Source organism: Colletotrichum lupini, chromosome 1 (genome assembly GCF_023278565.1).
Source record: "Colletotrichum lupini chromosome 1, complete sequence".
NCBI lineage: Eukaryota > Fungi > Ascomycota > Sordariomycetes > Glomerellales > Glomerellaceae > Colletotrichum > Colletotrichum lupini.
Genome location: NC_064672.1, coordinates 3,089,992 through 3,325,176, shown reverse-complemented (window position 1 = coordinate 3,325,176; position 235,185 = coordinate 3,089,992). Strand labels below are relative to the sequence as shown.

The following is a 235,185-nucleotide window of genomic DNA, read 5'->3' as shown; positions in this document are numbered from 1 at the left end:
AACTATTATAACTAGATATTACGGCCGATCTTTATTATTAACCTTTCTAACTAGTGCCGCTATATAAAAGATAGCTTATTTATCCTAAATTATATAACGGTTTTCGTATCGAAATTACTATATTACGATAACTACGTACTTAAAGTATATTACGCGTATTATATAGTTAAAAAGTATACCGTATTATATAATTTCTTTTAAAAGCGTAATCCCGTTAAGGTCGATCTTTTATGCTTATAAAGCTAGAAAAAACCCACTATATATATTTATATATATAATTTAAAATTAAAAATATATATTAATAATAAGAAGGTTAGTATTATTCTTAATAATAGTAATAAGGGTATTTTCAATACTATATTATCATAAGCTACTATTACTTAGAGAGGGTATAAACTTAGCTAAAGATATAGGCTTATAGGGTAGTAGTATCAAGTATTTAATATTACTATTAATAGTCCATAGTTATAAACTTCATAAAAGAGAAAAATAAAAATAAAAAAGAAATTAAAAAAATAGTTTATTAAAATAGTATGAGTATTTATTAATACCGTATATTAATACTATGAAAATAATGTCGAAAACTGCCTAAGTAACTAATAAAGGTAAAAAAAAAAAACATTTAGTATTTAGTTATTAAAAAAGTAATTAATATAATATAATAATAAGGTTATTAATATTTAATAACGGCTATAGCTAGTTATTTATTTTTGTATTTTGCCTTTACTAGCTACTCGGGCGATTCTCAATATAGTTTATATAGTATTAATGAATAGTATTAGTAAATACTTATACTATCTCGCTAAACTATTTTTTAAAATTTTCCTTAACTTTCCCTCTTATAAAGTTTATAACCACGGATTATTAATAGTAATATTAGGTACCTAACGCTACTATTTTATAAGCCCGCGCGCCTAACTAAGTTAGTTACCCTTCTAAGTAATAGTAGTTTATAATAGTATAGTATTAGAAATACCCTCGTCGCCGCCGTTAAGAATAATGCCGACCTCTATAAGTACGATATCTACCCTAATATTTTTAACTTTAATTTATATATATATATATATATTCGTTACTTCGTTTCTTTTATTAAGATCGAAAACGCCTCTCTTATTATTATTATTACTATTACTATTACTATTTAACTATTTACTTATTTTTAAATATATTTTATTAAAATACTAAGACGCTATTAATACCTCGTTAACCCTTAGGGCTTCTTTAATAATTAAAAGTTATTCGATCTTATAAGTATTATACTAAACAACCCCGAGCTATGTGGTGGTTTTTTTCCGGCTTTATAGGCATAAAAGATCGACCTTCACGGGATCACGCTTTAAATGGAAATCACACGATATAGTAAACTTTTAAATTATATAATACGCGTAATATATCCCAAGCACGCGCTCAACGCAATATAGTGATTTCGATACGAAAACCGCTATTTAAAACCCCGAGCTATAGAGAGACTACTTTAATAAATATTATATTAATAATATCGACTTATAAAAGACGGATAAATATATTATAATAAGCGTCGCCTTTATGAATACTTTTTTAATATAATCAAGTAATACAAATAAGCTTAGACTTAATAATATAATTAAGAGCTTAAAAAGAGCATAAGCTAGCGTATTAAATAAGAATATTAATAAGGAGAGGTTATTATTAAATAAGATAAAAAAAGAAAGTAAGGGGTAGTATTTAGTTATTAAAAAGGTAATTAATATACTATAGTAGCGGGGTTATTAATATTTTAATTTTAATTAGTATTGATAGTTAGTAACGGCTACGGCCGGCTATAATTAGTTACAAAGTTTTATTAAAGTATATAATAAAGATACTTAATATTAACCTTAATAAACTAGCTTACCCGTGAAGGCGAAGATGGCCCCTAATAAGGCGGACCGGACCCTAAAGGGTATCTCCCTTTATACTAACTCCTAACCTTTTACTATTTCTAATTATTTATAAAATAAGCTTTATTTATTTAAATATATATAAAACTTCTTAGTACTTCTTTACGTAACTAACTAAGTTTAATATAATTCGTTCTTTATTATAAGTATTATTATTACTTAGGGGGGCCTATAAGAGCTATTTAAAGCGCTAGTTTATTATTCTTATTTTATATACTTCTAGCCTATTTATTATAATTATTATAACTAGGCTAGTATTAATATATTAGATATAATATTCGTATTAGCCTAGTTATTTATAATATTTATGAAATTACTTAGCTAAATTCTATATTATTAAAAAGTATTTTACTACTTCTCAAGTATATTTATATTAATTATAATAGCCATAGTACCGAGCTACTTAAAGAGGGTGCTTAGCTTAAGAGGGGTAAACTTATTAATAAGTATTTTTAAGTTCTTATCGAGGTAGTATTTTAACTAGCTAACCTCTTAATTAGTTATTAAATTACTTATTTCAATAGTAGTTTAGATATTAATAAGTTTATTTAGTAAATTTATTAAGTTTAAAAAGAGAGTGGTTTTGGGAAATATTAAAAGTAAAAGGATTAAACAATTCTTTATAATTTTAATATAAACAGTAGTAAATATGAGCTTTTTTCGCCCTGTTTCCAAAAAACCATTACGTTATTATTAAAGTTTAGAACTACTATAGTTAAGGGCTATTTTAAATTATTATAATTAACTATTATTTATCTTTATTTTCTACTTTTACTAGCTACTGGAGCGGTTTTTAATATCGATTATATGGTATTTATATATAGTATTAATAAATATTCTTACTATTTTGATAAGGGAGTTAATATACGAGCGTCGTAAATTCATATACGGGCGTTGCTCTTATATAGGCGTTGCTATTTTACTTTTTAATTAGTTTAAAAAAATAGTACCTCCTTATTTGTGGTTTTTTTTTTTTTACTTTTGCTTACTACTCGGGCGGTTCTTAATAACGATTATATGGTATTGATATACGGTATTAATAAATACTTATACTATCTCAGTAGACTATTGTTTTAGATTTTCTACCTTTTTAACTTTCCCTCCTATAAAGTTTATAACTACGGATTATTAACGGCGATATTAGGCGCCCGACGCTACTATTTTATAAGCCTATCTACGGCCCGCTAGGTAATAGTAGCTTATAATAGTAGTATTAGAGATACCCTCGTTACTATTATTAAATAATGTCGACTTTTGTAAGTACGATGTCTACTATATATATATATATATATTCGTTACCTCGTTTCCTTTATTACAGTCGAAAACGCTACTTCCCTCGCCGTTTATTATTATTACGCTATTACTATTACTATTGAACCATCTACCTTGAGTTTACTTTATTAAAATACTAAGACGCTATTAATAACTCGTTAACCCTTAGGGCTTCCTTAATAGCTAGAAGTTCGATCCTACGAATATTATATTAAATAACCCCGAGCTATAGAAAGACCGCTTTAATAAATACTATATCGGTAATATCAATTTATAAAAGACGGATAAACATATTATAGTAAGTATCGCCCTTATTAGCGCCCTTTTAATATAATAAAGTAGTATAAATAAGCTTAGACTTAATAATATAATTAGGAGTTTAAAAAGAGCGTAAGCGAGCGTATTAAATAGGAATATTAGGGAGAGGTTATTATTAAGTAAAATAAAAAGAGAAAGTAAGGGGTAGTATTTAGCTATTAAGAAGGCGATTAATATACTATAGTAGCGGGGTTATTAATATTTTAAATTTAGTTAATATTAATAACTATAACTAGCTATTATTGATTATAAAGCTTATTATATAATTAAAACTTAATATTAACCTTAATAAACTAGCTTGCCCGTAAAGGCGAAGATAGCCCCTAATGAGGCGGACCGGACCCCAAAGGGATAGTACTTCCTTATAAAAGTAATAAAGGTAACTATATTAATATAGCTATTCTTACTATCCTCTCTAACCTAAGCTCTAGTTTAGGATTTTTAAAAATAAAAATACTACTATAACTTATATACTTATTTAGAACCGCTAAATTACTTATTTAAAATTTATAAATTTTAAATAAGTAAGGCTTTTTTTTATTATATATTTAAAATATATAAAAAGTAAATTATAATATTATCCGCTTAACTACCTTTTTTAACGTAATTAAAATAATTTATTATTATTATAAACTACTTTTTTCCCTTTGGGGTCCGGTCCGCCTTATTGGGGGCCATCTTCGCCTTTATGGGTAAGCTGGTTTATTAGGGTTAATATCGAGTTTTTATTATATAATAAACTTTATAATTAATAATAGCCGGCCGTAGATGCTAACGATCCCGCTATAATATATTAATTACTTTTCTAATAGCCGAATACTACCTCTTATTTTCTCCCTTTATCTTATTTAATTATAACCTCTCCTTATTACTATTCCTATTTAATACGCTTACTTACGTTCTTTTTAAGCTCCTAATTATATTATTAAGTCTAGGCTTATTTATACTACTTTATTATATTAAAAGGGCGCTAATAAGGGCGATACTTATTATAATATGTTTATCCGTCTTTTATAAATCGATATTACTAATATAGTATTTATTAAAGCGGTCTCTTTATAGCTCGGGGTCGTTTAGTATAATACTTATAAGATCGAACTTCTAGTTATTAAAGAAGCCCTAAGGGTCGATAAGTTATTAGTAGCGTCTTAGTATTTTAATAAAGTATACTTAAAGTAGACGGTTAAATAATAATAGTAATAGTAATAGCGCGATAGTAATAAACGATAAGGGAAGCGTTTTTTAACTTCGATAAAGGAAACGAGGTAACGAATATATATATATATAAGTAAAGTTAAAAAGTAGATATTATAAAGTCGATATTATTTAACGACGGTAATAAGGGCATCTCTAATACTACCGTTATAAGCTACTATACTTAGAAGGGTAGCTAACTTAGCTAGGTACGCGGGCTTATAAAATAATAGCCTTAGGCGCTTATTACCGTTTATAATCCATAGTTATAAACTTTATAAGAGGGAAAGTTAAAAAGTTAAAAGATTTAAAAAAAATAGTTTAGCGAGATAGTATAAGTATTTACTAATACTATGTATTAATACTATATAACCGATATTAAGAATCGCCCGAGTAGCTAGTAAAGGCAAAATACTAAAACAAATAAACTACTTTTTATTAGCTCCGTTTTCTTTAAATACTAAGCTATATTAGCTATTTATTTATATAATTCCCTATTATCCTCCCTTATTAAAAACGCTAAACTAGCTCTTTATTTATTATTAAAATAAGCTTAATATTTCGTTTTAACTTAGCTAACTTATTTTTTTTATAAGCTTAGCTAGCGTCGACTTATTCTTATTCCTAAATAAGTAGCCTTATTTTTTATTATTAATACTTTAATTTTTATAAATAATACGGGCTTAACTAACTAACTAGCCTATTTTAAGTAAGGTTAGTTGTAATAAAATAAGTTATATTATATTCTTTAGCCTACTATAAAGGGATATAATAATTATAAAATTAAGGATCTAATAGTATAAATTTAAAAAAGATATTTCTTAAAAACGCTACTAAGGGTATACTTCTTATTTATTAAAAATAACTAAATTTAATATTTAAAAATAGATCTTATAGTAATACAAGATATTTAGTTTAATTAAAATAATATAATTTAAATTATAAAATCCGAGGGGTTCTAAGAATAGCCTCTTATTAAATAGTATTATTCTTTTTATAAGCCGGCCTTATGTCCTAATTAAAATAAGATATTTTAAAAAAAGTATTATTTAAACTTTATTTAAGTACTTAAAGTAAGTATTTATATACTCTTAGTTTATAAATACCTCGTCTTTTATATAAGCTTAGTAAAAGTATAGTTCTTAATTACTAATTATATTTTATATAACGTTAATAAGTTAATATAAGTCACTAAGACTATTAAAAAAATAACTTTTAATACTATTATTATTTAACTTAGTATTAGAAATAACGGGAGTACTAAAGTTCTAATATTTTTAAATAAAATAATAGGCTTATTATATTTCTAAAAATAGGTATATTATATAGAAATATTAAAGGATTAGGCATTAGTTATTCAACTTTTTATAGAGCTTAGTCTAGGCTTTTTCAGAAATATACTTAGTCTTAGTAAAAATAATAAGCTTTTATATTATAAAAACCCTACGATATATACAGGGGGGGCTTATTAATAAGTATATTAATATAAGCCTTATCTTTATTACTTAGTATAGCTATTATTTATATTAGTAACTAATATCCTTTATTATTAAACCTATTATTATTACTATTATAATTACGGTCCTTAACCTACTTTTACTTAGCCCTAAGTATAATATTAAAGTTAATATAGTAAATATAAAGTTATTACTAAACGTCCGGGAACTACTTATTTAATATAGCTTTTATTTATTTATTATAATTTATAATAATAATAGTAAAATAATAGACTAATTATTAGTTTATAAATTAACGGATATTTACTAAAAAAAACCGGAAACTTTTTAATTTATTATTATTAATAAGGCCGAACGTAGCGTTATAAATAAATCTAAAGTAGGTTTATTTAGTAATTTAGAAAAGAGGGAGCTTAAAGCAATTAGTATTATAAGTATTATTAAAACTAATTACCTTAGGGAATTATTTCTATCTTTAGAAATAGTAAAAAAAGGTTTAGATAAGGTTAATAAAGCGGTTTAGCTCGTTATCTACCTATTTTATTATATATAGAGTATTTCGCTTATTAAATAGCTTAATTAACGCTATAATTAGTAAGTATTTAGCTAGTTTCTCTTAGTTTATATAAGCCCTAGCGTTATAAATATCTTACTAAATAAATAAGGATTTTAAGAACTACTTTTAGATAATAATACGTATATTACGAGCCTAAATCCTAACTTATTAGTTTATAGTTTTAAAAATATTCTTAACTACTTTAATAAGCTTATAATATAAAAAGTATATAGAGGCTTTAAAGCTAGGGTTATAATTATATTAATTATACTAAGGGTCTAAATAATAATATAATAACTACTTATCCTCTTCTTAAGCTTTAGTAATAACTTATTATTTATAACTATATTTATAAAACTTATATTATTAAATATCAGTACTTTATATAAGCTTAGGCTTATTAAACTAATTATATTAAAAAGTATATTAAATAATTTAGCCTCGAGCTTTATACTTATTCTACTTTATAATATTAAATCTATTAGTTTTTATAAAATTATTAACTTAGTTAAAGAGGGTATTATAAGTTTATTTTAAATTATTAAGAATCAGTAAGTTTAGGATTTAAGTTATAAAAAGAGAGGAGGATTAGTTATTTAGAATATAATAAGAAGTTATAATTTAAAAAGACGCTTCGTTTTAAATAGAAAATAGTTATAGAAATAAATAGGGTAATAAGTTAACTTAGGGACCCTATATTTATTATTATTAATAAATATGTTCTTATTATTAAAGTAGTACTATTATTAGTTATTAATTAGTCCTAATAACTTATTTAATAAGTTCAAGAGTATTACTAAACTATTTTATTATAAAATAAAAAGGTTATTGTAAGAGATTAGGCTATAAGCACTTAACTAGCGAGGCTACAATGTAGGTATAAGTGTATTATAAGACTAAAGCTTACAGAGTCCTTCGTAAGGGCTCTGCTTCTTAGAAAGTTCTTTTGTAATGAGATCCGTGTACCGGTCGCTAAGTCATCGGCGTCCTGTCGCCGGCCGCATCCCGAATCTATTATAGTTATTAAGATTATTTATTAAAGAGAGAGGGGTTATATTCTAAAAAAGGTTATAAAAAAGTAGTTTACTAAGTTTTTATTATTCTTTTAAAATAATAATAAATAAACTATAATATAAGCTCTATATTAAAGTAATTATTTATAAAAAGTTATACATTTTATAATATACTAGTTAAGAGCTTAGTAATAAAGTTATGTTATTTTCTAAAATTACTAACTTTATAAAATTAGCTAACGCTAGGGCGGCTACTTTTTAAAAAGGGAGATAATAATAATTAGCTAGATAATAATAGGAGGCTATAATTAATTAATAATTACTTTTATAAAAGGGGAAGTCTTTTAATAAGGCTATTATTTTAAAATTAGCCCTAGGGAACGTTTTTAACTCTAATTATAAAAACTATTATAAGTAAATATTATAAGTTAAATTTCGAGGCTTAATAATATAACCTAAGTATAAAAGGAGTAAAAGAATAAAGGCTTAGGATACTTTATAGGTATTTAGTAGAATTTAACTATATTAATAATTTTTTTTAAACTAATTAAAAAGTAGAATAGCGACGCCTATATAAGAGCGACGCCCGTATATTAATTTATAACGCCCGTATATTAATTCCTATTATTAATAAGTAATAAAGTAGCTTATTTATCTTAAATTATATAGTAGTTTTTATATTAAAATTATTATATTATATTAAGCGCGTACTTAGGGTATATTATATATATTATATAATTAAAAAGTATATTATATTATATAATTCTTTTTAAAAGCGTAATCCCGTTAAGGTCGATCTTTTACGCTTATAAAGCTAGAAGAAACCCGCTATATAATAATTACTTTATTACGTAATTACTTACTTCTTATTTAGACATAACTTATTTATAGTTCTTTTATTTTATAAGAGTTATTTTATATTTTTATTTTTTTATATATATAGTATACTATAGCCGTCGTAGGCCTGCGGAGCGGGCCCTAGTCTTAGTTATATATATTAAGTCGTAAATCGCCGTTAAAAATCCGTAGTTATAAACTTTATAAGAGGGAAAGTTAAAAAGGTAGAAAATTTAAAAAGAAATAGTCTATCGAGATAGTGTAAGTATTTACTAATACTATATATTAATACTGTATAATCAATATCGAGAACCGCCCGAGCAGCTAGTAAAAGTAGAATACTAAAATAAATATTAAGTCGTAATAGGGAAGCGTCTTTAATTTTAATAAAAAAAACGAGGTAACGAATATATATATATTTATTTTATTTTAATATTCTGCCTTTATTAGCTACTCGGGCAGTTCTTAATATCGGTTATATAATATTAATATATAGTATTAATAAATACTCTCACTATCTAACTATCTACCTTAAGTATACTTTATTAAAATACTAAGACGTTATTAATAACTCGTTAACCCTTAGGGCTTCCTTAATAACTAGAGGTTCGATTTTATAAGTATTATACGAAATAACCCTAAGCTAGGAAAAGGCCGCTTTAATAAATATTATATTTATAATATTAACTTATAAAAAATAAATAAATATATTATAATAAGCGTTACTCTTATTAATACCTTTTTAATATAATAAAATATAAATAAGCCTAAACTTAATAATATAATTAAGAACTTAAAAAAAGTATAAGCGAGCGTATTAAATAGAAATATTAATAAAGAGAGGTTATTATTAAATAAGATAAAGAGAGAAAATAAGGGGTAGTATTTAGCTATTAAGAAGGTAATTAATATATTACGTTATTAATAATAGTTTATTTAAGCTATATTAGCGTATTTAGTAACGGCTGCGGCTAGCTATAGTTAGTTATAAAGTTTTGTTAAAGTACGTAATAAAAACACTCGATATTAACCCTAATAGACTAGCTTACTTATAAGGGCGAAGATGGCCCTTAATAAGGCGGACCGGACCCTAAAGGGGAATATATATATATATACGAGTTAAAATTAAAAGTATTAGGGTATTTATTTTTATTTCTACCTTTACTAGCTACTCGGGCGATTTTTAATATTAACTATATAGTATTAATATATAATATTAATAAATACTCTTATTATTTCGTTAAACTAATTTTTTTTGGATTTTCTACTTTTTTAAACTTTCCCTCTTATAAAGTTTATAATTACGGATTAATAATAATATTAAGTACGATATTACTATTTTATAAGCCGTTTATTTAACTAAGTTTACGGCTCTCTAAGTAATAATAGTTTATAATAATAGTATTTCTAATATTACTATTACTATTGTTAAAAGTAGCTAGCGCTAACCTTATATCTACCCTATTTTAATTTTATTTACGTATATATATATATTCGTTACCTCGTTTCTTTTATTAACATCGAAAAACGCTACTTCTCTTACTATTTATTATTATTATACTATTACTATTACTATTACTATTACTATCGCTATCAAATTGTCTACTTATTCTTAAATATTTATTTTAATATTCTACTTTTACTAGCTACTCGGGCAATTCTTAATATCGATTATATAGTATTAATATATAGTATTAATAAATACTCCTACTATCTCGATACACTATTCTTTTAGATTTTTTACCTTTTTAACTTTCCCTCTTATAAAGTTCATAACTACGGATTATTAACGGTTATGTTTAAATATATACTATTGAAATACCGAGACGTTAATAACTTATCGACCTATAGGGATACCTTAGGGACTGGTAGTTCGATCTTATTAATATTATACTAAAAGACCTAGAACTATAATAAAGTCGTCTTAAGAAATATAGATTAAATACTATCGACTCAAAAATCCGAAATATATATATTAATATAAGTATTATTTTTATTGATACTTAATTAATATAATATAGCCTTAATAAAATACTTAATTAATTATAGAATATAATTAATATTTTAGTATTATAGTAATAAAATAAGAGGTTTAAAGAGATTAAAAAGGATATTTTAGAGTTATTAAATAAGTTAGAAAATAAGAAGTAGGTTTTAGTTATTAAAAAGGTAATTAATATATTATAATAAAATCGTTAGTATTTATTTAATAATAGCTATAGCCGGCTATAGTTAATTATAAAGTCTTATTAAAGTATATAATAGAAACTCGATATTAACCCTAATAAACTAGCTTGCTTATAAAGGCGAAAATAGCCCTTAATAAGGCGGACCGGACCCTAAAGGGAAGTATTAGGGTATATATTATACTTATAGAGGTTAATATCCCTTTAGGGTCCGGTCCGCCTTATTAGGGGCCATCTTCGCCTTCATAAATAAGCTAGTTTATTAAGGTTAACATTAAGTATCTTTATTATATAATAAACTTTATAATTAATAATAACCGGCTATAGCTATTACTAAATACTAATAATCCCGCCGTAATATATTAATTACCCTCTAAATAGCTAAAAACTACCCCTTATTTTCTACCTTATTTAATAACTCTAAAATATCCTTTTTAGTCTTTCTTAACCTACTCTTACGCTACGTTTTTAGAATATTAATAATACTTTAAAGTTAATTAAGTATTTCGAGGTTATTATATTATATAAACTAGGTACTTATTAAAGTAATAGCTATATTAATATATATCTTTTTAATCTTTAAGTTAATAATATCTAATTTATATTTTTTAAAATAGCCGTACTATAGTTCGGGGTCCTTTAGTATAATATTTATAAAATTAAACTTCTAGCTATTAAAAAAGCCCTAGGGGTCGATAATAACTACGTATTTTAGTATTTCGATAGTATATATTTAAGAATAGGTAAACGATTCAATAGTAATAATAATAGTAATAATAATAAGGTAGTAGCGATAAGGTAATAGTAATAGGGCAATAGTAATAGGGTAATAGTAATAAATAGCGAGGGAAGTAGCGTTTTTCGATTTTAATAAAGGAAATAAAATAACGAATATATATATATATATATAAGTTAAAGTTAAAAGTATATATTAATAATAAGAAGGTCGGTATTATTCTTAACGATAGTAACGAGGGTATCTCTAATACTATATTATTATAAGCTACTATTACTTAGAGAGTAGTAAACTTAGCTAAGTAGGCGGCTTATAAAATAATAGTATTAAGTACTTAATATCGCTATTAATAATCCGTAATTATAAACTTTATAAGAGGGAAAATTAAAAAATTAGAAAATTTTAAAAAAATAGTCTATCGAAATAATAGAAATATCTATTAATATTATATATTAATATTATATAATTAATATTAAGAACTGCCCGAGCAACTAGTAAAGGCAAAATAAAAAAATAAATAGAGGTTAATATTATCTAATAATAGTAACGAGGGTATTTTTAATATTATTATTATAAGTTATTATTACTTAGCGGGCCGTAAATAGGCTTATAAAATAGTAATATTAAGTACTTAATATCGTTATTAATAATCTATAGTTATAAACTTTATAAAAGGGAAAGTTAAGGAAATTTTAAAAAAAAAACTTTATTAAAATAGTAAGAGTATTTATTAATACTATATATTAATACCGTATAATCGATATCGAGAACCGTATAATCGATATCGAGAACTGCCTAAGTAACTAAAAATAATATACGGTACGGCCCCGGCGGATTGCTCCGTCGGGGGGAAATTAAGTTAATAATTTTTTAAATATTACTTATAAGTCCGGGCTAGCCATACGTCGGTGGCCCATTCGGCAAGATGCATACTAGCGACTCATGTGGACCTTTTTGTTTATGTAATTGAGGGGCTCTGAGGAAGTCTAAGTGCCCGGACCCTGGGGCTTTAAAAATCCCATCCAAGGGAAATCACCGCAGTGTCATACTCTTTTGGCAGCTCCGGTATAGGCGGCATGAGATTCCACTAAGCCGCAATAGAGGAGCCGTTCCTGATCCTTGCTCGTGCCATCCCCGCCCCCGCCAATCGTCCTTGTCCGATGTCGTAAAAAAAAAAAAAAAAAGGTGAGTCCTGTTTGGAAGAGTCACTGGCTCCATGCACCCTACGCCCACATAAGGTAGGCGCACCCGCGAGTCTTTGCACCCTCAACGTATTCAATTCACTTACCGTTGCAAGCTCTACGACAGAGATCAACCCGATGTGCCAGAGCTCTGAGTAAATAACGACTTACCACCCTCACATCTGCTGCCATCGATCATGGGCTTGGTCAATGGCTCAGATTCGGGCTCAGGCCCGACCCGGATCACGATCCTGGGCAAAGACGACATTGTCGTCGACCACGGTATCTGGCTTGACTTCGTGACTCAGGATCTCCTCCATCATCTCAAATCATCGACCTACGTCCTTGTAACCGACACGAACCTCTTCGATACTTATGTCCCGCCTTTTCGAAAGGTCTTTGAAGCCGCCGCGCCTGCTTCGGCAAGACTGCTCACGTATGCAATCCCGCCTGGCGAAGCTTCAAAGAGCCGCCAGACCAAGGCGGACATTGAAGATTGGATGTTGTTGCAAAAATGCACGAGGGACACGGTCATCATTGCTCTAGGCGGCGGTGTCATTGGCGACATGATCGGCTATGTCGCTGCCACTTTCATGCGGGGCATTCGCTTTGTACAGGTGCCGACGACGCTGTTGTCTATGGTTGACTCATCCATTGGTGGCAAGACTGCCATCGACACCCCGATGGGCAAGAACCTCATCGGTGCTTTCTGGCAACCGTTCCGTATTTATATCGACCTGAGCTTCCTCGAGACGCTGCCAGCGCGGGAGTTCATCAATGGCATGGCCGAGGTCATCAAGACGGCCGCCATCTGGAGCGAGGACGAGTTTACCGCACTCGAGACCAACGCACCCGCCATACTGGCTGCTGTCAAGTCCCAGGGGGAAAAGAGACTTTCACCCATTCGAGACATTCTCAAGCGAATTGTCCTTGGCTCTGCTTCAGTCAAAGCTGAAGTTGTCTCCAGCGATGAAAGAGAAGGTGGCTTGAGAAATCTGCTCAACTTCGGCCATTCTATCGGTCACGCCTACGAAGCCCTGTTGACACCTCAGCTTCTTCATGGAGAGGCTGTCGCCATTGGCATGGTCAAGGAGGCAGAACTGGCCCGCTTCCTTGGCGTACTTCGTCCTGGCGCTGTAGCACGACTTGTCAAGTGCATTGCGAGCTACGAGCTTCCCACCTCGGTACACGACAAGAAGGTTATTAAGCTGACAGCAGGCAAAAAGTGCCCCGTTGACGTGTTGTTGGAGAAGATGGCGGTTGACAAGAAGAATGATGGAGCCAAGAAGAAGATTGTGCTCCTCTCCGCGATCGGAAAAACCCACGAACAAAAAGCCAGCGTAGTCCAAGACCACGTCATCAGGGTAGTCCTATCATCGGCAACTCAGGTCATACCTGGCATGCCGAAGTCTCACAGCACCATAGTCACCCCCCCCGGCTCCAAGTCTATTTCCAACCGTGCCCTTGTTCTCGCTGCTCTCGGGCAGGGAACGTGCCGGATCACGAACCTGCTGCATTCTGACGATACAGAGTACATGTTGTCAGCCATTGCTCAGCTTGGGGGAGCAACATACGCTTGGGAAGATGCCGGGGAGGTGCTAGCTGTCAAAGGCAAAGGCGGCGAGCTCAATGCTAGCAAAGAGGCGCTGTACCTTGGCAACGCTGGTACCGCATCCCGATTCTTGACGACTGTTGTGGCTCTTTGTGCGCCGTCTGGAGTGTCTTCCACAGTACTTACCGGCAACGCTCGCATGAAAGTTCGTCCAATTGGTCCTCTGGTCGATGCTCTCAGGGCCAATGGGTTGGGAATCAAATACCTCGGGCAAGAGAAGAGTCTTCCTCTCCAGGTGGATGCTGCCAAGGGCTTCGAGGGCGGTGTCATAGAATTGGCCGCTACTATCTCATCGCAGTATGTGTCGTCAATTCTCATGGCTGCACCTTACGCGAAAAACCCAGTCACCCTTCGACTCGTAGGCGGAAAGCCCATATCACAGTTTTACATTGATATGACCGTCTCGATGATGCGGACCTTCGGCGTAAACGTCACGAAATCGACAACGGAGCTCAATACCTACCACATCCCGAAGGCAGTGTACCAAAACCCAGCCGAGTACGTCGTGGAGAGCGACGCCAGTTCCGCTACCTACCCTCTGGCTATTGCAGCCATTACCGGCACCACTTGTACTGTGCCCAACATTGGCTCAGAGTCACTTCAGGGCGACTCTAGGTTTGCTGTTGACGTGCTGAGACCTATGGGATGCACGGTTGAGCAGACTGGAACTTCGACGACTGTCACAGGCCCGTCCATTGGCGGTCTCAAAGCGATTGAGCATGTCGATATGGAACCTATGACAGACGCTTTCCTCACAGCCTCCGTCTTAGCAGCTGCGGCATCCGGAACAACCAAGATCAGCGGCATCGCCAATCAACGCGTGAAAGAATGCAATCGTATCGGGGCAATGCGCGAGCAACTAGCCAAGTTTGGCGTTGAGACTGACGAATTTGACGACGGCATCATCGTCACCGGCCGCGCTGTGCAGGGGCTCCAGCAGCCTACCGAAAGCATTTATTGCTACGACGATCACCGCGTCGCCATGAGCTTCAGCGTTCTTTCAGTGGTATCCCCCGAGCCTGTGACGATTCTTGAGAGGGAATGCACTGGCAAGACATGGCCAGGGTGGTGGGACACCATGTCGCAGTTCTTCAACATTGAGCTTGACGGCATTGACGAGCAACCCAAGTCAGTGGCTACGGGACTTCCCACGAGATGTCGTAAGGATAAGTCTGTTGTCATCATTGGTATGCGTGGCGCAGGCAAGACGACTGCGGGAAGATGGATGGCCGCGACGCTCAAGAGGCCTTTTATCGATTTGGATGAAGAGCTGGAACGGCGGTCAGGCATGACAATTCCGGAGATGATCAGAGGTTCCAAAGGATGGACAGGCTTCAGAAGCGACGAGCTTGAGCTTCTCCGGGATGTCCTGGAGAAACAGAGCCACGGGTATATTTTCTCATGTGGCGGCGGCATTGTAGAGACTCCTGAAGCTCGGAAACTGCTCATCGCCCACTGCCAGAACAACGGCACTGTGTTACTCGTCCACCGTAATACCAAGGAAGTCGTCGACTACCTTCTGCAGGACAAATCAAGACCGGCCTACAGAGAAGACATTGAAGATGTCTACTGGCGCCGGAAGCCCTTCTTCGAGCAGTGCAGCAACTTTGAGTACTTCAGCCCTCATCCCCCAGGAACGTTGGCTACACGGGAGCCGCCGCTAGACTTCCGCCGCTTCGTCAATGTTTTGTGCGGAGAGCAGGTACAAGTCAATAAGGCACTGGCGAAGAATCCCAGTTTCTTTGTTTCCCTCACGATACCAGAGGTTGCGTCAGCTCTCACTCTGATACCGGCTGTTGTGGTCGGTTCTGACGCCGTGGAGCTCCGCGTGGACTTGCTCCAAGACTATTCTGAAGAGTTCGTTGCACACCAGGTTGCGCTTCTTAGATCGGTGGCAGACGTGCCCATTATCTTCACTCTGCGCACACTGTCTCAGGGTGGAAAGTTCTCCGATGACGCCCATGATCAAGCCCTTGGTCTGTACCAAAAAGCAATCCGCATGGGGGTTGAGTTCATCGATGTCGAGATGACACTCCCAGAGCGAGTCATTCGAGCAGTCGTGGAGAACAAGGGACCCGCGCGTATCATTGCCTCCCACCATGATCCTCAGGGCAACTTGTCTTGGAAGAATGGTTCTTGGATCCCCTTCTACAACAAGGCCCTTCAATGGGGTGACGTGATCAAGTTGGTTGGTGTCGCCAAACGAATTGAAGACAACTATGACCTAGCCCAATTCAAGTTGGAGATGTTGTCTTCGCACAAAATCCCGATCATTGCGCTGAACATGGGGCAAGCTGGAAAGCTCAGCCGTGTCCTGAACGGCTGCCTCACCCCTGTCTCCCATCCCAGTTTGCCATTCAAAGCAGCCCCGGGGCAGTTGTCCGCGGCCGAGATCCGGCAAGCTTTGGCGTTGCTTGGTGACATTAACCCGCAAACCTACTATCTTTTCGGTAGTCCCATTGCAGCATCGAGATCACCTGCTCTGCACAATACTTTGTTCGATTTGGTCGGATTGCCGCACCATTACCTGCGCAAAGAAACGACTGACGCGGCCGATGTACGCGAGTTGATCCGAGCTCCCGACTTTGGCGGCGCTTCCGTGACAATCCCGCTCAAGCTCGACATTATGAAGGAAATTGACGAAGTCTCGGAGGCTGCTCGCATCATTGGCGCTGTCAACACTATCATCCCAGTATCAACCAGCGGAGACACGGCTAAGCTCATCGGTGACAACACTGACTGGTCAGGTATGGTTCACTCTCTTCAGTCGGCAGGTGTTTCGTCCCAATCGACAGAAGACGTTGAATCTTCTGCCATTGTTATTGGCTCAGGCGGAACAACAAGAGCCGCCATCTTCGCATTGCACGCACTTGGCTTCGGGCCTATCTACGCTCTAGCACGCAACAGTGGCAACCTGGAAGCCCTGAAGGCGTCGTTCCCCTCGGATTATCGGATCGAAGCTCTCAAGAATGCCAGCGAAGTTCCTGCACTAGCATCCTCGCCTACCGTTATGATCAGCACGATCCCTGCCGACAAGCCAGTTGATCCCTCGCTCCGAGAAACTCTCATGGCGGTATTGCGTCAAGACACGACAGTCGATAGGAAACGCGTCCTTCTTGAGATGGCCTACCAGCCTCGTCATACACCACTGATGCAATTGGCCGAGGACGCCGGGTGGGAGACCATCCCTGGCCTCGAGGTGCTCTCAGCTCAGGGCTGGTACCAGGTAAGTGAATGTTTGTGGACGGTGGAAACGTGGCACCCAAGTAGATGAACGTGACATAGGAAGCTAACTTGGATTCAATTTAGTTCCAGAAATGGACGGATATCACCCCTCTCTACCAGACTGCTCGCGCAGCCGTCTTGGGCGAGGAAGCGGCGTAGGATGGCTAGGGCACGCTGCAGGACCCGACCATTGAACGTGCGTACCAAATATCATTGGTGCTTCGTAGATAGCTATGGTTGCTAGAGTAGAGGAAGGAGCTCTAGGGACTAGCATCGACCATACAGACTCGGTTGCTGAGTAGATAACCGACTTTGGGACTTCACCTAAGAAATGGCGAACAACTATTTCAAACATAGAGTATTATGTGCTTGTCTAGTCAATGTGTATTTGAGCATCATCGTGAAGGGATATAGTCTAAGTCTCTCTGTGATATTTTCAGCCAGTTGTCAACCAATTCCGTATGTAGCAGGAGACAAGTGTTGACCGATAAGAATCAAGGCCGGGCATTGGATCAGTATGGGGGTGGTGTTTTACTTATTAATATTTCTATAATGCATCATTCCTCCCTCATCATCACATTCGTAAGAACCAACCACGCCTGCGTGCCCTTAGGACATCCCATTCCCTCCCCAACCTTTTTTTTCTCTAGCCTTGTGGTCTCGACTTGGACCATAATAACATAATGTACAACATGTCATACACAATCGTCTTGTGGAAGAATGGGAGATGTGAAAGACTCGCTCAGTGTCCAGTCCCAAACCCATCGCAAAAGTAAAGTAATTGATGGAAGCGGTTAAAACAACGCTGCTTCTCAAAAGGGAAAGAAATGCATAAGCCCCGTCCGAGCAGTGGTTAAGGCCGTAGATTGCATCATCTGGGTAAAGAACCACAAGTTTCCGAGTCGGGGCTGGTCGGGACCGTCCATATGGCGTGAAATGGAATGCAGGAGCCTGTGGCAGGAGCATAGATAATGTAACGTCATGATCATCCATCCTCCCCAACTCGTCCCATCAATTCCCGATTTGATGAACTCAGGCAGAGGTGGATGATGATGCCAAGACTCATAATGATGTCGCTGAGTGGAGTCGGGCAAGTTGCACGACTTCTGGCGATGTGAACCTAGTAGGAAATGGAGGGTAAATGATGTCATTACGGGTCATATGGATCGTCAGGGTCGTTGCGCACGGACTATGTGATGTCATGTTGCACGACCCCTACTGCACCATCGAGGACCCTGAATTTCCACCCCTGTTGATTCGCCCGACTGTCCTGCATCCCTGATTCACTCCTCATGCTCGGGGATGGTGCACGCTATTGTCGATAATTGGGTAGACCATTAGCTTCCTCGGAGGTCGGCGCATTCTTCTGCCAACTGGACCAGTGTAAAGCCGCCGCGAAGCAGACACCATCCGAGCTGTGTATCATGGCCTGTAAACGTAGCGCATTCAGACATTATGCCCCCGGCGTCGGTGCTTGCCTGGGAATTCAACATCCGGATGACAGACTCGGTAGTGTCGCGTGAGCGCATCGGCACGACTAAACGTCTTCTCCTCGGTGCAAAGATTGCAGCGCACCTTTTGCTTCCGCGCATTGTGAATGGTATCCTCGTGACGAGTCAAGTCGTACGGGCGTGAAAAGATTGTGTGGCACGGTTTGCCCGTGCTAGGATTGATACGATCGCAGCGGTGAGGTCCGGCTTGACTATTGAGGATGCTGTCGGGGGATGCGGCAACTGCTTCAGGTCTTCTGGGCCCTCCGATACCCTGAGTCTGCCGATGCCCCTCACGCTTATGCTTTTGCAGCAGAGCAGGGGTTTCGAATCGCATGGTGCAGCCGTGGTATGTACAAGTGTAAGTACCGCCATCAGCAGTAGCACCCACAGGTTTGGTTGTCGGTACCGCATTTGAAGTCGAAGTAGCATCGGATCCCCCAGTGCTTGACTCGGCAGAGCTAAGCCGAGGAATCTGCTCATGAGATTGTCGTGGATGAGCAATGAATGGGTACTGCTGTGGAATGTGGACAGCGGTCTGAAGCTGAGCGGGCATATAAGGGAAAGCTGCCCCATTTTGCATGGCAGACCTCGCAAAATTGACCTGTTGGTCCTGCGTGACCACTGCCTTTGCAATGTCTTCAAAATCCACCGTCTCCTGAGATGGAAAGAGTGAAAATGATGATTCAGCATCGCCATCGTGGAATTCGAGCATCGCGTCTTTTGGAGAGATAGTTTTCGGGGTTTCCGGCTCCGACTTTACAGACATTTGTTGTCGCATAATTTGTGCATCTTGCTCCGCCTTCTTCTGTTCCCGGATTTGGTGAGCCGAGTTGAATCGTAGACGAGAGGCCTGAACACCTCCACCAAAGTCGTGACTGGGCATCGGTGCCAACGGTGAACCCTGACGGAATGGCGAACGGTCGCGTGACACACTAGAGACTGGCGACTGTGCTGCACTCAAGTGCTGGTTGTTTGCAGCGCTAAGTCGTTGCGCAAACACGTCATTGCTAGGAGATACAGCCATGTGGTTTTGAGCCGGAGCTGCCGAGGTAATGGTGAAATTGGGGCTATACAGTTCATCATTATAGATGTCTGTCATCGTGCGGTCTAGCTTGGGTACGTTGCTGAAAACTGTGTCGAAAACATTGAGTAAGCTTCTATTCCCAGACATTTGCATGGAAAATTGCTTACCAGCTTTCCGCCGCCTGTCATCTTCGTGCTCGAGTTGTGACGGTGTTGCGGGTGAGTCTCCAGCAATGGAGCTTGCCACAGAGTTTGGGTGAGATCTGCTACCAGCCATAGAGAGTTCAGGCGCAGGTAATAACCCGCGGTCAGATCGTGGTCGTTGAACACTCAAGGCTGAGGCGTAGCCGGCCATGTCCGACGATATGTTCTGCAGTCCGTTGTAGTTGGGATACATGTTGTCGTGGGACACCGCCATTGACTTGTTGGACAACTGGTAGAAGGCATTACCGTCGTGAGCCTGCATGTCGTACAGAACGTCGGGTGTCGAATCTGTTACCGCGATTTGGGGATTCGTTGTACTGTGACTGAAGGGTGATGCGGGACCGGCTGAACCGAGTGAAGACAAAGATGACTCCCGCTGATGAGGTAGTCGACCACCGGTCTTGGGAGCGTACTGATTCCCGAGTACCCAGGCGTCTGACTGCATGAGGTTTTGCTGATGGTTGTGGTTCAAAGCGGGTTCTTCGAAGCCTGAAGTGCTTGTCGCTGATCGTCTTGGGACGGTCAGATGGGACGTGTCGTAACTTGCAAGGCTTGCCGAGTTGTTTGCCAGAGAGTAATGGGAAGGGAGAAAGGATTGAGTCGAGAGCGGAGACGAGGATATACTCGACGAGGTGAGGTCGGGAGCAGTGTCGTCAAAGGAGCCTTCAAGGTCAAAATCGATCGAGTGAGGGTAGAAATGTTGTGATTGTGTCTGATACTGGTGGTGTAGGTCGGAGTAAGGTTGTTGGAATTGTTGTTGCTGATGTTGCTGGATTGATTGTGAAGCAGTGGGTCGGGTCAACAGCATGATGTGGTAGTTACGAAGTTTAGATATTTTGTAGGTGTGATGGTAGGAGGGGCCAAGTGAGTGGCAAACCACGGAGGGACGATGACTTATAAAGATGGAAAGACTAAAGAGAGGCAGCGGGTTGGTAGCACTACGTAGGGGACTTGCAATGCAATGAGGTAGCTGGCCAGGTACGTACCCTAGAGGGCTATGGGGCTTAGAATGGAAGGGCCAGGGTGTGCGGTAAGGTAGCGCGCTGTGGGTACGTACTGCTCCTCGCAACGCGGACGAAGAGCGGAGGTACCGGGTGGAGGACCCGAGGCTTGGACAAGTTGTGCTGGCGGTCCCGGGGATGGGATTAGTGTGGTAAGTAGAGCAGGGTTACAGGGGGGCCTTGGGATCGGGACCGGGGAGAACACCTTAAGGTCTGGACGCAGGAAGGGGAGGGCCCGAAGGGGGGGAGAGACAGGGAGAAAATTTTCAGGTGTGTGGGATGATGACCAAGTCGAACAAGAACATGCGGTATGAGTCCTTGCATTTTTTTCGTCCTCGATTCCATTCGCTAGAAGGTCGAGGAACCTCATGACCAACAACGGCCCAACCGGGGGTTTTGAGTTTTTGTCACTATCAAGCAGCCCAGCGAGCAAGCACTTGCTTGAATAATGCACTTGCAATGTGACACGCATAAGGCAAGCAAAAAGCGCGAGAAAGGCTCACTTGGTACTGCCCTCGAATCTAGGCAAGGCGCATATTCGTAATTCATTTCCTTTCCCCCAAGTCGACATTCGTACCTACTAGCTCACATTTCCCTATCTTGGCCTTCCGATGCACATCGTGTGAGCAACGCACGGAGTAGTAAAAGGCAGCAAAGGAAGTGCGCCGAGGTCTATAACCCAATTATGCGGAGACAACGCAGAAAGAACCAGCGGGACGTCGCTGAATTGGCCGCAGGCAGACGGAATAGTACGCTTCCAACAACGGACTACTAAACAGCTGACGCGGATAAAAATTGAGTCACATGATGGAAAGACAGATCGAGAACAGCCATGGCCCAGTGTGATTCGCACGCAGTAAGGCGGAGCAAGTTACAGTAGGTAGATACGCAGAAAGCGGGTGTGGGCAATAGACCACCAATTTGCAATGCAGCGTGAGGCAGCGTAAGGTAGGTACGGCAGTGCAATGGAAATGACGAGGGGCCTTGCTCGAAGCCTCTGGAAGTTTCTTGGGTTTAGGGATCATTGTCATTCACCCAACAAGTATAGGTATTGTCCGCAGCACCGCAGACGACTGATTTCGCCAGCTTGGACCCCTCAACTTCACCAATGATGAGTAAGCATACTCCGTAACAAGACAAACATTGGTCGTGGCACTCACGCACTGTGGGTTGAGCGAGACGGACAAGGCGGGAAGATGCGAGGCGGGAGATAGCACGGAAGTAATCCGAGGAGACAGACGTTGCTCTCATTCGATTCCACCCCTTTGCAGGCTCGCAGACAGGACACTCAAGACAAGGCAGGGTGTTCGGCTAGGCTTGCGCTTGATGCTGCGCTGAGCGGGTGGTTGCACTCAAAGGGTCATGAGAAACAGCGATCAAGACGTAGGTGGACTCCATTCCGGCGACGGAACGACATCGATAATCCCGTCGAGGGCTGGTGGAGTGACGTAGGGCGAAGGGTTGGGACCACTGAGGTCTCAAAGCTCGCCGACATGGCAAGGTAGTGTGGGTACGGATACATACCTTACCTTAGTAAGAACCGGTATCTAATCACCTAGGTATCGTATCGGAGACGCTCACCTACGTACGGAGTGCCTTACCTCACAGGTTCATAGGTACTTACGCAGTGGCAGTATTACACCTTAGTCGATACCTGGTCGTCGATTCCCGTGGTGCAGAACCTACTGTGTCACTATGAGGAGAGTGGGAGGGATCGATGGGGTGCCCGGTAGGCCCACCCGATGACATGCTGGAACGCACACACTTTGTAGGTATGCACACCTTTACCACGTTACAACTATGTATTACATATCACAGAGTCCCTCGATGATGGCACACGGGTGCATCTTATTCCTGGACCAACACGGGCCATTCGTCACCGTGCTTGCAGGCTTTATCTCTCACAGGCGATTGATCGTCAGAGATCATTTCTTCGTTCAAGGTGGCCGACACAAGGTGGGGAGAATTGAGATAAGAATCTCCAGTTCCAAGCTCCTTTCGCAAGTATGCATATCCGGACGGAGTATATACCTTTCCTAGTACCATATTTTGTAGGTACCTACCTAGGCACCTACCTGATGTAGATATACCCAGACCTGGTTGCGATAACCTGACCTCTACACAGTATGTGATCAAGCACTGACACTAATAACATGCTATGGCAATGACCATTATCCGAGGTTTTGGCCTGCAAGCGATGGATGTCATCCAAGAACCCACAGCAGAATCCGTACCGAAGCTCCTTCACTGCGTGACTGCGCAGTTTCCGGCCGTGCCAGCCCACCCTGGAGGGCAAACGCCGATGGTCAAGGGTGGGCGGACCGGTTCAGGGAAGAGTGAGGGGGGACGAAGATCGCTTCCATGCTCGCTGCACCGGTCGCTTCTACCATGCCGTGGCCCCACGAAGGCTGCATGTTTTGAAGGGTCCTGTCGGGCTGGATCATGGTTGTTCATGTGGGTGTGATGGGAGTGTTTGGTGGGCGCGGTCAGACAGGGAACAAGGGTTCGAGGCCAAAATGCCATGACCTCAGTCTGTGCCGGTTTTGACAAAAAAAAATGATGCAGGCACCCGAAAGGGAGGGTGAGGGGGAAGGGGAAAAAAGTTTCTTGGAATTTCTCTTCGGGGAAGCCTCGGAGGACGGAGAGAGAATGTCGCTTGTGCCCCGCGGTCCAAAGGGGAGAACCCCGCGAAGCGAGGGCCCGCGAGACGAGAGAGCAGAAGAAACAAAAGAGCGAGACCGCTGGTGCGGATGCTTCCATCCTGCAGGTGCGCTGCATTCATTGGCCAAAGGCATCGTGCTCAGCCACACTGCCACACCGTCGGTTCAGCGCTCAACTATCCAGTCTTGTTCAAGCCGAGAGAAGCCACCCAATCACGCAATGTGTCAACGTGTCAATTCACTTGCCCGTAGGAACTGGCGCTTTCTAATTATGCAGTGCGCCTCCTCTCTGGCCTCGGCCTCGTGGTTGTCGTCTGCAGGTACAGGCCATCGATAAACGAAGCGAAGATTCTATATCTGGGTAGAACGAATGCCCGATCGCCCCCCCCCCCCCTGTCATCGCCATCTCCCATTCGTGCACCTCCAGCGCACTCCAATGCGGCAGTGCTCTATGAGAAATCTGGGGAGATAAGCAAGTCAGTTAGGGTAAGGACACCATACAGGTATGTTTTGGTCTACACTGCATACATCGTTGAAAATGTGCAACAATAACGGACATCTTTCGCATCGGCATGTTGACTAAAATCCTCTGTCGATGACAAACGATCGTAACGTTTCATGTTCAGTAACGACTACTTGTTTCTCATCGGAACGACGTACCTTGTAGATGATGTCATATCCCGTGATCTCACAATGGCCCTTACCTTTGTAATCAGAGAACAAACTGGTCAGGCTGATGAACCCAACAACTAACGTTCCTATCATATGCTGGTGGCTGGTGGCTGGTGCCGGGCTCCCTTTTGTAACCTTGCTCATGGCACATTGGCACGTATCGGTTTTGGCTAAAGTAAGCATACTATCCAAACCTTGCCTAACCGATCCATCTGGTTGAGGTTTGACTGAGTCTGAGTGTGAGAACCACTTAGAGTTAACAGCCAACGTCATAGGAAAGGTACAGCAACGGAAGACAGGCAGCCGCCGGACAAACAAAATGCGCACACCTTAAACCGAGCACTAACAATATACTTACACTAGTAGTATTATGGTAGCTTAATTATGCTACATATTCAGAGCAAAATCATAGAAAGAAAAATAACTGAAAAGTGTCTCGTCTTCTGCTGGTTATTGTGGGTTTTTTGATATAATTTTATGTCTTCTATAAGCGCTGTTAGATTCTTGGTTGTGTGCGTTTTTCCGTCCGGCGGGTGACAGGATCTTGCTGCACGTGCTCAATTGTCCTCCGTCGTCCAATCACCTTACTTTAGGTACCTTACTACGTTACGGCTATGCATCACTGCAAGTCCGCAAGACTTTTGTTCAGGTAATTTGTTTCCTCGCAACACATCTCATAAAACAGCTCGAATGCGCCGGCACTGCTAGGAGCCCTGTCTGTCCACGATCAATAACTTTGAACAGCATGGTCATCTGCCATTAGCCTTCGGTATTCGTAACAGTCCGACGTATCCACCAGTTATTCTGCATAGCAATAGTGGTGTGATAGGACATTGGCAGCACGCCGCAACTTGGAAGCTGAGATGTGGCCGGGCAGTGCTGGTTGCTACGCATTCTTGACGACCACGTTCGGTCATCATTCCGGACCACTATATCCGTATACCTCCCTATAATGTACACCCCCGCGTCCTCGGATAGGCGTGTTTGCTCTGAACTTGTGACTCGTGCTCTCGTCTCAGTGATGTGGCTCAACCACGAGAAAGACAGGCCACCCATGGCCGGTGGTCGCCAAAGAGCATTATAGTGCATAGGTACCGAGGCATGTTCCAGCCACACATGCCGATCTTCAATGTGGCTTGCCCACCTGCACGTCGGGCCGAGCGGATTTCCTCGCATAACCACTGTGGCCATGTCCGCCCTTCTCACTCAGAGTGCCAAACTGCCAGGGGATGCGAGAATGCGGGAATGCGCTCGCATTGTCAAGCTTGAACCGGGGCGCTGGACTGGGTCCTTGCCCTCCGCGCGCAGCGTCCAAGAGACGGGGCTATGAATGCCACGAATCAGTCATGCTGGCAATGCCAGCTGACGGATGAGTCTGCTCGATGACTCCTCCCAGCAGCCGCAGCCGTAGCCGCGCCAGCTCTAGGCGTAATGGATTTCGATTCTTAGCTGCCGAGGAAGTGACTTGGACGAGACCCTCTTCACTACGCCTCGTAACATGCTGCTACAGACTCTTATTTTTTCCATTGTCACCTGAGGGTTGTGCTCCGGCCTTCGTCGTATTCCTCTCGTATCAAACTTCACATGATACTTCATCGCTCTTAATTGCCAGGTCGCGTCTATTGCAGCTACCACCATGTTCAGCGTCGCTGTAGCAAGAGTGCCCCACCCGGGTCTCTGAAGACCTAGAGCGGTCTCGACCCCGTTCCGTCGGCCGTGGGGTGGGCCTAACTCATCCGTCGGCCGGTCCAGCCGTTGGAACTTTCGGGGGTCTCAATTGCACGAATACGGCCCTGTGCGTGAGTGTCCAAAAGTTAAAGAATCATGAAGAAATTTGCGTCGCACACCGCGAGGCACGCGGCCTGCAATATTAGTCGCATGCATGCTTATTTGTACCAGCAAACCAACCTCGAGGGCTGGCACTCCCTGTTGTGCCGGGGGGTACGTTCGTGGGGGTTCCATCCCATTGTATGAGCTGAACTTCACGGCATCATCAGAAAAGGAACTCGACTCCTCTCTGCAGTGCTTTGTTAAGATGCGTGCGCGTCCCTCACTGTATTGCCCGGGCCCATCATGTCGAGCATGAGATGAGCGAGCATGGCAAAGTGGCTGATTGATCACTCATAAGTTTCTCTCTATTCTGTGTACTCAAAAACAAGATCCTACTGACTCATCCGCAAAGCTGACCAAAGCTTACCACGCCTGGCGGGTGCGCATGGAATACACCGAATTAGGTCCGTCAGGTTCGAAGTAGCATCTTTGAATACAAGTCTACATGTATAGCGTGAGGATTTAGAAGTGTAGAGCAAACCAAGTCTTACGGCAAACGACTAACAACAAGAGAGGAAACTTGGCTGATGCAGGGATTGACAACGATGCCGCGATGGCCGAGAAGCGATGCTGCCGATGCCGAGAGGTGGGAGAGAGACATGACAGGCAGGCAAGCTGGCTGTCGGACCACTTGGTTGGTGCAAATCCGGCGAAAAACAGACAAGAGGAGCCCGTGCAGGCCTGCAGGAAAATGCGGGAAAGGGAAAATTCTCGATCTTTTCTCTTGCATGCAGCCAAGTGCATGGTCCGGCCCAGTCTTCGGCTTCTCCATGTCTTAAGATTTTCTCTGTCATCCAGGGGTATTCAGCCCTCGTTTACCTATCCGTACCTAAGCACGCGGTAGCAAGTAATGATGGCCGCTTTCTATTACGGTAGCGTAGCACAGAAACCGGCCATCATATTTTACCACCGCGTGCTAAGGTAGGTTCCATAGCTTTTGCTTTTGTTTGGTCCCTTTTGCGTTGCTGAAACGCAGAGATTGGCCATTGTCTGTTAGCCATCAATTTGTCAAACGCAACACTGTGGGCGAAATGGCACAATAAAGCTGACCAATCAGCAATGTGACTGCTCCGAGGTGTGGCTGACGCCGAAACAGCGATCGGCGTTAAGCCACAAACCTATGCAAAGGCACCGGCACTGGGCACGGAGTATGTAGACCTTACGTGACCACAGCTGAGACGGAACTGCCGCCCCACCACCCGAGACTACCCGCATTCACCCACACTACCTCAGAAGTTGAGAGCCACATGGGAGTGTGGCCATGCTTACAAATGAACCTCTTGTGGGTCTTATCCGCGTGATGTCCGTACTCCGCACCGGTCAACCCAACGCTGCACGCATCGGTGGCTCCGGCACCTAGCTTCTAGCTGCCACCTCGGGCCTCCCACCCTCCCAGATCGTACGGAATATCAGGACCACTATTCACGAATACGATGAGGAATCCAACTTCTGTTTCCGCACTTTCTTGCGGCATCCAAGTGCAACCCGCAGCTTGTGTCCGGCTCCGAGGAGACCCCCCATGCTTGGCCATTAGTACCTGATTGAGACATCACTGCACGGTGCCATCTTTTCTACTCTCATATTGTGCATCGTGACCAACGGCGCAGTCCGGCATATCCGCTGCTGTGTTGCCTACTACATCCCCACTTAACCAGGTCGAGAACTCGGGTAGACTAACTTCACTTTACCTAGAACAAAATCAAACGTGCGAGACGTAGAGCAACGTTTACGTGTGTTCAGCATCCGTTCCTTAGCAGACACACAGATAACAGAGTCCAGGATCCATCCCGACTGCACACTACTCCACTGAGTAATGCCCGGCTGCATGGACCACGAAACATGACTGTGTCGTACCTACATTAAGGAAGTATTGGCATCTAGATAATGACTACGGATACGTCTAGGAATTTTGAGACGTGGGTGCCCAAGCCCAGGGATCCAAATTCAGCACGACGATGCCGAACTCAACACGAGAGTGGGTGAATCGGCAAGCAAAGAAAGGGGAAAATCAGGTCCAGCGTGCATACACAGGCACACAGGTATGCGCGAAACAGGGCAGGTGGCGAAAAGAAGGACATCATTTGGATCCACTGCTGCCCAGAGTGCAAGATCTCTCCGTTGGCGGCGCAGATCCATTCCTTGGCCCAGGCGGCCGGGTTCCGTTCCGTGGAGAAGTTGAGTCAGGGTCCTGTCGGAATTCTAAATTTAGTGGATTCCGTGGCTCCCATCCGCCAGTGACAGCACTCAGGGCTCACCTCCCCTCGGCTTGTGCGCTCGCGGCGCTGCGCTAGTATTCCCCCAACGGTCAAGGAAGACCCTGATTGTCCGCGGGAGGGCTTAGAAGATCTGCAACATGTCAGCCGGCATTTAACCGGGCCCATCAACTTTTGCATCTTGCTTTCCAATGCTTCTCAACTTTTCCATCTTGCGCGGTCGGCACCATCCGAAGTAATGCCTGCACATTCATCACCTTACAGGTGACCTACGTTCCTTACCTTATGTAGGCAAGGCCCAGAAATACGTCCACCTTCGGGCTAGTTTTGCTATGTCGGGCTAACCTGGCTTCCACAGTCCACTTAAGATGACTGTCCATCCTGCCAGTTAGCTCACTTTTGACAACATCACCATTTCTCAAAAATCAACTTGCCTGTGTCGCCATCGAACCCATCCCGGCTCCTCGGATACCACCTCCTTCCCGACCCCCGAATTTCTAATTCCACAACTCGGGCTGCCTCCCCCTCTCGCACTGACCAGGAACATGTTAAGCTTGTGGCTTAGCTTCCGTCTCCCCTTTGCACCACCTTCAGCCACACAAGTGTCCTCGGAAATATTTAGCATATGCCTACTGGTCTGTACCTAGCCAACCAGGTGAAGTCTTACCCTCGCAAGACTAGCAGCCATCAATCGCCTAGCTTTGTCAATGTGATCGCCGTAGCTGCTGGCTTCCTCGTCTATATCGCCAGGGTGCCTCGACGTTGCTTAAGTCTGAGCCTCGGTCTCATGATGAGCCGGACTCTCAGTGGCGTCCGTATTGATCCTTACTTCCAGGCAAACCCGATGTCTCTGTAAGAGCGACTTGTTAGCAGGTTGGGTCATCAAACTCGGACACTTCCGTTCTTGCTACGCATAAGCGTGACGACCTCCCTATTGGGCTGCTGCCGCGCACGCTCGTGACTCATCTTTCCCTACTTCAAGCTTAGGTAGTCACGGGCCGTCGTTCTACAACCTCGCCTCGGTGAAAGGGGGATCAGAAAGCGATATCGGGGCCATGTACGGGAGTAAGGTCGATAGTGGAAGTAGCCCCGTTGTGAATTGCCGGGTACGAGTGACGGCGAAACGCCACGATGCCCTTGACTTTGTTTCTTCGTTTTGTAGACTCGGTTTCAGACGGCTTTCAGTTTGCTGATGACTGTGTTCCGCCAGCTGTGCGAGATTCGTCCGGCAAAGTGAGGAACCAATCGGTCCTCTCCAAAAATCTCAAGATGCTACCTATGTCTACCTTCGCTACCATCACGACTGCTGCTCAGCCTAGTCAACCCCCTTGGTATACTCTTATACTGCAAATGTCCCGCGGGACCCCTTGGGGTAAATCAGTCATAAGGATTGAGGTGATGAAGAGAGGACGCCGTTGATGCATGTGCTGAGCGATGGGTGGTTGTATCACCCACTCTGCCAAGTATCGTCCATATTCCATCCAAGTGCTAACGTTTCAGTACATCGGCGCGATTTGGGCACATCATTCTCGAACGACTCTCCGCGATTCCGGAACGGCCTTGCTTCACGACGTTCACTATGTCAAGGCTCGGCACATCATCAGGCCACGTATCCACCAATACAGTGATGAGCTATTTGGGCGCTTTTGTGTAGTTATTTGTTTTTTGGGGAATACGACATCTAGGAGGCTTTGAACCCGTCCGTGGCGAGTATATGTGATGATAATGGGGGATATCATAGCTAGTGGAGGAAGAGGCCGTCGAGACAGTGATTTGGTCAGATCACCTGTGCAATTCTAAGGTGCGATGTGGTAAGCTGCAAGCTATCCGGGCCCAGTCAGGGCATCGGACGACATTGATAGGGTATATACGATAATTACCTGATCTCAACCCCGATTCTGTGGTGCCTCGTTCCTGCGCGATGCTTGTTGGTCAGGAAGCACCCATCTGGCGTGCAGTTGAGGTGAAGTCCGACAAAGTCTTGACAAGGAGGCACCCGATGTGGCCGGCCATCATTCATGCCCGTGCAAGCTACCCAATGGAACATAGTATCATTCCATATCACCTTCACACTGATGACTAGGCTTGCACTGAATCTCCATGTCAAGTCGAGGACATGGGTAGAGAAGCTGAAGTAGGATATTGCAGAAAATCATGTTCGTCGAGTTACTTCGGCGCAGTAGTATGATCATCTACTGACCTTGCAGTATAATCAAGTCTCTCTCGGCTGTTTATTGCATATGGTACGCTGCGCAGTGAGATCTCATATGCGCCTGTCAATTCCGCAAGTCTGGATATCCCAGTGTCCAGAGCGTATGCTGGTGTAGTTGGCACAAACAACCGACGCCTTGATTCGGCCTATATACGTTGCCGAGGGGCCGCACTTGTCTTCGCGCCATTTTTGTCTCTATTCGGATGGAATTCTACGCAGGCTCAGGGCTTCGAGCTATCACGACAGGGTCTTTAGGCTGTGCCATAGGGCACGTCGGTGGTTCGGCGACGACGATGCGCGTGTCCACATCCCGTGGACCACGCACGAACACATCGCGCATTTCTAGCTGCATTTACTCGCAATACTACATGATATACCAAGTGTCTAACCATGGCCGTGCGTTTCATGTTCTGGGTCTTGTGCTAGGTTGGCATCGAGGTATGCTGGTCGTGAACTTTGCATTTTGCCGCAGCGCGTGCTGCTTGCTCGGGGATGATTGCGAGGCTGAGATGACACTGTCCTGCTGTGCCTAGAGACAGTTCGAGCAGGTAGTTCTCTCTCTTGTTGTACTCTCCTGCTCCGTTGGCGACTTTGGGCCTGTGACCCCATTTGGGTGACCAGTTGCTGGAACACTTCTTGAACAACCTTGCAGGTCAAGAGACCGTACCATACGCGCTTGTGGCTCGTATTCTCCCACTTTCAATCATCTCAGCTGCTGTTGAGTTTTTTGCGAGACGCCTGCGCTGATTTCCAATTTGGTACCCCCTTGGCCAGCGTGTACTGCATGCGACCCTTTGGTTCGTGGGATACTGATTCGCCCGATGTTTGAAATTGTTACCTTGTATGGAGTAAACTGTGCCTCGAGTGAGAATTTCCTATCAAATTCGATGTGTTTGGTGTGGTGTTGCTGATTAGTCGATTTTATATATGTTTTATAAGGGATATTGGATCTGGCAACAAACAAGTAGTATCGAGAAATAGCAGTCAACTTGTGTTTTCACCACAACACATCCAAAGCCCAATAGAAACGCAAGACGGAAGACATTTCCGAAGCATTTGACACTCCAACGGAGAGACGGTGATAAGTGTAGGTTTGGACGGAAAGAGCCCTGCCGGCCTTAGATGACGCGTTCGGCTTCACCAGCAACTTAGTAGCCTCAGGCCCCAGAACGATCAAGATGGTCAACGGACCACGAAGGAAAGACCCCACGAGAGTAAACGAGGCACCAGAAGCATGAGTTTACATCAAATGATGCCGGTGAAAACACTAGGTAAATGAACTCGATCATATCGGCAATGGCAGATTGTACACCCACCTAGGCACGGGACTTTTCAGGACAGGAGGATTATGATTACCAGGAAGAGACATACATCATTGCGCACGCGCAATGGAAAACACCGGGAGGGGGACAGCAAGTTCTACGATGCTCTAGGTAGATTGCATTATTGGATTGTTCATTATCAACGAATGACTTGAATCTGCCATGCGCAGAACCCACATACCATAGCCCACCCAAGTAAGAACGCTGAAGGTTAGCAGCCTGGCGCCAGCACGGCTTCAGCAGCAGCCTGAACGAATACATTAAAGACCAACATGCAACAAGGACCAGTGCAGACAGTTGCCACCCACATGGGACGCGGCGCGACAACAGACATACGAGGCTAGGTCACATACCCGAACAGTGGAGAGCAACGTTTAACATCCATACGAATCAGACGCGGCACACAGCATTCACACGCGAAGATGCAGAAGGGAACCGAGAAAAATTGATCAAAACGTGCCTCGGCGAGGGATTATGTCTCAAGCCAACCAAGCCATCCGTATAGAACCCCGTTTCCCGTATGGTACAGTAGAACACCCAAAACCAGCCAAACCCATGATCATTCGTGACAAAACACTCCACTCCCAAAGTCCGCATGGGCCACCGCGTCGTGGGTTGGATCGCGTCATGGCCCAAGAAAGATTCGTAACAGACATGCAGAAATACGACGCTTAACCACCGAAACCGTACAAGGTGCGGCCTTGGCGCTTCAACGCGTAGACAACATCAAGAGAAGTGACAGTCTTGCGCTTGGCGTGCTCAGTGTAGGTGACAGCATCACGAATGACACCCTCGAGGAAGGACTTGAGGACACCACGGGTCTCCTCGTAGATCACTGAAGGAACGGCATGTTAGTCCCTCGCGAGCCGAGACGAGCTTGGGGCTAAAACTTACTGGCAGAAATACGCTTGACACCACCACGACGAGCGAGACGACGGATAGCAGGCTTGGTGATACCCTGAATGTTGTCACGCAAAATCTTGCGGTGACGCTTGGCACCGCCCTTGCCGAGGCCCTTGCCGCCCTTGCCGCCTGATCACATCAAGTTAGTATACCGGGGAAGATAGAGGTACGATGCGGGATCGGTACGTACGTCCAGTCATTGTGGATTGTGATGAAGTTGAAGTGATTTAAGGTTGGGATATGACGAGGCTCTTCCGAGGAAATGGCGTGTAAGATTGTTTTGGCAGAGATAACGTGGGGCTGAATAGTAAGAGGGAACACGATTGTAGTCGCGCTGAGGGGGGCGGGCATTTATATCAAATGTCCGTGGGCCAAGTCTGATTCGGGATCAGCCAGAGAAAAGCGGGCACGTCCATCACGCTGGATCACACCCTGTCGCGACGCGAGGCGAAAAATAAAAAAACAACGCCATGAACGTACAACCGCACGGGCCACACTAGCTTTCCCGGTACTTCATCAATCTCAGGCTCTCTCAGCTTATTCCCAATTGGAGCATGAGATGGATATGTACGATTAAATGTAGCCAACCAGAAAGCGTCCCTCGTCTGTCCCGCTCCCTTCCTCCTCCTCCTTCTCTCACCGTTCCTTGCAAGTTGCCACTTTGCTTTTGAAGTTCACCGTGCCAGACCTTAGGCGCGCCGCGTGCCATCAGAACCGTGTTTCTGGCTTCGGTTCCATCTGCAAAGTGCAAACGCCAGCATTTACCCCTCCGGCTGTTCCACCTGAGCGCAAGGGACCGATCATGTCACTGGCAGTCACCTGCGTGGCAGGCAACCACTGCTTCCAAGTTCTGTGCTAAAACTACGGACCGTATTGGTCAAAGACAGTAATCTCTCATATTATGTTACCCAAGGTACTGACCGCATCGGTAATTGTTTTTCGCATCAGCCGACACCTACGTAGTAGAAGCATCGAAAAGGGTGTTCCGATTCGAGTCAATTGGCCGACTGACCGGTGACATGACGATAGGTAGACGCTCTCGCCTTCGTCGTGCGCCTGAGTCATCTATGTAGGTCAACACGCGCAAGTTAAATCCTGTGCTGCCTCCAAACTCAAGTTGAGGCGTCGCTTCACCCACTGCCCCATTTACCCATCCACGGGCTCCAGCTTTGGTAGGTAATACACCAGAGTGACCCGGATACCGAGAAATCGTCTTACTGGACCTCCACACTAGTCGCGCAAGGATTCACGATGCCGCGGCCGCGCAGAGACCGCGTCACGCCTAATACTCTGTAGATACCATGCAAGTAGTCCGGGCAGAGATTACTTGGACTGGCTCATGGCCATTCATGTTAATCTGCACGACGGGCGGGTAGATGAATTACATAGACGTACCCCGGAAAACCTTTGTTGATTGTTCTCGTCTTCTATGACAAACAGCCTTTGAGATTCACTGGTAGAACGGATGAATTAACCACAGCACTCTTAGTATTAGCCTGTCTCGATGCTCATTCCCTCACGCGTGTTACTTCTCAAGTCCCAACACGTAAAGCGGTCGAGCATTGGAGCGAGTGCTTTTGGTAGCCTTTTGCCTAACCCGCATTTAGATAGAAATTTCCGCAGACGGGGAACACTGGGCTGAATCTTGGATGGGCATAGTCTAAAGGGAAAGGTAAGGTACCTATTCCGCATATGCAGGACTTGCCTTCAGTGCCTTGCGTATGACCACAGTGGGCCCCCAGGAGGCGCTAGACGATAGATACGTACTCTTCCCTACCGGGTGTTTGAGAGAAAAAGATGGGGTGGCGTCAGACTTGATGCAAGATTTCCAGCCAATCAAAAATGAGCCAACTATCCGTTTTGACAACAAAGCACAAAAAACCCGCCCAACTGCGCCTGCCTTGCAAAGCAATCGCGCCTACCAAAACGGCATTTTTCCAAAAAAGAACCCACGCCTGCCACACTCACACCTGGCACTTCCCCTCCACCCGATCAAAACCAGGAAGGTGCGCACAGGCCACCCTCCATTTGGCGCACAATCACTCCCCTCTGCACGCGTTCCGTCTCCCTACCTATTTATTCCCCTCCACCCGTCACCCACTCCTCATCCTTCTCTTCTACATCCACTCACAACACATCCACATCAACCAACAGGTACATTATCACCAACAAACAAACCCATCAACTCCATCATCACACACAACAGCAGCAATGGCCCGCACCAAGCAGAGTAAGTCATTATTGCCTTGCGACATCTTCAGTCAAGTCTTTTTTACTGACTTATCTCCACAGCCGCCCGTAAGTCCACTGGTGGCAAGGCTCCCCGCAAGCAGCTCGCCTCCAAGGCCGCCCGCAAGAGCGCCCCCTCCACCGGAGGTGTCAAGAAGCCTCACCGCTACAAGCCTGGTACCGTCGCTCTCCGTGAGATTCGTCGCTACCAGAAGTCCACCGAGCTTCTGATCCGCAAGCTCCCCTTCCAGCGTCTGGTAAGTTAAGATTCGCACAACGCGCCTCTCGATTCGCATCGTCTAACACTACCTTCCCAGGTTCGTGAGATCGCCCAGGACTTCAAGTCCGATCTTCGCTTCCAGTCCTCCGCCATTGGCGCTCTTCAGGAGTCCGTCGAGTCTTACCTCGTCTCCCTCTTCGAGGACACCAACCTGTGCGCCATCCACGCCAAGCGTGTCACCATCCAGTCCAAGGACATCCAGCTCGCCCGCCGCCTCCGCGGTGAGCGCAACTAAGCGACTGTCTTTTGATTTTCTCTTTTCACATGGGTGGCTCATGACTCGCGCGTTTGGGAATGCTTGACGAATGGACCGTCTTGGTTTTGGGGGTAATCTGGCGTTTAACGATGCGTTCTTCAGAATAACGCAAGGGTTGTACATTAAACCAGCAGTAAAGGATGACTGCATGCAATGGCAAACATTATGAACTACTCTACATCGCCCCGCGTAGACAACGTGAGCATCCGCCTGAATACCCGCATCATCGCCGCAATTGTCAGCACGCGTATTTTTTAGCATATAAATCCCGCCATGACGCGATTAAAACGACTCGCGAGACTAGCAACAATAAAATTCGAGGGTGTCACGCGTACAAAGCGGTCAACATACTGGCAGGCGCGTTCTCCCCGCCGCAGTCAACGAAAGCCCTGTTATTATGACGCTGTAGTGTCTCAATAGACAAGAACTCGTTTTTGAAGGTGGACAACAGTAACTAACAATAGCACGTATGCTGGTGATGTTTCTATAAATGCATCCCGTCTTGACTAAGTCCCTGTATATGTTTTCCCTCCCCCCAAGCACCTCTTGTCATTGTTGTCTGCTAGATTGAGTATATATAGCTCTTTTGATCGCGGTCCCGCCTCTGCGACCTTTGTTGAAGCTGCTTGGCGGAGATGTTGCGTAAATGGAAAGGGGGGAAACGCGGTGTACAACGTTGCGAGGAGAGCGGACCGCTCAGGCAGCCATCGTACCGGCAGGGCCTTATTGTTTCCCAAGTCCGATCACGCTTCTCCTAAAAAGTAGGCTGCTCTTGCAGTTCTAGAGCTGCTGGCATGAAGAGGCCGTTGCGTTGCCGGTAGACCATGGCCAGACTTTCTCCGTCCACTGTTCGGGTACGGCCAAGCTGACTCAGATTGCATGTACCACATCGGAGTCATATTTCAGTAAGCAATAGCTTACTTTGCAGTGACTTCAGAGGCGTTCAACGTTGATGGATGAAGGTACAGCTCGCAAAAGAGGTGGGCGAGAAGAACAATTCTCTTAGATCAAATAGTCTGGAACAAATTCTCGATAGGGACGACCAGCCTATTTTTCCAGGGCGAGACTTTGAGTGCACTTGATTGTTAGGTTATTCACAAGTAATGATCACAGCCATATCAACGACGAGTGAAGCTGAGCGAGAACGCCTTAGCTGTCCGATATGACCTACGGGCTCAACAAAACAAAAAGGCAAGTCTCCTTGGTATTCTATTCTTCTGTGACAATCTTTCGTTAATTACTGGCGAGGATCTCTGATTACATGTTTTTCGCGACAGCCCAAAAGTTATCCATCTTGGCTCGGGCCAACGCGTCCCTGGCTTCGGCATCAGATTCGCAGACCTTGCTTCCCCACTTGCGGTAGGCCCTCGTCTTTTCTTCGCCTTCAAACACCAGCTTACACTCATTGTGGGACATGTCCTTCAAATCGCCGCTCTCGTTTTCCGCTACCAGCCATTCGCGAAGCTGTTGTTGGGTCTTCCCCTCTTGCGAATGTGCATTTTCGGTCCAGTTAATCCGCTCAAGCATGAGCTTCTTGTATTTGCGTATGCTGTGCTCGCCGCCTTCAACAATGACAAGGTTCATCCTTGGGTGCATGATGCAAATACCCGTGAGAGCATGCTGTTCGGCATTCTTTTGGATCCTGAATCTATTCCGGCCGTTGGCGAGACTGTCAATCTTGAACACCAAGATATGGATGCCTTTCGCAGCATCCTTTTCTTGGTTCGTAGCAAGTTTGACGTGCTTCTCTTCCTTCGTGAGCTTGCGTTCTTCGTTGGCCTCCAAGTGATTCTGCTGGCGCTCAGCGATCTGCCTGTTGACGAGATTTTCCACAGCCGTAGGATCCTTCACTGCAGAGTCTGCGTAAACACGCATCATGTTGCTCTTCTTGACTTTGGGGGGTGGAGCTGGCACTAGTCCAAGTCTGATCTTTGCTTGCTGCTCCTTGAGTTCGGCCATCCTTCTCTGCCTCCTGGTCTTGGCCATTTCTTTCGGTGTTAGGTACATCGGCTTCAGGGCTGGGGTGTTCTTCTCCTGCGGCGGTTCCAACGCGACGGGGTGTTGTACATATTCCGTGATGATGGTATCTTCTTTGATCTTCAGTTTGGATTCGTCGTCGATACAGTCGTAAGAGGTCCCGTCGACCAGTCCACCGTCGAACCATTCTATGTCCGGAGGAGGGTCGACGACAAGATTCTTCTCCAACTCCAATTCATCTTCGATGCCGGCTTTCCTCGTTTGCGCCGCGATTCTCTTCTTCATCTCCTCGAGGGCAGCTTGTCGCCGCAGCGCCGCGGCTTGCTGGATGAACTTGCCCTTGGCATGGAAATTTAGCGACCGAGCCTGACGTTGTCTTCCACTTGCGGGCTGTGCTGCCTGCTGGTCGTTGAAATACGGGTTGGATAGCGGCGCATCGCGGCCTCGCCCAGTAGCATCTGGGGCTTTTAATCCAGTCGAGAACTTCGAGTCAGAGTGCAGTCGACTGCCGGATGGCTTTCCATCATTGGGTCTAGCTGGTGCCTTTGCCTGACCGAGACTCTCGAGTACTGGGTGTAATCCGACGTTAAGTCCTCCTTTAGCCTTGGAGACGCCGACTGCTGCAGCGACTCTGGCTTTGAGCGCAGCCATCTTATCGGCGGCCGATTCAGGTTTCGAAACCCGGGAGTTGGGGTCGTGACGAGGCCCAAGGCCTAACGAGTCTGACTGTCGATCCATTATGACCAGGCTGATATGCTGCCACTTTTCTCCACGACTGGTCGTATGAACCAGATTATGGGATGCACGTCTTTCCGGAGATACACGTGCTTCGTCGGGCGGATGTCGGGTAAGCCTGGGCGCTCTCTCGTTCTGAGCCGGTCGTCTTCGCAGAGTTCGCTGATTGTGTATCGCGGTCGGAAGGGTAAATCATTCGCAGTGATCCCAAGGCAAAGAGGATGGGCAGTAGAGTCCGTAAGAGCTTTCGGTAGTGGCCCCGTTGCACGGCTGATGGAGGTTGTGGTTGAGAAATACGGAGTGTCTCTTGAGAGCTGGAGGGAGACGCTCCTACTGTGGGCTCTGGTCAAGAGAGTGGCTACGTGATTATCCAGTTAACACTGTAACCTCGATGTTATCGTAGTGCCCGTTGTGAGGTAAACACAGGCACACAGGCTAATGTGCAGCACACAGGTACGTAGGTGGTAAACACTAGGTATGCCATGTACCGTACCTTACCTACCTAGCCTAATCGCAACCTGGAAGGTCCCGTTCCTCCAGGTCATTTTGTGATGCCTTGCTGCCTTGCGCCGATAGCACAGTGGCAGGCAAAAAAACAGTGCAGGACCCACTAGACAGAGGCGGGTCTCCGTTCTGCCGACCACCACCGCCCAAAAAAAAAGTTCCCCTCGGTCTCCCACCGAGGGTTGCTGCTCTGGACCATCCGCCCCGGTTGTATTGCATTTGCGATCGAGCGAGTGCCTCTTTGAAGCGGAAGCTGTATGGAAAATTTGCTTCGGATACCACACCTTCTGCCGTTCCGACCCAGATTGGTGCCAGGCTATTACCTGACGCCTCAACGGCAACATGAACATCTCTCAACCCGTTTCGTCGTCTGTCGAGACGGTCGAATTCACATTCCTCACCGAGGAAGAAATCAGAGCAATCTCGGTCAAGCGCATTGAGAACGACAGCACATTCGACAACCTTCTGAACCCCGTTCCTGGTGGTCTCTATGATCCTGCTCTTGGATCATGGGGCGATGCTCTGTATGAAATGCCCCGAATATCCCTTGTCCTTGGCTCAATTGACTTACACGTCTCTTCACAGCTGTGCAACCTGTAACTTGAACCAGTCTTCATGCCCGGGCCACGCCGGCCACATCGAGCTCCCCGTGCCGGTATACCATCCTGTATTTCTTGACCAGGTTCTCCGTCTTCTGAGGTCGCAATGCGTCTACTGCAAAGGTTTCCGCATGCGCCATCGCGAAATCAATCGATACTCCTGCAAACTTCGATTGCTGCAATATGGCCTCTTGCACGAGGCTCACTTGGTTGATGCTATTGGAGAAGAGCTTAAGGGCCTTGCACTCCCGGGTGTGCCCACGGATTACGAGAGCGAGGCAGAAGAAGAGGGCACCTCCACGGTCGACAACATTATTGGGGCCCGAGAGGTATACGTTCGCCAATCTCTCAAATCACACAGGCTCAATCTGGGCGAGGTCAGGAAGGGCAAGCACGAAGGTGCTATCGAAATGAGGAGAGAGCTCATCAAGGACTTCCTGACACAAATCACCAAGTCCAAACGATGCGACAACTGTGGCGGTATATCGCCTACCTACCGAAAGGACCGCTTTGTCAAGATATTCGAAAAGGCCCTTAGCGAGAAGGATATGGGTCAAATGGCACAGAAAAACCTACACCTCAAGGACTCCATGGCGACAGCAGCTCACCAGCGCAAGTCGAAGCGCGGCAACACCGACACCGACGAAGGTATTGCCGACGTTGATACAAACTCATCGAGCGAGGAAAACGACGTTGACATGCGTGATGCTCATGACGACGACCTCGAGAAGGAGGAGGCAGAGTCTAGAGTTCATGCCGTCCGTCAAACCCCCGGTCAGCAGCGATACCTTAGTGCAATGGAAGTTCGCGCACGTCTGAGGGAGTTATTCGACAAGGAACAAGACATTATGTCCCTCGTCTACAACTCGAAGCCAGTGACCAAGAAGGCAGCTAAAGTGTCTGCCGACATGTTCTTCATCCGAACCATCCTTGTTCCCCCCAACAAGTTCCGACCCGAAGCTCGAACTGGCGATTCTCAGATTTCTGAGGCCCAGCAGAATTCCCTCTACAAGATGATCATGCGAAACTGCGGTAGCATTGCGAGAATACACCAAAGCGTGGGTGGCACAGACCAGTACGGGAGAGCAAGAGACATCAACGATTTGCACCAAGTATGGACGGAATTGCAAGAGTCTGTCAACTCTCTGATCGACAAGAGCAAAAACCCCGTCCAAGGCGCAGCTGCGAAAAGGAACGAAGATGGCATCAAGCAGAAGCTGGAGAAAAAAGAGGGCCTTTTCCGAAAGAACATGATGGGAAAGCGAGTCAACTTCGCTGCCCGCAGCGTCATTTCCCCCGACCCTAATATCGAGACCAACGAGATTGGTGTGCCTCCCGTTTTTGCACGCAAACTTACATACCCCGAGCCCGTCACGAGCCACAACTTCAAAGATCTGCAGCAAGCCGTTATAAATGGTGTCGACAAGTGGCCCGGCGCGGCTGCTATTGAGTACGAGAACGGACAAATCGTCAACCTTCGATCCAAGTCTGCAGATGACCGCCAGTCTCTTGCCAACCAGCTCCTCACGCCGACCAACGCCCAGTTGAGTGGCATGAAAGGCAAGAAGGTTTACCGACATTTGACGAACGGCGATGTTGTTTTGATGAACCGTCAGCCGACACTTCACAAGCCGTCAATCATGGGTCACCGAGTTCGCGTGTTGCCAGGAGAGAAAACAATCCGAATGCACTACGCCAATTGTAATACGTACAATGCTGATTTCGACGGCGACGAGATGAACATGCACTTCCCCCAGAACGAGGTTGCCAGAGCTGAGGCTCTTCAGATCGCCGACACAGACCATCAATATCTGTCTGGCACGGCAGGCAAGCCTCTCCGTGGTTTGATTCAGGACCATCTTTCGGTCTCTGTTGCTCTTTGCAACAAGGATACCTTCTTCGACCGAGACTCATACCAGCAGCTCATCTACTCCGCCCTCCGTCCAGAGAGTGGTCATATCCTTGGCGAGAGAATTGAGCTCCTTCCTCCGGCAGTCATCAAGCCAAGACCTAGATGGACAGGAAAGCAGGTCATCAGCACGATCTTGAAGAACATCAAGCCACCAAATGGAGAAGGGCTCTGGATGTCTGGAAAGTGTCAAGTCAAGGGCGAGCAATGGGGCAAAGGTCATCTGGAAGAGGGCTCAGTTTTGTTCCAGGACGGACAGTTCCTCACTGGTATTCTTGACAAAGCCCACCTGGGTCCTAGTTCAGGCGGTCTGGTCCATTCCATTCATGAAGTCTATGGGCCTGCTGTTGCGGGCAAGTTGCTCAGTGCCATGGGCCGCCTCCTCACTCGCTACCTTAACATGAGGGCCTTTACTTGCGGCATGGACGATTTGCGGCTCACATCGGAAGGTGAGCAGGCTCGAAAGGAGGCATTGAAGGCAGCGAAGGACGTCGGACTCCAAGTTGCAGCCAAATACGTTTCACTGGAGGACAAGGCACCAACGAGCACAGACCGGGAACTGCTCACTCGCCTGGAGGAGGTCATGCGCGACGACACTAAGCAAGAAGGTCTCGATCTGCTTATGAACCAGAGCGGTGGCGTCGTTTCGAGCGCGGTTACAGCAGCTTGCCTTCCCGTCGGTCTGGTGAAGCAGTTCCCCAAAAACCAGATGCAGTCTATGACAACCTCTGGTGCCAAGGGTAGTCAGGTCAACGCTAACCTCATTTCATGCAACTTGGGACAACAAGTTCTTGAGGGCAGAAGAGTCCCTTTGATGGTTAGCGGAAAGTCTCTACCCTGTTTCAAGCCATTCGAGACGAATGTTCGTGCAGGAGGCTACATTGTTCAGCGATTCTTGACTGGTATCCGACCGCAAGAATACTACTTCCATCATATGGCTGGTCGCGAAGGTCTTATCGATACAGCTGTCAAGACGTCTCGCTCTGGTTACCTGCAAAGATGCATTATCAAGGGTATGGAGGGACTTACAGTGACATATGACTCGACGGTGCGAGATGCCGACGGCACCCTCGTACAATTCCTCTATGGCGAGGACGGTCTCGACCCGACTAAGCAGAAGTACCTGACCGACTTCAGCTTCATCCTCCGCAATGTTGGTTCCGAGTCGGCCCAGCTTAATTTTAGTAATGGCTTCAGGGAACAATTTGCCGGCACCAAGGACGAGATTCTCAAGCATATGAAGAGTGCTATCAAGCACGCAAAGCTTGATAGTCCCGGGGCCAAGGATCCCATTATTTCCCTAGTCAACCCTGCGAGAGTAGCATTTGCGACATCCGAATCCTTCTACGAGAAAATGACAAAGTATATCAAAGACAACAAGGATGGTCTCATCCGCGACAAGTCAAGTGGCCCGTCTGGCCTGGTGGATGCACCCGCTGTCAGCAAAAAGTCGGCAGAGCTTGTTTTCGCCGCCAAGTACATGCGATCACTCGTTGAGGCTGGCGAGGGTGTCGGCATTGTTGCTGGCCAGAGTGTGGGAGAGCCTTCGACACAGATGACCCTCAACACATTCCATTTGGCAGGTCATTCCGCAAAGAACGTTACGCTCGGTATTCCACGTCTCCGTGAGATCCTCATGACGGCAAGCCGATCTATCTCAACGCCGGCCATGACACTACTTCTCCATCCTGAGTTGTCCGCAGCCGAGGGAGAGGTGTTTGCAAAGTCAATTAGCGTTTTGCCTCTTGCTCATGTGCTTGACACGGTAACCGTCAACGAGCGCATTGGAAAGGGCATCAATGCTTCATTGGCCAAGCTGTACGACGTAAGGCTCAACTTCTTCCCTGCTGTGGAGTACACCAAAGCCTACGCCATCGATCCCTCTGATGTCATGGATACTATCGAGAAGCGATTCCTGGATCACCTCTTGAGGATGATGGCCAAGGAAATCAAGAAGCGCAGCAGCGATTCCACCTCGGCTACGCCTGAAGTTGGTGTCAAGTCTGGTGTAGTAGAGATGGTCAGTGGCAACAGTGAGGCGAGACCTACCAACAACGACGATGATGACGACGAGGAGGATGGCGACGGTGACGCCACGAGTGCCAAGAACAGGGCAAATCGGGACGAGGCTGTATCATATGGTCCGAATGATGATGAGGACGACGCGATTCAGCGACAGATGGAACGGGAAAATACCGAGGAAGAAGATGAAGGGTTCGAGGGTAGCCCACTGCCGTCAGGCGACCAGGACGGCTCAGAGGACGAAGATGACGGGGACAAAGACATGGATAGTGAGGATGGTGGCTGGAGAGCCGAGCGAGTGAAGCAACTCTATGCTCCCGTCACCAAGTTCAACTACGACAGCGCAGGAGAGTGGTGCGAGTTCACTCTTGAGTTCACGGCAGATACCCCCAAGGTATTGATGCTCAACATCGTGCAGGCGGCGGTCAAGAAGTCAGTCGTTCAGCAAATTCCTGGCGTTGGCTCTTGCACCTTCACGGCCGACCACAAGATCACAAACGCCGCTGGCAAGGATGTGACAGTGTCCGCCATCTACACATCGGGTTGCAACCTCGAGGCTATGCAGAAGTACGGTGACTTCATCAACCCGAACCAGATCACAACCAACGACATTGGCGCTGTTCTAGACGTGTACGGAGTGGAGGCATGCCGAAACAACATCGTGTCTGAATTGGCCGGCGTCTTCGGCGGTCACGGTATCAGTGTTGACAACAGACACTTGAACCTCATTGCTGACTACATGACGCGCAATGGTGACTACACGCCGTTCAACCGCAATGGTCTGCGTGGCAATGTTAGTCCCTTCACCAAGATGAGTTTCGAGACGACTCTGGCTTTCCTGAAAGACGCCGTTCTTGATGGCGACTGGGACGATCTCAAAACACCCAGTGGTCGTATCGTCATGGGCCGCCTGGGCAAGATTGGCACGGGTGCCTTTGACGTCTTGACGGCTTTGCCTACGCATCACATGTCGTCCAACATCGAGTGAGCTTGGCCCCCTGTCTGTCTACTGGCATCTGTCTTGCTTTGGGTTCTGGGATTAGGAGTCGCCATGGCAAGTTGTTTATTGACCAATAACTGTACTTTGTATGCGGGATTGATAGAGGTGACATTCGCCTGAAAAGTAATTATGAATTATCAAGATATTTGTTCATAAAAGTTTGTTCAAAAGACGTTTACCGGTACGATTGTACAAATACGGCCACAAGAAGAGGGGGATGACGCGGAAAGTGAATTGATGATCATTCGCAGTGCCTCCCCCCACCTCCTTTGCGCCTGAGCGTGCAGTCTCGGTAAATTCGAGAAGGTGATAAGGGTATTTTCGTACGTATGCGAAGTAAGGCAAGGTAAGGTCGCCTACGTGCCTCGTAATACTGCAATTGCGGTCTGCACGTTTTAAAAATTCCGCCGTGTCCACGGACCGTTTCAATGTTCTCTAAAACACTGATGCCATGCATAGAATTTAGGCGTGATTTTGAACACGGCCTGATACTCCTGCTGATGGCCAAGACCGCAACTGATTACCCTGCCTCCTTTGTCAGACCGACGACGCACACACAAGTGGCGGCCGTTGTGTTGGCGCATGTGTCGAGCCAGCCCTACCAGGCAGTAGAGCCGAGACATGACGGAACTTAACAGAGACGGGGGTGGGAAACGCTTTCCATGTGAGAAGGGGGCGCGGTGCGGGTAGGTGGCATGAACGGCGGCCAGGCGAACGCGATGCGTCTCACCTACCTGCATCCCATCCCATCCCCTCGACTGAGCGATATTTGGCCTTTGGGTGTGGGTACGGAGTACAGATGTTTGGGTGACAAGCTGCATGCATGGAGATAATACACGCGGGCTCGCAGGGCTGCTGAAGGGAGAGACGAGGATAGGCGCCGAGAGAGACGAGAAAATGCGACGATACCGCGTTTGGGGGCGGTTATTGGAGGGTGCATGATGCGGCCACCCATGACCACGACTACGACTGTAACCCGGAGATCCTTTCAGAGAGTGTTTGAGTACCTAGAGAGGCCAAGGTATAATGTACGAGTACCTTAAAGAAAGGAAGCAGCCGTTGGATGGACTGATTCGAGATTGAGCGTTGTAGAGTTGATTAGGTTGGAGATGTAATCATCGATCAGCGCTCCTTTGTTGGTGAGCCAAGTTCACCACAGAGTGAACTGGGTGAGCAGGTAGATAGGTGTGTGAGGTGCTGGCCAGCCGGCGGGCGAGACGGGGACGGCTAAGGGGACGGATCACCATATTACCTACCTACTTTGCTGGTGATTGGCAAAATGCGACTTCAAGGGTGTTGAGCGATTGTGGAATGCTATCAATTGCGTCAATGATATGTTGGAAAACATGGCCTTGAATCCTTGTGCGGCGTGAAGGATGACAAGAAAGCTCCGTCTAATAGGTTGATGATACCTGCGGATAGGAAGAGAACTGGGGGGGGGGGGGGGTATCAACTTGGCATCTTCCAATTTGAAGAAGCATCGAATGTCATGATGTGCATAGCTTTGGGTTATTCCTCAAACCAGGCTGAACTAAGGTACCATAATGGTTTAGTACAAAATAACACACGTACGGAGTAGACAGTCACGCAGTGAAGACACTTTTGTTCATTTATTGGAAAGCCAAAGACACCAGCAGCCAATGCAACGCTGCACCAACAGCGAGGAGATGACCGCAGAGGACAGCCTGTATCCGTAGGGGACTCAGGGAGAGAGCACACACCACACCTAATACGGACCCCTGCCAGGCCCTTGCCCTTGCCGGGTGCCCTTACCGTTACCAACCACCGTACGCGAATCCCCGCCGTAGCGCGCCCCGCCGAGACCGAGGAGACAAATCAAAAAGGGATTGCTGGACAGTTTCCGGTGTCCAGGGTGCTGTAAGATGTTCGATACAACGTGCCATCGGTCCCGAATGGAATATCGTACAGGACAGTAGTCAGCTGTGAGCCCGAAGCAGGGCAGTGGGTGCAAGACGGAGGAGAGCGCGAGAGTACTGCCCATAGGTGATGTAAGTAAGGTAAGCTAGGCAGATGGGTGCAAATGTGCGGATACGTAGTTGAGTGTCACCTGTGTCTTATATTATGTAAGCCGAAGGGGAAAGAGGGAAATAATAGTTGACTAGCAATTCGTGAGGCGACACGAGGTTGAACTAGTTCACTGATCCTGGTGTGTTATCCGTCAAGTCTTTACAATTGAATAGCTAACAGAATCCGAAGTCAGTCGCCAATGTAGACGTCTGTACGGAGTAGTAGGATCTCATTGCACAATGAAAGTGACCAGGAAGTTTGGAGTGGAAATGCAGTGAAGTGATGCCGGTGGAATCCGTATAGGGCAAGGTAGCAGTGTATCTGTATCCGTATCCGTAGGAGCTCTTCTGCGCAGTAAGGCAGCGAGTGTACCGACCAGGTACCGAGGTCTTTTCCAAGTTCCCCAGCAAGTCCAGGCAGCGCTGTCGTTCACTAAGGTAGCGGGCCGTGGGTCTTGTTCCAACTGTCAGCGTGCGATGCAGCGTGCTCCACGCAAAGTCCCGTCTGCCAAGAGCTGCAATGGCCGGATCTGGTCAGGTCACTATACCGCACTGCAGTACGGAGCGATACGTCCTCCTGGCAGACGCGGAGGAAAGGTACTTCTTGCCATGTACTCTCCAAGAGACGGGGTGAAGTGAGCAAGGACCACCCGTCCACGTCCAACACTTGCCCGCCGCCTGTCGCCCGCGGCTGTTGGCTCCAGCTCCCGAACTCCCGGTCCCACCCAACTGCTAGGTACGGCCCTGTGTGGAAAGATGCATGCATGCCTTTCATGCTCCAATCTTCAATCCCGTTTGCCTGCAAGTTCACACCCCTCCCCCTCTTCTGAGTTCCAAGCCATGTGCCATCTAATGTATTTCCATACGATAACATGCTGCCTCTGTCACTCTTTGCTGACAACCAGCTTTCCTCCCTCCCGTCGAGGGTGTCAACCAAGAGGAACCGCACCTCATACGGACAACACCATCGTCCAAGATTCACGTTGCAACTTTTCGTCAACCGCACCACAACTCTCGGCCTGGCGCTTGCATGGCCAATCGCATACTTGCCGTTCGGCCCTATGGCTTATGTGGCTCGTAGCTCATTCTCAGTGGTAATGTGCCTCAGCATCCCAGTTTGCGTTGGTATTAGCCCTACCATGCTCAGGCCCAGCTTCAACACGCTGTAGTTCAAGTCCGTAGCAAGCCTCTTTAGACCCAGAGTTCTGCATGCACTGCGTCGAATGTCTTGTTTTGCAGCACAGATGCGATCCTACATCGCCGCCTTGTTGGCCTCAGTTTCTGACTACTCGTGCTGGAAGATGCCGTCAGACGTGGCATCCTCAATCGTGTCGTCCACAATTACTCGCGTCCCGTAAATATCTTGCATGTCCGGCCCATGTCTCCTCGCACTCCCCGTCACCACGGAAGCTGACCTTGCCGGGCCTGCCCTGACCTCAGTAGGTTGTCTGTTAAACTTTGTATAGCAAGCCAACAAACAATCCCGAAATTTGGAATTCTGGGTCTTTGCTCCTTATCCTGCCTTATCTTGCCGGTGTACCCTGCTACTTCGAGGTCGACAGCTCGCTCCATGTCTTTAATCTGCGGCCTCAAGCGAGGCCAGGCTGCTACCTCCATGCCACCCACATTAGAACTCCCGGCCTCGCAATGTAGAGTCCACGCTATATGCCATGAATTGTATCCGATTGGTCAAGGTACAGTAGTTTTTTTCTCTCTTTCTTTCTTTATTTCTTTCTCTTGCAATTGAAGGCCTTGCTCGGCCGTATAGCTGCTACTGCTATTATTTGACTTACCCTTACCATGCCCATCAAGTACATTCCGTCATTAAAGTAATTCCTCATGCCGTGCCCGCTCGATGCGCCAACGCCATGATATAGACAGTTACAGCATCTCCACAACAAATGATTTGCCGTGCATGTAAATTAAACCAAATCCCCCAAAGCCAATTCGAGTTGGTGTTACAGTGATCCCTCAAACGTTATGAGAAAGGCTTGAATACCACACAGATCCTTCACGAGAGGACTAAGTCGCCGTCCCGTTATCGTTGCCAACTATCGCCATGTGTTCCATCGCTCGCGCCAGACAAGACGCTTCTACTCCTGCAGGCAGACGATTCGGGATGTAACAGGCCATCACCGGCCCCCATCGGCGCATTGATGGGAGGCAGAGGCCCTGACCCGGGCCCCATGGGATGTATCGGTCCTCCCATGCTACGATTGACTGGCGCTATGCCTCCAAAACCCTCCACACGAAGGTCGCAAGTGCCAACATCGAAGCGTTTGGAACACCCATCATCCATGTGCCTGAAGCCTGGGTTAGTAGTTTATTTACTGACAGCCGCTATGCATATCCAGCCGTGTCTCCCACAACTTACCTGCGAAGCGTGTCCTTCCGGGCGAACAACCTTCCACAATAGTCGCAACGGTGGTTTTTTTCTTTCATGTGAACGCTTTGGTTGTGTCTCTGAAGGTCTGTCTTCCGGACAAATCTCTTGTTGCAATCGGCTACTGGACATGGAAATGGGTATTCCCGCTTGTCGTCATGTGTATCCAGATGTGCCTTGTAGTTGTAGCTGCGGCTGAAGAGTTTGCCACATCCTGCAACTTGACACTGGTACTGAGCGTCCGCAAAGGACGTCATCTTCCGTGGCGCTCGTTTTGGGCGGTTATGCTTTCCGTCATCTGCCCGCTTCGACTCTCGACTAACAGGAGCTGGCTCCCCCGCAGGAGAGTTTTGGTAGTACTGCTCCACGCCATATTCGACTTTGGGCCAGCTTGGAGATTGGTTATCTGATAGATAGTGCTGGTGAAGATTGCCGTATGTGCTTGATTCTGTCATGTAAGGCGTCTGCATTGAGCGTGGAGAAGCGTAGTGCGAGGCGTCAATTCCAGATCCGTACTCATTGGCGTTCTCCATCTTGATCCTCGGCCCCAACGAACTCGAGGAATGCGCAACTTGTGCGTAGGACAGCGAACTTCTGGATGAGGATGGCCCGGGTGAGCGTCCCGGGGAGTCTGTAAGAGAATGTTGATGGTGGCCTAGCACAGACGAGTGGGGTGGCGGCGGAGGGTATGAGTCGGATCCGTACGAGGCCGACACTTGTGAGTCGTACTCAGCAAACGGGTCGTATCCTCTAGATAGAACATTCGGGATGGAAAAGGATGAGGATGAGGGCGCCATGATGTCGGTGGTAGTCCAATCTACCGGTGGGCGAGGATCCAAAGGTGGCAAGGAAATGTCTGCTTCAGCTGCCTGATCCAAGGAGCAGAGTTGGTCGGCAGCGTATAAAGAACTGATTTTGTACTGTTGAGCCGCCAAGTCTGGAGACGGATATTCAAGCGAGGAACGTTCCGATGGACAATAGGTGTGAGTTGGAGATGCCGGCGACCTGGTAAGAGATGGTGGTGTAAGATCCATAACTGGTTCGGCCGCAGGCTTGCTATTCTTTTATCGTTTCGACGGGCGGTTGGTTGTTGGGCGTAAAAGTTTGGTTTATATACCAACAGGGCGTTGGAGCAAGACGCAATCAGGCCTCGAGGGGGGTGGAGGATGCCCGGTTGGGACTCGGGTAGATTTGTGTGAGTGGAGGAGCGTGTGGATAAGAACCTGATCGGGAGTGCTCTGTTTCTGATTGGCAACCTTGTCTAAGAAGGCTGAGGGACAATAGGTAAGATGGGGAAAGAGGCGGTTATAAAGGAATTTGTTCAGAGGTGGAGAGAGGGCAAGACAAGGCAGCAAACTCGAAGCTGACAAGGGTTCTGCTGAAGAGAGAGAGAGAGGTGCGTATAAAGTAGTCCGGGTGTAGATATGTATGAGATCAGGTGCGTGGGCAAAAGAAGGTAAGGTATCCGTGAGGTGCTGAAGTATCCAGAAGATGGGAATAACCTAGTCGAGAGCTATCAGGGGTGGATGAGGCAAATGGGTCGAGATGACACCCTCGATCATCGCTAGCAGGGCTGAAGGGGGCCGAGAAGAGACAGAGACAGGAAGACAAGGCGGACCAGGCGCTGGGATACTGTAACGTCCGAGGCAGACTCTTGGAAGATGATATACAACTTGTTTCTATCTCGGGATCCTGCTTCTGCCTAGGCTCAGAGTAACATGAAAGACAGAAGTCAAGACTAGGTGCAAAGGTGAAGACGAGGAAAGCTAACAATACATTGGCTGGTCCCCGAGCCCCGGATGAGCAAAGAAAAGAGACGCAGAGGGGTTCTCGACCTGGCAGCAGCGGCAGCAGGCAGGCCAGAGTGCCTGTGGAGTGGTGTTGGACCGTCCCGCGAAGGATTCGACAGACCTAGTCCAGCCAGAAGTACCATTGGGGGCGGCGCGAGACGTGGAGGGGAGGGCAGAAGAAAAGCAGGGGTGGATGAGGAGGGGAGTCGTCAGGCCAGGAACCCACAGAGAAGGGGGTGAGAGTAAGAGAGGGGGAACGTGACTAGAAGTCCGAACGATGAGAAAGAAATAGATGAGCAGCGAGCTCGCTAGGTAGACGGAGTATGGAGTATTGTTGGATCAGCGGACTTTTTTTATCCTTTGGGTATGGGTGAGACTTGGTTGTAGCCGAAAGGCATCGGTGAATGGGACCGGGTTCGCCGTAGGTGCTAGGGGTCCATTTGCAGACTTGCAGAGAGTATTCGTCGTAATTGAGACTTGCCAATCCAGATGCTGCTTTCCAACAGGTCTCGACTCAGATGACCTGCCTCAAGTGCTCTCTGCCTGCGGCTCCCTGGTCTACGGCCCTGTCATCTGAAGCCTGAAGCTGGCTCATAGCTAAAGTGACTGGAACTCTGGGAAAGTCGAGGGGGGCCCGGAGGAGTATGAGAGAGCTGGAAGCTGAGCAACAAAACAGCATGTGGGCGGTGGGCCAGGTGGTACGATGAATGCCTGCACCAACGTAGGCGAAGCACATTCATCCGTCCATTTCCAGGGTTGTGAATGGTCGGTCCAGCAACTTGGGAATGAGAGAGGGCCTTGCCTAGGGGCTAAACAGGGATACGACCTTTGAGGCTTGACCGGTCACTGGCACCATCTGCGCCAGGGGTCCGGGGAAGAGATGGCAAGGAAAGGAAAGGGAAGAGGAGAGAGGAGATTCGAAGAGAAGGGTGCAAGTAAAGGGCCTTGAAGAAAGGCACTGATTTCAACGAATAGGATATGCACGGCATACGGATACGCAGTAGTATATCCAGGTCCTTCAACTTGACCTTGTGCGTTGATATGCAGTCAGAGGGTGGGGGCTGGGGAACGTTGGCTGCCCTCGGTGTTGATTTTGTCTGTATGATTCCTCCTTTTCTTCCCATGGTGCTCTTTGCTGGGCTATCTAAATTCTCACGCGAAATGGGCGTCCTGCGTCTTCTTCAGAGACCTACCTTACCTCAGGTCGGGTACAGGATGCGAGTGAGGAGCAAGCCACTTGGATGTCTTTCACACACGAGACACACGGACACGCCCACAAACAAGCACACAGCCCTCGGGTTGTTGGTCGACCATGGACAACAAAAGCAAGACGATGAGAGAGAGAAAAACTTGTCGCCGTTTGTCGTTGGTTGTTGGAACTGTCTGAACCAACCGTTTAATTAAAGACTCGCCGGGGACATTGACCTAGACCGGATGGAGCCCGTGCGTAAAAGTGGATACTCTAACGATCGATTGAGCCACATCGGCCGTGGTGGAGCCGTCGGGCGAGCTAAGTGAGGTACTTTAGCATCAGGTAACTCACCTTTTCGTTCCTTCCCAGCCATTGTCCTAAGTACCACCCGGTACATAGCGACTTGGGATACTTGAAGTACTTTGAAGCATTGCTTCGCCTTCCAACGTTGGAACTTCGACATGCCTACGGAGTGCGGAGTGTGTCAAGGCAAGGTAATAATAAACCAACGGCCAACACATTAATGCAAATCTGCTCTGGACATTCAATCCCCAATATCCTTTTGCTCTGAGATAACTTAGATCGCGGCATAAAGAAGGAGTTGGGGTGGAATGAAAACCACTATAGGTATTACATGCTCGTGTTTTCGTACTTGAATGAAGGTATCCATCCGTAGACCAGCTGCCATCCGTCTTAGATTCCTTCCCTCAACTTTTTCCAGGTATCGATACATCGCGGTTCGCTAGGGCAGGTCTCGCTCTAGGTACGGAGTAGGTCTGTAGCCGTTGCACCCACCCGTTCTCCACCGTGGCGTTGGCGCCCGCGCCTGCGTTGGGTCTGATATTCAGAAGAATACTATCAAGGGTATCCGCAGTCCGTACCTACCTAGGGCAAGGCCAGGTACAAGCCTCTGGACTCCCCGCCCGTTCCTCGACGCCTTTGCAGGGCGAGCAGCCTAATGGTACCCTATCTGTAAGTTGGAACATCCCAGCCGTTCGCAAGATGAGTACCTTGTTTGGTGTTGGAGGCCAAAAAAACCCCTGGAAGAGAGGGAGAGAGAGGAAAGAGGGGGAAGGGGAGTAAAGCAAGTGTAGGCCAGGTACCGCACAACGACTAGGTATCCGTACCTGAGGCGCTGATTTGAATTCTCTTCCCGCCTTCGCGAAGCTGCAAATAACGGGCCGATGAAATAACCTTCAAGAGAAGGATCGGGGTGGCGCTCATCGGCGCCTTCAAATGTCAACTTCATGGCTGCACATATTCGAAGACAGAGCAGGCACTTTGGCACACTACTTCGCAAACGGGTCAGCGTTGCCGCTTCCAAGAAATCATCATCTATTATGTCCAATTAGAGAATGCATCAGAACGAAACTCCATCAGCCGGCAAGCCGTGCTCTTTCACCAGCAGATACTCTCACCTCACTCGCTTTCTGACTTCCAAGGTTAGCGTTGCTCCTTGCGCCCCCTCGGCCCCAGGCGCCTCATTACCCTGTTCCTCCCGTGTTCCCATAGGCCGCCATGCGCGCCTTCGCGCCCGTTTGCATGGCGTCAACGCTGGGGTTGGAATGCCTGCTGCCAATCGCCATGCCAAGTATTCTTGTCAGGACTAGGAATTCAGGAGCAGTTGGGTCTTCAATCGCCATGGTGTTGGGCCCTGTCTCTAGAGGGTCCGATTTCTATGGCACCGTCAGCAATACGGATGTGACAACTCTCCATCCAACAATGTACGATGCCTTAATTCGATAGCCTCGAAGGAATCAGCCAAGAATCCAATGCGCGCACCTTATCGAATACCCCTGGCTTCTTCGGGCAAAGTGTGGAGTCTAATCGTCCGTGGGCGGGTTAGAATTCACCTACTACAGTCGATGTGAAGATATTCGCAATGGGTTCCGGGTCCGCTATGGGGCAGCCCAATCTGTCACCCTCATGCTCCGTGAGTCTATGGCTGCTTTGCACGGTATTGAGTTATGAGTCTTTAAGGCTGACAATGGTTCATCTTGGTGATCGCTGCAGACGTGAGTATTATTGGAGACATCGCGAGTGAGGGATACGGCTGCATGAAGAAACTTTTGCCATGTCTATGGACCTTCAAGCCTGGCAGAGCAAGAGTTCATTAATGAACTGGCATTCTACACCTACAGTAAATGCTTAAATCAATTAGATAGTTGAAATCGAGTTGATCCGGCATCGTGGTACGTTTTCACCCACCTACCATGTATGAGGCCCTCGGGTCGGTCACTTTGTTAAGGTATAGCAGAATTACATCTGTTAAGATCCACGAGTAGCATCAGTCTGCCCGGTAGGCGGTGCCTGCCCCTGGGGAAATCTATCCAACCCTGCCTTTCCTCCCGCCTTTTATACCTCTTCTCCATCCAGATTTGCTCGTGGCAGCTGTCAAAGGGCATGGCGTAGGGTATCCGTACCTTCTGTAAGGTACATAGAGGCAACGCAGAAAAGATCCATCAAAGTAAGGTCAGGTTCCAAATCAAGGCAGGTGTGTGCCATCCAAGTCAGGTGCATGTATGTCTGGTCACCGCGAGGCTGGTTGTGCCTGTCGTGCTTTCCTAGGTACTTTGAGGTGCCGTGTGGAAGTCCGTAAGGCTTTCAATGTCAGGGGGGGGATGGAGCACGTCCCTCGGCCGCCGACAGACTACAGACACTACGTACGTAGGTAGTAATACCAGGTTCTCTCTTCAGGCTCTGCAAGGTACTTTTCTGTGGGTGGGATGGAAGCCGTCAAGACAAAGCCAACGGCATCCTCCATCGACCAACTCTCTTTTCTCTCCTTCTCATATCCCCATATTGGCACCGGTATCCCCGAAAAGTCTGGCCGCGGTCCGAATCTTTGACCTTGGCTCTTGCATTCAGTCTAATCCACTGTCAAACTGCTGTAACTCTAGGACATGATAATTAACCACACGGTTATCGGAGTACCGAATATTTGTGATACCTGGTCTGCCAGTCCTTATGCTCTCCTCGACTGTTCCCTTCATTTCTTCGCATCGTTTTTGTGGATTGAAGGATTTCGATAATCTTGTCTTGCGCATCTGGCCATGTATAGAACACACCACGTCGGCACATCTGTCCAGACTATGTAAGGACTGCTGATTCCAAATTAAACTGACCCTACGAGACCTTGCGATCTCCCAACTCCCAGACCTCCAACTTCCTACCATGTCACCGTAGACAGTACGCTACTGCGAGGTGGACACCGAATGAGCAGCATCCTTGCGTTCAGTCTGGCGTCTGCGAACCTGAAGCAAGGGTCCCCAGAAGCGAGACCGCAGCCGGGCGTAAGCAGAGCAACCAGGTGGGTGCTTGATAGGGAACTTTGGTGAACAGGCATTCTACCTCACTTCCGAGCAGTGCGAGCTTTAGCTGAATTTCCCACCCTTCAACATGCCGCCTAAATCGGAAAGCTGTATCTGCGCTCCTTCGCGCAAGCATCCGTGCTGCCAAAGGATCCGGAGTGCCGTCTGATTAAGTGCTGACTGTGACTCGGTCAAGAGATTGCGTCCAATGGCATGGAAATCTCACTTCACTGCGAAGAGATCATCGTGACCACCTACATGTACCTACAACGGCCGCCCTCAGGTTGTCAGCGAGCGGATGCATACCGCGAAGACACCAGCGAGCCAAGCCATGCGCTGCCAAGTCATTGGCTGGCCTAGGCGAGTGGCCGATAAATGCGCTAGATTTTCCCCCAATTGAGTGCATCACCAAGCTCTGCCTTGCAGTCCATGGGAGCTCGAGCCGCGCTTCCTCGTGTAGGGCACGGTGTAATAGGTGTAATAGTGGATGTAATCTCAACTCGGCTCACAGCAAAAAGCAAGACTTGATGAGATGCGAAGCCACGTGGAGGCCAAGGTGAATACGCAGCCCTGACGACGAATTTACCATGAAAGCAAGGTCATGTTTTATCGGGTTTTGTGGCAAAGACACCGGTGCCGTTGAGCATCCAAGGAACAGTTCGGGCTGAGACCATGTTCGGTATGTCCTGACGTCTTGAGAAACGTCCATGAGCTGTATTCCTCTGTCTTCTTATGTTGAAGCCCTTTCCATGAATGAGCGTGTTAAAGGCAGGCGCTCCTCCTGTGCTAGTAAGTTCTTCCGCATGCCGAAAAAGGAAGTCTCGCTCAGGCACATAGCCATGCCGCAGAACCTGAACTTGCGAGACTGGACACTAACTATATGGGAGACCACTGAAAATATATCCAGCGAATATAATACTTTCATAGTCTGTCGACACAGCGAGAGTATACCTTGATACTGTGTATTAATAACGCGTAAACGATATGAGAACTGCCCGAGCAGCCAGCAGAGGCAGAATTAAAAAACACATGTAATACTTTCATAGCAGCTGGGCAGCTTCGTGACACTGAGGTGGTCATAACAACCTCCTGCCGTCTCAGTATTGGTTCACACCAAGCTGTAGGTTCCGTGTGCCTCTGGCTGCATAATACACCGAATGTACATATGGGTGGTAAGCTTTGCATCACCCAGAAAGTTGTCTGACATGCCCTGAGCCCCCATCGTCGTGGCATCCCACCTCGTCCTTCACAGTGAGAATGTGCCGCGCAGATACGCAGGGTGTGTTCGATTCCCCTCAGCCTTATGCTGTGCCGGGCGGGTAGCCAAGAACAATTCCCCGCCTTCCCGACGGATCCGTCAGCCATCCCGTCAAAGACAATCTACCTTGAGTATCCGAACGCTAGGTGGGCGTGATGAAACCACTACCGAGAAGTCACCTCTTGCTAAATCACGAAAGGAGTGGCCGGTGCTGTGAGTAGTACGAATAACCAGCATCGCGTTTGACGTCTCTGCGCGAAAGAGCGCGAGTACACGAATCGGTTGGAATCCTGATACGGACCAAACAAAACAGGGATCAAATGATGATTGACAGAGACAAAAAGTGGCAGAAAGGTGCTAACGCGACTCTTCAGCGGACTACCTTATGGCGCAGGCGCTGAACCTGAAGTGACAAGCACCTCAGCCAAGCACCAGCCAACCCGGAACAAGATGATGACCAGCGTTGGATGACATAAGCTCATTCATCACGTGAGGCCGCGACTGTTTGGCATCAAAGACTGGGAAGCTGTAGCCTGTCGGGATCGATCCCTCAGGTTCGCTGGGCCCGCCTCACGTCACTCATCGAGACAACTTTTCGGCACGGCAGAAGATGGCCATTGAGCTTCGCACTTGACGACTTAGTCTCGACTGTAACCACAAACTCCTTCTCAACCTCGACCTCGGCCCCAACCTCGATCTCGATCTCCACTACCTCTGGAACAACTCTAGCCATAGAGCCGCTTCTGTAGCACAAGATTGCACTAGTCTGATGAGATCTGCTTCGGAATCTGGCGCCCGTGACCGCGCTCCCGCTTTACTCGTCCACCTGGTCCATTTCCTCCTCAATCCACTCCACCTCCCCATTAATCAGTCTCAATCCGTCAACACGCATCCTTGACCATCACGACCTTCTCTCATTATTCAGAATCGCTCCTGCCTCTCTTTGCACTCACGTTGAACGATCAACTTGACTGTGTCGCTAGCTGCGGCACTCTTGCCGTCTCAAGATGAAGTTCTTCATCGAGTCAGTTACAGCTCGCGATTGCAAAAGAATCCCGCGTCGCAACTAACATGGAGCCCATAGCGAATTGCCGGTCCTTTTCCCATATCCTTCGATCTACCCTGAGCAATATGCGTGAGTTAGGCCCCGTGCGAGCTGCTCTCAGGCCAAGTATAACGCTGACCAAATGCTGATGTTGGCTCCAGATACATGTGTGATCTCAAAAGTGAGCAATAGTCCGAACGGGATTGAACGACGAACGATGTCGCTGACGTGCTACCCCAACTCACAGAGACCCTAGACGCAGGGGGGCACTGCGTACTGGAGATGCCTTCAGGGACAGGAAAGACGGTTTCGCTGCTCTCGCTCATCGTCGCTTACCAGCAACACAACCCCGAGCACCGGAAGCTAATCTATTGCTCTCGTAAGGATCATATCGTCTGCATTTATACGCGTCTGATCCGCAACTAAAGGTTTACAGGTACAATGTCTGAGATCGAAAAGGCTCTGGCTGAGCTCAAGGCTCTCATGAAGTATCGAGCACAAGAGCTTGGGGAGGAGGAAGAGTTCCGTGGCCTAGGCTTGACAAGCCGAAAGAACCTATGCCTTCACCCCTCTGTAAAACAGGAGAAGAGTGGTTCCGTCGTCGACGCACGCTGTCGAAGCTTGACAGCAGGCTTTGTCAAGGAGAAAAAAGACCGCGGCGAGAACGTCGACGTTTGTGTCTACCATGATGTACGTCTCGGCTACAGTCCTTTTATCTCCCTTGGATCTAACATGTTGCTGACTTGTGGCAGAACTTGGACCTGCTTGAGCCGCACAACCTGATTCCAAACGGAGTTTGGACGTTTGAGGGCCTCTTGAAGTACGGCGAGCAACACAAGCAATGTCCGTACTTCACCGCAAGACGCATGGTAAAAGAGCCAATCGCTGGAGACAAGGCTTTGTTTGGTACAGTGCCACTGACTTCGAATAGATGCAATTTTGCAACGTTATCATCTACTCGTACCACTATCTACTTGATCCCAAAATCGCCGAGAGGGTATCAAGGGAGCTCTCAAAAGACTGCATCGTGGTTTTTGACGAGGCTCACAATATCGACAACGTCTGCATTGAATCTCTCAGCACAGACATCACAGAAGACTCTCTACGGAAAGCCACAAGGGGCGCGCAGAACTTGGAACGGAAGATTACGGAAATGAGGGATACCGACCAAGAGCAATTACAAAACGAATACCAGAAACTGGTCGAAGGACTTCGTGGCGCAGATGAAGCACGGCAAGAAGATGCGTTCATGGCGAATCCAGGTAGGCAATACCACCCGCTAGCTCACCCGCTGGCTGAATGTGGACTGATGTATTCATAGCACTTCCCGATGATCTGCTCAAGGAAGCGGTTCCGGGTAACATCAGGAGAGCGGAACACTTTGTGTCCTTCCTAAAGAGATTTATCGAGTATCTCAAGGTATGTTAGCTACACACAAGGACTGTGTCAAGCATGCAGTTGCTGAACTTTCTTTCGCCAGACTAGGATGAAGGTCAGGCATACGATATCGGAAACACCCCCGTCTTTCCTCGCCCATCTCAAGGAATACACATTCATCGAAAAGAAGCCACTTAGATTCTGCGCCGAGAGATTGACGTCACTTGTGCGGACCCTTGAGCTTACCAATATTGAGGACTATCAACCCCTGCAGGAAGTTGCTACATTCGCAACGCTTGTGGCGACGTATGAGAAGGGTTTCCTGCTCATTCTCGAGCCTTTCGAGTCAGAAACGGCAGAGGTACCCAACCCTGTCCTGCACTTCACATGTCTCGACGCCGCCATCGCAATCAAGCCCGTCTTTGACAGATTCAGCTCCGTCATCATCACGTCAGGAACAATTTCTCCACTTGAAATGTATCCAAAGATGCTGGGGTTCTCAACCGTTGTGCAGGAGTCCTACAGCATGACCTTGGCCAGAAGATCGTTCCTGCCAATGATCGTGACTCGTGGAAGCGACCAATCTTCCATCTCGACCAGTTTTCAGGTCCGGAACGAGCCGAGTGTCGTCCGTAATTACGGCACTCTCCTAACCGAGTTTGCCAAAATCACGCCAGACGGCATGGTCGTTTTCTTCCCCTCCTACTTGTACATGGAGTCCATCATCAGCATGTGGCAGGGCATGAATATTCTCGAAGAAGTCTGGAAGTACAAGCTGATTCTGGTTGAGACACCAGATGCACAAGAGACGTCGCTCGCGCTAGAGACGTACAGGACAGCCTGCTGCAATGGCCGCGGCGCCGTACTACTCTGTGTCGCCCGTGGCAAGGTCTCGGAGGGCATCGATTTCGATCACCAATACGGTCGGACCGTGTTGTGCATAGGCGTGCCGTTCCAGTACACCGAGTCCCGCATCCTCAAGGCCCGTCTCGAGTTCCTGCGAGAAACGTATCGCATCCGCGAGAACGACTTCCTGTCCTTCGACGCTATGCGCCACGCCGCGCAGTGTCTCGGTCGAGTCTTGAGAGGTAAGGACGATTACGGCATCATGGTCCTCGCGGACCGCAGATTCCAGAAGAAGCGGACACAGCTGCCCAAATGGATCAATCAGGGCCTGCTCGATGCCGACACAAACGTCAGCACGGACATGGCCGTCAGCAGCGCCCGGCGTTTCCTCAAACAAATGGCCCAGCCGTTCCGAGCAAAAGATCAGGAGGGTGTGAGCACCTGGAATTACGAGGACTTAATGAGGCACAAGGAGAAAATGGACTTGGAGCGAATTCAGGAGCTCGAAGAGGTTGGTGCTGGTAGGGACGGCTACGGCGCCGACGGAGGTGACGAGTATGGCTTGGATGATGACCTCGACCATGACTTGATGGAGATTGACGACGGGTTTTGAGGGCATTATATTATGCCAGAGGATCGTCGACCCAGCAACTAAGGTGCAAGGCTCGAGGTGGTAGAGATTCGTCACTTTCGCTGAGACGGTGCGGACGAGGATACAGAAATCTGAGAACGGGGTAAAAACTCAAACAAAATGACACCTGTATATAAGAACGTAAGGATTCTTTACATTGTCTTAACATTTCAGGAAACTCCATGCCTCTCTATCACACCAAGCGTAATTTAAAACCGTGACCTATGTACGTAAAGCTATCTGAGAAGGACGGTCTGAGCTGTCTATCACCCAAGCGGCCTCTTAGCCGCCTTCTGAGCTCTCATGGCAGGTATCGTGTTCTCTCTGCCAGGTTTCCTGCCCACTTCCATACACAACATGCGAATGAAGTCCTGACTCGTCCAGTAGCAAGTATGCGCGCTCAGCATGTTGAGGTACTGGATCTCCAGTGGCCCGCCGCCGAACCTGAGGTAGTAGTCGATCTGGCCATTGTCATTAAGGAGATAAGCCTTTCGCTCAGCAATCTCCTCTCGCGTGAAGTCGTGAACCTCAAGCTCGAGCTGCGAAGGCAAGCGCGCAAAGTTTGGCTTTGGGGCCGGAGGAGGGGCCATGGTGGCTGGCGTAGGTGCTGCGCCGGGCACAAGACTTTTCACTGCATTGCCAACGTATCTGAAAAGGGAGGTGGCGCTTGACGGGACATGTGCTGTTCTCAGGCTGGTTGCATACACCGGATCGATGGTACCATTCAGGAGGTAAGCGATGGGATCCTCCTTGGCCAGTACATTATAGATGTTATCTACGGCGATGCAACCGTATCGCCCGGCCTCGCCCGTTACTTCTGGCGCATTAACGTCGGCGGGATCAGCTCCAGGCTTCACCCTACCGCGCCGAGGTTGAAGCATGCCTCGTTCCAAGAGCAGGAAGAAACCAGCGGGGCTTCCAACCAAGAATAAGTTCTTCGTGTCGAACTCAAAGAAGTCGGGCTTCGGCATTCTTGTCGAGAGGTCTAATTGCGGAATACGTGCGGGTTGTCGAGAAAGAATTTCAATAGCCATGGCGCTACCCAGAGAATGACCGATGAGGTGAGTGCGCCCTCTATCTGCGAATCCGGGGTTGTTGCGGCACCAGAGGCGATACACACGATTGGCCTCTGTCACCAGCGCGTTGATCATCTTGCCCTTGTGGTGAGATAAATAGAAGGGTATGTCGAACATGACATCCGATATCATGCTCCTAACTGCGGGAATACTGCCAGGCTCGATATCTTTAAGACTGAACCCGTCTGGCACGTGTTGTGCTTTGTCTTCCTCTGTCATTGGGCCGCCTTCCTCGAACGAGAGTGTATGCCGCCAGTTGATGGGAAGTACCATGATACCATTCTGGCCATCTCTTAACACCCCCTTGACAATTGGGTTCGCCAACTCCGTGTTAACATCACGCCGAAAAGCGTTGATAGCGTGGGTGAAGTGGAAGCTTTCGACTCGTTCCGCAAACTTTTGGCCGATTCCGTGAACCACCAACACAAGGTCGGTAACTTGGCCGCGCTCTTTTTCAGCCTTGCAGGCCGCGCAGACGTCTTGTCCGACTGCCTCGATCGTGTTGCTGGCGGAAGAAGCTGGCTGCTTGGTGGCTTCTCGAGGCCGGTTCTTGTCATGTGTACGCTCCCACACCGCACGATCAAAGCCACGTACAGCTGGAATGCCGACGGTCATCCCCTTCATAATCTTCGCAACAGGTCTCCTGCCGTAGTAGGCAGATGGCTTGAGACTAGGTTTGAGGAGAAAGGCCTTGGAAGCATCTTTATAGATGACATGATAAGTTGCGTAACTTCGATGCTGTTGCGTAGCCGAGGCAGTCTTCAGGTTTGGATCGATGGCACCCTCTGCTGCCGCCTCCCCACGAAAGCAGCTTGCGGCACAGAACGGATCTGATGAGATACGAGTATCCGAAACTGGCTCCTTGTCTCCGTCGCTAGGTTGACTTACGTTCTCTGGCCATAATCGATGTGAGACTTTTTCCTCGCCAAGAGGCCCTACATCAACGGCGCAACGGAGCTCATCATTCCACGTCTCGGTGTGAGGCTTGAGCTCTCGGTAGCCAGCCTCTAATTGATTCGCTACAGCTGGGGGTATTGGTAGCATCGTATCTCTATCTATCTGTTAGAGCCTCGAACACATTTGAGCAATTAGAACAACGAACCTGTAGAACCAGGTGGCACGTAGGACCATTGCAATGTCGTTCACAGGGGACCAGTAAATGGGCTTCATTTGTAGAGCCGGGATGGACACCATATGCAACCGCGAGATGCCGACAACAACGTCAATAGCTTCTCTTCTGTAACTTTCATCGCTGACAATTTTAGCTTGCGAAGTGTTCGATCTGGTTCTGGGCGGCTCTGGCATAGTGAACGAACGCCTTGGATCTTGATTTTCGACATCATTCGATTTCGACTGTTCCGAAGGAGGGAACGACGTCGCCAGCGAATCTTGGGGTCGCTGCCGAAGCCCAGCACGCACAAACGGTTTGCCAGAGATACCATCGTCGGCAGCATGCTGCCGGAACGAAGTGCCCAAACCCGGCGTGGAGGGCCGAGATGTTTGCTCGCTTGTCCGGGAATCAGATCTAGTCCTCGACCCAGACTCCAACCCCGTGTTGCCAACCTCTCTTCCCATTCTCTGCAATTCGCTCGCAGCTTCTTGCCGAGGGCTGAATGAGCTGACAATCTCCATTTGCCGCGAACGAGCCGAGTCCGCTCGTGGCCGGGAAGAAGAGACACTCCCGAACTGGGGGCGCGTCTCGCTCGATGCTACGAGACCCCTGAGTTCCATCATGACTTCTTGCACGACTCTCTCCTGGCCGAGCGAAGGGTGATGTTTCCTGGCCAGCGCACAAAAGGTATTCTGGAGCTCGGTAGAGACATCAATGAATAACTCCGGGCAACATGTAGATATCGGGGTGTCTGGAAGAAGATCCGAAGCTTCGCCGGCCGTGGTCGATGTTTGAATGATGCCACCATGCTTCTGGAGGTGCTTGATAGCTAAGTGTCGCGCTAAGAGGCCCAGTTTATGCGCGTTGGCTTTCTCAGTATTGGGACTCAGTTTCCTGTCTCGAACTAGCTGCTCGTGAGCTTGAATATCATCGTTAGACAAAAAGCTAAGCCATGCCTTTTCGAGGGCATTATTGTCACCGAGGGAGAATGGACGAATCGGGCCACGAGCAGTTCGGGCGTCGGACACGCCAGCGATTGTCCCAGGAGACAAAGGGTCGTCTATGGGTAGTATTGAAGAATAGAAAAACTGTGCAGCCACCGCTGGGATGCCATCGTCGACGCCCCCAGTTGATGGCTGGGACACCGGGGCAAGGCGGCACTTGAGGCCGTACGTATGGTTTTGTTCTGAAGAGTCCATTTTGTTCCGCTGTTATCATTCGAGGTCGGGCTTACTATGCTAAGTTCGTCAAGTTCGATGATGTGAGGTTTCTGAATGCGTCGCAGAGGCCAGTGAACGGGGAGATCACACGCAGATCGGAGACAAGTGAGGAAGGTCAAGCGTCGTGGTCAAAGGCGTGGTTGGTTGAAGTATCACGGGTGGCTGTCGGTGAGCCTGCGGCGCGACGTAGACTTGAGCATGGCTGGAGCAGGGTTCTATGAATTTCGCGATCGCCAAGGAGTAGAGGCGTGGTTTGGTAGAGGCAGACTTTAGGTAGTAAAGAAGACGCGTTAGTTATCTTTCAAGCGGGATCGACAAGTGCGTACCGCAATCACTGACGCGATGCAGTAGAAGGCTTACCAAGGCTACCAGCGCAGAGGCCAAGAAGGACTCAAGAGGGCTGATGCGTACCTTAGACCCAGCTTCCGCTCGAAGTCCACAGCATGAGGAGGGAAGTAGAGATGCTGTTGATGAAGCTCCAGGGCTGGGTGGGAGTTGCCGCTTCGATTTCGCGCCTCAGTATCTGTAGGATGTCGATTTTAATCTAGGTCCTTGACAACTTGTGGATGTTAGCTCAGGAACCAGCAGGAGTGGTGCGTAATACTCTGGGCGTGCGCAGTGTTGCCTTAGATTGACTTGCCTTTCGCCTTACCTAAGGAACAGGACAGTAAACGGTAAGGCGAAAGGCCGAAAGCATGTGCTCCGTTCCGCAAGTGTTTTGCTCTCATGCGTCTCAATGACGTAAGATGGTTGATGCTTCTCGTCTAGGGAAGACTGGCCTGCCTTAGGTCAGCATCAATTGAGCTTTAGTGGCACCAGCCACATGAGGCATGGAGGGATCGATCTACCTAGCTACCTAAGCCTTCAGGTATCCGTACCAGTAACCATGTTAAGATATCATCTTAACGTGAGGTCCCTAAGATAGTGGGGACTTCAGGCCCACCCCCGCGACGGGTGCTCCAAAATAAGTGCTTCTGTGACAAAAGTGGGAAAATACCCAAGTAGCTGCCCTGCATCGATCTTGGGGATTTTGTTATTGGCGCTGACGGCTTTCGATCTCGCTGCTGACGCTGTCCACCGAAGCTCGTAGGGTAGGGAATCCGCTATGGCGACATTGTCCTCTGCTGGCGTTGACTGAACCTACTGTGCACAAGGACTCGGCTAGGACACATGGATAGACAGATGCGTTCCTGGTACTGCTTGCTAAGTAGAACGATCCAAGAATCACCAATGTATGATGTGGAGCCCCTCTCGTGCTGAACCTAGGGCCCGGCGGGAATATCTAGTATACTACCACGTACAGGTAGTGCCCACTGCCTTAGACATGCATCCGTTCCGGGAACCAGCAGTCAGGGAGATGTTCTGCCACGGTTTCATCCATTTCATCGCATCTAGTCTGGCCCTTACATCTGACGTTGAGCTTCAGCCGAATTAAAGATGCCGGCATGTATGTGTCCTCTACCAGTTGTCACAAAGGAATATTCGTCCACGGCTATCTGCACATGATAAGTATGCGTGGCTTGGTGTTTCTCCGTACTCACAGGTAGGTAGCAGGGAAGAGTTAGCACTTGATGATTTCCAGGAAGAATTGGAGACACACGAAAGGGTCGAATGCAACCGGCTGAAATAGGTATGGCCCTGGCCCCGCGGATGAGCCGGCCAGTGGAGACGGAATGAGACGACCATAGGTAGCAACGTGCCGTTGAGTTGGACTGAACTGGTGTGTGGTGCCAGGTCGCACATGGAGTGTTCAGTAGATAAGTTGGTAAAGCAGTTCAAGACGTCGGTAGAAGTTTCCTTGGGCGCGAGATCTCCCTCTCATTCCGTCTCTGATCAAGAGCATTAGTCTTGAGGAACTCTGGTGCAGATACCTAGGTACTCGAGTCTCTTGTCGCCACTCAACATGTTTCAAAAAGGGCAGATAGGCAGGGATGTCGCGAAATACAAACAACTTTGAGCCAACGAAATCAACGATAGGCATACACAGTACATAGGGCACCGACCTTACCTACGGTGCCTTCAACCATTAATGTGCAATCCCGCAAGAACCGTGACCACTCGCAACAGTCCCAACTCCCAATTCCATGCCCACCTACCTACCTTAAGGTACCGTTCAATCACATTATCTGGTATCTAATCGTACATTGCCTTACGTCAGCCAGTACTAGAAGTATCTCCCATACCTCAAGGACCACTGTGTATGACTATCTACATAGGTACCCATTTCACTACATCTTCTATTCGTGTGTACTATCAGGCGGTACGATGATTATATCGCGGCAAACTGTGAATGCACGCAGGCATCAAAACTGAGAGACTGGGAAACTGAGCAAAGGAAAACGGGAGAGGTAAAGGCAATCGAGTCATCTCATCGTGGTTCTCGATGGCATGCTCTGAGTCTCACCGTGTCTGTTTGATGTATGGCGGGTGCGGTGCAGCGGTGCGGTGATGGCACTCAATCCGTCCACCCTCAATGGCTGAGACTGGCGCTACGACCACATGGATGCCACTGGATGCAGCAGCCGTACAGTAGCGCCTTGCTTCTTCCCCACTTGGAATGTGACACCCCCGCTCGTCCCCACCCCCGATTTCCTGGGTCTAGCCAAGGGGCCCCGGGGCTGGGTCTTGCTGTCTCGACCCTTTGAACGTTTGGTTCACCACTTTACCACCTCTCACACTGCCTCCCTTCGAACAGTTAAGTAGTATTTCTCTTTGTACAAACAAGTAGGCACTTGGTATAGTGCCGTCATTTCCTACCCAAGTTGCTAAGATGCTGGTGTAAACCAATGCTACTCCGTACTGTCGTCGATACCTTGACCGAGCACCAGACGATGGGTCCAATTGTCAACACAGGCGATGACAGAATCAATCTTTGCCTCAATCAATTGAGAATTGGACGACTTGGAGGCCTAGACCAGATCGACAAAAGACATGTCTATCCGTACGGATACGCTACCTTAGCACGGTTTGGTTGGATATCGTTCCTTAGAAGCCGAGGTGAGGGGTAAAACAAACCCGGGGTCCAATATCGCGCCTCGCTAGACCTTCCCTAGCAGCACGCCTGGGTATCTCGAATGGAAGACTCAATGATTGCCAGCGTGGTAGCTTCCTTCTTTGATGACAGCCAGCAGTCAAAGAAATATTGAACAACACGATAGTGAGCAATCAGCCCACGCACCTCAGTAGCATCAAGAGAAATCCTGCGTGACGGTCACAAGACATGAACACCTAGGCAATGAAGGCACCCTCCCATACTCCGTATTATGTATACCTTGGGTATCGCGACCATTAGCGCTAACTTGCACTGCTAAAGCCCTCTGCGGCCGTGCTCCAAGCCAAATAAACGCTGCCCACCATTGGCACTGATCCCCCTTCCCCCCATGTCCCTCTCCAACCCCCCTCCTCCCTCCTCTATCCATGAGAGCTCCACATCCTTTGGGCTCCTTGATTGGACAATATGGGATGCCAGGTCAAGTGGCTTGGAGTCGGGGCGCGGACGTCTGCTTGGTCTCGCATGTTGGAGAGCGCTGTCTGCCCATCTCCTCGACGTTGGACAAGCCTAAGATACCTTGCCTTACCTGACTATGCCAGTAGAATGTAGGTACACTTATTACCTGATATCTGAAAGTACGGAGAAGGTGGTAAGGTGAGGTAGGGTGATGTGTTTGAAGGTCGCTTCTCACCATCGTGACGCCGGCACTGTACCTGGCGTGTCACGACTCCTTTCAAGGAGCTTAGCACACAACTAAAACCTTCATTACTTCAGTCTACGTAGTAGGTATCCCACGGTTTCCTCGCTTCCCCCTGTGCGTTCGCTCCTTTCCTCTTATTTCCCCAATCATCCGACACCTTTTCTTGACATGATGCCGCCCGCCCCCTTCCTGCCATCATCAAAATAACCTTCCTCCGCCTTTCATTCCGAAAGCATTGTTCGTCCATGTCCTCACTCGTACTGGCAGCTTCAACGTCGGCCTACAATATTGGAGCAACCGACGCTCAGTTCCTACGCTCGACTCATGTTCACAGAGCCGTTTGTATCATTCACAAACAGCGGAGAGACGATAGGCACTGCCGCCCCAGCTTATCACGAACTGGCGCTACTGCATTTCGCTACTACCGGAACGTACCTACACACGCTACACTACCACACTCTACCTAAGCCGAACTGGAGCTACCCTGCTGTTTGGTTGCTTTTTGGCCACGCACGATAAGGATCGCCCATCACCCCAGCCAGTCGATCCAAGGCCCAGCCGATTTGCGGTTAGTTCGAGTGCCTTCCTCACCTTACCGTTCACTGCCTCCAGATATCATCTCTCCCTCCTGTCTCCCTCCCCGAGAGCCCTCTCCTGGTACTCTCTTTCTGCCCTCTCCACCCTGTCTGTCCCCCTTGTACTGCCCCCGTGCTCCCACGCCCGTCTAATTAGTACCCCAACCTGTCGTGGTAACAAACATCCCCCTTCCTTCTTCCTTCCAACATATCTCGGACTTGGATCAATCAGGCGTACGATTCGAGCATCTTTCTCTCTCCTGCTCATCTCATGAGCATTCGAAGGCCTCCTCTATCATTCATCCGTTGTGTCTGTTACCAAATCGACGTCTAACATAGTTTGGTTGGATTGCAGGCATTACCAACTTGGCACAAGAGTCGCGCCCCGTTGTACGCGTGGGTTTAGGCCTTGATTACAACTCCGCCGTCTTTCCAACCCAGCCTCGACTGTTCGCAGACAGCCGGTGCACAGCTTCAATTGCGAATAGCTGCCGGTTCAAGGCAAGAAAGTGAAGGAGACAGGAACAGAAAACAGAAAGAACAGTATACATATTTCAGCATGGCGACGATTGCCCTTCCGAGACCCATTGCCCCGCACCGCCCAACGTCGACGGTGGGATCCGTCCCAACCATATCGCTCGAGTCCATTGGCACTGCTCAAGTGCCCGTACCAAACAAGCATCTTCCAGTTTGTCCTCCAGGTCCTGTTCCCGCCGAGGAGCCAAATACTCCTCCTCCATCACCTCCTCGCGACGACGATTTGATTCAGCAGACTTCGTTGTTGTCCCCCCCCGACAAGTTCTCCAAATTCGAGTCGGGCCCGGCCACCGTATATACCGTAGGCCCCGCCGATGTGGCTGCCGCTGTCGACTATATCTCTCGTCAGCCCTTGCCGGACCCAAACCAAGTCTTCCCATGGTTTCATGGTCTCCATCCTCACAATCACATCCAGCAGGCTTTTTTCATCGCCCGCCACCGTTCACTCCGCAAAACACCTACATGTGTTCGAGGGGTCACGCTCGTCAAAGCGGACGGTGATCTGAGCGTCGCCCGCCTCAAAGGTGCTATAGCCCCACAGGAGCTCATCAACCTGGCCGCCGCCGCCCCCGAATTTCTCGATGTCGACCCTCGCGATGGCTTTTGTGTGAGGAACTTCCAGATTCAGGCTGCAAAAGCTGCCATGGTTTCGGACATTGTTGTTTATGGTCAGGATGAGACGGCTGTTCGCAAAGTGAGCCTCGATATTGCAACGGCACAGCTTCGATGGCGGCAGAGGCACGAAGCTCAGGGTCACTCTGTTCCGGACTACAATACGTTCATGTGTTGTTCGCCATTCAACAACTTTGAGAACAACCACAAGGAGATTGTTGCTGTCGACGCTCAGGGCCATTTGACTGGCAATGTCCTCGACGTTTTCCACCAAGAGCGGAAGGAGATGTATGACATGACCAGAGCATCGGAAATATCCCACAATGTTTGGCTCGGTCCAACACCAGAACCTTCCTCAGGGGAGGACCAACAGTTCGATGTTTTGATCGAATGTAGTGATGTCGGTCGGCTTAACCCTTCAGCACTGCGGGCCTTGGCTGAGTCTCGCGTTGAGCCTGCTCAGAGGCCCTACATTGACTTCCCCTCCTCTGGAAGCATCTTACCACCTACATGGTCACAAGCCGAAGCCGATGGCATTTTGGAAACCTGCAAGTGGATTTATCACTTAGCCCATGGCACGCTCCCAGCTACAAACAGCACCGATATCGATAGGGATGGCGACACCGATATGAACGGTCAGGCATTGTCGCCTGTTAATAGGAGAGAGAGAAAAATTCTCATCCACTGTGCCGATGGATACACCGAATCTACCATGCTCGGAATCGCATACTTCAGCTACAGCACTGGCAGGGGCATTCCTGATGCTTGGCTGGACTTGCATACCATCAAGAAGCGGAATTTCTTTGCCTATCCTACTGACGTTGCTCTTCTTACCTGTATCGAGGCCCGGTTGCTACATGAGTCGCCCGTTCACTCAGGTAAGGGCCTCGGCGAAATCACATCGCTGATCAAGGAGCCAGCATGGCTTCCCGGTCTAGATGGATCATTGCCTAGCAGAGTTCTTGAGTATATGTACCTCGGTAACCTATGTCACGCGAACAACCCCGACCTCTTGAGGGCGATGGGGATAACTCAAATTTTGAGTGTTGGCGAGACTTCGATGTGGAGGGAAGGCGAGCTGGAGCAGTGGGGTCCAGAAAACGTCTGCATTGTACAAGGAGTGCAGGATAACGGAATTGATCCTTTGACGGATGAATTCGAGAGATGCCTCGATTTTATTGGTAAGTCGGCAACCCTCGACCTTTTGAAAGTCGGAACAGTGCTTACTTGTTTTACTTCAGAGCGTGGCCGGCGCAACGGAACAGCCACGTTGGTACATTGCCGCGTTGGAGTATCGCGCAGTGCAACCATCTGCATCGCCGAAGTAATGCGATCGTTAAGTCTGTCATTTCCCCGAGCATATTGCTTCGTCCGAGCCCGCAGGCTCAATGTCATTATTCAACCCCACCTCCGTTTCGCGTACGAGCTTCTCAAATGGGAAGAGCTCAACCAGTCGAAGAAAAAGGGCTCATCTAGGGTGAAGCGGGAACTTGAATGGGGCGAAATCGCCAGGGAGATCGCTCTGATGAACCGTCCTTACGCCAGGTAAACTCGACTTCTTTCTCGACTCGGCGGCGTGACGCGTATTCTTCTCCCATGCGTCGACTCCGAAACACTATCTCTCGTTTATTCGCCCACGTGGATCGTCGGACGTTCTTTAATATTACATTGATACCAGTTTTGGATACTTCAGAGACAGCTGAGCAACTGACCCCAAGGTCCAGTCGGTAGCTGTTAACCTAGGTTTGTATCCTCAGTGGTAAAACTTCATGCGGAATGATATGTGCGGATATATGATTGATGGAATGGCGCTATGGTAAGGTTTCCTGCAGGAGTGGCTTTTCTTTTGGGGGGGGGGGATACTTTGGAATGGATTGCCCGGCGCATGATTTTGACAGCTGTACTTCGGCTGGCCTGGTGTTTACTTGACTTTGTCTATTTTAGGGTGGTGGCGGGGGCATCTTCAAAGCCTTCGTGTACACAATCTTTTGATAATACAGGATATTTGACCGCCAGGTTATCAGGTACTCGCGATCAGTAACGACCACGGAATATTGCTGGAGGCATGAAGAGGGGACCACAAGCCACAAGCCACAATCCACACCCAATAACATGTCACCAACTTCCTCTTTAACCATGCATGGTGCCCTGAAGCTAGTTGGGAGCCACAAAATATATCTGGCAGAACAGCTGCTGTTTTGACTTGATTCCAAATTACTTGGTTATGCTTTCATGACGACAAGGTGCTGTTGCTGGTCTAGTATATGATCTGAAGCAATCCTGTGCCGTAGACCAAAGGTGTACTCGTGGGACTCATGATAACAATTAGTTTGATGTGTAATTGGCACTCGAGGAAACAAATGCGCGCTCTTTCGTAGCAGTCAGCCACTGGGCAAGCAAGTTCCTCCAAATTACCTGCGTCAAGAATGCAAGGTGCCGTAGCCTCCTCATAGACCATACCGCCTCCTTTAGGTACAAACCAAAATAAACGGAAGTAGGATAAGATAGATAGAGAAAATTTTCCGGACGCCTCCTAATGCTCAATCGGGGCCCCCCATCTTCTACTCCCATAAGTCCCAACTTCCATTCACCATCTCACATTACGAGCCACGTCAACAGCACCTCATGTGCCGTACGAGGACGCGTCCAATTTGTCGTCGCCATCAATGACTCTGCCAAAGATATCTGTTTTAGTATTGTGAACCACAAGCATATAACGATGACGAGACAACGGTGCGATAACTTACGAGAATTGTTTGACCAGGTAGCCCTCTCCGCCATGCTCCATGTCAATGTTGTACACATAAAAGCCACCGTCACTAGTGACCACCATTACTTGAGGACTGCTGCTGCTCATGGCCACGACACTTCGAAGCGGGCCAGTCAGCGGCTGCGACCCGCCCCCGTTGTTGTTCCCACGGGCTTGGCCCGTCGGCGCGTTAGAAGACTTTGGAATCTTGATGTACGCAAAGTCTCTGAGGGGTTCCCACATCTCTGTCACCGTCTGCGGCAAGTATGAGCCAACGACGCCGGCCACGCTGCGACCCATAATCTGCGACGAGCGCCGGAGCATACTACTAAAGGAGCCACTTTGCCGCCTGTTGATATGTTGCTGGTGATGAGAAGAGCTGCCGTTACCTAGCCCAGCGGGTTCCGCCAGGTCGCTTCGTGGAGAACCAGCCGCACTCCCCACAGGCGACTCATTGTTACTGTCATAGCTGCGTGACCTCGACCAGCGATCCTGGCGAGGTGAAGCAGGTGTCTCTGCTGAGGCGGCAGCGGAATTGTTGTCTGGAGGAGGGGCTCCGAGACGAAAGATGTGAACTGTGTCGGAAGTTGAGGAAACGCAGAGAAGGGTAGAGCTGAGGTTGAAAGACATGCTGTAAATAGTGGAGGGATAGGTTCCCCGGCGGAACTGGTAGAGTTTCTGACCTCCAGGGACCGAGAAGACGCGGATAATGGTACCAGTCTCGCTTGCTGTAGCCAAGAGCGTTCCTTCACTATTGAGGCAGATGCAGCACAGTGGTGAACGATGAGCCTCGATGACATTCACAGCCTTCAATGTGAGTGTGTCGAACACCAAAACCTCTCCCGATGTCGGTGCAACGTACGTTGAGAGGGGAGGCGCATGGGCTGGTCTTTTGTCTCCTGAGTCCTCCCGAGGTTTCGGTAAAGGATACGCAATGTAGCAGTTCTCTGAAGAAGGTGATAGAGCGCAAATTGCGCCTGGGTTGGGAGACGTGGGAATCGTGAAGAGAAGGCTCATATTAGAAATGTCATATAAGTAGATTTCGGATTCGAGAACGACGGCGAGACGTTTCCGGTTGAGACGCACGGCGAGCACGGCTGATGGAAAGGTAAGTTCGCAGATGACTGAGGATCTCTATTTATCGTCAGAGGAGTATCATAACTCGGCATGAATAATTGCCAGCAAGTGGTTAGCACTCACCTTTGTGTTTTGTATTATCAAGTGTCGAGGGGAAAGGATCAGGGCGACAAGAGATGTCGAGAATAGCATCTCAATAATAGCAATGTTGCCATCATCGCTGCTGAAGATTTTGGAGAACGGGTCGGTGTGGTAGATTCGGAAACCCTTGGAAGTACCTAGCAAAATGGAACGCAAAACAATTAGTAACTTTGATCTGGAAAATCCGTATGGAACCACAAAAGCAGACAGCAAGGGAACTCACCGACGGCCAGACAGCTATGGTCCTGATTGAAGGTAATAAAGTTGAGGGCGGTATTCGCCATGGTGCGCTGCTCGGATCACGGCGGAGATGTGGCGGCGATTCTGGAACAGCAGGTTCTGTGACGCCCGGGCAGCGCCGGCGATCGATGAAGACCAGGCAACCCAAGTGTAACTGTTCACACTATTGGGCAGGTTTTGCGGATTTAGGTATTCGGGATACTATGTACGTCGCGATAGATGCTCGTCGAATCCCCACACTGGTAGGGGGTCGGGATCAGTGGCGCAAGCAGGAAAAGATTCAGTGGCCGCGGTCCGAGGTCGAGATAGTCGACGGTATGCCAAGAAGAAATCGAGGATAGACGGCGTGAACAGAGGACGATGTATGTTTCCGCATGTACTCGAGAGGCAGAGGATTATTTGTTGGATCGAAGTAGGAAGCAGCGGCTCGGCGACGGCTGGCGGCTTTCAGCTGCCAAAAAGTCCGCAAGGATGATGGTCGCCTCAAGATGAGGCGGTGTTCGGTTCGACGGCGACGAATATGACGAGAAATCAAGTGCTGCAGTTGGAAGATCGGAGGAGGGTGGCGCAAGATGGCGGCAGCGCAGCGGCAGAAGGAGGTTGAGGTGAGGAAGATGCCGTTGCGGTCAAGCAAGGTCAGAGAGGTCGGGCAAGGAAGGTCGATGTTGGCGTACGGTAGCTTGTGGAAGCAGATCCAGGCGGGACGGCTCACAACGCAACGTGAATGGAGGAGGCACCCCGATGTCAATCCGGTGGGGGGGGGGGGCGGGGAAGCTATGTAATCCCATGGTCCTAGCGCCTTAGTAGCCCAGAGCTCATCGCGGACGGATACAGACCTGAAGTGACAGGGCACCATACTAGGTAGGTAGGTAAGTACCCAGGGTGCTAGGTAGGTAGGTTGTAGGTATCCGTATGTACCGTGTATGCTTACCTACCTACCTGACATGGAATGTACGACAATGTGTTTGAGTATTTTACTTCACTTTGGCGCAGCAAGTATGGAAATCTGCTTTCACGCAGGCATTCGTAAATCAAAGTACTTTGGTTGCAATACCTAGGTATCTTGAATCTCATTGCCTTGGGTGTTCACAACGAGGCAGGGCCGCGTGCAGCTGAAATGGCTGGGTGTGTTCGTGGCACATGGCGCGTGTGGCTCACGCTCTGGGCAGCTGGCGGAAACTCGCGACAGGTGACCGATTGGGCTAACCTGCCCTGTGGAACCTGGAACTCGATGCACCTCCGTACCTTAAGGTAGGTAGGTACCTTACTTCAAGGTAGGTAGGTGCGTACCGTTTGGGGGAACAACCCTGATAAGATAAGGCAACTTGCCTTAGGTACCTTACCTAGGTACCTTAGGTACCTTAGGTGCCTAAAAGACTTCCATGCTCCAATCTTCGACAGGTTTCACGAGGACAAACTACGAGGTGAAGTGGGCACAGACAGGAAACAATTAGGTGAAATCACCAAGTCTACGTGGAATATGTTGCATCCTCTTGACTGTGACATGGATGTCTTACTCAGAACAGCTCTGCCCTAGCCCGTCTTTCGCGTTTACTGACGATGTTGTAGAGCTTTAGTTACATAAGGTATCCGTAGAATGTGATTCAACCGCCTTTATCCCGCAATGGGGTTTCAGAAGCTCGGAGCCCCGTTGTTTGGCGCCTTTCACTGAGGGAACTTTTTCCAAATTTCAGTCTGAGTAAAAAAAACCCAAAAAACTTAGCGGCGCCAAAACCAGGACTCTTGCGGATATCGTAACTCATTACACGAAGCGTATTGAACCGGGCGCAAGCTTCGTTGTGATCCGTTCAAAATGGCTCCCTCTACTCAGGACGTTCGAAAGTCTCGGGCTTCGGATGATCTGATCATGGCCGTGAGTTGGTTTCCAATGTCCATTAATGTGTCTGATTTCTGATTTAATGTCACTCACACCCTTTACTTCATAGACAAACAACAGTTCTATCGTCTCAAAACGCAGTGTCGTAAGCCTTATTGCCGCATACTTGGTTGAAACGGAATCCTGAAACTCATTCAAGGAACATCTTTACTATCCCGACGAGCCTCACTACTTTCGGTTCTTCGTGAAAAAGTTCCGGAGAAGGGCGCCTCTCGTAAATAGAGGCTATCATCTTAGACTCAAAGTTATCGACACCCTAGTTCGTCGATTTCTCCAGAAACAATCAAATCGAAAGAAGGTCGTCGTAAATCTTGGCTGTGGAAGGTAAGTCTCAATCTGTTGTCTTACATGTTTATGAGGCCTTTACATGATTAACGCTTCACGATAGCGACGTTCTGCCGTGGCAGTGTCAAGTGCGCTATCCCGAATCATGTCAAGATGTTACTTTCCTCGATGTCGACTACCCAGATCTTATTCAGAAGAAGCGGCAGATAGTGCTCGAGACCCCCGAGCTGCAAGATCTGATGGGGACTTGGGAGGTAAATGACGGTTCCCCAATCGTCCTCAGAAGCAAGAAGTACTGTCAAGTGGGATGCAATCTCCAGCAGCTCTCGGTTCTGCAGAGTTGTCTCGACACGCTCTTCGACGTGCCAAGCACCGAATTCCTGTTCGTGGCCGAAGTGTCCATTACTTACATGGACACGAAAGGTGCAAATGGAGTCATTGAGTGGGCAGCCACTGTTGGAAATGGTACGTTTCTTACCCTAGGCTGCACGATACACTCTAACCAGATACCTAGCGGAATTTTGTTTACTGGAGCAGATACTGCCAGATGGACCTGATCATCCTTTTTCTCACACGATGCTTGGGCACTTCAACAAGATGAACGCTCCACTCAAGTCGGTCCATCGCTATCCCACTGTGGCCAGCCAGGAGAAGCGATTCAAGTCTCTTGGCTGGCCATCAGCCGAGAGTTGGACACTCTGGGAGGCTTGGTCTGATAATTTGTTCATGACTGCTGCAGAGAGGCGAGCCCTCGACTCGGTTGAGCCCTTTGATGAGTTGGAGGAGTTTGCTCTCTTCGCCAGCCATTACTTCGTCATCCTTGCTACAACTCCGAAGTCTGAAGTCCAGGGCCACGTGTCCAAGGTCCATGAAGAAGCCGACATTTCATCCTTCCAATGTCCGATGACCATGCGCGCCTACGACTCTGCTCAGGGGCACCGCCGGCTCGGCGCCGCGATGCTCGTCAGAGAGCCCAACGGCGGTGAATTCATATCTCACAATTTCGGTCAGGGGCCTGTTGGGCGAATGAATTCCGAGGATCTGTACCAAATTTCTAGCCAGCCAGTGGCTCCTCTCCCATCAGTCAATACGCCCTCTGCCAGAGTATGCCATAGCCTTACGGACTTGGGCAGCGCTGGTGTTCTTCTCGCGGGTGGTCGCGCGTCCCCCTCAACGGCGTTCGGAGACTGCTGGCTATTCAACAAGCAACTTTCTGCCTGGGAACGAACAAAGGATCTGCCTGTTCCCCTTTTCAGGCATTCTGTTACTCGACTGGGTTCTTCGACTCTTGCCCTCCTCGCCGGCGGTAGGAAAAACCACTTTGAAACGTCAGCCGAATACTTCCTGTTTGACCCTGCAGAGGGTTGGAAAAAATGCCATGTACAGTCTACGCCACCTGCACTGTACAGTGCTACACTTGTCTGTGTAGGCGAAGTAGGATCTCGAGCTTTCACGGGCATCCTGTCCGGGGGCAGCCTTGAGGATAGCGTCATCAACCAGAAACTTTACACTTGGAGATTGGACATTTCTGAACCTGAGGTATGTGCCGATGCGACTCCTTGAATCATTTCTTTTCATTTGCTAATGCCCATTTGTAGCCCGTACTATCGTTCCAGCAACGAATTCCCAAAGACAGAGGACTGCCCGGCGCTCTTGCCAGGCTTGGCTCTTCCGCTATACAGTCTCTTGGTTACACTCTATTGCTTGGCGGAGTGATTGAGGGGGTTCAGCTTCCATCGGTATACGACATCATCGTTCTCAAAACAACGGAAACAGACGTAAGGGTGGTGGCCAGGCTCGATGGCACAGACAGCTCCGGCGTGATGCGCCCCTTTCTGATGGGGTCTTCCGTCGTGCACTATGGAGATGGAAAGTTCGCCATCCTCGGAGGTGGCGCAACGTGCTACGCCATGGGAACATTCTGGACTCCTGGGAGCTACAGTTTCCGTTTCGATCCAAAGCTTTTAACCCAGCATAGCTCAGGGCAAACAGCTTCACGACCCGAGCCGATCCAATATCAGGAGACGATTGAGTTCTCGGAGGGCGAGAAGAGGCCCGTTGAATAGAATGAGGTCGTATCACCCCTCTTTAACACCACTAATAACCTCTCATCCTGAATTCACACTGCAATCAGCTATGTCCTCAATAAACTGCCGCACCTGGCAGTAGTTGGTCAATCGTGGGCCATCTGCACGGAAACATCGGGAATTATAGCAGAGGAATGTGTTCATTCGATCCAGAATTAGCTTCGGCCTCGAAGCAGTCGCTTCATCGACGCAAATAGACTCTTGAAATCGCTACCAAGGCCCTCCTTATTCTCTCGTGCCCTCTCGAGTCCGCCTCTCTTGAATCCCCCAGGAACACAAAGCCACAATAGTAGAAGAAATATTAGAAGGGCCAGGATTATTGGCTGTAGCACCTGGACGCCTTTGCTCTGGGCGATGGCCCCGATGGCAAATGGGAAGATCGCTGCGCCGCCGCCACCAAAGGCAGCCGCAAATCCAATCACGCCCACATGGTAGTCGTTGGGGAGTAGTTTGGTTGCGGTAACGATCACGGCGGGGAAAAGAGGGCCGAGAAAGAAGCCGAGGAACGTAATGAAGATGACGGAGGCGACAAAATTGGGAACGAGCCAGTAGAGCAGTTCGAGAACGAGTGAGATGACAAGGTAGATGGCGATCGCGCGCTTCTCTCCTATGCGCCCCGTTATGAAGCCCAAAATGACTCGTCCTATCGTCAGTCCCAGCCTTATGGGGAGACAGGTTAGTATGGATTTCTTAAGTAAAACAAAGCTTGGAGAGGAAGGTAATTACCAGAACAGCACCACGGTGACGCCAGCCAAGAAGGGCTCAGCGTGCCTTACGCGAAGCATGAAGGTAACAACCCACCCGCCCAGGCTGACTTCTGCTCCGACATAGCCCAACAGAAACAAAGCCAGAAGCCAGGTCAGTGGTTGACGCACCACAGTCATAGTTGTCGTCCTCTTCTCCCCCGTCGAAGACTGGTGGGTTTCCCTGTGTATCTTGCCAGTGGCGCCCCAGAACGCCGTGATGGCGGCCACGAAGTTCACCGCGGTGACGCCAATCATGACATAGTAGAAGGAGTACCACGGCAGCTTGCCCTTAGTCACCATAGCGGAGGCGACCAGAGGGCCGATGCTCGCGCCCAGTCCATATGCACCGTGAAGAAACCCAAGCAGCTCGTTGGCGTTTTGCATATTGCCGACCCATGCGTTCCAGGCGCTATCTTCGAGGCCGTTTCCGAAGCCTGCGAATAGCAAGACGACAGGGAGGACTGGGTAAGGCGGATGTGAGACAAGAGGGATGTAACCGATCATGCGGCTGATAGGGCCGAGTACTGCAACGCCTCGCTGACCGAGCTTGTGATGTATGAGGTTGTTGGATAGGGCTGCCACCAGGTAGCCAATGAATGGCGAGAGAAAGAGTAGGGCGACGATGGTATATGTGATGTTGTAGTACGTTTCTATCTGGGCTCAACGTCAGATTCATGCTATTGAGTGGGCACTGGAGGTTTGTGTGAACTCACATAAGGGATCAGAGCCTGTAGACAGACAGTTGTAAGTATTTGATATATTTGAGTACAGCAAATATTTGTAGGCTTACACCGACGGCGGCGTCATTCATGCCCATGATGATGAAGCTCCAACAGGTTACGAAGAAGCGGTAAGTATTGACGCGGGTCCCGTTCCAACGCTCTCTAGTCTCCTCATGAGTAGTAATTGGAGGTACATCTGTGCCCTCTTCCCCGTCTAGGACAGGCAATTGGGTAACTTTCTCGTCCATCGTGAGCCCTGGCTGGTTTGATGAGATGCCGCGACGTTGATGTACAGACAACCGACTGTCTTTGGGGGAATACTGAAAAATTTAGCTCCTGAGATATTATAATCATAAGTCAGACAGACTGTTGGACGGTCGTACGAGATGCGCGGAGCATCACGACTTTAAGATGATCGAAGTCGAGAATACAGTCCCAGCAGCCGGCAAAAGCTCGGAAATTCTGCTGTGCAAAAGGAATGGTTCACTTTCTTGAGAGGAGAGCCTCCACGACCTATTGGGAATAGGCCGCGAGGCCATCCAATGAAGTTCGTGGAAGTATAGAATAGACGACCTTCTCAAATGGAGGTGGTGGGCCTCTACTACGAACCGTGGAGCAACATGCAGCCGATGTTTAGCCAGAGCGGTACGAACTACCGGGTGGGATTGCGGGCGATCACGAATCGGTGATGAGCATGTGCGGAAATGTCTGAGGTCGGCGGCGGTGAGTGGCTTTGGAACGAACCCACTCTGGACGATAGCAGTGATGGCCGGAGAGGGCATCCGCTGTGGGGCCGGTCCGATGTGCGGGGCTGTCTTCCTCCGGTGAGCCGACTCTCGGGGGGCTTGTGAGGGCTGACTTTGAATTCGTTCGCCGAGGTATCCTTGTTGGGAAAAGGGGGGGGGGGTTCAGTTCACTCAGAGCTAGGTATTATTGAGTTCGTCAGCGAAGATTCGCTGCATTTTGGCGTATCGGTGCGGTGTGCTGTGAATGCCTCGTGGAAAGCCTGCTGATTTCTTACCGATGTGAAGCTTCGGAGAGAGTGGCCGCGCATTACGATGGCCAATGGCAGGGCCGTTGCAAGGTCATACCACCTAAATTAGCAAACGTGGCGGGGCCATCTTCGGTGAGCTGTCCAATTCCACATACCTAGCCCTTTTTCCGTCCTGTTGTCGCCATTTCCTTCCTGCGACTGCATCACCTCCCACCCAGCACCCATCCGGCAGGTGGAACTCAACTTACCACAGCCGTTTGTTGGGACTGTGGAGTAGCAAGATTACGCCGATGTATTAAGTGGAGTGACGGCGGATGAGGCTCAACACGGCAGTTTGAGAAGAGTTCCGTAACTATGCATCTTGCACTACATTACACTAAGGTAGTATTCATACCACTTACGGCTCGCTCGCAGTAAGGTAGGAGGGTCAAGCTAACTACATGGTAAGGCTAAGGTACCTAAACAATCCCACGTCAGCAATGCTCCGCGTTTCCGAGTAACAAGTTGCTCTAAGTACGCTGGTAGCACATGCTCGGGCAGTTCCCATGTTTGCTTGAACTCGGGAATTTCCCACCGAATGTCATGTCCTTGTCCATCCCTACTCACCCATTATGCGTGACATCATCGCACCGGCCATCTCTCAAACATGCGTGCGAAAACCCTGCACTTGACATATACCGAAAAAGGTAAGGGAACGACATCGGACCGTGTTACCTTTATCCTGACGGTAATCTACAAGAGAAACGGGGTGTGTACCCCGCCCGTTTCTCATAGAAAGCAAACCAGAAAAGGTCGAGGATCTCCAATCTTTCATAGGCCCTGGAGTGCCATGTTGGTCAGCGACATACCTAGATAAGGTACTCCTATTCCCCGGCCGACGTCGAGTGTGACGGCGGTGCAGCAAACCATCTGCCGTGTTACAACCGTACGCAGGCACGGTACTTCACTCAACGCTGTGACCTCGACCCTCTCTACCTTAATCCCGCGGCCTTCTTCTAAGTTCCGGGACTCTTTGACCTAGTCGTCAGACTGAGCTTACACAACCTGAAGATTGATTTGCCCGGAGCTAAGCTCAAACATTTTCCCTCGCTCACTCCGAAATCCTTTTTTCGGTATCGCCACGGAAGAAGCAAGCCCTTACATCTACGGCCTCTGCTGTGTTTGTACGACTTTGTACTCCACGTCGACTAGCGATTGCAGCAAACTTCTGACTACCAACCGCATAAAGATCCTCTGTCATCACTCCCTCAGTCTCTTGCAGACGGAGTCTACCTTACATCAGTGCCGCCAGCATCGCGGAGACTCTCTACCGCCGACTTCATTAGATCTTCCCAGACTGTACAAGTCTTCTTGACGCCTCGATCAACTGGCTTCGAAAACTTCTGATTCCATCGCCAGCGCGCCAATTGTCCCTCCAAAAGTATAAAGTCTCGCACACCACTTGGCATAGTCATGTCTAGGTACTACGAGCACGAGATCAGGGAGGACCGCCCTCGTAGCCCAAGCCACCATCGCCGCGATGACCCCCCTCCCGTCACGAGGGAGTACTCCCCCGAGTACTACTCCGGCGGCGGCGCCGGTCCCATTCAGGTAGTCTATCCGGACCGAGGCCCCGTGCCGATCGCCAGCGGCCCTTATATCTCGGGTGCCATTCCCGTCGACGCTCCTCCTCCAGTCCATCCATACTACCCTCCCGAGTCACCACTCTCCCCCCGTGACTCAAATGCCCTACAGCTCCCGCCCCAATCCCACTATCGCCCACGCTCCCTCCCACCTCAAGCATACGCAATAGGCAGACCATGCTCGCGTTCGCGCCCGCGAAGCCCTATCGGCAAAGCTCGTCATGCGGTCGACCACGCCTTCACCCAGTCATCCTCGGGCATCGGCGTAGGCCTTCTAGGCGCCGTCGTCGGTGGCCTGGCAGCTCGCGAAGTCTCCGACGCCACCGTCCGATCGCGGACTCGGAAGGAAATGGAAAACGGCACATACCGCCCGCGCTCGCCACGCGAGGCGGAGAAGGCGCGGGTGATATCCACCGTCGTCGGAGCTCTCGTGGGTGGTCTCGGCGCCAACGCCATCGAGAGACGCTTCGAGGCTGCTCGTGAAAGGGATAGAGAGCAGCAGCTGGCTTGGGAAAGGAAATGGGGAAGGGGAAGAGATCACGAGGTGGATCATGGCAGAGGGCGTCTGCGCAACCGGCATCGAGACGAGTGGAATGATGGACACCCCGACTATGGATATGAAGATCGTCGTGGCGGAAGACTGCGAAGCGAAGAGCGCTATTCGTACAGGGATTGAGATTGCCGAGACAAGCTTCACCGCCGGCGTTACTGTAAATGAAACCCGTTTTACGACCTGACGACTAACGAGTTCTTTTCTTTGAGTTGATAACTTGTCGATGACCGGATACCCTCTGGCAGGCGGATCTTCCAACCTTTGATTGCTTTGCTGTGTACGGAGTAAGGTAGGCTGGATATATCTGCCTTGATAGCGATCCTTCCCTTATCTCTTAGATATGTATCCGTAGGGTACGTCTTCCCACTTACCTATAGAGGGAAATAACCCTATACCTGCTCTCCTTTCTTCTCTGACTCAACCGATCCTATGTCCCAGGCCTCTTAGCAGAGAGGGTTTCTCGAGGAATCTATATCATGAAGCAATACCAGACATATCACATGTTATTACACCTTCCTTACGAATATCTTAGCAAAGTTATTGCTACAATCATGTGTTATAGTCTACAGAATCCGTGCCGCACATCCTCATTCTCATCAATTGCCACAGAAGCTGTGGCAAGTTCATAATGCAAATCCCATGTGACATCTCGCAGTGAGAGCAAAGCAACGGCTGGCTGAAGTATACCAAGCTCAAACGGCAGGCACTGAGCAAGGCACATGGCGGCAAGATCAACTCATTTGCATCCATCTCCCTTTCGGTCCATATCGCGCAACCATTGCCCATCAACCGCACCTTTGACCTTTCGTAAACGTTGTCATGCCCATCTTAGTTGTCGTAATCCATGCAGCATCGAAAAGAGCCAGACCGTGACGGCTCAGTTGTTGTACCGAAGGGTCTCCTTACCAACATCGTAACCGTCGGGGATCAGGTGAAGCCCACCGTAGGGATCCGTGCCTTCGATCAGCTCTCTGGATGGTATCCACGGACGATCACCCTGGCCATGCGGCAGTGTTTGTGCAGTGTTGTCGCGATCTAGCTTTGCTCGATAAGCCTGCTCCCTCTCCACAATGACCTTGAAGAACTGGGCTATCTCGGCAATGGCTATCTGCTGCGCCTCTGAGCATCCAATCGTGTTACAGAGAGATTGTGAATCAACAAGCTGCTTAGCGATGACGGAATCAGGCTGGCAGTAAGTACGAATGCGCAAAGATCGTGCGTTGATTTTCATCGCGTGAAGCAGACCTGCGATCTCCATCGGGTTGCCTTGACGGCGACCAAAGAACTGGAACTCGTCAATGTGTAGATGGACGAGATCGAGTTGTGTTTCAAGATCGTAGCGAAATCCCACAACTCTTGGGCGGCCCTTCTGCGTCCATCCATCGGCAATTTTCTTGAGTTTGTCAGGGTTCAGACGACCATGATTCAGCTCATTAGTGATGTAGGCATGCAGTGCGTTGCTGATATGGAACTCGAGCTCGCAGCAAAGAAGGCTCTGCTCACGGGGGTCAAGAGAGATCGTGACTCTCTGGACTTTCGCCTCTCTCTCCATGTCCCTGGGCTTCCGAGTGGTCTTGCTCTCAGTCTGTCAGTTGGTTAGCTAGATAACTCAAGATACGGACGCTGAAGTGCAGGGACGTTTACCATTTCCTTGGCAATCTTCTTGAGGTAGTCAAGAAGTCCAGGCTTCTTTGGGGATCCGTCCTTTCTCCTGCGGTCGGGAGTGTTGTCAGGTCGCTCAAGCCATCCTTGCTCGCCAATCAGGGTCTTGCCTGCAATTCTCTGTACGGGAAGTTCCTTATAGGCAAAATAGGGCTGTAGAGGAGAGTATATGTCACTTGCGTCCATGACTGGCTGTTTGAGAGCTTCCAGTCTACCCTTGGGCGGGCCACGGCCTTGAACACTCCCTCCGCGACCGCTCGTATCGGGAACGAGCGCCGGAGCCTTTGAATCTTTCCAGCCGCTGTACGACTCCAACACATGCTTAATGTGTCGCGGGATGTCGTCTCTGTGAATCCGGAGAGGGCTCGGATGCCCTTCACTCTGAGAGTAGATAGAGGATGACTCTGCTTGGACAGTTCCGGCAGAAGAAGGGCTATCAGGGGTCATGGGCGGACGAACAGAGGGCATGCCGCCAGAATTCTCCACGATGGACCCATACTGACGACTGTCTTGAACGTTGACAGGTTTGGGTGTATGTTGCTGGCGACGTTCGGCCAGGCTCGATGCCAGAGAGCCTTTGGCCTTGTGGCCTTTGGGAGGTGAGCTTGGCATCAACTCTGAAAAGGTAGTCGAGTCGCTTTCGTGGCCATCCTCGAGAGGCTTGCGACAGAATTTGGCTTTGTTGGTAGACTTCTGATGGTGAGGGTTTCCATGACCCCGAGGCAAAGATTGGGGTTCGGTGAAAGCTTCAGCGAAGTCCATGTGTCGCTCGGGCGACCTAGGGCGACTGAAGTTGTCCACTCGGCTACGGCGAGATGGCGACTCGCTTGTGCTATTGAACCTTGTTACTTGTCAGTTGCGGTATCAAATCTGGATACCCGGGAGAGAATACTCACACGTCGGTCAATCTGTCCATCTGGTTTTCAGTCAAATTCAGATTGATTTGCACTGACTTGTTCGGCTTGTGCTTCTGAGGCGACGGTGATCGATGCTTCTTGGGCGAAACTGGAATGAAGCTACCCTTGATAGCGGAGGGTACCGCCACTCGACCTTTGCCTCCCGGTATCTCCGAGTCCTGGGTCATGATGGGAAGATCAGTTGATGTCGTTGACGTTGTTTCTCGAGTATGGCGCCGATCGGAGAACCGAGAGCCAACTGAGCGGGATTTTCGTTGACGTTTGGTTTCGATGAGGTTCCCGACCCTTGAGCGAAATGAGTCCTCCCGGAAGTCAGGTCCCGTACGTCGATCGATCGGCAGTAGCAGAGAGCGAGATCTTCGAAGGACAAGTCGAGGAAATGGCCCGACAAGTTCAGGGTCTTCGAATTGGCTCGTCCGAAGTTCCCTAATCCAAGCCTCGATCCGACTGCGATAAGATGAAGGGTCTGAGATGAAGAAAGTCAGTTTTCAGCGCACTGCTGGGTATCAAAAAGGAGGAGAGATGGGTGTTGGGAGAGGAGGAAGTGGTTTCACGTGGCAACCTGCCGGAATATGAAGCAAGCGTGTTTGTTTACATACCTCTTTGTGGAAAAATGGCTTCCAGGTCAACTGAATGTGCTGCCAGATCCAAGGCGGGGCGCTGGTCTATTCGATTGGAATACACAACTTAGCTACAATCTGCCCCAGCGGGATGAAGAGGGATGACGATGGCCAACGACGAAAAAGCAAGGACAACCAGGGACGTAGGATTAGTAGCACAATGCTGCTCACTTCAACGGGTCACCTACCTTCAAGAATCAGGGAGGAGTGCCGCCCATCTGAGTCTTGCGATAACGAGACATCATCATTTCTTGGCCCCGACTTATGCTCCATCGAGGATAATGACTGGTTCCTCGCATCGCCAGCTACTTTTCATTAGTTATGTCTTCTCACGCATCTTGCATAACACCTACGTAGAAAGAATTGCTCCAGTGGCTGTGTACCGAGACGCGCCAATGGTTCAAGGACAGCGGACTCTTCTAGGCTTGAAGATGGTCGCGTCTTGCCTTGCCCAACCCATATATCTTCCGCTTGATAGTCGCTGCAGGATGCCCGAGATCCCGGGACGACGCCAATATCTACTTGCGAGCCATTATTTGAGCCCGAGGGAGAACCGTCATGCTCAACATAGGCGTAGAAGGCCGAAAGCGACGGTTGGTGCCGCGCTTGAGCGACGGATATTAGTTCCAAAGATCTCAACTCAGCTTATGAACATCAGAAAACACCTACTAGATCTCATGGCATCCTGCCCTTCAGATGAACTTGGCCTTGACGACGTCCTGGAGCAAGAAAGCTTCTCCGATCGATCGCCCGAGTCCATCCCGCTGGAGCGAGACCCCCGTCCGACGTCACGAAGGACGGGTTGTTGCTTTGTGATGGTCAGCTCTCGAGCTTTCCCAAGCATATCTTCCGTGGCAATTTTCCGGCCTCCGTCATGATCGGGAGGGTTACAGGTCTTGGATAGAACCGCAAGTTTGGTTGGAACAGTTGGGCCGCGAAGTTGGTCAACTGATGGAGCAAGCCGTAGTTTGTGGGTCTCGATCTCGACGATGGTGACAGGGTGTATCCTTGGTTTGTCTGCTACCAGCCATCGATCATCAGGAACACCACACTCTCCGCCGGCGTGGGAATCCTGCCATTTTCCAAAGTGACGCGCAGGAGACCGAATGGTCTGTGAGTTCGAACGAAAATTTGTTGGCGCTTGCAATCCGCCGCTCTTAGCGGCGACCCCGCATGCTGTGCGCACCACACTCTTGCAACGGGCGCGATCTCGGTCTGACGGGCTTGTGCCGACATCGTCGTCTGCGATACCATCCAGGCCGAACCAATTACTGCTACAGAGAGGATGGTATTTGCAGTCGCGCTTCATGGAGTCGCCATAACCTATGCTCGGTGACCTTTCGACGCCGATGCTCCGCGCATGGGGACTCTGTCTTCGAATATCGGGCTCTGGAGTAATGGTATCAAGCCCGAACCAGTCGTGGCCGCGTTGTGACTTTGGTGTTCTGATTTGCCTAGGGGAACTAACATCGCTTTGCCTACGAGGAACGTCGTTTGTCTCGTGAGATAGGAGTCGGATTGCGCGGGATGGTGCAGCAGCATGGTCGACAAAGACCTGCCGATGGTCTAGTCCACCATCAAAGCCAAGTTGAGGCGTGAATGGGCCACGAAACTCCTATTGAGGGTCCATCACTCCCTGCACGGCAGCATCTACCAGCAATTTCCTGGCCTTGATATCCGCTGTGGGCATCATCTCGTGAGACATCGACAACGGCAGAGGCTGATTGTCGGCTATCAAAGAGAATTTCCTAGCGAAAATGGCATGCGGCGCCACGCAGCCTTCGGGCAGCGGCACAGGCTTTGGATCAGGAGATTCCCGAAAGGAGAGAACAGTCTCTAGTCCAAACATGTTGGTGAACCAACTCAGGCGTTTGCTCCTAGGCGCCGGTCCTCCGCCATCTAAAGACATCAAAGTATCTCTTCTCTTTCTAAGCGCACGAAGGAGAGACAGAGACCTTCTGAGGTCTGATCTGTCCACGGGGATATCATCGTCATCTGGACTGACGTTCAAGTCTCTCGTCCCCGTCCCTTGGTGAATTGAAGTAGCCGGGATTACTTCTTCTTCTTTGATAAACCTGCCAGCCCTCTCGGTGCCAAGCTGCCATTGCATTTCATGCAGCTCCTTGGGGTTGGGACTGCGAAAAGCACAGGTGCCACCTTCACGGGTGGAAACGTACATGGTATGGTCAATCATCCAAGCTTTGCGACTGCGTATGCAGCTGGGCTCGTTCGAGCTCACCCTGGCCGATGGGTAATAGTCTGAAAGTCTGGTAGGATATCGATGCGGATGCTGCTGGCGCCACCGCACGAGACTAACTGTGGGCCGTATGGAGGAGGTGATTGTACTCATATGAGGTATATGGGGCAACTCAAGGTTGGACTGCCGTGGTGACGTTAGTGAATATGGATGGCAGTGTATTTGTGCTGCCAGCTTACATGTCGATTGAGATGATCATGCTTCCAGCGTTGGAACTCGGCACCTGAATCATCAGAATATTGGCAGTCAATTTCGATCAACTCGTATAGCACACCACCAGCTAGATCCAAATTTTCGTCTCCGAGATGCTCGCGCAGAACCAGAAACACCTGTCATGGAAGGCGTGAGCTAGGTATCAGTATTGACAGAGTAAAGCGAAGAGTTTCCGACTCACAAGTTGAACACCGTCCCGGTATTGATAGTTCCGGGGTATGTGTGCACAGTATCTTACGAGGACGTTGCGACACTCTGCGCATACCTTAGTAGATATCCAGTAGACTGTGTTAAGCAAAGTCAACCTACTCCCTTCATCATACCCGTTCCGCGACAGAGTGTCCTGGGCAAACTCGTTTCCCATCTTGGCAAGCCTTCGCCGCCATTCCTGATCATCGGCCTGTGCAGCTGTCTGAATAGACTCAACCCAGGCTTGAAGGCTTAACCGGTTCCGCATTGTTCTAGGGCTCTCTGAGATAGCCAGAGTGATTGGCAGTGGTTTGACGATTTAGACACGGCGATGTGCGTCTCGTGGCGGGGTATTCGTCAAAGCGGGATGTGGCTTTGTCTACTACTTGCTCTATGCCATGGCGGCAAATAGCTGCGCGTAGGAAGACGTTCTCGTTGTCGTCGTCGTAGCAATCGGCCGTATTATTGGCGCTGCACTAACGTAGATTCTCGGGTCCTTGGCAATCCTTGGGAAAGAAAACAAAAGGGGGCAAGCTATAGAGAAACGAGATGTAAGATCCTCTGTTGCCTTCGCATGTGGGCGAAGACGTGGAAATCAAGTAAACGCAGAGATACAAGAGAAGGCAAGTGTGGTTGCCATCACTAGGCAAGTACGTAAGGTAAGGTAAGGTACCCAGGCAGTCGAGGAAAGTACACATCTTCTCCAAAGTTGGAAGGCGCAAGTATCCCGCCCTCCATCTCCAAGTTGTCGGCAATACACTAAGATAGAAGGTTCTTCCAGGTAGGAAATCATCTGATCCGACCTGGTTATAATGTTCCATGATATCGGGTACTCTGTACATCTTCATTATTGAGCAAGCTTTTGTCCTCAGTATGGCAGGCCACTCGACCAGCTATGCGACTCTTAAGCCTGACCCCTCAGATTGTACCTTATGCGGTGCTCTCTTAGTATGCCTGTTGCTGGCTAAACCAAACATGCTCTCTTTGAGCCACAGTGCCTTCACTTGAAGCAAGTGAGAGAATCTTTCTCGGCCAAACCATCGATCAGTCTGAGGTATGAGATCCAGCGGGCATGATGATGCTGATCGTTTGGGAGGGGGTTTACATGTCTTGAGGTCGCTAGATGTAGATACGTGATGTCGATCCTATTTAAGAAATCCTTGTAGGTTGCCTATCCGATATTGACTTTTCAAGGCTTCCATGAGGCAACCTCGAATTGGATACCGATATGACACCTGGGACGTTGAGCATGGAGACGGCATATCGCGAATTTGGGATTTGCAAGATAGTCTCGCACAGGCAGTACCTCATTCGTCCGAGTCTCAATGCCGACATGAAATACTGCTATAGGGGCAATACGTTGTCTGAGCTTCTAGGCTCGGGAGGGCATGCTGATTGCAGAGCAGGCGTCTAGGCCTAGCCTCGTACTAGGTTGATCCCGTCTCGGAACAGATGGCCAGCGCGTGGAGCATGGAGAACCACGATCCATGGTGCGATGCAGGATCTGCAACGCTCTCGTGTCCACGCATGTTTTCATGACTTGGGATTCCGTTTGGTGAGTCGACATATGCGTGATGGGAGGAGGCGACGCGGAAGGACTCATTCTGGAGACTTAATGGTGCCTACTTAGGCAGGGGCTTTTTCGGACAGCTTCCGTCCAAAATTTTGTATCCTACGTGACTGTGGGGCTCCAACATGAATATTCTTGCCATTTCAAGCTTAAGCTTGTGACGAGAAAGTAAGGTAAGATAATGTAACTCGTTGTAAATTCGATGCGCATCGCATGCGCTCTCTTGACTGAGGAGCTTGGTAGTCCGTAAGGTACAGAGCTGTGCACTTACCTCAATACCAACCCAACTCACCATCGTGACGCCTTCCAACCGGATGCATCAGCCGCAGTCATGTGTTTTCGCACAACGCCTTGCATTACATACCACGATAAAACGATGTCACTTGATTTGTAGAGTGCGGTGGAGTTCAGCGGACACGCGGAGCTAGGTACCTACCTAAGGAAGGTTGAAGCAACTCCAAAGGTACCCTGTCGTTCATTCCTTCTTCGTTCCACAGCCTACTTCATCGCAATTGACATTTCGGTTCGGTCGGTGCCAGCGGCAAGTGCCCTCGGGGTGCAGCTGCACCGTCTTTTCCCCGCACTTTGCCTTCTCCAACTTCCGAGGACCCCAAGTCTCAAGATAGCCAACCTTGGAGGGAGCCAGACTATGATTGGGTTTGGTCGGGCAGGTGGGGTCGCGAGCTAAGCTTAGCTGTCCCGAAACATGTACCGACCACCTTCCAGATGCCGTCTCCAACTGCCTTTTTGACCCTTAATCGTGGGAGTTGCTGAGGAAAAGGTACAACGACAGGAGCCAATCTGGAGCGACCCACAGCCAACTTGCCGACTTGACTACCCGAGTCCCTTTTGTCAAGTCTGAACTCCCCTAAGCAGGGGTGCCCAACCGGCCAAATCAGTAAGTGGAAGCTTCACTCAGCGGCGACAGCGCCTCACTCAGCAAAGCCTCCCGGTTCCCCTCGGAAGTGTCTCCATGACGTGCCTGCCACGCCTACGGGTCAAGCATGCAGGCCTGTACGGATAGCATGGCCGTCCTATTCCCATAACCCATGATTGGCTAGACTCGAGGCCCTTTGGATAGGCAGCTTGAGGCGCACATGGCCACATCCGTGACTCTGGGTGCTAAAAGCCACCCAGGTGGCACCTCAGTGTGGGGATTTGGAGTTCCCGGCCTACGTTGCCGTCCCCAGTCTGCTTCCCGATGTCGATGCCGGCCTCTTGGTCCCCTTCGGATCGGTCTCACTGTTCAGTGGTCCACGGATAACTCCCCGCCGTCTATTCCATCCATGCCCCGATTGACATCTCTCCGCCAGTCGGTCTTCCACTTTATATAAAGCCAACGCGCCGCCTTCTCCCCTTACCCCAAAGACTCTTTTCTAGTCGACACCATCCTTCTCTGACTTCTAGGCGCAACGTTTCCCCTCTATTGACCGAACTTCGGAAGCCCCGCAAGCTGTTCACCCGCTCTCATAGACTTGCTTTGACCAATTCGATTCGACCAAAGCTTACACTTCCTATCTGTACGATGGAGACGCAACCTGATCGCCAGTCAGGCACCTACTATGATATTGGTGAGTCCCTGCTGCGTGGATTCGCGTTGAGCTATACGCTAACATATCTTCCCAAAGTCATTGTAGGTGCTGGGCCTGTGGGCCTGATGCTGTCAACCATTCTAGCCAGATGGGGATACAGAATCAAGCACATTGACAACCGAGCCGAACCCACACCAACTGGAAGAGCTGACGGCATTCAACCACGTTCTCTCGACCTTCTTCGTAACATGGGCCTCAAGTCGGCCATCATGGCCCACAAGCCCGCTAGAGTCTACGAGGTCGCTTTTTGGGACCCGCCCAAGTCAGGCAACGGAATCGCCAGAACGGGAACTTGGGCGAGTTGCCCGGAGTTTATCGATGCCAGATACCCCTTCACGACTCTTTTGCACCAAGGCCATATCGAGCGCGTTTTCCTGGGCGACCTGGAGAAGAACGGCGTGCAGGTTCAGAGGCCCTGGACCATTACGGGATTCTCATCCAACGAGGCCGAAAACCCTGAGTATCCTGTCGAGGTTAAACTTGAGCATGTGGATGGGACCGCCCAGGAGACGTTGCGTGCCAAATATCTCTTTGGCGGCGAGGGTGCTCGTTCCTTCATCAGGAATCAATTACAGATTGGCATTAAGCACAAGGATCCAATTTCTTACGTATGGGGTGTCATGGATGGCGTTGTTAAGACCGACTTTCCCGATATCAAGGTAAGCAGATGTGCCGAGGTTGATTCTATTGGTTACCATATTGATTTTGGAATAGATGAAATGCACAATACACAGTAAGCACGGTTCCATCATGGTCATTCCCCGAGAGGACAACATGGTCCGTCTATACATTCAAATTGCATCCTCGACGGACGCAGACTTCGACCCACGCAAGACGGCAACCGAGCAAGAAGTGCAGGAGTCGGCTCAGCGGATTCTTCAGCCGTATTCCATCGAATGGGAGAGAACGGAGTGGTATTCAGTGTACCCTATCGGGCAAGGAATTTCGGACCGCTACACTCTGGATCAGCGGGTGTTCCTTGGAGGCGATGCTTGCCACACCCACAGCGTATGTGATACACACAATATTGGAAACAAGCTTCTTTACTGACTAGAGCATCAGCCCAAAGCCGGCCAGGGCATGAACACTGCGTTCCTTGACGCCCAAAACCTGGCCTGGAAGATCCATGCTGTCGAGGCTGGGTTCGCACAGCGCGATATTCTCAAGACTTATGAGACTGAGAGAAGGGACGTGGCGGAGACGCTGCTCGACTTCGACAACAGGTACGCCAAGTTGTTCTCTCAACGACCCGATGCCGCGAGCGAAGCTCAGGCGGCTACCGAGAACGCCGGCAAGGAGCAGTCCGAGAACGCTTTCATCAAGACTTTCAAGGAGTCTTGCGAGTTCACGAGCGGTTATGGTGTAGCCTACAAGCCAAATGTGTTGAACTGGTCCGAATCGCACCGGGCCAAATCATCCTTGATCCACCCCGAGGGTACGAAGCTCCGCACTGGCCGTCTGTTCATGAACGCCGATGTTACGAGGGTTGTCGATGCCAATGTTGTCCACCTGGAGCAAGAAATACCGCTCAACGGTTCCTTCCGCATCTTCGTCTTTGCTGGAAAGCCTTCAATCACTCGCAAGGCCCTTGGAGATTTCGCTAGTCATCTCAACAACAAGCGTTCATTCTACGCCGCCTATGTGAGAGAAGACGTGGACAGTGTGTCACATCACGAGCAGCACAACCCCCACAGCAAGTTCTTCTCATTCTGTACCATCTTTTCAGCAAAGAGAAGCAGCATCGAGATTTCGCGCGATGTCCCAGAGGTACTGGGGCGGTACCGCGATCACGTATACGCCGATGACAGGTGGGACCGCCACGTACCGAACGCCAAGGCTGCTGCGCACGCCAAGTTGGGACTTGATGAGGAAAAGGGTGGCGTTGTTGTTGTGCGTCCTGATGGTTACGTTGGTATGGTTGCGAAACTAGTGGAAGGCAGCGGCACTGTCGATGCATTGAACGAGTACTTTGGCACATTCTGCACCAAGAAGCTCGGGGAGACGCTAGCCCAGCTGTAATGTACCTGAGTAAGGTAGAGCAAGAGTGTGCGACGGTGACTCAGGAGAGATTTTCCGAGAAGTTGGTGTACAAGTACTGAGTTGGGTTACTACTTCTGGCGTACTGGAGCGAAACATGAGAATTTATGCAAGAGAGGGGAGGTTATTCCCGATTTCACCTTTCAGGATGAATAGACATCATAGCACCGCCTGCAAATTTATTTGATCAACCAGGAAAAAATGCATGCCACCCCTCCATCGATTATAGAGTGCAAACCACCTGCGCGGAATCAACCACTTCACGAAGGTCGAGATTCAGCGGATGCCGTTGGATATAAGTAGAAGCGGCTTGAGACGGAAAAGAAGGGGACTGAGACGTTTGAGGAACCCAGGGACCTTATCTACGAAAGCTGCCTGAAGGCAAGCCGCAGCCCATTTGCGTTGAGAGTACCCTGAAGTACCTTGGGTAATTGGTTGATCAACAAAACATCGCGTCAATTTTTGAAGCTGTTTCGCTCCTTCCGCTCCTTGAAGCGCCGGGTGTGCACCTCTTGAGCTAGTGGGGCGGGCTATAGAGCTGCCAGAAGAATGAAGCTACCTTAACTGCTTAGGTAGGTCGCAAGGAATGGAAGGTCCCCTAGGTACATGATCTACAGTACCTTAGGTAAACACCACCTGCATCGCAACTTCCATTCTCAAATCCAATCTCCACCGTGTCTGCCACCTGCACCTTCCGTCCTCTAACGTGCAACTCTTTGAGGCGCGCATGCCTTTTCGACCTCTTGTTGCTACCTACATTGAGCATCTTTCTCAAGGAACAGCGGTGCACCTTCTTCTTCTTCCACAACAACAAAAGCGCGTCGCCTTTTGAGCCACCCAACTCCTCCCAGATCCCCCACCTGCAACCGATTTCAACCTTCCATCCAGACCGATTTCTAGCATCGCGACACAACCCGCCTGCCGATCCAGCCAAGCGCCTTCGCACCAATTCTTGATCGCGCAGCTTCAGAAGCACAGTAAACACCCCGGGATTCAATTTTTTCGCTTTGTCGCACCTTTCATATTCGCCTGCTTCCTTTCGCGCCGGGTCAAAGTTGACCTTCACAATGCTTTCTACTTCATCTTCAAGCCTCGCACCTTCTAAGCTAACCAACATGGCTTCAGACCGACAGCAGATACCGAGTCGCCGAGGATTCCTCCCGAACCCTCAAAAAGTAGCCGACTTTTTCGATCCTCTCAGACATCGTCGAGAAAAACCCCCCGAGATCGAGAAGCCTAGAACTTACAGACCCAGTCCTATCCAAACGGCCCTCGTCAATTCCCTCGCCAACCCAGGCCTCAATCACCACGGTCCCCTCTTCGGTACTAATGCTACTCAGCAACTGACCGCCTATCCTCAAGCTACCAACAACCCTCACACCTTCCACACCCAAGTTCCATTTGCGCATTCGCCGATTGCTCAAACTGAGCACCAGAAGGCCCAGAAAGCGCAGCATCTGACAGACGCCACGGTTAAGAAGGCCGGGGAGTCTTCTGGCTCAGTCAACACTGTTCACTCGCCTCACAGAGATCGAGAGCCCTTGCGTGGGATTTTGAAGAAAGGACCTGCCCTTTTCACGCGATCGTCGGGACCCACCAGCTCTTCTCTCTTCACACCGGCTGCAGCGAAGGTCAAGAGGTTGCGATTCCGTGCTCAAGCGCGCAGCGCAGGACTGGGCCCCTCAAAGAACCGGAAGTACAATAGGTTCCCTGCGGAGGATCCCTTCATTCGTCAGCCCCCTATCAAAGCGACACCCTTCCCAAAATCTCAACAGTCCGCATATCTCAGACCGGCAACTACTCTATGGAGACCTGCGCCGAAGGCTTTTGATTTCAGCGCGACTCTTCGGCACCAACCTACTCTACACAAGCCATCCCCAGCTTCTCACGTCGCTGCCTATCGAGCACGCCGCCGTAGATTGAAGGACCTCGTTATCCAGCGAGAGGGAAGAATCGATCTTTTTGGCCCGAAAGGTCCGATTCTCAAGCCAGCCCAAAGAATACAGGGCTTTCATACTACTATCGGAAGCGTCTCCACGAGAAAGTGCTCCCAACCATCTTCGAGCTTTCATCTCTGCAACTCTAACTCAGAAGCCGAGTCGGAGTCTGAGGATACTGAGTCCAGCTTGGAACCCGCTTCGGAATCCAGCTCGCCATCTGTGGTACCCCCGGGTGCTTGGTTCTTCAGCCCAGGCCAACGAACAACAATCATCACTCCCAACGAATCGACGCTCATAGAAGTGAACGACGGTTCAGCAACTCGAAGAATTTTTGTACGGGGGTCGTGCCAGAAGACGATCACAGTTCAATCTATCGAACAGGAATCACGAGCTCTGAACCAAGGCTCACCCATCACGACCCCGACACGAAAGCGACCAGCTGAGGACTCGGAGTTCGACCTCATTCTGGCGAATGCGACGGATGGGAAGGAGCCTCTGCAGGAGCCGCTCGCGAACGCTCGAGGCGCTGCCGTTCTGGACTCAAACGAAGAAGACGTACGTTGTCTGGTAATCTTACATCAGGGCAGGTGCTAATCGTGTGTGATAGAGACCTCGAGCTTATACGAATTGGCTCACCAATATCATGACATCAGTCCGTGGCACGGTCACAAAAGTCTCCAACAGCATTGTTGGCTACGGTTAGCTTGCTTCAAGAAGATAATCACGAGCCCATCTAATTCAGTCACAGTGTACCCCCGCAATAATCACCTCATCGCTGTAGAGCGGCTCTCCCGTGGTCAGCAGAATGGCAACACTGGCACGAAGCGCATCAGGTTGGAGGTTGTCGATGATTTTGCCGATGAGAGCTTCACTCCAAATGCGGAACCATCCAAAATCAACCTCGTTTGGGTAGATGAATCGACGCGAATCGCTTACTGGCATCACATAGCCCCTCTTGTCCGCACCTTGAGGAGTATCTGCCATCGAATCGAAAAGAGGCGATCGCAATCCAGGGAAGGGTCCCCTATCACTCGACTTGACGACCAAACCCAGGAGCAGCAGATCTACGTCCTAGGTCCATACCTTGATACTTTCCGACAGACTGCTTGGATAGTTGAGAGTGTCTACTCTCATACGTTCCTGGCAGGTTTGAAGACGAACTTCAAGGTCCCCCAGTCGGTCATGGACTACACTTTCAGCCCTGAAGAAAACTTTGCCATTACCGTGGCTCAGTGTTTATTCGAGCATTTTCCTGAAGAATGCAATCCTGTGCTGGTTGAGGCTGGCGTCTCACGCCGCATTATCAAAGGACTCAGCGCTGACTTAGCCGCTCTGGCTAGTCGAAAGCCAATGCCTGGACTCGTTCAACGGGCTGGTATAGTTGGCAAGGTCATGAAATTTTTTCGAGGGCGTGAGAGCTTCGGTATCGAGGTATCCGAGGACCCGATCTCGAGGATCGACATCGCAATGCCCGGTAGCTTTCCAGATTTCCAAACCAACAACGAAGTTTTGGTTGAGGCGGAACCTTCCATCAAGGCCCCAGATGAACGACAGATCCTGCCCGCCCAGGAAATCATAAAACCAGGAAGTTACTACCCTCCTGCAAGAACTACGGAAGCGTACACGTTTGTCAAAGACCAATTGGCCGACATCGCATCCCAACGCAGAGCTACGTACAAGAATGCACCCCCAGGCATTATATCAGACGACTTGGCCTGCAACCCAAGCCCCATCTCTGTCCTCAAAAGAGACAACCATTCACCTGCTTCACTGAAGCGACTCCAGAAGTCGAGAGGCCTCAAAAGGGTGCATTTCTCACCATCCGCGAAGCAACCTACCCCTTCACCGGCGAAATCAAGGGGCTTCCTCAGTCGAATTTTCGGCTCTCCTACCGTTTCCGGATCACCACTGGGACGACACGTTGTTGATGCCAGCCATCTGAGCGATTCTCAGGTTGACGGCTCGTCAGACGACCCTTACACTGCGATGCCGAATCGATACTCAGACGCCACTCCAAAATCTGACGATGTATCAGAAGAGAGCGATAGCGAGAAAATCGCGGCTCGCTGTCACCCCCAATTGCTGGAGCATCTCAACAAATCCTTGAATGGCCTTGAAGCTAAGGGATTCTTCGCCAAGGATGAACCGCAAGACTTACCGTCCAGCCCATCCAGCCTACTTACACCTCCGACCCTGGCAGGTCTAACCATCTCGGATGACAAAGAAGAGGAGCTTGAAGATTTGTCTCTCGCCCTGCAGCTATTGCTTGATGTCGACGAGGCACGCCGAAGAGAAGAAGAGGAGAAGAAAGCTAGACAGGCAAGAGAGGAGAGATTGTTGAAGACGGGTGGACTCCGCGCTCCTCAGAGACCTTTAGTCACCTCATTACCGGCTGAATGGGTTGAGAAGGTGCAAGCCACGATGCAAGCCAATCCCTCGCTGACACTCGCGACGACGGCTGAAAGTGTTCCCCTCAAGAAGCACGACTTCGCCATGGTAGTTCCACCAACTGTGTGGCTCAACGACGAGATTGTCAATGGCGCATTGCAATGGCTGGATCGATACGTCAATGTGGCTGCAGGCGCCGTAGACGTGAAGGCACCGAACAGAGTGTGCGTCGCCATGGGATCATTTTTCTACAAAAGACTGGAGGAGAATGGTGTTCAAAACACCGAACGAGCACTTCGCCGTTACGGAATCAACAAGAACAACTTTCTCAATCTGGAGACGATTCTCATGCCGATCTGTAAGAACAACCATTGGACATTGCTCGTCATCCGGCCCAAGAAGCGAACCGTATCGCATATGGATTCCTTCAACCCTGCGGGCTCATCCACGCATACTACTAGAGCCTTGAACTGGGTCCAGGCCTTCCTGGGCGGCGACTATAAGGCTAGCGAATGGAAAGTAGTCATTCATGAGGCTCCTATTCAGACCAATGGGTACGACTGTGGTGTCTTTACTATCACCAACGGAATGTGTCTTGCGCTTGGCCTCAATGCTATCGACGCCTACTCGGGCGAGGATTTACCAGAACAACGCCTGAGAATCGCTGGTATGCTTCTCAATAAAGGCTTCAGCGGCGAATTCGACCTCGCCGATCTATAAAACACCAATACACACCTTCCAAGCTTGCAGTACGTTTGGTGGACCCGAGGGCCCCAACGGACTTTAGGACCATCAAAGAATCATACTGTTGAGCAAAGCCGAAGCAGGATGATGGAAGGATGAGCATTGGCCTTTGGCTGGACACTCAAGCTAGGCTACTTTTCTATTGACATTACTATTTTTATTCGTGAGAGGGATGTGTGGTTTTCGGGTGGCTAGGCGTTGTCTAAAGATATTGGGAGTTTCGGATGGATACCACAGAAAAGCCAGGTGGATAGGCTTGTTGGAATTCTTTGTACAAGTGTTTGTTTGAATGTATGTCGGAACACCACCGTTTGTGCCTGACATCTCGGAAAGATAGATGGAAAGAGCACCCGTTTCAAGTTTGCACGAGACCTGATCACGAGAAAAGAGCAAACTAATACTGCGCTGTCCAGTGAAACTATGAATCCCTTCGCAGGCGCCCTGCGACGAGTTCATCCGCATCAACGACATGTGTAAGCCTCCGTCCCCTTGACTTGGCCGAAGTGCCTAGCCGGCTGGACTTTGCTTCAACCAAAATTTCGATCATCACATGGGTGTTCAAGATCGGGTCCAGGCAACTATGCGTTGCCGAAGGCGATGGGATGGATATCGTGACAGCTCGTAAGATGCAGTCCCACTCCATGGGACCACACAAAACCACACGCTTACTGTGTACTTACCTGCCTGTCTGCCTGCCTGAATCATTTTTGTCTCGTCAAAGTGAATGCCACCCCCAATGGCTCGGGTCCGGTGCCGGCCGCGTACAAGAACAACCTGTAGAGACTGTACGGATACACGACGTCCTCAAGCCATGGGCCCCTCCTCCTCCTTGCCGGTCTCTTGCCGGTTCCTTGCCGACATTGAACCACGCTATACCACTGCGGCAAGCTTCAAATCCATGACTGATCAAGGGCCAAGCAAGATGTCTACTTACAAGCCTGCGGGGGGACCGATTTTCCGATGGAGGCAAGCCCCCTCCCCCCCCCCCCCCCCCCCCGCGGTAGGCAGACCGAGCCAAAAAGTTGAACAAGTCCAAGTTTCAGGTGCGGGACGCCGGCGAGAATCCCTTCCGCGCCGGACTTGTGGGATGCTTGGTTTCCTTGGCTTTTCTCTGATCCAAGGTGTCATGAACTCATGGTTGGGGCATATCGTATCCCAATTCTACTCTTCTTCCACCCCCCCCCCCCCCCTTTGGGCTGGATGGGCCCCCATCGCCGCCCGCCGCCGCAAGCTCACATGTCACGAGTAGTGTAGACTGCATTTTTACAAAACATTAACGTAACAGCATACAGTCGAGCACGTAGCGTAGCGGGGATGCAAAGGCCGGGAGTGTGAACGAGATTCTCCCAGAGAAGCCACTGGTATGGGGACCAGGGGAGCCTTTCCCACTTCGACGCGTTGTCGTTGGGGGCTCGACGGACTCTCTTCTCTTTTTTTTTCTGGTCCTTGGAAGGGGCAAAGGTGTTTCCGGCGGTCAAACGCATGTGTGTTCCACGCTACCAAGGGTTATGGAGTGAGGCCAAGAGGCGGACTGACAGCATTGACACCTGAAGAATTCTCGTTGAGGGAAAAGAGAGAGAGAGAGACGGGGGGAAAATTGACGAGCGCCACCACCAAACTCCCACGACTCCGTAAAACGCCAGGGTCCAGCTCCCACGATCGACCCAGGGGTTTTGAGCTGTCCCGTCGATTTGACACAAGGTGAGTTAGTCGCCCAGGGGGGGCAAGCGGGCGGGAAGAAGGTGGGCACGGTTTCTCTTCTCAGCCAGCCCCATCTCCCTTCCGCTTTGCTCCTCGCGTGGACTCAAAATGGGTTTTGAAGGGGTCTAGCGACTCAGGCGACTGCATTGTCGAGCGAATGGCGCTTCCGAGTGGCGAGAATCACCGAGGTTTCGTGAGAAAGGGGGTTCGTTGAGAAATCTGTATACTCGGGTAGCACCCGTTTCTTCTTACGAGACAATTCTGGGTGAGCGGAAACCCCACGCCGTTTTGCGCGCATAGACTCCATCTGTCAAATCTTTGATGGCAAGAAAATTGGAACTCGGGGTTCGCCTTTTACGCTTTCTGGCAATATTTTCTGCCCGCCTTTGGCCCGCCAAAACAGAGCAATGAGACTGAAATTGGCGGCGCGGAGAGTCAAGTTACTGGCAAAATCAGCGATCGAATGCCAAGAGATTTTACTCGCCTCAGATGCGTGTGTCTGCTGCACGTGTCCAAGTAACATGGAACCCGAGTATCTGTATTCTCATCCTGTCTTGCTCTTCCGCGGTATCAGGGACGGGCGGCGGAGCCTGGGGATAGGGAGATCGACTTAAAGTTCCTGCCGATCGTTGACATTACGAACCCGGGCACGAGAGCAGGGTCCAGTATCCGTACAGTTGTATGTATTCTGCGTGTCTGTAGTCTGTACTTGGGCATGGAACGTGAGCGGGCCGTCAAGAGTCATGTCCCTCTGTGTAGGTGGCAGCCTGCCTCGAGAGCGGAATTTAGGGGCATGCTGCGCGGAATAAGCAATCCAAGCAAGTTTAGGAATTGGTCAGAGAGCGGCCTAGTGACTTCAGGTAGCAAGAACGAAGTATGGGCATCCACATGTTGGCCATGAGATCGCACTATTGATCGATGAGGTTGTTTACGGTGGACGGATCCTCGACAAGCGACAGCTCCGGACAACCGCAGAAGGCGATAGCCGAAGACTGCTCAGACTCTCAAGATCCAGTCCCTGTACGGAGTACAGATGTCCATCCGACCTTACGCTAGTTGTGGAGATTAGGGGACTGATGGCCGGGCTGGTGGTGTTTCTAGATTTGATGTCAATGCGGCCGTGAGATTGTGGGCAAAATTTGTATCCGCAGTGCTTCGGAGGAAGAGAATGTGTCAAGAGTCAGTCGAGGTCCACAGAAAGAACTGCTTGAGTAAAACGAGACCAAGACGTCTAGACCGATGATGACATAGCAAGTGCGAATATCAACATATTGAGCCTAAAATGTCAAAAAGGAAACAGTATGTATGTCGAGATTGCACCCAAGGGTTTGGGAGCTATCGGGTTTCCTCCCAACAACGGATGTTGACCGTGTAGCGCCCAACGCCATTGCGATACTTGAATCGGCGGCGCGGCGCGACTCGGAGACGGTAACCTATTTGTTGGGTCGGCCGGCCGGGTTCGCCTGGGCATGTAGCCTCCCGTCGTCCTGCGGTAGAAGTTTAAATCGCAATGGGTGCGAAAGTCAGGGCGCATCAAGGGCACCTTCGGTCTTCCCACCGTTCTACCAAGCTGCGAAGGCTGGGGAATTGGGGCAGTTGAGGCCGGGCGTCTTCGTTGGAGCGGATGTCGGGCTCGGGAATGTGTGGGATAGACACGACAAGTATTCGTAGGCACCGTCTTTGCGGTGCGATTCGGGGTCCCGGCGACGCCGTCGGCGCTACGGAGATTTTTCGCATCGTTGGGTCCCTGCATCGTACCGTGGGCCATTCATCTGTTGTATTCGTACACCGCAATGCAACACGCTGCTGGAGCGTAGAACTGGGCTGACTATCTAGGGATCCTCACATACCAGTGTACGGACACACATTGTCTTATGCCATGCTTCAGGTGGTTAAAACCCAGGGAGAAGGACCCAGGTGCATGTGGCCGGCATGGTCCGGGATCAGGTGGTTTCGTGGCTGCGGTGTTGTAAGTGACAAAGAGGCTTCCAGAGTTCCATCAAGCATGCCTTGTCCTCTCTGCATCCAACCAAGTTCCCGGCACGGGCTCGATTGGCTGACTGCTCCAGCCTCCGTGCCTCCGTACAAGCATCCGGGATTGGGAAAGCGAATACTCCGTATCCATACGTGACTTGGAAGTCGTGGGCTGGCCTAGGTCTCCATGGTCTTCTGGGTCTCCAGCGAGGTTTGAACAAGATAACCCATGTCGGATGTCGTTCGTTGGGTGCTGCCGCTGCGTCGCCGTGGGCGCGTTAGTGTCAGACTTCAGTGCTGTGTTCCACCCGCAGCCGCCGACCAAGCAGAAGAAGTTCCTGTGGTTCCACCATGGTAAGGGCCAGGAAGCATGAGGTGCCGCGTGCGTTTGTTGGCGCTCCCACGGACGTAGATTTTGGGGCAGAAGAAGGATCGGGATCCAATTCATGGTTGCCAGTTTTGCCAGTTGGGACCAGCCATAAACATCACCGGAGATTGGAAAGTTGCTAGGACAAAGGGGGAAGGCTTCCAGAAGCAAACATTTTGCCACAATGGCTTCTTCCTCTTCCGCGATGCTTCCACGTCCATGCCGCTTCGGGTTTATTAGCAGAGACCAATCAGACGTGCAGACAGCCCAAGCCTGTTTTCATATTCTCAGCTTGCGAGCAAGGTTGAGGCGGGCGGTAGGTTGACAGGGCGCTTGGGCGACAACGAATGCCTATCAGCGAGAGGACGCGAAGAGTACCTAGCTAGACTTTGGCTGCAGATTGCTATAGATTGGTGGCGTGGTGGGTGGGCAGTTGTTGGATGGAGATGTCTCTGCAGTCTGCTGTTTGCAAAAGAGGATTCGCACCGTAATTAGAACGCGGACGGCGTGGGCAGTTTTGAGAACCACGCAAGCCACGTACCTTTCGAGCTTCCCAAAATACTCCATACCGTTCGGGCTTCTAAGAATGTTCATGAAAAGCTCACAAAAGTAAATAACTTGAGCAAGTACGGATACCTATTGTACGAGTTGAAGGATTGCAGACTGAGGGAAGACACGTCAGATGGATAGGCAGGTACAGATTCTGGTATCGCTCTTTCCTGCCTCAATAGATTCGATTCTTCATGGAAAGGGCAGGGCACTGAGGATGGCCATGAGTACTACTGTAAGGTAAGTGTGTAGATAGGTAGCTTGCGAAGTACAGCGGTAGGTGTGCATGCCTGCCGCCTGCCGCCTGCCGCCTGCGTGCATAGAATTTTCGCAGGAAGCTTCGCCGCGCATCCCTTCTTTTTTCCAGGTATGACGACATACCTTTGCATCTCTTGAGGCTTGACACGACCCTTTGTCAATTTTTCCACCTCACCCCCCACCCCCCTCCCTCATCCGAGATGTTGAAAAAACAAAACAAAAAAAGAAGCCTCAACTATTCGCATTCCAATAGCTGGGTTTTCGTATATGTTTCCATTCTGCATGAGCATTGCGCTTACTGCTCACTCACCACTTCTTTCCCGCGTTACCTCCGGTGATCTGTGTCATCACCCGACACCACCTCTTCGGGCCCTCCCTGACCTTCTTCGTTCTAGATTTATTCCATCCGTTATCCTTGGGACTTTGGCCCGCTCTCGGGGATGCCACGGTATCTCCAGGCTTTAGCCCCTCTAAACAGTGTTTGCTGATCATCCCGGGGAAGAGCTTGGTAGCAGTTCATAGCTATCGATTGACATGATGTCTTTCCAATCTTGCGACACGAAGTTGATACATGAGAAGCCTTAGAAAATCATTCGAACCGAAGATTAATTGTCATGCCCTGATCCAAAAGGCCTCCCCACGCACGAGAAAAAGTGCCAAAAGGAATGACGAAGGGGCAGAAAAAGCCCAAAGTGCAGCAAGTTGGTGACTCTTCGCGAACATGGAGGCCCCAGCAACGGAATCGCCGTTAGACTGGGCCACAAGGACACTTGTGCCACGCAGCCTGGCCACCGTCCACACAACAAATCCGCATCTAATTCCCTCATGGCAATCAATCTACCTTGCACGGAGCATTCGTACGAGCACATGCCGCAAGACAATCTGGCTGTTTGCGAAAGAGAAAAAGAGCAAGAGGAGGGGCCGGCCCCATCCTCTTTGCGGAAGTAGAAGTTTGCACTTTCTTTCGTCTACGTCCGTACTCGTTAGGATAGCGTTCAAGAAGTTCGTTGACGTTTTCTTTCATTTCAACGGCGCGGCACACATCCCTGCCGCGAAGCAGCGGGAGAAATGTTCTGGAAATTGGGCCGACGCAGTCCGACAAGGCCATCCACATCAACGTGGAGGCTGGCACATGCATGGAAGCCTGGGGAGTGCGTGGGAGGGGAGCAAGGAATCAGTAATAATAAGAAAACTTCTGCAGCGCTTCGCTTCCTCAACCCGAGTGTCAGGCTGTCAGCATCAGGTCAGCGTCAATTGTCAGCGATCGTGATCGACCATTCCTTTGAGGTGGATAACTGGCTTCAACCCACGCTGCCAAGATTGGGTGGGCGGCCGTAACGAGCACCTAGACGGTAAGCCACGGATTAGCCGCATTCTATGGCCCGTAAAGCTAATTCGTCCCGTTGCCGCATACCACCTTGGGCATCGCAGTCAGGTAGTTCGTCTCTAGGTGTGGCATGGCTAAGATGTCAAGTTTGCGTAGACGGACGCCTTGGAAACGTGACCGTCCGACGGTGGTAAGCCTCGTCGCAAACGGTCGGCAGAGCCTACACTATTGCCTTTGAGAACACAATTAAAGGACCCCGGATCTGCACGTGCGCTCAACCAGGCCAAATTCGGATGCAGCTGACCTTCACTATTGATAAGTCCAATCACATCACAGTTCACTCTGGAGCCTCCGGTAGACTGTGGTGAATGATGCGTGGTTAAATCCTCGATAGTATTGTTTGATCATCAGCCGACTGTTGGTTGCTTTGCTCATTATCCGTACTCAGAACCGGCCAAGAATAATCCGATATTCGAATAGCTGCGTAAGAATCTCACGATACCAGATGCCATCATCATCCTGAGACAGCATGATCGGCCTGCGGAGTCAGGCAAACCAACCAAACCAGTCCGTCTTGAATCAGGTGGAACCGAGCCATCGCCGGAGACGGAAGAATCGTGAGAAACGATCTCAATGTTTGATTGTTAGAATGTCTGAGACCATGTCTTGGCGAAGGAAGCCAGTTGATAACAACCCCCCCCCCCCAAAACCCTGTAGGCCCTGAGCAACCTGGCAACCAACCACGTTCAAGGGGGCGAGGAGGATCAAGGGAGAAAGAAGAAAACACGAATCCACCGGGCCTGTCACGATGTCTCTCTCTCATCCTTCCCCTCTTATGTATCCCGCATCATCGCAATGGATCGGCCGCCACGCATTTTACTCCTTTTCGCAACCGGAACGGCTGCAACTGCAACCCTCCCAGCGCGCGTTGCGTAAGGTAGCACGACACAACGGCCAACGACCCTCTCGTTAGATATCAGAGCCCGCAACCGGGCGTGCCGTACGGATGCCCGCAGAACCTCCCCTACATGAAGATTTTGGAGGGGTGGACAGGGCAACGGTTCCGAATGTATACATATCACAACGCACCCCGAATCACACGTGTGCTTCCCTGGCACGCTGGGGAAACCCGTGGAAGCCAAGCAATGGGATTTCCGGGGGGCAGGAATAAATTGGTCGTCTACTCCGTACTCCAGATTATCAAGTCACGCATGCCGTGAATCTCAACTCGGAACTGGCACGTTGAGACATTTGAAAGCCAAGTCGGGGCGGGCGGCCGGGCACCATACCTAGCCCGCTCCGTGACATCTGGGTTGTATTAGCATTACGGGTATCAAAGCATATACCACACGAAGTCTGCACCCACAACACTCACTAGCTTATGTGCCAATGTTCATGCCGGCTGCTCTCTCAAGGAAGGGAACGGGGGCCAAACTTGCATTCTGCACTTGCGTTAATGAGAGTGTGGATGGCGGATGGCTAGGTACCTCAAGCCCCAGATCGACACTATCAAGCCTTGCCATCAGCCACACATACCTATCCGTCAAAGGTTGCGTAACCTTGTTTGATTGCGACCAGCAACCGACAACTCGCACACGCCATACGCCTCCGGGAACAAACCAGCACTTGCTATACCATGTGCTCTTATTCCCGGGGCAGATGTACCTAGACTGAACCAACGAAAGCTTCCCCCAATGTGGCAGAGAAGTGTCGGTATCCCACACGATACATATGTCTCTCCGTGTTTGTTACCTAGCTTTATCCCCCTAGTCTCTGTTTCCTCAACATCGCTTAGTGTTTCTCTTGTTTAATACTCGATATCTTGGCTCGGCAGCCGGCGGACTTTATCGCAACCTTAACCCAAGGACAATGTGTACGTAAACTTTCAAGGTAGCGTAAGGTAGACGGATGTGCGAGCCCGAAGCATGGTCAAGCGGATGGGGCGCCGCGGGGGGGAACGAGTCGGCTTGCGGCGGCAGAGGCGGACTGGGGGGAGCAGGGAGGGGGCGGCCAAGGGTTGTGCTAAGCCGGACTGGTCGTCCCGTAGCCCACATGAACCACACTCTACGTAGTCTTGGTAACGAATTCGTTCAACTTGCAGACAAAACGACGTGAGGGGCTCTCGCTCGTCTGATGATCCGGCGACAATGATTTCATTACCATCTCTTCTTCCAGGTCCAGACTTCCAGAGGGTAGGTAAGCGCTCTCGGGTTGACATCCGGCGGATGGGGGCGGAGAAGGAACATACCTTGCGCAACCTTCCAGAAGGTTTCCGTTGGAGGTGAGTATGAGGTCATACGAGGGGGGAATTAGACTGGACGACATGAAGAACAAAAAACAAAAAAAAACGAAAATAGAAGTTGAGACATTTGCTGAATGCATGTCTGCCCCCATTCTACCTCACCGTGCTCACTCACGTCCTGACCTTCCATCCGAATCATCTCAGTCGATGAGGCAAGCATGCAAGCACCTTTGTTCTCTCGATCAGAGGGGGATCATCCACCTCTCAATCGGCAATCACTCATCGCATCTCACTCATCCTTAGAGTGCCCCTCTCCCCCGGTTGAAATGGCTGGCGATGAGTGAATGTTATGCATCTTACGGATACTTCTGCCCAATATCACCACATCCCCCAGCGCCCGTAGCGACCTTCCTCGCCATCGCGGGCAGCATTTGCATGTTTGCGATTGTATCTTTTAGGTGGTAGAAAATGCCAAATGCCACGCCTTTTTTTCCAACTGCCGAACCGGTGGGTGTAAGAGTGTGTGTGCCGTCCGTCTCAGAATTCCAAGTGTGGGAACGAACGACGACGGGGTGCTTGCTTGCATTGAATTTTCCCCGATTTCAATTTTGTGATCAATCGCAGACGATCTCATTCAAAGGCAACCACTTAATCACTTCTTGCCCCCGCGACGTTGTATAAGGAAAGATAAAGCTGACGATATATTGTATCACTCGGCAGCGGGCGGCGTCGCAACGTCAAGCGGTAATTTCATTACAGGCATGAACATCATTATTATCCAGGCCTATCAGAGCCAGGCATGGCGGCCCATCAAATCTGTACGGAGAGGGCGTGATATTCGTACGGATAGAGAAGGATTGGTTCACTAGGAATCGCATCGAATTTTAAAAATCAAGGGTGCGGGATGCAGAGACCCTTTTCGCCAGAAGCACACCCTTGCAGGAACTCTGCCGTTGCTCACCCCCCTCCCCTCCCCTTCTGCTGAAAGGACTTTGAATGTTACTTTCTGCTTTCGGCCAGATGGTGGTGACCTACCTTGCTGGACGGGGTGCTGGACGAATTGTACCTGGGGGCCGGGCGGGCTTGGAAGTCATTGGGGATGGGGCCTGGTTGGGTTAATCTTCCGGGGGTTCCTCAAAACGCGGCAGATCGGGTGTTCAACTATGCAATACCCATCCGTAAAGATATTGAGGTTCTGAACAGACTACAGTCTGCAGCAACTCCCTTTACCATCATATCAGCATTTCCGAGAGGAGTATGAGCTTGTAACGAGAGAATGAGAGAGTCCATGACCAGTAGGCGCGGTGTACCGTACCCGTGCGTCTATTTGGCATTGTCTGAAGGAACAGTATGACGGCATATGTAAGACTGCGGCACATCGCGTCACCCACGTCTCATCCTTTTTTCTTCCCTCTCCTCCTCGTGGGTTCTTCCATTGCCGAACGGTAGGAACCCACCACACACCTCCCCGTCTCCCCGTAAGTCAAACTGAGAGTGAGACGTGACGACGGTGCTGAGGGGGTCAGGCCCGTCTGAATGGCGCACCCGTACCATCAGCGCGTGGCGTTATGCCACAATCGGAAAGTCCAATGCCGCATACTACTAGCACGCATGTTGATCAGACACTCGAGCCATAGCATGGCTAGGTATTCTGATTGCTGATCCGCCGCACCAGTCTGTGGACCTAGGTGTCTTCAACCTCGGGACGAGTGAGGGATTGGCGGTCGGTGGATGTTGATGTAATTAGACATCCGTACATTCTTCCCACGGTGAACAAAGCTTCCCGGCCAGCTTCGTCTAGTGGGTTGCTACACGGGTAACCACAATACAGTACGTTTTGTGTGTGTATTATGAGCTCCCCTAGATGCCTATCTAGATCTATCATCTGGGGAAGGTGGAACGAGAGAAAGCAACCACCCAAAGAGATGATACAACAATTATCCGCATATTAATAACAAGGGACCTTGTTGATTTGGGCCAAATGCATTTATTTAGTCGTGATAATGCGTGGAGCAAATGGATGTGGGAAAAACGGTGCCAAGCACAAGATCGGCCGGGGAAAGAATATTTCCAGTGAGATGGACATGGAGAAGGAAACATTGGATACGGCATCCTGAAGATGGCCTCGGCCCGTCAAACCCATTGTCATGATCCACAGCGGTACCGAAGCAGAGACTCGGCCGGTGTTGGGGCTGCTTCGCCTCAACCATCGAGTATGCGTACATGAGCAGTCGGCCGCCGCTGGTCGGATGTTCTATTTCTCACGCTGGTGGGTCGAGCGTAGTGACGCAGTCGTGCAGATACTACCTGGATACGGTCGTGCGACAAAACGCAGACAGGAGAAGGTCTGCTCACTGCTGTGATTCGGGCTTCGGATCAGTCGACGGATGAGGATTCATGGAACTCTGAGAGAACACGGATTCGCTTTCCACTGCTCTGTCACCACCCATGCGGCCATGCCCCATGGAACGTGAAAACTGCAAGGAGGTGCGAGCCGCGAGTGGCGCGGCGCGACGTGGCGGCGGCGGCAACGGTATTGGCAGCGCTCGCTCCCTTTTTCTCTCTTATTCCCAGTCTCACCTTTGCTCTGTAAGAGCTCTGTAAGCTCGCACGAGCGGCGAGCCAGGGACTTCCTGGCATTTGGCACTTTTTGCGGAGCCAGCTAGAGAGTCTGAGAGAGAGAGAATTACTGCGCGACTGCGACTGATTGAATCATGGCGGCCACCGAAGCTAAGTGGGAAGCGAAACGGACGGTGAGACGGAGAGATGGCCGAAATAGCAAGGGATCTATTGGGAACGGAAGGCGCCATAGCCCAAAGATGAGTTGTGAGCGCGAGAGAGCGAGGGCTTGAATAGGTACTGGGTGCACGGATGAGCCCAACCGGTGCTCTATGTAAAGTAAGGTCCGGATAGTGTCAACTTGTAGGTGAGAATGAGACTGTCTTACACTTGCAAGAGCCTGTACCTACCTGTACTCCATCCATTGACGCTGTGGAGGAGCAAGTATGAAGTTTGAGGGTTGCTACTATCTCAAAAAAGTAGGTATCCCTAGAGTACCTTTGGTTCAGAGCAGATCCTAAAGAGGCCATGTGCGGAGACTATGCTACTTGTTGATTGTATAAACGGAGCCCTGTCTCGCATGTTGTTGACGGAGATATGAGATAGCAACAAATGTCTTGTCCAGTCATTCTGGTGGAATCTGTGACATCAAATTACGCCATTGGCATGTGTTGTACAGACAGCGTCGAGGGCTCCCATCAAAAGTGTCAGACAGTCAGACCGGCGCCAGCGACCAGCGCCCGACGTCTGTCGAAAGCAGATGGACTGATGGAGCGACCAGCGGACGAAATGGGGCACGAGATGGGACGGAGGAAGGGGTCAACTGTGGATGGGCAACAAGCGCGTCGAGTGATTGGATGTTGATGGGATGAAACGGGGGAAACGGCCATGGGGCCAAGCAGGTGAAAAGGATAGCCGGCACCACGATCACGATGACGGTGACGGGTCTGGTCTGCTTCATTTTTCCCGCAAGGCCAATGGAGTCGATGGACGAGGGAATAAGCGCGAAATGGCGAGATGACCGGGGGCCACTCGGGAGACCTACATACAAGTACAGACTGAGACTGCGGTTGAGGGATAGGCGAAGCCGACGTAACCCCCAGTTCTTGGCTCCGTGCTCCGTAGAAAACGGGCAATGGAACCAAAATTATGAAGCCGAACGGCCATGTCTTGGTGGTCCAGGCCCAGAGAGCAAACGCAAAATGGCCGAGGCTACCGTTGAGAGTTTTTTTTTTGCAAAGAAGAGATACGGGTTCCCCGTACGAATACTCCATACGCTTTGCGTGAATTACCATGTGCTGCGATCACAAAAAAAAAAAACAAAAAAAAAAAGGATGGAAAACTGTAAAGCGGTAGAAGTTACGACGGGGAACAAGAGAAGAAGAGAAAAAAAGACCTAGCCTAGACCACCGTAATCCCGCGACCCGCTCCTTTCGATCCCTCACTCTCATCCCGTTCAGTCAGGGCCAGCCCAGCCTATTGCCTATCAGCTCCTCTCTGGGCAGGTAAGATAGGCACGTACTATGTAGCGTATGGACTATCATTCGCTTACCTAAGAATGACCCCTGTTGCCTTCCCTTGATCGAATTGTTCCATATGCCTTCCATTTGGGTGTCTGTTGTTTTCCACCGACTTTCCCCAAATGGGCACAATCGGCCCATGCAGCGCCATCATTGGATCACTCGGACCCTCTTTCGAAGCCTTCTAGCGCAGTCTAGTGCTGAGAGGCCCCACTCACACCAATCTGGCTGGGCTCAGTTGATCACGGCTTGTCCCACCCCTTTTCCTTCACTACGGCTGTGTCCCAACTCCCCTCCCTTCTGTCTCCTTTCCATCCCGTCTTCCATCCGTCTTCCATTTCGTCTTCCCGCCTTTCTTCTGCCGCTGTTGTGCATCAATCCTGTCAGGTCAAGGTCACTTTCCAATTGTTGCTCAGACTGTGACCTTCCCACACCTTGTTGATTGCTAAGCCAGCCTTCCGTGCCCTCCAAGCTGAAGCCCCTAACAACAACAACAAGAAGAACAGAAAGAAAACGAAAGAGAAAGGGAGAACCGGGGGGAGGGGGCTAAGGCCACTATGACCATAATACCGAACCCCCCTTTTCGACAATACGACTACATAGAAGGACGGGGCAAAGAAGACCACTCAAGTTCCTTAACCCATCGTCTCTCGGCTACGATAGGATGCTCTGGTTCTTCTGGCCTGCCTCGACTCCAGTCTCAGGAGGGTACTCGGCTTCCTTAGCAAGCCGAAAGTCCCGTCTGGCAGGCTGAGGTTCCATTTGGAGTGCTGGACTCTCTACCTCTACAGATACTCCGTACTCTAGGTATTACTAGAGAGCTTGAGGGTCCTCACACGCAACCACGTTACCGCAGGCTACAGCCCAACCGCAGCAAAGACTCCCCTCCCCGCCTCTGTGCCACCGTGTCGTCGCAAGAGCAACGCGTCACTTCCAGGCTTTCAGTCACCGCATGCCTCCACCGGTACCCGCCCGCGGTGCTGGTGACTGGTGTAGCTTCAGCGTGTCTTTGTACAGCTGTATCTGTGAAATGTCCAAACCTCTCTGGCCATGTCACGATTGTGTAGGTATCGCGTGAACATTGAAGCTTGTTCGCTGTTTACGGAGTACTATTGAAGAATGGCCTACGCAGTAGAAGCGACATGGAAGTATAGAAGCAACGCATTACGCATATTCCATCGCTTGGCTTCCATTGGTCACCGGTTGTCTTCTGGCCTTCTCTTTCCGGGCAATGATGTGCCTCCTGCCTCGTCTTGTCTCCTTTGCCCAATGAACCCTGCAAGCACACAACGTACAAAGTACTGTTCACTGGGCCATAGGCATTTCCGTACAGGGTTGGTCGGTGCTTTTTTTTTCTTCCCTTCGGCGGTGATACCCGATTGAATGGCCTTGGTCAAGTACTACTTCTGCGCACTTTCGCTGTCTCCGATACCTTGTTCGTGGTCTTTTGCTGCGTACCACCTATATCGCAATGAGACTTGTTCCCACACCCTGGCAAACTCCCCTTCCGCTGACAGGCCTCCCCTGCCTCAGAGCCCACACGCATCCTGGGGCCTTTGCCCCGTCCAGCGCCTCGTCCGGGTCTCCCTTCAACAGGCAAGAGCGAATGTGTGGACTGGGTCCCTCCTGGTACTGGCCTGGTGGATGGGGGGAAAGGCCCTGGGCCCCGGGCAGCATGGTGATGGAAGGATGGATCTGATTTGAGGTGCGCAGACGTTCACCCTTCTTCTCGCTGAGGTGTGGCTCGGTGGATACTGAGGACCTTCGGGATGAAGGTACTGCTACCCGCGGACACGCCTCGTTGGGTTACGTTGAGTAGGAGCATTGTGGTCCAAGTACGTACGGATACTGCTCGCAACCTATGACTTTTGGTACTTGAGGCACATGGCCCCCGGCGCGCTAATCCAGTGCGGAGCATTCCCTCTTGCGGGCCCCGTACCTACCTATCCTGACCTTACTCTACCATTCCTTGCCTCGCCTCCTCGCCTACCATAGGCATGATACGGTACGGCCGCCGTCCAAAAGATACTTGCCCCATGTACTTGTTCTGACTGGATGGATACCGGACGCTTTTAGCTATCTCATGTCCTCTCCTCCTACCCATCCCCTTCAATCCTACCGTTAATGCTTCACCTTTCCTCTCCTTCTCAAACACTCCCAATTCTCACAAGACAGACATTCTCACTAGTTCCATTTTCCTTCTTCGCCTGCTTCCTACTTCTTCCACTCTCTCACGATCCACTGCGAATCCTTTCCTCGACACCACCCGTCACATTCGCCTGATATCCCCACCAAATCAAAGAGAGACCCATATCGCTACACGACATCAATCGCCTGCCGCCGTACGAATATCGTCGCCGACTTCATTCCTCGTGTTCACCACAAAACACAATACAACCACTATTCCGACACGGGTCACCAGCTCGCTACCACGTTCTCTCATAGCTAGTTTCCTTGTTCTACCAAATACCTACCTACCAACTTCGAGAGACCGTCCACAGTAGCGACGAATTCGACCACCAAACCACGCCTCATACCGTTTGTTTCCTTCGATCAGCATTCCCCTCCTGAATTCGACTCTGTAAAGACGTCACGTCGCCAGTCTTCGAAGCCACCAGCCAAAGGAACCCGTTTGTACCGCATCGTACACTCGACCGTATTGGATAACCGTCGAACGTGTGGCTTGATTGCATTCCGCATACATCTCTCAGAACACACTACCACTGGTCTACCTTGGAGCTTCGCTGCACTCTTACTGTTAACTGACTGTCGTCTGCGACATTCTGCAAGCAGCATCTTGCACACTCATTGCCGATTGCGACGAGTCAATTCCATTCCCGTCACCAAGACACTTCTAGCGTCTCCAATCTTGTCTTAGTGCAAGCCTCCTCCCAAAGCCCGCCTGAACATAGCGCCCTTATCTACAACGCTCTGGGCTATATACCTCCCGTGGGCCCCGTCCTTTTCAGCACCAACAGCTCTCTACGATCTAAGCTGTGCTCGCTCTTTTCGACTCAACACCACGACAACAACCATATTACACCACATCGATAATCTTTAGTCGATCAACGTTTAGCGCGACTCAACTTGTTGTATCCACATGTGCAACAAAAAGTAGGATTTGGTCACTTCATCGAGACTATCCGCCGAGGGAAACATTCCGTGGAAGACGACCCGAATTCGTCTCAACCGAAGAAAGGCTGCACTCACTGTAGTTTGTTACGACAATCAGCGCCTTCTATGGGGTCATCGATGCAATTCTAGGCGCCCAAGACTACCCTGCAACACCAGTCTACTGCTGTCTTTTTGATCAGCGGCTTTTGGCAACTCCAATATTTTCTGCACAAGTTAACTTGGCGTGGAAATGAAAAGGTCCAGGATAAGACAGCACTCCCCCATCTACCTGAGTCCTTCACCTTCACCCGAGAGGGAACTGTCACCACCCAGTCCGGCTTCAGCTGTCCTGGACTGGGAATACACCACGATCATGTCGAGGTCGAGACCCACCAGCGGGGCCTTGATGCCCGGCGCCGTCATCTTAACACCACCCACTCTCTCGGAGATTCTCTCGAACACCTCTATGCCGCCATGGACACTAGCAGCATTCATGGCATACCTCTCTCAGAACCACTGTCTGGAGACCCTAGAATTCACTATGGACGCCGACAGATATCGCAAGGCATACGAGCAGATCATCACCAACCAGGAATGGATCGGCGATGGTAAAGAGCATGTCTGCTCATTGTGGGAGAAGCTCATGCAAGCATACATCATTCCATACGCGCCGCGCGAGGTTAATCTTCCTTCGCCCGTGCGGAATCATCTTACGAACCTGGACTGCTCCTCCGCCCCACCTCCTCCAAGTGAACTCGACGACGCCGTCAGAATCGTCTACGAGCTCATGAACGATTCTGTACTTGTTCCCTTCATCGAGTCGGTCCAACCGGGCCATGGCGATTGCCGTACGGCGGAGGACGAAGGCCGACCTGGTCGCCTGCGCCTTCGGGCCGAGGGTGCTGGGGCTAGGTCAGAAGAGCCCGTGAAGTCTCCCAAGTTCCTACCCCAGCTGACTTTGGGTCGCAGTGGTGCCACAAGTCGATCGGCTTCTGCGTCTGGCGAACACGCTGAACGCGAGGGATTGACAGATGATAGTGGAAGCGCTGTTTCTCCTGGCACAGAGCCAATGACTCCTCCCACTACTCCGCCAACTTCAGACTGGACATTCAGTACCTCCCCAGGTGGACTTCAACGGGCATTGACCGCACACAATAACGGGTGGAAGAAGGTTGGCGCCAAGTTGGGTCTCCATCGCAAGTCACGCTCTAACCGACGAAACAACCCGACATCATCGGCCCCAATCACTGATGGGGACGTCACCATGGCTGAAGGCAGCCAGAGCAACCCTTTATAGGAACCAGAGGTCATGCCATCAACTACATCCACCACACCAGCGACATCATCTTCTCACCTCCCTCTGGACGGCTTCTCACGTGTCCGTCACCTTTTCAACCCGTGGGAGGAGCCTCATCCAGGCAAACGACTACCTCTCGCGGCGTCAGAGGCCGGCAGTGAAATTAAGAAGGTTGCTTTTGCTGGTCCACAACACATCAATAATGGTGGATGCAAAGGTGGCATGGCCGCAAAGGAATTCAGCGCTTACCACAACCCACGGCCCTGGATGGTACGACGCCCTATTCGAGTTCGGTCGCGAACCAACACTCCCGCTCCCTTGAGGATCACCACGGAGATATCCGAAGACGCCAAGTTGAAGCCCATTTCTGTTCAAAACATGGGAATCACTCCTCCTGCGGCACCCACTCTGGCCATGCCTCCTGCTGTGCCAGAAGATTCTGGCGAACCGACAGGCAGAGGTGTTTGCGACGAGCTCACTACCAAGGAAGTCGATGCAAGCCAGCTGCCTCTACCCGTATCTCCGCCAATCGATTGTCGGTTCACGGACTTTTCGAACCTGCTGGACATCAACGTTCATCCTCCACCAGAGGATGAGGCCGTTGCAATGGCTCACGACGAGCCTGTATCGTATTGCCATGCCGCACCCGACGAGGATCTCTATGGGTGGGATGCTGAGCTTGAGCGCCAAAGCCAGCAAAGCAGCCCGATTTTACCGTGCTCTTGCGACGATGATTACCAATACCGACGGACGAGCATGACGAAGCGTAGCCTCTTGCACCGAGTCTTCAGCATGGCAGGTTCACCCAAAGATATCAACATTGAGGTGCGCAGAGCTAGCAGCACCTCCAGCTAGCCTGTCACTTCCCTTTTTCAATTTCGTACTTCTGGTTTTTTTTTTTTTTTAAAGTGCTTGAAGCAAAGCCATGATACCAATTTTCTCTCCACCCTTCTCGGCGTTTGCCCAACATTCCCACTTCGACTTTGTATTCTGGCATCAAATTACAAATCTACCTGGCAGGAGAACATTATCCAACATGCATTATTGGGGAAGCAAAAGAGGAATGATAGACATAGGTTCAGGACATTTTGAAGTGGAGTTTTTGTGGCATTTATATTGCTCGGCTTGGAAAATCTCATGAAGCATTGCGAGGAGCTTTGGCGGGCAGCGGTCGATTTTGTTTTTGGTTAGTTCATTTTTCGGTTTGTTCATTTTCATCACAAGGCAAACTAGGGAAGCAAAAAGCATTGGTTGCGCAGGGCCCCAGAAGATGTGGCGGAAACTCACTGGGAGCATGTCGGCATAGGCATTTGGGATGACTGAGACGAGGCGATGACTGTATTTGTTAGATGTGCAATAACATCATGAACCAACAACAATCCTTTGCCTCGGCTTTGTGTGATTTTGTGATTGGGTATTGATCTCGCCTGGCTTAGTGGATGAAGACTGCTTGAACAATACGCATCTTCTTGTCGGCTCCCGCGGAAAAAACACGTGGGCCTCCCATGGGTAAATTACATCTAGTTCTACTGTGCTGCATGGAAGGCCTACTTCCTGCGCAGTTTGAGTGAATCCTTCCTTTACAGCTTGTAAGGAACTCAACCTCTTGTCCCATCAACATCTAGAAACCAAGCAGTTCTCTATGCCGATCTGGCTGCTGTTGTGCCCATCCAATGTGGCTTAGAACCGTTTGGTAGTGAGCAATGACTACTGAGAGAAGTGTGTCGGCCAGCCCACTCGGCCATGACCACCCCCTTTCTTCATCGTCAATCGCAAATGTGGCGCGTCAGGCTTGGTGGTGTGGCTTTGCTAGAGACTCACTGCTCACTTTAGGCCAACTGAAAAACTGGCTTAGGTCTATGGCTCTGGAAGATGATTACAGCTGTCGAGAAACCAAGAGCGATTATCAGCATCACCACGGTATCTCGTGGAATGATGGAAGGTCTCCAGAAGTCCAAGATCGGCCAAAGTCTAACAAGCACATTCCAGAGTCTGCGACCCTCACTGGCTGGGACGATCTGAAGAGTCTCACAATGTCTCATGTCTATTATGTTTGAGCAGTCGCTTCAGCTAATGTACTTGTACTGCAAACGCCGTCCTGTACAGCTAGCTCATCGCAGAACACCCTCTTCTCTCTGCGGTGTTGGTCAACCTTTCTTCGCCCAAGTAGCCGGGTTGCCCCTCGAAGTAGTCACTGCCGATATGGATTACTTATCAATGCAAGTCTGATAGGGGGCCCGGAGTGGTTCTTCAACGAGCTTCTGCTCCCGTCGCCTCGCCTTCTATTGGTCTTCCAAGTTCTGTACCTCGTCTTGTTCATGCTGGGCAGGTGCTACTAGACGCCACATGCTCATTCCTTGTTCGCCTGTTTCTTCCGAGTCCACCGTGACGCCGAGTCGTCGGATGGCTTCGGGAGGAATCCCTCTAGCGGTGATGTTTGCTCTCTCACCAAGTCGAGGTGATCTTGAGGACGGACTTGATATACTCGGCAGAAAAGGTGGCTGCAGCCGACCAAGCTGCTGAGCTTCGGTCGAGTCACCTGGAGTATGCGACTGCCATGTGTCCGCTGCATCGTTACCGTGGAGTGTGATTTGTCGCAAAGTCTGTCTCGTTGATAGGTCATTATGTCGGGAGATGACAGCAGCTGCCCGGGTTGACGGCGTTTCTGGTGACAAATGTGCAATGCGTCTTGGTTCGCCATGTCGCAAGCCCCTTGGCAGCCGAACGACCTGTCAGATGGTCGGTGTCAGCGTAACCGCTGGGTGGTGCTATTCTCAGGAGCAACAACATACATTTCCAGGGTGGTTCGTTGCTGTTGTTACTCTCGCTGTCGCGGAGAAGGGCAGAGGTAGCGGTAGCCTCGGCATTTTTAGGCCCGGTAACCGGTCCTCGTGAGTATCTCCCATCGACTCGTTTCCGTCTTCTTCTCCTTCATCTTCGTTGTCAATAGAGGACGTGTCCATCTTTTCGCTGTCATCAACAATGGTTTTACCATCCTCATCGTCACCGTGATGGTCAAAGGCGGTTGGACTGTTATGTATCTCGATACTCTCTTGGCCGGGTAAAATACTGTCTGGCACGAAACGGAGTCGCAGCGGGTCATGTAGCAGGCCACTCGTAGGTGCCTGTCGGCTCGAATGGACATCGTTACCTCGACCGCCGCGGTCTTGTGCCTTGCGTTGACGTTCGTATTGCTTGACCTCCGAGAGAGTTATGCGAATGACGGTAGGATCCAGGCGCATCATTGTTGATCTTCAGATGGAGTCGTCATTGGCGCTAGTGTAGCCTGACAAACTTTATGAAGTTCGTTTTGAAGAGTGCATTATTTCAATTCAGCGCGATGTATGTCTCCTCCAATGGGCAGCAGCCGGGCTCGCAGCGGCAAGTTGGAGAGAAGGCATCGCTCAGAGACTGCAGGAAGTTGCCAAGTACTCACCGAGGTACAAGTGCATTGCGAACAGCCATCGCGAGAAAGAGGTCACTCGGCATCCGACTAGCAGGAATCATCCCCGGCGAGGCACGGGACGAAGCTGTCGTTCACGAGACCAACCTACTAACTACAATGGCTGGCTCTGATGAGTCTCAACGCGTTCAACTGCCAGGTGTACTCGCCCGTCCCCATCTACTTGACAAACGACCACATACTACGAGAATACTTGCGTCTAAGCTACAGAGATCAACGGTCAACTGGATGAAATGCAGATGGAAGACACCCGTGACTTGGTGCCCCGCCAATGACCTACCTGTAGTCAAGGAAGCAGTCTCACTGTTTAACTATCGAGGCCGCGGGCAAGCGAATATTCGGAAAACGGGGGCCCATCATGTACTTAGTGTGGGTAGTCGCAAAGTCCCTGGATCTATCGTAGCGAGGCGTGCAATGCGACGATGGGCTGCAGCTGTAGCAACTGCGGGCAAGCGTGCGTCCTAGCTAGCCCTGATTCGGCATGGACGCGTTGGGGGCAAGGTATAAGTTTGCCTTGCGTGCCTCGTTTGCTGATACAAAGGTGACTGACTGATGCTAACTCCATGGTGAGAACTGGGCTGATGGGTGGAGACCAGAGTACCGACCTTTGCCCGTGTTCTCCATGCATTATGGAAGTCTCTTCTCAGACGGACTAAGAAGGTGCGCCCGTGCTCAAGATGATCTGTGATACGCCCAAACTCACTTGCCATCCTGAAGCTGTGCTTTCCCTCCTTGGCTCGACGGGTACGTACCCACTTCGTACAGACTGAGGTGCACTTTGAAAGCTGAGCGTCTCTCCGTAGCGCAACGACACTTCCTGAGGTGAGACCGGGGTACCGGGGGTAGGACGGCTCGCAAATGGAAGGCGGCATTCCCTTGTCTACCACGCATCCAACCCTCCAGGTCCAAACCTTTTCGTCGGCCCTTTCCTGCCTCTTACCCGTTGCTCGCGTTTTCCTTCCGTCTCTCAATTGACCTTGTAGGATACAAAAGGATAGCTCCTTCTTCTCTCGCCCACCTCTTACTGGCGGCGCCTTCCCTCCCTCTTCCTTACCACAGTTCATCCACTCTCCTGCCGCAGCTCGTCTAGTCTTTGTCTCTGGGACAACCTCAACTTCCTTCCTGCTACACATACCACCCTGAACTCTTACATGTCTGCTTCCTGCCATCTCGTCAGACGCCTTCACACTCTTCCATTAACTGCTCAGTTTCCCATCTGGTCCTGAACAGCTCCTTCCTCCTTTCAACCAACCTGCCCCAACCCACCATCACTCGGGTCTAGCCATCTCAACCTACCAATCACCATTCACTTTCCATCACCACCCAGTCGTCGCCATCTTGTTCACCTTTACAACCGCCTCGCCAAACGACTGTCCTCAAACTCTACCAGACAACACGTCCATCTAGCCACTGGACTTCGCGACCAACGTCTTGCTCAACTACTAACACATCGTGATTCGTAAAAGAGTTACTTGAATCTGAAGTCTGAACTTACCTTGCGCAGATCTAACTATACAGCCATGTCTCCTTTCGGTCACTCCTTCTCCGCTGGCTCCCCCGTCATGGCTCTTCCTCCTCAGCCCGCCCATCAAGCGAGCTTTAGCATGGACCCATTCTCTCCCCAAGCCACACCCTTTGGCCAGCCCGCCGCCTTCCAACGCTGCCCTGCACCGCCGGCAATGCCCGCCGGAAGCCTTCGAGTCGCTGGTCGCAAACGTTCGCGCGACGAGGCTGCCCCCAACCTGGTGACCGACGAGCCCGAACACCATACCGCACCCAAAGAACCCGAAGAAGAGTGGGAGTACGGCCCTGGTATGGTTCTCATCAAGAAGGGTAGCTACGTCGCGGATGCTGGCAGTCAATCTGGCACCTGGGTCGAAGAGAAGGCTGCGCAAGATGACGCTCGCAAAACACAAGAGGCCATCACACGTCTCCACGAGCAGCAGGAACGCCCATCTCTACGCAGCAACAAATCCCAACGCCTTACCCAGGCCGTCATGCCAAATCTCCATGCAGCCCAGCCAGCTACGGCGTCCACATCCACAACTCTTTCATCAGAGAGCTCTGCGCAACCAATCGTCGACCAATTCACCCTTCACCTCGGCATTGGCTGGAGACGCATCAGCGAAGACCAACACATCCAAGCCGCGGCGCGCGGCTGGGCCCGATTTATTGAGAACCACTACCCTGTTTCCAACGCCATCATCCGGCTGGAGAGCAAGGGACTACAATCGTACCTCGTCGAAGCCGCGGAAGGTTTCTTCCTCTTCGCAGAGAACCTCCGTCAAGGCCGCTTTGTTAGCAGAGACGTCGAGGGCGCTATGCGAAATCTCCAGTGCTCGCCTCCCACCTTTGATGGTCAAGAGACATTGCTTGCGACCGAGTCTCCCGCAGCAGTAGAACCAGCCAACATGATGGAGGCTGACAGCAATATGGTCATGTAAAGCGGCCACGCGATAAACAACGGCGCGTTCGGCTTTTTTTATTTTCTTTGGAATCTCATTACAAAACGGCAAGGTCAGGGGAGGCGCAATGGTTTTTTTCTCAAGAGGTTCGCTTGGTCGGGTCGGGTTGGGTGGGTTGAGTACCTGACTGAGGGAGGATACATCATATTATCACGGCACACAAACGATGGCCGGCCAGCGGAGAAAACAATTTCTTGGTCTGGGCACATCATCAACTGTCGAAACCGATCTTGACAGACTGGTCTGGTCTCTGCTTATTTCGCGTTTAGCTACCGCATTGGAGATGCCGATATGCGATATCAGCAAGCTTCAAGATTATCAAAAGAAATATGACTAAATCTAAACAGTGGCATTTACTCGCAAACCCAACGTCTTGAATCCATCTTCCTGGCCTAAAGCACATCTTGCTTGGTATTTGGCGGTGAAAGCATGGCCTTCACGCTCTAGTATCAAGGTCGACTAAGCTGAGGTACGGGGTAATTTTTCTCGGAACGCGGTTTGCTGCGTTGCCGAGGCGTCCAAGACCGTTTGCAAGACAAGAAAACCTTGATAGCGTTCATTGGCCGATGCAAACCCGAGTCAAGAGTCTTGGAGCGAGTGGCCTTGGATAAGACGAGACAAAGTGGACGGGCCTGCTAACCTACCTTGGTCTGCGATGGTACGACGGACAGGTATGTGGGTGTAAGTGCCAAATCCGTCATCTTGTGTGACAGGTTGGACAGTCAGCGCCGGTACAGCCCAGTGCGAGCGAAGCAAAGCGATGCTGGCTGTCTGTCGGCTGGGGCACGAGACTCAGCTCGATACATTATGAGGGACGGAGGGACGGAGGGGAGCATCGACCTCCGCCCCCCAGGTGAGTGAATGAGACCGTGAACGGTTAGTTGAGACCCTGGGCACACTGCACTGGCATAGGTACTCAGAAAGGGGGACACGACTCACGAGTCCAACGAGGGTCACGGGTGGAAGAGCGGCAAGTTCCAGCAGCTTGCAGGGCGCGCCAGAACAGAAATGGGGTCGGCAGAGTGATCAGTGAAGCACACCTTAGGATTCGAGGAGTTGAGTGGTGGTCGCTTACTGGTTGAATCGGCTGATGGTGGGAACCATTGAACGACCGGGGAACCTCCAGCAGGAGCTAGGTACCTTGTCTCTCGCTCGCTCGCGCGCCCGTCAAGCTGCTGCTTTTTGCCTCCGAAGTTCCATTGTGACACTGAGAGGGCCGCACGGAGGTTTGCGAGGAGCGGGCAACGGTGCAACACAGATTGAAGTTGTTCCATTGGCCACAGATTTCTGCTTCTCATTGGTGTCTCGAGGACAGAAAGATGGAGCAATTTTTGCTGTGGATCGGTGGAGCATTCAGCACGCATGTGGCCAATGAAATGGCTGATGAGAGATGGCGGAAGTAGGAGATGACGGAATACTTTGATCGACATGCAAGCTCGAGTGCGGTTCGGGGTACCCGCCTATTGCCACGGTTGTGACCTATCACGAGCCCTCCTCTAAAGGCTCCAGACGAGCCGCCAAAATCCGGAGGCTGGCTAGTAGGACCGGGATTGGAAGGAAGAAAGATTACTGCTCTATGTGTCTCACGTGACGAGGATGCTCCGATTAATTCGAGATCGGACCTCTTTTCCCCACACCTAGTCACGTTCTGGCTTTTCCTCCACCTGACCTTCCATTGGCTGAGGACGATTTGCAGGCTGTTGCGAGCCTGCCACTGCGGGCAAGCAAGAGGAAGAAATGTCGTGACCTGGCAGCTCCAGGGTGGCCAAGGTGAGGTGCATGTGGGAAAAGCACGGGAGGTGGCCCCCGTCTACCAGTGCCAGTGAGCGAGTCTGCGAAGTCTGCCTTGCCAGCATGCACGATGATGCCCCCTGCATCTCCTCGCCTCATGAGGGTATTCAAGCAACCTATGGTTTGGCGACGATGAAAGGAGGCGAGTGGCCTGCACCCACTATCGGCAAGCGCAAGCTCGGAGGGAGGCACCTGAGGCAACTTTTAATCCATCGTCGTCCTATGGAGGCAGGCACACTGCTGGGATAGCTGGGAAGGCCTGGGAAGATTTCTTCATGTCTTTCCTTTACAAGTATCAGGGCGGGTTGTCGCTCCCCGCTCATTGGTACGTTGACAGTTGACTCAACCTTTACCCGTCAACTGCCACCCATCGTCCCGACTTTACTTGTTTTGCTTACCTTAGGTTGCCTACGTTTTTTGGTTGGGTGGTAGGTTAAAACTCATGTGTGCCTCAGAACCTCTTTGCCTCTATGAAATGATATCCTGAGCGCTTCCAGGTTCGTCTCCCACTTCCAGGTCAACCCAGAGCAGCCTGTCCCATTGTGCCTGTCTTCGCCATCTCATTGGCAACTGCATAACGCAGAGCTTGCTCACCCTGTCCCTGTCCCACTTCTTGTCCCCGGCGCCGTCGCAATATCCTGGTTCACGCTTCACTCTTTGGCTCTACGCGTCCACACGTCTACTGCGTACGGATACAGCTGTTTTCTCTTTCTGGCTCTGGACCGACCCTCATTGGGCCTATGCTGGTGCTGGCTCTTCTCCCATCTTTGACATCTTCTGTCCGGTCTTGAATTTTGTCGCCAGCAGTCGCATCACGAGGTGCTCTCTACCTTATCGGTACCAAATAGCGTCAAGACCCCTCCCCCCGAGTCACCAGGGTCTCAGACTCTTGCCTGCTCGTCTTGCTTGATTTCTCCATCTCGGTCTTCCTCGTGCTGATTACCTCACCAGCCACCCCAAGACCCCATTCGACCAGCAACAAATCAACACATCTATCTGTACAGCTTGACTAGACTCGCGTCTCTCCTCTATTCTCTTCGCCTCCGCGTAGATATTCTTGGCATCGCCTTTGCCTTGCTCCATCACCACACACTGCATTTCTAGCTCCCGCCATCAGAGCTATTTGATCTTGTCACCGGCGCACGCACGCTCGCACACTCCTCCCCCGCGCATCGCGACACGAACAAATCCAGCCGCCCATCCGCTCCCCGCTTCTTCACCTTTTCTTGGTGCAAGTAGTCTCGTAGCTCTTAGCTTAGGAGCTCCATTGTTCTCAGCGCCTCGGCTCGGTTCTGTCTCACTCCCGCACGCCTTCGTCAGTGTTACTCTTGTGCGCCCATCAACGCAGAGTCGCCGCCCAAAACCTTGAGCCCGTCAACAAGCTTCCCCGTCTCACAGAAGTGGTCAACCTTGGTTCATCTTTTCGGCCGACGACTCTCCGCCACTTGTGCGCGCTTCTTGCGCGCCCGTTGTGTCGCATCTTCGTTTCCTGCTTGTCCACCTACAGGGACCCCCAGTGCGCGCGTTCCTCCATGTCCGAGCCGCCGTAGGCCGTCAGTCCCTCCTCCGACCTTCGCAGCTTCGGTCTCGATAGAGTCGATACGCCTTCTTCATGGTCTCGCAGCCCGATTCCGCGTCCTCCCTCACCCTGCGAGGCCCCTCCTCGGTCGTTTCGCGTCCTTCACTATCTCGCACGAAGCGATACAACAGGTCTCATGTCGGCGGTTCATCCTATATCTCCCAGAATGAGTTTCCCGTCTTCAACAATTCGGGCGATGTCGAGATTATAGTCAAGGCCGGTGGCCACCAAAACCGTTATCTGCTGCATCGTCATACCCTCACGCAATGCTCCGGTTTCTTCGAGGCCAGCACTAGTCTTGAGTGGTCCAAAGCAGTTTCGGATGGCGCCTCGAATGACTTGCCTCGTATTGGCGACGGCTCCTCAGCCGACTCTTACAACCCTCTGCCTTCCAGCAGGGCCTTGACTACTTCATCTACACCACCAAGGAAACGTTGGCGCTATGAATTGGATCCAGGCACGGGGGATGGCGATATACCAATGCTGGTACAAAAGGATGAAGATGGCTCAAAGGGTTTGAGCGCGGGCAACTCTGGGTCTCTATTTGGCTCTGGTGGCAGCGCGGTCAACGGCGACCAGCCCGTGTCGTATTCGCGAAGCAAGACATCGGGACATTCCCACTCCTCGTCGGCGCACTCGAATCATAACTTCTTCCGCTCCGTCGCCAATCTGAGCCTCGTGCCTAGCTCGACGACGACGGCAACAAGCCAGCCGCTTTCGCAGGCCGATCAAGATCTCCTCCGCGACTACGACAACCTCTTCCGCATTTTCTACAACCACTCCCCGATTCTCGACGGTGTCAATATTGCGGATGCTTACGTTCAATGCAAATCTCTCATCACCTTGGCGGACCTATATGACGCATTGGCCGTGGTTGGCCCCAGGGTTGACCACCATCTGCTTCAATTTCAGTCACGGCTCTGGAAGCAGATTGCCAAGTATCCCATCTCATACCTACGTCTTGGCTACCTTGCCCGCAGTAGAGTCATCTTTCAGGAGGCCTTGATTCATGTGGTCGGGCAATGGCCGGCAGGAGAACGTAGCCTGCGTGCTGCGCTCCCTGACATCGTTCTAGACATAATTGAAGACAAGGTCGACGAGCTAGAAGAGGTGGTCAGCCGTGTCGAAGGCCGTCTCTTCCGACTGAGCTTGATGACGGCGAGGGGCGAGCGTGTCACACCTCAGAACAACTATCTCGACTGGCTAGCCGTTAGCCTGTTTCGACAATGGCTGGCAGACAACACCAGTCCTCCGCCCCCAGACCGTCGACTCCAAAGCTCTCGCGACGGTCGGAACGGAAACAACCAGCAACTGGCCCTCCCCGCTGCTGTCCCGCCGTTGGCCACGGTCGGCCGCACATATCGCACTCTCGGCGCCTCCTCGGCGGCTTACCTGGGCCACGATGAGTGCAAGCGGTTCTTAAAATTGACGCCTGAGCTGTATAGCCGGGACAATCTCCGACGCTTTGAGAAGCGCATCGACGAGCTGAAGCTGATGGCTCGCGACATTGTCCGGCCTTTGATGGGCAGTGGTTTAGAGCTGGATATCAACAGCGGAAGGGCCGCCGATGGAATTGGCTACCTCACGTGCATAACCGTGGGGGATCGTGACCTTCCTTGGCATGGTGAGCATTGATACGAAAAAAATGGACTCAAATGCCCGGCCAATTTACGGCTGCAGAACGAGATGAAGAAGCATACTGGTTATTCTTCCGACTAATGATGAACGAATTTACTGGCGGATTTTGATCTTATTTTTTGGATTATTTTTGAGTTGGCAATGTTTGACGGATACAGCCTAGGATACCCATTGACGAAACTCGCGTCGTGCATCGACACTGCAAAGAAGGCCTGGATTCAGGGAGGCATATAGCAATAGATTTCAGACATAAGCCATTGTCGTTATTGGAATAAGACTTGAATGCGCTTGATGGTAGTGGTACAGAGTGGTACAACGGGGGGATATCGTTAGTCGTCGTCTCCTGTGAGATCTATAATGGAAACTTCGCTCTGCCTCCATTCGTCATCCTTTGTCAAGCGCTCCGATGCCATCGTCGCCTTCGTTCGGGCTACCCATTCCCCGTCACTCACTTCGACCACCCGGAAAAATCCACTGACGCTTGTCCGTGGCACCATGACTTTTTTCCTGGCCTCCGTTGAGGTAGTTTTTACAATGGGTTTCGGCGCAAACGCATCGTCTGGTTCTAGCCAGGAGGAAGTTGTGACTTTGGTGGTTCGGAAACCACGGAAGCCGGCACCAGCAGCTTCCTTCGGTGCAGCGGGTTTGACCTTGGCAGTCTGGCTGACGGTGATGGACCTGCCAAGGCGGCCACCGCTCTGGACACTCTTTGGCTGCCTATCATGGTTGGTTTCCTGATCCGCCGTTGGCCGCGTGGTGTTGCCAGTCACAAACGATTCCATACGTGTCTGCTTCAGCCCCCGCTGACTCTTGGACAGAGTTGTCGCCAGTCGTATTGGTGACGAACCTTTTGTCGACCCCCGATGTTTCCCAGGGCTTTGGGAAAGACGACGAGGTGCTGATGTAGACATGGTAGGCGGATTGGGCGCGGGCTCGACGAAAGAATCTTCGTCAAGACCTGATAGGTCGATAATGGTATGCTGAGGTGTTGGTGGACTCGCCGGGCTCGACGGGCTCAGCGGGCTCAGCGGGATTTTCAGCGACGGAAAAGGAGGCGCAGGCGAAGCGCAGACGGGGCTAGATGACAACAGAATCGGCTCTGCGGGCTGCCGAGGCTCGGTGATCCTAGGCATATGTTGTGAGCCAGCGTATGCCCAGGGGTTACTGTGAGCGGTTGGTTCTGCGGTGGCAGACACTTTCCCGTTGGACCTGGATTGCTTACTTCGGTTGATTGGTCTCGGCAAGGGGTTCGGACGTTGTGAGGAGGAGGAGGCCGGAAACGCAGCCGCAATCTTTGTTGGATCAGGCCTAAGAATAGTTGGTCGAGGGAGTTGTGGTGGGAGGACATCTTCGTCATCTACTTGATGTTGCGATATTGCGCCGCCAGTCTTTGCTGATTGTCTTGTAGTTGTGCCCTTTGTGATTTGCATCCACTTATCAAGCGCGCCGTGTTCGGCTGGGACGGCTTTGGCAGGCTTCCTCTTGCTGACGCCCTTGCTGCTTGTGTTCTTGGGCTTTGTAGACGCCTTCGTAGCCTTGGTGCGCTGTTTCTCTTCCCAATCTTCGACAGCCAGAGGTGCGCCTAGCTTGACGAGCGACTCGGGCAGCCAGATCATCTGGGCGGCATATGGGTCGAATGTACTCTTTGGCACAGCCTGGCTGCTCGCTGGCAGTCCCTCGCCGTCAATAGCAGCTTCGAATTCCTCGTCGCTATTGAGTCCGAGACCCTGGCGATCAAAGGGCACTTCGTCGGCTTCGTCTATTTCTTGTGAAAGGTCTAGACCGACTATATCGGTCGGAGTATGTGCTACGCGCAGCTCTGGAATACCATCGGTGCTGTGATGGCTTCGTATCCCGGCGATACGATTGATCATTTTCGATTCTTCCTTCTCCATCTCCTCTGCCGTCTGGTAGCTTGCTCGGTCGGAAAGGTGCCTCTCCAGTAACTTGTGGACGAGTAACGCAGGTGACAGGACTCGCGTGAGCTTGATGGCACCGATTTTATTCACCCAGTCAAGCGTCTCATCGGCAAAGTACCGGAGACCTTGCACATCTATCGGGCGACTCCAATTGAGACCCGTCTTCAACCTGTCGATAGTGGTGGCACTTGAGACGACCGGGTGCGTATAATACCTGAGTACTTGGCGATCTGGAAACTCGTCCGGTATGGATAGAGCTTTGTGCCGTACTCTGAAGAAGCCGCTCTCGTTCGTACGTAATTCGTGTCGTAACGTCCTCCTCCAGTCATCAAATTGGTCATCGTCTTCGATCTTCAAGCGGCATAGCGACTTGCCGAACCCAGCTTTCGCCGCCTCACATGCAACTTTGGGACCGCATCCTGGTACACCTTCCGGTATGTAGTCGCCTCCACTCATCAGTGCGACTAACACCATACCCTCTCGATCCAGACCCGTCTCGGCAGACAATAGATCATCGACCTCGTACATGCTAACGTGGGTGGGCGTCTTGGCTCCGCGGGTCCCCTCTGCTGACCAGTTTCGAAGACTTCGGGTGCAGCCGAACATGATTGTGTCGACATCCTCGCTCAAAACTGCGTCGACGATACTCCGCTGCTGTAAGAGAGCGCATTCGGCTTCTGCCTCGCCGGGCGCGTCATGAACTGGGAATCCGAATAGACGAATGACTCTCTTCGCCATGGCTATTGCAACGCCATCTCCTTTACCGGAGCGCTTATTGCGCTTGAAAGCCGGCTTGTGAGGGCCATCAAATACAAAAATGGGGTGTATACCAAGACTAAGTAGTCGCACCAAGCGATAGAAAAGAGTCCTGATTGCAGGGTTTGTCCCACCTGGTGAAATCTGTCAGCTCTGAAGCGGCCAAATTGGACGTGGCTTTGCCGCTACCTCGTGCGGCTTGTGTTTGGAATTGCCAGATGGCAATATCAATGGCAATCCGTAACGGCCGGCCTGTATTTTCAAGTTTCTCTGTAGCAAGTTTGGCAAGAGACACTCTTCTGCCGGGGCCGAGTTCACGGTAAATTCTGTGGTTGTCATGTGAGTGGGACCTCGCTATCATGATAAGAAGAGGACAGGAGTGGTGGTAAGTACCCTTTGATTCCCATTGCAATTCTCCAATGGCTCTGATCTCAAGAATACCAAGGCAAGAAACTAATGCAGGGAAGAAAGATTAGATCTGCGGGTTGAGTGTAGATGCAGAATTCCATCCAAAGGGGCGGAGGGATATTGGGGGGCGAAATGCATGAAGTCGTTGATGCGTCGATGATTCGGACAGCCAAAAAGAACAACGTTGTGCTCGAAATGAAAGAGTTCAAAATTGAAGTGCAACGAGCCTCCCAAAGATTTGCTATGCGCGAATCATTATGCTCAATAACTCATACACAAGTCGTATCCAATGATTTTCTCAATGCTCCGTCTGTCTGGCGAGAGATAGGTGCCTTTCAGCGTGAGAGATGTTGATTGAAGGTTGGTAGTTGGCTCACCACAGAAAGAGATGGTTACCGGGACTACGGACGGTGCCACCCACCTCAATGACATCTGCACGACCTTACATGTATGTAGCGACGGTTCTCCACTTTATTTCGGAGTAAAGCGCCAGCAACAGTGCTCCACAGTGATTGACCCGTTTTCGGCCACAGGTACCTTACCTCAGAGGCCTAATCGACAAGCTCTACCTCAAACCTCCAGTCTCACGGGCTCTCTTGACAATTACACTTGGACTGTCACCAATTCCTCAATCGGGCGCAAACAACACCAGAAGACATACCAGATTGCTAGCAAACGACCCGGCGTGCTTTCCGTTGCAGGCGTTTACAACTTCACAACGGGCAACCTCTGACAACCGAACACGCGGGGCATGGCTTGCTAAACCGGGGCGCAACGCTCTCAACACCACGAATATCTCGTCTCTCTACTACTTCCTACAAGATGTCATCCTCCGCAGCACCGAGCCTCGCCCACCGATCCATTGCCAACATCCGAACCGAGACGGGTTCTGGCATCAGCGGCGGCCCTGCAAGTCCACACACCCCTTCTCGCATTATCTCTTCAACATTTGGCTCCCCGTCCAGTCTACGCGCCGAGGAAGACATCATCGTCATAGAGCTGGGCTCTCGCTTCATTAAACTCGGGTTCGCCGGAGAGCCAGCACCGAAGGCCGTGCTATCCCTAGGTCCTGAACAACTACGCCGCGTAGGCGACTTCCGCACGTGGGACCCAGATCACAAGGATGATTGGCATCGTCGTCCAACGGGCAAGACTTGGGGAGACGACCATGAGCTATGGCAATATGATGTGCGGACCGTTGACTTGGGGCTTGTTGAGGATAAAATAGACCGAGCTGTTCGGGAAGCTTTGAACAAGTGACGCATCCCCGCCGCCTAGGAGTCTATTACAGCATCACTAATGTTTGTCGTCCAGGTTCCTTCTTATCGATTCAAGGCCGCGAAGAACCTCTCTTGTCCTGTCCTCGTCGATACCTCTGCCATTACTGTCAACCATCCTCGATGTTTTTTTCCACCGCTTTCAGGCACCGATTGTATCTTTGATGTCATCTGCAGTCACGTCGGTTGTGGGAGCTGGCACTCGGTCAGCACTGGTCGTGGATCTTGGCTGGGCTGAGACCAGTGTGACGAGCGTCTACGAATACCGCGAGATCCGCACCACAAGAACTACCCGCGCAGGCAAGATGCTGGTCAACGAGACACACAATATGTTGCAAGATGCACTATCGACTTCATCAGCGCACTCGCAGAAGACCCGTCGGGAAAGGGAACAAGGGCGGCACTCTCTGAGTTTTGTGGAGTGCGAAGAAGTCGCCTGTCGCCTTGTCTGGTGTCGCCAAGTCAAGCGTGGCGATCTCCCAAGTATCAGGCGGCCGGAGCAACAGCAACCTGGAGGAGAGGCATTGCCTACGGTCGAGGAGCAGGACGAATCCTCGCCAACTTCTCCCATCGAAGAAGAGCGGTCTGACAGCAATGTCGAGGTTTTGATCCATTCCGTGGAACCAGCGGAGAACCTGACTTTACCATTCCAACAACTGTCCGAGCCGTGCGAAAACACCTACTTTGCGCCACACTACTCACGTAGTAGCTTCGATGATGACGAGCTCCCTATTCATCACCTTATTTACCAACACCTAGTCCAGCTTCCGATTGATGCTCGAGCAGTGTGCATGTCGCGCATTGTATTCATTGGCGGCTGTTCTAGAGTCATAGGCTTGAAGCGGAGGATATTCGACGAGCTGTCGAAACTCGTCCACGAGCGTGGTTGGGACCCCGTTCAGGGGCGTGCACCAAAGCAGTACGAGAACAATGCGTTGCTGAAGAGAGGCAGCCGACGTGCAACCGAAGGTCCTACAGAGATTGAGCCGCCCGCAAGGGAGACGGAAGAACGTAGAGTTACGGGCGAAGATGAGCCTCGAAGCGCAGCGGATGTCATTGAGGACTCCTTGAGGAAGCGAGATAGCCACCATCCTAAAATTCAAGGCACCCTTCGACCTCTGGGTTCTCTCGGGCCGTGGGGAGGAGCCAGCTTGGCATGCCAGCTCAAAGTTATGGCGATGGCTAATATTGACCGCGAGCTGTGGCTGCAACAAGGAGTCAACGGGGCTTCACGGCCGAGTGAAGTTGACGTCAAGGCTCAGCAGCGGCAAAGCATGGGACCCGGTGGACTGATGCGAGGAGCTGGAGGTCAATCGAACTGGACGTTGGGGGCATGGGGAACTTTATAGCGAGGCGGGTGCAGAGATTTGCCTACCGACATGTGAAAATGCATTGATACCCCGGAGACCTGCTGGCCTTCGAAATATGAAGAAAAGAATGTACGATCAAACTATATAATCATACTCTGTCCAACGCTCGTCTTTTCATTGGAGTGAGCGCGACTGTAGCCAGTTGTGAAGCTGAAGATGCACTTAATTGGGTGAACGGCCCAGCGAAACCCCTGCTATTATGCTTGTAACCGGTTCATACAGTTATCACGCCGCCTTCGTATCAGATCATCGCACTCCCTCAGAATACTCATTGAGAGGGATACATTGAATTCCAACCTCTCAGTTACCAGACTTCAAAATGGGGAGAGATCCGACAAGTCTCTTGCGCAGTTCACTAGGGGCAGCAAGGAGGCGCCTCCTACACACCTCACCACCCACGCCGCGCATCATTAGCAGAGTGAATTGTTTGGCCTCACACTCACTCCAACATCGCCGTGCCTTTGCAGACGTCAAGCGGCCCTCGACCGCGCCAAAACCCATCATCGACATCAGACATATCAGGGAAAACCCGGAACTACACGAGCAAAATTGTCTCGAGCGCAACTACGTCCAACAGAGCAAGAGCCCCGCCCGCATCAACGAAATTTTTGCGCACTGGCAGGCCCTGCAAAAGGACAGCCGCGCCGTTCGCGAGAGGTCTAACTTGTTGCGCCGCCAGATCGCCAACCCGGCGTCCACCAGCGGCGACGACAATGCCGAATTTAACGAGATCCGGAGCAAGACCCGCGACGAGCTGCTGGACGAGGCCCGCGTGCTCAAGCAGAAGCTCGCGGCCGTGGAGCAGGACGAGGCCAAGCTCGTCGAGGAGATGGAAGGGCTCGCCCTCGCCATCCCCAACCTCACCAGCGACGTCACCCCCGTCGGCGACGAGCCGCGGCTTTTGAGTTACATCAACGAGCACCCCCACGAGACGCCCAGCGCCTCGGACAAGGTGTGGCGGTCCCACGTCCACATCGGCTCGGAGCTGGGCCTCCTCGACTTCGCCGGCGCGGGCACCGTCTCGGGCTGGGGCTGGTACTACCTCCTCGACGAGGCCGCGCAGCTGGAGCAGGCCCTCGTGCAGTACGCCCTCGCCGTCGCCACGCGGCACGGCTGGCGCCAGGTCGCACCGCCCAGCGTCGTCTACAGCCACGTTGCCGCCGCCTGCGGCTTCCAGCCGCGCGACCAAAACGGCGAGCAGCAGATCTACAGCCTCGCGCAGTCCGCCGCCGACGCCGAGCGCGGCAAGCCAGAGCTCTCCCTCGCCGGCACGTCAGAGATCCCGCTGGCCGGCATGAAGGCCGAGACTACCCTCGACGCCACGGAGCTGCCCGCGAAACGCGTTGCCGTCTCCCGGTGCTACCGCGCCGAGGCCGGCGCGCGCGGCGCGAGCACAAAGGGCCTCTACCGCGTCCACGAGTTTACCAAGGTCGAAATGTTCGCCTGGACCGCGCCCGACGCCGACGAGACGGTCGACGTCTTTGAGGAGATGCTCGACATCCAGACCGAGATCCTCGGGTCCCTGGGCTTGCACTGCCGCGTCCTCGAGATGCCGACCGCCGACCTCGGCGCCTCCGCCGTACGCAAGTGCGACATTGAGGCCTTCTTCCCGTCTCGCCAGGAGCAGAACGATGGCTGGGGCGAGGTCACGTCCGCCAGCATCTGCACCGACTACCAGACGCGCAGGCTCGCCACGCGAGCAAAGATTGACGGCAAGCTCACCTTCCCCTGGACCGTCAACGGCACGGCTCTCGCCGTCCCGAGAGTGCTGGCTGCGCTCCTGGAGGCCGGATGGAACGAGCAGGAAATGTCCGTCTCCATTCCGGCTTGCCTGCAGCCGTGGATGGAAGGAAAGGAAAAGATTGTTCGGAAGACTATCTCATAGCACATGGATACTTTACACAGTCCTACCTGACTTGGACTGAGGACACGAACATCGTGTCTTTTGTAACAACACTTATATTCGCACTTCTGCACATGAGCATTGCCACGTGCATCTAGCGCGTCTCGAAAAAAACCAAAGTCGAGGAGGCATGGCAGGGTAGACCATCAAAAGCATGTTCATCATGTGGCAGAGTCGTAGGGAGGTGATAATTCTGTACTTTACTACGTCCAACACACTACCTACAATACTAAACATCAACTGGACTCATACCAGCACTACCAATTTCAGACAAAAGAGAAAGGAAACCCAATAACTCCATTTTGATACAAACTACCGTTCATCCCAGGTGACGTCGACCCAGCAGGCTCATGCGTTATTCAATACTCGTCAATATGTCCATATGAAAAAACAACTTCCCAAAGACACCAATTTCGTTGTCCTAGGCCGCGACTTCGTTGTTCAGAGTTTCTTGACTGAGGTCGGAGCCGAGGTCTGAACTAACATTAGAACTGACGTTTGAGCTCACGACACTCTCAGTCCACTCGCTTTGGAGGTCACTCTGCAAATCGCTGTGGTTGTCGTCGTAATAGTCCGAATAATCGCCGTCGCCGGTGTAGTTTTCGGTACTCTCTGTCACGACCGTTGTACCGCGGCTACCACGGCTCATACGACTGCCATGACTACTGCGACGCAACGTCTCGGTATCACTGGGATCATCGGCCCCAGCTGGTTCTTCGTGCATAACAGGCGTGGAACTAGGCATGTTCTCCTCCTCCGTCTCCTTCAAAGAAATATTCTCCTTGTCGAGATCTCCGTAGCCCTTCGAGAAGCCTCCAGCCCAACTGGACTTGCGATGACCACGAGCACCGGCAGTCCTGACGCTCTGGCTGCGCTGAACTCCACCGGTTGGCACGTTGTTCGTGATCTGGCTCAGGGATAAGATACGGCGAGCAGCGCCTGCTTGCGACGGAGGCTTCAGGTTTCGTTTCGCGGAAAGGGCCAAGTTCACAGCAGGAGACGCAGGCTTCTCGGGGACTTCATTCTCCTGACCCGGCTTCTGGTCCCGGACACGCTTACGGCTCATAGCGTCGCGCCCTTTGGTTGCCTTTGACATCAGCAGTACGCGGGAATGGTCCATAACCCCTTCTAGAATGCGGCGCTCCAAACCCTCGGCACGAGATTCCATGTCGTGAAGCTCGTCCCGACGGATATGCAGTGCAGTCTCGAGAGACGAGACATCGCCCGTCAATCTTGTCTTTTGCCGGATGAGACTTTCTTGCTCCGTCCGAAGCCCGAGAACAGAAGCCCTGAGTCTCTCTTCCTCTTGCTTCAGATCCAGCAGACTAGCTTCGATCTGCTCCTTGAGAGCAAGCTTGCGCTCGAGATCAATGTTCACTTCCTGGAGAAACTGCTCTCTGTCGTCTTCCTCCTCTTTGATCTTCTTGGTCTGGCTTGCAAGGAAGAGCGAGATGTCCGTGGCTGTTTGGATTACTTGCTGATGGACCTTTTCAAGAGTGTCGAGCTGACCAAACGCCTTCTCAGCAGCATGACTATGATCAACGAGCTCGTCCAGCTTGACGTGAACGGCGACATCGTCGTACTTGTCAGTGGGGATCAATGCCTGCTGCTCGGCAAGCTTGTCCAGCTTGTCTTGCAGGGCTGCGTCGTCGTACTTCTCAGTCGGAATCAGCAGCTGCTGTTCAGCCAGAACTCCGAGCTGTTCCCGAATTATTGTGTCATCGTACTTCTCGGTTGGGATCAACAATTGCTGTTCAGCAAGCTTGTCCAGCTTCTCGTGCACTGGCGTATCGTCGTACTTCTCCGTAGGGATCAATGACTGTCCACAGGCAAGCATGTCGAGCTTCTCTTGAACTGCCGCATCGTCGTACTTCTCGGTCGGAAGCAGAGACTGGTACTCAGCGATCCTGTCCAGCTTTTCCTGGACCACTGTGTCGTCGTACTTCTCGGTCGGGATCAACAGCTGCTGTTCAGAGAGCTTGTCAAGCTTCTCATGCACCGGCGCGTCATCGTACTTCTCAACAGGCACCTGAGAGTGCTCCACAAGCATGTCGAGTTTCTCGTGAACGGGCGCGTCGTCATACTTCTCCACAGGTATCTGAGAGTGCTCCACGAGTTTGTCAAGTTTCTCATGGACCGGCGCGTCGTCGTACTTCTCGGTCGGGATCAACAGCTGCTGTTCAACGAGCTTGTCAAGTTTCTCGTGGACCGGCGCATCATCGTACTTTTCGACTGGTACTTGAGAGTGCTCTACAAGCTTGTCGAGCTTCTCATGAACGGGCGTGTCGTCGTATTTCTCTGCCGGAGTGGAAACATGCTCCACGATCTTGTCAAGCTTCTCGTGTACTGGCGCGTCATCGTACTTCTCAGCAGGAACAGAAGCATGTTCAACGAGCTTGTCAAGCTTTTCATGAACACCTGCATCATCGTACTTTTCGACTGGAACCTCGGAATGCTCGATCAATTTGGTAAGCTTCTCCAGAACGACAGTGTCGTCATACTTGTCTGGGATTGGTGGCAGAGCGAGCTCGACTGGCTTGGCATCCTCAATTGTCTTCTGAATATCATTCGTTGACGTCTTGGCGTAATCGTAATGTTGGCCAACGATAAGCAAGACATCTTTGATCGATTCCAAGATCTGAGGTTGAGATTCAACAAGCTGTCCCTGAATGATTTCGACGGCGTCGACAGCTTGCTTCAGGTGATCCCGAGTTTGCTGGTGATCGGCCTTCCCATCTGTGTGGTTCTCCTCAGACTTGGTCATGAGATCCTCAACTCTGGTGAATACGGTCTTGGACGCCTCCTCCATCTTCTCCATCGAGTCGGTAACAGCAGCACCAAGTGTGTCCACGAGAGACTTGAGCTCTTCCGCAACAGCCTTGGTACCCAGGACTGCCTCTTCGGTGCTGGCATCTCTTGCCTCCCCAGCTTTGGCGCGATCGTCAAGGGCAACGTGAAACTCGTCGTACTTGGTCATCAACTCCGTGACCTTCTCCTCAATCTTGGCGCTCAAGGCATCAGTAGTCTGCTGGAACTTCTCGTCTGACTCCAGCTTAGCACCGACTACGGCGGCCTTGGACTCCTCAAACTCTAGCTTCATCGTATCGGAGAGGTCCTTCAGGTCTTGGTTGACGGAAGCGTTGTTCTCCACTGCTGTCGACACACCCTCGAGCAACTTTGAGAGGCTCTCGACTCCAGTGGCACCCTCTTCGAGTTTACCCTTGACCAAACCCTGGAACTCCTCGAGGAAGGTCTTGACTTCAGTCACACGTTCGCTAACGCCAACGATCTCGGCTTGGCGCTCCTCGCTTCCCTTGTCGTGCGACTCGACCAGGGAGTCAAGTCGTGTCTTGAGCTCTTCGAGTGGAGCCTTGAGCTCCTCGATGGGGGTCGTGATCTCCGTCTTGAGCTCCGTCTTCAACTCATCCAATGGGGCTTTCATACCCTCTTGCAGTCCTTCCTTGAGCCCCTCCAGGACCACCAACGCCTCGAGGGGGCCTTTGAGCTCCTCCAAGGTTGTCTCTGTCTTTTTCAGGTCCTCCTTGGTGACGAGGGTGGCGATCTCAGTCTTGAGCAGTTGATCGAACACGTCCTTGATATCGTGACAAGCAGCTTCCACAGCCTCGACATCAGTCTTGGTGACTCGCTCGGGATCCTCCAATTGCTTGGCAGCGCTCTCTTTCATTTCTTCAAAGCCTGCAGCAACCTGTGTTACCAATGCTTCAACGGATGTCACGTCATCCTTCTTCGGGAGAGTATCCAGCTGCGTAGTGATGAGATTGATGGCTTCCCTGGTTTCCAGTATGGTGTTCTCCAAGCTGTCTAGATGTTCCTTTCGCACGGCTTGCTCGTTGTCAATGAGGTCGTCCAGCCGACCCTTAGTATTACGAAGGATGGTTTCAATCGCTTGGACGTCCTCCTTTGTTGAAGCATCGGTGCTGACAGGGCTTTCCTTGGACTTGACCCACTCCTGGATGGGCAGAATCGCCTCTTCCAGACGGGTTATATCCTCCTTGGTGACTGAGCTCTGGGCGTTAAGCAGGACTTCTTCGATCCGGGAAGTCTCGTCCTTGGAGACCGACTCTTGTACGAGTCGAAGCATGTCCTCGAGACGGAGCATGTCGTCCTTGGATGCAGATTCCTGGAGAGAACGAAGCATGTCCTCCATACGAGTGAGATCATCTTTGGCGACAGGATCGGCGTTCGCGGGTTCCATGGCCTCGATCTTGATCCGGAGCTGAGTGATGAGAACCTCAAGGTTTTTGATGTCATCCTGCTTGAGGGCATCGGCTGGGACTGGCACAACAGCGCCGTCATGCATGGTCGTCAATGCTTTGTCGTTCTGGCCTTGCAGTTCTCGGAGACCATCGATTTCTGAGCGGACATTGTCCAGCCCGGCTTTCAATGCGTCGAGGACTTCATCATTGGCTGTGAGATCCGCTGGCCGGTTCGCGACCTTGTCAATGCTGATGCGCAGATCGGCCAAGCCATCGTGGAGAGCATCTAGAATGTCCGTGACGCCGGCGAAGGGTCGGCGCAACTCGCCACGCACACTGTCGATTCCATCTCTCACGGCTTCGATGATCTCCTTCTGGTTGACTTGTGGAGTGACCGGCACCATGGAGGAGTTGACGGTGTCGCGTAGTGACTCCATGTGTGACTCGATTGTCGACCTGGAATCGCTCGAAACGCGGTCGACCAGCATAGCCATCTCATCTCTGAAGGTATCTAATGTGTCGACAAGAGTTTGGGTGATTTCTTCCTGCCCGGCGGTGCTGCCACTGAGATGACTGACATATGCTTCCATGTCGGCACGAAGCTTCTCCAGACCGTCCTTAGTAGCGTCTAAAATCTGCTCAGTGTCACGTCCATTGGCGGCGGCGTTCACTTTCGCATCCTCTGTCACTGCTCGGAACTCTCCGCGCATGTACTCAAGAATATCCTGCAAACGAGTGACGACTTCTTCATTGTTGCTCTGGTGCGGTACGAGAGCTCCGGCGGTAGGCAGATCGTAGCCGCTGAGGCCTTCCTTGACCGCATGAAGCATGTCCTCTCGGGTGAGTTCTTGTGTGAACGCTGAGGGGGCAACAGGGAACTCGAACTCCTCTAAGCACTCGCGAACGGCTTCCAGAATCTCGTCTCGTGAGAGGCTTGTGGGTGTCTCGACGCGTGGAGGCGAAAAATGCTTGAGACCCTCGACAACTGCTTGGAACACCTCTTCTCGCGAAGCTCCCACAGGCTCCTGGTCCCTGTCGACATAGTCCTGCAATCCCTCTTTGAGGTACTCGAGGATCTCTTCGCGTCCAAGACCAGGATCTTGGTTCTCAGTCTCGGGCTTGTAGTTTTCCCAGGCGTCCCTGACAGCCTCGATGACATCCTCCCGATTCAGATCAGGCTCTTTCTCCTGCGATGCTTGGGAGTCTCGAAGCGCTGCTCTCATGGCATTATATATTTCTTGATAGTCGATTGCTGGTGCTCTTGAGGCCACAGAGTTGGCGGACTGGCGTCGATGCTCACGGAGAAGCTCGTCCATGTTCTCTCTCATCTGCTCGATTCCCTCGTGGACGATCTTCGAAACTTCATCATTATCAGTCGAGGGTTCTTCAGACTTTGATTGTGCCTGAGCTTCGTCCAGTCTCCTTCCAATCTCCCGTCCCATACCCAGCACTTCGCCACGTAGCTCCCGGACAAGAGCCTTGACTTCTGCGGTGAGACCGCCCCCTTGTGCTACGCTGTCCTTAACGGTACGGATGATCTTGAGCACTTCGTCACTGACGATCTCAGAAGCATTGCCAGATGCCGCAGATCTCGAGGCGGGCTCATTATGCAAGGCCCTCTCCGATCGATGGGTCAGCTGACTTGCATATCCAGGGTCGTAATCAAAGTCCATAGTGCTGTTGTCGTCGTCAAACACAGCTGCACGAGGCATATTCCTGGTGCTCTCTCCATGACCGCCGCCGCTTCGCGAGATCATGGCATCAGCTGGCTTAGTCTTGACGAGCTGGATCAGCTCCTCAACCTTCGAAGCGGGCGCCACTCCAGCAAGCTTCTCGGCAACGTCGGTCAGGCGAGCAAGAAGCAGGTCATGTCCCTCTTTCGTGCCCATGTCTCTGATAATCTTGTCCAGTATCGCAATGGTAGTCGGAGACTCCGAGTTGGAGTTGGTGTTGGAGTTGCAGAGCGATGGTGTGCTCAAGGCATCTCGATCGATAGATGCCGCAAAGCTGTTCGGTGAAGGGATTCTAGGTAGAGAAAAGGGGCGTCCAGCTTTGCTTGGTGGAGGGGAGGTGTGGTGGGGCTTGGTATCGAGGAACAAGCTGTTGACGAAGGGGTCGCGGGAGCTTGGCCTGCTGCTTGCAGCAGCATCCTGGGCATTATTGATAAGTTCGCGCAAGCTCTTACGGATATCCTCGTCCCGAGCTTTTGTCGCTTCCTTCAAACTCAGCAAGTCGGTGGCATTGTCACGGCTTCTTCGGCTCAACTGGGCCATGTCTTTTTGGAGAGCTGTCGCGATGCTAGTGAGACTTAGAATCTGCCCCGAAAGAGCTTCGACCTGTTGAGGAGCCTTGACGAGTGCAGTAGAGCCATTTGCGACATTCTCCTTGTCCTGCTGACCTTGAAGCGGCATATTTTGTATTGCAAGCATGGTAGCAGATTGCGGAGGTGTGTTTTCGCCCAAGATGCTTTGTTGTTGTCTTTTTATCGTCGGACGTACGACCGGCGTCTGACTTTGAACTGATGAAGGCGTGGTGGCCTCTCTCTCCGTCGATCTCAGATCTGCAAAGCTATCTCTCCTGCTATCGGCGAAACTGTCTCTTCTTGTGTCGGCGAAGCTGTCCCTTCTGTTGGCCGCCGGCGTAGAAGGGCGTGTCCGCTCAGGGGATTTTGTCGGCGAAGGGGGGTTGGATTGCTGGCCACTCTCCAAGAGCAGGCTGAGGTCTCTGACGTTTCCTGGTTGTAGGGACTGCATGCGTTTGTGGTGCGATCCTTTGATAAGAGAACGTTCGGGGGATGTTTCGGTATTCCTTTTGGTCAAGGGCGCCGGAAGCATGGCGCTCTCACGAGCTCTTTCGTTTAGAGCAGCGTGAGCAGACTGAATAGCAACGGAAGTTCCTTTCCTAGAGGTTGTAACTGGCGATTGCGGGTTCATGGGCAAGGGCGGTGGTGCCCTGTCGGGATCTGAGCTGTCCCACCTGGTCTTCATCAGTCTACGCCAGATAGCAGACATGGCAAGCGCATCATGAATGTTGTGTATGGGGAATGGGTGTTGATGGAAGAAGTTTCGTGTTTTGGCGACTTACATGGGGACCAGAGCTCTGCCTTGATCAGAAGACATTGATTGTCTGTGTCTCAGAGGACGATCAGCGTCCCTGGAGGCTTCGCGCTCCACGGGCGCCATTGTTCTCGAACGGGGCGACGAGGTGACTAGAATGTGATGGAGGTCGGGTGGGTGATGTTGGTGGTGAGGCTAAGAGGCCTTGGAATGCGGGCGCGAGGGAAAATGTAAGTCAATGCAATGCGACACAGTCCCCCCCCAGGCAGTTTGGTGTTGATGATGGGATATTCAGGTAGTGTTAGTCGTTGCTTGAGCGCCGCGCTGCACCAGGAAGAATGGCATAAAGCGTCAATTGCTAGGAGCAGATGTGAAGAAGCTCTGCAGGAAGCGATGATGGCGAATGTGCACAGCAAAACCTAAGCAAAACGAGGTAATGTCAAGTCAAGGTCATCCGGGACTCTGTGATCCAGGGCAAAGCTCGAGTCGGTGACAGCGGTAATATGGGTGGGAGCAGTCTTAAGAGCCGGGTGGGGGGGTTCAATGTTTGTTACCCGGGGGAGTTGGATGGTGGATGGAGCCGGGGATGAGTGTGGATGTGACGACGACGACAACGAACAGGTGCGGTGAGATGTTGTTCGGGGCTGCTCACGTTGACGGGCCCCCCTGCCAATCGAGGTTGACGGCATTTATTTTGCTAGGCGTTGCGGAGCAACCATCACCAACTAGCAGTGCCGTCTGCGCTGTTGCTCAATGTTTGGCTGCGTTGATCGGGCACCCACTCGCGGCTGCATCCAAGCGGGGGCCGCTAGTGAAGCGCCCGTACCCAACCTTCGTGCCATCCAATGCCTATTCGCCAGGGGTGCTTTGGACGACACTGACGGGAAGAGTGCGATAAGATAAGAGAGGAAACTCGTCGTTTCCTCACATCTTCCTGTTCCTGCACTTCCAATACGGTTCTACCGCTCCTCCTAAGTAAGGTCAGGTACCTGACGCTCATTGCTATCAGAATATCAGTTCAGTGAACTGGGGGCAAGAATGTTCCGCAAGGTATCGGTGGCAAGAGCGTTTGCAAGGCAAGGGGCTTACATCTTCCACTGAAAATTGTTTGTCAATTGCATGGCCCGACCACAGCTCCTAGATTAAGGTATCAACATATCTGGAAAAGAAAACCGACGCTCTCTTTTTCTGGCCACGCAAATGTATATTTATATTGGCATCTACATATGATATCCTGATCTCGCCAACGTCATTCGATGGCTTCGGTGTCGGGTTGGCGACGCCTCGGTCAAAACAGAGCACCCTCCACATGGTAGGTATCTCGGTTTGACTGACACTGACTGACAGCGTGACCGACGTCAAGGCGTTGCCAGTCTTGGAGTACAATGTCCCAAAATATCCAGTTACTGGACGAGAACGAATAACAATCCCCGATTCAGGTTCTCACCGAATTCACGGAGTCGAGGAGGAGGGACTGGTAGAAAATCGCCATACCCAACTCACCTATAGTAAAGACAGAAACTAAACTACTCTTGATTTCTACATCTCAATTCTTGCGGGAGTAATGATACCTAGGAAAAACACCAGCAAGCTCACTTACCAGAGTTACTGCTTTGGCACACGCCGAGCTAGGTATACCTTCCATTCCCTCTGCCGCGTGAAGGGCCAAGATGCAGTAGTAGTAGCAGCTCGAGCGAGGAAGACCCCCAAAACCAGACACCGGAAAAGGTCGAGAGGCAACCCAATCGTGATTGGCCGTAGACCTGCATCCATCTCCTTCCTTCCAAGATATTCATGAGGTCTAGACGCTAAGCAATGCAATTCTATTTCAAGAACCACAACTAAACATGACATCTCGCGTGATTGGACAGGAAAGAAGGCAATGATCGACGCGAGGGACCCGACAACTCTAATTCTTTGCTTCTCAGTTGCTACATTGGCGGGGTGGAACGTACACTGCAAGAGCCATGCCCTGATTACCAAGAGAAGACATATAGAACTGAGTATAGGTCACGCCGTTGCTGTTGGAGTTTACATTTCATTAAGGGTACCGCGCATCACAGCGGTGATCTTCAATTATTACACGCGTACAAGCCGCGGTGCCACGGTCTACAGCCCTCACATCGCAAAGATAATTGGCAGGGTTTGTACGAATTGGACGCGGGTTGTGTGGTCGTCCGTCGTTGGATGCACACTGCGAGATGCACTGCCACACCCATAAATCACATGAAGAGAGAGTGGCGCAAAATGCTGCGTCAGCGTCAAGCGCCACGACTGCGTACTGGACGCCCGAGGGAGCGTGGGATGGTTGCAATAGAATGAGTTTCGCCAGGTTCTAGAACGACTTCTTCAGCACGACCAGGATGTTCAGACGTAGATCCTTCAGTTCCGCAACCGCAATGACGAGAAACAAGACGGTCGAAGCTGGTCCAACTTTGCCAACCTTCCCGCTGTTTAATTGATGAGGTACTGTGGTGCGGATACTCAAAACATCTATGCACTGTTGAGAGGGGGGCAGTGTGGTATGCTCCGTATCCGAACAAACTTCACATTGCTCCATTCATTAGTAGGGAGACCCTCGCTCTTGAGAGGCGGAAGCCAAGAGAGTATGGGACCCCGATGGGCAGTTTGCTCCATTCAATGACCGTCCATTTCAGCCCTTTATGCCCCCGACCGCCTTGGATCAATGCGGCCATCTCGACCAGCGATTGGGACAGATTCTCCCCACCCACAAGAACTTGCAACCCGAGGAGCGGATGCTGAGTTGGTCAAAGATGGCTTGCTCGGTGGCGAAGAACAAGTAGCCACAACCAAGGTATGTACGATTTGACAGATGCAGCTGGGGGGGGATTTGCGGTGAACTGACGAAAGAAAGCGGTCGTGGCGCTGTACGGAGTATTGTGTTGGTTGCTGTCGAGACTACGGGGGAACCCCTGTTCCAACCTGTCGCCAGCCGAAAACTCGATCTGAGGCTAAGCCATCGTGGGCCGTATTCAGGTGGGAGTATTCATACCGACAGACTGATAGGCGGTACATAGACAGGTAGGTAAGACACGTCGATCAGCGGTATCTGGTTTCTCGCATACATTTGAATGTAAAGTGGCTATCTGCAAGCCTTGCGATAGCTCAAACTTGAGCGGATCAAGACCTGAAAAAAGGGCTGGCCGAGAAGTGCAAACTTGAGAGGCTGGGAGCCACCAAAGATGGAGGCTAGCGGCCTTCCTGTCCCGGCTTGGTTCCGTTCGAGCCGGCCGCGGTGTGTGCGGGTGGGCTACTCCCCCGGCAAGATGTGCGGGGACATCTAGTACGGATACCGACGAGTCGACGAGTCGGCAACCGGTGTAAGGTATCTTTGGTCCTAGTTCTTCTTGGAGTTCGGGTTGAGGTGACAAGACCTTAGAAGGGTTCGCGACGCTTGTTCAGACTCCCTGCAGTCGCGGGGGCCCTATCATTACTCAAGCGCCCAACAGAAACGGTTCAGGATGCTTCTCAATGGGCAGCGGCCGTTGGCTAGTAGACGTTGAAGGCGTGCGGCAGAGTCCAGACACTTGTGGAGGCCAAGTACCTGAGGTACCTCATGTTTTGGATCGGGTTGGCAACGGGTGGCCGGATGGCAGCGTTTGCGAGACGGCAGTTGTCACTGAAGGCCGCAAAGCCAGACGTTTGCATGGCTTTTCCCAGAACCGGCGATCAAGTTTCATCTGCTGAGGAGATTTCCTACTGCCCCAGCCTCTTCGTGCGAATCCCCTGATGCAATGTGGAAGATTTGGATCGGGTCGGGAACAAGCGAAATTGGAGCCACACGTATTGGACAGAGCAGCTCACTATGTCAAGCTTGATATTTGCGGGCGGTGGTACGAATAACCAGGTTGCAGAGACATGTTGGCAATGACTCTGGTCACTGATGAGAATTCGTAGACCATGCGTAACTACTACGCAGTACGTGGTTCTGAGTCTGTGCTAGGGCGGACGCGGGTCTCGTAAGCATTGAGTGAGTGGTGGCGCATCTTTGATTGATGAGACGGCGTACGATAAACGATGCGCTTGGTGTGGACTGATGCACGGTGTCTCTGTGTGGGTACTTTACACCTTGCAATGCCATGCGATGACCTCCAGGTTGGCGTCGATGTTGCAAAGGAATGTAGAGCACAGGCTTCAGGGTGCCTCATGCGTGGAACAGACGTCAATTCCAGCGTCACCCGTGTCTATTCGATCATGCTCTCCACCTCCCTCGACTCCTCAAGTCCTCGAGTACCTCTGTCTAGGTTGGTTTGGTGACTCGGGCTAGACGCTGGCTTCTGGCGGGAGCATACTAGAATGTCTCGGCCGGTGAGGTATAGTGCAATACCTTTTCATTGGAGTACGGTCGATTCTTGCTGTGCGTTTGTAGATGCGACACAGAGCACGTGTTCGGTTATGAGTACGGAGTAGTTGAAGTAGGCATACGGAGTACTGAAAGGAAGAGGCAGAGATGACCAGAACCAACGCCGTGACGCTTCAACGAGGCTGGATCATGAGTGGAGCGCAGGGAGTTGGGTGTAGGGATTCAAGGTGAAGGGCCAGGTGAGTGACGATCACGGAGTTCGCGATGGCCGTGAACGGTGGAGCACAGGCATGGCGAGGGAGTGGGCCACGGCCGAGGGAGGAATTGCTCGAAAGGTTGCATATGAGTACGGAGTATAGAATCTGTAAAAGTCAACCGTGGAGGGTGAAAATGAAGGATACGTGGCGGCGAGAGTTGTAAGGGAGGTGTGAGGTTGCAGAGGGCGGCTTCCCAGCTCATCGTGCATGAAAGCTGCCAATTTGCCGACTTTATTACCAAGGCGGCGCAAGAGTCCAAGACCCAGCCAGTTCTTTCCATTTGGTTTGGGCTACTCTACCTAGGTACTACGTACCGTACCGCGAATCGGTACGTATTCGAAGAGATAGGTACTCGGCGATTCGGCCCCGAGATGTCGCAACGTACGATTCCGCTTGCTTTTGTCTGGTGCTGTTCAGCCGTGTCTCCCTTCTCCGTCTTCCTCTCCCACAGGCGTTGGATGAACGCTGCTTGGTGAAGACCTACGCATTATGTTCTGCTCGCACCAGCACTGGCATGATGGCATCTAACCGAAACAGGCCAGGCGCAAAAGAATGACAACTTTGCGTGTAATCTACGGATGCCACACTAATACTACTAAGGGCCGTCCGGGAGCTCGCGAGGTCGTGGTGGTTGCCAAATCTCATGTGCGACATCAGACGAGCTGGAGCATCCTCTCCATGACTTTGCAAATGGAAACCCGCCCTGTTCGCGCCTGGCTTTGACACATGTGCTCACAGATGCTTGTCGCGATTTCATCTGCCCAGGGCTGCCTCATTCCCTTCCTTGTCTCAACTCCTACACGGTAAGTACCATAGGTGAGTAAAGGTGTACAGATGCGGCAAGAGGCCGGTGAATAAGAGCATTGGCTGCGCGACCGTGATACAGAGAGAAATCGCAAAAAAAAGAAAGGAAAGAAAAGAAGGAAAGCAGGGTGGGAGCACACCGGACTGGGGGTCGCCAAATTACACTTCCAAGGACCCGCCAGTTGTTCGCGAGCTGCCTGGAAATCTTTCGTCCCAAGTGGCCGCATCGTCCAATCATGGCGCGTGCGACTGCACCACGGAAGCGCCAGATGGTTTAGCGTTACCGGCCAAGGGGGTGGGGAGGTACACTATAATTCATCGCAGCAAAACTGGAAAATCAAACCTGCCTTTTCCTACGAAATACTCCGTACGTCAACTCTCTTGACGCTTGAGGTTCCGTGTGCCTCAAACCCTCTCCATCCCAGGTGGGCCAGTGGCTCAGTTTTCTTTGATGCGCCCAGCCCTGTCGCTTCAAGTTCAGGTGTCCAGTACGAATAGGGAAAGCTACCTACCTTATCCCATGAGATTGCCGTCAGTCATGGAAGGTGACATGGAAGCAATGGAAAGTACCTGTTTGCTTCACACATTGTAAGGTGAGAGCAAGAGAGGGAAGAAAACGTTCGAGAGGCTCTTCCCCCAAGCTACCTAAATTGACCTAAGATAGCTGCTCTCGAAGCGTCCAAGGCGATGGACGACACCAGGAACCTGGAAGCAATCCCATAATACGGATACTTGAAAGATACTTCCTCAAGGTAGGTACCTTGCCTCAGTCCAGTGCCTCGCTAAGAAGGTGAGAGGCACGAGAGGCTGGCTACCTATCTCTCCCACCTTAGGCATGAATATCCAGGTACCAGCCTGTACCTTGTTCCTGCCTTAGCACCCCTCCTCCCTGCTTTCCTGCCAGCCTGCCAAGGTACCTACCGCCCACCTCCACTACTAAATTTTGTACTCCGTACCCGGGCAGTTGCCAATCCTCTCCCCTAGCCCCCCTCGTCAATCACCCTTCGGCGCTATTACTCGAAGGGCACCGCACGAAACCTCTCTAGGACTAAACGCCTCCACTCCTTACTCACTTGGCTTATATTGTCCCACCGCCCTCTGCGCGCCGCCTCCCGACGTCCCTCACGCCTTTCCCGTCACTTTGCGCCTGCGAAACCACCTGCACCCCCAGCTGCAACCTACCTGCATCTGCTGCCCATCGTCTTCCTCGCTGCCGTCTTGCCTTACCTTGAGGCTTGCCCCCAAAGCAACCGCATCCCCCAAAATTTCGGCACCAATTCAATTTCCTCATCGCATCATCCAACGACCACTGCGTATATTTGTCGACTGGCAGTATTGAGGGACCGAAAATCCGCAAAGGGGGGAATCGAGAGGGAACAAACAGCTAGCTGTCAACAAGACAACCAACCGTTGCCTCGAAATCAGCTGAGAAGAAAGTCGCATCGCGTCGACGGGGGAAGGATCGAAATACGAGGCTGCGAAACAGGACCCGCTTGCTCAACCAGCCACCCGACAACATATTCCTCACCTTCGCCAACTTTTGCGAACAACCATCAACCTCAACCAACTCTAAGAACGAGAGGAGCAGATCGGACTTGTAGCTACCGGCTGACCGTTACCGTTTTGCCGCCTCGCCGTTCCATGTACACCTCAACAACGCGACTCTAATACTAGTTACGCCGTTCGAATCCACTCGCCCTCGAGACATCAACGCCTTTGTTCTTGCCGCCTGCAAAAGCACCTGAATTTGGGAACACTTGACGTTCAAAGGAAAGGGACACACATTGGCACGTAGCTGTTAGTCTCGCCGCAAACGTCAGCCACCATGGGTTCAACACAGTTTGGCAACTTTTTTGTAAGTTGTGCCCACCATCTTGTCGCATACCGCGTGGTGCTAACCATGTCCACAGAACTTCTGCCGAGACTCAACACTACCCGTCTGCAATGTATGTTGAATTCTTCATCGACATCTCGCGATATGCATCTGATGAGCTTTCGCGAGCTTCGGCAACCTAAACTAACCGATTCTTCCTCAGGTGCTATCCGACAGCCATAGTCAAGCTGGCCCGTGGGACCAATGCGTGTTGAAGGGTATCTCCCTCAGCGGAGGCCGCAAGCTGGGAAATCTCGGCTCAATTCTCATTGCCGCCCTTGCTATTGTCGTGACACTTTTTCTATTGCTGCGGTCTGAGCGGAAGAAGGCTGCAGTAGGTCGGAGGTAAGCCCGTGACGTCGCTCAGGCATTGCGCACGACCGGCAAGCTAACCTTGATGCACAGGGAAATGCAACTGTTCCTTGTCAGCTTTATCATTATTGAAATATGCGAGATCTTCACCGTTGGAGACTTTCCATTGGCGGAAAACGTTCGAATAGTTAGTTTCCCGGTTGAGGCTCTAACTTTGTGGGAGCAATTATCCTGACTGACGTATAGGCTTTCACTGGAATTCATCTTGGTATGATTATTGCATCGACCTGGATCCTCATGCTCAACGCGGTCGTTGGCTACCAAATCGTCGACGATGGAACGCCTATGTCCATGGGCCTGATCATTGCCTCCGCCACTATCCTCTTGGGCGGTACGCTTTACATCACGCTTGATACCGGCTTCAAGTGGACGGGTTACTGGGACTCTTCGTACACTGCGCCGAACCGCCACATTGCTCTCTACGTCCTGTACCAGCTTGCGCCGCTAATTTTCCTTGTCGCATTTTTCGTTCTCGAAGCTATCCTCGTCGTTCGGGTTCTCGGCGAGATGCGGCCGATGATCTACTTGACGGCAGCCTTGCTACTCTTTGCCATTGGTCAGATCTTCAACTACGTTGTGAGCTCTCACATCTGCAATGGCACCAATGGTGCGATTGACGGCGCGCTATTCGAGACCTTGTTCACCCTGCTTGCTGTCGTGGCAGTCTGGGTGTTCTGGTCTAGCATCACCGAGGATGATTGGCCCATGCCTGTCGGAACCACCTTCCCCTAGAAAGGAGGTCACTCTACTATCAAAAGGGAAAACGGTATGATGAGACCGTACGCAAACAATTTGTCGAGCACTTGAACAGCGAAGTCCGCGCGACAATGTGGCTGCTGCTTACTTGCAAAGCAGCGATGGGCAGGCCGTATGTCTGGGGTCACCATTCATGCCGTAGCAGTGAGTCCGCTTATCCTCGATGGCGCGCCATGCCCAGCTGTGTCTTTCCGCTGTGAAGATTCGGTCGCCAGCCGCCTTCCACCAGGCCATACAGCCGCGAACCGATGACGATGCGCGAGGTTGAGCTAGTGGCATGGAGCCCACGAGGATGCACAATATGGCCGCACCCATAATCGATCCTGGAGACACCCATGTCGACTCTGGATATTTTCTTTACACTCTTTAGCACCGGCCAACCCAAATGGTCGAACGACGTGCACGAATTTTGAATACCGAGGGCATGCGATAAGACACATGCTGAATATTTCATAATTTTCAATCTCACCTAATCCTGAGAGATTTGAGATGGTAATGAGACGAAATGCTGCCTCGGCAGTATAAACCAGCGGAGAAGGAGAGGAGAGATGCCTTTGGGGCATGTTTATGACCTTTGGAAGAGGATTCCATGTTTGAAAGCGCAGATGCATGAGACGATGAATGGACGCGCGAGACGTCTCGTCTTGTTTGTACAGCGTGGTGATTTTGATATTCTACGTATTGGCGGACAGTATACCCCAGAGGAGCGACTAATGTATATGAAAGTCGAATGATGGAATTGACAGATGAATGGTTTACTTGCAAGTTTTTGTCTGAAAGATCGTGATTATTCCTGTATAAGTTATAAGCGCGCCACATGCCTGTAACGTTTTGCTAACGCCAGAAATAATCATCCCCAATGGTCAAATTGTTGTGATGTCCGCAAAGTCGATCTCGTTGGTCATGCAGTCATGTACTGCTCAACGTTCAGCTCCCATGCGGACCGAGTAACCATCGACGTCTCCAAAGTCCTTCCGCACGTAGCTGGCCAACCTTGGGCTTTCTGATGAGGCGGTGGGAATGTTTTCAATTGCGTCTGGGTAGACATGCGATGTTGAACAGACAAAGGTTAGGTAAAGAATCAAATAATCACTATGCAACTTGCAAACGCTACAAGATAATTCGACAGATTAGTAACGACGCCTGACAGCGACAGACCCACGCGATTCGATCCCATGGTGTGAATTCTCAGGAACAACCCTACAAAGCAGACGCTTATGCGATCTTGACTTTAACCAAAGTGCAAAACTTCCCGTTCCCTTCAGATAAGCTTCGCTGGTATCCCTTTTCTTCCCTTCTCGTTTGTTGTTTGAGGCGAATTGATCTAGGTTAAAGTGACTTGCGAAGACCGGCACCCATATTGAGCCAGTACCAATGAAGCCGTTTTCCGCCAGAATCAAGACGAGAAACCAAGCTTCTGCTTTTGCACGCGCGGGATGATACCCACGAGGATCAAGAGAGAAGTTACGACGACAGCCCAGAGCTTCAGCTTCAATACATTATAGTTGAAACCGGTGTCAATGGCTGTCGCAGCCGTCACGAGTAGAAGCACAAGAACGACGTAGCCGCTCCAGCGGTGGTACTTCCAAATTGACTTGGCGGTATCCTCGCCTCCGTACAACTTCGGGGTAGCCCACATTGTGAAGCCGACAATGTACTGCAACAAGAGGATGATGGAGACGGTGACGCCGAGGTAGCCGTGGACGGAGTGGAAGTGGGAGTCTGGGCCCTGCAGGTACTTATTGTACTCGATGATGCCGACGCCAGCGACGAGGAAGAGAAAGGCGAGCAGGTTGAGGCCGGCGTGAACGCGCTGGCCGACGCGCTTCTGCTCGGGAGTGTGCGTCGGCTGCAGCGAGAGGATCGACTGGGTGAGGGTGAAGATGGCGAGACTCTGCGCGAGCGGGTGGCCGGAAAAGAGGATTACGTCCTTCGTCAGCACGGCGGCCCAGATCATGGCAACGAAGATGACGGCGCCGAATTGGGCGATGATACCGGTGCCTGCGAAGGTTTACAAATCAGCAGCCACCCGGAAAACCTCAAAGGGAGACGGGGTGTGGCTGGGGGGAAAGCATCATACCGATAATGAGGTTCCTGGCGATGAATTCATCCGGTTCTTGCTGGGCGTCGCCGGGTCGACCGAGAAGAGGCTCGAACTCGTTATCGCCATCGCCTCGTGGGGGTGGTTCTGGAAGTCCTGTGGCAGAAGACATGATCGTTGGCGTAGTCGCGGTTGTCTTTGTTGTTGGGAGTTACAAAGAGGGCCTCGGGAAATGGGTCTCGGGGAATGCGTTGTATTTCTAGGAGCGAGGGCGCAAAGCTACGACAGATCTATTCTCGATTGTCGCGACAGGAATCGCGATTGTTGTAGTCAGGAAGGATGAAGAGATCAAGTTGGGACAAGCACACAGGGCGGTGTTGAAGTATGGCCTAATTGCCGTGATTACGGAGAGCCGGGTTTGGAAGGAGGAGAAGAAAGATGAGGGAAGGGACGGCATTTTGGCGGTCGGAAAAGGTACAGAGAAGTCGTCGATGGCGGCATCGATGACGGCGAGGTTGTCTCGAGCTGTGACCTATCGGAGGCCGTGTATTTCGGATTGAGCAGTGGTTGCAGGGGGTGATTGCAGGGAACGGTGCGCTAAACGTTGGAGGTGGGGTAAGGTCGGTAACCTGCCGCTACCGGTCCGTTGCTGTAGAATTCGGGGTGAGGATACGTACCGTGCTGGTATAAGCACCAGAAGCACAAACCAGGCAACCGCTAACATCGATCTCACCCACCATCCTGCACGCATATGGCCACCTCATTGCGCACAAAAGACGCTAAGGACGGTTGCTCTCAAGCTTTCCCCCAGCATGGGCCGGCTCGCATTGTTGTTGCCATTTAGTCGTCTATGCATTCGTCTGCAGGAGGGGCGGAGGTTCGGCTTCTGTCTGGGTGATGACTGTTACTCCCGTGGACAAATGGAGGACCACAACGCTCTTTCAGCGATCTCGAGGCGAAGAAGAGGTAGAAAAGGTCAACCCCAGTTTCTGGCGGGTCGGGTAGGTCCAACGGTCTCCCATCTGCCAATGACGAGAGTTCTGAGGATGATACCTATGCGAGGTGTGCTCGGGAGTTGGACCTCGCGTCGAAAATCACTGCCTTGTCTTGGCCCCATAGCAGTAGACAACCTGACAACCTGGAACCGCAGGTAGTGTGCGTGTCATCTATCTCACGAAAGGTGTGGAAGGAAGTGCTGGTGTCGTCGGTCATGACCCCTCAAGCGACCTCTCTTACCAACTACTTGTTCACGACAACATTTGCCCTTACTTGTGTAGTCTAAGGCTGGTTACTTCCCACGTGATGGACCGAGGGGTACCTCTTACCCTCCGTCGCTTCTCTTCCTCGATTGTTCCTAGCCGCAATATGCGACACCCTCCCGAGCGAACAGCAGCAGCATCTCCCCGTGATGGATGACCCTGCCGACGACGATGATGGTTGTCGGAGCGGTCAATGCCATATCTTATCAGATTCTCAAAATCACGGGGTGATCGATGTTTGAAGTGTTGTAGACTTTCATGTTGCAGGCTGTCACTGAAGTACATGTACACACACACATACACGCTGGCATAAAGTAAAGATGGAAGCAGAGAGAGGGTCATGATGACATGAAAACAGGAAGAGGGGCATGGTTCCACCTACATATAATTCTACATACAGACTGCCAGTAACTATACACGGATCTTAAAGATCGGAGAGTCTTCCGAATGGTAGCATCTCAGAGCCTCCCGTCCGGCCGTGGCTCGCATATCGGCTTCCACCGCGTACCTCATCGTCCCCAATTTCTCGGCGCCAATTCTACCAGGAGCCTCCCGTCCCGCCCCGCCGACCGAATAGCGGGGTTCGCACCGTCACACTGGACTCACGGGCGCTCAGTGCCACTCGAACTGGGCCGATGGGATTGCGGGGAAAAAGCAGCAAACCTGTGTGTCACTGTGGTCACTGTGAACGGGTAAAGTCGCAGATTGGTCCGCCGTCTGGCTGTTAGCACAAGGCAGGTACGTTAATTACCTGATTCAATCGAATCATTACGCCTTTTTTCTGCTTATCGCGCCCCGCGCCGTCACTGCCCGCTGGCCGCCGGCCGCCATCAACCCCTCCAAACCCCTCCAATGCGGCCGTCAGCTGTGGCCGCCCGACCTCGGAACTGGCCGCTCGGCGTAGATTCCACGTCCAGTCGGGTGCTTGAAGAACAATGGGAGAAGGGGGCGGGCGAGGCGCCGAACGGCCAAAGCCCGTGACTCTTGCGCGAGACTTTTACTTCTCCTCATCCGACAAACATTCACTTTCACTTTCATCCCACACCTCTCATCCTCTTCCATTCACTCAGTCTACATTTTGCAAACTCCAGGTTGTGATACCATCTATCTAGATATCCTCACAGAACTCACATCTTGAGTCAAACTCTGACCCCGCGCCCGGCGTATTCTGCCCCTCTTCAATTCTCTCAATACCACGCATTTCAACCTTCATCATGGCCAGCGAACAAGAATATACCCTCGAGCAGGTCAAGGCTTCCAGGGTCGCCTCAGATGACATTGACACAACATTCCGCTCAAGCAGCATTGGTAAGTAATGAGTGAGACGCCTCATCGTCCACGCCACCTCGTACACACATACGACAACCTTGTCATGACAAAGAAACAAAAACTGAACCTTCCCTTCAGACTTGATCTCTGCTGCCTTGGGTGGAAAGATTCTCGCCTTCTCAGACGAATGGTTCGCCGAGGCCACCAACTTGTTGACGCCAACCGCGCCCATCAGGCAACCGGGAAAGATGGTCTACACCGGCGCCTGGTACGACGGCTGGGAGACCAGGCGTCACAACACGGAGCCCTTTGACTGGGTCATTGTCCGCCTTGGTGTTGCGTCCGGCACTGTCGAGGGTGTCGAGGTCGACACCGCCTTCTTCTCTGGTAACCACGCCCCCTCAATCTCGGTTGAGGGCTGCTTCAACCTCAACGACGACGAGGTCGTCTCATGGAAGGGTGGCAGGGGCCAGTGGGAGACGATTCTCGGCAACGAAGAGTGTGGCCCGTCGCAGCGCTTCGGATGGAAGCTGGCCGAGCCCAAGCAGAAGCAGTACACTCACGTCCGCCTGAACATGTACCCGGATGGTGGTATTGCCAGATTCCGTCTCTTTGGCCACGCCGTGCCCGTCTTCCCCGACGACAAGGAGGCCATCTTCGACCTGGCTGCCGCCCAGAACGGCGGCGTCGCCATCTCCTGCAGCGACCAGCACTTTGGCACCAAGGACAACCTTCTGCTGCCTGGCCGCGGTAAGGACATGGGAGATGGATGGGAGACGGCCAGATCGCGCAGCAAGGGCCACGTCGACTGGACCATTATCCGTCTCGGCGCCCCCGGTTACGTGCAGAACGTCGTTGTCGACACGGCGCACTTCCGCGGCAACTTCCCGCAAAAGTCAAAGATCGATGCCATCTCGTGGACCGAGAGCGGCGAGCCGGGCGCGGACGCCGCCGGCTGGACGGAGATTGTGGCGCCTAGCAAGTGCGGACCGGATGCGGAGCACGAGTTCCCCAGCGCCGTCAAGGACAAGGCATTCACGCACGTCAAGATCACCATTATTCCGGATGGCGGAGTGAAGAGACTGCGCGTCTTTGGCAAGAGAGCATAGACGTTGCGTGTTGAAAACAGGAGCTTGCTACGTATTCTGTGTCTGGATCCTACGAACAGGGTTTGCAAGCATGGAAGCAAGCATAGGCCGCGGGGGAGTAAGAGGCAAAAGCATAACCAAAGACGAGGATAGATAAATAAATCTCGAAAAAAAAAAAACTTAAATAAGCGAATAAGGGGTAAACTTGATGCCAGGACCTACCTTGCTCCCTCGTGTCTGTGTGTGTGAGTGTGCATGCAGCCGGTCTTTGAGTGATTTGGCCGTGCTGGCTGATCATTAGGGGCATTGGCCAGAAGAGAGATGAAGGGGTCATCTTAAGGCATTTCTACTATTCTTAGGCATCTCTACCGCAATAGAGGCTTGAAGATGAGTACATTACATAGCAAACCAACGGCAGGCATATTATGTATGTTTTACCTCAGGGTAATGGTGCCGAGGAGGGGTTCTCAACTTGACAGGAGAGAGCGATCTTCAGTTGGTAAAGTTCCGTCAGGGGAAGCTTGGTGTGACACTGCACAGCTAGGGCATGCACGATCCATACGTACCTAAGGTAAGGTACTCTTCTGCAACAAGGTAAGGTACCTACATACTCTGGCACTGGTTGGAGTTAGGCGGGGGAGCTTCCTTGAGCGTTGCTGTTCAGGCAGTGGATGAGAGATGAGGTAGCACGGTAGGCACGGATGGGTGCCCGCCGTAATCAATTAGTGACATCAACAGCCCGATCGCCCGTCGTTCATCTACCTGAACTTGGCCCCGTTGGCGTGGACCGTTGCGGGACTCGGGTACCGAGAGTCCTTTCCTATGGGCCAGGACTGGGTCCGGGACTGGGCACACAGCTCACAGCACACACAACTGGACCAAGTGGATTGGACACGGAACAACACTTCGACATCACACGACAGTAGCGGCGCCGAGCGCTATTTCGTTCCTGTTCAACTACCTACCTTTACTTCAACTACTTATCCAGTGCTGGGAGACAGGCCTCGCCCGACATCACAGCTTTTTTGGGAGCCACGAAACTTTCCGTGCGCCGTTTCCCACAAACACCCGGCCCGCATCTTACCTCGAAACTCGCGCCGCATAAAACAATACCCTCGGCCGACTCATTAATGCCTACCGGGCCTCCTGGTTGCCCCTCCTCCCACCATGGACTTCGAGGACGCTAGTGGTGGTTTCGGCGACAAGAAGCCACGCCCACTGCCAGACGACCTGCCCAAGTCTCTCAACGACCGCAGTCGCCGTCCCGTCGAGTTGGTTCCAGAGACGGAGATGTATGATGGATGGCAAGGTTAGTTGAGGTTCCCACGTCATCCGCACGCTGCCCATGAGCACGAAGAGGGGGAGCATCGCATACTGACGCCGCTCGACACATCACACAGGACAATCGCAATTCCTGACCACGCCTGTCCTTGCAAAGCCCCTCAACTTTGGCGACCTAAGCTTAGACGACCGCACCTATGACGACGACATCACAGCAGGCCCCAAGAACAGCGACGCGCGCCTCATGGAGATGATTGCCGCACAAGCCGCCCACCGTGTTGGGCCCGGCTTCGACGACGAAGAAACAATACTGTCAAACGAAAAGTTGTCCGAGGATGAGAAGAAGGACTCTCTGCAGAGAGCTCTGAACATGGCTGCCAGCAATGGCGACGTCGAGAGGGTCAGCAGCATCGTGAGCGGCAAGGCAAAGGCTTATGTCGATATCAATGCGCCGGACGAAGACGGAACCCCGCCACTGATATATGCAAGCTGTTTTGTGAGTTAACGCTTGACGGAGGGGGGGAAGTGCTATCGCTGACTCGGATCCAGGGCCACGAGGGTGTCGTGCAAGCGCTCATCGATGCTGGCGCCGACGTCGACAAGCAAGACCGAAATCAGTGGAGCGCTCTTATGTGGGCGATGACGAATAGGCATAAGAGCATCGCCAAGACTCTCCTCGACAACGGTGCTTCGGCCGAACAAAAGACGTCGTCTGGCCGGACGGCCTTCGACTTCGTCCCTCCCGACAGCGACATGTCCTTCTACCTACATGATAGCGGCTACAATATTGGAAATGCTGGCACCGACGACTTCTACAACCCTGGGTTTTCACAGGATCGGTTCGAGGAAGAAATGGCCGAGAACGAACTGCGGAGGCGGATGATGATGGACAGCGCCCGAGATCTTGAGGTCGACTTGGGCAATGTTGGCATGGATGACCAGCCAGAGGTAAGCTACGATCAGGCACATCTCAAAGGTCTACATGCTGACGTGCGCAGAACTCCGAGGAGCTTGAGGAAGAGCAACCAGAGTTCGAATGGTCTCGCTGTCTTCACGACCAGATGTTTGTTTTCCAGGAACACGAGCTCGACCGCATTCTCGACATCATCATTACGAATATGACGCCCCAGCGATCACCGGCACAAAAGCCTGTACCGGCGAACATGATTTTCTTAAGCGCACGATATGCACACTACCACTCCAGCCCCGACCTCCTAGCCAAGCTCATGATTTCGGCCATGGACAAGATCAACGACGTAGTCGAACAGTATCAGTGGGACATGACGATACTGGCCTTCTGGATATCGAATGCCACTTTGTTGCTTCACTACCTGAAGAAAGACGCCGGGCTCGTGGAGGCCACGGTCGAGTTCCAGGCTCAGCTGTCCGAGCTCATCAACGAGATATTCATCCTCATCGTGCGGGACGCCGAGAGGCGCTTGGACAAGGTGCTTGACGCAGCGATGCTAGACCACGAAACCATCCCAGGCTTCGAAGACATTGCGTTCCAGAACGAGTGGAGGATCTTCAAACGAAAAGCACAAGTCAAGGAAGAGCCCATGGAGAAGCGCTTCCGACCCCCCTCCCCAAAGCAACGGGCGAAGCCTGCTCCGCGCAACGTCACTTCACTACTCTCATCCACCTTGTTTGTTCTTGATCTTTATGATATCCACTCAGTTATTACGGCGCAAATCATCTCTCAACTTCTCTACTGGCTGGGGGCTGAGCTCTTCAACCGCATCATGTCCAACCGAAAGTACTTGGCTCGGACAAAGGCGATGCAAATCCGCATGAACGTGTCAACGCTGGAGGACTGGGCTAGGACCAATAACCGCCAACCAGAACACTATGAAGGAGGTGAGACAAAGTCCTCGGGTGAGACGACCATAGACGCTGCGAGGCGGCACATGGCACCCGTCATCCAGCTGCTTCAATGGCTGCAGTGCTTCTCGTCACTAGGCGCCGACGACCTCGAGGCCTTGGTCGGTACCCTGCAGCAGTTGAAGAGGTTGAGCCCGCAGCAGCTCATACATGCGGCTTCTCATTACAGGCCGGAGGTTGGCGAAAAGGGGTTGCCTAAGAGCGCTCTCAAGTATCTCAACGCAATCCAGGCAGAGCATGTTCGGAGGAAGGAGGATCGCAAGAGCAGCGCACCGTCAACACCGATCAAGACGAAGCCCGCAAACGGCGGCATAGGGGGAACGCCTGGAAGCCAGACGGCGACAAAGACACCAGGAGCTGACGAGAGCGACGAAGAAGAGGACGACGCGCCGGAGAACCTGCTCATGGACCCGGCTATGATGCTACCCTTCATTCTGCCATCAGTCACGGATATGCTAGTCTCCTACGGCGCTGGCTTCGGCGGCGTCAACAAAGAGAGGGCACGCAAATATATCCCCACGGTACCGCCCGAGTTCCTGTCGAAGCTCGAAGCTAGCGGCGCGCGGAAGGGCCCGATGTTTAGTGAGAAGGACTGGGAGAATGAAGAGGTCTGAGAGAGAAAGAGAGAGGCAAGCCTTCCAAGGGCGGACAAAGTATATGAGTAATGGGAATCAGCATTCGACGTTCAACGGGTTGTCCCATCAAGCGCCACAGCGCAGAACACCACGCAGCATTAGGGGCATTGGTGAACAGACGAGTTCCGAGCTTTTCCAGGACATGGCAGCAAGTAGGGCAAAAATATCCCGATAAGCATAGCGTTTGATTGATTCGATGGGGGCAGACGGACGATGCAAGGGGAAGCAAATAGGGTCCATTGCCATGTTGTGATAGTCCCTGAGAGGAGCGCGTCACAGAACGAGGGGATTCGATGCAATGGAGGAGGTCATGGTACGGAGTAACAGCTCGCGCTGGGCTGTCTGTAGGTAGAAGCGCTCAGCGATGGGAGTAGAGATATCCAGTCTATTACCAAGACAATTGGTCCATATGTTCTCCTCCCGCTCTCGTTGACTCATACTGGATTGTGCTGGCCTCCCCCCCCCCCCCCCGAAATATTAGGTAGCTCTATGGCATTGGAGAAGGTAGCAACCCCCCACTCTACCCTTAGGTTTGCGCTGTTCGTGGGCAAAGCGGGGAGCATGGAGAAGGGGTCTTCACTGAAGAGGGGATAAATACAGGCACCGCGGATTTTGCGCTGCGAATAATTCGTCCGAGTCGACGGTTCCCCCGAGTTTGACTTGAGCCACGTCGACGGGACACAAAAGGAGTCGCGAGTTGTTTTCGAGATCCACGACGGAGATCCACGATGGAAAGCCGCGGTTCAAGTTCACTCCCTCTACTTGACGTGGTATGGAGAACCGAGGCGCTTACAGATTACTCAGGGCAGAACTTTTTGGCTGCTGTACGATTACACTATATGGCCTTCTGTGGACCTTGGAACGAACATCTTGTGTTGGCCATGTGTGGGACGACCCGGTGACACGGAAAAGGGAGGGGGGGGCAAGCGCCTAGGGTAGGGAGGGAAGGGGTGCGGAGGACCCTGAAGTTCGAATTGGGGAGGGGCGAGAGGGGGAGGGGGAGGTGGTGAAGTCGAACCCAATGCGGGATATTGAGATGTTGTTCGGAGATAGGTACTGTGTGTCCGTAGCAAATGTCTCGGGTCCCTCCGACTAGAATCGTACCTAGCATTCGTTCCAATCAGTGAAGTAGGTATTGGAATCAATCACCCATTGGCTGGGCCTCGTCGAGGAAAGTGTCACTCGCGGACTAGGATGTGCCACGTCAGATCTTTGTTCCTGGCGCCGTGCCGGGCTTGGCTGGCAGAGTATCCGTACACTGGACCACTGCACCTATCCCTCTCGAGGGAAGCGGGCGGGCAGGCAGACGGGCTCTCCAAAAGAGTTGACGAAAAAAGCGATGGAACGCAAACGCTGTTGGGTACCTGGCTCTGTGTGATTTGCCAACTGGTCGAGATGTGCTTCGTGGGACAAACCGGGGAACCGCGTGGATAGAGCCGGTCGGGAAGCTTCCGTTTGCTTCTGAAAGGTCTGGATCTGTTGTTTATTGTTGTACGGGGCACGAAGGCGTGACATGTTTTGATCCCGTTGCGTTTTGGAGTAATTTGTCCGGGAATTGGAGATGAGAGGGGGAAAGTCTTGAGGCTCAGCTCGAGCGATATTGCGCATTCTCGGGAATCGATTTGCTTTGCATCCCCCAAAACAGTAAGGTAAGGTGCCTGAGCGAGCCTAGGAAAGACAAGAACCGAAATGCTCAGAAACTCTCATTTCATTTCAAACCCCTCAGGTTGGCTTGGACATGGATGACGCCAAAGACTCTTCCCAATCCGTATTCGTCCGCGATTTCAGGTCAATGTGAAAAGGGAGAAGAACCCGGAGTTTCTTATACGTCGTCGTGATCGTACATGGGTACGAACGTAGGGCAACTGGAAGTCAACAAGTCAATAAACGTCGCTTGGGCCAACCATGGATGCTACCATCTTTCCGGCTCATGTACGTACCTTTTATGGTAACTAGGTAGACAACTAGGTTCCCCTGCTCGTCCTACTTGGACCTCTAGCGGTGTCTCTGAACTTCTGAAGGACATGGAAGGCTGAGACAGAGGGCATTTGGTGTTGATCCAGACGAGCCGCAAGTCGCAACAGAGTGCCTGTCGATCAAGGGAGGACTTCAAGCTAGCCGTATCGTGTGTTTACTTGCGATGATATGCGGCACGGCTTCAGGCTTCAAATGGAAGACTACCTCGGGCCCGGGAGCAAGGGATACGGAAAGCCTGTCCATGGGATAGGGACGACTCGGATTGGTCGCCAGACGAGCAGTACTCCAGTACTTAGCTATCGTCATGTCGTAGATTGATGGAATTGGCGCTGCGGGAGGCTACAAAGGCTGACAAAGAGGCCTGGTTGCAAACGGAGGGAATCCGGGGTCAAGTGCAGAGGCGCGTTTGTTTGCATTGGGTGTTGGTCGTCGGAAGGCCTCGTTCCCGTTTCTTCTCATTTCTTCTTCTCTTCATTTTCCTTGTCGTAAATTGGCAGGTCATGAGAGACATGTTTCCGATAGCCCATGGAACCAGTGGATCGATTGAGACTCTTTCGAAGATCAGTGAGCAATTAATGACGGCCGACTCCCACCGGCGATGCAGGAGCCGAGATGGGAAGGTCAAGAGATGCGTTGCTCTTCGCCATGATCCGCCAAGCCAGACGTTGGAAATTTTGGAAGATGGAAATCTGGTGCTCCATCTTCACCTTGAACAAGTGTGACAGCAATCTACCACTGCCTCCGCCGGCCGTACTTGTGTCGCCAAGTAGAGATGGGCGTGTAGCTGTGTATCTCCTGGGCAGAAGGGAGATCAAACGGGCCAACCACCCGATAATCCATGTTGCACCGTCGTCGGTTGCCGTGGTTGTGGTCGCGTTGAGACTTGAGATTTGGCGGTCATGAAGAAACCAGCCATGCGAACGGAGCTCGTCATGCAGCAACGTGGGTCCGTCAATGACTGACTGACTGACTCCAAGTAGCGGTCTCTATTGCAGAGATGAAGAAGAGAAAGATAGAGCGCTTCACCGACTCAATGGCAATGGCCTGGCGACGAGGGTGAATTTGTGAAGTATCCGTACGGCCCGTCTTTTCTCTCCCTTCCTTTGGGTAGGGACGCATGGACAGATGGCGGGAACTGGGGCCAATGACCCGATCAAGACTCGTTTGCTGTACAAGGCGACATGGGTTGTTGGCGATGTGGTTGACTGACTGACGACGTCTTTCTCTTGGATTTGTACAGTTTCACCCCCCGTCGTCTTCGTTATTTCTTTTGTGCGAGTATTGTGTGTTTCTCATGCGCACATCCACATGAAGTGAGTTTTGTACCCGGCTACATTGCACTTTACTGCCAATTCCGTCCCCAGGCCATGGTTACAACTGGCAAACAATTTGTGCCTGGAGGTTCAAGAACGACGGACGGCCCTTCCTCAAAAGTTCAGACGACAACACCCACTTGCCAAATGTTGAAGCCGGGTGGGGGGGTCCACTCGGGCTGGCCCAGCCCAGGGCTTCTGTCTGTCCAATTAAATACTGTGTTATGGTGGGACAATCGCCCTTCTGGGACGAAAAGCTGCCAGCATATAGAGACCCAGTGGATAAGGTACTTGCCAAGTTGCCAACCATTCCGATTCCAGGAATGTACTTGGGAGTACGTACCTACGTGCTTTGAGACAGAGAAGCCCTGTTCTCGCTAGGAGCGCATTCCCCACCCCCGACCGCCTCCAACGTGTTGTGGACTTGGACTTGAACTTCCAATGTGGTCCTGGTGCCGGGCCACTACCGCGATGTATTGCTGCCACCGCCGCTGCCACCGCTTCCTGCATTTGCAACCCGACCCTGCTGGGCTGGAGAAACGATGGTCATGAGCCTGTTACTCATGCCGTTTTCTGTTCAATCTGACGAACGCGGCAAAGACGGCTGGGTGTGTAGGAAATAGAGGGGGCACGTTGGTACGGGGGGGAAGCAATTGTGGAAGAAAGAAGAGAAAAGAAAGGATGCCCTACTGTCTCTCTTTTTCCCCAGCTTAGTTATTCATACCCTCCTCCTTCTCAGCTATCTCGAGTCCGGACCTTGAATTTTGCACATTCACCACTTCATGTCCACACTGCCTCACGTATCCTTCTTCAGCTTCCAGAAACTTTCCTGCCTGCACCTACCTTAGCGTTTATTCATCCTCCTAAGACGCACCTCCTAAGACGCACCTCCGATAGACCACACGCCTCTGAGCACCCGCTTGACTCCAAAAACCCCACAACGAGACTCTTTCCCGTCACCCAACGGATCTCAACAAACCGACCTCACTCACCTCATAAAGGTAGCTAGTCCTCCCTACCAAGCATTCCTCCACCTCCGGCGTAGTATTAGAAAGTATCTTAACACCTGTTTCTTGCTCAGTCTTACCTTGGACTTGCTGGTCATTTGCTATCTAGCACAGACGCAGACTCGCTCAAGTGACTTGACTTACACGGTGCCAGCAGAGAACCACACCAAAACTCGCGAGCATCGTCCTTGTCATCGCCGACCTCATATCCCGCTTGCTCCTACGAATACACATCCATCCCTCGACTATCGCCGCACGTGTACGAATACGTCACGGTCCTGCTGCATTTGCCTCAAACAACCTTCTCTTGGGTTGTTGTTGGAATTGCATTGCATCCCGCCCTCATTCCTCACCTCGGGCTCTTCATCTTGTTTGCCCAATCGAGCTAGCGCCCATCTAGTCCCCAGGTCTTAATTTGGCACACCTGAATCCCAAGCTTACGGCCCTCAGCGCGCTCGACGGTGAGCCACTCACCCTCCACTTATATCGTCACCTCACCCGCCTTGGCCGCCTTTCCACTCCATCTTGCTTCAGTTCGACGCCGGCATCTAGACATCGCGGCTCGGCCTGCTACTGAGCAGTTGAGCACGGTCTGATCGGTCCCAAGCTACACCCACACACGCCCCGGCCGGAGCACCCTGAAATATCACGCTATGGCACCCCAAAGATTCGCCAGTATGCGCTTGAAGTCCCGGCCTACGCTCGTACCTTTCAAGGACGATGCTAGCCTCATTGCCCTTCGCTACGAGAAGACGGTCCAGGCAGAGCCTCCCATCCCTATTCTTACACGACTTCCCCAAAGATCTCACTCCTGTTCAACGCGTCGAACTTCCACTTCTGCATCATCATCGACCTTCTCAAGTCCGCCTTCCAGCCCCGTCGTTGTTGCTCCTCCGCCCGCCATCGACCAGCATCCTGCGTTTCGTTCCCGCGCTGCGGCCCGCAATACTACGGTAAACGATTGGAAGAGAGATTCAGGGCTGGCACCTACTGCATCGTCTTCAGCGACTATTGCAGAGGAGGACTGCGAGGACGAAGAGAGCCGTGCATGCGCCAAGATTGCTGCTCTGGAGGCCGACACGATTGTTGTGCAACAAACGGAACAACCTGTGACACCTTCGGTTTGCGAAAGTACTTCCGTCGATGAATTGCTTCTGAGCAAACGAATCTCTGGTCGTTGGTCCACGCCTTGCATCGGCAAAGAGGTCGACAGCATGGATCATTATCAAAATGTGCAGGTCGAAATTGCGCTTGCGGAAAGAAAGAAATCTGGGAGTATTAGCAGCACCTTATCGGTCGATTCTCCCGTTGAGTTGCGGGACAAGAGTCTGGGTGACCTATCACCTGCATCGGCGCCAATCATCTCCCATTCGCGGTCCTCATTTGCAGCCTCCGATGACTCGCCTAATTTCTCCCCTGTCAACATCCACGAAGACTTCCAACTCCTGAGCAAGGATGCCTCTTACTTCTCTCCCATTTCAGTGTCCATCCCCACGGACAACCTCCTCGAAGATGACTTCCTAACAACTCTGTCTTTCTCCAATCGAGGCAGTCTCATGTTTGGTGGTCTTCGCGGGTTCCCCGCACAAACCACCGACGGAACAATGGATGGACAGTCGCAAACGGACAAAGCACACGCGCCTCCGCCAACCCCCCCTGCTGATGCCCCTGCATCGGCCCCAATCCTCCACATTCAATACGAAGAGCCGCCCCAGTCCACTGCCGTCAGCACCACTGAGACCAGCGCGAACCACCTGAACGCCACCGACACAACTACAACCGAAGCAACGACGGGAGAGACGACCACGACTGACACAACGACGGCAGAGACGACTGCAGAGTCGGCCTCGCAAGCCACAATGACGACCCCCAGCATCTGCGTCTTGTCCGCGGACGTGGAGATGGAATCTCGAAAGGTGAGATCGCTCTATGAATCCGGCGAAGGCCTCAGGTGGGAAGACGGAGCCCGACCGTCGGATGTTGGCGAGCGTCTCAACTCGACCGCCGAAACTCCGACGGAGGAGGTCGAAAATGATCCGTATGGTTTCCTTTTGCCCGGATTGTTGCCCGACCAGTACGCTAACGTGTCTCCTGTCTGCAGCGTCGCCGAACTCCAGCCTCCCGCTTGGGGAACTCCAAGATCTGGAAGTTCTTATTCCCAACGACCCGAAACACGCAGCGAGTATGAGGTGGCCGGTGGTCTTGAAGACTGGGAAGACCTCGAGGGATACGACATCGATCGTTATGGCTTCATCAGCCCGCGCAAGCCAGAGAAGAGCAACGGCACACCTGCTGAGCCTAGATCGTCGCAGTCAGCGCCCAGAAGGAAGCACGTCTTCTCAAAGCGAGATGCCTTTGGGTTGGGCTTGCCATCCAGAGGACCCAGTAGGAAGGTTTCCGCTCGATCGCTCAATACTCAAGGATCCAAGGCTTCGGTTGCGTCTCGTCGGTCGACCCGATCCGCAATCAGACAAGCAGGAAACCTGCTCCCACACAATCGCGATCGACGATGGATGGACGAGGCTGGAGAAATGCTTTCGCTTTCATTGGGCGACGAAGAGAAGGTAGAGAAAATCTCCGAGGCCATTAAGAAGAAGGAATGGGAGAGGTCTGAAAAGTGGCGTAAAATGGCCAAGATCGTCAAGAAGGGGAAAGACGGCGAAGGCATGGAATTCGATTTCGATGTTAAGAACCAAAAGCTCATCGACAGGACGTGGAAAGGCATACCCGACCGATGGAGAGCATCTGCCTGGTACTCGTTCATGGCAACCAGCGCCAGGGCTCACAAGGACTCCCCGTCTGAGGATTCCATCATCACCGACTTTCATCGCCTTCAGTGCAGAGGCTCGCCGGACGATGTGCAAATCGACCTGGACGTTCCACGCACCATCAGCAGGCACGTCATGTTCCGGAAGCGCTATCGAGGTGGTCAGCGCTTGCTCTTCCGAGTCTTGCACGCGTTGTCGCTTTATTTCCCGAATACTGGCTACGTTCAAGGCATGGCTTCGTTGGCGGCAACATTGCTCTGCTACTTTGACGAAGAGAAGTGTTTTGTCATGCTCGTACGCATGTGGCAACTACGGGGCCTAGAGAAGCTGTACAGTCCTGGCTTTGACGGCCTGATGGCAGCTTTGAACGACTTTCAAACCAAGTGGCTGGATGGCAAGGACGTCGCCAAGAAGCTGGTAAGACACCCGGGCGCCTTTCAACCGATGACGTTAGACTGACCGTTTCTAGACTGAGCTCTGCATCGATCCTACAGCCTACGGTACCCGATGGTACCTAACACTATTCAACTTATCCATCCCTTTCGCGGCTCAGCTCCGCGTTTGGGATGTCTTCCTACTTCTTGGAGAAAACCCCACAGACTCCCCCAAAGTCCCTGAATCTCCCGTCACCATGAACGGCATCGACATTCTGCACTCTACCAGCGCGGCTTTGATTCATGCACTGCGAGACGTTCTTCTTGACTCAGACTTTGAGAACGCAATGAAGGCTTTGACCTCTTGGATTCCGGTCAAAGATGAGGATATCCTGATGAAGGTGACACGAGCTGAGTGGAAGGCCAGACAGAAGAGGAAGTAGAAACTCTTGTTTCTGCCGCCTACTTAAGCGTTGGTCAGCCGGCTCGTTCCCACATTTCCTTTGTTTTTACACCACGACCTTCGATTTATGGATATGCGTGCAAGGCGTTTATGGAGTCGGTTATGTTGACTTCGACGCATGTCGTCGACCAATACCCCGGGATGAACTGCAAACCTCGTATCTGCTGTTACGGGGGATTTCATTTGTGCACTTGGAACGAACGAAATGCTGGAGAAAGCAACTTGGGTTGCGGGGAGCGCCACCAAAAAAGCGATGCGAGAGGAATGGATCCGCAGCACGAGTTTTTCAAATACCCTTTATGCCATACAATAGCCTGGTGCCAACTTCATATACAGCATCAAATCAATATATAATGTATTAGTCAAGTAATTGTTGCTCTCGACGTCTTCTCAGTGTCTACTTTAGCTACGCCAAATGCCTTCCATCTTTGAAGACACGGTCAAGCCTGGATCAAGGTTTTTGCTTCATCCCACCTGGCTATCTGCCTTCTAGGCCTCGCTAGGCCTTCTTGTCTTCGTCCTTGGTAATTATACCATACCCACCAGTGTTGACGCAGTGACTGTAAGAATACCCATGCAGCCGAAATTGAGGCCTCCCCGAAGAAAGAAGGGATAAATCACGGCAGGCTGTCTGCGCTTGTCCAATCTTCATCTTAACGTGTGTCTGCCAGTTCCCCCATTCCTTGCCGGTATAGCTGTTAATACCGAGCCCGCTCTGAGTGAAGAAGGACATGAGATCTCAGCTTGCTGTGGTCTTTGACACTGCACAGATGTTTCGTTTTCGTTTGTCTCTTGGAAATACGTGAAGAGTTTGGAATTAAGTAATCCCTCACGATGTCAGTTTGGTCCTGGCTATGTCATATTGAACCTCTCATCACAGCTTAGTTAAGAGTCAGGTTAGAGACATGTGAGCTTAGCTATTTGAGCAGAGAGTAATCGGCAGAACAGTCGGATACCGAAGATTGATACGGCCCACACAAACAGCCCTGCCCAAATACTCCCACCTTGGAGGAATTGTTGAGATACTTCCATTACCCCCTTCTTCCATATCTTTTCTCGCTCGCTACACTACACGGACCATTCAACTTCGTATCAGATGAGAGGCTATTGCACCATTGGTGTGTATACCAACACTGACTGATCCGAGCCACGATCAATTATGATGAATGTGTGTGACAATCGTGTGACGTTTGCAGGTGCAGCGATGATTTGGACGGGGCTGAACTTTAGCAAGGTGCCATGGCTATAAATACACAGAAGGATGCAGTGAGCTTTCGAGATCCTTTAGTGGTCGTGTTTTTGAGGAGTTCGCCAAGTCAGTGCGATCAACGATGGACAAAGCAGGCTATGGTTTGAGCTGACGGCAGTAAAGGAACATTATGATGCGTCCAGACGGTAGTCATTTCTTTGGAATGTCAGCTTTCGAATCTCTCGCGACTAGATCTCCATTTTTTCCCTCCGTCAGTTCAAGATCAAAGTCTCACATCAACTAGGCGTTATGGTGTCAAATGATCTCACATAACAGGCATCGAGGCGGCTTGTAACGTACTGTTTCTAAACCGACGAGGAAGGTGGGACACGAGGCCGAATCACTGTCAGCTTTGATCTACAAACTTGCCAAGCTGGATCTCGTAGTAGTGCTGACAGCCTGGCCATGAAAGATGATCGATCGTACAGATCTCAAGAATCGTCAATTTGAACGCGTCAAAATTGAGCTATGAGAACCAGAGTCGATACCCTCTAGATTCGTTCTCCTTATCGATCACAATACGCACGAACGCCCAAGACGAAGTCTCCTTAGATATCAAAGTAACCGCTACACCTTCCAAGATGCTCCAGAACATCCATTTCCTCGCCCTGGTACTTGCAGCTACAGCATCAGCGGCTCCCATTGACGACTCCAGCCATCTCAACGACGTCGCCTCCGAGCCCTAAGGGCGACAGGTCACACCCCCTCCTTGTATTCCCTACATTATAACCCTGAAGCACGGCGACGGGAACCCTCAGAAGAAGTTCCTACACAAGCAAGTGACCGTGAGTGAAATTTGAAAGCTTTCGAAACTGCCAGCTTCTAATCAACGTGTCAGGCTACACACATGTGCACCGGCGGCCCATGCAGCGTCGAAAAGGAGGATAGCGAGACCTACACCATTGAATGGAGCGCCTCTATCGCCGACCCGCGAGGCTTCTTCAGCGCCGGCTTCGCCGTCTCCGAGGCCATCATCACAGGTGTGACGAAGGCCTGCAGCAACTAAGAAGGCACGGAGAACCAGTCGCTCTGCGTGTGGTGGTCGCTTGCGCATACGGAGTACGAGGTCCAGGACTGGGAGATGTCGGGGCGCGGGAGCTCCAAACCCAAGGGGGGCGTATACAAGATCACGGCGCCAAATGCTGATGATGGGCAGAATACCTCGTATTGTGTGAGGAATAATTGTAGGGGTAATGGCGATGAGGACTGGGCAGATGACAAGGCGATACGGGCTGATGAATTGGGGGACTATGTGCAGCCAAGTTTGGTACAGTTCTTGTTAGTCATGCTATCGTTTGGCTCTTGATCAGTTTAATGAAAACAGGTGGCCGAAATAGTTATGAAAACTCTGTTGAAAGTAGCCACCAGAGAGGATTCATCACGTTGTCGACGCAGGGCAACGACACTTGCACTGGCTCAAGGATACTCTTTTGTAGGTGTCCGTAACATGGTTGTTCCTGCATATAGTTCACGTGTTACTCTGTTTCAAAGACGGCGTAAGAATCGAGTTTTCGTTTGCAAGTATACAGATAATTCAGATATGGTTATCAAACCCCCTCCTGGAATAGCAACTGAGAAACAAAGACGCCGGATCACAGTTCCTGGATTTAGTGAATGAACTTGGTAAAAACAACTCCTTTTCGTATTTAACCCTTTGGCCATTGTATCTATCTGCATTCTGCAGCCCCTAGTCATCACGATAAAGTGCACCATGCAAATCCAGGCGCAGGACGAAGGACTCCAAAAACCTTGCCTCCTTCTTCCGCTTCCTCTATTTGATAGGAACCTACTCCGACAAAACACTTGATCATACCTCGCAGTACCTGTTCGAGGTTAGCACAAGCTGTGGGTCCACCACAAACAAAATGCCTGACTCCCATCGTTACGGCATCGTCACCCACCACTACGAAAACATCAAAACACCTCCAAAGAGGGATCAAAAACATACAACGCCAGGTATTCGCTGGTCGTCACCGACCCAACTACTAATACGGCCCTCATTGGCTTATCTATGGGAGAGCGGACGGGATCCCGAGTTTTCCAATGGGTATGGTCGTATGTGACAGAAGGAGAGGCCAAAGTTGACTATATTTTTTCGATAGAACAGCAGCCACACATCACGAGTCTTGCCCAGACTCGGGAGACACGCTTTCTTGTAGGTGCTTTATCATTCTTACTGCTTATAGTTCAATGTCGTATTTTGTTCTTCAAGAATTGGGTTGAGCATGTGGCTCATATCAAGGCACTCTGGCTTGTTAGTCCAGACAGATCACGGCCCACACCACGTCTCTAGACCTACATGACCTTATTTCGTACCAGTTCCAGAGCGAGGTAGTCTGAATCGACTGCTCCATCAATAGAGAGTGATCTGGAAAGAACGAGATGTCTTTGGAGAGTTGCCTCTTGTTCACGCTGCTTTTCCCATGACGCGTGAGAATGTTGAGAAGTATTGGATAACAGGACAATGGCCTGACAGATCACGAGCATGATTCAAAAGAGTTACAGAGAAACTAGCACGCCCCTAATACATCTATATGAGAGATCTCATTGAGAATATCAGATAAAGTAGAACGACGTAATTTGCTATGTACTAATCAGCTAGATTTCATCCATACTCATAGGGTCTTTTACGACATACACTGAGCACGTGGCTCTAAATCATGCTAACAATTGCAACGACCTCAACTAGATTGGAAGTAGTCAAGTATTCATTGTCTCCATTGTCTTGAGATCATCCTCATTACCAAGGCATGCTGCGGCACTTTGCATATAGACTAACCATGTCGATTGCTCCGGTTGCCGATATGTCGTTACCTACCCCTAACCGCCATGCCCAGTGAACGATGTCACCTCAATATCCGAGACGGCGAGGCAGCAATCTAGTCGAACAGCTGTGAATTCCGTGCAAATCGCAAATGTCCGCAAATTAGTTCCAAGCAAGATCCAAACCCAACTCGGTGGCGGCTGTCCTACCAATTTCACGTGGCCCCCGAGGACAAAAGAGGCGCTCCTGTGTACGGTGTACCCCTAGCCTTGCCGAGTGGGTAACAAGATAGGTTGCCGGTCTACGGTATCTCCACTCTACTTCTGGAATTTCTGTGACTGCTACTGCCGCTGCCACTATTCCCATGTCATGTTCTCTGTATATTCCGTAGAGCATGCGCCTCAGAGAGCATATGGCGATGCCAATGAGAGTGGCAGTGGTCATAAGAAGGCGGCCACGTGTGTGGACCGGCATCCTATTCCGCCTCCCACTTGCTTGCTTCCCCGATCTGTCCGCTGGTATGTGCTCAGATCTTGCAAGCCTCCATGGCTGGCTGGATACTTTAAATATCCTGGCACTGGGGTAATATCGTATGATGTTGAGAAAACCGGAATTCGGTCGTTGATTTCCTTGATAAGATGCGTCTTCCCGTTTCGATAAGGGGAAAGATCAGCAAGAGTCCATCTCCAACTTCCAAGACTCCAGCGTTGGGAGAGGAAACCCCACTTGCTCCGACATCAGGTTTCTTGTACCGTGTACTCCGTACTCCGCAATCCGTTCGTGGATGGGCAATCCCGAGTCCTGACAGGTCGGTAAAACTTGCAAAGTTGCATTCGACGGATGATTTTCCAGAACCGGGTTGATAGAGGCGGCTGGTCGCCTTTGAGGGTAGTATCTGCCAATCTGGATCGTTGATCGTCCCTGCATGGTGGCTCCCAGACTCCCGAGCCTCCCAAATGATGCGTCAATGAAAGAGGCTTCACCATCGAAGAGCGGAGTGAAGGACGCTGGCTGCATGGACGTGGAGAACAGATGGCGAGCTTCAACCTAGGCGTTGCAAATGACTCTGTCGTGATTGTTGACGCCATGGCATCGCCGGACCTCACTGGCAACTCAGACAAACCCGAGTCAAGAGCGCCTGAGATGTCACGCCGGGTAGTATTGAATCGAGTCATTCCATCTAGCCAAGTTCAGGATTCCAAGATATCAAGGTTAGAAAGACTACTCCCTACTACTTACTGGATCTAATGTGCCGTCTAAGCAATTTGCTCACGTCTTTGACCGCAACGCAGCAAACTCACCTTTGTTAAGCGCCAACAAAAACAGACGCGCGAAACGCACAGGCAATGAGTCCAATTCTGTAGCACTCATAAAAAAAAAAAAAACGCCACGGACGCCGGCCGGCGCTCTGGATTTCGGGTCTCAACACGGCCCCCCCCGTCCCGAGGCTCCCCGCCTGAGTAGCTTGCACCTCACCCCCCACAACGCTTGAACCCATATCCGTGCGCGCCGCGCCATCACCACCGGCCGGCACAGGGCAGCCCTATATGTGGCGGATCATTAAGACGAACCTCAGCTGTCCGTACGAATGCCCCCTTCTCTCCTGCAATAGCCGAGATATACACTTTCGGTCAGGTAGTCAAGTCAAGCCAAGCCAAGCCGAAGCTGATTCGACGACGCCCAAACGAAGAGATAACGGCCCGCGGGTTCCTTGATGAACTAGTAGCAGGTTTCGCATGCCGTCCCATTTCCATATCCCGGGACCTTCATCTTCGTTCTGACATGATTACGCCTTTCTGCCAACGCGTCCCTTTCCAGACGCACGTATTCGTACGCCTAACGATGAACCCATGCCCAGCCACCAGTATTGTACGGATTAGGTACAGATAAACAAGCATTTGGGAGGCTACGCCCCTCTCTCAGCTCTTCCATGCCCATGCCTGCCCACCTGTTGTACAAATTCCGTTACCCCCTTGCCTCATATTCAACAAACAAACAATACCGCAAATGTCATTGTCGACCCCAAGCGTAAAAGAGAAGATGTCCGCAGGCGAGACGGGGAATTGCCACTTACTGCGTACAGAAGAAAGGGCAACCCCATTCATACCCAAGTACGCATTCGTACACTCGTAAACCTGGTAGCACCGCCAGGACCGGTCAGAATCCCAATCAGGAAATCAAGCCCACAACCTAGTGAGTTCGTTGCCCACGCCCGAAATGGTCTCGAACACTGACGGTGAAATCCAAAACAAATGCCCACATTCCTCCCCGCTAGGAGGAGTGACGATTCGACGAATGGAGATCTCTCTGACATGTCAAGTCGAGAGTAGAGAGACGTGAAGAAAAACAAAACGAAACGAAGCGAAGCTACGGACAATTAATTAGACTTGCGTCAAAGTCAGGGCTGGCGGGCCTTTTTTTTTCTTCTCGAGGTACCTGTCATGCTGGTGGTTCATGCCCCCGTGCTACCTACCCCCATCCGGTACGGACTCACGGAATGGAAGCGAATACCTGCCATTGTTTCGGGTTGAATCAGAATTGGGACCTGTCCTGCGTAAAAAGTCACTTGCCCCGCCTAAGTATACCTACCTTAGGTACCTCACATAGCGCCAAACACTTGTATCCTGATTTACTGGCTACCTTCCCGCGTGTGCATCGCTCCTGGCAACGGTGCTCTTCGTTGCCTCATTGCCTTTTCCACGTTGAGAGCAGGCAAGCTAAATCACCAAAAGAATATCAGCTACCCGTAGTTGAAGTCAGCGCGGATGAACATCGATTCAACAAAGAAGCCGGACGCTGAATCGGCTGGACCAATGCCAACGACGCGGTTGAACGCCCCCGTGTGGCACATACTCATCCAGTCACCCGGTTTCGAGACGCACTGTCCCCAACCCGATCCGCGCGTACAGAAAAACACCAAACCAACAAAAAAAAAAGACGTCAATCATCCCCAATCGTCCCATTATCCAACAACATGTTCGCCCAGACAGAACTTGAGAAAATCCGCACCTATACAGGCTTAGGCTTGCCTCGGGTGTGCATCTTGACCTTGACCAGATCGGGATGGGATGCCAGGCACAAAACCCACCCCCAACGCAACCAACATTGTGGGAGAAAAAAAAAAAAGGGAGCGAAACTCTCATTACCGACGTCGACGCAACCTCGAGGTCCGGGCACCCGGCACGGGCAATGGCCCATGGCCACCCACGGCGGCGGGCGACGGGCGGAAGGGCGGCGGCGGACGGGGCTCGCCCGGCAGCCAGGCCCCACCGAGATGCAAAAAGAGCGCGGGCCATGATTACCCATTACCACTGAGGGAAAAAAAAGAAGACAGACGCCCAGGCACCTAAGGGAAAAAAAAAACGAAAAGAAGCCAAGATTCTCCACTCCTCATCTCCATCGCGGAGGGGATGCTAATCTCCCGCCCCGAGCTTAATCCAGCTTTGCTATACCATCGTCATCCCTTCTCAGCGTTAGTGCAGCACACTCCCACTCAAGTGATGAAGTTTGGTCGCGCGCCATGTCGACCCAGTGCCTAGTGGCCCAGGTGCTTAGGTAGGTAATGCAACGTCCGAAGCTGGTGAGTGACTTTTCATCACACTTTCTCAATCTTCCTTCATCATTGTCCTGGCCTTTGGCCATTTCCGGCCGGCAAGGGGGGTCAAGCCACGAAATGGCGAGAGAGTGAGAGAAGAGAAGAGGGGTAATACCTAGGATAACTCGGTGCAGGGCGTCATCTAATTACCCTGGTTCCCGGCCCCCTACCCAAATCACCCCTCCGGGCTTCCCACACCCCCAACGCGCAATAATCAAACAAGCGAGATAAGGTATCAATCTCCAAGGGGTTGAAACACGTCTGTCCGTCTCTGCAAAAATGCGTCTTGTCTTGTTTTTTGTCTTTTCTGCAGGGTATCATGATACATGTAAGATTGCCCAAAAGAAGCCAGCCCTAGATTTCAAGAAGCCAACAAGAGTGAAGATATTGCCAAAGTCCACCCTTCCATTTCGAGAAAAACTTGTCCAAATCGAGAAGTCGAAAAATGAAATAACTCCAACCTGAGTCTTAATGCTCTCACCAAACCCCCTTGGTGAGTCTCACCTCGCAGGTGGATTTTGGCCGGCCGTTGATGATTTCACCACACCCGACAGCTATAGGTACATCCAAACAAAAAAAATGCAGTGTTGACAGTACCATACACATCAAAACACCAGGTGTGGGAAGAAAGAGAAGCAGAAAAATTGAATCCATATAAAACCCGAGGCTCGTCGGCTATGGATGTACCCGCCCGCCTAAACGAAGAAGAAAGAATAGAAAGAAATGAAGAAGTGCCGTGACCCGTGCATGCCTTTTGAAGAAGTGAAGAATGCGCGCCTCCGGTTCCAGATCTTCTGGAAAGGCGTCAAGCTGGGAGGAGAAATCCATGCCTCTCTCTCTCTGTGAAATCGAAGTCATCGACGGCAATCTGAAGCCGCCGTCGAATGCTGTGTCGGCTTTTCCCGCCCCCCCGCGCTGTTTCCAGCCATGAGGGTTGGAAAGGCTGAAAAATAACGTGGCGGAATGAATCCAATAGAAGCGAAAAATTCGGAAGAAAATGTCGTACTCATGCATCTCGTTTCGCGAAATTTCGCCGTGATGGTATGGCTGAAACAAGTCGTAAAATTGGCCCGAGCCAAATTTTAATCAGTGCTGCCTGTCGCATGGCTGCTGATCCTGCGACCCCACGCGTCCGTCTCGTCCGTTCACCCCTCACAACGGCGATCGTCGTCGCTCCTCGCCCTGCCCTTGATAAGCTTCCGTTGGCGTCGGCCCGTACTGAGCTGCGTGCGATGGCTCTTCGGACAACAAGGATGATACCGAATGTCCACCAACACTTCTTGGTGCTTGCTGCTGTTGCTGTTGCTGAGCAGAAACCGAACTGGCGCTACCGTATTCCGGGGCCGTGCTGAAGCTTGCGACTTGAGGAGACATGCCTCGAGGCGTCCCGAAACTCTCACCTCGGCCACGACCCGTCGGCCGGTACGACGAAAGATCGCTACGCTGTCGTGTATGCCCGCGTCTTCGCCCCGGCGGGGGGTTCTCAAGCGCTGATCCACCGTGGAAAGGAGGCGACCGTAAGCGTTGATGTTGACTTGGCGGTGGAGGGGCTGGCTGCGGGCCTGTGGCCTTGCGCTTGTTCCTAGGAGACTCCCCTAACGGCCACACCAGCCAAGGTTAGCCTAAAGCGACTCTCTCTTTCGTTTGGTCTTGCTGGACGCACCGGAGGGTGTCGCAGGCTGAGTAGAGCCACCTCCGGCTTGGGATGTCGGCGGGTGCCAGTGATGAAAGTAGATGGACGGGCTCGGCTGGGCCTCTTGTTGAGACTGCGCAGACTGCGCTGCTGCGTGCTGGTGGCTCTGCAGTGCCGACGGGCCTGGTGGGCCAGAATGAGGGACGTTCGTGTTGAGGCTCGGAAGGTTACTAGATCCCAGTGGCCGGGACACCGAGCCAGTCGAGGACAAAGTCGTTGCCCTTCCCCGCTGGGGAGAGCCCGGGTAGGCGGGGAATCCGTGAGGTCCGGGGGCGGAGCTCGGCGTCGAAGGGACGCCCGCATATTGACCGTAGGGCTGGGACTGAGAATCGCGGCGATGCTCAGGAGAAAGAGGACCTTGGGACGGCAGCAGCTGGGGGTGCTGAGGCTGTCCCTGCTGAGCGAGAAATTGCTGTGCCCATTCCAGAGCCGCAGGAGGAACACCGCCTCCCATTCCGGCAAAGACGAGAGGAACGATGGGCGGGGGGATTCCGCCGCTCAACGAGGTTCGTAGCATGTCGGCCTCGATGCGCCGTTGCTCTAGGCGCAGAGTCTCTTGCCTCGTCTTCTCTTCCTCCTGTCTCCTGCGCTCCTCTTCTGTCTTTGCTGCCAGCCAGCTCCTCATGGAATCCTCGGCGCCTTGCCACTGCGGCGGCGGTCCGGGCAGCTGACCCATCAGGTGGCCATGGCTAGATTGAGCTTGGCCGATGGATTGGGGCGCCGGAGGTGGCGGAGGAGGAGCCGAGCTTGCGTGAGGCGGCTGGGGCGGCAAAGTCATGGCCGCCGGGGGAGGCAGGCCACGATGATGTGCCGACATAGGCTGGCCAGCTGGACTGTGACTACGGGGAATGGACGGCAGCAACTTGTGCGAAGGGTGGTCTTGGTAAGCCAAGGGAGGCGAGGGTCGGGATGTCGAGGGCGGAGTAGGTAGGTCATGGACGGACTTGTAGCCGTAGTGTGTTGGCTGCTTAACTGTGAGCATGGTCATGTATACTCATGTGCTCCAGGTGTTTTCAAAAGTTGTTGAAGTTGAAATCAGACAACATGGGTGGCTGATTTTGTTTCTGGGGTTGATGTGTGTTTTTTTGTTTTGTTTCCTCGGGTTGTTGTGTATGGAATCGTGTCGAGTCAAGAAAGTGAAGCTGAAGCTCAAGCTGCTGGTGAAGAAGAAGAAGGCAGCGAGCAGTCGGAGAAGAAATTGAGACAAAGGGGAGTTTGAAGGAAGGTCAAGAAGTGGAAAAGTGAGGAAAAAAGCTGCTGGCTGGCCAGTCAAGATGAAGATGGGTGGAAGGAAGACAGGTGAAGAAAGGTTGAAGAAAAAACCCGAGGCGAGAGGTGAGGTAAAAGGTAGGAAAGAACAAATGAAGGTATGGTGGGTGCAGGTGGTGGAAATAACCTTTTTTACAGGCGCGAAGCTGGAAGGGCGGCCAGCTCCAAGTTGGGAAAGAGACTTGGGTTGGACTGGGAAGGGAAAGGGACAGACACCACCTCACAGACACCACACGCCGTACTCCGTACCGAGGAGTACTATGTACATACACACCTACCTTCATCTGCCCTGGACACCTCTCTTTCCATTTCACGCCCGAGAGGGGGGTACGTATTTTTTCTCAGACTCCCACCCACCAGCACCAGCACCAGCACCAGCACAAGCGGCAACACCAGCGGCTTCTACCCGCAAGGCAGGCACATAGGTAGTAGTCTGAGGTACGGAGTACTTCACTTTCCTTTCCCAAAGGACGAGAGGGACCCGGAGACCCAGAGGTCCAGAGACCTAGACCCAGACCTGGACCCGAGCCCCAGGGCCTCGAGAGAGAGAATGAGAGGCAACTCCGTGCCCAGCTGGGACTAGTAAGGGACGGCAGCTTGCAAGGAACAGACCAGCTAGCAACGATGCCGTTGTACGGATAGGTGTGTACGAATACTTAGTGGATAGCGAGGGAAAAGCGAGCCCAGGTCAAGGAAAGCAGAGGTATTACATACCATGGCCCGCGAGGGCTCATCATCCATCGTCCTCGCCCTCGTCTCTCCCAGTCTCAGATACCTTACCTCGCAATCCTGTACTGTCTCCATCCATATCGGGATTCGTAGTACAGACCAAGGGCGGGGCGTACGGTGATGGACCCAGCTCCACGAACGGGCCCAGCCTCATTTAGACATGAAGACGTATTTAGTGCCGACCACGTAAGGCAAGATTGGGAAGGGCTGAGAGTGCTGTTCTGGGTTGGCACAGCAAGCAAGGCTGATGGACGGACAACTCGCATCGTGGGATCGAAGTACGGATACAGATACGGAGTATCCGTACGTACTCGAGGCGGGATCACAGTCTAGACTAAGCCAGAACTTGAAAGTGACACTGACCCCCAACGTCCCTTCCTTTTGACCTGTACTGTAGATCTCCGGAGCCTCGAAACCTCCACGGAAGGATATGGTATGAATCAAAGCGCCAGGTGCTGACGATGTGCCGATGCATTGCTGGAGTAGTAACGAGAGCCAGGGCGTAACTGTGGGTATTGTAATATGTGGTTTCTGGGAGGATGAGGATGGATCATGGTCATGGTCATGGTCATGGAGGGGGCAGGCAGGCAGGCAGGCATTGAACGGCTTCTGTTCTTTGGGAATCCGCGGGCCCACGAGCGGGAAGAGTGACGGGGGTGTGTCCTGTAAAAGTACAATGTGCAAGTGCCTGGATATGGAAATCTGCAATGTGTGTGTGTGTGTGGTGTAGGTTGCTCCTCTCAACAGAGTACACTACATAGTAGTAGTGTAGTCCTGCGTGTGTGCGCGTGTCTGTCTCCCTCTTTCGTTATTTCACCATTTCCCTTTCCCAAGGAACCCCGGCCGGGGGTTGCAGGTGCGGATACTGATGCAGATGCAGATGCTGGATGGAGACGCGGGAAAGGAGATGAACCACTCCAGCAAGGCCCAGCTGATTCGACGAGGCGTGCAGGAATCATAGTATGGATGCCCAGGTCCATCCAAGGCCGTAGAGTTCCTACGGATACTCAGGAGACACCCAGGAAGTCTCCAACTCTCCTGGCAAATTTGAATCGCAAGCACCACCCACAAAGTGATAAGTGCGGATAGTAGGGGAAAGCAAAGGACAGAGAGAGGCATACGAGTCTAGGTGATGGCCCGGCCGTTTACGGATAGTTCAGGATAAGGCTCGGTGCGGAATGGATGGTGGTCAAGGTGCGTTGCCTGTGGTGGAGAATGACAGTGAGCCTGGTTTATTTCATTTACAACCAGCGCGTATCAGAAGAGATGACACATGGAGGGGGATGAGCACAGGGGGGTGCGCGTTGTTTGTGTCCAAGCCCAGCCCAGTCCAGTCCGCGGTCCCAGCCCACAGATCAAGTGGCGCGAGGGGGTGCTTGCACGCCCACGCCCACAGGGACTCCTCCCACTCCCAGAATCCCGGCAAGGGCCAAGGGGGGGGGGGGTGGTGATGGGGATATGAGGGGGTGCAAACCCGGGAACTGTGGCGAAGGCGGCTAGTCAGCATTGGGCCAAGATGGGGAAATCCCACACTGGCGTAGAATCAGACTTCAAGATGAACTGACGGCAGAGGCGAACGAGGAATGAGGAATGAGGAACGAGGGATGTGGGATGTGGATGTGGGTGTGCTGTCTGTGGATGCTAGATGCTAGAAGGCCAGGATGCCGGATGATGGATGCTGCAGCAAAGACAGTTGGAAATCGGAAGTTGGGGGCGAGAAGTGATGTAAGAAAATCTACCGATCCCTCTCCCAGAACCAGAAAAGGCTGCATGGTGGTTTGGCTTGGGGTCACCATTGTCGAGGATCCCGACATCTTTCAATCGGCCAGCACCTACTGTGGCATTCCCAGTCAACCTTGAGCTGGTGTTTTGTATCAGTACTTCCCGCGCCAGTATCGGCTTCGTGTTACTGTCAGCTACAAGTAGAAGTTTTAACCCAATCATTACCACAGCTCAAGGGGCTGTACCGTGACCCAACACCTACGGCTTGTGTATCCAAAAGAAATAGATGGAGAAAAATCAACCGTAACCGCATACCTACAGTATCCGTACTAGGCTCTAATACGAGCTAAAGAGCAAGAGCGGGGGTTGGACTGCGGTATCGTCGAAGCGAGACGAGAACAAGAGGAGACCAGTATCCGGTGGCAAGGCCCCTCACTGACAGGATGCGCACGACACGCAAGACAATGCATGAGCAGCGCTGCGTATGGCCACCAAGGGGGGGGGAGCTGGCAAGCCGGCTCGAGTGAGCGTAGGGCAGGACAAGCCGGGACATGAGATTTTCGGACCTTGGCCTTGATATTGTCGTCCATTTGCTGAGTGTTGACGCTGCCACCGCCGATGAGGCTGCTGCAATTCCCTCTTCTGACTGCGCAATGTGTTTCTGGCTTGCATCGCACACAGTCATCTTTGTCCCCTGGTCCTTTGATAATTCTCCGCGCCCTCGTGCTTGGCATGCAGCTTTGTGACCTGATTATGTATAGAGACTCCGCCAGGAGCTGCCGTCGGTGGGTAAGCATTGTAGCTTCGCCTAGCTTCCCAAAGTGGGTAGGTGATTGAGGGGTGTCGTCGTCGGGAAACCGTGTACGCGTGCGAGTGCCGCCGTGTTCTGTTTGAATGCAGTTCAACATCCGTCGCCAACAGGGATAACCTGGTACGCATCTTGGAGGCAGCAGACAGATGCAGAAGTGTGTGAGCAGAGTTCGACCAGAGGCGCAGGGTCGATCCTGATGATGAGTTGACGACACCATCACCCATATGACAGAAGGAAAGAAAGAGGAGAAGCTGCCAAAGCGCGGGGAAGGTTGACAGAGAGATACAACGAGGTCGATATCAGGAAACTCGGGGACAATACCTACACTTCCCCAAAGCTGGATATCAACCGTTTTTGGCCTGGGCCGTACCTTACTCGAGGCTTCAGCTAGACTCTGCACCTTGGTTTCTCACTTTTGTGTTCTCAAGCTCGATACTTACACTAACGAGATGGAGCGGGTTGTGGCCGCAGGTCAGCTGAGAAAGCGAGTTCGAGTGAGTTCGCTCACAAAGCTCTCAGTCCAGAGATGCTGATTGGACGCTTTCGCTGCAGACGCGAATGGGACGCGATGCGGTCTCGTGCTGAAGCAGACAAGAACAAGGATACATCTCCTGGCCGTGCTGATGTTTTGTCCAGCCCCCTCCTGTCTCGTCTGGGGGTTTGCTGGTGCGTGTTCGAACATGAAAGCCCCCTCGTCGAGGAATCATAAAGCTTTTCGTGGTTTCGCTGATGATGTGTAGTATTGACTAAGCTTCTTTTTGTCTTCATTTAGCAGCAGCTCACAGACCTCATCTACTGATTATGGGACTAGGTGATACGTAAGGTAGTGATATACGCACCTTGACTGCTGAAAGTGAATTGAGCCATGGATGGGATGCCGAGCCCAGGATTTAGGTCTTGAGTTCAGCGCGGAGCTCCTACTTCCAACACTTGCCTTCCCGCGTCTGCCTCATGTCATCATCATCCTTGACCGTAGCAGCAAAGTTTCTGGCCCAAGAGAAACAATGAGGTTTTGTTACTGTAGCCTTCAGTAAACAGACTCGAGCCCTGCAGCAGCACCAGCGCAACAGGTTGGAGTGGGGTTGGCTGTCCGTAGTCAAAGGGGGATTCAAAAGAGGCCAGCCACAGTTGATGGTTCAAGAATCAGCGGAGAGTTGGAGAAGAGGGTGTGAAGGTGCCATAAGGGGTGTGTGTGGATTTCTTTGGTTTGACGAGGTATTAAAAAACGGGCTGTCGTTGCTGGTGTGAGAGGAGGCCACCGAGGGCGAGGCCATGGGAACGAAAGAAGATGGGAGTGGGTGTTCGTAGGTAGTTGGCAGAAAGAAAACGGGACAAAGTGCCTTACTGCAGTAGACGCCTCAGTGAGGTACGTAATTGGCGAGGACGTACCGAGCTCTCAAGGGGCGGGCGGCGTGTGCGTCCGAAGGATTCTGGATGCTCGGGAGATACCTGGACACGTTACGTCGGTACGTACCTACGCCTGTGCGCCATCTCTCCCCTAGCTTACGGAGTACCTTCTTTAACTTTGCCTTACCTTGCTGCGAATGTTGGCAGGCAAGTACATTGGGACGAAACCGCGAAAAACTGCCTTGTAGATTTTGGATTGTAGAGTAGTGCCCAAGTCAAGAAGAGTTGTGTATCTCAAGATGCCTTCAGATGGAAAACGTTCTCTGCTATCTACGCCTACTTCTCATAGCTCCATTATCTTGAAGGTGATGAGTATATTGCTTTTGAAATCTGCATTGAGCGAGATGTTAGTCTGACGTTGACATCCAACAACCTGTCAGCTGAATAGAATACCAGGCACTCTGTACCGTAAGCTTATGAGATCATCATGGAGATTATCCAATGTCAATGTTTGTTGGCATTCGAAGGCACGGCAATGTCCGCGCACGGTAGATCATTTAGTTCGGTTAGCCGTGTGACAATGGTAACCAGAGAAGGCGCAGTCCGCCACATAACTTCGGACTCAAGCTGTGTGTAGAGATAGAGTCCAGCGAGCAAGCCATCTGGTGTTGTTGAGTCCTCTCACTTAGGCAATCTGGCAGTGCAATCACTCCAGATACCAGCGGTGTGGCTGATGGACGGGAATATAGTCGAGACATAGGCGAGACCCGATGTAGAAATCGAGAAACCATGTCTTTCAGTGGGCGCTTCCGTAGCGCCTCTGGGTCGCGTGTTGCTTGAGAACCTATCGATGGATGTTGATTCAGAGAGCCAGGCTCTAACTCTACGGGACAAGGTGTCAAGGAGAGATCCCAACCCCGAAAGATTCTCTCCGTCATCCATGGGATAGCTTGGTGGTGGCGGGAAGCCTGCCTGGTCCAACGGCGTCTGGGCTAAGTGGCCGCAGCTATTCGATGCAAGTTCTTGTCTCGTCTGCCGCCCGCCGGCGCTCGTCTCATCCTCGGTAGTCTACGGCAGGCAAGGAAGCGTCTCCTCCACCATCTCTGCGCAGCATTGCCTCGATTCAGTCAGGCGCATCTTGCTACATGGCTCTGAGAGGCGGGACCGGGTGGTCAGGTCATGTCCGCCATCACATTGTCTACAGCCAAAGGAGGCAGAAGACGCATATATGTACGGATAGTCGTTGCTAATTAGTTTTTGACGCTGGTTCGGCTCCGACAGGGGACTGGCTGGAAAAGGAATGGTGGTCGAATGCATCGAGAACCGAGAGGAGGTTGCATGCGTTCTGAGCGCGGTCCACAATGGCAACTGTGCGCAGATGAAGCCGAAGTTATCAACCTGTATTGCGCAACGGCCAACGTATGGTGATCGGGGAAAGTCCGGCTAGGCAGCGAGATGATATCTCACGCCTGATCAAATATGTGCTGCGGTAGTGCTACATTGACGGCCGAGAAAGATCCACAGCATGATTCTCCCCGTCTCGAAACTGTATTAGGTGAGGAGGAATTTGACTTCTGGCACTGCCGCTCAAACGCGCGAGCATTCGTCTCCGGAAACGACACTCAGGCTTGAGCGATGTAATCTTTTCATCGAGAAACTCTTGGAAGGTTACTGCTACCTGTCAGGCTTCTCGTCCTGTCAGTCGCAAGTGGATTTGTCGACTAGGATCCCCCAAGAGGTCACGCCGACAGGCCCATCCCGGATTTCCAGGCTAATTTGGCATGCTGCTTCAACTCAACACATCAAGTTTATACTCCAGAGGCGAAAGAGTTGCAGTCTTGTGATTGGATGCTTCTTCCAGCCAACAGCGGCGTAGTTGCCAGAATAGGATGTGAACTCTCTTCTGGGGTATCTCGTTACGCAACATGGAGGAAGGTGGTGGCGGCCAAGTTTCGGAGCATTCGTACGTTTAGGAGCACGCGGTGCTCTGTTACTCTGTACGCCATGGCTGATGCTTAGTTGTGCGGAACAGCTCGTTCGACTGTGGCTGGCTACCATTGCCGTAAAAATAGCATTTCACGTTGCACTGTGAATGAATGGCCGCGTTCTCGCCATGTGCGTTACGCCGTTGTGCTGGACTCGAGTTGATGACCAGATACTGACTTTTGAGTAGCGATGTGCAGCGGCTGAAAGCAGACAAGAAACACATCAAAAGTGTACTACGGATACTCTCTTGAACAAAAGTAGAGTCGTCGTTCGTTAAGTGGTGGTGGTTGTGCTGCCATTTCATTCTGGTGGTGCTAATCCTTTCTGTGTTGGTGTATTTGGACTAGGGGACTGGGCTAGACCGGAATCTGGAATCCAGATTCTCGACTTTGGACCCAGCAAATCTCTTTTGCACTTGTAAATGCGATGGCGCCCGGACGATCCCAGATCGCCTTCCATCGGATGTCGACCAATCAACAAGGACGGCACTTTCCCCTCTGAGAAGTTTGTGGCAGGAGCGGTTCCGTCTCTCGATTGGCTCTAGTCTCCTTTCGGATAGCAATGGAGACCAATCTGCATGACTGTGCAGTACGTATCCTCACGAGGGTGTGGTAACAGGGGGGCAGGTGTGGATGTATTCCGCGTGCCTGCTCCTTCTTCACAACCACGACGTTTCCTGGAAGCTACACCCCTGCTCGCCCACCCAGTCGGAATGAGCTCCCAAGGAAAGACATTGGGTAGATAAGAAGGTGCGGAGCTACAAGGCAGGTAAACCCCTGCCATGACTGTTAATCTGAAACACGGTGACGAGGAAACAGGGGCCTTCCTTTTCATCTACGTTGACCACAACTGCCCGCACTTGCACTTGCACTGCTGCAGTCACCAGTGACCACCTACCACCACTTGCTATGTACGGAGTACCTGTTACCACCACCACCACCACCACCACCACCACCACAATGTAGGTAGGAGCGAAAAAAGGAAGGAGGATGCGCGAAAAACGGAAGATAACATGAGAATAAACATAACGCTCGATTCTGCGCGTGAAGCATTCACAACAGTCATCAATTGCCGCTGATGGGCACAAGGCGCCCAACCTGTAAAGCATCTGCCCACTACCAACCAGACCGCCATCTTTGTTCCCAAGGCCACTGTCTTTTACGGACGTACGCATCTCTTGATCCATGCTGCTCGGACGAACACCGTCAACGCCCACAAACCATGTCCATTGCTGTAAATGGCCTCGGACGACGTGACGGACAAGTGCCGCCTTGCCATGGCCTACAGCCTACGGATACTTCTTCTTTCTATTGTCAAAGACCCAGGCCAGACTGAAGCTCTTCAGGACGTGCATGACAAGCTTCGGGCGACGCCACGCATCTCAACACTAATCATGCGGCTCTGGGGGACTTGACTTCAACTTTGGGCTTGTGGCTCGATCCAGCAGCTTGGCCCCAACTATCGACAGCCCAGTTTCGCAATATTTGCACTGAGGTGCACTCTACGCCCGCCGCTACCTTAGCCACCAGTACTCGGAGATCCATCTTCTCGCCTATTCCGGTCACGACAAAGCCCAGTCTTCGATGGCGCATTCGCAATACCGCCAAAAAAGGCATCGTGGCTCTCGCAGGATGGTCTGTCAACCTTATCCGGGATTTGGGCGGTGGTCCTGCACTTCTGCTTCTTCTACGACGGAACACCGAGGCATGGCCGTTGCCCCCCATCCCCAAGGCCGGACAACGCCACGTCCCTGACCGTTCAATTCACCCGCCCGCTGCAAGAATCTCCAAATCACAATCTCCCCTAATGCCGTCAGCCCTGGGACCCGTCAGACCCCGCCAAGCCAGCGCTGGACACACCCACACATCCTCAGCCTTCCACTGTCCAATTTGGTGGCGGTTTCACCTCACCCATCTAAGATGCCGGCGGCGAGGGCGTTGGCACTCTGGGGGGCTCTTCTCCTCAGCTGTGGAAGACTCATAGCGAAATCTACCATGCTGTGCATCGACAGCCTGACATGACAGGCTCTCGAGTAGGCACGCAAAGGCTCTAGATCCCCTCCTTCAACCGAACCGAAGGAGCCATTAACCAGCGCTATCCAAGCGGCTAGCTCAGTTATCACCACCCAGAAACCCAGTTACAGACTGACTGCAATAACCTTGGATTCGCGGACTTCCGGAGAGAACTGCGGAGTAAACTGTGTACCCGCTACAGCAGGCGCAAGTTCTGCTGGTCAAGCCAAGCATTAAAGTCGGCATGTGACGATTCGCAGCGCAGAAAAGATCCTCTGCACTCTGTGTCGACGCTCACGAACTGTAGCGCATTCCTCAGCTGCAGCCAACAATTTGATTGGCTTCGTCTAGCCGAAAGTATTGTCCAGAAAGTTGTGAAGACGGTCCAACGTAGCTGGTCAGGTCCAGGCAGGGGTTCGATTCAGCACGACTCCCGCCATCAAGACTGGCCTGGCGTATGCTTCGTCTTTTCTAGCGATTTCAGTACCTCGAAGTCGGTGTGTTACTACCGAATAGGCCTTTTCTACAAAGAATCAGCTCCAATGGCGGCCAGCTCAACACAGCTAATATCCAAGCTAGCTCGGCACACTTGGCAGAAAAAAGGCACGATCGTCAAAGTTTGGACCAGACAAGTGTGGCAAGCATGTGCTTTGCATGCGTTCCGCGACGTATCATGCTCGTGCTTTTGCAACGCTGATCCTCCACGAAGCTTGCCCTAAAGATCTGCGTAGGAGAAGGGGAAGGGGCCGGGTTATCGGCGGAACGCGATCGATGGGCTAGGGAGGACGAGACGGGGACGGTGAACAAACCTCACCCAGCCCCACGAGCAACACTACGACACTGACACCCACACCGTTCGAGTCTCGACTCGACACAGGAGTGGCATCGCTACGCGCCAAAGTCCCGCTCCTCCGGCTTATTGGAGCTTGCGCAACTGTCCTACATGCCTAAAAAGATCTGTTGACCGAGCTGATCTGCGATGAGGCCGCATGAAGATCTTTGGTCAACGTGATTAGCGAAGGGGAGAGGCACGCTCAACCAAGCTCAAACTCCGGAAACGCGGCTTTTTCTGCGCAGTCTGGACGCGAGCAAAGGAAACACGTTCGTGGTTATCACACGGGACTATTGCTCTTTTTTCTCACTCGAAGTCTGTCTATGGCCGACGAAGACACCGATCTCTCCCCGACCCTCGCGAGCCTCGAACCAAAGTCGATCCTTAAAAACAGAGACTGGGCTGGATTATGCAGTCAGCTAACTGACAGCTTTGCCGCTACGAGCGGCGCGGTACTAGCCTGTCTGGCCCGTGACATCTTCGTGCTAAAACCGTGGTCTAGCAAGCACGTTTGCCCGCTACAGGGCGCATCAGCAGATTGGTTGGGAAGCGTGCGTGGTTGACAGATGTCGACCCGAGCCTACAACGCCATGTGACGCCAATTCAGTGATTTCTGAGACAATGTAGTCTTCTTCTTTCGAGTTCGTAAAACAGGCGACTGCATGCAAAGTTATGGCAAGCTGCCATTGCTGTGTGAACATAAGCTCCAGTTGCGTATGTCGTTGTCTCAAAGGGCTCTGGCCACCTGTTCCCGAGTCGGCATTAGCTCAAGGGAAATGATGGGTCATTGAGGTACCAGAATTACCTCTTCGTCATCTCCTGAGGAGAACAACGGCTAACCTGCTCATGGACACAGAGAGATTAGAGGGCAAAGCGTCGCTAGGCCACCCCTTCCGATTCCCCTTCCGTTCTCCAGAACGCCAACGTGGACGGGGACAAGGATTCTCTCAGCCGGCTCTATGTCACTCTGTTGATTGGATCGAAGTTTCGATGATAGTTGTTAGGGAGGTGAAGCTCGACTGATTGCGGCATTGGGCTCGCTAGCTTTTGTCACAAGTTTATTAGGTGGAGAAAGTCAATTCGCCTGGCCTCCCATCCAACCTATCTCATGCATTTCGTCTCATCTCTTTCTGCTTGAGTCGAGAATGATGCTAGGGAAAGGCCCGTAAAGCTCTGGCCGATTTGGGACCATGACCTCTCGAGTATCCCTACCGCTCCATTTCGAGACGACTGGACAGTCACTGGAAGCATCAGGCCGCCGTCCGAAATGCTCTTCGACGATGCTTATAAGGCTTGCGTCGAAGATAAATGAGGGTAGCGAGGGATACTACTCTGCCACGCCTCGGATCCTCGGAAAAGGAGATTGTCCCGCACGTCATGGTAATTCCCTGTTCCCACCGTCTCTTTCTAGGCGTGCCAGGGGAACTGGACCAGTGTCCATAGACAGGTCCAGGCCAGACTCGACAGAGCTCGCCTACAGTAGACGTACTCCATACAGAGTACAGAGTACAGAGTGCGGATACATTAACCTCATCCTGTCGTGAAGTGGGGGATGCACAAGCAAGGAGAGGATATGCAAGTGTTCCTAGCAGATGCGGGCTGGACGGCAAGATGGTCGCATCCAATTTGCAAGGCGCAACACCTTGTTTCCCTCTCTTCTACTACGTAGGCTTCGTAGGTTTCGTCTCATCTACAACGGAGAACTCAGCACACATTGGCCGACCAGGCGAGGGCCTTTGCAAAAGCATCTCAGCGCTCGCTTGTCAGATTAGGCCAAGGGTCTGACTGAGTCTATAGTTCACAGCACGTCATTCACGTGAGTCTATCCCGTTCTGCAATACCTACAAAGTAGACCTCCTAAGGGCAGCGTCCAGGGAGGGCGACTTTTGTGAGGAGTTTGAAATCGGCCAAACACAAGTCCAGGGCATCACCGCCCTACCGAGACAACGGCAGGGCTAGTCAGTGCCACTTGGCCATGCGGACGTTCCCCGGCGAGACGAGGCCTTTCGTCCTTTCCAGCTAGCGTCCCGATATGGAAATGATCTTTGAGGGGTTGCATCTCAAAAGCTCACTGTGGCCAAACCCGTTTTTCAACGTGCCAACCTCCATGGTCTCAAAACCCCCCAAATCCACGGATACTACATCCGGCGAGTCGCTGCGGGAATTAACGACAGGCCAACCGCCAACCGGCCAGGGAGCCGGGACAAGCACCGAGTTGCCAGAGGCATGGGGTGCCCCTAATCCCGCAATGCGTTTTCTCGCCATGTTCTTGGACGGTCGAATCCCTACCCATGCCCACTGTTGTACCTGAGAGGATGAGGCTTGAGGCTTGAGGCTTGAGTGAAGCCCATCCGCATCGGAGGTTTAACCCCCAAAGGCGAAACAATGTTTGCCTCCCGTCTCGCCGGCTCGCGTCTGCCGTGCACGCCGTGTCCGCCGGGAACGACTTCTACCATACCCACCTTTGAAGAGAATTCTGAGTAATAGACGATGATGTTACGCGGATGAAGAGGTGGGGACGGCAGGCACTGAGACGGAGTCAGCAGGACGCATCGCGGAAGAGGGGAAGGGCGAATGGCGGCGTGAGGACTGAACGAGCGGAGAATGGCGAGGCAGACACCAGTTCTGCTTCTGCCACTTAACCCCCCACAGCCGAGGGAGATTGAAACCGCGCTGGGCAAGCGTAGAGGCGGAAATCATCACAATTACAGTGAGCAAAGAAGACCCAAGCAGGACCCAAGCAGGGTGCCCTCGAGTCTGGAAACGGATCGGTACGAAACGGTAATCAGACGTGTCTCTCTCTCCAGAAACCCTTCCCGCCCTTTCGCCCTGCCCTTTCCCTTTCTCCACCATCAGGGAGATGAGAAATTAAGCGGTTCTCGATGGACCGCGGGGCGCCTTGGCATCAAGCAGAAGGAAAGGCAGCGGGCCAGAAGAAGCTCTAGAAGGAAAAGCAAAGCCTCTTCCATCAAAGGTATTCCTAGGATCCGCCTCTTCGCTGTGGCTATTTTCTCCATCTAGGCTTTCGTTCCTTCATGAGCGGACCCTCGCCATATTTTCGGCATTTCCTTCAACTCGGCGTGGGCATCCACATGCAGGCAGAATTCATGGTCTCGGATGCAGGGAGCAAGGTATCAGGACAAGTTGAAGCGTCGTGTTCCCAACTTCCGACAACTTGACAAAAGTTGTCTCGAGATGTTCGGCGTGGCAGGCTGATGTTCTGCCCACCAACCCCACAGCTCATCTGTCTGTAATCCATTTCCCTCCTCCTCACTGTTGTTACCCCCCTTCCTTCGCCTTCAGTCTTGACATGGAGAGTCAGAGTTGGAACTCTAAAGATGAGATGAAAATGATGATTATCATGAAAGCATCATTGAGGAGAGATCATGCCTGTTAGCTATCAATCGAGTTTAGACGATGACGGGTCGGCGGGAACATCCTGAGAAGAAGAGCATAAGAAGCTCGCACAGACGTGAGGGGGTGTGAACTCTCTTGGTCCAAACATGGGATGATCCTGTGATCTGAGCTGCTGCATTGATAACTTGGACTATTAGAGAAACCTTTTTTTATTGCGTTTAGGTTTCTTTCGCTCATCTTTGGGTGTAAGGACATTGCTTGATCCGGAACAAAAGGTTTCTGACAAACATGGGACGGAAACCGTCAACCGAATTTGTTTCCCATTCCGATCACATTTCTGGTTGATTGCGAGAACTAGGGCTAGTTTGGACCATGTTGCCTTATTTGACTGCCCAGTGTCTAAATTGAATGGATCTCTCTCGCTATATCCCTTTGTGGGATGATGCCTCTGCCTAGAATGAGCGTTTCAAGGGGATTTATATTCACTTCTGGAACTTGGAAACTAAGGCATGCCGAACGGGCGAGCGTGACGAATCAGGCAAGAGGCAAAGCAAGAGCAAGAGAAAATGAAATGAGGATGAGAAAAAAAAAACAAGTCGTGCCAAAAGTTGAACCCCCAGCCCAGCCACACAACGGCGAGGCAGATTTTCTCCCTTGTATCTGGCAGCAAACAAGTTGTCCGAATCCATTTCGAGAAGATGGTCCAAAGGGCAGACTCTAGGAAGGGGAGATAGGGAACAGAGAGGAGGAAGGGAAGACGAAGCTCCACTCTGAACATCTCTCGCTCTTACATTGCGGCGGCTTCACTGCCGCAGTCCGGTTTACGAGTAAGTTATTTTGGCCCAAGTTGGTCTGCGCTGGATTCCGCCGTAATCTCTTTTCTCTCTTTTGCTCTCTCGATTCGTATCTCTTCCTTTCCCGTTTAGGCGTTGCTTGAAGGTAAGCAAGCCCCGAGTAAACGTTCTCTCTCTCTCTCTTCCATCGTCTTCTCCGAGGCTCTGAGCTCTCTCTCTCGGTGAGATTTCTTGATACTGTGTGATGTGAAACCGCGGGGGGGGGGGGGGGGGTGGCAGGCCCCCTACGATGAATATGAGGCCATTTTGCGAGTCGTTCTTGTTAAAGCTGATGACGATGTACATTCTTCTTCATCTATGATAAACCCTCTTTATTTCTTTCCCATTTCCTTACTCCGTATTCCGGCCCCCATTCCATCTAATTGAGCTTTCCTCAAGGCCCACGCCCGCCCGCACACACACAAGCACACGCACGCCCCCCAACCCCATCACTCCCTCACCATCCACATCCACACATACGCACACGCACACAAGGCTAATCTGGAGTTCCGAGGGACCGATTACACCCTGGCGATTCAATTTAGATATCCTTGTCAAGCTGGTAAGAAATCAAAATGCGGTTGATCTTGAAAGTCACGAGTGGCAGGCACACTGATGCCGGCTTCAGGGTACTTTGTTTGGTTCGTTGATGACTGGAAGTTCGGATCGGGCGAGGGATGGTATATTAGATCAACCAAAAAAAGTCCTCACGAGATCTCCAAATGTGGGCATGCCAAACATCCCAGCAAAGAAAAAGAAGAAGAGAACAATCTATCGGGGCGGTTCCACCTCCTCCTTCGTGTTTCTCTTCTTCATCTGGAGCTTGCAAAACGGCCCCCAAAGAGTCGCACCTTCCCCCCCACCCCCGGCCTTCCCGGCAAAGGTGACGAGCATGAGTGAGATGAACTACATCGCACTCTCACCGCCAGCCGCTCGGTCGGCCGGCAGGTCTTCCCCCAGATTTGGTTGTCCAATTTCGAAGCAGTGTGGCCGTGTAAGTAAGATGAGATAGGTCCCGGCGATGAACGGCGGTGGGAGTTGTGGGCTGAGAGAGAGAGGCGCGTGAACGCGTAGACCCTGTTCCCTTCGTGTAATTCATCTACGAGAGAGCACTGCCACGGATAGAGACTGGGCAAAGGGTAGAAGTCGTCAGGATCTGTGAGAGGGAGGTATCCGTAGAGACTGCCATGGCAGGGGCGGTGCAGGGTGATGATGTGTCCAGCTTTTCACCTCTCCTTGAGTTGTTCTGCCCTCTCTCTCGAGTGATCTCTCTCACCATCCTACGGGCCGAGTTCATCTGCAAAGGGAATCTAGACTTTGGTTTGACTCAACGACCGCGTGATACCCATTCGGCAGTCGGATAGCGAGCGGACATAAGACTCCTTAGCTTCCCTCCCTCCTCCTCCTTCCAAAACCATCCCGTCTTCGATGTCCAAGTGAAAAGTTCTGTGTAACTGTGTCCCTCTATCTCCGATGCCCAGACGCGCGATGGAAGAACCCGAAACCTCACAACCATGTACGGCTCCATCTCAACCTTCCCAAGAGAAAGGTAAGTAAAGTACTCTTGGGGGCCGAAAGGGGAAAGGAGCTCGCAGACAGAAAGAGAAAGGAGCTCTGCGAGTCTACCCAAGAAGTGCGGAGCACCTCGGCAACTACCTAGGAAAGAAAGAGAAAGAGAGAGAGGAAAAAGAAATAATGAGCAGAGAGAGAAACAGAGAGAGACGGTTCACAATGTCTTAGACGATTAAATGCAAATCACCAGAAACATACAATAAAAAATACCGTTCTCCTTCATTTTGCGCAAACACCCTTTCCACCCTTTTCAAAGGTTCCCAAATCCAGGACCGAGGCTTGTAGGAGAGACAGTATGGGAAAGAGGGAGGCCGGTTGGTCTGCCGTGCCGCCCCTTTTCCCCCGATTAGGGAGCGGCAGAGAGAAAAGGTTGCATGGGATTTGCATTTCCGGATCTACTGTCTCACGTTTCCCACTGCCCTACTGCTCTCTCTGGTATCAGACATGTCAAAGACGGGTGTGAGCGTCGCGCAACATGTAGGCACGTCGCCCACTGCTGGCAATGCCCAAGATGTATCCTAAACTTTTTCTCTCTATCGAGAGGAAGTAATGAATGAGTGCTCGAGAACCCAGAGCTCATACGTCCCAGCTCTTCCTTATCTGGGAATTTGAAATCTCTGGTCAGCGGCCGCGTGGACCTATCGTTTGGTACCGTACATCGAAAAAACGGGCGATACAACATTCACACCTCGTGGCAGGTTCTCAAAAAGGACCGGAAGGGAGGCAGTGTCTCGGTCGATCGGCGAGCGCACGCGGGGAGAAAGAGGAGAGAAAGGGCAGTACTTCATGCAGACATGAACTGGAGCAGAGGAGGATTTGCAATTCAAGTCCATCTAGACCCATCTGTACATTCCCGTTGTCTCAAACCATCTCATGCACGTCAACGGCGCCACTTACAACAGGCTGGGCTGACTGCGACATGGCCTATGAGAGACAGTACAGCAGCAAAATATACATAGACGGAGGCGTGAGAGTGGGGGATCAGGAGGGCTCGCTCCCATCATCAGCTTACCTCTGCATCACGGTACGTACGGGCGTGCTCAGGAACAACATAAGCTTGCTTCACCTTCAGACCTGCTTCTTGGCAAGACAGGACGAGGCAACCACTCAGCATACAAGGCGCAGTATATGGACCCGTAGATCATTTGCAATGAAAGGTGAAATTCCTTTTACCTCCTAAAACTCCCTTGAACCCTCAACGGGCAGGCTACGTGTCATGGTGATGCTATGGGGTGGTGTTTGAAAGGCAACATTGCCCGGAACTCTGGTACTCGAAAGATGCCCGTTCAACTCGCTTTCCTCCCTTTCCGATAATATCAGACGTAATTCCTGCCAGTTGTAAAATAAAATCAATATCGGAGACGCATTGCCTCCCGCTTGTAGAGAGGAAGGCGTTTCCTTGAGCCTCTTTTCCCTCCCTTCTTTGGCCCTATGCTGTGCCCATGCTGGGACTTGTTGATGTGAGACGTTTGTTGGAATCACACCCTCCTGGAAAGCCTTCCCTCTTCTCCACGCCAGCCACAGCTGGCTAAACTGGTATGTACCGAGTGTCCTTTCCAATCAAACGGCATCATCCATCCGTCTCAACGCCCCAAGCTAGTCGTCCAGTCCCGTGGATCGAAAGGGAAGGAGGCGGCCTCCATCACCTTAGCTTGGGAAGATCTTGTCTCTGCTACTGGACCCCTGCGAACTCACACTATTGCGGTTTGTATTGTATGGTAAATTCTCCGGCTTGAGATTCTCATCCGTCGACGAGGCCGTGCCCTGACGCTGCGGCGCTTTCTTGGTAAGCACTGCCCTGGGTTTCTCGGCCGGTAGCGACTCGCTGCTGGTGCGTGTCTTGGTCAGCTTGCGAGACGCACGTTTCTGCGACGGCGCTTGCGACTGCGTCTCAGCAATGGATCCCAGGTCCGTAGTGGACCTTGTGTCGCTCGATAGGCGGCTAGATGTCGAGGTGCTGTTGGACGGTCGGCTGTATGCCGGATTGTCTCTGATTGGAAGGTGAAAATTCGCCGCGGCTCCGTTTTGGTCCGCAGTTATGTATGACGGCGAAGTGGAAGAAGAGCGGATGGCATCAGGAGATGAGGCGGCCTGGGTGGCTGTTAGCGTTGAAGCCTCGAAAATCCGACTAGAGAATCGCTTACGGATGCTTGAGGGCTGACATAGGTGTCCAACTTCTTCTTTAGCACCTCCGAGCGCACCGGCTTCGCGAGATAGTCGTTCATGCCTGCCGCCAGACACTTTTCTCGATCTCCCTGAATGGCCGATGCCGTCATGGCGATGACGAGGATCTTCCGTACAACGTCTATAGAATCCTTCCGAATCATCTTAGTCGCCTCGTATCCATCCAGCACGGGCATCTGTACGTCCATGAGAACCACATGGTAGGGTCGACCTTCCCTAGCCTTTTGCCGCAAGCCCTCCACAGCCTTCAAGCCGTTCTCGTAAGCATCCACAGTGGTGTAGCCCAGCCGTTGCGCATACTGGATGGCAATTTTCTGGTTAATGGGGTTGTCCTCCGCGACGCAAATCCTAATTTGGTCTTTGGGAACGGCGGTGAGGTCCAAGAACGGATTAGGCGACTCGCCGCGCTCGAGGTACGCAGAGCGCTCGACGGCTGGAGGGGACTTCATTTGCTGCGCGTCTCCGGCAGAAACGTCAGACTTAGCCTTGTCGAAAGTGACCTTGAACCATGCCGTTGTTCCCACGCCTTCTTGACTGTCGAGCTGGATCTTGCCCTTCATCATCGTTTCGATCAGCGACTTGCAAATGCTCAGACCGAGGCCGCTGCCGCCGTACTTCCGTGCTGTGCTGGTGTCTGCCTGGCTGAAGGGCTGGAAGAGCTTGACCAATTGCTGTTGCGGGATACCGATTCCGGTATCCTGAACTCTGAAGAGCAGTGTAGCTTTGTCGTTAGTCTCAGATTCCACTCGAGCCCCAATCGTAATTGAACCGTCCTCAGTAAACTTCAAACTGTTGCTGATGAGGTTTCCCAAGACCTGATGGAGTCTGATGGGGTCTCCAAAGATGAGTAGAGATGGTAGGTCAATATCCTGTATAATCTTGACGTTCTTCTGTTTCGTCTTTTGCCGGTTGCTGTAGGACACCGCTCGAACAACCTCCCGAACCATCTCTTCTGGGTTGAAAGCGATCACGTACAGCTTCATCTTGTCGGCCTCCATTCTCGAAAAGTCGAGAATATCGTTGATGACCGTCAACAACAGCTCTGCCGACACCTTGATATTATCCGCCATCTCTTGCTGGTCCTTGTCTAGCTCGCTGTCCTTCAGCAATTCAGAGTTGCCGATAACACCGTTGAGCGGCGTTCGCAGTTCGTGCGAAACGTTGGCAAGAAATATCGACTTGGCCTTGGCGGCCTCTTCGGCGAGCTTGACGTTACGCTTGGCTTCAGCTTCAGCGTGCTTGGCTTTTGTCTCTGCTTCCAGTGCCTTTGCAAGGGCGCGCTTCTGCAGCGCAACCATGGAGACATTCTCTGCCGAGACTTTCTCTACGGCCTTCATGGCTAGGGCATTTGAGTAACTGATGCCAATCTGGTTGACTAGCAGCTGGAGGACGGACACATTACGATCGGTGAAAGACCCCGGCTCGCCCTCGAGATAGAGAACTCCGAGCAGCGGTTTTGAGCCGTGACAGATGGGAATCGCAATGATGGCCTTGCTAAGGACATTCCGTTGTAGCCAAGCCTCGCTCACGTTACCAAAACGCTCGTCACTGATGATGTCGGGAATGAAGACAGCCTCTCGGAACCGCGTGCAGTAGAGAATAACGTTCTCAGCAACGAGTGAGGTACCAGCAAGTGGAAGACCGGGGATATGAGCTGACGCTCCCCGTTCCGGATCACCGCTGGCTGCGAGAGACCACCCAGACTCATCCGAATCTTGTACCACAATGGCGGCTAGTGTAGCAGAGCCTCCGCAAGTCTGCAGAATGACATCGCACATAGTCTTGAGGAGCTCGTCGACCCGAAGAACGCCGGAAATGACCTGGGATGAGAGCAGAATCGCGTGCAAATCGATCATATCGAGTGCTGGCAGACCTGCCCCAGGTTCATTGTGCTCGTGCATTGAGCCACGCCACGCACCAATCCGATCGCCCTTTATATCGGCGATTGCAGTGTGGTTAGACTGCTGCATTCCTTCTGGCCCTTCTTCGCCATCCACAGCGCGGTAGTCAACAGTGCCGCTGTCTCCGGCGAAGTCGGTCTGAACCGCAGCGTCTATCGCTCTGGGGTTTCTTGTCGGGCTGTGAAGAAGGACGGCATGTTCTTCCTCCAGGCGCTCAGCCACGGCCACGGCGCCGAACTGACGGTAGAACGCAATGGCATCCCTAAAGGCAGAGCGGGCTAGCCGTCGAGCCTTGCGTCTGACGAGCGTGCCGGCCATCAGTGTGTTGCCCAGTGCCGCTTCGAAAATGTAATTATGTTCCTCGGCGTTATCCAGAGCCTCCTCGTAGAGCTTGACCGCGCCCCCATAATCGCCGTTCAATTCCGCGACTTGGGCCTCTAAGATTCTGGACCATGAAAGGTAGTTCACTTCGGTGTATACCTCCCATTCCTTGATTCGCTTGGTCAGTTCGCGCAGCGTGCGTAGAATACTCTCGGTTTCACCGTCTAGACTGCTGGGATCTAGGCGAGGGTCGTTGAGCCTCCGAAGCATCCTTCCTGCAAGAGCAAGTCCGTAGAAAAAGATGACTAGCCTGCTGTTACGAGCCGACCATAGGTTCTGGATGGACTCGTAACACATCTCACCGACCTCAATCGCGCGATCGTAATGGCCGTAGATGAAGAGCGGAACTATCTCAATAGTCTCATACCAAAGAACCGATCGATTGCCGTTTTGAGTGTTGGCTCTCAGCCATGACTTGTAGTTGGCCGAATTGTGATGATCATCAGTCATGACCTCGGAGGGATCGGTTGTCCGCGTCTTGCCCTGCAAAGCCCGACAAGCTTGCCGAATGGAGATCAGGAGAGTGCCACCCCGCGTGTCCTGGTGCCAGTTTGGGATCTCTTCACAGCCATACTGGCAGAAAGCCTCGAGGTCGGCACAGTTCTCGCTCGCAAAGAACTTGAGCTGCGCCGCAAGCCCAAAGCTGAGTATCGAGGAAATCCGATCACCGGCTGCAGCCGCATAGTCGACTGAGCCCTCCAAGTGCGTCAACGCCACGGCGATCGGAATTTGAACATGCCCGATGAAGTTGGCGTACAGCATATAGCCTCTAGCCATCGAGAAGGGATCACGGTATCGGTCAAGTAGCTCAATACAGACGTTGCCCACCTCAACTGCGAAGCTCACCATGTTGAATCTGGCCAGAGCGACGAGACCGAGATGTAGAAACGCCATGCCTGATTGAGGGAAAGCGCCGTGAGTGAGATGTAGATCCAGCATGACGAGGGAGAGGTGGTAGAATCGCAAGTAGTCGCTCCACCACGCAGCGCTGACAGTCTCTGCCAACACAGCACCGATAGACGGCAAGCTGGGGTCTGTTGATGGTGTCGGGTTCATCAGCTCGTTCTTGTCCATGGTCTGTATTCTCACAGACATCTTCTCGAACTGATCGTCGCATTTTTCAAAGGTGGGTTCGTCATCGAATTGCACGTCAAGTGCCTGTAGACATTCTTTCAGTGCAGCCAGCGCGCCTCGGGCATTGCCACCTTGCGCTAGGGTTCTGGACTGGAGGACATAGGCTGGCGCCTTGTCTAGAGGGCTTCGTGCACACTGGAAAATTGTATCTAGGAGGGAGTTAGCTGCGGCATGATTGCTCATGTACAGATAGCATTCCGCAGCCCGTAGATGCAGCTGCATCGTCTCATCATACGAGACATCCTCAAGCTGGTCGTTCCATGGATCTGGCTGAAGTAGAGCGACTGCCGTACTGTAAAGTTTTGAGCCAGTTGGGCGGGCACAATTCTCCACGGCCGACTGTGCGCACTCGTACAGTAGCTTACGGTACGTCTGGCGTCTAGGGACACGCTTCTTGATAATGTCGACAGACTCGCAGATGTGCGCAGCGGTGTTGTCCTTGGCTCTGGGATCAGCTGAATAGTACTTGAGAAGCGTCTGTGCAATAACGAAATGCATCTTTCGCGCGTTGCATTCCTTCAATGCTGCCGACGCCTGAATAAATCGGTCGTGGGCGAAGCGGAATCTATCGTCTGTCTCGCTCGGGACGATGATATAAGCCTGAACCGCGGCTTGCAGTCCGTTGATTGCTTCTTGCTGAGAGTACGTCGCGTGGTATTGTTCGTTGCCTGGACCTTGACACGATGCCTCTTCATTGTCCTGGTACTGGAACTCGCCACTCAGAAGTCTGCAAATGAGCTCGAATGAGAAGGAAGATCCGAGGAGTGCAGCCCATGCAAGTATCGCTCTAGAGGCAGGAGGTAGCTCGCTCAATCTCCGTGTGATGAACCCGGTATCGAGTATGTCATAGTCGCTTGCGCCTTTGAAGTGCTCGAAGAGTCTATCGAGATCGAAATGCCAGTTGCTGTCTCTGTAGTCGTACCATATACACTTCTTCCGGTAACAGGCGCTCAGCATCTCTCGCATATAGAATGGGTTGCCTGCTGTTTTGGACTGTATGACCAAAGCCAGAGGAAGAACCTCCTCCTTTGGTCTGCACAGCGTCGTCGCGACATATTGGATGATGTCATCCTCGCAGAGGGGAGTCAGTTTGATTCGGGTCACTACGGGACCGCCTGATCGTGGAAACTCTGCTAACTGGTCAGCATATGATGGCAGCTTTGGACGGTGCGAGAAACTTGCCTTCGGACTCGGGAGGTGAGATGATAGATTGAACTTGTTCCGGTGACAGCTCCTCTGGGCGGTAGGTTATGATGACGACCATCTTCATCCGTGCCCCAATGATCTGTGTAATCAATTCCATGGACTCATCATCTGCAAAGTGAAGGTCATCCAGCACAAAACATATGAACTTGTGGGATGTGAACATGCGAAGCACGTCGAGGAAGGTGTTCATCAACCGCATGGTTTTGGTTGCTCCACCAGCTCGCAGAAAGTCCTGGGACGCTTGTGAAGAGATGACCGTAGGCTTGTTCAAGCGGCCCGGCGAGCTTCCCGGCGACGAGCCACGCCTCTTGAACCCTGCCCTGATGGACCGACTTTGAGTTATGCTTTGAGTGATGGACACTGATCGAGGAACGGAGCTGTCAAGCGCGCCTATGAGGAAGTCTGGTAGCCCAAGAACTTTGTGCAGCATTGGCCACACCGGACGAACGTATTGCTTTAGCGCCTGGTGAAAGGGTGTATCCGTGTTTCGCTCGCCGAATACCTGTTTGAAGAGTGACGACAGCAGCTTAAGCAGTGGTCCAAATGCAGTTCGGCGCGCGGTATCAAATTTTGCCGTGGCACAGTATCCCCTCCTCCTGGCTTCAGCGAGTGTCGACTGGTAGAGGCAGCTCTTGCCCAAGCCCCCGGCTCCTTCGACGAGAACGATCTCGCAGTGTCCGCGCCTACGGAACTTTGCCGATCCGAGCTGACGTGACAAACTCGAGGACGATGATTCCACTGCACTCAGTCGGTTGCTGTCTGTTGGCGTACCTACACCATCAATAAGGCTCCGAGTTTCGATCGAGACTGATTGGTGTCTTTCCCATTGCCTCTCCCACGGCCTGGTCATTCTCGCAAACGGACCGGAATTAGACGAGGCGATGGTGTCGCCCGATATCGTCTGAGTATCGGATAGGACGGACGGAACAAAACTAGCCTTTGACTGCCTAGGATCAGAGGACGTAGTATGCGTGAAGGATCCGCTGCGACGTGTTGTGCCTTCTGCCGAGCTTGCGCCCTCGCTCGACAGGTCCCCGCAGTCAGGGAGCTCAACCGAGAGCTGCGAACCATCAGAGAAGCGGTTGTTTGTTGTAGACTTTTGATTCATCGAATGGCTCTTGGCGACCCGCTCAATGACTCTGATAACTTCTGCTCTTTCTTTTTGCCGGCCGATCATCATACTGGGTAGGATGAAGAAGGACGAGATGTCTTTTTCGCCAATCTTCCACTCCTTAAGCGCCAACCAGTCGCCGTCGGTCAAGAATTGCTGCACCTTGAGAAGGTCATGCTTCAAACCACTAGCCGAATGATATCGATCAGCGACGGACTTGGCCGTGCACTTCTGTATGATGCGTCTGATAACGTCGGGTATATCGAGCCGAACTTGCGATACATTGGGGATTCTCCGCCCTAGAACGCCTTGCACAATATCGAGGGGCGTCTCGCCATCAAATACCGGCTGCTGTGTGAGTAACGTCCAGAACACGACTCCAAGAGAGTAGATGTCAGTCCGACTATCAGGTTCTGCCGGCATACGACCTGTCTGCTCCGGGCTAATATAGAGGAGCTTGTTCTTGGCGCCCAATTCTTTTGATAGGCTCGACCATGAGGTGCTTGACAAGCCGCCCTCGAAGGATCTCGTCCCCGTGCCAAAGTTGATGAGCTTGACCGAGTTTGTCTCGATATTGAAGTGGAAGGCGTCCGGCCTGATCTCTCCATGCGTAATCACCTGCCCATAGTGGAGGATTTCCAGGCACTGACTAGCGCCAATGGCAAAGTCGAGGAAGTATTGTAGGTCTATCGGAGGCTTCAAGCGCAAATTCTGTTTGCGATACGCCTCGTACCGGTCGTCAACCTTCCTGGCCTTGTAGAATGCCGGTCCCATGTCCATCAGATCAAAGAGGTAGTTCTGGCCGGGATGCTGATAGATTGCGACCACAATAGAACCCCGATCGCCGGGGTGAGGAGCGAGTCGGATGAGGTCGAGCGGCTTGACAATGTGCAGTCCTTGAGGGTCGGCCGTGGCAAATAGGTTCTTAGCGATATGGAAGGCCCTCTCCTCGCGGAGCACATGGTAGGAGACGCGAGCCACCACTGGCTCTTCTACGTATGATATCTCTGCAGCGCCGGCGGGGACTGCGGGCGGCGAGGTAGCCGAGAAGTCGCTGCTCGCATCGCTGGGTAGGCCCGAGTGAAGGCTGGAGGAACTCGTATGTTCGGAGGGCGACGGTCGACCGGACTGTAGTCTCGCGATCGAACCGGGACTCGAGGCGGGTAAGGATGAAGAGGAGGAGGGCTGGTATGGAGATACAAATCTGGTACCGCAAACGTGCCTGTCCGCGCAGGTTAGCCATTGCAACACTTGAGAAGAGGTAGAGAGAAAGCGACAGAGATTGTTCTTTGGTGCTCGGCGGGCAACACTGGAAGGCAATGGTGTGGGGGCGGGACTCACCAGATGTCGTAAGATGTATGGAAGGGAAGCCGGGACTCGTCCCAGGTAAAGCCGGCGATCTGGCGAAGGCGCTCAAAAAGGCGCGAGGGAGGGTCGAAGTGGTCGTCCGACACGATGGCAGTGCCGTCCATCATCGAGGCCGGTCATTAGGCGCAAGCCGGAGCTTGGAGGCCAAGTGCACTTGTCGATGGTGGGGATGAGTGGGATTTTGGAGGGGCGCTCAGTTCCTTGAGTATCGGCGTCGGCCTTTGTTTCGCAGTCGGCGATGATGTCGTCGCGAGAGTCAAAGTTGACGTAGATGGGGTCGTGAATATCAGCTAGAGACTACCGTCCATGTCATATTTCTATGAGAAGCTCGAGGCGCAACTTGTACGACGGGGGTTGGGTAAACCGGAGGATTACAGTGCGGATGGTGTTGATGTTTCTGTGCATGCGAGAGGTCTCTTGCATCGGCCGGGTATGGGTATGCACGCGCGCAATCGGATCAGGTGGACGAGGGGTGGTCGGCCTCGCTATGGATACGGCGAAAAGGCAGCAGCAACAGCAATCTTCAGCAGTCTGTGAACTGAGGAAGACGAAGAATGACTAGGGGTTTAGAGGGCGTCGTCGGGCGACGGACGGGTGAGCGAGTGGGCAGCTGTCGGAGGAGGAATAACCAGACGTTGACGGTGCCGTTTGAACCTCTCGCTTTCACACCTGGGACCTCGAACAGAACTGGACCTTTGCTTGGCCGTCTTGCTGACCACTTAGGATCGAGATGGGGCAGGATGCACGCTGCACAGGGACGTTGAGCGATGGTGGCATCCGGCGACAGGGCAGCCGGAGGTTGCTTAAGGTGCGGCACTGGACAGGCGCGGGCAAGGGCAGGCTGGAGTTCTGAAGCAGCAGCACCCTTAAGGAGTGGAGTACGTAATGATTTTTAAGAGGAGCAAAGGGCACCTTCCAAGCGCCAGGGACCAAGCCCACGCCTTCCCAAGCACCAAGTTCTCTTCCACCTTAGCTGTTACGGAGTACATACTTACCTTACCTTACTACCTACCTACCTAGGTACGTGAGTGCTAAGGCATCCTCAGTAAGGTATCCATTCGCAATGGGACGTATCTCTCCAGCTTTCAAGGGAAATGGAAGCCTCCACCTGCCCTGGAAAACTTGAACCTAACCAGGCCAACTCCGGGCACTGCAACCTTTCAGTTGTCTCTCGGAATTGTTCCAAGAAAGCAGAGAATACCTTACATACACCCGGAAGTAGCAGTAGCAGTCGCACTTGCATACAGAGCACCCCATGTTGCTTGTATGTTAGGGACCCGGAGAAAACAGACAACTTCAAGACCGACACACGCATGTGCCGTAATAAGTCAGAGGCCAAATAGGGAATGGGGCCGCCATCCAATCCAGTATGGAAGGTATCAAACGCCTCCCCAAACTCCCCTCGTCAAACATGCAAACGTTGGTGTCTCTGTTAAACAAAAACAGGACCCACGCCAGTGACATCTCGGCGTTCTTTCCTTGTCTCGTTCCTCTCGTTCCCCTCAGGCGGCTCCTTGTTCCCCTTCTCCTTTCCTCTGTACGAACACACAGTAAGGCAGTCTCAAACAAGGAATTTGGTGCTCTTGTGAAAAAGGCTCCGCAACGGATATGCCTGCGCTGAAATTCGGAGAGATGAACAAAACAGATCACCAAGACGAGGAGAAGGAAGATGCATGCCAATCTAACCCCTGGTCACAGCAGTGGAGGAAGAGAGAAGCTATCCACTTATTTGGGGGCTCTAGGCCCTTGAGCAGAAAGCATTCCCAGCCCATCATCGCTCGCTCCTATCTCCCGGTGCTCCAACGGCAAACAGTCTCCAGTCAGCGCCAGATAAACGCGAATGGAATCATGAATGGTGTACCCGGCAGGCAGAGGTAGCTCGAAGCATTAGGCATGCAAAATCCAGTACTAGAAAGGGGTAAACATCCACCACAGGCAATGATTGGCAGGAACAAAAAACAATCGTCGCTACGTTCTCACCTTCTCGACCGTCTGTTTGGCCGAGCTCGCAGATACAAAATGTCGATCATCGGAGCTCTCAGCCGTCCACATTCACAGCGATGAACAGGGCTAACTGGGGTGACACAGAGCATCTTGTGCTCAAACCCTCAATGCCCATCCATGCCCACCAGTCAATCGACAGGCGGTGCCTCATGCTATTCAACTCTCCAAACTCCTACGAGCCTCACATCTTTCACCCACCAAGCTCCCGACGGCCTTTTCGCCAGAACCTCGAAAGATGACGGGAGATATGGAGGTACAGACAACCTTCAGTCTGTTCTCAAATCTACGGATAGATCTGGCCACACACCCTCACACTGAACTGCCGGAGCCTTTGTTCCCTGCTTTTTTTTTGTCCGTTTCCGCCGCTTTCCACCCGTCGCCCTTTCTCCGTCTCGCTAGGTCCGTCGCGCCATGATGGAACCTATCAGTTTAGCACCACCGGCTTTCCCTCCCCCCATCCACCTCCCGGGTCCCGTCCTGTTTTTCCTTGCAATGAGCACCGTTGACCGCTGATTCCTTGACTGTCCCGTCTCAACACCTAGGCCTTCTTCTTTGCTGATCTTTTCCGCACGCCCGGTCATTCGCCGGAGCTGAACGTTTCCATTCTAACAGCTGGCCCAAAGTCTTGAAGGCTCGAAGGCTGAAGTTGACCATGTCATTGTTAGAGCATAGGTAGACATGTTTACCCATCTTCTGTGGTAGGTTATGTAGCACTGGTTCCAACGTCCGCCTACTGTAAGGGTAGTCAATCAAAGGGTCCAGCGCTCAATATGAACCAAACATCCAGCCGTTTCTTAATACCAGGGTAGAAACCACGCCGTCTCTTTCACCAAGGAAATAAGATAAAATGCCCCCCCCCCCACCGCCGCCGTGGAACTGACGGAGCCGTCGCGACTCATTCACATACCCAAACCCCTGCTCCTCCAAGTCTTCTAGTACCAAATTTTCAGCTCTCAGGGAAATTCTCGAAGGTGTCTTTGGCGGGACGGTGAGCAAGAAACTTAGTGGCGAGACTAGCATCGAATCATCGAAGCTATCCATAACATCTTTTTTTTTTCAAGATTTCTTGTAGATACCTGAGTCGTGGCATAAAATCCTCAGAGTTTAGGGCGAACAAGTTAAAGCCAAAAGACAAAAAAAATGATGTCATTGGCGCACTGCCAAACTAGTCTGTGCTACGATGCTACCCACCTCACTCGGACCCTGAGTTTTTTTTTTTCTTTTGTGTTTTGACTGCGTCGCTTCTTTAGCGTCGTAGAAAAGAGTGCGAGGAAAGAAGAAGACGAAATCAGTAAACTGGTGTATACCCGCTTGGCTGCAATAAACCACTTCGCCACTTTCTTCACGATTTCCGTCTGATAATAACCCAAATCCATTTACCCGCGGGGTCTGGGGATATTACTAAGAATAAAGCACTCGCAACGACCGAGTTGCCTACCGATTCCCTGTTACCCGTGCAATATTGGCCTAGGACTATAGGTCCCTGAACCAGTTTCCTCTGAACTCCATAGCTAAATATCAAGAATCAGCGTCGCACTTACGGAGACGACGAAGATGCAGAATCTCGTATCAACTCATCCGAATTTTGTGATGGGTAGCCTCGATTCCTTGCTTCTGATGACTTGAGCCTCGTAGGCTTGAAATACGCTGACTAAGTAGAATGGGGGAAACGAGAAAACAAGCAAACAAGGACATGTCAGACGCCAGAGACAAGGGTGCCAAACTCAACGGCTCACTGGATCGTGACTTTTTGTCAGATAGACGCTAGTTCGACCGGATGGCGGACCGTTTCCGTTGGCATGCCCATTACGCATCAGTCACACTACAGCTTCATATGCAAGGGTCGCAGCTATCCGGACGCACCTCCGACGCCGAGGCCACACGGGAGACGACAAGACGATATCAGAGTGGAACAAACAAATGCTCGAATGGTGTGAGATTGTAGAAGCCAAACATCTATACTCTATGTAGGTATTCCTTTTCGAGGGCAAGCTGGCCCCCCACGCCTACAGCTGCGCACGACTTTCAACATCAACATCGTGGGTATGGCGCACCGGATGATATTCCCTCCCCCGCCCCAATTCAACATCGTAAAAACTCCCAGGTATTCTCTTTATGCTTAGCCAAAAGCAGCTCCCTTTTTCCTGAGCTTGCCTCCTTCCATTGGTCATGGTCATGCTTCTTTCTATTGCTTTATAGCAACGAAACTTGAAAAATCAATGCAATTCTTTGCCTCCTTTTCTAACAGCTTCCGCCACCATACGGTAGGCTTACTTGCTGTGCGAGGGAATGCCGTTGGCCTGGGAGCCGAAGGCGAATGACGCGGCAAGGCGACGTTCCTCGTTCTTGCGGCTGTTGACGAAGTCGGGGTAGTTGAGCGTGAGCTCGACGGCGCCGTTGACAATGTTGTCGGCGGCCTCGACACCCAGCATGAAAGAGTGGTCCTGGTTGCCGACCTCGTATCTCCAGGAACCGAAGCGGCCACGGGAGTAGATGCCCTGGTCGAGGAGCTTGGGAAGGAGGTCCTTGAGGACTCCCTCTCTCTCGAGCGAGGGGGTGGGGTAGCCGTGGTTGAAGCGGCGGTGGTAGGTGGAGACGATCTCGTCCTCGGGCTTGATCATCTCGGTGTTGATAAGACCCTGAATGCACTGCTGGAGGAGCTTCTCCTGCTCAACGGGCTTCATGGAGGACTCGGAGACCTCAAGCATGATGGACCAGTAAGGGCCCTCCTTGGCCTCGGTAGAGGAAGCCTTCTCGCCGTTGGCGAGGTACAGCGTAGGCAGCTTGACGTCGGCCTCGGGCTGGTTGTAGGGAGAGTAGTTGGAGAAGATGGTGGCGCGGTAGAAGGGGCAGTTGTCCTCGGGGAAGTACAGCCAGCACTTGTCGCCAATGCGGTCGGGGCGAGCGCCACGGATACCGACACCGATAACGTGAGTGGAGGAGTAGAACAGACCCTTGGACAGGCTGACGAGCTCCTGGTTGCCCATGCGCTCGACGAGCTGGTCGACGTTCATGGTAGAAATGAGCTTGCCGTACTGGACCTTGGTGCCGTCCTTGAGGGTGACAATCTTCTTCTCGGCGTCAACCTTCTCAACGGTGCCCTTCTCGCCGTAGCGAGTCTTCTCCTTGGGCAGGGTGTTGGCAACAGCGATCCAGATACCACCGGTACCGTCACGGGCGGGGAACTTGAAGGTGGCGTTGGGGCCCCAGTTACCGGCAACCTTGTTCATGACGACGTTCTCGGTGACGAGCTTCAGGTTGGGAGCAGCAACACGCTCTCCGAGCCACGCGCATTGCATCTGTAGAGAGATTGACGTTAGCAAGCAGATCCAGTCTCAAGAGAGGTCTGTTCGCATGGAGGAAGTAGGCTTACCTTGGTCGTGGTGACAGCCCAGACCTTGTAGTTGTAGGGGCGCATGAAGATGTTGGCAACACCCTCACCGCAGTTGCGGAGAATCCACTCATCGAAGTCCTTGGGCTTCTTGTCGGCGACACGGCACTCGAGGGCGGCGTCAATGAGGCCGTTCATGCACTTAACCTGGTCCTCCTTGGGCAGGATAGAGATGTTGTTCTGGAAGGGGTAGGGAACCCAGATGCCCTTGTAGCGGACGTAGGAGACACGCTCGTGCGTGAACCAGTCATCCTCCTTGGGGAGCGCCTCCTCGATGCAGTCGTCGAAGTACTTGTAGTGGGAGAAGATGACGTGGCCACCAACATCGTAGAGCTGTTCATTGGAAGCTGGTTAGAAATTGTTTCTTTGGCTAAACAACACCCGATTCCTGAGCAATCTTGCTGCTGCGAGGGAAAGCGTGGGAAACAAGGAGGCACTCACGAAACCCTCAGGGGTGGTATCAGTGCCAGCAAGACCACCGGCCTTCTCAGCGGAGTCAACAAGCAGCCATGAGGGGCCGTTCTGCAGTCAATGTTAGCATTGAAACAATGGGCGGGCTGGGGTAGTGGCAATTTGGCGGTGAGGACGCACAATCTGGTTCAGACGCTTCGCAGCACCGAGACCGGTCGGGCCAGCGCCGATAACCAAGACGTCAACGTTGCTAAATGAGGGGGAACACAGTCAGTCGAGATTCTTCAATGATTTGGGCGTCTGGAATGCCATGCAGATCCGGAGCCGTGGCTCTGGAATGGGCGCAATGGGCAAGCGAAAGACATTTGGGACGGAAAGGGGACAAGGAGGAATAACTCACATGTCAGCCATGGTGGGGGATGTGTGTAGAAGGTGTTGGGGAAGCAGCAACAGAAAGAGAGCGGCTCTTGTGGAGGAAGATCTGGCAACAAGAGGAGAATTGCAAGATCAAGGAGCAAGTGATGCACCGAGGGGGAAGAGAAAGCGAAGTTGAGGATTGGCAGCGAAGAAAGGAAGGAGGAGGAAAGAAAAGTCGCGCGGGAGGTGGTAGCCGTGGTCGTTGCTGTAGATATGGGTTTTTGGTTTCGAGCGGTTCCAGAGAAAAAGGGGACACACACCAGGACTAGACTGCCCAGGTACCGAACTCGACTGGGAGGCGAGGTGTGTGTACCTGCTTCCTGACTGAGGGAGGTAGGTAATGAGATGCCTGACTGACTGGTGGTTCTTGCTGGCCGAGGGGACGGAAGATGGTGGTGGTGGTGCTGCTTCTGCTGCCACTTGCTGCTGCTGCGCTGTTACTTCCTGCTTCCTTCCCGCACCGCAACTGTGATGGAGGGGCCAAATTATTATTTGGGACAAGGGGTTTGGCGGGGCCCCCTGGTCAAGGACATGAAGCTCACATTGGTGTCTTTCATGGGTGGGTGCCAAGTGCCAAAGGGTACGTACCGTGCCTGCTATGTACATACCTAAGGTACCTTACCTGGGCCTTAGTGTCATGTTCCAAGATGCTCCGTCCACCATCTCATGGAAGGCACGCCGCGCTCTTCTACCTAGGTACCTAGACACGCCCCCACATTTTGAGATAATCGCAACATCGACACCACGACTGCCGCAGAGAACACACACGCTCCAGTGCTGCCGTTTGAAGGGTACACTTCTTCTACTTTGCCAATGGGATTCTCTCTTCAAGATACTGCTATCGCTATAGATCTCCAGCACCAATTGAATCGCCAGTGTCGAGTCTCGACGAGGTGTGGTTAAGATGGTGGAGACACCCCGGTACACCGTACGTCAGATTTACTGCTTGCTATACCTACCTAATTGGCGGCTGGCGTCGAAGCTACTTTATCTGCAGCCACCATATGCCTCGCTGTCACCAAACGAGGCTCTCAAGTAAAGCAAGCGGCCAAGCGCGTGTGCATCCCGTCTTTATGTATAACAAAATCGTTTCCTACGTCCCGGCGCATCTTGTCCCGACAATTTGAGACAAGGTCTTATTTGACAGAAACTCTCCTTGCCTCGTGGCAACCGCCGCCGAATGACCATGCTAGCATTTGCCCATTATCTCATCCACGGAACAGACTCAGGCCTCTCACTACCCGTGCCGCACTCTGTCTATCCGCAGATGACAGCCCGCACCCAGGCTCAAGTTCGCTCCCTCGTCCGTCATGAGCCAGACAGACCACCTCAGTCTCCTTCTCCTTCTCCTTCTCCATCTCACAGGGGTCTAGGCCCTGGCCTGCACAGCAAAACTGGAACGGGAACGTCGACGGGCGGCGCGGACGGCAGCGAACCGCAACCCCAGGCCGGGCCCTCGTGCTGGCTCGCCACACGCTTGCCTGCCTTGCCTTGCTTGCTTCCTTTCCATTGCCCCCCTTGCTCATATGAACCCCCAACCTCTGGACTCTGGAAGTCTGGGCATTTCATGATTTCATGTGGGAGCGGGAGAAAGAAGAAAGCCGCGGCGGCCGTATGCTCACCACTAGCCTTACACAGTAATACAGGGGGAGACTCTCGACTCACTTGAAAGCTGAGACTCTTGCTCGAGAGGACGACGGATGCCAATGTTACAGCCACCACAGTGGAGCTGCCAGAAGCTTGTCCACCATCGCGCACCGTTTAAAAGACAGGCCATCCGGATACACATACCGCATACCACTGATTTCAGTCTCCGAGTGTCTCCAATAGCGGCACCGGGGCCTGGGTAAGTTCCTGCGACCCACGGCGGGTTACAGAGTTGAGAGTGTGGGTTGCCTGTAATTGGCTTCGCAGACGACATCATAAGAGACGGGTGGGGTTTTTTCTTGCTTTCTCGCGACGCAAAGGCACTGAGCCATATGATCATGACCGTACCACTCGTACGTAGGGAGGTTTAGTGAGACCGAGCCTCGAGAGACATGGGCTGAAAGCCCGAATCAGCCGTCAACGGTCCCAAAAAAGTGAGGCATTATAGACGTGAGCCGCGAGCGTGAGTATGATCCGAGATCAGGCCCGTGTTGAGGTTCAAAGGTGGGATGGAAGAAAGATATGGGCCATACACCCTCCATCCACCTGGGTCTGGTCTGGCCTGGCCTGGTTTGTCCTGTTCCTCCTATCCACAGTCCTCGTTTGTGCGGTCTGGAAACCGGGAAATGGAGAGAGATGTGGAGGCAAACTCGCCTTCGCTTCCCCAAGGACTCGAGGACACGTTCCCTACTTTCCCATTTTTTTCCTTGTCCCCTCCCCCCATAGGTGCCCATTAACCACGTACGTACACGCACCCGTCAACCCGTTCCAATACACTAGTAAGACTCCACCCCACACGACGGATCACCCCCTACGACAGATCACCCAATTCGGCCAGATTCAGCCAAAACCGCTATTCCATATATATATGAATAATTAAAAAATAAATATTTTAAGAAATACACAAGCTATAAAGAAATATATTTAGTATAGAAAAATATTTTAAAAAAATTATTTTACATTATATTATATAATAATATTAGATTTAAAATATGCTTCTTAATGTTAGTATTTACTAGTAATTTCTATACAAACACTAACATTATACTATGTTATATAACTCTTTTATTTATTAGAAAAAATAAAATTTTAAAGTTAATTATTTTTAATAGATTTAAATTAAACTTATATAAATAGCTTTTTATTAGTAATATAAGTATTATTATGTAGAAATATTAAGTTATATTATAATAAGTAGTATTTATAAAAACTTGAATTTTCTAAGCTTATGTAATTAGTATAACGCTAAAAATAGTATATTTAAGCTTAGAAAAATATTTGGAAAATTATAATATTTGAAAATACTTAGCTTTATTTATTTTTCATAAAGTTAGAAATCGTATTTTTATATAGTAAAAAACGTTATATTTAACTTAATAATATCTTGATTATCATAATAGATTATAATTTATAAAAATTATTTTAGTAAGAAAACTATATATTATGTATCTAAAAGTATTTTTTATATATTTGTAATATTATAAAATGAAGTAGGTAGAATTAGTGGTTTTTGACTGAATTGTACCGAATTGGGTGATCTGTCGTAGGGGGTGATCCGTCGTGTGGGGTGGAGTCTTAGGGGTTGGTGTTTGGCCGTAGAAGAACCCAAGAGGAACAGTTCATGATCCACCCTCAATAGGTCCGCAAGTTGCAACCCCTCCATCATAGACACAAGTAAGTATGGATACTAGCAGCGGGCAGAGACTCATAACAAAGTAACAACAAAGGATACAGGCGGGCGGGCATGACGGGAAGAAGCATAGCAGACTGCGACAGACTTATTAGCCAAGTCACCCTACCAATTTGACACCTCAAAGAGATTGACTTTCAAACATGCAGATCGTCCGTAGTGTAATCAACGACAGACAGGCACAGGGAAGGGCCCGCAAGGTTCACAACCCAATCTCGAATCTATGTCGAGCGTACCCGTAGTCGTAGAAAGGTTGTCGCGAAACTCGGAAACACACACCTCACGGCTGCTGCTCCTCATTCTGATTGATGAAAATCTCCAGTCTAATTCGGCCTCGACGCACCGTTCGCGCGCCGCAGCACCCACCAGTGAACACCCACCCACCTTTTCACACACTACCGCAGTAGACGGTGACAGACCGCCAAGGCAAGGGTAACCTATCTGCACGTCTCTTGTTGACCGCCTCCCGTCGGGGATACAGTGCGTTGGTTCCGTCGAGATGCTGCACCTTCATCAGCTGCCGGCAAACCAGAACAGATGGATCAGAAAGGCCCAAGGGCATCGACAGCAACCATATGTGCCTCTCTCTCGTCCTCTGCAGGGTCCCTGGCCCTGCCGTCAAAGCAACGCTTCCGAATGGTCAATTGCCCATCAGTTTGCCGGACGCTGTTGGTGCTGGCTTTGCTGCCCGCTGCCGCTCCTTACCCTGTCCCGGACTCCCGGCAACGCAGATCCTATGCTGGCTCCTGAAGTTCACGATCCTCTTCGGGCTAACTCGTTGTTGCTCTGAACTCCTAGTCTTGGACAACTTCGGTCGTTGCCCAAAGAGGCGTTTGGCTGAATCCATATTGTACCGTCCTGGCAATGAGCGGCGCTTCTCTGACCCGTGAACTGCCAGTTCCCGGATGGCAGATGCTGGCGTGGCGTGCCAATCTCTCCGCCATTCGGAAGTGGGTTGGACCTTCGATGTGGCTTGCGCTAATAATTTTGATAATTCGACTCAAAACCCACTGTCAATCTGCATTCACACGTTGTTTTCGCCTCCATTTCCCAGTCGGGCAGCTGCCGTCCGTCATTTCGCTCAAACTCTCAGACTTGGGGGGCTTCAAGCCTTCACCTGTCATTGTTTTCGTGTGCGTCTGTGTACCTACCGTTGCCGCTGCCGCTGCCGCTCCCGCCACATTGTCATCCTTCCGTGGACCGTGGGGTTTGACCAACCAAGTTGGTATGGTTGGCCGGGGAAGGATTCGACTCATCTTGGCTATCTCTCGGACATTAGCCAGATGGTCGACCACGTTTCTCTGTGGTTTGATTCGCGTGCTACAGAGCCTCCATGGTGACATGAAGTACGGGGCGCCTAAGGTAGGGTAGTCTGGACCTGTTGCAGCCCGCCTTCTCTGAGATTGTCTAGATTGGAGAGCCCTAAGCCGAGTTGCGATGTCTTCGATAACGGAACCCTGCTCAGTGTAATCTCATAAAATGAGCGCAATCCCACCTCCGTGGGCACGCTGCAGCTCGTCAAGAAGCCGTCATGCAAAGCAGCAAAACAAACTTGCCTCAATTTGTTCAATTTGTTGTCCCGCACAGCAGCAATGACACCAGGGCTTGTTGTGAATCGTTTCGGCCTGGCGACAACTCGGCGGTTCTCCATGAGTCGGGTACGCGTCCAAGGCCGAGCCTGAGTCGCAGACAGATACCCAACCGTACCTTTGCTCCGTACGAATAAGTACAAAGAGCCGAAACGTGATATTCGTCGACGTTTTGGACCACGTTCATGCCGGCGCGCCTCAAGCTGCTTTTGCTTCTGCGCCAGTGAGACAAGCCGAAAAGGGACGCCAACAGTTTTGTGATCCAGTGTCCCGTCGCCTCTACCCGCACTTTATCCTAGCGGGATGGGGCGCTCCAATCGCCTGCTTGCAAAAGCCCATGTTCCATCTGCTCATTTTCATCAACTTCGTGCATCGCCAATCAAGATGCGAGCAGGGATATCGTTGTTTCCCGCGCTGGTGCGAGGTGGTCTGCATCTCGCCTTTCACTCAGCGATCGTCGTCTCAAGAGATTTGAAGTTGGTCTTTCTTATTTCTTCTCGCCTTGCCAATGCCCGTGCTGCCCCCACGGAGCCAGCGAGCTCGTTGTGCTTTGTGTGCTAAGGAAATAAGATGAGCCAGGGCAAAACGGTGCAAGGGACTGGGAGACAGGTGGCACTCGGGCCAGGTGCCACCGTATGAACATCTAGCAATCTGGGAAATCTCCCCGTGCTCTCTCTTCACTCCTGATCTGTTGTCGTCACCGCTGGGTCCGCGTTGGACTGTTGATGGAGCATCACGACTTAATTTCGATCCGTCGGTAGTTGTTACAAACAGACGTCGTTCTGGATCCCTTGCCAGCTTTGGTTGTTGGCGATTGACGTTTCCATCCCAATGTGGGATTGCCCCTGCCTCTCATTTGCGGAGCAGCAAAGGAGGCTGTGAAAGTCGATCACCAAATGTTGACCATCGGTCCGTCAGTTGGCAAGTGGTCCATTTGGCAGGCATCTCTGTGTGCGTGGATTAGAGCACGCGTGTCGTCCCCAGCACCACCTCCATACTCCGTACTCCGTACTCCAGTATCGAAAGACGGCCTCTCCCCCGAACAAGACATTTGCTGGAATGCCTGCCCGGCAGCCGGCACAGGGGTACGGGACCCATCTCATCAACATTCTGAAACAGACAAACTGGGCCTCTTGTAGATCAGCCTGGCCAGTTTCGGGGCACCGCATGAATGTCGAATTGATCAGCCGCCGATTCAGGGAAGCACTCCAAACACTGAGTTTCTAATAACAGCAGCCCCAGCTGGAGAATTGCAGCGGAGACTTTGGCTGACAGAATGCTTGGTATCGAGGCTGTGATCACTCACTCGTCGAGCGAGTACGAATGTGTAGCATCGAGCGGCCCGGAGGTAAATACTTTCGTCTGATGAACATTCGGATACCTGGTGCTGTATACACAGGTCACGGGTTAATGTAGGACAGCAAGCTGCAACCCTGCGACCAAAAAACACAAATAGCAACATCAAGGAGATGCAAGACAAGATGCATGTCCCATTAAATAGATCCAGACGGACGGACCCAATGAGAGATTGACAATCCCCAGCTATGTCAGCCTTTCCAAGATGAAAAGTCGCAGCCTTGTCGCAAACACAAACTCGAAGCTTTCTGAGTGTACCACGTATCGATGGTTTGGTTTTGCAGAAGCGGCGTGTTGAGTCGAGGCTTAGTTGTCGGCTCCGGTATCTGAATTGTCGTTCCACATGCCACTTGCTACATGCCACACGGCACTCGTCACCGTTGAGTTTGGACATAGTCGTACTGAGGAAGGATTTGGTACGGCGAGTGTGGCAGCCACGCAAGAGGCAGGATGAGTAAGGCTGAAGTGAGACCTGGCTAGACGCAGAAGTTGGAATGAACTCTTCGGGGCCGAGAGATGATGTCCGAAAGCATGAAGGACGTGAGGCGAGCAGGCTTCAGCCTCCCGAACACACAAAGGACCCGAGCAGCCGGTGTCCACGATCTGCCATCTGTCCGAGTAAACCCGAAAGGCGCCTCAAGGCGTGGCATGGCGAAGATGGCGTCCCATCTTTCAGAGTAGGGCGATGGGAGGACCAGGGGGCAGCTTGGAGCCGCGACCCAGGGACCAGCACCCACGTCCCGGATTCCGCTTTCCGGAACAATTCATCACCAATTTGGCGCACTGATGAGCGACACGTCGACGGATTCGGTCCTTGGAGGCGACGAGAACAAGAGCCGTGAACAAGAGCGAGGGCTGTGCTTGTCAGTCGTAGGACAATCCAAAGTCTAGGTTGGGTAAGGTATCCGCAAGTGAAAAATCCTAGGGTCCCACCAGCTCGCGACTCGTGGGATGAAAGGGCAGTCAACTTGAATGCAGATGATAGGAAACGGGAATGGCTGAGTTGCATGTACAGAGTACAAGCGACAAACTTGGCCGGGTGTCTCGGGGACCTTGTTCGTATAGAGCGCGATAGTCCAGGTGTCAAGGTCCCTCACAGGGTGAAGGACTCGGGAAGAGAAGACAACGTCTTGGGGGTCTGAGACTTGGAGATGTGAAAACGCAAGTGACATGGAAGGTGCGACTACAGGCGGCATCCCATCCGAAGCGGTCTTACCCGCGCAAACCTGGAAGGCAGCGTGGCACCTCGCGAGAAGGAAGCACCGACTGATACGGATAGTGACGGAAGGCAGGATGATGGGGTGTTGAACCGCGTCCGCACGTGTTCGAGAAGGGTATGTAACCAGTAAAGCAAGCGCGAGTCTGACATTAATTACAGCCGAGGAAGGTGCCCATAGTAGGAATGATGCCATCTTGTTAGAGCAACAAGTTAGTGCTCGCCGTAGAAGACGGACAGAAGCAGTATGGACTACTTTACTTTTGCTAAGGTATGGATGGTGCTAATGCATGAGCCTCCCTCCAAGGGAAGCAAGTTTCTTTTCTTCTTTTCTCCTGCGGCTTCTAGCTTATTTTTAAGACCAGTTTAAATTGCAGCGTTGAGAGATAGTGCGTCTAGATCTCAGATACACAGCTCATGTCACCAAATATAGTCATATAGTCATATAGGGCAGTATGTATACCCCACGGTTACCGGCTCTAAGAATGCGTGCCAGTTCCAGAGTTTAGAGGTGGCCTAGTTTACCACATGGCCAGAGACCATGGCCTTAAAGATAGACTTGACGATAACTATGCTACAGCCTACGGCCACAAGTGACAAACGCATTGAGATGTCATTTGGACCCTGGTGACAAGACCTGACCGAGACCTGCCTTAGCTGCGGCTGTAAGGTCAAGGCCCGATGTGTGAGACTGCAAGACTGAGGCGAGGCCGGGGTGGCTTGGCCCCCCTTTCGGAGCAATCATCCAATTCTCTTAACCAACAGTAAGAGCCTCTTTTCGCCTAGCACAGCAGCGAATACCTAGCACCATGGGGGTTGAATAGCACGTATGGATAATGTTAGTGATGGTGCGGAGTACTGGATCTGTAAACGGCCGGATTGGCTGCAAGGTACGGCTACATGTACATATCGGCCAAGGGGACAAGAGCTGCATGAGATGCAGTCCAATGTAATATCGAGTGCCTGCCACAATATACCGCTCTCGAGTCCCATTAGGACTAGGTTGTTGTAGTGCTTTTGAAGGTATCCATAGGAAGCGGATCACTTTCATGAGGGTTCATTGACAAGAGTCAAGTATCGCTTCTCAGGTCTGGTACCAAGACTCGATTGATCTTCATAGCTCTTGCTATGCTGAGCCATGGCAGAAACGACCTTCCTAACTCTATCTGCAGCGCCATCGCCGTCGTCCGACCTGCTCAAGAGTCAAGCCTCACCCACTGTAATACTTCAAGGTTCTGAGGTGAGAAAAAGAGAGGAGCCAGGTGCCGTGGTACCTTGCCTTAGTCACGTCGTTGGTGAGATGCCAAGGACCAGAACGTGGGTGAGCGGGCAGAGCTTGATTTGCGGCCCCTATCCAAGATTGGCAGCACTAATATTAGTCCCATCGGAGCCCCTGAGAGGGTGGCGTACCACGCAGTCGCACCCACGCTTGCCACGGCCGACGCTGGGAGTCTGGAGTCTCTGTCTGGACAAGTGGCCCCCTCCATCCTGCTCTCTCCCTCACAGTTGCAGAGTGGGACCTGGGTGTCGTCTTCCTGTACCAGGTACATGCGGGCTGCGCTCCGGCCAAGGTGCCAACACCTGCTGGCGGGTAGAAAGCTCCACTCTACCAAGTATCCGTGACTGTACATCGCCTGCCGGATCCTGGATTGGGCGGGCTTGATCGCGTCAACGTGAACCTCAATTTCCAGAACAAGAGCAGGAGCAAGGAGAGAGAGGGTACCTACGCAACTACACACGTACCTGCCACACAGTATGCGGTAAACACACCATAGAGAAGGGAAAGGAAAAGGCAAAGGAAAGAGAGAGAGGGGCGGGAAATACCTACGAATACACAACAGACGAAGAAATCGATTTTTTTTCTCTCACGCCCATCGCTGCTAATTGCCGGGGGGCATCCATATCTTTGCTGCACTACAACCTCGCCTACCCACCCCCCTTCCTCTTTTTTCCCTTCCTTCTTCCCCTTTCCCTTTCCATCACCCTGCAAGCAGCAGCTGTCCTCTTTTTCCAGACCTCTATTAAACTGTTCCTGTAAGGTCGTGGTTGTCAAAAGCTTCCTGCTTTCGGCTTTTTCTTTCGATTCTCCCTCTTCCTTCACCACAAGTTACAGATTCAGAAAGCCGTGCTCAGCCCCATTCCAAGGTTTGAACCGGCTCAAGTACCACCACAGGTGTCCGTTAACGTCTAACTTTGGGACCCCCCATTGCATACTGTTAAAGCACCTGTCGCCTACCCCACGACACCTTTAACGAGTTGCTTGGCCGTCCCGTCCACTCGCTCGCTCTCGTTTTTGCGCGTCTCGTCTTTTTTTGCTCCCGAGCTGTATCAACTTGCTCCTACATCAACATCAACCGCCGCTACCGACGACCTCAATCAATCCTCCGCCTACCTCAACCACTCGTCCCCTACACCCTTTTCCCCATTCCGCACACCAAACCGTCACCATGGGTGCCGACGAGAAGACGCGCGTTTCAGGCGAGGTTCCTCGTGGAGAGAACGGCTCTATCCTGCCTACCACGAACCAGGACGCCGAGAAGTCGTCTCCTCAATCCAAGGGTCCTCAGATCCATCCCGCTCTCTACGTCATGTAAGAAACTAGAACCTCGATTTTTCGCTGTTGCGAAAGTTGGCTGACCCAATCCTCTCGCAGTGTCTGGATCTCGCTGTCCTCATCCGTCATTTTGTTCAACAAATGGATTCTCGACACCCTCAACTTCCGTAAGCCGATCGAGACGATAGCTTGGAGCTCTAGGCAGGATGCTAATTAACCACAGGCTACCCGGTTATTCTGACGACCTACCACTTGACTTTCGCGACCATCATGACCCAGATCCTCGCTCGCTGGACTCACGTTCTCGACGGACGCAAGTCGGTCAAAATGACTGGCCGTGTCTACGTGCGTGCCATTGTGCCTATTGGTGTCTTCTTCAGCTTGAGCTTGATCTGCGGTAACTTGACCTACCTGTACCTCTCGGTTGCTTTCATCCAGATGCTCAAGGCTACGACCCCCGTCGCTGTCCTCCTCTCTGGATGGGCCCTTGGTGTCTCCACGCCCAACCTAAAGGTCTTCCTGAACGTCTCCGTTATCGTCGTTGGTGTCATCATTGCTTCCATTGGCGAGATCAAGTTCGTCTGGATTGGTGTCATCTTCCAGATCGGTGGTGTCATCTTCGAGGCCCTGCGTTTGACCATGGTCCAGCGCCTGCTCAGCTCTGCCGACTACAAGATGGACCCCCTGGTTTCCGTCTACTACTTCGCTCCTATCTGCGCTGTCATGAACTTGGCTGTTGCTCTCATTTGGGAGATTCCCAAGGTCACCATGGACCAGGTGTACAACGTTGGCCTCTTCACTTTCTTCTTGAACGGTCTCTGCGCCTTTCTGCTGAACGTCTCTGTCGTCTTTTTGGTAAGTTTTGATGCCTTCAAGATCTCCCAATCACCGTTACTAACACTATCTTCAGATCGGCAAGACCTCTTCCCTGGTCCTGACTCTCTGCGGTGTCCTCAAGGACGTCATGCTGGTTGCCGCCTCCATGGCCATTTGGGGCACCCAGGTCTCTGGTCTCCAGTTCTTCGGATACAGCATCGCCCTCGGTGGCATGGTCTACTACAAGCTCGGCTTTGAGCAGATCAAGGGCTACATGGGTGAGGGCGGTCGCCAGTGGGCCGAGTTCGGCCAGCGCAAGCCGATTCTTCGCAAGCTTACCATCATTGTGTTCTCCGCCTTCGTGCTCTTCACCATGCTTGGCGGCCTGGCACCGACGTACGCTCCCGAGTACGACCCCCACAACCTCATCAACGAGGTCAACAGCCACTTCGGCAGCAGCAGGGCATAGGTTATAGGATAGAAGGCGATAGCATCTTTTCTTTGGCCTGTTATTTTCCTATTTGTGGGCGTAGAGATGTGATGATACCAAACTCTCTCTACGCGACGATTACCCTGTTCTGAGTACATATTACGAACTTCCTTTCACCCATGTTCACTGTTGACCTTTTTTTTTCTTTTTCTTCCTTTTTTAATCCGGAAAACGGAACCGACTTTTGTTTGACTGGGGAGTTACACCCGTGTACAGCTATAGAGCAACGGCGCAGAGCGCAAAAGGGACCAGGTTGCATAGCTTGCATCATGAAGTTCTAATCTGATGTACTCTAGACGGAGGAGGATATAGACATGTACGTACGCAATGATACACAAAGCTTAAAGCAAAGAACGGCGGTATTCCGCAACGAAATGACCGGTGACATGAGGCGATGTGCGCGGGGTTCGAAACTTGGATGCCAATGGTGTAGAAACACAAATCGACTCGGCTCACTTGAGACCACTTACTAGGCATGCCAAACTTGAGTTCGCGAATGGAAAAGAAGCTTCGGCCAGTAAGAGTGTTTCTAGCTTATAGCTGTCACCCTCAGCAATTATGATGCATCAGGCCAGATAACAACATCAGCTGGCCATCGTCGAATCAGTCACCATTATCACACTACAAGAGCGCTCAATCTAAACGGCGATGGTCTCAACATCTAACGTGAGCCGTGGTTTCAGCAATTCGGTCTTGGCTTGTAATAGAGGGTTGTGTGGGTGGGTTACAATATTTTGTGCAACAAGTTATGTGGGTCGCACCGCAACTGAGCCGGTGGGCTGCCGAGTGTTGATGACATGAAATTGAAAGCACTCAGCATAACTAGGTAGGGACCATAGCAACTATCACGACTCGATTTGGCTGGAAAAGTTGGTTTGACTTGCTTATTTCATGTTCCATTGATCATGGCCATCCCACGGCCGAGGGCTGAATCATACCCATCAGTCATCATAGACCCTTGACCCCTTTTTACTCTCACTTCTTTTGTGTCTATCACTCTTCCGGTCACAGCAGCAGCGCGGCGGCATTTTTTCCAGTTTGTTGAGGTATCACAGGGCAAACGTCTTGGATTTCAATGGTTTCTCATTGGGAGCCCTTAAACCGAGGACCTCAGATGCCAATTGATGCTCTTTACAAGCCAGCCCAACTCCCCGACCTGTTACGATTGCAGAAAACGGTTTGTCCTTTAAAATCCTGTGCTTGGTATTAGTACATGTACGAATTGCCAGTAGCCGACGCATAGCCTCTGCCTCGCGGGGAAGGGAGCCCCCGGAGGAAAGATGGCAAACGTTGGATGTGAGGAGAGAGAGTGACATACTCAGAGGCGTGAAGAACCATCTGTTCTTTCCGCTCGTGTAACGCTCCTCCAGAACCTTCTTCACCTGCTTCTTGGCATCCTCACGCTGGGTGACCTCCTTGAAGGTGTCGTTGCTGACGACGCCCTTGAGGCCCTCGAGCTCGAGAGTGTAGCGGGTGGGCATCAAGTGGTTGTAGTTGACAAGCTTGACGAAGGGCTTGATCTTGTTGCGCTTCTCCTGGCGGGTCTTGGACATGCGGCGGGTGATCTTGGAGGGGTAGCGCTCGATGCCGGCGACCAGGGCGTGGCCGAAGGGGTGAGCCTTGTTGCCAGAGTCGACAGGCTGGATGATGACGACCTGCAGAGAGGAACGTTAGCAATCGCTCGGGATTATTGCATGTGTACGTGTGGGCAAGTGCCCCAACACAATCCACCATTGTCCTCCGCAGTAAATTTCGTGGATGCCCTCAACCCAAAATATCGGACGCTCGAAGAGTGTAAAAAGTGTTTGGTCGGACCGGTGTTTCCTCCTGTTCTTTTCGCAATTCGGGATCGTTTCGTATAGTCGTCGCCATAATTTCCTTCCCATAGTTCCCTGGCCAAACACTTTCACACTCCTCGACATCGATGTTGGGTGACCTTCATCCGCGCCCCTCCTTCTCGCGAAGTCGGGGTTGAAAATAGTACTGCGACGGGGTAGGCTTTCTCGAGAATTTTCGTATATAATCGTACCTTCTTGCCGGCGTAACGGCCGTGGGTGATGATGGCGACTCTGCCGACCTTGAGGAACTTCATTTTGACCTGCGCTGTCGGTGGGTGCTGGGCGTACTGGGCGGTTGGTGAAAGTTGCTGCGACGTGAGATCCTGGATTTGATAACCTAGAGGAAATTTCAAAATTGATCCGTGGGAGGGAGGGACCTAAGCATGTGCCCGGTCACGTGGTCGAAATTTCACTGGGGAATAGGCGAATCACTGGTGGTGGGTGGTGCTGCAAGTGGGGGCCGTTGGCAATGGAAGGACGCTTCCACTGACCAGCGTCCGCGCTGGAGCTCTACTGGACGGGCCACTGGTACCCAGGTACCGTGCCCGTACGGCGCTCAGTCTGCTCCACTTCCCAAGCTGGCCACGGAGCTCATCGCGAACTTCCTCCGATCCATTTCAACAACAGCCTAGCTTTACCACGCCCCACGAACGACGCGACCTCCCGCGACGACGACGACAATACGCAAACACACACCATGGCTCCTCCACCTGCGTATATCATCTCCAAGGTCGCGGACCCCATCTTTGCCTTGGTGATTGGACTTGGTGCCGCAGCGACGAGAATCAATCGCGAGGAGAAGGAAAAGGGCAAGACTACACAAGAGACCATTGCGGCGGCGAAGAGGTACGGTGTCTATCACCAGTACACTGGTACGATCTCTGACTAACTCAACCGGATACCTAGACGTCTAGGGCTTCTCAAGGCTTCCGCATAGGCACTCATAGTGACAGCCATTGGCAAGGGAGGAGATGCGACGCTTCAACCGCCTTTGCTTACATTTACAACTTGTTGATACTATATACACCCTTACTCGCCGTAGGATGGCCCATACTCCTTCTTCATCGCCTCCCGGACCATCTGCCCGCACAGCTTCGCCGTGGGATTCGTGCTCACTGCCAGACCCTTAGCGATCTCGTTGCCGTACCTTCCGCCATAGGCAAAGTCACGAGACGCCGCCTCCTCGAACACAAGCTTCGTCCAGCTGGCTTCTCGCCTCCCTTCCGCGACCTTTACGCTGTGCTCCTCTACGAGCTTGGCAGTCATGTGGTAGATGGCGGCGCGCTGCGTGTATGCTAGCGATAGGGTCTTGGCTGCCTGAGGCGACATGGCGCCGAACATTGTACGCGGCGTCAAGAGGGAAATAGACTTTTCACTATCTTCCAGGGCGAGCTTTGAGTACCGGATCAACTCGGCGCTTTCGGGCGCCTGTACGAGTCGCTGCGACGTTGGTGGTGCTCCCGCCAACAGCATCGTGTCTCCGTACAGCCGCCTCAGCGCTTGTACGCGGTTGTTCCTCGCGCTGGCATAGTTGGGGTACGCTTCGATGAAGTCGTCCAGCTTCGAGAGAAGTCCTTTGTACTCTTGCACTGGTTCAGATACAGTTCTCGGCCGCAATCCTGCCAATTGAAGTTCGAGCTGTTGCATGGACATGATGATCTCACGCTCCTTCTGTATCACTCGCTCGTAGACAGCGGCATCAGCGATGTGAGGATCCCGGGGCAGGGATGGGTCGAGGAGGACGTTCGCCGAAGGATCGGATTCGGGGTCCTTGATCTTGTCAAGTACGTTTACGTCTCGTCGAGTCAGGTCCACAGAAGCCATCTTGCAGTGTTGAATTGGAGATTGAATAACTTTGGGAAGAATACTGATGTTCTTTGTCGAAGGAACAGATTCGAGATAAATCGAACTTTTTTGCGATGCGTGATGATGGACCGACTACGCTTTTTTCCGATCTCCAAAGTGACAAACACCGCCAGGACTGGCTGGCAGCACGGCAACCTTTATCAGACGCAACACTTTCGAGCGGCTTCAGCGGGGGGCCAAGCAGCAGATGCTCACATTCCGCACTGCGACGGCTACGAAAGGGTTTCAGAGGCGATGAGATAAGGCACATGCCGTCATGGTGGGTACCCCACCCATCCCACAAGCAGGGAGCCCAGACGTTCCCCAGGATGAACGGAAACAGCGGCTTGGTCGCCTGTGCCCTCCTGTTCTTTGTATTCCAGGTTGAATCTGGGCGGGTGCTGCGCGGGATGGCGGGCATAGCCTGGAGCATCCGAAGCATGGGTGGGGAACCCGTCAAAGCCGCGCCGCACATGGGCCGGCCAGCGGCGGCTTATCGCGGCTCACCGCGGCCATCACACTCGGCCGGCGCCTTTCCGCTTGCGATTGGCATCTCACCTCAACGCTGTACCGCCGGCTCTACGCTTTACCGCTGCCAACCTCTCCTTCTACTTCGGGACGCTACTGCCAGGTATCGAAGCCATTCTAGGATGGCGCCCGTCCCGTCACGAATTGCCTATGCGCAAGGACTGTGGACAGAGACAGGATCTAGAGACTACCCCCGCCCGGGAGGGAAGGTTGGCCAGTGACAAGCGTTAGATGCGGCGACGGGGAGCCACCAATCTGCGGGCGTGGAATGCAGGATTACTCAAGTCCTTGTCCTCCAAAGGCGGAAGTCCGTCGTTGAATAAGGTTCATATATGATAATACAGTGTCAGTGTCTTGGTACATATAAGGATAGACGGTACAACGTACATAACACGGACAGTTCCCCCCCCTTTTCCTCAACGAGCAACGTTTACAATCTCACTAGATTTAACCATCGACTCAATCTGCCTCTTATCAGAGAATCACAACGCACTTACACACGCTCATACTCCTTGACCCTAGTCCTGTCACCCCCGAAAACTTCTGAGTGTCAATGTCCCCTTCTGCTATCACAGACTCCCCGCCACAGCAAGCCGCCTACCCGGCATCAACAGATCTCGGCGATGGACTCGCAGTACAGCATCCGCCGCCCAACTTCCAGGGCTACGATCACGTAACCTGGTGGGTTGGCAACGCCAAGCAGGCCGCTGCTTACTACACTACTCTCTTCGGCTTCAAAACCGTAGCATACAAGGGCCTCGAAACGGGCAGCAGGTATATCGCCTCGTACGCCGTCGCCAACAACGACGTCCGTTTCGTCTTCACCTCCCCGGTGCGATCACTGGCCCACCTCCCCGAGGATGAGCCCATCTCAGACGCGGAGCGAGAGCTCCTGCGCGAGATTCACGCTCACCTCGAGAAGCACGGCGACGCCGTAAAGGATGTCGCCTTCGAGGTCGACAATGTCGAGGGCGTATACAACAAGGCCGTCTCAGAGGGCGCCGATGCCGTTCAGCCCCCGACCGTCCTCAAGGACAAGGAACACGGCAACGTCCTGACCGCCGTCATCCGCACCTACGGCGACACGACGCACACGCTCATCTCCCGCAACGGATATTCGGGTCCCTTCCTCCCGGGCTTCCGCGCCGCGAAGCCCACCACGGCCACCGTCACCCTCCCCAACGTGCCCCTGGCCCGGATCGACCACTGCGTCGGCAACCAGTCCTGGAACGAAATGGTGTCGGCCTGCGCCTTTTACGAGCAGTGCCTGTCCTTCCACCGCTTCTGGTCCGTCGATGACTCGCAAATCTGCACAGAGTTCTCGGCCCTCAACTCCATCGTCATGGCCTCGGCCAACAACATGGTCAAGATGCCCATCAACGAACCCGCGCCCGGCAAGAAGAAGTCTCAGATCGAGGAGTACGTCGTCTTCAACTCGGGCGCCGGCGTCCAGCACATTGCCCTACTGACCCAGGACATCATCACCACCGTGTCGGCCATGCGCGCCCGCGGCGTTGAGTTCATCAACGTCCCCTCGACCTACTATGACACCATGCGCCACCGCCTCAAGACGGAGAAGCGCAACTGGGAGCTCAAGGAGGACCTCGCCACCATTGAGGCGCTCAACATTCTTATCGACTACGACGAGCAGGGATACTTGCTTCAGCTCTTCACTAAGCCGCTCATGGACCGCCCCACCGTCTTTGTTGAGATTATCCAGCGCAACCACTTTGAGGGTTTCGGTGCCGGTAACTTCAAGAGCTTGTTCGAGGCTATTGAGCGCGAGCAGGCCGAACGTGGAAACTTGTAAAGCAGAAACAGGTAGTTAAACCAAATTAAACCTCATGTCAGTATCACACAATTGTTCGTATCCGCACTCGTGATGGTGTCGAACGTGAGGCCATGATGCTCATCTCTCAGCCAGCCAACTTCTTATTGAGGGGGTTCTGCAGGGTACGATAGGTATATTTAAAAACATGGTCCTTACCTGGACCTCTTGCGCCGATGAACTCTTTTCTCCAATTCCTGTGCTCCGTTGATGCTGCCATCCGTTTGTCCAAATGCAAACTGCCGAGTGTTGGCCAACTCTAGCCAGAGCGCTACTTCCTCTCTCTCTCTCTTCTATGGGAGCTCCACGCTTCCTCCAAGATCCACCATCCTATATTCCGTTTCCCATATATCTGTTAGTGTCATGAGTCCACCACCATAGCCGTTCCATTGGTTTGATGCTCATGCGTCCCATTCGTCTCGTTAATCACCTCCATCGCCGCCCCACGGGTGTCACTTTGGCATCCAGGGCAGTTGTGAATGACCTCATGCGCGTAGACGTCGCAGTCGATGCAAAAGTGATTATCACACACCGTGCAGGCGTACCGTCCGCTTTCACTAACCCCCTTCAGCTCTGCCGCTTTCACCGGGGTCGGGGCAACGGGCCCTGTCGTCGTAGCCACGCCATCTTGGTCCTTGCCCTTGTCCTTCTTCTTGGAGGCCTTGGGCGGTTCCGGAAAGTTGGTGAGGCACGAATAGCATGCTTTCGACTTGGCGGCCGCGGCCCAGGTGACCTCGATCCAGTTCCGTAACGGAAATAGATGGTGGTATGAGCGCGCGAGATGGGTGGAGAGGATGAGCGTCAAACTACAGGCGGGACACTCGATGGGCAGACGACACACGCGGGTAGCGCATCGCGTGCAGAGATAGCCTTCGCGGGCGGGTTTTTTATGGCAGGCGCATACGGCTGTCGTCTCGCCCTGCGCGAGAGTGCGCGAGGGGAAGCCCATCATGAGCAGAGAAGCGGTGCTCTGGGCGGCCGTCCGGGTAACGGGTGGGGTCGTGGCGGCGAGGAGGAGATCGCGGAAGTGGGCATCGTTCATGCAGACGCTGTACTGCGTGTCGTCGCCGGCGTTGGTGCGGGTGCATAGTTCTCCGCAGATGGCGACCTGCGCCGCGAGGCCGACGATGGTAACGCGGATTTTATCGGATATGAGGGAGTCTATTGTGGTATGGATGTCGCCCGGGTCGGAGGAGAGGAGGGCGCCAAATACTATTAGGACTTCTCGTGTGCCGTGGGAAGGTGCGTGGCTGTCGGGTCAGAGTCAGTGTCTGTCTGTAAAGCTTAGGGAATGGCGTTATCACGTACAAAAGGGCACCGCGACACATCTCAAGCGCATTCTGCAAACTTGGGTTGCCTGACGGATCTTGGCCCTCGAATTCTTTCAGCTTCTCCAGGTGGTCTGTCGGATTGCCGCTCATCTCGCTGATTCGTAGAGCCACGCCATCCCGCATGCCGACGATGCCCAGCTGCGAGATTGGGTTCTGTTCGAAGTACTCCTTCACGAAGTCGGCCGCGTACGCCCAGGCTACACGATAGCGGTTCGGGAGCATGTCCTTCTCGGTCATGGCGAATGACATGTCTAGCACCAGCACCAGATGTCTGATAATGCCGCGCTGCAGTGGCGTTGTGTCTCTCAGCAGCCTCCTCCTCTTCTCGGCCTCCAAGCTTGCCCCGACCGCGAGACTGCCGTCAGCGCCCTCTGTGACTTGCTCCCAACTTCGCTTGACCTCCTCCCATCGCGCCTTGGAATTGCCGCCTTTCCCCTTCTTTCCACCTTTTCTCGCATCGCCGCCTCTACCGTTGGTCACCTGCAAGTCGTCATCAGACATGTCATGGTACTCGCCATCGGAGTCGGCCATGATGGATGACGTCGATCGGAGGCCCCGATCTTCGTATTGCTTCGTACGTCGGGTTTCGGTCGCTCGATTTCGTAAGTTCAGCGGTCGCAAATACCCAGCGGGACGTCTAGCAGGTCGCGGATTATTTGCGTAGGAAATCAATGGGTGATCGGACAGGTGAGTTGGAAGAAGTGAAAGTGGGCGCCACAAGGCTATGAGGAAAAGATCGCAGCCTCGCACTTTAGGCCTGGGAGCTCCTTGACCACAGCCAATCAGAAGGCGTGTAATGCACACCCTTGTTGGTGGTGCTTCACATGCAACTTACTATTGCCCTTACAGCCTGTTTTAATTACTGAGTGCTTGGCAGATTTCATTCAGCTTGGTGCAGGCGCATGCGAGTACTTTCCCTTAAATAATTCCATGAGCCTTCAAGTCCCCGCAGAGACGGGTTTGATTCAGCCCAAGCCATCGCCCCTGGGAGATGTAGTGAGGGGAATCTCGCAACGACTACTCCCGGGTCACTTGACATTGTAATGTGCTTTTCATTATGAACTTGAGTTCTCGAAGTTGACTTGATAGTGGCAAGCACTCTCAGTCATATCGTTCTGCTGCTGCGTTGATCAGTACGCTCATTTGCTGCACTGCATTCGGGATGGGAAGATCGCTTACCATGCTGCATATATATAATCGTAGTGAGATATCCACGATGCCGCATCCTCCAGTGTCGAAATAGGTACATTGGCGGAGCTATGGTGGGGTATGACAGGGGACACCCGAACCCCGGAGCTCCCGGGGGTTCGGCTTCGCGGTTCTATCCGGATCGGCGCCGGTCCAATGAGAGTGGGGAACTTAGCCGTCCGGTCTTCCGAGGCGACCCAGCCTTGGATGATTGAAGGACAAAGCATGCGAGCAGCCCGTGAAACTGTTCTCTGCCCTATTCAGTGATTGTTTTGCACCTTGGCGAGACGCTGTCACGTCAGAGTATTTCCTCATTCCAGCTTAGCGCATTTCTCAATTTCCAATATCACTGAGCCGGCTGGGAAAACCACGTCAGGTCCTCGTTGATGGTTTCCGGGCTTACCCTTTCATCCATGTAATTTAAAGCCATTCAAGGTCGCGTTTGGTCACCGAGTAACTGAAATCCTTCAGGCCGAATGCTGCTTCCCCGAGCGAACGAGTCTGTCTTTCCTCTACTGGTAATGTAACCTTCTCGTCCGTCACGCTAGTCGCTCCTTTCGTACGATCCGCGAAGTCCCGCGTACAGCTTCCTGGAATAAATACAAGGTTATGCAGGCTTCACGAGATTTTGCTTCAGATGGTGAGTGCCGCCGTGGGTTTCGACAGTGGTAAATATATAACTAGCTAAGGCGCCATGTTGAGACTGCAGCTTGCCTGCCCTCCAAAGACGAGGCGGCATACTAATACTCATGACTGTATATATCATTGAGAGTGCTTGACTGATATAACACCATCTAACAAATCCACGCCGCAAGACCCTCAGGACTCCTTCGAGACTGAGGCGTATGGACCCCAGACTCCAGCACCAGATCGTATTCTCCTCTCATATAGGTACCCAATTCTTTCTATCGGTGCGGCGAGAAGTGAAAACCGGTCTAGGGCGGTCAAGCGACACGTGAGAGTTGGCGAAGACTGTGATTGGGAAGGCTATGGAGAAACATATCCAAGTGACTCCTCTTTGCCGTTGTCCTGGGCATATCACTCGGTCGAAGCTACTTTTTCTCTATACACACTTGGAACATCACTTTCATGTATCTTTTGAGGAAGTCAACATGTTAGAGTATTGGCTTTATCACTTTCCTGTGCATCACTTGATCTGTGTTGCAGAGCACGTCATCTATGGAGAGGAATTATGTCTCCCAATGACACTAGATTGCTGGTATGAGAGTACTACGTTGATGAACACCACTCTGGCAGGAGCCCTCTTTGAGGCTGTTTGGTTGGTCCCGCATAGGTAGCAAGGTGTATCACGAGGGAAAACAGACAAGAGGTTCATGCCTTTGCGAAGTTCGCCATGACAAATCTCGTATTCGAACAGCCATTGGACCCTATAACCTGGCAAAGATGTTATCCCTCTTGAACCGGGTTTTCCCTCAACCCCTTCTTCACCAGAGCCAACCGAGAGGAGGCTTTTGGTTGCATGTTCGCTGTTGACTCCTCCTGAGTAGGTGTACTCACGTTTCCATGATTCGATCTTCCGTGTGTTTCAAAGAGGTCGAGATTTGCTGACTTATCATAAGCTTTCTACCGGAGCCTCTCTGATGCTGCGATGACATGGCCAGAATAAATCGATATTTACTAGAGGATGCCGTCCTGTTATACAGTTGCAATCACCTGGAGCGGAGATCATAAAGTCGAGACTCTGACTGATACTTATCGCAACATCTCGTAAACACAATTCATCTCCTTCCATCCTAAGAGGTCGTTTTTTTTATGCGCACAGCAATCCGGGAGTGTGGAACATGATCCAGGTATCATGTCAATAAAGCAAAGCAGCTTGAAAATATCCGATTACCTGAGATGATATTGGATTGGTTTCGCGTGTGGTGTTCCGTGCGATTATATGTCCCCGTGCTGCTCAAGTAGTAGTGTAGTAGAGATGTACTACGAAATGTGGATTCCTGTTGAATAGCACATAGCAGCTAAAGATTAATGGGCTTGTCATTCAACAAAAAGGACGACTATAATAGAGCTTATGCTAACCATTCGGATGGAATGTGTAACGTGTGTTCATTTCATTATTGACTAGGTCATCTCGAACTCAGGGCGGGGAAAACAAATGAGGCTGAGAATGCGAGGAATTGACATCGCCAAAACACCACACCATAGATAAACCACAAAGACTAAGATCTTGAAGTTGAGGACTTCTACACCAGTAACATAGTTGGTTTCATTGAAAAGGCTCTCTGAATCCATTGTGGGGGATGGATGGTAGAGCCGCAACACCAGCATCACGAGATTTTGCAGTCACGATATGAGCAACTCTGCATCGTCGAACGAGCACATACGACCATACCCATTGGAAAACTCAGGATCCCGTCCGCTCTCCCATAGATAAGCCGATGAGGGCCGGATTAGTAGTTGGGTCGGTGACGACCAGCGAATACCTGGTGTTGTATGTTTTGTTTTGCATTTTTGCCAGTCTGATATCGGGCCCAGTGGGGCGTTCCTCGCCGGTTCAGTGGAAATGTTGTTTGGGTGGATGGCTGGAACGCCGCGGCGCAGTGAACACCGAGCACGATGTAAAAATTTCTATGGGCTTATTTCTGCCATCGAATACAGGAGGCAGCTCTAGTCCAAGGAGTATTGCTGTAGATATTCCGCAACAGCTAGGCCGTCTGCCCTGGTTATCAGGAAACCGGTTCTCAACTGGCACTAGAGGAGGATCATACATATTATCATGGACAGGATCTGTCAGTTTGCAATCCTGGCGCTACGGCTGAGCATTACCCGTCAAGACTCGAGAAGGAAACCCCCCTTTATCCGTACCAGGACTCGAGAAGTGGATAGATGAGGCAAGACTATCTTGCAGTGGGCCTGTGTGTAAGGGTGGTCCGGAGCCTGCTCCTGACGTTGGCTCTTAATATGTACGAAGGAATTCATGTCAACTACGGTCATATTTGCCATGGATCATTACTGGGTCAGGACGAGGCGGAAGGCAGAGTAGTCGGTCCTACGACATTGGCAGAGCCCGGGTCAATCTCAAAAACAACAAGCCTCTCGCGAGGGGTCCATCAAAGCACCTCCTGCTCGGCCGAGTCTACCAGTGACACAAACAAAGTCCAGGAGACGCGACCAGACAGCTGGGATTCGAGACCAGAAACTTAATCGAACATGATCGGGGGCAACTAGCCAGCCTCTCAGGCTAAGGGATTGGAACTGTCTCCGGCGAAATGCAAAGTGGAAACCAATTGGTACTTTCATCAAGATCGACGATAAACGTCCATGTACTCCGTACGTACTCTGTAGGTCTTGAAAAAGCAGAGAAACGACTTTCATCTGCCGTCTCAGCTTTCGTCTGTCGACGCTAACGTCCGGGGGCGGCTGGAACTTGTCCACAAAGCGTTAGCCAGCAAGAACTGCAAAACTCCTTTCCCGGGCCCCCATCCATCAACTCGGGACACGTTTGAGGCTTTCGGGGCAACAGAAGGAAATTTCAGCGCATTCTGATTGATTGGTTGGTCAATGTGCCATCAGCCATCGCCGCCACGCTTAAAGGAGGGCGAAATGTCGAGGAGCTATGGACTTGGGCATGCGCCACGCGGTGTGCCCCATCTCATAAGCCCGCCAACACCAGTCGGACGCCTGGGAACCACTGCCTGTGGATTTGAACTTCGGTTTTCGAGGACAAGGGATCCGCCAAGGCGTTAGTACGGTAGGTAGACAGATTTCCAAAGTGAAGCTCGCGATGTGCTGAGGTCTAGAGTGTTCGTGGCTGAGACGTAAAATCTAGCCACACTGGGTGGCTGGAATTTGTGGCTTGCGTGAAAACGGGGATCAGCTTTCAAACATTTCCTGGTGCCGATGCTGCCGTCTTGTCGGTTCCGGGCCTCGAATCTTGACATGGCAAAATCTTGGCATGCGGACAGGAACAAGAAAGTCTCAGTGAAGATCAAGGCAAACGCTGCGGGTTTCGCAACGAGATATCGGCCTCCCCGCTGCTTCCGCCGTTCAGCGGTCTCGGGAACGTGTTGCAAGACAAGTTGAACTCGTTTTCCCCTTCCCGAAATTCAGATCTCGTACGCCACTTGGTGGCTTCCGTCTCAGTTCATCCCAAGTTCAGGCTGGAATGACGGGCGTGCTCCCCACGTCCGTCTGAACGATTGGTCGCAGATATTTGGGCTGGCGTTCACTGTAGTATACGGACGGTCTATGATGACTAAAGCCGGAGAAAGATGCCCGCGTGGCACGCTGAAGGCGGGAGACGGGCGACGGGAGACGGGAGCTGCGTGTAGCGGGGTATAGATGATGTGTGTGTAATGTGCATGCGTGCCTGCCGCAACCTACCTTTTAGATATAGCACGAGCGCCGTCGTGGCTGGCAAATATCGGACTCCTGCATGCCAACTAATGCGGATAGGTAAGAAAACTGCGTTGTCGCGCCGTGTCCTTGATGATTGGCTTGGTCGTATGCTGAGAAGTCCGCACCGGGGTCCAATAGCGGCGGAAACGCGCATGGCTGGGTTGGACGGAAGAGGAAGGCTTCTAGAGCGCTGTCAATCTCGTGATAGTCTCACGAAGTACCTACCACAATAGTCACGACTGACAGATCTTGCCGTCTCAATCAGTGTCTAGCTGGGAGGAGATGACCTTGGTACGGAGTACAGTAGTGTTGGAACAGGCGAGATAGGGCCTGGGGCTCGATGGCCTGTTTTCAAGGCGCTCAAGCGCTGGGCAGAAAAAGCTATCAGGTCCGCGGTGATGGTTATGTTGGGACGATGGTCTCCCGGAAATCGGTTTGTGGAACCAATGTGATTGGGGAGTGAGGCCAAGCTCGCATTTGATTTTGACTGCATCGGTTGTGTAGTTGGCCAATTACGAGCCAAGATGATAAGTAGCCCAGGTGTCAAAGGGAATTCGTATACTACGTAGGGTACTGCGAAAAGGAGGCTCGAATGATGGAGAAATGCAGCAATCCGCCGCAATGCGATGTCCTGTGGTGCCTGTACTGCGGTACCTTAGGTTGTTGGTACAGTGGTACATTTGCGCCTCTGGGACTGGGAGGGGGTTCCCATTCCCCAGCCTTCCAGGGCCAGGATTCCCATTGCAGTTAGGGCGCCATCGAGAAAGCTACGATGTATGTTGACGTCATTTTATCCTCATTTAGCGTGAGAGAGACAAGCTTCAGGGGTCTGAAAGGTCATGCGTTGTCGAAAAGGACCAGTCTGCCCTGTGGCCTGTGGAGCGGAGCGTCTGCGCAAGCCGTGAGCTAGGCTCAATAAGAGTTGACTCTCCTTTCAAACCGCATTCTGGTCTTCGCTGGGGTTTGTGGGTTGCTGACAGCGCGATGTGATTGAAATTGGCTCTGCCGTACGGAGTACCTCATCCAAGTACCTGAAGCTCTCCCTTGTATCCGGAGCAGCGTCCGTTAGCTCGATGAGTTTGTCTTGATGCTGTAGGATGTTGTCTTGTTCTCTGTATACATGTAGGCACAAATAAGGGGTCCAACCTGGATTCAGGGTCGAGAAAAAGGCGTTGGCTGTGTCTGTAGTGTAGCAAGTAACTTCGCCCATCACCCCTCGCTGTCTCTCCTATGAAGTGACGAGTTGGTAAGGTAGAGTGTGCGTTTCTGAGTAAGGCAAGAAGTTTCGATGTTGCACCATGCCGTCAGCGTAGAGCCTCTTGCCTTTGCTATCGATTTCATGGAGAGAAGGAAGTAGGGCGGGTCGCGTGACTAGCTGTGCTATCCACGAGTGTTGGGAATAGCGAGCACACCTTCCGTTCGTGTCAATGACCAAGTGAGTGGTTGCTTGCTATTGAAACTTGCAAGAGGAAACTAAAAGGGGGAAAGGGGAAGGAAGGGAGCATTTGGCGCAAATGCCAGACAGACAAACACTAAATGGAAACAAGCCCGCCTGAGCTGTGGCCCAGCCGCCAATCAAACGTGGACGGAAACCCTGCCGCGGCAGCATCGCCGTCCCCCTTTCGAGGAGTCCAGTGGCCAGCCACGTCCGAAGTTATCGCGTCTTGTTTAGCAGTGGAGGTTAGTGAATAACCGGCGCCCTGGCGGCGTGACACCCGCTCCGGCTGCAGAGCCAGAATGGGATGGCCACATTCTTTTCTGGAACAGGTGCCATCTAGCTAGCCCACTAATGATCACGTCCCCGTCGTAACTAAGCCTATGGCGTTCACCGATATGGCTTGACAAGCTTGTTATGCCCCGTATACCGCGCATTAGTGAGGTCTGAGATGCCAGAAGTGAGTTAATCAGTCATTCCATTTGGCTGGTCGTCGTTCCACGATTGGGGTAAATGGGAACTGGGCAAGAAACGGCCTGTTTTCGCTCATCAGCTCGTCAATATGAGCAAATAGAGTAAAAGTGAATCCCGGCGTAATACCAAATTGCTGGGTACAGGTCGAAGGGGCGGGAAAATTCTGCAAAGCAAGGCTGCAGACATCACCGCGTCGTCGTTCCAACTCACCGTTTCCCAGGGCATATCCCAATTTCTTGCCCTGGTGTGGTGGAGTTCATCAGATCGCAGTCGTCAACTGAGTGTAGCCTTAAATCGCGACAACCAAATAGCGTCGCCCAATCATTAAAAAAACCAGGTCCATTACAGTGCGGGGAGCCGGGGCGGGACTCTGTCAGTTGACCACCTTCAAATCAAAAGATGGCCCAGCATACCTTGCCATGCTAGCTTGTCGTGAATTGTAGCTTTGCAGTGGGAACGAGTGCTGGAGTCCGACGCGGACGAGCGTGTGACAATTCGATTCTGACCACCTGAGTCGAACAATAGCGGCGGTCACCAGAGCGCAGACCAGACAAGTGATAGACATGCGCGGTCCGAGGTATTGTACGCGTACCTGATGGAGTCAACGGATGCTTCGTAATTGTGACATATCCGTGACTCGATCAGAGTCTCAACTTGCTGCATGATAGTATACTGTGCCTGGCAAATCAACTTTCCTTCCACGTCTTTTGTTGGAACATGATCGCCCTGGATGCCGCCTTAGTCGAGAATTT

General features: G+C 51.5%; 77 protein-coding genes across 77 annotated transcripts, besides 1 other annotated feature; 38 read left to right on the top strand and 39 right to left on the bottom strand.

Annotated features, from left to right (window-relative positions):
• Positions 1–6,452: 6,452 nt before the first annotated feature.
• Positions 6,453–6,533: a sequence feature (Short protein (CLUP02_00964, UQC74316.1) was converted to a misc_feature.).
• Positions 6,534–12,866: 6,333 nt separating this feature from the next.
• CLUP02_00963 (pentafunctional AROM polypeptide) lies at positions 12,867–17,700 on the top strand (the record flags this gene model as incomplete). Its single annotated transcript, XM_049280009.1, has 2 exons — positions 12,867–17,517; positions 17,591–17,700. The coding sequence occupies 2 exons, from the start codon at positions 12,867–12,869 to the stop codon at positions 17,698–17,700; spliced, it is 4,761 nt and encodes a 1,586-aa protein (XP_049135966.1).
• A 1,252-nt stretch (positions 17,701–18,952) lies between these two features.
• Positions 18,953–21,034, bottom strand: CLUP02_00962 (uncharacterized protein; the record flags this gene model as incomplete). The annotated part of the gene is made up of 2 exons (XM_049280008.1): positions 18,953–20,130; positions 20,191–21,034. 2 exons carry the CDS (start codon positions 21,032–21,034, stop codon positions 18,953–18,955), a joined length of 2,022 nt encoding a protein of 673 aa, XP_049135965.1.
• Positions 21,035–21,213: 179 nt separating this feature from the next.
• Positions 21,214–21,699, bottom strand: CLUP02_00961 (uncharacterized protein; the record flags this gene model as incomplete). The annotated part of the gene is made up of 1 exon (XM_049280007.1): positions 21,214–21,699. One exon carries the CDS (start codon positions 21,697–21,699, stop codon positions 21,214–21,216), a length of 486 nt encoding a protein of 161 aa, XP_049135964.1.
• Positions 21,700–23,471: 1,772 nt separating this feature from the next.
• Positions 23,472–24,005, bottom strand: CLUP02_00960 (uncharacterized protein; the record flags this gene model as incomplete). The annotated part of the gene is made up of 1 exon (XM_049280006.1): positions 23,472–24,005. The coding sequence occupies one exon, from the start codon at positions 24,003–24,005 to the stop codon at positions 23,472–23,474; it is 534 nt and encodes a 177-aa protein (XP_049135963.1).
• A 618-nt stretch (positions 24,006–24,623) lies between these two features.
• Positions 24,624–24,936, top strand: CLUP02_00959 (uncharacterized protein; the record flags this gene model as incomplete). The annotated part of the gene is made up of 2 exons (XM_049280005.1): positions 24,624–24,734; positions 24,835–24,936. The coding sequence occupies 2 exons, from the start codon at positions 24,624–24,626 to the stop codon at positions 24,934–24,936; spliced, it is 213 nt and encodes a 70-aa protein (XP_049135962.1).
• A 1,785-nt stretch (positions 24,937–26,721) lies between these two features.
• Positions 26,722–27,133, bottom strand: CLUP02_00958 (uncharacterized protein; the record flags this gene model as incomplete). Its single annotated transcript, XM_049280004.1, has 2 exons — positions 26,722–26,830; positions 26,895–27,133. The coding sequence occupies 2 exons, from the start codon at positions 27,131–27,133 to the stop codon at positions 26,722–26,724; spliced, it is 348 nt and encodes a 115-aa protein (XP_049135961.1).
• A 2,094-nt stretch (positions 27,134–29,227) lies between these two features.
• CLUP02_00957 (uncharacterized protein) lies at positions 29,228–30,740 on the top strand (the record flags this gene model as incomplete). The annotated part of the gene is made up of 4 exons (XM_049280003.1): positions 29,228–29,454; positions 29,585–29,708; positions 30,344–30,403; positions 30,711–30,740. 4 exons carry the CDS (start codon positions 29,228–29,230, stop codon positions 30,738–30,740), a joined length of 441 nt encoding a protein of 146 aa, XP_049135960.1.
• Positions 30,741–32,807: 2,067 nt separating this feature from the next.
• CLUP02_00956 (histone H4.1) lies at positions 32,808–33,239 on the bottom strand (the record flags this gene model as incomplete). Its single annotated transcript, XM_049280002.1, has 3 exons — positions 32,808–32,971; positions 33,031–33,168; positions 33,230–33,239. 3 exons carry the CDS (start codon positions 33,237–33,239, stop codon positions 32,808–32,810), a joined length of 312 nt encoding a protein of 103 aa, XP_049135959.1.
• A 1,642-nt stretch (positions 33,240–34,881) lies between these two features.
• Positions 34,882–35,783, top strand: CLUP02_00955 (histone H3; the record flags this gene model as incomplete). The annotated part of the gene is made up of 4 exons (XM_049280001.1): positions 34,882–34,896; positions 35,249–35,269; positions 35,442–35,525; positions 35,586–35,783. The coding sequence occupies 4 exons, from the start codon at positions 34,882–34,884 to the stop codon at positions 35,781–35,783; spliced, it is 318 nt and encodes a 105-aa protein (XP_049135958.1).
• Positions 35,784–35,957: 174 nt separating this feature from the next.
• Positions 35,958–36,970, top strand: CLUP02_00954 (uncharacterized protein; the record flags this gene model as incomplete). The annotated part of the gene is made up of 7 exons (XM_049280000.1): positions 35,958–36,051; positions 36,109–36,165; positions 36,225–36,254; positions 36,316–36,361; positions 36,427–36,532; positions 36,589–36,709; positions 36,894–36,970. The coding sequence occupies 7 exons, from the start codon at positions 35,958–35,960 to the stop codon at positions 36,968–36,970; spliced, it is 531 nt and encodes a 176-aa protein (XP_049135957.1).
• A 91-nt stretch (positions 36,971–37,061) lies between these two features.
• Positions 37,062–38,519, bottom strand: CLUP02_00953 (pre-mRNA processing factor 3; the record flags this gene model as incomplete). Its single annotated transcript, XM_049279999.1, has 1 exon — positions 37,062–38,519. One exon carries the CDS (start codon positions 38,517–38,519, stop codon positions 37,062–37,064), a length of 1,458 nt encoding a protein of 485 aa, XP_049135956.1.
• An 843-nt stretch (positions 38,520–39,362) lies between these two features.
• CLUP02_00952 (RNA polymerase Rpb1) lies at positions 39,363–44,538 on the top strand (the record flags this gene model as incomplete). Its single annotated transcript, XM_049279998.1, has 2 exons — positions 39,363–39,544; positions 39,606–44,538. The coding sequence occupies 2 exons, from the start codon at positions 39,363–39,365 to the stop codon at positions 44,536–44,538; spliced, it is 5,115 nt and encodes a 1,704-aa protein (XP_049135955.1).
• Positions 44,539–44,613: 75 nt separating this feature from the next.
• CLUP02_00951 (uncharacterized protein) lies at positions 44,614–46,041 on the bottom strand (the record flags this gene model as incomplete). The annotated part of the gene is made up of 8 exons (XM_049279997.1): positions 44,614–44,666; positions 44,730–44,923; positions 44,995–45,075; positions 45,109–45,324; positions 45,387–45,535; positions 45,620–45,681; positions 45,811–45,909; positions 46,005–46,041. 8 exons carry the CDS (start codon positions 46,039–46,041, stop codon positions 44,614–44,616), a joined length of 891 nt encoding a protein of 296 aa, XP_049135954.1.
• Positions 46,042–48,615: 2,574 nt separating this feature from the next.
• Positions 48,616–49,994, bottom strand: CLUP02_00950 (uncharacterized protein; the record flags this gene model as incomplete). The annotated part of the gene is made up of 2 exons (XM_049279996.1): positions 48,616–48,880; positions 48,952–49,994. 2 exons carry the CDS (start codon positions 49,992–49,994, stop codon positions 48,616–48,618), a joined length of 1,308 nt encoding a protein of 435 aa, XP_049135953.1.
• Positions 49,995–55,157: 5,163 nt separating this feature from the next.
• Positions 55,158–55,422, top strand: CLUP02_00949 (uncharacterized protein; the record flags this gene model as incomplete). The annotated part of the gene is made up of 2 exons (XM_049279995.1): positions 55,158–55,252; positions 55,344–55,422. 2 exons carry the CDS (start codon positions 55,158–55,160, stop codon positions 55,420–55,422), a joined length of 174 nt encoding a protein of 57 aa, XP_049135952.1.
• Positions 55,423–57,280: 1,858 nt separating this feature from the next.
• On the top strand, positions 57,281–60,392 carry CLUP02_00948 (DNA repair helicase; the record flags this gene model as incomplete). The annotated part of the gene is made up of 10 exons (XM_049279994.1): positions 57,281–57,340; positions 57,495–57,535; positions 57,596–57,646; positions 57,718–57,737; positions 57,804–57,935; positions 57,993–58,246; positions 58,309–58,425; positions 58,488–58,818; positions 58,878–58,975; positions 59,037–60,392. 10 exons carry the CDS (start codon positions 57,281–57,283, stop codon positions 60,390–60,392), a joined length of 2,460 nt encoding a protein of 819 aa, XP_049135951.1.
• Positions 60,393–60,676: 284 nt separating this feature from the next.
• Positions 60,677–64,705, bottom strand: CLUP02_00947 (DDHD domain-containing protein; the record flags this gene model as incomplete). The annotated part of the gene is made up of 7 exons (XM_049279993.1): positions 60,677–62,537; positions 62,589–63,805; positions 63,908–64,019; positions 64,187–64,340; positions 64,400–64,422; positions 64,479–64,596; positions 64,696–64,705. 7 exons carry the CDS (start codon positions 64,703–64,705, stop codon positions 60,677–60,679), a joined length of 3,495 nt encoding a protein of 1,164 aa, XP_049135950.1.
• Positions 64,706–64,750: 45 nt separating this feature from the next.
• CLUP02_00946 (uncharacterized protein) lies at positions 64,751–65,798 on the bottom strand (the record flags this gene model as incomplete). The annotated part of the gene is made up of 6 exons (XM_049279992.1): positions 64,751–64,957; positions 65,132–65,226; positions 65,280–65,353; positions 65,418–65,534; positions 65,600–65,664; positions 65,721–65,798. The coding sequence occupies 6 exons, from the start codon at positions 65,796–65,798 to the stop codon at positions 64,751–64,753; spliced, it is 636 nt and encodes a 211-aa protein (XP_049135949.1).
• A 256-nt stretch (positions 65,799–66,054) lies between these two features.
• On the bottom strand, positions 66,055–67,333 carry CLUP02_00945 (uncharacterized protein; the record flags this gene model as incomplete). The annotated part of the gene is made up of 7 exons (XM_049279991.1): positions 66,055–66,101; positions 66,222–66,306; positions 66,370–66,456; positions 66,536–66,629; positions 66,877–66,929; positions 66,996–67,017; positions 67,248–67,333. The coding sequence occupies 7 exons, from the start codon at positions 67,331–67,333 to the stop codon at positions 66,055–66,057; spliced, it is 474 nt and encodes a 157-aa protein (XP_049135948.1).
• A 1,310-nt stretch (positions 67,334–68,643) lies between these two features.
• Positions 68,644–70,782, top strand: CLUP02_00944 (dual specificity phosphatase; the record flags this gene model as incomplete). The annotated part of the gene is made up of 2 exons (XM_049279990.1): positions 68,644–70,414; positions 70,475–70,782. The coding sequence occupies 2 exons, from the start codon at positions 68,644–68,646 to the stop codon at positions 70,780–70,782; spliced, it is 2,079 nt and encodes a 692-aa protein (XP_049135947.1).
• A 391-nt stretch (positions 70,783–71,173) lies between these two features.
• Positions 71,174–71,691, bottom strand: CLUP02_00943 (uncharacterized protein; the record flags this gene model as incomplete). Its single annotated transcript, XM_049279989.1, has 3 exons — positions 71,174–71,290; positions 71,353–71,460; positions 71,527–71,691. 3 exons carry the CDS (start codon positions 71,689–71,691, stop codon positions 71,174–71,176), a joined length of 390 nt encoding a protein of 129 aa, XP_049135946.1.
• Positions 71,692–71,856: 165 nt separating this feature from the next.
• On the bottom strand, positions 71,857–74,296 carry CLUP02_00942 (autophagy-like protein 18; the record flags this gene model as incomplete). Its single annotated transcript, XM_049279988.1, has 8 exons — positions 71,857–71,905; positions 71,981–73,116; positions 73,183–73,337; positions 73,424–73,445; positions 73,504–73,594; positions 73,650–73,679; positions 73,755–74,147; positions 74,277–74,296. The coding sequence occupies 8 exons, from the start codon at positions 74,294–74,296 to the stop codon at positions 71,857–71,859; spliced, it is 1,896 nt and encodes a 631-aa protein (XP_049135945.1).
• A 526-nt stretch (positions 74,297–74,822) lies between these two features.
• On the top strand, positions 74,823–77,688 carry CLUP02_00941 (leucine carboxyl methyltransferase; the record flags this gene model as incomplete). The annotated part of the gene is made up of 7 exons (XM_049279987.1): positions 74,823–74,864; positions 75,233–75,313; positions 75,387–75,422; positions 75,477–75,661; positions 75,726–76,087; positions 76,137–77,161; positions 77,221–77,688. The coding sequence occupies 7 exons, from the start codon at positions 74,823–74,825 to the stop codon at positions 77,686–77,688; spliced, it is 2,199 nt and encodes a 732-aa protein (XP_049135944.1).
• A 176-nt stretch (positions 77,689–77,864) lies between these two features.
• CLUP02_00940 (major facilitator superfamily transporter) lies at positions 77,865–80,793 on the bottom strand (the record flags this gene model as incomplete). Its single annotated transcript, XM_049279986.1, has 11 exons — positions 77,865–78,369; positions 78,436–79,109; positions 79,169–79,183; positions 79,246–79,480; positions 79,545–79,642; positions 79,831–80,035; positions 80,095–80,208; positions 80,286–80,308; positions 80,420–80,537; positions 80,644–80,689; positions 80,778–80,793. 11 exons carry the CDS (start codon positions 80,791–80,793, stop codon positions 77,865–77,867), a joined length of 2,049 nt encoding a protein of 682 aa, XP_049135943.1.
• An 830-nt stretch (positions 80,794–81,623) lies between these two features.
• CLUP02_00939 (uncharacterized protein) lies at positions 81,624–82,469 on the top strand (the record flags this gene model as incomplete). The annotated part of the gene is made up of 1 exon (XM_049279985.1): positions 81,624–82,469. One exon carries the CDS (start codon positions 81,624–81,626, stop codon positions 82,467–82,469), a length of 846 nt encoding a protein of 281 aa, XP_049135942.1.
• Positions 82,470–83,223: 754 nt separating this feature from the next.
• On the bottom strand, positions 83,224–88,472 carry CLUP02_00938 (uncharacterized protein; the record flags this gene model as incomplete). The annotated part of the gene is made up of 10 exons (XM_049279984.1): positions 83,224–83,931; positions 83,991–84,840; positions 84,905–85,391; positions 85,525–85,590; positions 85,899–86,150; positions 86,215–87,100; positions 87,179–87,680; positions 87,785–87,861; positions 87,982–88,131; positions 88,281–88,472. 10 exons carry the CDS (start codon positions 88,470–88,472, stop codon positions 83,224–83,226), a joined length of 4,170 nt encoding a protein of 1,389 aa, XP_049135941.1.
• Positions 88,473–91,299: 2,827 nt separating this feature from the next.
• Positions 91,300–93,385, top strand: CLUP02_00937 (FAD binding domain-containing protein; the record flags this gene model as incomplete). Its single annotated transcript, XM_049279983.1, has 4 exons — positions 91,300–91,345; positions 91,403–92,025; positions 92,081–92,374; positions 92,429–93,385. 4 exons carry the CDS (start codon positions 91,300–91,302, stop codon positions 93,383–93,385), a joined length of 1,920 nt encoding a protein of 639 aa, XP_049135940.1.
• Positions 93,386–94,470: 1,085 nt separating this feature from the next.
• CLUP02_00936 (Ulp1 protease family protein) lies at positions 94,471–98,451 on the top strand (the record flags this gene model as incomplete). Its single annotated transcript, XM_049279982.1, has 3 exons — positions 94,471–95,898; positions 95,951–96,041; positions 96,092–98,451. 3 exons carry the CDS (start codon positions 94,471–94,473, stop codon positions 98,449–98,451), a joined length of 3,879 nt encoding a protein of 1,292 aa, XP_049135939.1.
• A 150-nt stretch (positions 98,452–98,601) lies between these two features.
• Positions 98,602–98,799, bottom strand: CLUP02_00935 (uncharacterized protein; the record flags this gene model as incomplete). The annotated part of the gene is made up of 1 exon (XM_049279981.1): positions 98,602–98,799. The coding sequence occupies one exon, from the start codon at positions 98,797–98,799 to the stop codon at positions 98,602–98,604; it is 198 nt and encodes a 65-aa protein (XP_049135938.1).
• Positions 98,800–98,893: 94 nt separating this feature from the next.
• On the bottom strand, positions 98,894–103,417 carry CLUP02_00934 (uncharacterized protein; the record flags this gene model as incomplete). The annotated part of the gene is made up of 21 exons (XM_049279980.1): positions 98,894–99,093; positions 99,156–99,258; positions 99,486–99,586; positions 99,776–99,971; positions 100,095–100,153; positions 100,226–100,301; positions 100,361–100,483; positions 100,535–100,619; positions 100,705–100,766; positions 100,820–100,943; positions 101,032–101,084; positions 101,144–101,194; positions 101,251–101,329; positions 101,475–101,663; positions 101,720–102,008; positions 102,043–102,161; positions 102,207–102,742; positions 102,774–102,849; positions 102,906–103,097; positions 103,154–103,277; positions 103,339–103,417. The coding sequence occupies 21 exons, from the start codon at positions 103,415–103,417 to the stop codon at positions 98,894–98,896; spliced, it is 2,916 nt and encodes a 971-aa protein (XP_049135937.1).
• A 2,613-nt stretch (positions 103,418–106,030) lies between these two features.
• Positions 106,031–106,948, bottom strand: CLUP02_00933 (uncharacterized protein; the record flags this gene model as incomplete). The annotated part of the gene is made up of 4 exons (XM_049279979.1): positions 106,031–106,157; positions 106,188–106,336; positions 106,529–106,673; positions 106,812–106,948. 4 exons carry the CDS (start codon positions 106,946–106,948, stop codon positions 106,031–106,033), a joined length of 558 nt encoding a protein of 185 aa, XP_049135936.1.
• Positions 106,949–108,216: 1,268 nt separating this feature from the next.
• CLUP02_00932 (uncharacterized protein) lies at positions 108,217–110,747 on the bottom strand (the record flags this gene model as incomplete). Its single annotated transcript, XM_049279978.1, has 11 exons — positions 108,217–108,261; positions 108,358–108,406; positions 108,469–108,569; positions 108,651–108,701; positions 108,927–109,134; positions 109,249–109,446; positions 109,474–109,555; positions 109,619–109,782; positions 109,863–109,882; positions 109,951–110,082; positions 110,166–110,747. The coding sequence occupies 11 exons, from the start codon at positions 110,745–110,747 to the stop codon at positions 108,217–108,219; spliced, it is 1,632 nt and encodes a 543-aa protein (XP_049135935.1).
• A 467-nt stretch (positions 110,748–111,214) lies between these two features.
• On the bottom strand, positions 111,215–112,797 carry CLUP02_00931 (uncharacterized protein; the record flags this gene model as incomplete). Its single annotated transcript, XM_049279977.1, has 9 exons — positions 111,215–111,336; positions 111,407–111,453; positions 111,631–111,714; positions 111,811–111,867; positions 111,922–112,016; positions 112,141–112,248; positions 112,304–112,372; positions 112,461–112,704; positions 112,766–112,797. The coding sequence occupies 9 exons, from the start codon at positions 112,795–112,797 to the stop codon at positions 111,215–111,217; spliced, it is 858 nt and encodes a 285-aa protein (XP_049135934.1).
• A 728-nt stretch (positions 112,798–113,525) lies between these two features.
• On the bottom strand, positions 113,526–113,768 carry CLUP02_00930 (uncharacterized protein; the record flags this gene model as incomplete). Its single annotated transcript, XM_049279976.1, has 1 exon — positions 113,526–113,768. The coding sequence occupies one exon, from the start codon at positions 113,766–113,768 to the stop codon at positions 113,526–113,528; it is 243 nt and encodes an 80-aa protein (XP_049135933.1).
• Positions 113,769–114,336: 568 nt separating this feature from the next.
• On the top strand, positions 114,337–116,238 carry CLUP02_00929 (uncharacterized protein; the record flags this gene model as incomplete). Its single annotated transcript, XM_049279975.1, has 2 exons — positions 114,337–115,198; positions 115,424–116,238. 2 exons carry the CDS (start codon positions 114,337–114,339, stop codon positions 116,236–116,238), a joined length of 1,677 nt encoding a protein of 558 aa, XP_049135932.1.
• An 848-nt stretch (positions 116,239–117,086) lies between these two features.
• Positions 117,087–117,553, top strand: CLUP02_00928 (uncharacterized protein; the record flags this gene model as incomplete). The annotated part of the gene is made up of 2 exons (XM_049279974.1): positions 117,087–117,425; positions 117,494–117,553. The coding sequence occupies 2 exons, from the start codon at positions 117,087–117,089 to the stop codon at positions 117,551–117,553; spliced, it is 399 nt and encodes a 132-aa protein (XP_049135931.1).
• A 112-nt stretch (positions 117,554–117,665) lies between these two features.
• Positions 117,666–118,628, bottom strand: CLUP02_00927 (uncharacterized protein; the record flags this gene model as incomplete). The annotated part of the gene is made up of 2 exons (XM_049279973.1): positions 117,666–118,112; positions 118,176–118,628. The coding sequence occupies 2 exons, from the start codon at positions 118,626–118,628 to the stop codon at positions 117,666–117,668; spliced, it is 900 nt and encodes a 299-aa protein (XP_049135930.1).
• A 95-nt stretch (positions 118,629–118,723) lies between these two features.
• CLUP02_00926 (uncharacterized protein) lies at positions 118,724–120,253 on the top strand (the record flags this gene model as incomplete). Its single annotated transcript, XM_049279972.1, has 6 exons — positions 118,724–119,215; positions 119,286–119,300; positions 119,418–119,506; positions 119,564–119,668; positions 119,928–119,999; positions 120,055–120,253. The coding sequence occupies 6 exons, from the start codon at positions 118,724–118,726 to the stop codon at positions 120,251–120,253; spliced, it is 972 nt and encodes a 323-aa protein (XP_049135929.1).
• Positions 120,254–120,366: 113 nt separating this feature from the next.
• Positions 120,367–121,290, top strand: CLUP02_00925 (uncharacterized protein; the record flags this gene model as incomplete). The annotated part of the gene is made up of 1 exon (XM_049279971.1): positions 120,367–121,290. The coding sequence occupies one exon, from the start codon at positions 120,367–120,369 to the stop codon at positions 121,288–121,290; it is 924 nt and encodes a 307-aa protein (XP_049135928.1).
• A 3,424-nt stretch (positions 121,291–124,714) lies between these two features.
• On the top strand, positions 124,715–126,316 carry CLUP02_00924 (uncharacterized protein; the record flags this gene model as incomplete). Its single annotated transcript, XM_049279970.1, has 1 exon — positions 124,715–126,316. The coding sequence occupies one exon, from the start codon at positions 124,715–124,717 to the stop codon at positions 126,314–126,316; it is 1,602 nt and encodes a 533-aa protein (XP_049135927.1).
• A 332-nt stretch (positions 126,317–126,648) lies between these two features.
• Positions 126,649–129,401, bottom strand: CLUP02_00923 (uncharacterized protein; the record flags this gene model as incomplete). The annotated part of the gene is made up of 3 exons (XM_049279969.1): positions 126,649–129,073; positions 129,129–129,320; positions 129,388–129,401. The coding sequence occupies 3 exons, from the start codon at positions 129,399–129,401 to the stop codon at positions 126,649–126,651; spliced, it is 2,631 nt and encodes an 876-aa protein (XP_049135926.1).
• A 133-nt stretch (positions 129,402–129,534) lies between these two features.
• On the top strand, positions 129,535–130,135 carry CLUP02_00922 (uncharacterized protein; the record flags this gene model as incomplete). Its single annotated transcript, XM_049279968.1, has 3 exons — positions 129,535–129,710; positions 129,763–129,812; positions 129,912–130,135. 3 exons carry the CDS (start codon positions 129,535–129,537, stop codon positions 130,133–130,135), a joined length of 450 nt encoding a protein of 149 aa, XP_049135925.1.
• Positions 130,136–130,224: 89 nt separating this feature from the next.
• Positions 130,225–133,934, top strand: CLUP02_00921 (seryl-tRNA synthetase; the record flags this gene model as incomplete). Its single annotated transcript, XM_049279967.1, has 3 exons — positions 130,225–130,590; positions 130,826–131,987; positions 132,517–133,934. The coding sequence occupies 3 exons, from the start codon at positions 130,225–130,227 to the stop codon at positions 133,932–133,934; spliced, it is 2,946 nt and encodes a 981-aa protein (XP_049135924.1).
• A 439-nt stretch (positions 133,935–134,373) lies between these two features.
• CLUP02_00920 (chromosome segregation ATPase) lies at positions 134,374–141,288 on the bottom strand (the record flags this gene model as incomplete). Its single annotated transcript, XM_049279966.1, has 2 exons — positions 134,374–141,160; positions 141,254–141,288. 2 exons carry the CDS (start codon positions 141,286–141,288, stop codon positions 134,374–134,376), a joined length of 6,822 nt encoding a protein of 2,273 aa, XP_049135923.1.
• A 1,193-nt stretch (positions 141,289–142,481) lies between these two features.
• On the top strand, positions 142,482–144,976 carry CLUP02_00919 (uncharacterized protein; the record flags this gene model as incomplete). The annotated part of the gene is made up of 12 exons (XM_049279965.1): positions 142,482–142,537; positions 142,573–142,702; positions 142,858–142,972; positions 143,097–143,368; positions 143,427–143,524; positions 143,588–143,652; positions 143,815–144,025; positions 144,101–144,222; positions 144,290–144,396; positions 144,531–144,566; positions 144,626–144,730; positions 144,788–144,976. The coding sequence occupies 12 exons, from the start codon at positions 142,482–142,484 to the stop codon at positions 144,974–144,976; spliced, it is 1,506 nt and encodes a 501-aa protein (XP_049135922.1).
• A 3,459-nt stretch (positions 144,977–148,435) lies between these two features.
• On the top strand, positions 148,436–149,587 carry CLUP02_00918 (chitin synthase export chaperone; the record flags this gene model as incomplete). Its single annotated transcript, XM_049279964.1, has 5 exons — positions 148,436–148,465; positions 148,521–148,556; positions 148,647–148,828; positions 148,889–148,982; positions 149,042–149,587. The coding sequence occupies 5 exons, from the start codon at positions 148,436–148,438 to the stop codon at positions 149,585–149,587; spliced, it is 888 nt and encodes a 295-aa protein (XP_049135921.1).
• A 1,420-nt stretch (positions 149,588–151,007) lies between these two features.
• CLUP02_00917 (cytochrome b561) lies at positions 151,008–151,824 on the bottom strand (the record flags this gene model as incomplete). Its single annotated transcript, XM_049279963.1, has 2 exons — positions 151,008–151,612; positions 151,692–151,824. 2 exons carry the CDS (start codon positions 151,822–151,824, stop codon positions 151,008–151,010), a joined length of 738 nt encoding a protein of 245 aa, XP_049135920.1.
• Positions 151,825–152,464: 640 nt separating this feature from the next.
• CLUP02_00916 (uncharacterized protein) lies at positions 152,465–153,815 on the top strand (the record flags this gene model as incomplete). The annotated part of the gene is made up of 7 exons (XM_049279962.1): positions 152,465–152,564; positions 152,639–152,923; positions 153,011–153,138; positions 153,179–153,196; positions 153,270–153,282; positions 153,374–153,526; positions 153,610–153,815. The coding sequence occupies 7 exons, from the start codon at positions 152,465–152,467 to the stop codon at positions 153,813–153,815; spliced, it is 903 nt and encodes a 300-aa protein (XP_049135919.1).
• A 31-nt stretch (positions 153,816–153,846) lies between these two features.
• On the top strand, positions 153,847–155,289 carry CLUP02_00915 (allantoicase; the record flags this gene model as incomplete). The annotated part of the gene is made up of 3 exons (XM_049279961.1): positions 153,847–154,005; positions 154,051–154,219; positions 154,319–155,289. The coding sequence occupies 3 exons, from the start codon at positions 153,847–153,849 to the stop codon at positions 155,287–155,289; spliced, it is 1,299 nt and encodes a 432-aa protein (XP_049135918.1).
• A 366-nt stretch (positions 155,290–155,655) lies between these two features.
• Positions 155,656–156,373, top strand: CLUP02_00914 (uncharacterized protein; the record flags this gene model as incomplete). The annotated part of the gene is made up of 5 exons (XM_049279960.1): positions 155,656–155,718; positions 155,813–155,839; positions 155,897–155,935; positions 156,007–156,105; positions 156,152–156,373. 5 exons carry the CDS (start codon positions 155,656–155,658, stop codon positions 156,371–156,373), a joined length of 450 nt encoding a protein of 149 aa, XP_049135917.1.
• Positions 156,374–156,435: 62 nt separating this feature from the next.
• On the top strand, positions 156,436–159,044 carry CLUP02_00913 (DIL domain-containing protein; the record flags this gene model as incomplete). Its single annotated transcript, XM_049279959.1, has 4 exons — positions 156,436–156,577; positions 156,669–157,045; positions 157,099–157,497; positions 157,548–159,044. 4 exons carry the CDS (start codon positions 156,436–156,438, stop codon positions 159,042–159,044), a joined length of 2,415 nt encoding a protein of 804 aa, XP_049135916.1.
• Positions 159,045–159,163: 119 nt separating this feature from the next.
• Positions 159,164–161,458, bottom strand: CLUP02_00912 (uncharacterized protein; the record flags this gene model as incomplete). Its single annotated transcript, XM_049279958.1, has 10 exons — positions 159,164–159,324; positions 159,383–159,504; positions 159,670–159,823; positions 159,878–159,934; positions 160,027–160,121; positions 160,248–160,733; positions 160,804–160,930; positions 161,053–161,154; positions 161,201–161,333; positions 161,396–161,458. 10 exons carry the CDS (start codon positions 161,456–161,458, stop codon positions 159,164–159,166), a joined length of 1,500 nt encoding a protein of 499 aa, XP_049135915.1.
• A 39-nt stretch (positions 161,459–161,497) lies between these two features.
• Positions 161,498–162,865, bottom strand: CLUP02_00911 (uncharacterized protein; the record flags this gene model as incomplete). The annotated part of the gene is made up of 5 exons (XM_049279957.1): positions 161,498–161,593; positions 161,636–162,004; positions 162,069–162,267; positions 162,418–162,698; positions 162,752–162,865. The coding sequence occupies 5 exons, from the start codon at positions 162,863–162,865 to the stop codon at positions 161,498–161,500; spliced, it is 1,059 nt and encodes a 352-aa protein (XP_049135914.1).
• Positions 162,866–164,015: 1,150 nt separating this feature from the next.
• CLUP02_00910 (TBC domain-containing protein) lies at positions 164,016–166,947 on the top strand (the record flags this gene model as incomplete). Its single annotated transcript, XM_049279956.1, has 2 exons — positions 164,016–166,547; positions 166,600–166,947. 2 exons carry the CDS (start codon positions 164,016–164,018, stop codon positions 166,945–166,947), a joined length of 2,880 nt encoding a protein of 959 aa, XP_049135913.1.
• A 1,850-nt stretch (positions 166,948–168,797) lies between these two features.
• On the top strand, positions 168,798–169,222 carry CLUP02_00909 (uncharacterized protein; the record flags this gene model as incomplete). Its single annotated transcript, XM_049279955.1, has 3 exons — positions 168,798–168,827; positions 168,912–169,001; positions 169,055–169,222. The coding sequence occupies 3 exons, from the start codon at positions 168,798–168,800 to the stop codon at positions 169,220–169,222; spliced, it is 288 nt and encodes a 95-aa protein (XP_049135912.1).
• Positions 169,223–169,297: 75 nt separating this feature from the next.
• CLUP02_00908 (uncharacterized protein) lies at positions 169,298–169,522 on the top strand (the record flags this gene model as incomplete). Its single annotated transcript, XM_049279954.1, has 1 exon — positions 169,298–169,522. One exon carries the CDS (start codon positions 169,298–169,300, stop codon positions 169,520–169,522), a length of 225 nt encoding a protein of 74 aa, XP_049135911.1.
• A 1,434-nt stretch (positions 169,523–170,956) lies between these two features.
• On the bottom strand, positions 170,957–171,907 carry CLUP02_00907 (uncharacterized protein; the record flags this gene model as incomplete). Its single annotated transcript, XM_049279953.1, has 5 exons — positions 170,957–170,990; positions 171,059–171,226; positions 171,297–171,505; positions 171,559–171,705; positions 171,740–171,907. The coding sequence occupies 5 exons, from the start codon at positions 171,905–171,907 to the stop codon at positions 170,957–170,959; spliced, it is 726 nt and encodes a 241-aa protein (XP_049135910.1).
• Positions 171,908–174,412: 2,505 nt separating this feature from the next.
• CLUP02_00906 (uncharacterized protein) lies at positions 174,413–175,589 on the bottom strand (the record flags this gene model as incomplete). Its single annotated transcript, XM_049279952.1, has 6 exons — positions 174,413–174,690; positions 174,755–174,836; positions 174,902–174,995; positions 175,057–175,129; positions 175,190–175,250; positions 175,317–175,589. 6 exons carry the CDS (start codon positions 175,587–175,589, stop codon positions 174,413–174,415), a joined length of 861 nt encoding a protein of 286 aa, XP_049135909.1.
• A 138-nt stretch (positions 175,590–175,727) lies between these two features.
• Positions 175,728–177,256, bottom strand: CLUP02_00905 (uncharacterized protein; the record flags this gene model as incomplete). The annotated part of the gene is made up of 2 exons (XM_049279951.1): positions 175,728–176,170; positions 176,239–177,256. 2 exons carry the CDS (start codon positions 177,254–177,256, stop codon positions 175,728–175,730), a joined length of 1,461 nt encoding a protein of 486 aa, XP_049135908.1.
• Positions 177,257–179,079: 1,823 nt separating this feature from the next.
• CLUP02_00904 (uncharacterized protein) lies at positions 179,080–179,385 on the bottom strand (the record flags this gene model as incomplete). Its single annotated transcript, XM_049279950.1, has 1 exon — positions 179,080–179,385. The coding sequence occupies one exon, from the start codon at positions 179,383–179,385 to the stop codon at positions 179,080–179,082; it is 306 nt and encodes a 101-aa protein (XP_049135907.1).
• A 471-nt stretch (positions 179,386–179,856) lies between these two features.
• Positions 179,857–180,126, top strand: CLUP02_00903 (uncharacterized protein; the record flags this gene model as incomplete). Its single annotated transcript, XM_049279949.1, has 1 exon — positions 179,857–180,126. The coding sequence occupies one exon, from the start codon at positions 179,857–179,859 to the stop codon at positions 180,124–180,126; it is 270 nt and encodes an 89-aa protein (XP_049135906.1).
• Positions 180,127–180,606: 480 nt separating this feature from the next.
• On the top strand, positions 180,607–180,825 carry CLUP02_00902 (uncharacterized protein; the record flags this gene model as incomplete). Its single annotated transcript, XM_049279948.1, has 1 exon — positions 180,607–180,825. The coding sequence occupies one exon, from the start codon at positions 180,607–180,609 to the stop codon at positions 180,823–180,825; it is 219 nt and encodes a 72-aa protein (XP_049135905.1).
• An 843-nt stretch (positions 180,826–181,668) lies between these two features.
• Positions 181,669–182,394, top strand: CLUP02_00901 (uncharacterized protein; the record flags this gene model as incomplete). Its single annotated transcript, XM_049279947.1, has 5 exons — positions 181,669–181,808; positions 181,870–181,973; positions 182,049–182,093; positions 182,150–182,281; positions 182,354–182,394. 5 exons carry the CDS (start codon positions 181,669–181,671, stop codon positions 182,392–182,394), a joined length of 462 nt encoding a protein of 153 aa, XP_049135904.1.
• A 2,975-nt stretch (positions 182,395–185,369) lies between these two features.
• Positions 185,370–186,185, top strand: CLUP02_00900 (uncharacterized protein; the record flags this gene model as incomplete). Its single annotated transcript, XM_049279946.1, has 3 exons — positions 185,370–185,480; positions 185,745–185,766; positions 186,052–186,185. 3 exons carry the CDS (start codon positions 185,370–185,372, stop codon positions 186,183–186,185), a joined length of 267 nt encoding a protein of 88 aa, XP_049135903.1.
• Positions 186,186–191,720: 5,535 nt separating this feature from the next.
• CLUP02_00899 (uncharacterized protein) lies at positions 191,721–192,694 on the bottom strand (the record flags this gene model as incomplete). The annotated part of the gene is made up of 5 exons (XM_049279945.1): positions 191,721–191,819; positions 191,878–191,937; positions 192,090–192,348; positions 192,397–192,446; positions 192,512–192,694. 5 exons carry the CDS (start codon positions 192,692–192,694, stop codon positions 191,721–191,723), a joined length of 651 nt encoding a protein of 216 aa, XP_049135902.1.
• A 1,691-nt stretch (positions 192,695–194,385) lies between these two features.
• On the bottom strand, positions 194,386–202,130 carry CLUP02_00898 (hsp90-like protein; the record flags this gene model as incomplete). Its single annotated transcript, XM_049279944.1, has 4 exons — positions 194,386–194,829; positions 194,883–199,475; positions 199,555–201,877; positions 201,997–202,130. The coding sequence occupies 4 exons, from the start codon at positions 202,128–202,130 to the stop codon at positions 194,386–194,388; spliced, it is 7,494 nt and encodes a 2,497-aa protein (XP_049135901.1).
• A 556-nt stretch (positions 202,131–202,686) lies between these two features.
• On the bottom strand, positions 202,687–202,800 carry CLUP02_00897 (uncharacterized protein; the record flags this gene model as incomplete). The annotated part of the gene is made up of 1 exon (XM_049279943.1): positions 202,687–202,800. One exon carries the CDS (start codon positions 202,798–202,800, stop codon positions 202,687–202,689), a length of 114 nt encoding a protein of 37 aa, XP_049135900.1.
• A 3,497-nt stretch (positions 202,801–206,297) lies between these two features.
• Positions 206,298–208,803, bottom strand: CLUP02_00896 (UDP-galactopyranose mutase; the record flags this gene model as incomplete). Its single annotated transcript, XM_049279942.1, has 8 exons — positions 206,298–207,326; positions 207,401–207,751; positions 207,860–207,940; positions 208,010–208,079; positions 208,230–208,293; positions 208,357–208,537; positions 208,605–208,712; positions 208,789–208,803. The coding sequence occupies 8 exons, from the start codon at positions 208,801–208,803 to the stop codon at positions 206,298–206,300; spliced, it is 1,899 nt and encodes a 632-aa protein (XP_049135899.1).
• A 3,574-nt stretch (positions 208,804–212,377) lies between these two features.
• CLUP02_00895 (uncharacterized protein) lies at positions 212,378–215,940 on the bottom strand (the record flags this gene model as incomplete). The annotated part of the gene is made up of 12 exons (XM_049279941.1): positions 212,378–212,544; positions 212,614–212,884; positions 212,962–213,261; positions 213,327–213,387; positions 213,462–213,618; positions 213,700–213,891; positions 213,945–214,048; positions 214,142–214,395; positions 214,479–215,082; positions 215,129–215,278; positions 215,313–215,383; positions 215,497–215,940. 12 exons carry the CDS (start codon positions 215,938–215,940, stop codon positions 212,378–212,380), a joined length of 2,775 nt encoding a protein of 924 aa, XP_049135898.1.
• A 2,251-nt stretch (positions 215,941–218,191) lies between these two features.
• CLUP02_00894 (triose-phosphate transporter) lies at positions 218,192–219,583 on the top strand (the record flags this gene model as incomplete). Its single annotated transcript, XM_049279940.1, has 4 exons — positions 218,192–218,334; positions 218,398–218,465; positions 218,522–219,153; positions 219,209–219,583. 4 exons carry the CDS (start codon positions 218,192–218,194, stop codon positions 219,581–219,583), a joined length of 1,218 nt encoding a protein of 405 aa, XP_049135897.1.
• Positions 219,584–220,653: 1,070 nt separating this feature from the next.
• CLUP02_00893 (ribosomal protein L27) lies at positions 220,654–221,696 on the bottom strand (the record flags this gene model as incomplete). The annotated part of the gene is made up of 3 exons (XM_049279939.1): positions 220,654–220,760; positions 220,923–221,259; positions 221,634–221,696. The coding sequence occupies 3 exons, from the start codon at positions 221,694–221,696 to the stop codon at positions 220,654–220,656; spliced, it is 507 nt and encodes a 168-aa protein (XP_049135896.1).
• CLUP02_00892 (uncharacterized protein) lies at positions 221,665–222,331 on the top strand (the record flags this gene model as incomplete). Its single annotated transcript, XM_049279938.1, has 3 exons — positions 221,665–221,757; positions 221,816–221,879; positions 221,937–222,331. 3 exons carry the CDS (start codon positions 221,665–221,667, stop codon positions 222,329–222,331), a joined length of 552 nt encoding a protein of 183 aa, XP_049135895.1.
• A 140-nt stretch (positions 222,332–222,471) lies between these two features.
• Positions 222,472–223,266, bottom strand: CLUP02_00891 (uncharacterized protein; the record flags this gene model as incomplete). The annotated part of the gene is made up of 1 exon (XM_049279937.1): positions 222,472–223,266. One exon carries the CDS (start codon positions 223,264–223,266, stop codon positions 222,472–222,474), a length of 795 nt encoding a protein of 264 aa, XP_049135894.1.
• A 95-nt stretch (positions 223,267–223,361) lies between these two features.
• On the top strand, positions 223,362–224,138 carry CLUP02_00890 (uncharacterized protein; the record flags this gene model as incomplete). The annotated part of the gene is made up of 2 exons (XM_049279936.1): positions 223,362–224,032; positions 224,090–224,138. The coding sequence occupies 2 exons, from the start codon at positions 223,362–223,364 to the stop codon at positions 224,136–224,138; spliced, it is 720 nt and encodes a 239-aa protein (XP_049135893.1).
• Positions 224,139–224,368: 230 nt separating this feature from the next.
• Positions 224,369–225,625, top strand: CLUP02_00889 (4-hydroxyphenylpyruvate dioxygenase; the record flags this gene model as incomplete). Its single annotated transcript, XM_049279935.1, has 1 exon — positions 224,369–225,625. One exon carries the CDS (start codon positions 224,369–224,371, stop codon positions 225,623–225,625), a length of 1,257 nt encoding a protein of 418 aa, XP_049135892.1.
• A 379-nt stretch (positions 225,626–226,004) lies between these two features.
• CLUP02_00888 (uncharacterized protein) lies at positions 226,005–227,703 on the bottom strand (the record flags this gene model as incomplete). Its single annotated transcript, XM_049279934.1, has 2 exons — positions 226,005–226,893; positions 226,952–227,703. Coding segments are annotated over 2 exons (1,641 nt in total), but the record flags the coding sequence as incomplete, so codon positions are not given.
• A 2,861-nt stretch (positions 227,704–230,564) lies between these two features.
• CLUP02_00887 (uncharacterized protein) lies at positions 230,565–230,945 on the top strand (the record flags this gene model as incomplete). Its single annotated transcript, XM_049279933.1, has 1 exon — positions 230,565–230,945. The coding sequence occupies one exon, from the start codon at positions 230,565–230,567 to the stop codon at positions 230,943–230,945; it is 381 nt and encodes a 126-aa protein (XP_049135890.1).
• Positions 230,946–235,185: the final 4,240 nt, after the last annotated feature.